This window comes from Diabrotica virgifera, chromosome 4 (assembly GCF_917563875.1).
Source record: "Diabrotica virgifera virgifera chromosome 4, PGI_DIABVI_V3a".
NCBI lineage: Eukaryota > Metazoa > Arthropoda > Insecta > Coleoptera > Chrysomelidae > Diabrotica > Diabrotica virgifera.
In genome coordinates, this window is record NC_065446.1 from 96,321,986 (window position 1) to 96,610,343 (window position 288,358).

The 288,358-nt window shown below is 32.8% G+C and overlaps 5 protein-coding genes across 8 annotated transcripts; 1 reads left to right on the forward strand and 4 right to left on the reverse strand.

Moving 5' to 3' along the window:
- Window positions 1–26,785: 26,785 nt before the first annotated feature.
- Window positions 26,786–73,602, reverse strand: LOC114332260 (sugar transporter SWEET1). Its single transcript, XM_028282021.2, has 4 exons — window positions 73,213–73,602; window positions 60,737–60,938; window positions 39,170–39,451; window positions 26,786–26,953 (listed from the first exon to the last, which is right to left on the reverse strand). The coding sequence occupies exons 1-4, from the start codon at window positions 73,287–73,289 to the stop codon at window positions 26,861–26,863; spliced, it is 654 nt and encodes a 217-aa protein (XP_028137822.1). The 5' UTR covers window positions 73,290–73,602; the 3' UTR covers window positions 26,786–26,860.
- A 45,064-nt stretch (window positions 73,603–118,666) lies between these two features.
- On the reverse strand, window positions 118,667–145,765 carry LOC114332261 (pleckstrin homology domain-containing family A member 3-like). Of its 2 annotated transcripts, XM_028282024.2 has the most exons (6): window positions 145,260–145,468; window positions 145,088–145,204; window positions 137,439–137,588; window positions 131,645–131,769; window positions 128,308–128,469; window positions 118,667–124,893 (listed from the first exon to the last, which is right to left on the reverse strand). In XM_028282024.2, the coding sequence occupies exons 1-6, from the start codon at window positions 145,297–145,299 to the stop codon at window positions 124,885–124,887; spliced, it is 603 nt and encodes a 200-aa protein (XP_028137825.1). In that variant the 5' UTR covers window positions 145,300–145,468; the 3' UTR covers window positions 118,667–124,884. The 2 variants fall into 2 exon arrangements, with proteins under 2 accessions (XP_028137825.1, XP_050505496.1); XM_050649539.1 differs by lacking the exons at window positions 118,667–124,893; window positions 128,308–128,469 and adding an exon at window positions 129,842–129,990 and having other exon boundaries at window positions 145,260–145,765.
- An 11,237-nt stretch (window positions 145,766–157,002) lies between these two features.
- Window positions 157,003–233,353, forward strand: LOC114332263 (histone-lysine N-methyltransferase, H3 lysine-79 specific). Of its 2 annotated transcripts, none has more exons than XM_028282027.2 (11): window positions 157,003–157,368; window positions 172,329–172,422; window positions 178,476–178,673; window positions 181,108–181,256; window positions 189,542–189,820; window positions 195,442–195,601; window positions 213,829–213,970; window positions 214,050–214,377; window positions 214,442–214,632; window positions 228,093–228,274; window positions 232,781–233,353. In XM_028282027.2, the coding sequence occupies exons 1-11, from the start codon at window positions 157,318–157,320 to the stop codon at window positions 233,017–233,019; spliced, it is 2,013 nt and encodes a 670-aa protein (XP_028137828.1). In that variant the 5' UTR covers window positions 157,003–157,317; the 3' UTR covers window positions 233,020–233,353. The 2 variants fall into 2 exon arrangements, with proteins under 2 accessions (XP_028137828.1, XP_028137827.1); XM_028282026.2 differs by having other exon boundaries at window positions 157,314–157,552.
- A 29,485-nt stretch (window positions 233,354–262,838) lies between these two features.
- On the reverse strand, window positions 262,839–269,846 carry LOC114332264 (macrophage migration inhibitory factor homolog). Its single transcript, XM_028282028.2, has 3 exons — window positions 269,582–269,846; window positions 263,971–264,143; window positions 262,839–263,231 (listed from the first exon to the last, which is right to left on the reverse strand). The coding sequence occupies exons 1-3, from the start codon at window positions 269,687–269,689 to the stop codon at window positions 263,150–263,152; spliced, it is 363 nt and encodes a 120-aa protein (XP_028137829.1). The 5' UTR covers window positions 269,690–269,846; the 3' UTR covers window positions 262,839–263,149.
- Window positions 269,847–276,375: 6,529 nt separating this feature from the next.
- Window positions 276,376–282,381, reverse strand: LOC114332265 (macrophage migration inhibitory factor homolog). Of its 2 annotated transcripts, XM_028282030.2 has the most exons (4): window positions 282,286–282,381; window positions 282,066–282,210; window positions 277,221–277,384; window positions 276,376–276,631 (listed from the first exon to the last, which is right to left on the reverse strand). In XM_028282030.2, the coding sequence occupies exons 2-4, from the start codon at window positions 282,171–282,173 to the stop codon at window positions 276,553–276,555; spliced, it is 351 nt and encodes a 116-aa protein (XP_028137831.1). In that variant the 5' UTR covers window positions 282,174–282,210; window positions 282,286–282,381; the 3' UTR covers window positions 276,376–276,552. The 2 variants fall into 2 exon arrangements, with proteins under 2 accessions (XP_028137831.1, XP_028137830.1); XM_028282029.2 differs by lacking the exon at window positions 282,286–282,381 and having other exon boundaries at window positions 282,066–282,272.
- Window positions 282,382–288,358: the final 5,977 nt, after the last annotated feature.

The following is a 288,358-nucleotide window of genomic DNA, read 5'->3' on the forward strand; positions in this document are numbered from 1 at the left end:
GGTTTTGTAAAGAAGGGAAAAAACGTGATTTTGACTTAAAGAAAACATTTGAAAGAGTAAATAAAGTAAATTCTTCTAAATACCATTAAAAGTGTTAAAAACATCTACAACAACAACCATTGTCTTAACTTTTAAACTATGTTACATAACTGTTCCTCCAACGACTAGATCGAATAAGATAATAAGTTATTTAATACATCAGCTTTACCAGTATCTCCGACTATTCTCCATCCAAGGTGTTAAAGGTTTTATCAATTTAGCTATTTTGCTTTCTGAAAATCGACCAGGAAGAAAAATTTTATCTCATAAGGAAAAATGCTTCCCAACTATCTTTAAATAAGTGTGCGTCGTTCTTTAATATGGCGTTATTATAAAAAACGATGTATCCTACAGACCAATCATCAGAGTTAATGAATAAGATATGATATTAATCCCCTTGTCTCCAAAACTGAAACAGTGGAGACAAGCTCTGGAGGAAAAAGGTTTAAAACTTAGTAGGACAAAAACAGAGTATTTGGAATGTTCATTTAAAGATGGAGTTACTACAAATAAAATGGTATCTTTGGATGGTGAAATGATTGTGAAAAGCAATAGTTTTAAGTACCTAGGATCGGTATTACAGAGTAGTAATGGAGAAATAAAGGGAGATGCATGCAGTAGAATTAGGGCTGGATGGATGAAGTGGAAAGAAGCGAGTGATGTGTTGTGTGACAGAAAAATTCCAATGAAGCTGAAGGGAAAATTCTATAAAACAGCCATAAGACCGGCTATGATGTACGGAACTGAATGTTGGGCAGTGAAAAAGAAAGAGGAACAACGAATGTATGTGGCGGAAATGAGAATGCTTAGATGGATGAGTGGAGTGACAAAGAAGGATAAAATTAGAAATGAGTATAATAGGGGAAGTCTAGGTGTGGCACCAATTGATGCCAAAATGAGAGAACATAGGTTAAAATGGTTTGGTCATATTCAACGTCGAGACGTTAATCACCCAATACGAAGAATAGCTGAAGTGCAGATTCCTGGATGGAGTAGGAGAGGAAGATGAGTAAAGAGTTGGTAAAGGGGATTAACATTGATATGACCCAAAATAGAATTGTGTGGAGCAGGGCCGTAACTACCATTGGGGCGACCGGGGCCCCTGGCCAAGGGGGGCCCCACAGTGGCCTACTTTTGGTTGGCCGTGCATAGATTTTAACGATGAAAATAAAAATATGTAATTTAAAAGCCGATATCAACGAAATATTTTCAAATGACCCAATTTAAAAAGACAGCAACATAAAGTCTTAATTTTTCACTGGGGAAATTAGTCTTTTCGACTAAAATGCAATAGGAACAGAACAGGGGCCCTGAGGCCTGAGCTAAGCGGGGACCCCTGAGACCTTAACATAAAAATTTAAATTATTAGTTAGGAAATTAGTTATTTTGGCGTAACAAAACCTAAAATTCCATTGGAAGAGGAGACCCGGGCTAAGCTGGGCCCCGAGACCTTTCGTAAATATATAAATTGTTGCTGAGGAAATCAGATATTTCGGCGAAATAAAAATTAAAATGCAACCGGAATAGGGGCCCCAGGTCACAGCCCAGCTACTTTGTCTTAACCAATTTTCCCAGACAACATCTTGGTATGTGAAAGGAACCACATGGTACCACATTTTCAAAAGAAAGGTAAGGGTAAGATAGAATGAGCACATTAGGTTTAGTCCCACCACTACACTGACCAGCTTCACTGACTGTGTTTGGCTCACATTGCAGTTGCTTAAGGTACCTTTTTTTTTTTTTTTTTTTTTTTTTTTCTCTGATTCTGGCTTTGGTTTAGAACTAGAACCTTTAGCCACGTAATTGTATAACATCACTAAGTCAGGGGAGTAATGTGTAGTGTGTGTGTTGAGTAAGTGTCTTGTTACTTTGCAAAGTCGACGTCATTGTCTTTGCAAAGAGACGCTAATTGTTTCCGAACGTCTGCGGTCCCTCCGGTGAGTACCGATCCCTTAAGAGGAAACAGTAGCGATCAACAGGTAGCGAAAACGCGTTCCAAGATTGCGGCTGTAATTTTGAATATTTTTTCGAGATATTTGGCACACGTATTCGTAATATAATAAAAAATGGCAGTACAGAGCCCAATTTGAAAAGTATATTAAAATGTGGAAATTACTCTGTAATTAAATACAATTTAAAAAAAACGAGCCTGTACCGGCATTAAGAAGAACAAAAAAAATACACTTTCTTCAAATAAACTTTTTTAGCCGATGCCTAGATTTTGTGTCATTTTGGAACTACTAATGAAATAAAAAATTTTAGTAGTTCCAAAATGACACAAAATCTAGGCATCGGATAAAAAAGTGATTTTGAAGAAAGTGTATTTTTTTGTTCTTCTTAATGGCGGTACAGGCTCGTTTTTTTAATATTGTATTTAATTACAGAGTAATTTCCACATATTAATATATTTTTCAAATTGGGCTCTGCACCGCCATTCTTTATTATATTACGAATAAGTGTGCCAAATATCTCGAAAAAATATTCAAAATTACAGCCGCAATCTTGGAACGCGTTTTTGCTACCTGTTGATCGCTACTGTATCACCTTAAGGTGCATTTACGTTTGCTTGGTGGTTCGCTTGTTTATTCGTTCGCTACAAAGTAAGACCATTTACATTGTAGCATATGAACGCATTCGTTGATAATCCGTCCACAATGTCAGATACAGATGAAGATGTATTGAAGAGTGTGGTGTTCACATAGGAGGGGAAAATGCGTTTTCAAGCGGTTAAATATCAAACATTTTTCCGGATCCCCATGCGCTTTTGGGTAGGGGCCCCGAGATTACATTTGTCCCGGGCCCCCAACATCGTAGCTACGGCCCTGGAAACAGCTAGAATAAAGCTAAATGGAGTTCTCATTAACAAAATTATATATGCGGATGAAGCAGTCTTCTTAGCCGAAAATATTGGGAATCTTCAGAGGCTGGTGACCAGAATAGCGGAGTTTGGGCAAGAATACGTTTTGACAATGAACGTCAAGAAGACAAAAGTTATGAGAATATCGAAAACACAAGGAACTAACCAGAATTTCTTCATAAACGGATCCAATGTCGAACGAGTCGACCAATATGCATACCTTGGAACAATGATCAACTTCAAAGGTGATTACTTCCAGGAAATCAAAATCGGAAAAGAAAAGGCTAGAGCAAATTTTAACAAAATGACAAAAGTGCTCTGCACAAGAGCTTTGAAGTTGGAGCTAAGAGTTAAGTTTGCTAGGTGCTACGTTTTCTCGACTTTGTTTTATGGAATGGAAGCTTTAACCTTGAATGCGGTATCAAGGAAAAAAACTAGAATCATTCAAGCTGTGGGTGTACAGAAGAATTCTGAAAATATCGTGGACAGAACACGTCACAAACAAAGAGGTTCTGAGAAAGATGAATAAAGAAATGGAAATCTTAAATACCATCAAAACAAGAAAATTAGAATATCTCGGACATATTACACCTGGAGATAGATACAACTTGCTCCAATTGATTATGCAGGAAAAAATTCAAGAAAAAAGAAGCATAGGGAGACGCAGAATATTGTGGTTGCACCACGTGAGATAATGTTACGGATGTACATCAAATGAATTTTTCAGAGCAGCCGTCTCTAAAGTCCGAAGAGCTATGATGATTGCCGACCTCCGTTGCGGAGATGGCATTTAAAGAAGAAGAATTTAATCGAGAAGAGAGAAAAAGCCTTAGCCAGAAGAACAGTAAGGAGAAAAAGAGACAACATTTGCAACAAGAAATTGAAAAAATAGAACGTGAGTACAAGCACAATAGTAATCAAAATAAAAAAAATCTACAAAGAAGTAAGGCAGTATAAGAGAGGTGCATATATTCAGAACACCGATCTTTGTGAGAGATAAAATGAGCAACTGATTACTTCTGAAAATAAAATAATCGAAAGATAGGCTGAATACTTTAAAAATCTTCTAATGTTCAGCGTGACCTAATCTCTAGACTGATTGAGTTATAATATTAATAATATCAATAATATCAATTCTTATAATCATATTTAGCTACCTTAGTTTTAAAAAGCCATAAAGTCAAATGTGCCTAACATAGAATAAACGGTACACTTTAAATATGTTTAATTTGTTCATATGCGCCTATTGACCAGGGCGCATCTGTATAAATATTAGTACATTTGGACGTTCAGCGGTGACTCATATTTTTTTGCAAACATTGCTTGAACATAACTCATATAATAATAATTGAGTTATCCTCCCACTCAAAAAGGTCCGGAACATTGTTTAAATAATCAAAATGTCAAAAATGAAGGAAAAATTCGGTATTTTTCTTCGTTTTTTGATTATAACTTTCAAAGTATTCACTTCCGAGAAAAGGTGCACTGACATAAAAGTTACGTAATTAAATTTTCTACAACATACAATTAGCTAATAAATTTAAAAATGGTCACCCTTGTTCCAAATGGCAATAATTGCGAAAAATCCATAAGAAACAAGTATTCACATTTTACGTTTTTCAATTATTTATGCTACATATAGGACCTTCATATTTTACCCAGAAAAACTTCTGAAATAATAAAACAATGTTGGCAATTTCATTAAGATCGGTTTAATAGATTTTGCAATCCAGCTTTCGCAAAAAAATTCATTTTTTCAAAATGTTGCAGGACTGAAAATAAACCAGCCAGCAAGTTGAATTTTTTTCTGCATATATAAGAATACTGTACCTTTTATTGTCAATTTGCAAAATTAAAATAGGTTAACTACCACGGCGTCAGTAATTTTTTTTAAATAAACATTCATTTTTGGCGCTACGCGTTGGACAGCGGATACGTTTGCTCTGACTGAGCAAACATTAACTTCCAATGACCTTTGATAATGATTGATAAATTTTAATTTTTAGTAAATCTCGATATAAATAAATAAATTTGTTTATTGCAAAATAAAAACACATACTCTGTCCTTTAAAATAACACTTTTTTTAGCAAAAACTTTCTTTGTTCATATATTTTAACTTAGAGAATAAAAGTTTATTATTTTTAAACATATGCAATTGTTTAAACAATATTTCACAAACAATAATCAAATTAGTTTGATTTTTGTGGAATTAAAATATTAAAATACAACAAAATATAGAGCAAGAAAATAATATATTAGATAAAGATTGGAAGAAATATTGTTGGAAATCAACTTGTGTGAATCGAACCCCGCTGTCCTGCGCGTAACACCAAAAATTAATGTTTATTTAAAAAAATTCCTGACGCCGTGGTAGTTAATCGATTTTAATTTTGCAAATTGCAAGTAAAACGTACAGTATTCTTCTATACGCAAAAAATATCAACTTGCTATCTGCTTTATTTTCAGTCCTGCAACATTTTGAAAAATGATTTTTTTTGCGAAAGCTGAATGGCAAAATTTATTATGCAAAATCTATTGAACCCATCTTAATGAAATTTACAACATTGTTTAAATATATCATAGAGTTAGTCTGGTTAAAATATGAAGGTCCTAAGTGTAGCATAAACGGTTGAAATACGTAAAATTCGAATACTTGTTTTGTTATGGTTTTTCCGTAATTATGTATTGCTATTTGGCAACAAGGGTGACAATTTTTAAAATTTTTAACCAAAGCTTTATTGTAGGAAATTTAATTACGCAACTTTTATGTCAGTACAACTTTTCTCGGAAGTGAATTGTACTTTGAAAGTTATAATCAAAAAACGAAGAAAAAAATCGAATTTTTCCTAAATTTTTTGACATTTTAATTATTTAAACAATGTTCCGGACCTTTTTGAGAGGGAGGATAACTTAATTATTATTATACGAGTTCATTCCAAGCAATTGCTGCAAAAAATATGAGTCACCTGTCAACGTCCATCTCAAAACAGATGCGCACTGGACTATATTATTTCTCTTGATAACAGCCTAAATGCTCTCAGTAGGTACCTAAGTCTTAATCAAGTTGCTGAAAGTGTTGATTGATAAATACATATAGCATGTATACCTGGCATGCTTATTATTGATCAATCAACGCTGAAAGTACTTAGACTGGTACCTACCAAAAGAAAGAATGCGTACCTACGTATGTATAAGTCAAAACATCTGGGTTTTAAAACTACGGAAAGCTTTCCGAACATATATGTAGAGCGTTTCGTTTAAACAGGGTGCCAGTCATGAACTGAGCTCTACATGTTCACACACCCCGTTCGATTTTTATCGGTAAAAACGAAATTTCAAAGCAAAAAACCCAAAAAAATCGCGAAGGCTACAGCAACTGAATATTTTGAGAGTAAGCGTCAAATGATGCATACTGTAATTAAACAGTTGAAATACCTTTATGTCGGCTACTATTCGGTGTACCAGTAAGTACCAATTGGTGCATACCAATATAAATAAATAAATAAATAAATAGTTTATTTACGGCCAAAAATACCATTTACAAAAATATAGTGTTTAAATAGAATATAGTGTTTAAATGGAATATTTTTCAAGTAAACGGTAAGTAAATAAAAAATATGTTAGTGATATAAAACCCGTGACTCATTCCCTACTCACCGGCTACATCGTACCATTTGTACTGCAAAAGAAACAAAATAACATTAATTTTACTGTACGGGTATTTAATGTCTTAATACAAAAAATTAAAGTGAAGAAACGTCCAAGCAAATTAAATGCAAAAAAAGCAACTATGCTTTTAGTAACACATCCACAAGCATAGGCGTAACCAGGGGGGGGTTTTGGGGGTTTTAACCCCCCCCCCCATTGGGATGTACTTTGAGCTCTATACGCTTAACACCATAGCCCTCAGAGACCTTCCAGTAGTTGTAACCCCCCCTTAGGATCATCCTGGTTACGCCTATGTCCACAAGTATGTAGGCATGTATTTTTAGACATCCACAAATTATTAACTAATTAACTGTTGCCTACATTTTTCGTAAAGTTACTTACATAAATGCTTAAGAAAATTTCAGCTCCAATTATTTTTAAATGCATTCATTTTTTTGTAATGCTGAGAAAACTAATAGGTATTTTTGAAAACTTTAAACGCTGAATGAAAGATTACGTTATTGCCGAGGGCCAAAAGTCCTTGAAAACTTTTATAATGTTTATATTAATAAGTTACAGGGGTAAAAAAAAGGAAAATTTAGTGTGATTTTTAATTTGAAATATCTCATTCAAAAGAAACTTTTTGTTTATTCTAAGGGTCTTTCGGCCCTCGGTAATAATGTAATCTTTCATTCTGAGTTTAAATTTTTCAAAAATATTTATTAGTTTTTTCGGGATTCGAAAAAAAAATTAATGCATTTAAATAGCATTAGACCAAGATTTTGTCCCTACCCCCATAACATATAACTGGGTAATATGGAAAAGTAGGTAAATGTATAAAATGTAGATATAGATGAAGGTAACACAACTTGATTGCTAATATTTACCAATGCGCCTGTGTGCCTGCAGGATTACTGTCGAAAATGAAACACAGCAACAACTGTCCATGGAATCAGGAACAAAGGAGTGGCACTTGTTTAGCTTTACGATTATTATCTTCGTCTTCGACAAATACCGCATGTATTGTATTGGCCATGTAATTATAAACCCCACTCGCGACGCTCATGTATTGCTAATTATCGCATTTATTTTAGAGTTTACAGGTAAAAGAATTAACCAGTTGTATTTGGTATGTAGTAAAATAAAGATTTGTTTTGGGTTTATCCAAGTGTTTTTGTACCTAATATTTCACCGCATATACGCAATATGCATATTATTACATGTTTAAGCAATAAAATAAATAATTTATAATTATTCTACAATAAAAAAAATGTACTAAATGACTGCAAAACATGTTACAATGTTACATTGTTATTAGATATTTTTTAATTTAGAAATTTTTTTATATGAGTAAACTATAATTATATTTTTATATTAAAGAACTGTCCCTAAATATATAATTCAAAATGTGTATATAAAAACCAAAAAAAAAATTGCCGACACAACCGTTATACCGACACTTCCGAAATAACTAATCACCGACAATGGTTAAAAGTACACTGAATCAAAGTCAGGTAATAAATACCTACTTACTTGTGATTCAGTTTCACAAAAAATATTTTACTCATCATAACTTATATAAGAAGTAATGAATAATTTGTTTTGATGGATTTGGATTATAGTCCATTCACTCACGGTAAAATATTGCAATACCTCACAATTTTAAAGAACCGTTTAGATTGTCATGAAATTTGGTATAGGTACACCAAATTTGGTATACACTAACATGTCAAAGAAAAAAGTGATATTGTGCCGATGTGTGCTTTTGTCCTACGAGTGAGTTTGAGGAGTGAGAAAAAATGTACATTCAAAATAAGTACGGAAATGGATAAACCGAGAAATTCTAAACAACTTTTGTTCAATAGCGTTTTTTTTTAATTATATACTTTTTGACTTATTTGCGAGTGAATATGTTCATTTTTCAACAAAGAAAACACGTTTTTAGACGGTTTTTCGCAAATAACTCAAAAAGTATATATAGTGAAAAAAATGATGTTGGTATGAGGTCTTTAGACCAGGACCGTAACTACCATTGTCTAAGGGCGGCCCCGCAGGTGCCCCTTTTTTGACCGTGCATAGAGGTTAACGAGGAAAATAAAAATATGTATTTTAAAAGCCGATCTCAACGAAATATCTTCAAATGACACAATTTTAAAAAGACCTTACAGGGGCACCCTAGAACTGAACATAAAGTTTTAATTTTTCACTGGAGAAATTAGTATTTTCGACTAAAATGCAATTGGAACAGAACCCTTAGAAGGGGCCCCTGAGGCCTGAGCTGAGCTGGGGCTCCCGAGCTTAACATAAAAATTTAAATTAATACTTAGGAAATTAGTTATTTCGGCGTAATAAAACCTAAAATGCCATTGGAAGAGGGGGCCAGGCTAAACTGGGGCCCCCGAGACTTTTCGTAAAGATATAAATTGTTACTGAGGAAATTAGTTATTTTGGTGAAATAAAAACTAAAATGGAACCGAAATAGCGGCCCCCGGTCCCAGCTACTTTGTCTTAACCAATTTACCCCAGACCACATCTTGGTACCACATATTGAAAAGAAAGGTAAGGGTAAGATGAAATGAGTACATTGGAATCAGGCCTACCAGTAGGTACCACAGCATAATAAATCTAACAGCAGTGACGGTATTCGCCTTCGAGAGTGTCACTGCTGAAGGTACCGGATATCGTTTTCTAATATCCTCGTCAAATAGGATTCTGTTCTCATTAGAGCTGTATACAATTACTTCCCGTCGGTCTCCTCTTTTTTGACATTTTCCTATCTCCGTCAATTTTCCTTCCACTTTTTCCATATCGAATTTTACCGCATTCTTGAATTTTTCTTCCACCTTTTCAATTCTCTGTATCTCTTCAGCAATCTGATTTACCTCTTCCTGCATTTTCTCAATAATAAACCTTCATATCTTCATATTTTTCCATTCGGTTTTGAAGTTTCAAGAAATTTTATTTTTATTGTTTCATTGTATTATTTCATTTTGTTTTACTATCTGTTCATTTTGTTGTTTTTCTTTTAAATTTTTTAAAGCGAATAAAAAATAAGGTGATTTCAAAACTTTTTGTGTTGATCAACTAAAATAGCAATATGTAGGTTCTATTCAAGGAACTTCAGTCATAGAATCCATTAAAATGCGTTTTCAAGGGGTTAAATATCAAACATTTTTCCGGACCCCGCCTCCGCTGGGGGGTAAACCCCAAACCCCCAGCAGGGGGCCCCCAGATCACCTTTGCCCCGGGGCCCCTAACATCGTAGTTACGGCCCTGGTGTGGAGAAATGCAACTAGGGAAGCCGACCCCGAATAAGGCAAAGAGAATGATGATATGATATTAGTTATAGCGTTGATTGATAAATACGGAAAGATACGAAACCCTATGCATTATTTTGTTGTCTTTAAAACCTGCCCGTATAGTGGCGCGCCTAGCTTAAATTTGTTGGAACTAGCCTTAGAGGGAAGTGTAAAATTCTCCCTACTCAAGGAACTAGCCAAGAACACGCGGTTATTTTACGTGGCCCGTATTCAAAATTTTAACGCAGCAGTCACTATCATATTAATCTGTATTAATTTTTTTTAGTTTTTGTTTCTGCAAAAATGTTGAAAATATAAATTGACTATAGAGTTTTTTTCACTAGTCTTGACCTCACAAGTAAATACTTTTCGAGTTATTTGCGAGTGAATATATTCATTTCTCAAAAAATAGTACGTTTTTAGACGGATTTTCGCAAATAACTAAAAAAGGAAGTACAGTGGAACCTCGATAAGTCGGATTTATCGGGACCGCGGCCGATCCGAGTTATCGAAATTTCGGGCTAGCCGGAGAATATGGTAAAAATTAATAAAATACGGTATACATACTTACAGATAAACTCGCATTATAATTGCAACAACATGAAATACATATGCACAGTACATCAAAATTACGTATACAGTTGTATAATGGTTGTATATAGTATTGTTTATTTCTTGGTAAAAGCTCAGTCAAAGTGAAAAAATGTTTGTTTTGTCTGATGAAAATAGGTCCGGGTTAGCCGGACTTCCGGGTTATCGGAGGCCGACTTATCGGGGTTCCACTGTATTTCACAAAAAAACATTCATAGCAAAAATACAGCTTATCAAAAAGTGAAAAAAATCTTTTATATAAATATGACATATTATGAAGTCGTAGACCCAGTAAAGGTTAGTTGTAGCTAATGAAAAGTAGGTTCTTATTATTTGTCAAATTCAAAATTGAATATTTCTACATGAAATAACCAAAAAATTAAGAACTTTTCGTGGAAAACTCATCATAACTTTTTTAAAAAGTTTAAAATAAGCTTTATTTTTTTGAGTTTCTAGTATCGGAAGTAAACAAGTTGCGCACAAAATAAAGTTGATCCTTTTTTTTTTGTAAAAAAAATCTAAAAATCAACTCCTAATTAGCATCTCACATGAAATTAATCAGCAGCGCTTCATAAGTTACTTTACGTATGTATGCTTATTATAGAGGATCTGTAAGTTTCATCGGTTCATAGTGCTTATTTTTGAAAGGCTGTAGTTAAAAGGGCTTCAATGAGTCACTAATCACGAGTATATGCAAATTCGGAACAGCCATATCTTAACCAATTTTTGTATCACAGAAAAACAAAATATTCAGAAAACCAAAACCTTTACACTTTGGGGTATTTCGTATCACAAGTTATTTAAAAAAAGGCCTTTTTTTCAAAATAAAAAAAAAATACTGTAGAACTAAATTTACGATGAAACTTACAGATCATATGTATTATAAACAATACATAAGTCAAGTCACTTGTGAAGCGGTAACAATAATTTGATTTTATTCGTCTTGAGGGGCCAAACGATAAACACAAACTACTTTTTTTCTTTTTAAATCGTGTTCTGTTGTGATTTATAGCAAATTTATAGCACCTCTTTCGAAATAAAAAATTTATGCAAGTTCCCTTTTAGAGGGTGATTTTCACGCTTTTTTAAAACTATTTTTACAAAAAAGGACCAACTTTATTTTCAGCGTAACGTGCTTACTTTATGCTAGAAACATTTTTAAAAACAAAAACAAAGCTTTTTAAACACTTTAAAAAAGTTGCGATGAGTTAGCAAATTTATAGCATCTCTTTCGAAATAAAAATGTTATGCAAGTTCCCTTTTAGAGGGTGATTTTCACGCTTTTTTAAAACTATCTTTTACAAAAAAGGACCAACTTTATTTTCAGCGTAACGTGCTTACTTTAATGCTAGAAACTTTTTTAAAAACAAAAACAAAGCTTTTTTAAAGAAATGTGCTTTATTTTTTGGTTATTTCACGTCGATTTGGAATTTGACGAATAAGAACTTACTTTTTTAGCTACAACTCTGCTTCTACTGAGTATAAAGACTTTATACAGACATTTTTTTTTAATTTTTTATAAAGTATATTTTTATTGAATACTTTTTTCGATAAAATACTTACTTATTGTGCTATTTGCGTAAAACCGTCTAAAAACGTGTTTTTTTTTTGTTAAAAAATGAACATATTCACTCTCAAATAACTCGAAAAGTATTAGCTTAGTCAAAAAACTCAATGGAACAAAACTTGCTACAATTAATCAGTTTATCCACTTGATAGATACTAGATAGTATTAGACTTTTTGATATTATAGCTACCTAGCCTTATACAAAGTGGATTTAGAAAGTCCACATCTACATTAGACAACCTAGTGGATATTGAATCTGTAATTCATGGGTCATTTGGATGTGATAAAGTATGTTTGGCTTATGGCTATCTTTTATTATATTTTATAACGCGTGCCATTTGGGGATTAGATATAAGAATTCTATTAAGTTGGCCAATTCCAGGAAATATAAAATTTATTAGTAATTTCCTATATAGACGAAACTTATTCGAATAGATAAAGACTTTTAGACTCAAAAATCCAATTAAACGACATTCCTCAATGGTCTACTCGTTGCACTTTTCCTTATTGCAATCAATGACATGTACTGGCCTAGAATTTTCTCCCACTAAAACGAAAACAATAATCTTCAGTAAAACTCCAAAGAAGCACATTATACTACCAAAAATCTACCTAAAGAATTTCTTCTTCTACTTTTTCTTTTATGTAGGCAGTACTGCCTGTTTTTCTTCAACGGTGCCTTTCATTCTGTCCCTAAATTGTCATTCCATCTTTTCCTTGGGCGTCCTATACTTCTTCGGCCTAACGGTGACTTGTCCCTGGCTATTCTTATTATCCTTGATTCAGACATCCTGCTTATGTGTTGATTCCACTCTTCTTTTCTATTCTTTACCCAGGTATTTATATTGTTTACCCCACATATGCATCTGATTTCCTCACTTCTTACCCTGTCCCGTAGTCCTTTTCCAGCAATCCTTCTTAAAATCTTCATTTTGTTCGTATCCAGACGTCTTTGTATTTTGCTTGCATCTGGTCTTGTTTCGGCAGTGTAAGTCATAACTGGTCTAATAACTTCAGTCAAATGACTTATATATTCGGTCCTTTGTTTCCACTCTAAGGCATTTGTTTTTCCAAATTGTGTCGTTTAGGCATCCGGCCGTTCTACTGGCTTTAATTATTATTAGTCTTTAACCTCTTCTTCGATATTATTGTCGGCTGATAGATTAATTCCCAGGTATTTACTTTTATTGTCTAAGTCAAATTGGCATCTTATTGGTTCTTTGGATATTACTAAGCTTTTTGTTTTTTGGGCTGATATTTTCATATTCATTTCTTTTGCGTTAATGTTGAATTCGTGCAGTAATCTTTGTAGGTCGTCTTCGCACTCTGCTACTAACACGGTGTCATCAGCGTAACAGAGTATTTTTATCTCTTTATCGCCCATTTTTTACCCTCTTTTTTTTCTTCACTTGTTTTATCATTGCATGCAGCGTTATGTTAAACAGTAGAGGGCTTAATGAATCTCCTTGCTTGATTCCTGTGTTTGCTTCTATATGGGTTCTGTTATTATTCCATTGACTTTCATTTCTATTTTATTTCGTACATAAATGTTTTCTATCAGTTTTATAATATCCAGTGGTAAATTTTTGTCATATAGTAGGTGTATCACGTCTTTTAATTGTATTCTATCAAACGCTTTCTCTAGGTATACAAAACAGAAAAATTTGTCTTATCACAAAAACTGCATCGTTATGATCTTCCCCTTCTAAATCCTTGTTGTTCAACCGATATATTTATGCACGCCATTATTTTCTTCATCAGTATTTTTGTTGGGAGTTTCAGTATAGTGCTCCGTAAATTTATCCCTCTATAATTACTGGGGTCTGCCTTATCACTTTTCTTAAATAACGCTATCATCTGAGTGGTACTCCATCCTTCTGGAATGATTCCTGTATTTATTATTTTACTTATCAGGATATTCAGTTCTTTGTGAAGTCTCTCTCCTCCGTATTTTAAAAGTTCATTAGCTATTCCATCTTTCCCTGGTGCTTTTCGATTTTTCATCTGTTTTAAGGCGTTCGTTATATCTTTCTCTTTAATTTCTGTTTGCTCATCCGATTCTAATCCTGGTTTTCCAGTTCTTCATAATTAGCTGTTTGATACAGGTTTTCTAGATAAGTTGTCCATGTATTTGTATCAATATGTTTTACTTCTATCAATTCCTTCATCTCTGCTGTTTGACCTCTTATCATTTTCCACATTTCCTTTTGCATCCCGTATAAGTCGTGCTCCATCTCTTTTGAAAATGCTTACCAATGTTCTGTTTTCTTCCTTCTTACTATTGAGTTTAACTCATTTCAAACTCTTTTATATTCTTCACATATGTTTGTCTCGTTCTTTTGAATTTGTATTCTAGCTAGATTTTCTTTTTTCTTGGCATTTTATTTTTATTTCTTCACAGATCCATGGGGTGTTCTCCTTTTCTTTCGTATATGTTTACTTATCTTACGTTCTCCAAGTGCGTCCGTTGCTGCCATTTTGATATTATCTCTAATCTTCCTCCAACTTTCTTCTATGTCTTCATCTGGTGTTATGTAGTTTTCGTTCAGTACTTTTTGCAGTCTTCTCTGTATAGATCTCGTGTTGACAAGTCTTGTAGCTGTTCTACCTTTATTCTTGTCTCACATTCAATAGGGTCTTTTTTCCTGTTTTTTTGTAGATGTATTCGGATTTTTCCAAGTAATAGGTTGTGATCACTTCCGATATTAGCTGCACTTAAACATCTTATGTCTAGTACTTGAGAATGATGGATGTTTCTGTTTGTCAATATATAATCAATATCGGATCTGTGTGCTCTTGTATTTTTGAATGTATATTTTTCTTGATCTTTGTGTCTGAAGAACGTATTGTTTATTCGAAATTCGTTCTGAGAGCAAAAGTTAATAAGTAGTTCCTAAAGAGTTTATAATAAATTATTCAGAATTGATTAACTTCTTGGGAATAAAACTGGATAATCGTCTATCTTGGTAAGACAATATACACTCACTCCGACTGTCAGCTCAAACGGGCTCAACTTAATGAAAAATATCTCTCATAAACAATGGGATGTCGACGTCCAAACTATTATTACTGTTCACTGAAATTTGGGTTTCAACCTGAGATACATACAATACGCTAAAGTGTTACGTTTGGCTTGTTCTCTTGTATGTAATGAAAGCATGGATAATAAAGGCCAGCTCCACTAACAAACTTGAAGTCTTTGAAATGAGGTGCCTGCACCGAATGCTTAAAATATCATGTACATACTTAGGAACGATATGCTTGTCGGCAACTGGAACTCGAAGGAAATATAGAGGGTAAGAGAGGTCTAGAAAAAGATGTCATGGCTGGGTAATATTCGCCAAATAATATTAAGGAAATTACTCTTAATAGAATAATGTAATCGTGACTATCTAATATCTCACCTGACAATACAATGCACGGTGGACGCCTACGCAGAAATACACGGCACCTTTAAGAAGTAAAGTTAATAATAAATAATTCAATAATTATACTTAGTCACTATTTTCCCCCTAACTCGGAAAATATCGACGGCACCAAAAAACTTGGAAGAAATTGTTGGAAATCGCGATTGCAACCATTCATGAGTCCTTACCATTTTTCTCTCGAAGAGTTTAAAGTGGCCGAGCGGGTTACTAAGTCAATTTCATTTAAGTAAATACGTTTGCAATATCTCCAAACAAAATATACAATTATCAGAAGAGACTGTAATTAACGAAAATAACTACCTATTTTTTTATCGAGATTATGAGGCAAATAAGAAATGTACAATATCTAAAATCACCGAGTGAGTATTTTTCTCGTTAAATAAATTTTTTATTAAATAAATTATATTATTATATATATTATATAAAATTATTAAATAAACTTTAGAATATTTAATGATTTGTTTCAAGAATTCAAATTAGAAGACAAATTACAACTACAAAATTATTCTTGCTAATTTAAAAACGAGTTTAGAAAGTAATACATAGGTACACTCCAATAATTATTTTAAAGATTGCCATTGTTATCGTTGAATGAGAACTCAAATTTAAATGCATCAAAAGAATTAAATAATTTTTATTTTAATCCGACCGACCCCAAATTCCGATAACCAAAGCTACCTGAATACGTCTCATCGTTGTCTCAGGTAAATTCAATCTCGCACCTAGAAAGCTGCTAACGCCATCTATTTCTAAAACCACTGGTGTCGTACATAAACGCTCATTTAGTTTCGTATCTTCCAGTATATTTATCAGTCAACGGTTATAGCTATAATATAAAAAAGAATGTGTGTGTGTACTTTGTACGCACGTAAGAAGTTATACTTCTATTATATGATTTCGTAAAAATTAAACACCAAACTAATTTTGTACTTACTGCTTTCAAAAAAAAATAAAAAAAGTATAGGATTGCACTGGATTCGAACTCAAGACCTCTCGATTTCTGGCGGAATGCTATACCAAATACGCTACGAGGACTGTGTCTGTATCGGTGTGGACATACCTAATGACAATTCACGGTAACAAACAGACAAGGTGAATAGATATACAATAAAATGTTTTAATAATACTCATCTTACTCCTGAGGAAGACAAATCCAAAGACACAAAAATTATAATACATATATTTACTAAAAACACTAATATATTTTTTTGACACCTTTTCTTGCACTGATATATTTATACACAACTAGAAATATTTAGCAACTAAACGCCATACTGTCTGTGTGCGCATGCGCGCAGTATTATGAAATTTTACTCTCAATCGCGCCTAAAGAAGTATAACTTCAAAAAACTTCAAATGTTTCTGCCAACTTTCTAAAACTGATAAAGAGGTAGTATTTTGTTACACCATCCATGGTTTTGTACAGAAGTGAAGGAAACATAAATACCTACCATTAAAAGTGTTAAAAACATCTACAACGACAACAAAATGGAAGTCAAAATAGATGGACAATTTACATAACTTATTGACATATTTACTAAGTTCAACCGGCCTTGTAGGCCTAGGGCTAAAACGTTTACATTTCTGATTACATTTTATAAATAATTCTTATAAAGATTTGTCATAAATTATACCACAGATTCTGGGGTCAAAAATAGGTTGATTGAACCTAACTTACCTTATAAATATAAGAAGAATACCTTATAATAAGTTTTATAAATTTTATTTAATTTCACTTCATTTTTTTTGATACACTCCTTCACCACCTCCCTGCATCTCCTGTCTAATGCTAGTTCTTTCCATCTCTCAATGTTGCTTTTCTTCAGGTCTTCATACCATTGACATATTAAGCCTAGACTCGGCATACTCACCAAAAAAGCATAACGCGGAAACAGCATGTAAACAGTCGATCGGTGGTCTATCTATCTCTTTTAACCAAGCGACCCCGTGCATGTGACCGACAAAGATGGCTAGACCACTCAATCCTATGTCGGCGTTACACCTCGATGCATTGAGTGGCATATCCCTAGCCAAGTCTATCCTCTTTACATATCTCTGCTTCATACACACTGTCCTTCCATCTTTTTTGTGGTCTGCTTTTTCTTCTCTTTTGTATTGGTCTTCGTGAGAGATTTTTAACATTCTTTCACTTCCCATTCTTTCGATGTGCCCCAAATATCGTATTCTCTGTGTTTTGATTGTCGTCGTTATCGTTGGCTCTTTTTGTAGGCTGCTTCCTATTCGTTATTGGTCCTTCTCATAGAAAAATAAAAACTGTTTTTATTTCTCTATGGTCCTTCTTCTCCACTGACCTATTTTTAGACCTCCATATAGGTACCTATTGCTCTTTGAATTTTTCTCTCCCATCTGTCTAAAAGATCTATTTCTGACTTTTACAGCACCCATGTTTCGCATGCGTATGTTACTGTAGGTCTGATAACAGTCTTATAAATACTGATTTTTGTTTTTCGTAAGATGTATTTGGATTCCATTAGGGTTCGTAATGCTCCATACATTTTATTTCCTTTAGCTATTCTTGCCTTTATCTCCCCTTCCTCATGACGATTTTCATTTATTTTGGCTCCCAGGTAAAGAATTTCTATGGATTTTATGAACGAGTATTTTTTTTTCTCCATCGATTTGTAATATGATGTTATTTTCTTTATCTTTTTGGATTTATCCCATTATCACATACTTCTCACTGTCTTTTCTTAATTTATTTTAAGTCCAAATTTTTTGGCTTCTGGTATTATATTTTTCATTACCTTTTGTAGCTTTCTTGCTTGTTGCTAATAGTGTCATATCATCTGCAAATGCTATGCATTGGTGGCCGTTTTTAAATATTGTTTCTTGTATGTTATTTTGCTTTTCCTGATTATTCCTTCCAATTGTTTTCACCCAATTTAAAAAAATGTGAAAACTTTGAATTATCCACGTCGTCTGTCTGTAATCACAACTCCTCCGTCAATATACCAGCTAGAATGACAAATGAGGTGTCAAATAAAAGCTTATAATCATGTTTATAATCCAAAGATGGTACTAAAGTTAAGATATTTGACCTATGCTGTCTGTCCATCGGTCCGTCCGACCGCGAATATAACTCCTCCGTCATTATACCAGGCAGAATGACAAATGAGGTGTATAATGAAAGCTTATAATCCAAGGATGGTACTAAAGGTGAGATATTTGACCTAGGCTGTCTGTACGTAGGTCCGTCCGACCGCGAATATAACTCCTCCGTCATTATACCGAGTAGAATGACAAATGAAGTGTCAAATGAAAGCATATATAATCCAAGGATGGTACTAAAGGTGAGATATTTGACCTAGGCTGTCTGTCCGACCGCGAATATAACTCCTCCGTCATTATACCAGGTAGAATGACAAATGAGGTGTATAATGAAAGCTTATAATGCAAGGATGGTAATAAATGTGAGAAATTTGACCTAGGCTGTCTGTCAGTCCGACTGCGAATATAACTCCTCCGTCATTATACCAGGTAGAATGACAAATGAGGTGTCAAATGAAAGCTTATAATGCAAGGATGGTACTAAATGCGAGAAATTTGACCTAGGCTGTCTGTCCGTCCGACTGCGAATATAACTCCTCCGTCACTATACCAGGTAGAATAACAATTGAGGTGTTGAATGAAAGCTTATAATCCAACGATGGTACTAAATGTGCGAAATTTGAGCTAGGACTTCCGGTTTTAGAAATGCTACCAGAAGTACTGTTTTAAAGTCACTGCAATAGTACACGTGATATATTATTCGACGCTACTTCGCAAGAAGTGAACAAATATATACTTCCGGTTTCATGACTGTCTGTTCATCTGTCTTTCCGTCAATACAATTTCTTCATTATTAATACAGCTAGAATGACAAATGAGGTGTCGAATGAAAGCTTATAACCCAAGGATGGTATTAAAGATGAGAAATTTGACATCGGATTTCCGGTTCTAGAGTTGCAACCGTATGAGCTGTTCTAAAGTCACCGAAATAGTATAAGCGATATATCATTCGACGTGCCTTAGCAAGATGAGAAAAAAAATTGGTTTTGGTTTTTATATCATTTCCGCTTAAAAAGTTCTAACCAGAAGGGCCATTATAGTCGCAAAAATAGTAACACAACAATCGAAGCGTATTGAAAAGTTGAGTTTTAATCTTTAGTTCCTGTTTTAAAGTCATTTCTGTTTAAACAATGATGACCCAAAGTTTAGTCAAAATGACTCAAAATTAGTAAAATCGTATATCGATCGACACAAAGTTACACGAAGAGTTCAAATATCGACTTCCAGTTCTACTTTCGATTACTTTGGGTGAAAACCTAGGACTTACGAGGTCCAATTACTTGTTTTAGATTGAATGCAGTTGTTGATAGTGGGTCTCCCTGTCGTAATCCTTCCTTGGTTTCAAACTTTTTGAATGCATGCCCTTTCCATGCTATTTCGTTTGTTGTGTTTTCCATCGTCATCTTAACCATCCTGACAATTTTACCTGGTATTCCCAATTCTTTCATCAGTTCGTACATCTGCTGTCTGTTTACTGTATCGTAGGCCTGATTAAAGTCGTGAACAAAGTATCCTGTATTTCTTTTAAGGCAAATAGCTGGTCCGTCGTTGATCCGATGTATGGGTTGTTTTTCTGATAACCTCTTTCCATTTTTTTTGCTTTCTGGTGGTATATGATTTTATTTCTTTTTTTTTTGGAATTTCGTTCAGTTTGTTCTCGTTGTATTTTTTTTCCTTCTACATTTTCTTTTCATGATTTTTACATATAGTATTTTTACTACAAAAACGTTATTACGTAGGTCAAAATTTTTGACGTAAGAGAACTGTCAAAACATTAGAATGTGACTTTTCATTATTGCCATGTTTATTATAAACATGGCAATAATGAAAAGTCACAATCTAATGTTTTGACAGTTCTCTTACGTCAAAAATTTTGACCTACGTAATAACGTTTTTGTAGTAAAAATACTATATTCTAAAAGCTGCATTTTTACACGAATTAAAAAAAAAGTTATAGTCGAGGAAATGAAGCTGAAAAAATGGCAAAACCTCGCAATTTTTTCGTCCAGCATCGATTTGTACAAAAATTTGGGATTAGGCTCATTACACCCTCTAGTTCATTTTCTATATTGAGCCGTTGTACGCTTTTGGTTTTGTAGGGGTGAAAACTACCCCTAGTTGTAAAAAATTATAAAATAACATTTTAAACTTTAATATCGTCAACATTTGGTTCTTATTAGTTACATAATGAATGTTGTATGCTTTAAGATATACTATCATAATATTTCAACCCTTAAAACCACCCTGGTTGGAGCTATATATAAAAAATTTTCTTATCTTAAAAGAATAATTTCGGCTTGCATCGATTTACATAAAAATTTGGGATTAGGATCATCTCACCCTGTACTTCATATTCTATATCATGCTTAAGGGCGTTGATTATTTTTAGGGGTGTAAACAACCCCTTATTGTCAAAAATTATATAAAACATTGTAGACTTTAATATGGGTACAATTTGGTTTTGATTGGTTAAATAATGATTATTTTATACTTTAGGATATAATATCATAATATTTCAACCCTAAAAACCACCCTTAATAACTACAGTTTTTATAAGTAGATATTTTAATAGGTCTATACAGAAAAAAAAGTAGAATTAAAGAATTACAAAAACATTTATTTACACAAAAATACGAATTTACAAATATGTACAAATACAAATAGTTTTTTAGTCATCTTCCAGTATACGAACCGGTTCTGTGGTATTATACATACATTGAAATTATCCATAAGCGGACTATCCGAATTTTTCGAAAAAAAAATTCGTTTTATAAACATAGCTCCTTCATTTTTGGCGGTGAAAAGATTTTTAAAAAATAACTTTGTAGGATTTTTGAAGAGTAATAAGACTGTGTAAACTAAATTCCGTAAGATTCCTCAGTTTTTAATTAGAGTGGGTTTAAAGGGCTCGAATAAGGGGGTGTTTGCTCGTAAATAGAGGTTTTAAACAGCTATATCTCGCTAACTGTTCACTGTAATGAAAATCTATGCACAAGAGAATTTTATTTATTAAAGATGCTACAATTTAGTAATCTATCATTTTTATCGTATCTCTAGTATTTTCTATAATAAATATCTAGAGATATTTTGAATTAAATGGTGAAAAATGGGAAATTCCAAAAAATTAATTTTTCTTTAAACTCCAATTTTTCTAAAATTAGGCCTTTTAAATAGATCAAACTTGTTGGGTGTATTGATAATACAAATATAAAAGGAATTACAGAAAGGTGAAGACCGATGTTTATTCAGGAGGGTAGTTAGGGGGTTGTTTTCACTGATTTTTTCATAGAGAAAAGCAGGTACCGACATTTTTTTTGATCATAAGTCGCTTACTTTACAGACTATAAACTTTTTATTATTTTTTTTAAAAGGCCTAACTGTATACTTGAAAAAAGATTAAGTAAGTTTTCCTCGAAAAATGTAAAGTTTTTCCGTTATTTTACTTTGAATATTTCAAATTATGCATTTGACGAAAAAAGCTAACTTTTAACATGCCGTATTTCGGTTTGTATTGGTCTTAGTTACTTTTAGGCGCGAATAACTCAAAAAATATTAGTTTTACGAAGAAAATGTAAAAAACATTTTTTTCTTATAATCACTTTTTACATCGATCTACATAGTTAAAATGTAATAAAAAATTCCCGCCCCCGTGATGGGGTGGCAACCACCCCAAGGCTTTAGCGTACAGCGGCATGATATAGAAAATGATCCTTGGACTATTCCCTACCTTCTGTGAAAATTTCAAGTAAATCCATGCTGGACGAAAAAATTGCGAGCCAAAATGCTTCATTTCCTCGACTATTAGCCTGTTACTTAAAAAAAAATAGTTACATGTCGAAAAAGTACCTTCAGTACCATGGCTGTTGAAGTGTCACGAACAGGGTATATTTTTGCCTTATTACCATGGCCTATATGCAATTTATTTAAATTTTGCAATTGATTGTTTCTGTTTTACTTCATTATTTTTTTAAATATATTGATGAGTGGCTCATTTTACGCTACGTAACAAAATAGTAAAATTCTAATCTCTGAGATTGGATAAAAGCAAAATCTTACTAACAGTCGAAGTGAGAAAGATTCTAACGCTAGCCTAGAGATTTAGAAAAATAATCCATAGTCGAAAAAAAGATGGAGGAAATGATGAAAAAGATGAGTGAAAAATTAGATTGTATGGATAATAGAGGCATAAGAATAGAACAAAAACTAAATGAAGTGCAAAATGATTTACAGCTCATGAAACTGGAAATCGCAGAATTAAAAGCTGAAAATATAGCATTAAAATCAGAAAATAAAGTACACGAAAAAGAATAGAAGATCTAGAAAGAGAGGTAAGAAAGAAAAATATTATAGTATACGGTATAACAGAGAAAGAAGGTGAACAAGAAAATTATATGATAAAAGTATACAAAATATGGCAATTAAAATCCAAGTTCCACTAAATGAACACACAGACATAATAGACATAAAACGCGTTGGTATACAAAGAGATCCCCTAAGACAGTTACCGAGACCCATACTACTGGAACTTAAAAGCGGTTCCAAAAGAACTGAAATATTGAACCAATCGAAAAGACTAAAAGGAACAGACATTTACCTAAGTGAAGATTATTCCAAGGAGATACAAGACCAGAGAAAAATACTGAAACAACACTTAAAGGAAGCAAGAGAAAGGGGTCAGAAGGCATCGCTAAATTATAATAAGCTAAAAATAAACGACAAAACATATACTGTGGAAAGCTTAGGATACAAGAGGACACAAAGCGAAATGATGAATACTAAAACACCTCAAGGAAAACCCAGAGGAAGAACATATACGGAAAGATCACCAGGAGATGACGAAAATGAATCAGAAAATATGGCGAAAATAACCAAGACTGCACATAATTCCGGCACAAAGCCAAAAAACTGAGATTGTATGTAAAAGTAGCACACAGTAAAGAACAAACGACTAGTATCACTAAAACATACCGGCAAACGAATATGGAAAACGCATTTATGGAATGTAAAGAGACTGTAAAGAAAATGAATGAAAACCTGAAAACGAAACTAGCACGGAAAAAGAACAACGAATCAAACATAAGAAAAAGAGATAGAAAAAGAAAAACCAAGAAGAAAAATAGAGTAAAAGTAGGAACCTGGAACGTTCAAACATTATTGAGACCAGGAAAAATGGAAGAGGTAGCAAGAGAAATGCAAAGATACAGAATAGACATACTAGCACTACAAGAAGTACGATGGAAGGGAGAAGGAAATATCAAAAAGAAAAACTATACAATATACTACTCGGGAGAAAACAAGCAAGGAAAAACGGTACAGCATTCATGGTTATCAGTAAGATTAGGGACAAAGTTATAGAATTTAAAGCGATAAATGGACGAATGTCGTATATAAAAGTAGAAAACAAACAAGCCAATATGACAATCATAAACATATATGCACCCACAGAAAATGCACCAGAAAATGATAAAATTGAATTGTATGAACAACTGGAAGAATTATATGAAAGATTACCCAGAAATGATATAGTACTAATGGTTGGTGACTTCAATGCAAAAGTAGGCAAAGAAAACCAGTATAAGGAAGTAGCAGGGAAAGAAACTATTCATGACGAGACAAACGATAACGGAAGAAAATTATGCCAACTAGCAGCAATAACAAACAGTTACATTATAAGTACAAACTTCATGCACAGAAGAGAGCATAAAGTAACATGGTTGATACCTGGCACAACAGATGGCAATCAGATAGATCACATACTAATATCCAAAAAATGGAAAGCAATAATGCACGATGTCAGATCATATAGAGGAGCAAACGCGGACACAGACCATTTTCTAGTAATAGGAGAAATCAAAATGAAGATAATTAAAGCAGAGAGAACAAGACAAAACAAAAGAAGATGGAATCTGGAGAAGTTAAAAGTACAGGAACTAAGAGAACAATATGAGACAACCTTAAAGGAAAACCTAACACAAGCAAATAACACAGAGGACATATGGAAAAATATAAAAGAATCCATTTTGAATTCAGCTGAAGAGGTGCTAGGACAGAGGGAAATAAAAAGAAGGAAAGAGTGGTTTGATGCAGAATGCGAAAACAAAATCAAACAGAAAAACCAAGCAAGAGATAAATGGATATCAACTAAAGAAGTGCATCATCGAAACGAATATAAAGAAAAAAAGAAAGCAGCCGATAATTGTTGCAAGAACAAAAAAAAACTATGGATCGAAGAGCTGTTAAAGGAACTAGAAATGAATAGTAAAGACAGCGCCAAACTATTTGGATACCTAAAAGCTTAACAAAGAAAAGGCAGACCAGTAGTTAAAATTGACAATAGATCATGGGAAACACACTTCACAGAACTATATAGATGCAAAGAAAGCCCGGAAGAGGAGGTAGGCGCAATGGAAGACATTAGCGATAATGAAATATGGATGCCAACACATGATGAATATTTAACCATCATTCAAAAAATGAAACAGAAAAGAACACCAGGCCCAGATGAAATTCCCAATGAACTAATTAAAAACGGAGGGGAAAAGTTATTAACAAGCATCTATAACCTAATAGTTAGAATATGGGAAGCAGAAGAAATGCCCGAGGATTGGAAAGAAGGCAGAATTATACCAATATTTAAGAAAGGAGAAGTAACAAACTGTAACAATTATAGAGCAATATCTCTACTGAGTACAACATATAAAATTCTAACAGCCCTCATCAAACAAAAACTTAATCAATTCACAGAGAAAAAAAATTGGGGACTACCAGCAAGGATTCAGAGAAGGCAGATCCACTACAGATGCGATCCACATAGTTACACAAACAATCGAAAAATGCCACGAACACAACATAGAACTCCACATCCTCTTCGTAGACTTCAGACAAGCTTTTGACTGTATTGGAAGAAACAAATTATTTATTGAAATGAAAAATCAAGATATACCAGCAAAATTAATCAGATTAAAAAAAATGACCATGGATGGAGCTCGAGCCAAAGTAACAACAGAAGAAGGTAGCACAAAATCAATTGCAATAGAAACAGGAGTGCGACAAGGCGACTCCCTGTCAACCACATTATTCAACATAGCACTAGAAGGAACAGTCAAGGCCAGCAAAATTAAAGGAACTATAGCCCACTCCTCAACACAAATAGTTGCATATGCAGATGATTTAGTTCTTATGGGAAGAGACAAGGAAAGATTAAAAGAAGCAGTAACAATCCTGGCAAAAGAAGCACGGAAAAGAGGTCTAGAAATTAACGAAGGAAAAACAAAATATCTACTCTGCTCTAGAAGAGAAGATAACAGGATGAGAGAAATCAAAATAGAAAACTACACTTTTGAAAGAGTCCAACAATTTAAATATTTGGGAGTAATAGTGAATGGCCAAAACAAAAGAAGTGAAGAAGTAACGGAACGAATACTAACAGGTAACAAAACATACTGGAGATATCATAGGCTTATGAAGGACAAGAACTTATCCAGAAATACAAAACTGAAAATATACAGAGTTGCAATCAGACCAGTAGTTACGTACGCAGCTGAGACAATGTGCCTCACGGAAAAAGATGAAGAAAAATTGAGAATATTCGAAAGGAAGATCCTCAGACGCATTATGGGCCCGATAAGAATGGACAACGGAGAAATGAGAAGAAGAATGAACCATGAACTAAGAGACATAATGAAGGGAGAAGATATAGTTAGATTTATTAAATCACAGAGGCTGAGATGGCTGGGACACATAGAAAGAAGGAAAAACGACCGACTGATTAAGAAGATCACCAAATGGAAACCGGCAACTGAAAGACCAAGAGGAAGACCCAGAGAGAGATGGGAGGACCAGGTCATGAGAGATATCAAAATTCTGGAAGTGAGAAACTGGAGGGAACTATGCACATATCGAAATGAGTGGAAGAAAATAGTAACGAAAGCAAAGTCATATAACAAACTTTGACAACATACAAGTGGAATGCGGAGTGATTCACCGCAATAAGCGAATCTGAGAGCTCTAAGTAAGAGCGGCAAACATTCCACCTGGAATGAAAAGCCCTGATGATGATGATGATATTGATGATTTATGTAATTTTAGTAAATTGTGTTTGTTATTTATTGTTTTGTTTTCACGACTCTTTGTAAGATTTGTCGATAAAATTGTACAATTTTCAATGACAATAAAGCATATTTCTATTTCTGTTATGAGTTCGTTCCTTAATTCACTTCTATCAATTTGTGCATGTGTTATTCTTCGTCCTATGTAACATAGACAAATAACTACATTAAAACAAACTTTTGGTTATTAATAACTTTAATCTTAATCTCTGTTAACATTTTAATATATTACATCTTATCAGTACTATAACATTTAAACCAGTGCGCTTACTTTACTTTTCTTTGGATATATCAGAAACAAGCTCAGCTGGATTCCCGATAGAATGCATCCAATTAAATTTGGAACCTGTAAAAGTATAATAAAAATATTAAAGTTTAATAAGTAAAACAGTAAAAAGTATGATAACAGATAGTTTAGTTTGCAAAAACAATTTTGGAAGCATATCTTTCTTATCGCGGGCTATGGACGAAGTGGTTGATTTCGCAGAGGTATGATAAAATAAAAACCAATGAAATGACTGTAGCGACTGCGAATAGTGATGTGAGTCACAAACCATAAATAGGACTTTTCATTCACAGTCATTTGTTTCGAGCTTCTGTCATGTGTCACATTATATTAATACACATAGTTTCAAAAGTTATGCATGACTCCTCGTATTCACGATGTTTACGCTTTTATAAATCCGTATCTTTATCACATATTTAATGGGCCTTTTTTATAAAAAAATTATCATTTTTGGTTTTTTATTACCCATTTAATTGACCTGGTTTTGCCAAGGGGTAAACATTTGAAAAATTTATTCTGGTGAAATTTTTGAAAACGTGATTAAAAATGAATCGTACTTTAATTTCTGAGTTGGACCGTATAAGAATTATCGATTTAGTTGACGAAGGCCATTCACAGCGGTTCGTGGAGGAAAGAGTGGGTGTTTCTCAGAGTGATGTCTCACGGATATGAAATAGGTTCCTGGAAACAAACTCGATACGGAATAGAGCTCGGTCTGGTAGACCCCGAGTTACTAATGATCGACAGAATAGATATATCAGAATTTCCATCCGTAGAAATTCTTCTATGTCTGTACCAGCCCTCCAAAGAGAATTTAGGCATGCTACAGGAGTCAGAGTATCGTTGTCTACAATAAGAAGAAGAATTTTAGACTCAGGTTTGAGGAGTTCTCGACCAATAAGAGTTCCTCAGCTACAACCTAGACATGTTTTGGACCGCCTCCGGTGGGCTCAAGAACACATAGAGCTCCCCCAACTGTTTTGGAATTTTGTGATTTTTTCAGACGAGACCAGAATCTGTTTAAATAGTGATAACCGGCGAATTTGTGTGTGGCGAGAGCCAACAAGAGCTGCATAACTAGCGACATACGAATTCGCCGGTTATCACTATTTAAACAGATTCTGGTCTCGTCTGAAAAAAGCGCAAAATTCCAAAATTGTTGGGGGAGTTGTATGTGTTCTGGAGCCCACTGGAGGCGGTCCAAAACATGTCTAGGTTGTAGCTGAGGAACTCTTATTGGTCGACGACTCCTCAAACCTGAGTCTAAAATTCTTCTTCTTATTGTAGCCAACGATACTCTTGACTCCTGTAGCATGCCTAAATTCTCTTTGGAGGGCTGGAACAGACATAGAATAATTTCTACACGTGGAAATTCTGATATATCTATTCTGTCGATCATTGGTAACTCGGGGTCTACCAGGCCGAGTTCTATTCCGTATCGAGTTTGTCTCCAGGAACCTATTCCATATCCGTGATACCCCAGGCTGTGGGTGAAAAAACGTGATATAATTCAGGAATTTTTGAAACCTATCAGGTGTTGTAAAGGACGATGCCAGGAATAACTTCTACTAAAATGTGATCAAAAATATTGTGAGCTTTTTTTTTAATTGCGATTTTCATTTGTTAAATTTGCAATTTTTAAAGATTTTTAATTTTGCAGCTTAGGATATTGATTTTAGAGAAAAACTTTTTGATAGAAAGTTGTAGTAAATTAAAAAACCTACAATTTGAGCTATGGTAAGTTTAATTTCGTTTATTGGTTATTGAAAAACCGCATGCGAAAGTTCCAAAATGGCCGTTTTTTACAATTGCGTTATTTATTGTACAAATAATTTTTTTTATTTTTTAAAGCTTTAAAACGAAGATATTTCAATTCCAAACATAAAAAAAATTGCAGGGCCGGCTTAACCAATTTGTTGCTTAGATATTATAAATTGTTTATCCCAAGAGGTCAAATGTCGAAGGCTATAACTTTTTGAAGAAAAATCGTAGAGAGTTGTTGTAACATCCAATCTCCTTCTAAAGAGTTATATTTTCATATCCTGATGTAAATAAATGCGTAAAACATTTTTAAAACTCTAATTTTTGGGTTTGAAAATAAGGGGGCAAATTTGTTTATACATTTAGAGCTGAAGCGGCCCAGTACATCCTATGAGTTTTTAACTTACAGATTATTGTTGCTGAAGAGGAAACGAAGATTTATAAAAAAATTAAAAATTTCTACGACCAGCTGAAGCCGAGCTAAATGTTGGGTTTGAAAATAAGGGGGCAAATTTCGTTATAAACATTTAGAGCTGAAGCGGCCCTGTACATCCTATGAGTTTCTAACTTACAGATTATTGTTGCTAAAGACGAAACGAAGATTTATAAAAAAATAAAAAAATTTACAACCTACTGAAGCCGAGATAATTGTTTACTTTTTCTTAAATCGTAGTGCCTTTATTTATAACAATTGAGAAATTATTTTACAGTCATTGACTAAAGAAAGACTTATATTATCTTAAAATAAAAATTATTATAAACTATAATTACATTTAATTATTAAAAATTATTTTTAAAATCGGTACTTTTGCGAGCGGCCGAATTTTGCAAATCGGAAATTTTTTGCTCGGAAAATTTTTACGTAACTTGTATTAAATTTTGACCGAAAACAATTTAATAATATTACCATTATAATATACAGTGTATTTACCACTTTATTTGTTTTTCTTGATAAACTTTTATATGTGAAATCTCATTTCTGAAGAAATAATATTACAAAAATGATACATATAACTATATTTTTAATTTTTGCATTGTTATATACATATAATAATAATAATGTTACTTCTTATTACACAATATAAAACTTTTTCTTCTTGTAGTGACTATCCGTTTTGGATGTAGGCGACCATCATGGCAATTTGGCACACCCCATTTGGAAACTGAGAACCAGGAAGGCGAAGGATTACCTTGCTAGAAAATGTACGTACGTCGTTCAACAGAACTACAAATCTTTTTAGAGCAGCAGTACCGATTTAGTGTGCAAGTACAGATTGCCGTGATGGTCGCCAACATCCAAAACGGATAGTCACTACAAGAAGAAAAAGTTTTATATTGTATAATAAGAAGTAACATTAATATTATTATATTTATATAACAATGAAAAAATTAAAAATATAGTTATATATTTCATATATATGTATAATTTTTGTAATATGATTTCTTCAGAAATGAGATTTCACATATTTTATAAAAGTTTATCAAGAAAAACAAATACAGTGGTAAATAGACTGTATATTATAATGGTAATATTATTAAATTGTTTTCGGTCAAAATTTAATACAAGTTACGTAAAAATTTTCCGAGCGCGTGGATATGAAGCGAGCCGAGCGATTTGCAAAATTCGGCCGCTCGCAAAAGCACCGATTTTAAAAATAATTTTTAATAATAAATGTAATTATAGTTTATAATAATTTTTATTTTAAGATCATATAAGTCTTTCTTTAGTCAATGACTGTAAAATAATTCCTTAATTGTTGTAAATAAAGGCACTACGATTTAAGAAAAAAGAAACAATTATCTCGGCTTCAGTTGGTTGTAGAAAATTTTTATTTTTTTATAATTCTTTGTTTCGTCTTCAGCAACAATAATCTGTAAGTTAGAAACTCATAGGATGTACAGGGCCGCTTCAGCTCTAAATGTTTTTAACGAAAATTGCCCCCTTATTTTCAAGCCCAACATTTAGCTCGGCTTCAGTTGGTCGTAGAAATTTTTTATTTCTTTATAAATCTTCGTTTCGTTTTAGCAACAATAATCTTTAAGTTAATAACTCATAGGATGTACAGGGCCGCTTCAGCTCTAAATGTTTATAACGAAATTTGCCCCCTTATTTTCAAACCTAAAAATTAGAAGTTTAAAAATGTTTTACGCATTTATTTACATCAGAATATGAAAATATAACTCTCTAGAAGGAGACTGAATGTTTCACCAACTCTCTACGATTTTTTTTTTCAAAAAGTTATGGCCTTCGACATTCGACCTCTTGGGATAAACAATTTATAATATCTAATCAACAAATTCGTTATCCGGCCTTACATTTTTCTTATGTTTGGAATTAAAAGATCTTCATTTTAAAGCTTTAAAAAATAAAAAAAAATTATTCGTACAATAAATAACGCAATTGTAAAAAACGGCCATTTTGGACCTTTCGCAGGCTGTGTTGCAATAACCAATAAACGAAATTAAACTTACCATAGCTCAAATTGTAGGTTTTTTAATTTACTACAACTTTCTATTAAAAAGTTTTTCCCTAGAATCAATATCCTAAGCTGCAAAATTAAAAATCTTTAAAAATTGCAAATTTAACAAATGAAAATCGCAATAACAAAAAAAGCTCACAATATTTTTGGTCACATTTTAGTAGAAGTTATTCCTGGCATCGTCGTTTACAACACTTGATAGGTTTCAAAAATTCCTTAATTATATCCTGAAATCGACCTATTTTTCACCCACAGCCTGGAGTATGAGACATCACTCTGAGAAACACCCACTCTTTTCACCACGAACCGCTGTGAATGGCCTTCTTCAACTAAATCAATAATTCTTATACGGTCCAATTCAGAAATTAAAGTACGATTCATTTTTAATCACGTTTTCAAAAATTTCACCAGAATAAATTTTTCAAATATTTACACCTTGGCAAAACCAGGTTAATTAAATGGGTAATCAAATAAAATAAAAAACCAAAAATGGTATATTTTTTATAAAAAAAGGCCCATTAAATATGTGATAAAGATACGTATTTATAAAAGCGTAAACATCCTGAATACGAGGGGTGATGCATAACTTTTGAAACTATGTGTATATCTACGTCGTACGTTATTGGTATATACTAATGATACAAACCAAAGACGTATGACGTAGATATAGTAATATTATGTGACACATGACAGAAGCTCGAAACAAATGACAAGGGTCGCGAACGTTTCCCAACTGTCATCAATACGACTAACTTCACGCGTAACTTTGATTAGAGTATTATAAAAAAAAAATATGCATTGAAATCCAGATCCCGTAATTTGTTAAGCGTGATAAAGTGAGTACAAAGACATACATATTTCGTTCTTTGTAATTACAGCTTCAATTTACCGTACACTTCTCGTAGACTCTGCCGATAAGGTAGAGTCGTGTTGGGGAAAAGTCGCGCGCCCAAATGACAATCGATGAAAAGCCCTATACGCTGTGAGCTCGTAGGTAGAGGGGATAATTAAAAATTCGCGAGCGCCAGTAGTGAAATGTCTGTAAACCTTTACCGGAAATTTGACGTTCTGCATTAAGAGTTGCATATAGCTTTTAAATGTCTCACCACAGTTGTTGTATTAAAGAGTGTCGAAATACTGGTTACAATAGTAACTGTGTATTCTACAACTTTCCTGTCGCTAAGCATAAGGTGACTCAACGACAAAAATGGATTGATGCAATTAGAAAAAAGTAAGTAAACACAAATTTACGTTTACGCTGTTAATTAATTAATTATTTTGCTGCAATAAATGCATAAGTTAATATTTAAGAAGTATTATACTATAATTATATTAAATTATTAGACTTTTTTGCAGAATAATTTTTTTCTAATATTAGTTGTCAACATAAACGTCAAAACGATAAGCAAAATCTTAAAAATAATCATAATGAATAATAAATTCTGTACTTACTGACATTAATTATCGATTACAATCCAATTACTTTTTTTACGTTGTAAATATTACACGATAAGAATTAAATAATAAGTTTGAAACAACTATTATTTGCTTTTCTACTGTCCTCTTTAAAATTCCGACCGAAATAGGAACACTAGTCAACCGTTAGATGGCGATACCAGCCATACCAGCGAAACTCACAGAGGATAGGCAACACTTTTTTCTTTCCAGATAAATTTCCGGTAAAAGTTATACTAGTAATACTGTAGGTAGATGGCGATACCAGCGAAGCTCGGAGCGTATACTTTAGATCTTTCACGCAAATGGTCAAGGTCAAGAAAGCAAATTAATTACTTTTCCAATACAGAGATGTCGCCTGCAGTCAATTTTCTTGTCACATTTAACAATTGACATTGACAATTAAATTAATCGGTTATTGTTGTATTTACGTTACAATTTGTGGCTTAATTATTATAGTGGTGTTAAGTTTTTAATCAGATTTAATCACAATTTTAATCAATTTTATTAACCTTCTCTCCGGTTCTGAGTTTTCCTCAACTTTTCCAAATTTTCTTTGGTAAATGTCCATATCTGAGGTCCATATGTTACAGGGTACAAAATATCCATGATATTTATATAAATATCAAAATATCGGATATGATGTATATCCGATATATATCCAAAATGTGATATTAACATGATATTTATGATATTTTGGAAAACATTTCAATAGAGAAACTAAATTGACTAAAATAAGACTCTAAATGTAGAATGTAACAGTATAAAACATATATTTTTACTTAAATAAAAAATACAAAAATATAAACACTATGTATGGTAGTACGTTACATAAACAGTAAACAAAATGATACGAGTATCCGGGTAACAACCAAATTATCTAAAAATAATATTGAAAACATTAACTTAAACATATAGGTATTTCTATGTTTCTAAAGAAACTCAAAATTCTGAACATTTAAAAAACAAAATCAAAATTTAGAAAATTAATTAAGATAATGGTTCAACATTGGAAGTGTCGGAATCAAAACCAGTAAAGCACCTAAGACTTAATTCTGCCGCTTCATTTTCCCTTCTTTCACTTTCTTGTTCAGGCCAAATCCATTCCAAATTGTCATGTTTTTGGTATGAAGAACTGTTTAAATATTTAAACATGAATACAAGTTTAGCAGCCTTTTCGGTTCCTAAATTATTTCGTAATTTGGAATGCACAAGTCCAAAGCTTGAAAAGCACCTTTCAATGCCTGCCGTTGAGGCTACTGCTGCAAGTAGATAATTATTGGTTAATTCGTTCGAGAAATATATTTTTATCAGGACAAGCAGATTCAGCGATTGCAACAGACTTCCACCATAATGATGGAGATGTTTTTTTGAAATTTGGACCATACATGAAAGACGAAGAAGGTTTAGACTTCGAAGTTAGGGCCATTATAAACGGAACAAAATCTGTGTTGATTGAATTTAAATATTCATAAACCTGTTCTCTTTGTTGGGCAGTAAGTGTTTCTCACAAAAAGTGATGGTTCAGTAGGTTTGCCAAAAAATGAGGCGATACTTGTTCCTGTATGAGGCAAAAAATAAGGCCCTGGACAGGCTAGATACAACTCAGAGAATTCCTGTCAGAAGGCAAGTCAACACAGTTGCTACGTTGCCGCCTTTTAATCTTCCTATGTAAAAATTAGTACGAAATAAAATACTGATATACGAGTATATCACGATATATACAGGGTGTCCCGAAAAGATTGGTCATAAATTATACCACATATTCTGGGGTCAAAAATAGTTCGATTGAATCTAACTTACCTTAGTACAAATGTGCTCATAAAAAAAGTTACAGCCCTTTGAAGTTACAAAATGAAAATCTAACTTACCTTAGTACAAATGTGCTCATAAAAAAAGTTACAGCCCTTTGAAGTTACAAAATGAAAATCGATTTTTTTCAATATATCGAAAACTATTAGAGATTTTTTATTGAAAATAGACATGGGGCATTATTATGGCAGGAACATCTTAAAGCAAAATTATACTGAAATTTGTCAACCCCATAAAAACTTTATGGGGGTTTTGTTCCCTTAAATCCCCCCAAACTTTTGTGTACGTTCCAATTAATTCATTATTGTGGTACCATTAGTTAAACACGTTTCTAAAACTCTTTTGTTTCTCAGTATTTTTTAGATAAGCCAGTTTTTATCGGGATGCGGCTTCTTTTTTAATATGTTTACATAAAAATTTTATGGGGGTTTTGTTCCTTTAAACCCCCCAAATGTTTGTGCACGTTCCAATTAAACTATTATGGTGGTACCATTAGGTAAACACAGTGTTTTTAAAACTTTTTTGTCTCTTAGTCTTTTTTTGATAAGTCATCTTTTATCGAGATGTGGCTTGTTTTTCAAAATATACCTAATAATGTAAATTATAAATAAATTTTCAGATTATTAACAGCTCTCTATAATCGTACTTAACCATATTATATACTAGATAAATATGTGGTGGATTTGACAAATATTCAAAATATCTCGATAAACACTGGCTTATCGAAAAAGTGCTAAGAGACAAAAAAGTTTTAAAAATATTGTGTTTACCTAATAGCGCAACAATAATAATTAAATTGGAACGTACACAAAAGTTTGGGGGGTTTAAGGAAACAAAACCCCCCATACAATTTTTATGGGGTGCACAAATTTCACTTTGATTTTTTTTTGAGGTGTTGCTACTATGAGAATGCCACATGTCCATCTTCAATAAAAAATCTCTAAGAGTTTTCGATATATGAAAAAAAATCGATTTTCAGTTTGTAACTTCAAAGGGCAGTAACTTTTTTTGTGTGCACTATTGTATATAGGTAAGTGAGGTTCAATCAACCTATTTTTGACCCCAGAATCTGTGGTATAATTTATGACCAATCATTTCGGGACACCCTGTATAATATCATGATATACAGGGTGTAACGAAAATACAGGTCATAAATTTAATCACATATTCTGGGACCAAAAATAGTTTGATTGAACCTAACTTACCTTAGTAAAAATGTGTATATAAAAAAAGTTACAACCCTTTGAAGTTACAAAATGAAAATCGATTTTTTCCAATATATCGAAAACTATTAAAGATTTTTTTTTGAAAATGGACATATGGCATTCTTATGATAGTAGCATCTTAAGAAAAAATTATAGTGAAATTTGGAGACCCTATAAAAATTTTATGGGGGTTTAGTTCCTTTAAGCCCCCCAAACTTTTGTGTACGTTCCAATTAAATTATTATTGTAGTACCATTACTTAAACAAAATATTTTTAAAACTTTTTTGGCTCTTAGTACTTTTTCTAAAAGTCAGTTTTTATCGAGATATTTTGAATATTTGTCAAATCCACCACATATTTGTATATGGTTAAGTACGATTTTGGAGACTTTGTAATAATATAAAAATTTATGTATGATTTACATTTTTAGGTATATTTTGAACCGTATTAAAAAAGAAGTCATATCTCGATAAAAGTTGCCTTCTCGAAAAAATACAAAGAGGCAAAAAAGTTTTAAAAACATTTTGTTTTACTAATGGTATCGCAGTAATAGTTTAATTGGAGCGTACACAAACATTTGGGGGGTTTAAAGGAACTAAACCCCCATAAAATTTTTATGTAAACATATTAAAAAAGAATCAAGTATATTCAAATGGGAAATAAGCCACAATTTTACCTAAAAATGATTTTATTAACGTAAAATTGTGGCTTATTTCCCATTTGAATATACTTGATTATAAAAATGCCACAAGAAAATAGCTTCAGAACAACATTAAAAAAGAAGCCGCAACTCGATAAAAACTGCCTTATCGAAAAAATACTAAGAGCCAAAAAAGTTTTAAAAATAGTGAATTTAACTAATGGTACCACAATAATAATTTAATTGGAACGTACAGAAAAGTTTGGGGGGGTTTAAGGGAACAAAACCCCCATAAAATTTTTATGGGGAGCACAAATTTCACTATAATTTTTCTTTAAGATGCTCCTGCCATAAGAATGCCACATATCCATTTTCAATAAAAAATCTCTAATAGTTTTCGATATATTCGAAAAAATCGATTTTCATTTTTTAACTTCAAAGGGCTATAACTTTTTTGTGTGCATATTTGTACTAAGGTAAGTTAGGTTCATTCGAACTATTTTTGGTCCCAGAATATGTGATTTAATTTATGACCTGTATTTTTGTTACACCCTGTATATCATGATATACAGGGTGTCCCGAAAAGATTGGTCATAAATTATACCACACATTCTGCGATCAAAAATAGTTCGATTGAACCTAACTTACCTTAGTACAAATGTGCTCATAAAAAAAGTTACAGCCCTTTGAAGTTACAAAATGAAAATCGATTTTTTTCAATATATCGAAAACGGTTAGAGATTTTTTATTGAAAATTGACATGTATCATTCTTATGGCAGTAATATCTTAAAACAAAATTATAGTGAAGTTTGTCCACCCCATAAAAATTTTATGTGGGTTTTGTGCCCTTAAACCCCCCCCATACTTTTGTATACGTTCCAATTAATTCATTATTGTGGTATCATTAGTTAAACACAACGATTTTAAAACTTTTTTGACTCTTAGTATTTTTTCAATAAGCCAGTTTTTATCGAGATGCGGCTTCTTTTTTAATATATTTACATAAAAATTTTATGGGGGTTTTGTTCCTTTAAACCCCCCAAATTTTTGTGTACGTTTCAATTACACTATTATTGTGGTACCATTAGTTAAACACAGTGTTTTTAAAACTTTTTTTGCCTCTTAGTCTTTTTTTGACAAATCACCTTTTATCGAGATATGGCTTCTTTTTAAAAATATACCTAAAAATGTAAATTATAAATACATTTTCAGATTATTAACAGGTCTCTATAATCGTACTTGACCATATACAAATATGTGGTGGATTCGACAAATATTCAAAATAGGTCGATAAACACTGGCTTATCAAAAAAGTACTAAGAGGCAAAAAAGTTTTAAAAACATTTTGTTTAACTAATGGTGCCACAATAATAATTTAATTGGAACGTACACAAAAGTTTGGGGGTGTTTAAAAGAACAAACCCCCCTTAAAATTTTTATGGGGTGCAGAAATTTTACTTTAATTTTTGTTTAAGATGTTGCTGCCATAGTAATGCCACATGTCCATTTTCAATGAAAAATCTCGAAGGGTTTTCGATATATGAAAAAAAATCGATTTTCATTTTGTAACTTCAAAGGGCTGTAACTTTTTTTGTGTGCACTATTGTATATAGGTAAGTGAGGTTCAATCAACATATTTTTGACCCCAGAATCTGTGGTATAATTTATGACCATTCTTTTCGGGACACCCTGTATATCGTGATATACAGGGCGTCCCGAAAAGAATGGTCATAAATTATACCACACATTCTGGGGTCAAAAATAGTTCGATTGAACCTAACTTACCTTAGTACAAATGTGCTCACAAAAAAAGTTACAGCCCTTTGAAGTTACAAAATGAAAATCGATTTTTTTCAATATATCGAAAACTATTAGAGATTTTTTATTGAAAATGGACATGTATAATTCTTATGTCAGGAACATCTTAAAACAAAATTATTGTGAAATTTGTCCACCCCATAAAAAATTTATGGGGATTTTGTTCCCTTAAACCCCCCCAAACTTTTGTGTACGTTCCAATTAATTCATTATTGTGGCACCATTAGTTAAACACAACGTTTTTAAAACTTTTTTGCCTCTTAGTATTTTTTCGATAAGCCAGTTTTTATTGAGATGCGGCTTCTTCTTCAATATATTTACGTAAAAATTTTATGGGGGTTTTGTTCCTTTAAACCCCCCTAATGTTTGTGTACGTTCCAATTCAACTATTATTGTGGTACCATTAGTTAAACACAGTGTTTTTAAAACTTTTGTCTCTTAGTCTTTTGTTCACAAGTCACCTTTTATCGAGATGTAGCTTTTTTTCAAAATATACCTAAAAATGTAAATTATAAATAAATTTTCAGATTATTAACAGGTCTCAATAACCGTACTTAACCATATACAAATATGTGGTGGATTCGACAAATATTCAAAATATCTCGATAAACACTGGCTTATCGAAAAAGTACTAAGAGGCAAAAAAGTTTTAAAAATAATGTGTTTAACTAATAGTGCCACAATAATAATTTAATTGGAACGTACACAAAAGTTTGGGGGGGTTTAAGGGAACAAAACCCCCATAAAATTTGTATGGGGTGCACAAATTTTACTTAATTTTTTTTTAAGATATTGCTGTCGTAAAAATGCCACATGTCAATTTTCAATAAAAAATCTCTGAGAGTTTTCGATATATGAAAAAAAATCGATTTTCATTTTGTAACTTCAAAGGGCTGTAACTTTTTTTGTGTGCCCTATTGTATATAGGTAAGTGAGGTTCAATCAACCTATTTTTGACCCCAGAATCTGTGGTATAATTATTTATGACCAATCTTTTCGGGACACCCTGTATATCAGTGGAAATATATCCTCGCACCCTGATATGTTAGGACAGGAATGGTACAGCGCAACTATATTAAGTAAATATCTTACCTACGACTTACCTGGATAAACTCGTCCTTTAAAACATATCCGTAAATGAGCCATTGCAACGACACGATGAACGTAGCGAAAATAAGATGATACGGAAGACTCTCTGTACTCTTCATTTTAATTACATGCAGAAGTGACACAAACGGAGCGGCGAAAAATAAAATAGTCACTCCACAACATACTAGTCCCAAATGTGATCGGACCAGCTCTTCATCAGTCACATTGTTATGGATGTGGAGTAGAATTATCACTAGGAAAAATAAGCATCCCAGAAATTGACGAACTATGGCGGTCTAAAACACATATTATAATAAAATACTATAGCCTGGCAAATAAAAAATGAAATTAGTCATCCAAAGTCACGCGTCTTAACTATAGTATTTTTACTACAAAAGCGATATTACGTAGGTCAAAATTTTTGACGTAAGAGAACTGTCAAAACATTAGTATGTGATTTTTCATTATTGGCATCCAATTTTTGACGTAAGAGAACTGTCAAAACATTAGTATGTGTTTTTTCATTATTGGCATCCAATTTTTGACGTAAGAGAACTGTCAAAACATTAGTATGTGATTTTTCATTATTGCCATGTTTATTATAAATGGTTGTGATCAACATAGGTGTTGTGATTGCAACTTATAGAAAATTATGGTGCAACTGACGCTCGCCTTTTCTCTCCGACCAGCAGAATAATTTGGCTAGGTGTAGTGAAGGTTTTTTCTGCATGCTCGAAAATGCGTTGGGTCTGTGAGCCGGTTTTGTGTAGACGCAGGGTGTGTGGTTCTTTCCCGCCGGTTTTTGTATAGCATTCGTGTGCCGACACTCAAACAATCAACATGCATCGACCCAGTGTAGAATTGGATCGCTAAATGCGAAATATTCTTTGTAAAATCAATGTAAAAGTTTATTGAGTAGTGATGTGTAGTTTTTGTGAAAATGCTCGCCAGAATAAATTCGTTTATTAAGCTTATTCCTCGGAGGTGGGGTAGGGGGTTACTTTAAAATAAATATGAGCCCCATTTTTTATTGCAGATTTGGATTCCTTACGTAAAAATAAGTAAATAATCGGAAAAAACGATTGTTGTAAAGGGAAAATTAAATTAAAAAAATGGAAAGTCCTCACTAAAATGGAAAACTTAACTTTTTTGGTTTTAGGACCTACTCTTCACAGCCCAATAGGTCCCCATAACGCTCGAGTGACTGCACATTTAGCATACTTTCCTCCCTTACTATTAGAAATGAATATATTGAAGAAATCGAACACAGGAAAATTATTTGGTATGTCCGATTTGCTGTGTCAAAAGAATGGATAATAGACGACTTAGACCAAACCGGACATGGTTAGGAGGCGTTCAAAGAACAATGTCGGAGAAGAATCTTCAGGTTGAAAATTGAAACGACAGCAGAGAACGGAAACTAGGAACCGGAAGCATCTAAACCAGAGGTTCTCAATCTGTGGTACATGTACCACTGGTGGTACATATCATTATTGGCGGTGGTACACAAAACACAGAAAAAATTAAAATAGTAGTACTTAGTAAGTATTGATAATACAATTTAAAAATATAGGTGGTACCAAAAATAATAAAAATAACTGTAGGTGGTACATCACTCAAAAAGGTTGAGAACCGCTGATCTAAACATTCCGTATATGTATTTGGAACATAGGAGTTTTCTATTGGTTCGTTGCAGCACGCGGTAATATTTTAACCAATAGGCGGCGAGGTTCCAAATGCATATGCGGAATGTTAGTCGGTCCCAAATTCATATACGGAATGTTAAATATCGTACACCGAATAAGATAAGTTTTTTTAGAGTATTTTAAAAGGAGATTGATATTAAAATACTTGTTACTGTATTATTAAATAAAAATAAAACAGGGTTCGCGTAAAGTTCGAAACATTGATTTTATAATATACTATGATTGTTTTAAAAATCGACCTGTCTGAGCGTTTTGGTTATGTGCTAAAAATAAATAGGTGAATAAGGGGGCAGTAACACTTATTTCAGTGCACTGTATGTATATAAAATATTATTATTTATATTTCGTCAAATATTATATTATAAGAATTCGACTATATTATAAGAATACGATATTCAATTCAGTCTACTTGCATATCCTCTTTGATTGCAATGCTCTGATATTGTGATGCCACATATATAGGGAGAACTTGTAGGTCACTTGCCTCCCGTTCACTTGAACATACTAAAAGAGAGAATACATCAACCTTCTCTCAACATCTTAAACAAAACAACCATACTCTCAATATCCCTGATAACGTATCCCTAATACACAACATTCCCGATAAAAACTTTCTGAGATTGGACCTATACGAGGATCTTGAAATAGTCAAAGAGAAACAGAGAAGTCCAAATTGTGTTAATCGCCATGTGTCTTTCAATCGTGACTTTCAACCGTTACATCGTCAAATTTTCTCATAAATTACATTATAGATCTGTTTCTTATATTACTTTATTTCTCCTAATTATTCGCATCTACCAATATTGTTCTATTTCTTTCTTTTCTCTTCTTATTCACACACATCCACATGTTCACTCAATTTTCGATAATCTTCTAATCCTTTCTTCAAAAAATTTTTCTTCTCCCAAACAAAGCAATTTCAACTATATCCGCAACATCCATTTGTCACAACTTGTACACAACTATATCTATTCAATATATATCCCATTCTCTCCACATCATCTTTTCAAACCGTTTTTCGTTTAGTGTCCAATCATAACTATTTCATTCTAAACTAAATCAACCAATAATACTGTACAATATATCTTTCAAGTTTCACACATCTAGTAGTTATTCCATTCAGCCAACCTTCCATTCATCATTTAGTTTGTTTGGTTGCCTGGTCTCTGGAGTCCCCAGTCTCTCAATAATGTTCATTAGTCTCAATAGTGATGTCAAATTTACTTTATATACCACAAACTCATCTATCTCAAATAAACACAATTTTTAATTTTCTCATATACTCAATAATCTTACTAAACACTTATCTTCATCTGACCCCACTTTAGTTGTAGCTTAGACACTTTTATCCAAGTTATTAATTTTTCTTTGCCCTAGATGTTATTTAACATAAAAGGACATAATAAAGAAATTTGGACTAAGCTTGTAATACAACCTTTTCAGTCTTGTAAATTTGTGTTGATGAACCCATCTATATTTTATTAATTTATAAATAAGATTTTGCATTTACAACTTTTTCAGCATTTGATATCACGACCCCTATTTTGTCTCTAGTTTTTCAGCCAGTCTCTCAGCCATCATTTGTGTTGGTTCACAAATATAAATTATCTAATTTCAAAACATAAACCATACATTACATTATCTGTATGTTGTTTTGCCTACCTTTCTTCATCAATTTACGTACATACACTTCATTGATGATTGTGGGTACTCAAATTCCCCCCTTCTATTTTACATCTAGATAATCTATTCTCACTAACTCTTTATTTTTATAATTCCAACACACTGATGTTAGCTGTTATCATTGCTTGTACTATAAACAACTATAAATTTAGTAGCTGTGTAACCAATTTTTCATGATACTTCAAGTTCCATTGACAATTGTTGTCTTGACATCAGACAGATTCGCTTTTGATATCTCACATCTTAGTTGCCTGTCAGCTCTTGTAACATAATGACCTAATTTGTTACCTTTGACCCACTTACAACGTGTGGGAGTCATATGTTATCCTAGGGCCATATCCTTAGGGATTATATCCATCCTTTGGAATTTGCTATGTTAGCATTTTGATGTGACTTTTAGTCCATTTTTGAAAGGCTTTGACCTTCGTATTTTTTGGTTGGCTCACCATGTTCTTGTAAGTATAACCAAACTTTGATTCTACCTTGGTCATCACTTTAAGTTCAACATTTTGATAATTAATATGGTTATACTTATTTTAGGCAACACTGATGATGCTCTTTTTAGAGCGAAAACGTTCTGTTCGATGTTTGTAGCCCTATAGGGCTTTTTAAAATAATATACCTTTTACCAGGACCAAAATTTTTTATTAAATTTTACTTGTAATTAATGGTATACAGCCAGCTACAGGAAATTCTTCCTAGTGGATTTTTATCTTTTTCGGTGTACGATATTTAACATTCCGTATATGCATCTGGAACCTCGCCGCCTATTGGTTAAAATATGACCGCGTGCTGCAACGAACTAATAGAAAACTCCTAGGTTCCAAATACATATACGGAATGTTTAGATGCGAACCGGAAGGATTAGACGTTATGAAAACCGGATAAAGAATATTGAATTAATTTTTAGAATTTTAATTCCCTGTACTTATGTCGATATATGTATTATTGCATGATCCTCAGTTATTAACCAATTATATCTAATATTTTGTATACAGAGGTAAATGTATTTGCCTGTACAATCTCTACAAATAAAATATCCATTCCTTATGAATCACCCTCTACAATAACAGTAATAGTCCAGGAACCATTTTCATCTCGCAATTTTTACAGAATCGATCAATTTGCTTGAAAATTTGAGAATAAGTAGTGGCATTGATTAATAACTACAGGAATATTTATAATCAACGGTAGTGGATAGTCCATGGATCAAAATCTATATGATGCCGACAGGCGGTTTTACCAGGGGGTGGTTGCCACTCCATCTCGGGGGTGGAAATTTTTTATTATATTTTGACCGCAAAAGTTAATAAAAACATTCATTCTAAGCAAAAAATGTTCTATACATTTTTTTGATAAAATTAATAGTTTTTGAATTATTCGCTATCGAAAGTGTTACGTTTTAAATCTAAAAAATCAATGTTTTTCTATCGTATACTCATTTACGATTCACTCAATTTTTGCCGTAGAACAAATTTTATCGAACCAAGTTCTTGGGAATTAAATTACCTACAATTTCATATTTAAACATTTTTTCGTATCTCTGATGCCAATCTTTCTATTTACCAAATTGCAAACATTCGTTATTCGCTTTAAACTTCAGTTTTTTAAAAACTAATCATTCTAAGCAAGTCAATCTTCTAGAATCTTTTAATAATACATAAATAAAGAAGAATAAATAAGGCCTATGACTAAAAACACCGCTAACTTACATTATTACGCTTCCAGTTGGATTTCTCCTTTTTTTTTTCAAAAAAATATATTGATTTTTTAACCGTAACTTTTTATTTTCTATCTTAGAAAGTTCGTTAAAAAAGAATTTTGTCGGTTTTTATAAGATCTATAAGTTCGTTAAAAAAGAATTTTGTCGGTTTTTATAAGATCTATAAGGCTATTAATATTAAATCCTTTTAAAATTCTCAGTCACAAAAAGAGGTGGCACTGAAAGGGTTGGTAAAGGTGGTTTTTGCATGATATTACAAGTTTTAATTGTCAATAGCTCACTCAATTTTTGCCGTAGAAAAAATTTTGCAAACCAAATTCTTGGGAATGAAATAAGCTACAACTTCATATTTAAATCTTTTTTCGTATCTTTGATGCTAATCTTTCTATTCTAAAGAAAAAGGCATTTTTTTTATCAAACTAAAAAACTCGTTATTCGCTTTTACCTCCATTTTTTTAAAAACTACTCATTCTAAGCCGATCAAACTTCTAGAACCTATTAACAATACATAAACCAAGAAAACTAAATCAGGTCAATGACAAATTTTAATTAGGGTGGTGATTAGGGGGTTGTTTACGATCACTTCTTTTCTGAAAAAAATTGGGACTGACATTCTTTTCATTTTAAGTCACTTAATTATTTTAGCTAGAGATTTTTTTTATTTCTGGATACATATTTTTAAATACTTTAAATTAATTTCAACAGGTTATCCTCGAAAAATGCATAGTTTTCCCGTTCTTTGACTTTGAAACTACAATATTTAGCATTTGACGAAGAAGAGCCAACATATAATAAAGTATAGCTCGATTACTATTGGTCTTAAAGAAAATAGAAGAAAACGGTTTTGTTTATTTTTTCAAAAGGTAAATTTTTGTTATAATGAATGTTTTTACCAACTCTTGCGGTCAAAATATAATAAAAATTTCCACCCCCGAGATGGAGTGGCAACCACCCCCATGGTAAAAGCGCCTTTCGGCATCATATAGATTTTGATCCTTGAACTATCCACTACATATTCTCAAATTTTCAAGCAAATCGATCCATTCTGCAACAATTGCGAGGTTTTGTCCTATTTTAAGCTTTATTACTTGGACTATAATAATATAAATAACAATTTTTACACGAAAAAAATTATTGAAACAGAGATTAAACGTAGTGAAGTACCCAAACACAGCTAACTTTGATAAGATAACAAGACTCCCACGCACATTAAAAATAAAAATTTATCGGCAGCAATACTAAAAAGTTATTTTTACATAATAAATTTAAATATTTATATATAGAAAACGTGAAAATTTGCATATTGTCATTATGAAAATATTTTTTACACGATATGCTATTCATTTATCTACTGATCGAGGCTTATTCTCTTCATTTTTGGACACCCTTTTCTTACGTCTCCCCTTTTCTATTCTATTGTCTCAGATCATCAGTCGCGAATATAATATTATCGGGTTATTTTACTCTTCTTCTCTGTCGATACCAACATTAAATAAATCCTCAACTACTCGACCTTTTCAATGTCCAATGCTATGCAACCAGGACAGTTTTTTTTTCGCCCGACCCAGCGTTTTACTTCTATTTTACCTTGAACGAATAACTTCAGTAAGCGACATTTAGACCCCCTTGATGTACATGGACCGTTATCATTTTTTTATGCTGATCAGTTTCGCTCTGTGAAACTTTGTGATGATGAGAATTAGTATAGTATAGTTGATCCAAAAGATGGCATAACCCAGACATCCAAAGTGAAAGTTATCCTTCAACACCAAATTGTTCTATATGGTCCACACAATGGCCAGAAAAAAGTCACACCATTTTGAGCGTCGGGTTTGGGGGGAGAGGGGGGAGAAATCGGTAAATTCGTAGAGTTTTTTAAGTTTTTCGTCAATATTTCTAAAACTATGCTTTAGAGTAAACAATGTTATATAGAAAAATGTTCTACATGAAATTTAAAACAAAAAATGTTCTATACATAATTGTTATAAAATCAACGGTTCCAGAGTTACGGAGGGTGAAAAGCCGAGGTTTTCGATACTTTTTATATTTTCTGGGCAATATTTATAATATAACTATACCAAAAACCCAGACATCCAAAGTGAAAGTTATCCTCTAACACCAAATTGTTCTATATTCTATATGGTCCACATAATGTTCAGAAAAAAGTCACACCATTTTGAGCGTCGGGTTTGGGGGGGGGGGGGGGGGGGAGAGGGAGGAGAAATCGGCAAATATAAAAAGTATCGAAAACCTCCACTTTTCACCCTCCGTAACTCTGGAACCGTTGATTTTATAACAGTTATGTATAGAACCTTTTTTGTTTTCAATTTTATGTAGAACATTTTTCTATAGAACATTCCTTACGCTAAAGCATAGTTTTAGAAATATTGACGAAAAACTACTAATTTACCGACTTCTCCCCCATCTCCCCCCCCCCCCAAACCGGACGCTCAAAATGGTATAACTTTTTACTGAACAATATAGTCCTGTCGCCAGGGGGGGTACAACGGCCTCCTTAATTCAGATGGACTTACCCAAGTTTTTTTTATATATTTTGACCCGTAGAATACGAATTTTTTGGGTAACAGTTGATCCGGATGTCGATAAGATTGTTATAGACAAAGAACTTGAGGAATTACATAACAGCGATTTCTCGCAAAACAAAACATCTTTTTGTATTTTTTGGGTCATTTTAAGCAAAAAATATTCCTACAAGTTTTTTCGTAGAATGCATAGTTTTCGAGATAAACGCGGTTGAACTTTCAAAAAATCGAAAAATTGCAATTTTTGAACCTGAATTACGTTTGATTAAAAAATAAAGTAGCAATTCTGCTTACCGCATTTGAAAGTTTAAGTCAAATTATACCGGTTTTGATTATTTGCAATGCTAAAAATTAATTTTTTTATTGTTAAACTAATCTATAAACACATAGTGTTTCCCGTGCCTAATACATGCGTTTTAACTCATGCTACGTAGAAATTGCCTCGCTTGCACTTGTAGCTACTCTACCTACTCGTTCGATTTTACATGAGAAATCATTGAAAACATCACTCACATACTAGGTGTTTATAGCTTTGTTTAACAATAAAATAATAAATTTTTAGCAATGCAAATAATCAAAACCGATATAATTTGACTTAAACTTTCAAATGCGGTAAGCAGAATTGCTACTTTATTTTTTAATCAAAAGTTATTCGGGTTCAAAAATTACAATTTTTCGATTTTTTGAAATTTCAACCGCGGTTATCTCGAAAACTATGCATTCTACGAAAAAACTTGTAGGCATATTTTTTGCTTGAAATGACCCAAAAAATACAAAAAGATGTTTTGTTTTGCGAGAAATCGCTGTTATGTAATTCCTCAAGTTCTTTGTCTATAACAATCTTATCGACATCCGGATCAACTGTTACCCAAAAAATTCGTATTCTGCGGGTCAAAATATATAAAAAAAAACTTGGGTAAGTCCATCTGAGGCCGTTGTATCCCCCCTGGCGACAGGACTAATATGTGGACCATATAGAACAATTTGGTGTTGAACGAAAACTTTTACTTTGGATGTCTGGGCTAGGCCTTTTTTTGGACCAATTATACTATACTACCTCCGTAAATTTGGAACCGTTCATTTTAGAAGGGTTATGCATAGCATAGAGCCTTTTTTATTTCAAATTTAATGTAGAACAATTTTGTATAGAGGGTTGTTCATGCTAAACCGCTTAGTTTTAGAAATATTGACGAAAAACGTAAAAAACTACGAATTTGCAGATTTCTCCCCCCTCTCCCCCCAAACCCGACGCTCAAAATGGTGTGATTTTTATCTGAACATTATGTATACCATATAGAACAATTTGGTGTTGGAGGATAACTTTCACTTTGGATGTCTGGGTTTGGGTCTAACTATACCATACTAAATATTTGAACACGATTTCCCTACAAAGACATACATAAGGAAACTTAAAAAGATGAATCTTTTGATTGCTATGTTTGGTCTGTACTTTTGTATGGTGCAGAAGTGTGGACGCTAACAGTATCGATACAAAAATACAAAAAGATGTTTTGTTTTGCGAGAAATCGCTGTTATGTAATTCCTCAAGTTCTTTGTCTATAACAATCTTATCGACATCCGGATCAACTGTTACCCAAAAAATTCGTATTCTGCGGGTCAAAATATATAAAAAAAAACTTGGGTAAGTCCATCTGAGGCCGTTGTATCCCCCCTGGCGACAGGACTAATATGTGGACCATATAGAACAATTTGGTGTTGAACGAAAACTTTTACTTTGGATGTCTGGGCTAGGCCTTTTTTTGGACCAATTATACTATACTACCTCCGTAAATTTGGAACCGTTCATTTTAGAAGGGTTATGCATAGCATAGAGCCATAGAGCCTGAACAAAATTGAAGCATTGGAAATGTGGATTCATAGACGGATGCTGAAGATATCTTGGACAGCAAGAAAAACTAATGAAGAAATACTAAGAAGGGTCAACAAAGATAGAGAACTGCTAAAGACTGTTAAACACCGGAAAAGGTCTTATCTGGGACACAGTGCCGGTGCTAGGGTATAAGGCGCCTGCCTGCAAAACTAGCATAGGCGCCCTTCGGTTTTTTAAATTGATATTTTTTTAAAAATGAATAACCATTTTCAATTTCGATGATATTTTTGCATCCCTTGCAGGCCCGTTATCGCCGGCCCTGCTGGGACATATAGTGAGGGGAGATCGATATAAAAGACTAAAACTGATCCTTAAAGGCAAAATAGAAGGTCGTAGAGGTGTAGGAAGAAAACAAGTTTCTTGGTTAAAAAACATTTGTAGTACATTATTTGACGGTTTTTGCTGTAAATTTTAAAGAACCGTTTGGATTGACATGAAATTTGGCATAAGTATTCGCGGTGTGCAAGTACTTGGAAGGGAAACGAGAAACGACCGTGCGCGAGTCGCGGAGAAATATTGCAACTATCTTAAATAATTCATATTGTCAATTGAAATTGTCAAATTGACGTATATTTCATACCTTCTGTCATTGAAGCAGAAAAATTATATATTGCTCCACAATATCGATATGATATGCAATTATTATATAAAGGTAAATTTAATTAATTGTATTTTGCTTGCAGTACTGCATTTTAATAACTAATTTTATTTACTACATACAATTGTTTACGTTTGCATACCATAACCTGCATCTTATTTTTTCTTCTTATTATTTTTTGGACTATAGCCTTGACAATTATCCAGTAACCAGGACTAATATAATTGGCCAATATAATTAAAAGTGCGAATAAAAGTACAGAGCGTAGAAATAGGGGTCGCTTTGCCGAACTTGCACGGTCCCAATAGCTAACATGCCAAAGAAAAAAAGTGATATTGTGCCGATGTGTGCTTTGGCCCTGGGGGTGAGTTTCAACCCTTCTCGGGGTGAAAAACATACGTTCAAAATAAGTCAGGAATTGGATAAACTGACTAATTTTTTAGTAACTTTTATTCTATACAGTTTTTTCACTAAGTCAATATTTTTCGAGTTATTTGCGAGTGAATATGTTCATTTTTCAACAAAACAAACACGTTTTTAGACAATCTTTATCAAATAATTCAAAAAGTAACTACATATTTCATTAAAAAAAAAATATTTTGAACAGAAATCTAGCCTGTAAAAACGTGAAAAAAATGGTGTATGCTTGAAGTGTCTAGACCTAGTAGAAGCAGAGTTATAGCTAAAGAAAAATAGGTTCATATTCGCCAAATTCCACATAGAATATTTCAACGTGAAATAACCAAAAAATGAAGCACTTTTTGGAGAAAAATCATTACAACTTTTTTAAAGAGTTAAAAGCTTTATGTCTGTTTTTATACAAAAAGATTCTAGCATCAAACGAAACAAGTTACGCTCAAAATACAGTTGGTCCCTTTTGTTTTGGCAAAAAAATTCGAGAAAATCACCCTCTAATTAGCAACTTAAATGAAATTAATGGTTACCGCTTCACGACTTACTTTATTTATGTTGTGCTTATATGGTCTGTAAGTTTCATCGATTCAACGTGCTTATTTTTGAAAAAAATTGGTTTTAAAATAAAATTTTTAAATTTGTAAAAAAACTGCTGTTTTTCAAAATAACTTAAAAATTATTAGAGGTACCAAAAATCTCAAGCAACAAAAAAAGTCGGCTTTGCTTTTCTGAATATCTTATCTTTTTTTGTTTTTCTATAAGACAAAGATTGGTTAAGATTTGGTGTTTCGAAATTTGCATACATTCGTGATTAGTGACTAGTTCAACCCCTTTTAACTACAGGCCTTTCAAAAACAAGAACTTTGAATCGATGAAACTTACAGATCATATAAACAATACATACACCAGTAAAGCAACTTGTGAAATGGTAACGAATAAGTTCAATTGGGATGCTAATTAGGGGATGATTTTCCCGATTTTTTTACAAAAAAAAAGGACCAGCTTTATTTTGAGCGTAACTTGTTTATTTTGATGCTAGAAATTTTTTTATAAAACAAAAATAAAGCTTTTTTTAAACACTTTAAAAAAGTTGTAATAAGTTTTCCCCAAAAAGTGTTTCATTTTTTGGTTATTTCACGTTAAAATATTCGATTTGGAATTTGACGAATATGAACCTATTTTTCATTAGCTATAACTCTGCCTCTACTAGGTCTAAATATCTAATACATAGGTACACTATTTTTTCACCTTTTTACAGGCTATATTTTTGCTAACAATATTTTTTTCGACAAAATACTTACTTTTTGAGTTACATATTTGCGAAAAACCGTCTAAGAACGTGGTTATTAACGTATTCACTCGCAAATAACTCGAAAAATATTGACTTGGTGAGAAAACTCTATAGAACAAAAGTTACTTAGATTTAGTCAGTTTATCGATTTCCGGACTTATTTTGGACGTATACTTTTTCACCCCCGAGAAGGGGTGACACTCACCCCCAGGGCAACAATATCACTTTTTTCTTTGACTTGTTAGCTATGTGTATGCCAAATTTCATGTCAATCCAAGTGGTTGTTTAAAATTTAAGAGGTTTTGCAATATTTTACCGTAAAAGAATGTACTAACGTATGGTCCTAAAGTTTTGGGAAAAATTTCACCTGGTCTGATTGAGAAGCAAAATGCATTTAACAAAGAAGACCATGGAATTGAAATGTCATCAGTTATTGACATTTAATAAACAAAGCAGAATATTTTGGTTTGTGCTCTGCAAAATGTCTTAAAAAATTGATATTCATCGAGGTGTTTATAATATGGTTGGGCGAATGTCGAAACGAGATATTGTTAATATTTATCGAGATCAAAACATAAGCAAATCGACAATTTATCGCACAATCAGAGAATGTGAAGAAGGGATACCATGTGTTAACTTGCGTAAAAGTGGCCGACCGCGGATTTTGAACCATATAAGAGAGGCAAGACTGATTGAAGCAGCTAAGAACAAAATTGGGGTCTCACAGCAAAAACTGGCCAGAAGATTTCATGTTGGAAAGACTACAATATACAGGACCCTATCGAGTAACAATATTATCTACCGGAAAAGAAGGAAAGCTCCAAAATACACAGTGGATCAATTAGAGAGAATTCCGAGATGTTGCCGCGCGTTAAGGCGAGTGCATTTCGTCAACAAGTTGATCGTGATGGACGATGAAAAATATTTTACTTTGTCCAACTCTGAGATGAAGGATAACGATGGGTTTTACACGAACGATTACGAAAATGTACCTGATGAAATAAAATTCAAAAGTAAGAAAAAATTTGAGGACAAAATTTTGGTATGGTGTGCAATTTCTGAGGCTGGCTTTATCTCACAGCCCTACATTGGTGTTGTTCGAGGCGAAGCCTTAAACGCAAATATTTATATTCAAAGATGTATCTTTAAATTGCTTCAGTTTGTGAACACACATCATGCAAATGATCAAATAGTCTTTTGGCCAGATCTTGCTTCATGTCATTACGCGAGGATCACAAGGAACTGGTACGAAACTAACAACATTACCTTTGTACCGAAAGCAGACAATCCCCCCAACCTACCTCAGGCTCGTCCAACTGAAGAGTTCTGGGCAATATTAAGTCGGAAAGTCTATAATAACGGATGGGAAGCACAAAATCAGGAACAGTTAAGACGCCGCATATATACAAAAATTAGAGAAATTGACGCCGAGGTCGTCCAAAGGATGATGCAACGTGTCAGGGGAATTATTAGGCAAATCGAAAATAATGGTCCCTTGTCTGTCATTTGAATTTTGATTTAAAATAAGGATAGTTAAGTTAAATTGTTGAATAATTTAATAAAAATATAAGATTATTGTGGTCAGAGTTATATGCTTTTCAAATTTTTCTCAAAACTTTAGGACCATACGTTATTGTGAATGGACTCAGATCTCAAATGCAGGCCAATTATTCCATATTGCAGAAGATCGAGAAGCCTTCGCAATGGTGATCGCCAACGTCGGATAATTCTGATATGGCACGTGAAGAAGAAGAAAAGACAAAAAGAGTTCTTGAAGAAGAAAAGAAAAGAGTTTAAACTTCCAGAATAATACAAAAGCATAGTCTCAAGAAGTAGAATAATCAAACCATTTCAGTTGCACAGAGTGTTTTATTTGTATTTATTACAAAAACTGGTGACCACAGTAATACAAAAAATCCTAAAAATTGGGTGAAAAGCAAAACGTCTGTCTTTTTAATGTTGCAAAATATCGCATATTTGTTTTTGGCGTTTAAGGCCATGTCATGGGTAATGAGTGACATAGTATGTTCCTCCACATTTAGGCTAAGTACACCCAATGTTGAACCAGGCTCCCAAATTGTAAAACATATTCCGAAATATTACCGATTCACGATAAAAAATCAACAACATAAGAAGTATTTTGCAATGTGTACATGGTGACGAATTGTACTTAGTTCTATTACCATATTTTTTCTTAGACAGTTACATTTTTGTAGTTGTACTATCACTTGTATTTTACAGAATTAGATCAAAACAAAACGGAAGAATAAATATCGAAAAAAAAAACAAATTGGTGGAAGAAAGGGTCCGAGTCCATAAGACAGTTTTGGCAAAAATCCTGTTTGATATTACTTTTCTATTAATAAACCGGGAGATATTAACAGAAGTTCAACCACGATTTTCTAAGTCCTGCCCTTTTCAATACTGGAAGGTTAGAGAAGGTACTTACAATTTGTGGAAAAATCCACAGGTTTCCTGTGACATTTTCCTGTGAAAATTAGATTTTAAATGAAAAAAAAATTGGGAGTTGCGATGAATTTTTAAGTCCTGCCATATCCATAGAATAACAGGATACTATCTATTTTATGAAGAAAATTTTTTGGGCAGGACGGTTGCAAAAGGACTAAGGGAGTATACAGATATACAAACATGTAATGAAAATAATGAAATTTTCATAATTTTCTAAGTCCTGCCAACTTAATAAATTAATCATATTTATTTCAAAATGACCAAAAAAATGTTGGCATTACGTTACCTAATGTTTCACTGCACTTGTTTCTTGGAAAATTCTGTATAAAATTTTCACTCTGGTTCCGTGATTTTCTAAGTCATAAAATAAATTTTGTTATAAAATAAATAATTTTAGTAGACATTATTCAAACTGGCAGGATGTTTAGTTACACCTTTTTTACTATATATAGTTAAAAAATTTGTAAGAAAATTCGTGGAAAATTACACGATTTTCTAAGTCATGCCATTTCGCACATATCTCAAGAAGGTTAATATAAATCTATTTTCAAAGAGGCAGGATGGTTGTATAGTTATTTCGTATAAAAAAATTAAATTGTGTGTCTGTAAAATTATTTCAGGGTGTTACACAAACATATTCATATCACCACAATTTTCTGAGTCATACCATGTCGAGTATGCTTAAAAAACACTAATCTAAATCCGTTTACAACTTGGCAGGATAACCGCAAAGATGAATAATACAAAAAATTAATTTGTATGTATATCATTAAAACAATCGTATCCTATTAAATATTATTTTCCTGAATGTCTCGGAATTTTAACACACTTTTCAAATCTAATATCAAACTGTAACATCTTTATTTTAAGTGATTAGATCATATTTTTATCTAAGTAAACGCAATAAAAGTAAATAAACAATTTTTACAGTTTATTGGTTATAGTAGTGAACTTACATACCCATTATATTATACAGGGTGTCTAAAAGCTCTCATAAACGAAAACCGGAGATTCCTCAGATAATTTTAAGAAAATTTAACTTAATTCACCTAGTTCAAAAATGCTTCCGTGGAAAGCTAGAGCTCTTTAAAGATGGCGTCTTGTAATTCATCATCGTCATAATTCAACCCGAATCTATCCAATGCTGGATATAGGTCTCCCTCAGTCTTCTCCATGCATTTCTGTCTTGTGCTGTCTGCATCAAGTTTCTGTCGATCCGTTTGATGTCATCAGACCATCTGGTTGGCGGACGACCTCTACTTCGATATGCTTCGTCTAGAAGAAGCATATCGAAGTCTTGTAATTAGTTTCTTTAAAATAGCGGCAGAACGCTTTTATTTGGAAAAACGAAAACTGGTACACTTATTTATCTTCCAGAGGTCAATTGTCAAATGTCAATTATCAATTGTCAATTTTTAGAACCGGTCATAGGGGTCCGTTTTGGGTACGGAAACGAATATTTTATCGAATAACTTTTCTGTCTAACTTTTAAGCATCTCTGACACTGGATTATTGAATTCTGGGATAGTTTTGTACTAAAAGGTACTTTTGCTTTAACTCAGAAGAATACGCAGTGTTCTAGAAAAATCGATTTGAAAAATTTTTCGTTTTTTGGTTTTTTGAGTTTAAAAGAATTTAGAAAAATTCTATTTAGGAAAACGAAAACTGCTACGTTTATTTCTCTTCCAGAGATGAATCGATTTTATCAACTGTGAATTTCTAGTACTGGTCATAGGCATCCGTCTTGGGTAGATCAACGGATATTTTATCTCATAACTTATTGGTCTTTAAATTTTTAGACATTTTTGAGAGTAGGGTATTAAATTATGAGGTATTCTAGTACTAAAAGTTACTCTTGCTTTAAGTCGGCAAATACACCGTATTTTTTTTTTTAAATTTTTTCAAATTCAACAAACGAAAAATTTTAAAATGGATTTTTCCAGAAAACCGTGCATTCTACTGACTTAAAGCAGGAGTAACTGTTGGTACTAGAATACCTCACAATTTAATAATCTAGTGTCAAAAATACCTAAAAGGGAAAGACCAAAAAGATTCCTATGACCGGTACTAGAGATTCGCAATTGATGGAATCGATTTATCTCTGAAAGAAAAAAAGGCGGACCAGTTTTTGTCTTTCGAATTGGAAGCGTTCTGGAGATATAAAAAACAAATTACTACGCGCCATCTGTAAAGAGCTTTAGCTCCATTAGGCAGGCCGCACATCAAAGAAACATGAAACGTAAATCACGTTTCATGGAAATAAAACACTGCTAAACAAATAGACGTTGGGCCATTTATGCGACTCTCCGAAAATAAAAATGTTTTATGAGCATGAATCACACTCGTTTCATTGGTAGGCGAATTTTAAGGTTTGTTTAGCTGTGTTTTATTTTCATGAATCGTGTTTTACGTTTCATGTTTCGTTGGTGTGCGGCTCGCCTTAGGGAAGCCGCACACCAAAGAAAGATGAAACGTAAAACACGTTTCATGAAAATAAAATCCTGCTAAATAAATAGTAGAAGTCAGCCCACCAATGAAACGAGTGTGATTCATGTGCGTGAAACTTTTTTATCTTCGAGAGGCCCCACACCAAAGAATCATGAAACATAAAACATGAAACGTAAAACACGTTTCATGAAAATAAAATACAGCTAAACAAATAGAAGTCCGCACACACAAGAAGCGAGTGTGATTCATGCACATAAAACATTTTTATCTGTATCAATTTACTGCCGAAATTAATATATAAATATGGTATAGAAAATTCTTAACAAATAAAAAGGTACCATAAAATATCATTTTATTATAATACTAAAATACAGGGTGTCCCATGTAAGAGAACTCAGAAAATACTCATTCTGAGTTTCAACCAACCCCGTATACTAAAATTTTGGTATACTATTAATAACTGGCAATAGTAGACTATATTAAAAATCGTTTAAACATAAATTAATAGAAGTTTGGATATCAAATCACTAACAATATGTATAGGGTGTGAATGTTCCTACAAAATTAACAAAAAAACGTAATTATATTTTAAACTACCTCGTATAATATTTCAAAACACTATATTTTATCAAAGAGAACATCGAGTAAAATCCAAAAATGGAAAAATATACAGGGTATCCCATTTAAAAAAACATAAGTTTCTGTCACCCTGTGAAAAGGGTAGCCCTGTATATTAGAAAATAGTGTTAAATTATAGTCATATCTGTGGCACATGTTTTACCTAAATAACTTTTTTCGTATATCTTACGACAAACGCGTAATTGGACTTTGTCACACTAATGTCCCACCCTGTATACAAAATAACCATAAAACCATCCTGCCTCTTTGTAAATAGACTTATATTAAGATTCTTGAAACATATGCAAAATGGCATGACTCAGAAAATCGTTGATGCAAAATGGCATGACTCAGAAAATCGTTGACTTTTTCACGAATTTTCTTACAAATCTAGGACTCCTGCCGTCTTACAAGAACCGTTTAACCTTCCTGCCGAGTACCGAAAAGGTGTTGATTGTATTTGAATATTATAACTTTTTAAAGGCAGGACTTAGAAAATCACGGAATCAGGGTGAAAATTTTCCGCAGAATTTTCCAAGGGACAAGTATACTTAAACATTAGGAGACGTCATGCCAATATTTTTTTTGATCATTTTGAAATAAATATGTTTAGTTTATTTAGTTGGCAGGACCTAGAAAATCATGAAAATTTCATTATTTTCCTTACATGTTTGTATACATATACAGTGCTAGTCAAAAGTCCGTACCCCCCCTGGTATCTTTTGAACGGTTACACCTATAATAGTGAAATTTGGAGGGAGGAAATAAACGGACGTAAGTTTCTTAACTAGTCATGACAGGTGACGTAATAGTGACAGATGACTTTACAGCGCCACTGTGGCTGATAATTTTAAATGGGACCTTATGGCAAGTGATACCTCGTTTGAAAGGTTTTGAAAATACCTATTCAGTCATACTAATTTTGTTTGAGTTTAAGCTAATTTTGATGAATAAATGAAATAAATATAAAATTGTAGTTTCGCATTTAATTAATAAAAATTCAAAATTCCGCCTATGATTACTTGTCAAAAAGGTTGACGTTGACGTAAAAACTACTAGAGAATTGAAAAACATCAACTTTTTGGACAAAAAAACCATAGGCGGACATTTGAATTTTTATTAATTAAATGCGAAACTACAATATTATAATAATAATATGTAACGAGCACTACGAGCCTAGTAGGCCCATGGCTTGATGTACTATTCTTTTCCACTCCCTTTTGTCAGTCGCTTTTCTTTCCCAGTTCCTTACGTTAATTCTTCTCATATCTTCTCTAACTCCATTACTCCATCGTGACCTCGGTCTTCCTCTTCGTCTTTTCCCTGCCAATGCACTAGATAGTACCATTCTGGGAATTCTAGATGGAATCATCCTCTGCACATGGCCCAACCATATAAGTCTTTGCGCCTTAATTACTGCTAGTATGTTATTATACATAACTACAATATTATATTTATTTAATTTATTCACCAAAATCAAAATCAACTTAAACCCAAAAAAATTTGTATGACTGAATAGGTATTTTAAATACCTTTCAAACGAGTTATCACTTGCCATAAGGTCTCATTTAAAATTATCGGTCACAGTGGCTCTGTAACGTCATCTGTCACTATTACGTCACCTGTCATGACTAGTTAAGAACTTTACGTCCGTTTATTTCCTCCCTCCAAATTTCACTATTATAGGTATAACCGTTCAAAAGATACGAGGGGGGTACGGACTTTTGACTAGCACTGTATACTCCGTTACCCCGTTTGCAACCCTCCTGCCCAAAAAATTTTCTTCATAAAATCGATAGTATCCTGTCTATCTACGGATATGGCAGGACTTAGAAATTCATCGCAAAACCCTATTTTTATTTTTTGGGAAAATCTAATTTTTACAGAAAAATGTCACAGGAAATTTGTTGATGTTTCCACAGATTGTAAGTACATCGTCTACCCTTCCAGTATTGCAAAAGGCAGGACTTAGAAAATCGTGGCTGAACTTCTGTATAATATCTCCCAGTCTATAACCCATTAACGCTGAGAAAACATTTTTTTTTGTTATCGACAAAATTTATTAAAAATCTTTAAATATAACAGTATTCTGTACAAAACGTAAGAAGAAAATGGTTTGTAAATGAAATAATAATGGACAAAAAAAAACTGTTCCGATATGGGACCATTAGGCGCGAACCCGACAGATGTTCGTTAAGAGTTACTTGGTATGAAAATTGGGAAAACAGTAAAAATCAGATTTGCAGCACATTATTTTCCCCCGGCTTAAAAATCCAATTCATTTGCATCTTCTTCTTTTGTTTTCTGGTACAGAAACCATAAAATAGTTTAATCCGTCATACCTAGTGTGACCAACTAGCCCGAAAAACCCGGGACATGGCCCGAATTCCGATATTCGGATAAGGCTTCCGGGCCATCCGAATTTTCAACGTTTTGGTAAAATTGTCTTTTGACATTTTGAATACGTTATTCTTCTAAGAATTCACATCAAATTGAATTGGTGGGACGAAAAAAAGTGGACAATTTCTAGAGTGTAATACTAATACCACATTACCACATCCAAAATGCATGAATTTTATATCGTGGTATTATAGTTCTACGAAAACTAAAACGGTGGACTTTTTTTCGTTTCTCTATTTTAATTATTGTCTTCTGAAAAAAAAAATGGCCCATTTTCATTGAAAAGTCCCGGATTTCAGGTATTTTTTTTAGCCTTGTCCCGGATTCGACTGAATTGGAGTTGGTCACACTAGTCATACCAAATACCTCCAATTCGACAGTCTTGCAGCTGCGGACACTCTTCTTGGTGCTTTCAGTGGGATTTTATATCTTATTAGATACGTTTGGATAATAGCCTGTGCAAATTCCAATTGTCTAATGTTACGACCAGACTTTCTATACAATTTCAATGCATTTTGAATGTTCGCATCTACTACGTATGTAAAAATAGGCCAATACCATTTTTTTGGAACGGATTCCAATTCTATAGCAAGATACATTGCTTTCAATCAAATTAGTGCCACCCATATTATTATTGTATTGTGAAACAATATTTTTGACCTCAGAACAACAATGTTTTTTTTTCTATCTTGAAAACCTTTTAACATGTCTAGTTGGTGTAATCCAAAATGTTATGTAGGGCTTGAACCAGCATACTTTAAGTTATCAGACTCTGGAAAATCATACACTGTAGGAGCCAAATCCCCTTTCTTCGCAAAAATCTGCATTTTGCTGCCGCGTGAACATAATTAGACCTCCACCAATAATTGAAGTTGGCGCAGATAGAATTGCTCTGCTAGTACAGGATGGATCTAAGTGGTTTCTTCTATGATCGTGTCTTCAGCAGTGCCTTGATTCTAGTATATTTTCGCGCCTGAAGATAGCCGGTTACGATTTAGATTATCAATAAAACCCGCGTCATATTCATCGGCCGGTCTTCGTTTGTCAAAATGTTACTATCTGGAGATTCTATTTAAACGGCAGAAACATCGTTATTATTTTCGTTTTCCTCGAAAGCTATATCGAGATCTTCTTTCAAAGAAATTTCTCTAAACATAAGAAACGTAAAAAAATAATATTGAAAACGACACATCCAGCAAACCGCCTAGCGGTTCCATTTGGGAACACACATATTTTTGGCGTAATTACAAAAAAAAAAACAAAAAGATGAAATATGAAAACCTGTAAAATGTATTTATTGACGTTTGTAGAAAATCTTCTAAAAACAAAAACGAGGATCCTAGAGCAAAAAGTAATAAATAAAACACTTGCACGAAACAGATGTTCATATTTTGGCACAAACAAAACCACCCATACATTCAAAAAGTTACTACACTGTAAAATAGATATATAAAACTAAATTCGAGTTGTTCATTCAAGAAGGGGTAACCTTGAACTACAAATAGGCTGAATCTCTCTGCGAAATTTTACCTAACAATATGGTAAATAGGCCTCGATGGGTACCAAGTTTGGTGGCTCCATATGGTACCACTAGGCGTTAAAAACAACTTTAAGTAGCAAACCAAAAATTAGCTTAAGTACACACTAACACTAAACCCTCCTTCCTTTTTTAAATAAAAAGCTTCTTCCATTTCTAGTAATATTTATATTTATGAACTTGGGCCCTTTTCCACTCACTGATTCAATAATTATATTACTTTTGTCGCTAATATTTTGTAGGAAAACAGTAAAACTTACCTTATTGATACTGTACAAATAAAAGGTCAAAACGTAGGCAAAAAATAATGTAGCGCCCACTGTATTCACTAATATTATGGAACTGTCATTAATTAAAAATCCATATCGAAGCCATAAACTTGTTGACAAACAACCACTTACAAATGGAAAGGAAGATATATCTCCGGTACTCTTATTTTGAACAATTTTTTGGCAGGTTAGCCTAAAAATTACATTTAATGGTATATTGTTACATAAATTAACGCATATATGTCATATTAATAGTAATAAATAAATAAGTAATTCAAATTTTATGATTTGATGGTTGTTTGATTGATTTCCTACTCATCTTCAGGATGAATTGTGTTTATGTTCTTCGACAAAACTGTTACCTAGTTTTTGATTGATTCCTTTCATTTTTCTTCTTTCTTTCTACTATCTCCCAAGGAGATAAATCTGAAGAAACAAAGCGATTGTCATTCACAGCTTGAATTTCTAATTCAGTAAATGGTAAAGAATCAACCAGTTTCTGATATCTCCTGTATACTCTGGGAAACACTTTTAAAACATAACGTAAAATTCATGAAGGTAGCACGCCTTAGATGAATAGGGCATGTAATCAGGCGAGAGGAAGATACCATAATCAGAAAAGTTTTTGACTGAAGAGGTCCGATAGAACAACGAGCAAGAGGTAGACCGAGACTTAGGTACCAAGACAACTTGACCATGATTTAAAATCTATTGAAATTAGAGCATGGAGAAGAGTTGCCAGAGATAGGAGTGAATGGAGGATTGCTCTCAAGAAGGCTTTGGCTCATAAAGAGCTGTAACGCCACTGATGATCATGCTGACTTTTAAAACATGACACAATAAACTAATCATTACAGAGCGTTCACAGGGCGTGAACAGCCAGAGCGTTCACAGGGGAATATAATCTCCCTCTCTCTCTCCTATGCTACAGCCCAAGTCGGGCCCTGGTCTCCTCCATCCTGTATCTGGCTACTCTACTCCACTTATCCAGCCCCCATATCTCTTTAACATTGGTTCTCACTTCATCTATTTACCTCTTCCTTGGTCTTCCTACTGGCGGACGTCCCACCATAGTTGGAATAGAATACCAAATTCAAAACACACTAAGGAATGGCAACCCTGATAGAAGAGTTCCTTATCCTCCTGGTTGGAAGTTATGCTGATATCACACATCCCACAAAAATGTGTATTTTAAAATGATATCCTGTGATGCCCTATGTACAACATTAATCAAAATCTTTAGCTTAGCATCTAATAGTAGCATCCAGTGGTGGCTCGTGATTTTTACTATAGGGGAGGCTATACCTAACTGTAAAATATCTAGACAAATTTGCACTAGCAAAAAAATGGGCCAAAAATGTAATTAATTGCATAGGCGTAACCAGGGGATGAACCCTCCCTTTTGGATGTACTTTGAGCTCTATACGCTTAACACCATTATTATTCCATACCCCCCCAAAGACCTTCAAATAGACGTAACCCCCCTTAGGATCGATCATCCTGGTTACACCTCTGATTTAAGGCCCCTTTTTTTGACAATTTTTTATGTACATTTCAGAATATCATCATAATTCATAATATCATCATAATTCATAATTTCATATCATGTAATTTTAAAAATAGTTAGTCTATTGTAAAAGTGTAATACCAAAGTTTGTGTCATTTATTTGTTAACAATTCGATCTTTGAAAGTAGATATGCATGTAATTTTATTTTTATTTTGCGCATACCTTTGTTTAATAAAATTGTAGTGCACATCTGAAGAAGTGGGCAAGCAGTTGGGGAAATATTAAGAGACAAAAAAAAGGAATTGTTTTAATTCCTTACCGAAAAAACCGATGTATAAAAAGATTATTAAATATATAAAGTAAGAGCCACCGTACTAGACACATAGGAACATTGAGCTATTACAGTCCTGGACCCTTCACTCGTTGCAATGTTTATTGAAGTTATACTTCTTTACCGGCGATATGAGGGTGAATTTTTATATGTTAAAACCTATTATCCCGGCGCATGCGCATTATAACTTTGTTCTGATTGGATGTTCAAATGACATGCCAGAAATTATTCAATATGGCGGCTGTGGCACAGCTGTAGTTAGATTATTAATGGTTGTTGCGTTTTAAAATTTGTGTGAAAAGAAACAACAAACAAAAGTTAGTTAATAGTTATACTGCCTTTTTAAATAGTTTTTATATACCTATATTTTTGGACTTTTGGACAAGGAAAACTCATTCTAATTTGGTAAGTAGTTTTTATTATAATCATATTTTAATTATACATTTGGATTAGGTTGAAATACAGTAGAGACTAATTAGGGGACATAGGTGTTCGGAAAACCGATTTGTTCGGATAATCGAACTACAATATATTGATACATATTTATAGTCATACATATTTATCCACAAGTGAATAAAAGCCATATTTATATACCTACATATTTATTTATATCTTGATAATGACAACTAGCAACTAAACAAAAAAGTGCAGTCTTTGCAACAACATAATTATTTTTGGATACAATATTGACGAAAATTGAAGATATTTTAAGCGTCAATTACTAACGCTTGCTCGGTATTCGAGTGCGGGACGCGGGAGTCGATAGTTCGAATAAGCGGTCGTTCGGTTGATCGACGTTCGGATAATCGACGCTCTACTGCAAATTTATTTTCTCAAGAATGGGGATTTTAGAGAGAAATCCCAAATTAGGTCCGATTTTTATTTTTAAATTATGATTTTTTGGCGTAGATTTATTTATCTAGTAGGTATGTAATGCTTTGATTTACATACTTAATTTGATTACCAACAAAAGTTCTACCAATCTTCATCTAATATATTGTTTTCTTACTGTTTTGTTATATTTTAATATTTTCTTCCACAAAATTTAAACTACATAATTTAATTATATTCAAAACAACTGTCAAACAGTAAAACGTTCAGTTACCCTATTTTTCCACATGACAAATAATGTGGAATTGGACGAGTGAGTCTAGGCTTCGATTACGAATCAAAGCGCCACGAAATTCACGGGTTCGATTCCCGATGCAAGTTTTTATTTTTTTATGCATTTTATGATTGTAAGTATATTTGTTATATAATTTTTTTTTCACAAAATGCGTATTTAAAATTTTTGCCAACAATTATTATCGTTCAGAAATCATTTTTTCTTCGAGGCATTTTTCAATGTGTTTGTGTGCGTTTTATTCTTTTATTTTTTTAAATTTTTGGTATTGTCTTAAAAATCACATAATATGTAGTAGAAGTATAACTTCTTACGTGCGTACAAAGTACACACACATTCTTTTTTTTATGTCTAGTGACGTTTAGAACGTTAGAAAATGTATAGAAACTAAATAATATTAAGAGCACACAGTAGCGATTGCGGAAGTTCTGCGAACTTTCAAAAGTGAGGCAACAGTGCGTCGGTAATTCGACACTAACAGTGACGTTTATACTATCAAAAACAATAATTTTTATACACATAGGCGCGAAATGTTGCCAAGTCAGTGGCGTTCGATTTATTGTTATAAAAAAATCGATTTTTAGTAGTTCCAATGAATGTGACACAAAATCTAGGCACGGGATAAAAAAGTTTATTTGAAGAAAGTGTATTTTTTTGTCTTTCTTAATGGCGGTACAGGCTCCTTTTTTCAATATTTTATTTAGTTATAGAGTAATTTCCACGTACTAACATATTTCTGAAATTGGGCTCTGTACCGCCATTCTTTATTATATTACGAATATGTGTGCCAAATATCTCGACAAAATATTCAAAATTAGAGCCGCAATCTTGGAACGCGTTTGTTGCTACCTGTTGATCGCTACTGTTTGCTCTTTTAAGATACAAAGTTGACAAATAATAGATCATCTGTATTAAATACAGCTGATTTAATTTTGAAGTTTATAGTTGTCATTTTGTTAAAGTTGTAAACACTTTAAAGTACTGTACTATTCTTGGTGTTTGAATAAAATTATTTTAAAACAGAGTAATAATACTATTAACTAATGTATTTTTTGTATCAAAAAACAATTATTTTGAACAGTTTCTTGACAGTAACATGACAGGGATGAAAGTCACATCTGAGAACGGACCGGATTAGCCCATAAGCATAGCAATTAGGTACCCATGTGTCTAGTACGGTGACTCTTACTGTATATATGCTTTCTGTGGTTTTCCGAGTTTGACTCCGCGTTGAATAATTTTAGAAATTATTTTTAGAAATTTTTAGAAAAACCATTATTTTGACGACGCTTCGGCAAGATCACACAGGCTATTGTCAAATCAGGTAGTAGGTAGTTCCTCTGCGTATGTAGACTTCAAGCAGCAGTGAGAAGCGGAACTACCTGACTTGACCCCAGATAACACAAAGACATCTTAAAGAAATCTAAAAGATAACTCACTAAAGATGTTTTAGACGTCTTAAAGATGTCTGTAATCCTTACATCTTAAAGATGTCTTTTTTTGTATATTATTAAGGTGTTTAGGATAGCTTTCTTTTTAATTTTTTATGAAATATTGTAAATGAACTTTTAATAAAAATAATTAGGTTCTAAAAATACGTTTATTGCTATTAAAATTTTACATGTACATGTAGAATAAGCTTTACCAATTATCAGATTTGCAATTCTGGTATCACAAAACTTTTGTTTGCCTTTTTGTCCCAGCCAACTGTACTTAATTAAAGCTTGCTCATTGCTAATAATTAATTTTCCAACTCTTTATACAAAATCATAGGCTTTTGATCCTCCTCCGATACCTACCTAAAAAATATATATTTTTAAGAGCATATTGTTAAGGTAGGCTGTTGAATTAGGAGACATGCATTTACTCTTGATAACAAAGTTAACTTTTTACTTTAATAATATAACAATCTAAATCTAAACTTACTGCATTATTAAAATCTGTAGTCTTCTAAATATCCCTCAAATAAAACCATATGGGAAATACCACTGAAGTCACTGATGTGAAAAAGCTTTTGTTTGGAGTTTGTCTTTTTGCTACCAGCTCTTGTCTTAAATGTTTTACTAACCTAACCTAACTTTTAAATTCGTAATTATAACATAATCTATTTTTAAGAAAAAATGTCTTAAATATGATGTTTAAAAGATATCTTAAATTTGGCGTTTTAAAGATATCTTAAATTTGGCGTTTTAAAGATATCTTTTAAAAGTCTTAATTGAGACCTAAGACATTAAGACCATATTTGGTTGTAAATAAGATATCTTAAAGATGACCTGTGCTGTATGGGACAATGGTACAAAATTTTTTAATTCTAAACGCGGCCTACTGCGAATCCAAAAATACGGTTAATTACCTATATTTTGCTTCGCATTAGAGATATCGGAAAAAGTTATTTGAACAAGTTGGCACAAATATTATACTAACCCCACATACCAAATTTCATAACAAAATTCGCACTTTTAGTCTTTTCATTATTTGTAGCCAGGACCCTAAAATTGGTTTTCCCGAGATGCACCCAATGGACGCAAGAAGCTGACCAGCCTCCCTTGCTAAATCTCCGGGCAGTGTGTGATGGCACCGTGAATGACACTGTTAGGAGACCAGGTCTCAACGCTGCTGCGCTGCGCGGAGCATTAGCAATGGAGGCTGGTCGGCTTCTTGTCTCCGTTCATGCATCTCGGGATAACCCAGGGTCCTGCCTACAATAATAATGAAAAAACTGAGACTGGAAATCATGCGTTCTAATGCTAATGCTCCGTGCGTATGGATATATAGTGATAGTGTGGAATTTACACTTTGTAATTTTGTAAGACTGCTTGTTGTTTTTCACTATTCAAGATAAACAAAACAGTGTAGCGTGTGCAAAAAATTTATGGGGAGGCTAAGCTTCCCTTGCCTCCTCTGGCGAGCCGCCACTGGTAGCATCCTATAACATCAATGTACTTAAGTTATTAAATAATTTAAACATGTTAATCAATGTAGATTGGTCCTTGTATGGAAAACAATTTTATAAATTGTGTGTAAAAAGCAATCAAATTCCTACAATGCTGGAAATAATAATGATAATTTGTATAATTTTTATGTAATTAAGAAAGTCATCTATTTAACAATATATACAATAATTATATATTTATATTTTTAACCATGCAATGAGATATACTACAGTCTGTGTGGTTAATAATCTATGTAATAAATAAATAAATTTCTTCAATTTGTATATTACTGATGAATCACATTAGTCTCTATATTAATGCTTTTGTTTTAAATATAACTTACTTAAAATGTTAAAACTCTTATCAGTTTTATTTTAATCCTTATCTTAATATTATCAACAAAGTAATTATAACAATATATGATGTGTAGGTACAAAACAAATTCTATGTGGCAATAAACAAATTGAAAATCGGAACAATCATATTTTTGCCATAAAATTTATAAAATATGAAAGGTACGAGGAAAGGTATATACATATATTTTACCATTTCTGACTAGTTCATCATCAGTAAGTATGGTGTAGCCAAGTCAGAAAGGATCACTACAGGAGCAATGTTACCATTTTTGGCAACAATATCAGAAGACAAGGCCTTTCAGGACCATGACTAACACAGCCATGGAGGTAAAAGCTCTTGATGAAAGGAAAGCCAAAATGTTATGAAATAAAGAATGTTGAGTAAGCAAGTACAACTATAAACATAGAAAAGGAAAATCATTGACAAAAAACTCACAATGTGAATGTGAATACAAAATAAAATATATAAAGATTGAAGGCAACCATTATATATGTATTTCCAACTAAGCTTTATTTTTAAACCAAGAGGAGTAAACTAAAAAGACAGATTCACACCCAAGAAAGTCACTAGATATATCACCAAATACATCTTCTTTTTTGGTTGATTATATCGGCCTTTGACAGTAATCCATAAATATTACCAGAGAACGGCAGTTCTCGCCAGTGGCGCAGACCAACACCCCCCTACACGTGACACTATTATATACACGAAATTTTCGATTTTCTAAATCTGACTAATTTGAAAGATGGGCCAAGTCCCATCTTAAAGTTCAGGAAAAGACTCACCCATTCATATGTCAACCATCCATTTTGGTCCAAGGGTGTGGATTTTACGGCCCTTTCTATTTAGGGTCTGTTTTTCGTTCTCGTCCCCAAAACTCCCAAAAACTTCAAAAATTTAAGTCCGACCTTTACGGTTTCTAATAGTACTGATCATTACCTTTCCAACGCATGTCTAATTTTGAAAATCGGTTATACCATTCAAAAGTTACCGAGCTCAGAAGTATGACTCAATTTTTATTTAAAAAAGGGAAAATGTTTGTGGATATGTATGTATGTGTGTTTAAAAGTTAAACCGATTTGAATTTTTTTTCTGTGTTTGAAGAGGGGGTCAGAGCCGATTCAGAACCGGTGTAGTTTGTGACTTTTGACCACCCATAAGCCAGCTAGAGGACTTGGTAGGTACAAAGCGGCATATTTTTTGGAGGTATATATCTTCGGATCAAGAAGAGACATTAGAACCGCAAATACACCATATCAATAGTGTTGAGTTAAGCTTTCAAATGGTGTCTAAGCCGTCAGGATCAGACATACACACGGCTCAGTATAGCCGAAAAACTGAAAAACTATACTTTGAAAATTTTGGTTTTTCGATAATTACTCAAAATTTCAACCTACGAATTGCGCCAATAACTGAGCGTTTGTAGAAGGACTCTAGACGAATCTAACGGTGTATACGTCATATCCGGGAAAATTCGAATTTTTAAGTTATAGGCTTCATAAGTATGATCAAATCTATTTCCTACGGGAAAAACGGTTTCTCAAGCTCAATAATTCCTGTAATAGCTTCAGTTATCATACTTGACCTTAGATCCATCAGATACTACTGGTAAATACGTTTCAAACTCATGTTTACTGATCAAAATCGGTTAAGCCTTTTAGAAGTTATTAAGCTACAAAAGTATAATCCAATTAACGATTATTCCCGAAATGGTTTATGTAGTTGTAGTGATTACGACGCTAAATTTGATCTGGCAACGGGCAATCCGACTTCATTTACCGGTCATCTTAATATTTTTTTTCAATCTATTTCGAATAGAAAAAAATCTAGTGTACATTCGATGGACACTAGATCATTTGGGAGATAATGCAACAAAGGTGACCATTTATAAAGCTTAACGAGTAATAGAGGAACATTGCATTCAACTTCATACATTTAATTTATAAATAACTTTGAAAAACTCCTGATACAAGAATAAAAAACCGCTAAACGCCTTAAAAATGAGTGGCGCATACAATATTCCAGCTACAAAAGATCTGATATGAATATTACGTGGCGCGAAAATGTATTTTCATTTTGATGTAAAACAAAATTCTAGTTTTATTTTAAAAGATTTTTTCCATAATATTTGCTAAATTTGAAGTAAAACGCGCCACAAAGGAGTTTCAAAATTCAAACTGTATCAAAGTTACTCTTTTGTGGCGCGTTTACTTCAAATTTAGCAAATATTATGGAAAAATCTTTTAAAATAAAACTAGAATTTTGTTTTACATCAAAATGAAAATACATTTTCGCGCCACGTAATATTCATATCAGATCTTTTGTAGCTGGAATATTGTATGCGCCACTCATTTTTAAGGCGTTTAGCGGTTTTTTATTCTTGTTATATTATACTAATACATCGCTAAAGAGTTCTAAAAACAACTGTTTTTATACTTTTTTTATATAATAAAAACAGACTAAAAATCTACAAATTCAAGGAATAACGTAGAAAATACAAAAAATCGCTGATATAACTTAATTAACCTAAGTATAAAATGACAGAAGTGTCAAAATTTGATAACAGTGGAGTAAACTTGCCTGAGGTTGGACCAATTACAAACAAGATTTACGGCGCTGGAAATTTGAATTACTCCTCTTGGTTTAAAAACAGACTATAGTTGGTCACAATCAGTATGGTGTAGCCAAGTCAGAAAAGGAGCATGTTAACTTGAGAAATGATCACTACAGGAGCAATGTTACCATTTGTGGCAACAATATCAGAAGACAAGGCCTTTCAGCGAGACGACTAACACAGCCATGGAGGTAAAAGCTCTTGAGGAAAGGAAAGGCGAAATGTTATGAAATAAAGGATGTTGAGTAAGCAAGTACAACTATAAACATAGAAAAGAAAAATCATTGGCAAAAAACTCACAATGTGAATGCGAAACAAAATAAAATATATAATGATTGAAGGCAACCATTATACAGAGTGTCCCAAAAGTAGCGGAATGGTCGAATATTTCGCGAACTAAACATCGCATCGAAAAACTGAAAAACACGTTTTCAATCATTTTTAAAAATCTATCCAATGACACCAAACGCGATCCCCCACCCCACCCCCTGGAGGTGCGGTGGGGGGTAACTTTAAAATTTTAAATAGAAACGCCAAGTTTTTATTGCAGATAAAAGACGATTTATTAGCGCCATCTATCAACAATTCCAAAAATGGTTTCGAATAAATGTTGCTTAATTTTTCATGACAAATCCATATCTGCATAAAAAATTGGGGTTGCTATTAGAATTACCCCCACCCCACCTCCAGGTTGTGGAGTGGGGGGTCGTGTTTGATGCCATTCGATAGGTTTTTGAAAAATATTAAACACATATTTTTCAGTTTTTCTATATTTGACTGTTCCGCTACTTTTGGGACACCCTATAAATGTATTTCCAACTAGTTGGTCATCATCAGTGTGGTGTACCCAAGTCAGAAAAGGAGCATGTTAACTTAGAAAAGGATCACTACTACAGGACAATGTTACCATTTGTGGCAACAATATCAGAAGACCCTGCCTTTCAGGACAACAACTAACATGGTCACAGAGGTAAACGCTACCTGAGAAAAGGAAAGCCAAAATGTTATGAAATAAAGGGTGTTGAGTAAGAGAGTACAACTATAAATATAAAAAAGGAAAATCATTGGCAAAAAAAACTCACAATATGCATACTCGCAATACAAGAGAATATATTACATTAATTACTTTTCGGTAATGACCAAGTCATTTTTGCACAAGACAGAAAGGACATGAAATACATAATAGGGAAATTAAAGGAAGAGTATGAGCTATGGAGACTGAAGATAAATATGTGTAAGACTGAATATTTATGTATTGGATCCGAGGTTGCAGATTTGAAATTAAGTTTAGAAGAGACTATTAAGAGTTATACTTAAGACTTTCTAAGTATTTAGGGTCAATGATAAGCTGAGATGGTACTTGTATGATATGAATGATATAGAAATGAAAATAGGCACGAACTATACTATAATTCCACAATTTGTGAGAGTGATTTCATCGTTTGAAGCAGGTGAAGCAGGGAAAGACATGTGAAGATCCAGTGGCCTACACTCACTTTTATTTCAACGTTAATTATATTATATTTTTTAAATACTATTTGTTCGAAATAGGCCACAATATTCAAGCTTCACCACTTTCAAACGATGAAATCACTCTCCCAAATTGTGGAATTATAGATTAGGGGAAAACAAGCCACAAAAGCATTCCAAGGAACAACACTATAACCAAAGAAAACAAAAAATGGATCTTTCAGAGCATAGTGCTGAAGCATGGCCAATGACACCAACAACAGAAGATAAAATATAAACAGTTGAATTAGACTTTACGAGAAGATGTCTATAAATCACCAGAGAGGAAATATGGAACAGAATGGAAGTAGAATGCTCAATTACAAAACAGTTGGAAAACAGCCCTGCAGTGGTAAAGGCATGTACAAAGAATACCAGAGCACAGGTCGGCTGCCCCAAGTAGAAACACTGTATATCCATTTTTTTCAAAATCACTTTTATTGCATTTTTGGATTTAGGGTGTTGTTATCTACCAATTACCAAGGAAGAAAAAAATAAAAAATTAGTAGAACCACAATTTAACATTGGTATGAAACACATTATATCACATTCCATCTTCACTTCACCAATTTAAAACACATTATATCCATATCCCCAAGTATAAACACTGTAAATAAGGGATATACAGTGTTTTTATTTGGCTTTTGGGATTTGCAGTGATTTACCATGGGAATCGCATGATTTACATTTTACATTCACCAAGACCATTGATATTTCCAAGGCAATTTTTAGTTGTTTGTTAGTTATTGATGGTTATTGTGATAAGTGCAGTAGAAATTTGTCGTGTATAAAATATTTAAGTTTATTGTATTAATTATTTAAAATATATTTTTAAAATTAAATTGGGTGTTACCTATTAATTATCAAATATGAATAAAAATCGAATAATATTTTGACTTGCTGAATTCGAATTTATAACTTTCTTTTGCGCCGGAAGTGACGAGAATTTATTATAAACAATTTAATTGTTTAAGTTATTATAAATCGTAAACTAACAAATATAAATAGTCTTTACAAAATGAATTTTGTTCTTAAAAAAAATCTACAAAATAATGTTTGGTAAACCTTGACCAATAATTAGAAACACAGATGCTGCAAAAACATTGCAAAATTACAGAATTTAGTTGATTTTTCACTTGTAAGTCGGCTGAATTTTGAGTAAGATAACTTTATAATAGCCCAAGTTAATAAAAAAACTACAAGCTGTAAAACTAAACCTTAATATAAATATTATATATACAAAGTTATAACAATAAACAAAAAATTTTTATTAAAAACTGCATAATATAATTTGTTTATATAGAGAATTTAATATAATTTGTATAAATATGTATCTCTATACAGAAATAATAGAGAAACTTATTTCTTTGATGCCTGAAAACGGATGATCATTTTGGCATAATTGGTCAGTCTCAGAGACACTAGTGGACAAGCTTTTCCATAACCCTGGATGACAGCAATTACATGACCCAGACACTGACCATTAATTGTTGCAATTTGTTAAAAGAACTTGAATAAAGTATCATTTGTGGTACTTATTGTCTTTAAAAAGTAGGAAATTTTATACTATATTTTCAGGTTTCCCAAATAAAAACACTGTATGTGTTCAACACCTAGTCAGGAAATAAAATTAAGACATAAAAATATTTACTGAAAAACAGGAGTATTTTTTACTAAATTAATGTGTGTTCACTTTTATTTCAAACAAAATAGAAATTTGAAAAGTCGAGTCCTTTACGTTTTCTACTCTGGTGAACATTTTTCGAATTGGCGCTTACAGTGTTTCTACTTGGGACAGCCGAGGTGGCAGAAAAGAATATTGGACTGGTACCTACCGGGAAGAAGATGGAGAGGAAGACCTGCTATGAGATGGAAAATTTACTTACGAAATGCTATAATAGATACCTATATAGACCTCAGAGAAGGTGACTAGTGCTGTAGAGGACGAAAACAGCGAACTCTTAATGGGAAAAAGCCGAACAAAAATAAAGGCACACCTTTTATATTAGGTATCATTATTTATTTCCCAAAACCTTCAGTTGCTAGCTTTAAAATTAAGAATAAAAATAAGTATTGTTAGTACTGTACTTACGTTCCTGTTAAAAACTGTAGAATTGTACAAATTGACGCAGTTGTAGCCAAAATACTTTTGAAATCACTTTCATTCATTATTGATCATTTAATGTATAGGTAATTTCCATTAAAATACGTCCTTACACCTGGCACCAAATTTCCATGTACGATCAATATTTCTTTAATAGTGGCTATTCACAAGAACTCATCTTCATGTTCGGAAAACTTTAAAAATGGCAGTAATTTGTTAATGCACTTCTTATTTAGATAAAATTAAAGAATTAATATTGAAACATTCCTAACAACTACCGTAGACATCAACAAGACAACAAGAGAACCGGAATTTTTTGACAATCAGAAAATCAAAATATATTTTGGCCTTCACCTATAATCGAATTTAGGCAGCAAAATATATCAGTGAGTGTATTTTGTGTAGCCTAATAACAGGTAGTATTAATCAAAACAGAACTTTCAAACCATTACAATTTAATCTTAATAAATATGTAGTATGGAAATCTTTTAAATGGGTAGGTACTGAATATGTTAGACCTGGATCCTGGATTCCGCGTACCGAAAAAAGTTGATTATAGCAATCTGAAAATTTGTTAATAACTTAACGGTGCCTAGTCGGACAAACTTTGATGTACGGGAACACTGAAACAGGGGAAGTTTTAATTGCGGAACAGTTTAAAAATTTGGAACGTCAGATTACGAAAACGTTCCATGTATTTTGTCGGACAGAACTTCCAATTCATTTGTTACCATTTCATTAAACTCTCATGCAAAAATCAGACAGCTATTTATCACCAACTGGGCATTTTAATGAGTGGAACACGAAGAACATGTCAAATGACAAGAATGGTGTTGGTTAGTAATAGCAGTCTGATTTTTGCACGAGAGTTTAATGAAATAGGGTAACAAATCAATTGGATGTTGTGTCCGACAAAATACATGAGACGTTTTCGTAATCTGACGTTCTAAATTTTTAAACTTTTCCACAATTAAAACTTCGCCCCTGTTCCATTGTTCCCATACATCAAAATTTGTCCGACTAGACACCGTTAAGCTATTAACAAATTTTCAGCTTGCTGTTAATCAACTTTTTTTGGTACGCGGGATCCAGGCCTATGTTGTATACAACTTGGAGAAGCACCTCCTTTGTGTTCCTCATCCTTTAAGAACATTGGCGATTATCACGGCCACGGCCCACTTTACCCTGTTTGCAGCAGTTCTGAAAAGTTCTACTGTTGTTTTTCCGATACAGTGTTTTAAATTTTTCAATCAGGACGTGGTCTCCGCTGTCCTCTTTTGCTTACTTACAAGTAATAATTGCATCTGGTCACTTTCTCTAATGCGTTTCCTTTATAGGTCTGGATCCCGCGTATGAAAAAAAGTTGATTAATAGCAAGCTGAAAATTTGTTAATAGCTTAAGGGTGTCTAGTCGGATAAACTTTGATATATGGGAACACTGGAACAGAGGCAGTTTTAATTGTGGAACAGGTTAAAAATTTGGAACGGTCAGACCACGAAAACGGCACATTTATTTTGTCCGATAGAACAGACTTAAACTTTCCGAACAGAGATTAAACTCTCATGCAAAAATCAGACTGCTATTTATCACCTGTCATAATTCCTGTCATTTGACATATTCTACATGTTCCACTCATTAAAACGCCCATTTGGTGATAAATAGCAGTCTAATTTTTGCATGAGAGTTTAATCTCTGTTCGGAGAGTTTAAGTATGTTCTGTCGGATAAAATACATTTGCCGTTTTCGTGGTCTGACCGTTCCAAATTTTTAACCTGTTCCACAATTAAAACTTAAGCTATTAACAAATTTTCAACTTGCTATTAATCAAGTTTTTTTTCATATGCGGGATCCAGACCTATTAATAAAGTAGATTGTTTCGTCTTCAATAGTGTTCTTACTAACAATCATGATTTTTGTGTTCAGAATCATTTCATACCTCTCGCACTATCTACTACTGAGTGTGATCAACCAAAATTTGCAGCCCTCTCCACTGTATGCATGGAATATGCGATATTGTATCATCTCCCTATCTGAGATTATTCATGAGTGTTCTGTTAATTTATATGCCTTCACTGATGTCTTCTAGTGCCTCTTTAAACATCTCTTCTGAGCACATATTAAAAAGTAGAGGAGATAGTGCACATCCTTGTCGTATTCCTGTTCTTGTAGGTAAGTACTTATCTCTACAATTTTGTTCGTCTACTCGTATTATGGCTTTCTGATATAGAAAGAAGACTTTTAAAGTATGGTTCATCAAGCTGATCGTTCTATATTCTTCACATTTCATTGCTTTGGGTTTTTTGTGTATTGGGATGAACTCAAATATTAGCAGTTCTTTAGGAATTTCCCCGATATAGTAAATTTCATTGTATAATTCTACTAGTATGTTAATGTGGTTCTCTGTTAGTAGTCTAGAAGATTTCTGTAGGTATTTCACATCCGGTCTCACAGTTTTATCATTTTTTATATGTGTAAGTACTTTTCAATTTCCCCTTTGGTATTTGTAGGTCCAATTCTACCTTTTGATTCTATTGTCTCCGTTCTTTGGTTGTCTTCAAATAACTCTTTTATATTATGGTAGGGGAGCCCAAGCGAGAATTTTTGCAGTTACTCCAGCTAGTCAAAAAATCACATAGAGAGAAACCTTATACCCTGTAAATCAGTGATACTCAACCTGCGGCCCGCGTTTTTTATGCGGCCCGAAGGCTAAGTAAATGGCCCTGTGATCAAATTTTTTGTCAAATTTCACGTGTTTTTCAAATTATTTGATGGTGTGCCGATGTGTTTGAGGCGTGTATGGGCGTGAGGCAGACAATTTAATGACTTTAATTTTAAATTATATTGAAGTTTTTAAGAACTCTGATTAAAAAGCAGGATACTAGTAACTTTTAATAATAAATTATTAAAGTTAATAAACAAATACTCATTTTAAAAATAATTAATACTTATTTACTACATTGCAACGACCCATTTAGTAATCACAAGAAAAATTCAGGTCCGGATTAACAAAAAAAAAAGATAAAATAATTGTGACCTTGAAACAACACCCTGTATATTAAAATTTTCAAATCTCGTCTGCACATTTGAAAAGAGCACTTTAGTTGAGCACTTTAATTGAAATTATATCGAAATTTTTGTTTTGAAAGTTCGAGTTCTTAACAATTTCGACATAATTTCAAAATCAAAGTCATTAAATTGTCTGCGCAAAAAATGGAAGCTCCATTAAAGCTCTTTTCAAATGTGCAAGCGGGTTTTGAAAATTTCAATATACAGGATGTTGTTTCAAGGTCCCAATGGATTTATAATTTTGTTTAATCCGGACCTGGATTTTTCTTGTGATTAGTAGTTGGGTGGTTTGGTTTCTAAATGTGACATATGTGTACCAAATATCAAAAAAATATACAAGGTGGTTCTAAAGTTATGGGTCCAGAAAGAAATGGGCAAAATCGATAAAACACCCTGGAACTCGGTTATAAAGTCGGTGGAGTAATAAATTCAGTATGTCTAGAACTGCCTCATTTACCTCCATTCACCATTCAAGTATTTCCGTTTCCCAATGAAACACCCTATATACTACTTCATCTTGATTGCGGCCCGCAAGCTGTGGCAATAATGTGGTCCACGAAAGAAAAAGGTCGAGTATCACTGCTGTAAATGTAAATGTAGCCGTACCGCATATATTGACTCTTAATACAGGAGAGGCCTTTAAGGAGGACCCGAAAAAACACTATATCCTTAGAAAAACTCGAAATCGTCAGATTAAGATAAGGCGAGTTAAGCATGTACAAGTACAAATACTATATTGACTGTAACACATACAACTCTTGACGTTTCCCATTACATTTGAGGAAGCAAAAAAATAGCGCCATTCTAGTGGTCCGCGGTGATAACCGGAGCAATCTAACCTTACATTTATACAATTGCTTTATTATTGTTTTTGTATAAGTGTTTGAACTATTTTTATTTTAATTTAATTTTGCAAAATTAGCTCGTCATTCAAAAATTTATATTGTCCTTTTCATGATCATTTTTCAGTGCGTCACAAATGATAGGAAAAAGGGTAAGTCCGTGATAATACACATTTATGACTTATGACATTTATTCTAACATGACATTTTAGTTAAATCTGACAGTTGTCACATTTTATTTTCAATTTAGAATAAAAACAAATCAAATGTGTTTCTTGCATTTATAAAATGGTATTTTCTTTGATTTGTATAGTTTTATAAATTATACAGATTATATTTGTAATAGTATCAGTATTCTCAGTAGTCTCCCTCCCACATCACTGAATAGTATTATTTAATTAAAAAAAATTATTATTTTTAATTATGGCGCCATCTATCGACAACTAGAATAATCACAGAACTAGAAGTAATCACCGACGTGCCTTTTTTTCTGTCACATACAATTTAATGCGTTAGAAAGAAATCGAAAAACTGTGACGCACTGAAAGATGATCATGAGAAAAAGAATAAAATTAAATTTGAATGTTTACGTCAAATTTTACGTTGTCACAACGTAGTTTCACTGCAAGCCGACAGTGGCAACGTGCTTCCAGATTTCTGTGGGAGTTGGATGTATTACAGCAAATACTATTGACTGTAATACATCCAACTCCCACAGAAATCGCGAAGCACGTTGCCACTAGCGCCACTGTCGGCTTGCGGTGAAACTACGTTGTGACAACGTAAAATTTGACGTAAACATTCAAATTAATTTTATTAATTTTTGAATAACGAGCTAATTTTGCTAAATTAAATTAAAATAAAAATAGTTCAAACACTTATACAAAAACAATAATAAAGCAATTTTATAAATGTAAGGTTAGATTGCTCTGGTTATCACCGCAAGACCGCTAGATGGCGCTATTTTTTTGCTTCCTCAAATGTAATGGGAAATGTCAAGAGTTGTATGTATTACATTACAGTCAATTATTTGGTATGTACAGCTGGTTCCAAAAAAAAAACTGATAAGACTCTTAAAGCGTATTTTGTAGAAAATTGAGCAGTGTACTGTCTTCTTCTTCTTTTTGTTTTTGGTCTCGCTGCAAGGCAATTATAGTATTTTTACTACAAAAACGTTATTACGTAGGTCAAAATTTTTGACATAAGAGAACTGTCAAAACATTAGAATGTGACTTTGCATTATTGCTATGTTGGATATTGAACTTAAATAATTGGTTTAGAAAATTTATATTATTGATAACAATAAATGTTTTTGGTTATTTAATTAATATAATTATAAAATTCTCAATGCAATCGCGATTACGTTTTTCTTATTAAAATACCATGTGGACGCTTATACAAGATCGGGCAGTTCTTTGTTGGTGTCGTATTTTAGCTGTGCTAGAGAAATTCAATTCTAGAGTTGATGTTATGGAATATCATTATGCATTTTCGTTAACATTAACAAATATTTTGGGATATGAATGATATATTTCCGCAATTGATGAAATCCGATTGACATCATTAATTAGAATAAAGAACTAGAGATATTATTTGTACAGTAAACAAAAACAAATAAAAATATCTCTGACAAGTAATGACATTAACGTGGCCATGATGAAAAGTCACATTCTAATGTTTTGACAGTTCTCTTACGTCAAAAATTTTGACCGACGTAATAACGTTTTTGTAGTAAAAATACTATACCAGCACGATTTATAGGCGATCTTGATGTAGTCTGGCTCTAAGCCATATCAAAATCGCTGACTATGTTCTTGTAAAAAGCTTTTGATGAGGTGTGATATAATAAATATGAGTTTAATTATATTTAATTTATTATATTTTGAAGGATAAATACTTGATATTTACATACTGTCACTGTCACTGCCAAATCTTAAAATTTGCCAGATAACTTCAACCTCAAAAAATGGCTGTTTGTTTGTTTATTTTATTATTTGTCTGTCATAATAAATATAATATAATGTCAGACCAATCATACACTGCTCAAAATGATCAAATCTTACTAAGAGTCGTATCAGTTTTTTTAGGAACCAGCTGTACATGCGAAAAATCTGTCGAATGACACCAAACATGACCCTCACGGAGAAGGAGTGGGGGGTTACTTTAAAATCTTCAATCGGTGCCCCCATTTTTTATTGCAGATTTGGATTCCTTACGTAAAAATAAGCAACTTTTCTTAGAGACATTTTTTCGAATTAGGGATAGATGGCGCTATAATCGAAAAAAACGATTGTTGGAAATGGAAAATTAAATTAAAAATGGTAATTCCCCACTAAAATGAAATACTTAACTTTTTTTGGTTTTAAGACCTAATCTTCACAACCCAATAAGTCCCCATAACGCTCGGGTAACTGCAAATTTAGCATACTTGCCTCCCATACTATTATATTGTTATTAGTCCAGAAAGCCACTGGGCATCCACTAGGAAAAATATTCCGATTCGGATTTTTTGCACAATCTTACTCAAAAAGGACCCCTTTTAACAAATTTGCATGTTGCCAGGACCAAAAGTGGGTCAAAAATTTTTTAAAAGTTTTTTTTGTTTTTTTCCCAAAATTATTTTTTTGCATGGAACAAAGTTTTTTTTAGGTTTTTTGGATCATTCCAAACAGAAAAGGTCTTTAGTGACTTTTCTCTAAAGTTGATATTTTTTGACACATAAGCGATTAAAAATTGAAAAATTGCGAAATCGGCCATTTTTCACCCTCAAAAACTATGTGAAAAACTGAAATTTTGAATGTTACCAAGGTAGGTAGATATTCTTTAAACATCAGTTTTTTGCAATACAATATTCAAAACTCCTTTGTTTTTAATTGCTAATCAAGCGTGCGCGACACTATTTTCCACCGTTGCATGTGTATACAGTATACAGTACTATACAGTATGGTGCAAATGAAAGGAATAAATTCGTTATTTCGTAAGCCGGCGACTTTAAGAAAAAATCCCGAAACAGGCCGATTTTTATTTTTAAGTTATGTTATTGTGGCATATATGTTTACTACTGACGTCATCCATCTGGGCGTGATGACGTAATCGATGATTTTTTTTAAATAAAAATAGGGGTCGTGCGCTAGCTCATTTGAAAGGTTCTTCAATGATCTATTCAGTAATATAAACATTTACATAATTATTTATACAGGGTGCCTAAAAAAAGTTTTTAATTAAATTATTTGAAAAAAAAGAAGAATGTATGTAATTTATTTAGTTCAAAATACATTTTACTGTTACCCGAAAACTAAAAAATGTTTATTTCACAAATAAACATTGCTTTTCGATTAAATTCAATGTTTAAGCTAGCTCCCGCCAGCCACCTACCTCTTGGAAGTTTGAACATTTAATTTAAGCGAAAATCAATGTTTTTGTGAAATAAACTTTGTTTTTTGAAAGCAGTAAAATGTATTTTGAATTAAATAAATTACATACATTCTTCTTGTTTTGTCAAATAATTTAATTTAATAAAACAATTTTGGACACCCTGTATAAATAATTACCTATGTAAATGTTTATATTACTGAATAGAGAATTGGAGAACCTTTCAAATGAGCTAGCACACGACCCCTATTCTCATTTAAAAAAAAGTCATCACGCCCAGATGGATGACGTCACTAGTATACCATATATGCCACAATATCATAACTTAAAAATAAAAATCGACCTATTTCGGGATTTTTCCTTAAAGTAGCCGGTTTACGAAATAACGAATTTATTCCTTTCATTTGCACCATAGTGTCACGCACGCTTGATTAGCGATTACAAATAAAGGAGTTTTGAATATTCTATTGCAAAAAACTCATCGGGATTTCATCAATCGATGTTCAAAGAATATCTACCTACCTTGGCAATATTCAAATTTTCAGTTTTTCACATAGTTTTTGAGTGTTAAAAATGGCCGATTTCGCAATATTTAAATTTTTAATCGCTTATATGTCCAAAACTATCAACTTTAGAGAAAAGTCACTAAAAACCTTTTCTGTTTGGAATGATCCAAAAAACCTAAAAAAACTTTGTTCCATGCAAAAAAAAATAATTTTGGGAAAAAAACAAAAAAAAACGTTTAAAAATTTTTGACCGACTTTTGGCCCTGGCAACATGCAAATTTGTTAAAAGGGGTCCTTTTTGAGTAGGATTGTGCAAAAAATACGAATCGGAATATTTTTCCTAGTGGATGCGCAGTGGCCTTCTGGACTATAATATGATCTATTTATTTTTTTAGAATGAGAAGCAAAATGAATATAAACAGAACTATTACATACCTATATATTTATTGGGAAAAGTATTAATTCAAGAAGTTCACCGATGATAGGTATACAAGTAAAAGCGAACTATGGAAAACTTATAAAAAAAGGTAATATGGAAATTTTGCTCTTCAATTCATGCCTCAGTATCTCCAGTGCTATAATTCTCCAATTGTATTAAGTAATATTCCTTTTTATGTTATAATGTTAATTCAAATCAGTAGGTACCTAATGCGTCACTATCTGCACAACTCTTTAATATTTACGGAGAGTAGATTATGAGGATAGAGCGTTCTCTATTACGAAAAACACTTTTTCAGAATGAAGGTTGAACGGAAGAGGTGACAGAAAACATCCCTGGCGCACTCCTGGTGTTACGGGGACATTACTGGACAGGATTTCGCCTATTTTGACTGAGGCTGTCTGATCCCAATGGTTTTTTAATAAATCTGATGTCTCGTTGGTCTAACTCTCGTCTAGTGTGTAGGTCAATGTATTTGGTGTGTTTTCGCCTTTTCATAATCTACGAATCAGATTTTGTCTGATCGCTGCATTTTTGTAATAGCACTGTAAGACTATAGAAGGCCTCTCTGGACCCTCTAGCTCTTGAGGGAATACAAACTGTTCATCGCTTAAGATTTTTTCGCGTTTTATGTACATTCGTTGATGAATCACATTCAAAGATAACTTTAAGAGCATGGCTCATCAGGCTTCTTCTTTCTTCTTTAGCCCATTTCTATCCAACTTTGGACATAGGCCTTCCCCAAATCTTTCCATATCTGTCTGTCCTTGCGGCTGCGTTTTTTCAGTGAGTTCCTGCATTTTTTACAATATCGTCTGTCCAGAGGATCTGAGCAGGTCTTCTTCTTCCTGTTCACGGTCTCCAGTTTTGTATTTTAGCATTCCATCTTTTATCTTCCTCTCTCGCATTTTGGCCCGCAAATCTCCACTTTAACCCTGTTATATGTTAAGTTACATTTTTACTTTTGTTTTCTCTCTTATCCATTTGTTTGATTTTCTGTCTTGCAGTTTTATTCCCATCATGGATCTTTCCGTTTTTCTCTGAGTTATTTCTATTTTGTTTATGTTGGCCTTTGTTAATGTCCATGTTTCTGAGCCATACGTCAGAACAGGAAGGATGCACTGGTCAAATACACGGGTTTTTAGGTATTGTTGTATTTTTGTACTTTTTATTATCCATCTTAACTTTCCAAACGCTGACCACGCCAATCTGATTCTTCTTTGTACAGTGGAACCTCGATAACTCGTATTAATCGGGACCGCGGCCGATCCGGGTTATCGAAAATCCGGGTTAGCCGGAGAGCATTGTAAAAATTAATAAAATACGGTATACTTATAGATAAAGTCCGTTATAATTAAAACAACATGAAATATATATGAACAGTACACATCTAACTTACCTATTATAGTTGTAGTATATAGACAGTATAAATAGATAGAGTATTGTTCTTTTCTAGGTAAAAAAAACTCAGTCAGTTTCGGTTATGTCAATTTCGTCTGCCATCGGAGCGATGTTATGTTATTTAAGAACAGTGGCTCTTTCATTGTTTAAAGTTTAAAAGACCATTGTTCTAAAAATAATTTTTTAAAAGACAGTTGAAAATAAATAAAGGAATAAAAGGTGCCTGTTGTTTGCGATAGCCATGGTGTGCCATGAGTCATTTTTACCGTATAGTTCAAATTACACAAATACCCATTATCTCTCAAATATTATAAATATTATGGTCGAAGCCAAGTTTTATCAATGAAACTCGATATTTTTAAGACATTCCAGAAGCGGCTACAGATAAAATGTTTTAACATAATACATACATTTTTATTGTTGAAATGTTTGTCTGATGAAAATCGGTCCGGGTTAGCCGGACTTCCGGGTTATCGGGGGCCGACTTATCGAGGTTCCACTGTACTTCAATTAATTCGTTCTCTTTACTAGCTTTGATTATTTGACCCACGTATATGTATTCGTTGACAACCTCAATATTTATTCTGTCATTTGTATTTGTCATGATTTTTGTTTTACTCGTGTTCATTTTTAATCTTCTCTGATGCTTGTGCTAGTTGAGTCAGCATTAGTGGCTAGTTCTTCTTGGTTGGTTGTAATAAGAACAACATCATCGAAATATCTGAGGTGATTGAGTTTCTTTCCGTTTATGTTAATACCCATGTCTTCCCATTCTAGTTCTTTAAAGACTTCTTCCAGAGCTAAGGTGAAGAGTTTTGGGGATATTACATCTCCTTTTCTTAGGCCTCTACGGATTGCTATGGGATTAGTTTTGTTTGTTTTATTTTCCCATTCGACTGTCATAGTTGCTGTTTTATAGATGTTATGTAGGAGTTGCCTGTACCTGGAGTCTATTCTGCTGTTATTTAAAGCTTTTTCTATCGCCCATATCTCGACACTATCGAACGCTTTTTCATAGTCTACAAAGGCTAAACATTAATCTAGGTTGTATTCGTTTGCCTTCTCTATCAATATTTTCATAGTGAGGAGATGATCTATGGTACTAAACCATTTTCTGAAACCTGCTTGTTCAACTGGCTGATAACTGTCCATTTTATTTGTTAGTCTATTGGTTATAATTCTAATAAAGAGTTTGTACATTTGTGAGAGTAGTGAGATGGGTCTATAGTTTTTTAAGTCTCTTTTGTCTCCTTTTTGGAACAACAATATTGTAATACTCTCACTCCAATCGTGGGGTATTTCTGCCTTTTGCAGGCATCGATTAAACAGGAGTTTCAGCTCCTCTATTATAGCTTGGTTACCTTCCTTAATGGAATTACCTTTTTTTTTTTTGATTGAGGTGGAACGCTCTTAGCAGACTAGGGAAGGTGTCCCTAGTACTGTTGGACTCAGACAGGAGAGGAGAACACGCTGGGCCCCACAGACCAGAGTATGGTTCATGCGCCCCGCGTGCCCCCCATAACCAGCCGCCTACCAACTAAAACCACCCCCTCTTCCGACCCGGAACATCCCTGGACGTGTTCATTAAAGAACGATACATAGGGATATTCCGCGCGGTCTGTAAGTAGGTCCCAAGAAGATTTGCATAAGCCCTGCTATGCTATCCTCACCTTCCTAAGAGCGGATAGGAGGATAGGGGGGGATCTTTAAGTGACGTGTTGAATTGAAAATAAAGATAAAGTAGGGGTTGAGGTCATGTGTATCTATGTACGATATTACTAAATCTTATTCTTAACGTAAGATAAGGGAATAGGGGTATATCTCCGTATACGATGTTTGTAAATCTTACTGAGAAGAGTGTTGTTCTTTTTGTATTTTTTTTAATTTCTTTTATTTTTCTATTTATTTTTTTTTTATTTTTTACTGATATTTTTATTTTTTTCTAGTTTTTTATTTTTTTTCTGCTGACTTTAAGGGCCCACTTCACCCATTTTGTTGTTCTACCCGTTCTAGAGCCGCTTTACGTTTTACGATGGCCGTAACGATGTCAATTATAAATTCAAAATTTATTTTGTTCTCGATCGCGACGTTAATTATATTATCTGGGCCTACCTCACCAAATCTGTTCCTGAGCTCGGCCTGTTCGAGAGCGAAGACGCTACACCGGAATACACAGTGCTCTGCGTCTTCCCTCACGTGACATGTCCGGCACACGTCGTCATCAGTCTTGCCGATTCTGTGAGTGAACGCCCGGAAGGACCCGTGTCCAGTTAAAAATTGAGTAAAATAAAAATTAACCCTCTTAAACTTGCAAGCGTACCACGTCCCTACATTCGGGATGAGTTTTTTGGTCCATTGGGCTTTGTTATGTTCCGCCTCCCATTCTGCCTGCCAGTCTGTGAGAAGCTGCTCTCTGGCAGCCGCTCTTACCTCCGGAAGGTGACCGTTTTGTTGTTCGTATAATGTTTTTCTTTCCCTGGCTAGCAGGTAGATAGGAGGGGCGCCTGCTATCACCTGTAAGGCCGTGGTAGACGTAGTCTTGTATGCGCTGACTACGTTCAACAGAGGTTTCCTCTGCGCCTTGTTTAGCACGTCTCTATATTTCTTATAGCGTAGAACCTCGACCCAGACTGGAGCTCCGTAGAGAAGGGTGGACTGTATAGTGTGGAGGTACAGTCTCATTTTAGCACTACCTGGCCCTCCGATATTTGGTGTTATTCTTCGGAGGGCCCGGTTTGTGCCTCCGCCTTCCCTACCACCCTGGTAAGGTGCTTGGTGAACCTCAGTCCACGCTCGAGGTCTACGCCCAGATATTTGGCGCAAGAGGAAGGTTTGACTATGTTATTTCCAAAACGGAATACCAGGTCTGGTCCGCCTCTGGGTGCCTTAAGAACCACCACCTCTGTTTTTGCGCTTGCAAGTTCAAGATCAGTCTCATTCATCCAGGCGTTCACCCGCCCGAAACAGCTTTCCGCTATATTCACTAGCTCCAAGTAGTGATCGTGGGTAACTAGGATAGCTAGATCGTCGGCGTAGGATACAGCTTCGCAATTCTCTCCGTAGCGGAGATTTAATACACCGTCATAAAGAATGTTCCACAGCGTGGGCCCAAGGACCGACCCCTGTGGAACGCCGACCGTGAGTTTACTTGTTCCGTTTTTGTTCACGATAATAACCCTGTTGGATAGATAACTCTTGACAATATTTATCAAATAAACGGATATGTTGAGAGCTTCCATCTTACTAATGATGTGCCCCCAATTTGCCGAATTGAACGCATCTTTTACGTCAAACATGATCAGTACAGCCCAACCTTTCCTAGTGCTACCGACGTTTTCCGTGATGCGCCTGACAGCGTCCACCGCCGATCTCGCCTTCCTGAAACCATATTGCCTGTCAGAAATGGCATTTGAGGCATCTAGTTCCGCTTGTAGGCGGTTTTTAACTATATTCTCGAACAATTTGCCTAGGCAGTCAAGAAGGCAGATCGGTCGATAGGCGCTGGCCTCTTCCGGGTTTTTTCCGGGTTTTGGTATTAATGTGAGGCGTGCCCGTTTCAGATCATCCGGGAAAACCTGGGACACGAGGAGCCGGGACAGTACTGATCTCACCAACTCAGGTTGAACATTTACTAAAATTTTGATGGCCTCTGGCGGCACGCGGTCGGGTCCCGGCGACTTCCCTGCCTTTATCATTTCCACGGCCCTGGAGAGCTCCATGGTGGTGACAGCTTCTGGGTGCTCACATAAAGCCGGCAAGAACAGCAGTTCAGGCCTCCTGGGGAAAAGGATGTTCGCAATGTCTCGTTTCTTTACATCAGTAAGTCTGTAAGCGGTTTCGACCTTAAGGGTTTTTGTGACTAACCTGTAGGCCTCACCCCAAATGTCATTCTCAAGCGCATCACACAGGTTCGTCCAGCAGGCGCGCTTAGACCTCCGATGATCTTCTTCAGGTCATTTTTTGCGTTCTTATACGCGTCTTTGGCCTGCTGGGTTCTGTTCCTCTGTGCAATGCGCCTCAGTCTGAAACACTGCGTACGATGATTTTGCACATCCTCATTCCACCAATACGGTACCGTATACGATACCTGAGTGCTGCTCGTGCTGGCCTTATGCGCGCGTATTATGGCACTTCTAAGACTGGAGAAGTCCGTGACCTCCCCGCGTAAGTCACTAACTCTCTCGGTGAAGATTGTCCTATTGAATGCCACAACCTTTCAGCCGCCACCGATGTTCCTCTTGGTGCCGACCTCGTAGGAGATATACTTGTGGAATGTGAATAGATTGTCATCTAGCACATCCCACTTCGTGACCCTACTGGCATACTTGTCTGTCACCAGCGTAACGTCGATATGGATGCGTGAGTCCCCTCTCTCGAAAGTATGCTTGCCGTTGTTCACGGCTAACAGATCGACAGAGGAGATCCACTCATTCCATACCTCTCCTCTACTATCGTTCCTTGGGGATCCCCACAGGACAGATTTCGCATTAATGTCTCCAGCGATAATATAGTCTTTCTCTACCAAAGCCGTTTCCATGATGCCATCCACCTTATCCCGATAGGTCGCCATGTTGATATTGGGAGAGATGTAGCAGGCTATAATAGCCACATCAACCAGGTTGAGTTTTACTACTCCCTCCCTTCTTGTGACTTTATCTTCACATATGTTCTTGTTGATAAGGTGGATAGCGACATCGCAGAGCGTATCCGATATCCATCCGAAATTCCTGACAATATTCTTATTCGGCTCTGGAATAATTATCAGATCCGCCCCGATGTCCAGGGCTTTCGCATGGACCAGGTCGTGCGCCACCTTGGCTCTCCCGACATTTACCTGTAGGATCCTGAGTGGTTTGTTGACTGTTCCCGCCATTTCAGTAATCGAGAGTCATCTTCTTCTTCTTCTTAGCCTTCTATCGTCCACGTTTGGACATAGGCCTCTCCCAACTCCTTCCATCGGTCTCTATCCTGGGCAACATATTTCCAATTCGTTCCGGCTACTCTTTTAATATCATCAACCCATCTCATCTGTGGTCTTCCTCTCGGTCGTTTACTTTGGTAAGGTCTCCAATGTTGTATCGTGGCATTCCAACGTTGGTCTTTTTGTCTAACAGTGTGGCCTGCAAAGCTCCATTTAAGTTTGGCAACTTTTGTTGTTATGTCCTCGACTTTTGTTTTTGATCTTACCCAGTCGCTCCTCTTTTTATCTGACAGTCGTATACCTAACATTGCTCTTTCCATAGCTCTTTCTGTTGTAGCTAGTTTATTCATATTTGCCTTGGTTAGGGTCCAGGTTTGACACCCATATGTCATGATAGGAAGGATGCACTTGTTGAACACTTTCGTCCTCAAATATTGAGGTATTTTGCGGTTCTTAAGTATCCAACCAAGTTTTCCAAATCCTGCCCATGCTAGTCTTGCTCTCCTATTAATTTCCGCACTTTCGTTTTCTTTATCAAGTTTCAGGATTTGGCCTAGGTAGATATATTCCTGGACTTTTTCTATCTCACTGCCATTTATAGTTATGCGTCTGGGGTCATCTGTGTTTGTCATTATTTTTGTTTTCTTCATGTTCATTTTTAGACCGACGTATTGGGAGCTGCCTGCGAGTTCCTCTATCATAATTTGCAGTTCCTCGAATGAGCTCGCTATAATCACAATGTCGTCAGCGAATCTGAGGTGATTTAGCTTCTTGCCATTAACGTTAATGCCATAGGTTGACCAATTAGTCGTTTTGAAGACGTCTTCTAGTGCTAGGTTGAAAAGCTTTGGCGATATTACGTCTCCTTGTCTCACGCCTCTCTTAATAGGGATGCCTCGAGAGTCATCTATCCCGGGTTAATCCAGGGGTGGGGTAATAGTGGGACTTTAGTCATCATCACCAGACATGGTGACATTGATGATATCGCCGTCTGGGTAGGACGCTGTGTGCTGTGCTGATTTGTCGCTCGTCTCTTTTTCCGCTCTGTGTTGGGGCGGAGACGTGTGATGCATGGGCATCAGCGACCCTTTGTCCATCGTATCATCGAGCTTATCCTGCGAGGCTAGTGTGTCATTGCTTCTAAATACTCCTCCATGGAAAACTTCGTCGTCCATCTTCTCTCCCACATCAGTAATTAAAATAGGGGGTAGATTAGGTGTCACACTAGTAGAAGCCTGTAGCTCATCCGTTATTGTCTCTGTATTTGTATGTGTCGTATCAGAAGAGTCCACTTGTTCACTTGTTGTGGCCAATTTATCGGGCTGGGGGGTATATAATTGAGTGGGTTCGGGTGTTCTTTGTGTCTCCGCTGTTCTTGCTCTCTGGAGGGCTTCCCGGAAAGCTGGGCATTTAGCGCTTCCATGCCTATGAGCCTGGCTGCATACCACGCAGTACTCATCGCCTCCGCATGCGTCCATCGCGTGTCCCGGCTTACCGCACTTAAGGCACGACCCTGTGCGATCGGGTCCGTTACATTTGGTAACGTCATGGGAATAACTCCAGCACTTCTGGCACCTTCTCACATTGTATCGCTTTTCGACTTCACACCGAGCCAGGCCCACCTTAAGGAAACCGATGTCTAGGAGTTTCTTCGCAGCCTGCGCGCTTAGAACTAAGGTGGCCGCCTTGGTATTGTTCCTCATGGGCCGAATTTGCTTTATTACAAATGTCGGATCCCATGCACCCAGATATTGTTGTATGGCGGCCTTTATATGCGTCTCTTCGGTGTTGGCTGTCATCCCCCTAAGGTGGACGACAGCTTGCCTTTCAGAGCCCACAAGTTTGGCTGTGAGCCCGTTTTCCTTATTTGAGATGGCGTTTTTTATGGCCGTAACTGCCTCTTGGTCTTTGTCCAGAGTTATTAATAACCCCCCGTCCCTAGTGCTACGCAGGCTCTGGATAGCCCCCTTTGCCTGCGTGTCGCCAACGGCCTTCTCCATCCCCTCCAGGAGCTGAGAGTATGTAGCATCTTTTTTCGTTACTATAAATCCATATGTGTGTCTATCCTTCCGTGTGACCGTGGTGTGTACCGCCACCTGAGCCACCTCAGTCTTGTGGAAAATGGCCTCAGCCATCTTCCTTAATTCCACAACCGGCATGTAGCTGACGTGGTGGAGAGCTACCGAATCCCCCGCTTTAATCTCCTTTCTGGCACGTCCCAGGGCCTTCCAGAGTTGTTCCGGTGTTTGACACTTCAGTTTTATAATTTTTTCTTCCGTGGTGTGTCTTTCCCCCTCTCTCAGCACCGTATAGGTGTGTTCCATAACTTCGTATTCTCCTTTCAGGGCCGTTAGGGTTGGGTATCGGTCCCTGTACAATCTCTGAACCGAAAACATCATGTTTGGGTCTTTGGGTTCAAGGGCCACCACTTTAGTGTTACATTTAGATTCTAGGGGGTTTCCAATTTCTATTTTCGTTTTCCGAAAGATCTTCTCGGGCCAGTCGAAACGGGTGTGCCTCATGAAGTCCTCGTATGTCTCCACCCCTTCTAGGCTTGCCATCTTGACCGCCCCAGGGGGGCCATGCCAAGCATCTGTCTGCGTGCTCGTTTCAGCCGTTTTCGGTTTCTGTGTTGACATAGATGGGGTCCTAGACTCAGCGGTACATTGGCATTCCTCGCCAAGGTCCGCTTGAGTTTCGCTGTCTATAGTTAGGGGTTCTACAGGTAGAACGGAGTGTCTATTTAGCCAGTCCCTCCACTGTTCAGACTTTTGCAAGGAATGCTTCCGTTTAAAGTTGCTCACAGTGTCCTTAATAGTCTTAGCCGTGTTTGGTGTATCTTGTATTTGTTTTGTTAGCTTGCCTAACTGTGTAGTGAGATAGTCTAGATATTCTAGTAATTCCATTGCTTCGTTGCAGGTCATTTTTTTGTATATCCCCCCTTTTTCGCAAGTCTGTTTGCGTTTTAGATTGTTTGTCTGTAATAATTCGATTCTTGTGTCAGGAAGAGAATTTAGTCTCTTCCTGACAGGGCCTGATATTTCTTCCCGGCTTTCCGCCCGGGTCGCCCGCGGTTTATAGTTTGATGCTGTAGCCATTTAGGTCCCACGAGTTGGAACGTACTGTACGTCCGGCGCGGCAGTGCGCCCTTACCACGCTAAGGCTTAATACCCCAGTTAATAGGGAAAAAAACATGAAAAAATGTTAAGCAGGGTTTTGAAGGTGCTAAACGGTAGATGAGAGATAACTGATGATAATTCCGTGAAGACGTACAGCTAATTTTTCTTCTTCTTTTTTTTAAACAGGTACAAAGAATGAAAAACTCAGTTTTTTTACTATAAAACGTTTCTTGTTAATTTTAGAGAAAAATGTTTTAAATAAGTGTTGTAGATCTTAAAAAGTTCTTTAATTTGATAGTACTCATAATAATATACATAAATAATTGACCTAGATAATTGCAAGCAACTCTCATTTTTGCACTAATTTTTAAATAGTAATAACTTTACTTTTTACATAATGATATATAATTTAACTACTTTAAATTATGCCATTTAATGGTTTATTTAAGTGCACTAAATTTCAACCAGATTGACCAAATAGTTTGTAAGTTATTCAATTTGTTTATCCCAGAGAGCAATTGTTTATACAACTGTTCTTGCCCTAACAGTGAATCTAGAGATATTTAGCAAATCGCAATCAATTATTCGAGAGTCTACTTTTAAGATGCATTAAGAAAAAATTAACATTTTATTAAAATTGTTATTAAAAAACTCGTTTGAAAAAGACCCTACTTTCTAGGTTATAAACAATTTGAATAACTTTGACAGTTTTTATGTCACACGCTTGCATGTAGGCTCACTGAAAAGCTGGTGAAAAAATACATATTAAAAAAGAAAAAATAATTTTATATGACAAATAGGAATTAAGTTAGTATTTTTTTTATAAATCAAATTTTGCATTGTTTATAAACATTAAGAGCTGAAAATTTATATATGGAAATCTATATTTTACGATCCAGTTTATAGATTGCATATGCAGTGAAATAATAAAAACTTATGACCTGTTAAACTGATGGTACTCGTGAAACACCACCAACGAAAGTGAAGGTGGGAACTGTTCAAGCTTCGCTTCCTTTTTTGGAAAAAAACTGCAATATATTATCACCTTCCATAGCACGCACAACCTTCTTTTTTAACTGGAGTAGCTCAAAAAAATACTAAAAATTGTGCAAATTTCACCTTGCACAATTGGAAAATTGGAAAATCCCGTGAAAATCAATTGATTCAATTTTACTATAAAAGTTATTGAATTTTACAAGTATTTCTTAAAAATTCTTTAAATCATTAAGTTAAGTATATTTTTTATATAAATATATAATAATTATAAATTAGTACAATACATTTTTTTTATTTGAAATAATTAAAAAGTATTTAAAAGTCCTTAATAATTTTTAAAAAATTGTTTGTTTTATTTTGTTTCTGAATTGTTATGTTATTTAATTTAATGAAACTATTAATATTTGTTTACGTAGGCATCTAATAAGTATAAATATGTAATATGTTTGCACTATTTAATGATGTATGTTTAAGTTCAATAATTAGAATAAAAGTCATATATTTGTTTTGATAGTAATATATATATTTTAATAAATTCATATAATTAATTATAAAAATAAAAAAAAGTAAAACATTGTTTATGAATTTTAATTTGATTGTTCTAGTGAACGTCTATAACTTCTAAATCGCTTCTCGGCAAGTTACAGTTCATCCTCTACAAAGTCTGACTCGACATCGTCAAGAACCACTGCAGCGCGATTACAACATTTTTTCTCCTCTTCTTCCACTGCACAGTTTGTACAAAGATCCGTACAGTTTATACCATATCTTTTACAACCATATCTTGTACTTTTGCAACCCGTTGAACATTTAGATGTAATTTGTTTTAATATCTCTTCAGGGATCAAACAATCTAAGGTGTAAATAGGTTCAAAACCCGTATCAGTTTTTTGCCATCCATATTGGATAGCATCCAGTTTTTTACCTAACCAGTGTTGTAATTGATGATAAACGCGAAGTACATGCTGATAACCTGCACCTTCTGTTGGGGGCAAATTTTTCCAATTTAAAAGATTTTTTCCCTGTATTTCTTATAAATTGTAAAAAACGTAACTCATTTAATGACAATATGTTATTATGTTTTTTTATATGTAACATCAATTGCAGCAGAATACAAAGCAACAATGATATCACATCCGTTTTTCATGATGTCCTCCTTGTTAGCATTCTCGTCGTAAAAAATATTTATCAGATCTACAATTTCTGACGATGCAGTTAATAATTTGAATTTTCTTTGATTAAAAAAAGAGGAAGTTGTATCACACCCAGTAAAAATATATAAGAACCCAACGTATTTTCTTAGATGAGAATGTTTAAAACTATTACAACTATAATAGATAGATTTTCCTTTTTCGCCTTTTTTTTTCAAAATACATATATGTTATTGTCCGGAGCAGAGAGTTGCGTCAATATTATGAGTATATCAGTATCATTACCAATTATTACAATGGTCTTGCTAGTTTCATATGTATGTTCGTGAAGAGGTGTCTGCACTATTAATACGTCCGCATCTTCATCTGCTACTTTAGTTCGGTACCCAGATTTGTTGAGCTCTGCACATAAAAGTTGAATCAATTGCTTTTTATTTTTACTAACTGCTAAAAATATTTTTTGTTTTATGGATAAGATCGTGTTTTCAACCAATTTAATTTCTGGGCCTGAGCTAATTATTATTGTATATTTATATAAATAATATACTTTAATTAGTAAAATATAAGTAATTCTTACGAGAAATTATTGTAAAATTAAAGCAAGTAATAGCAATTAAACTGCAAATTTTTTCAACATGTTTCAAATTGGGATTCCATTCTAAAGAATAAAACGAAGCTATTTTCACCTTTACATTTGTTGGCGGTGTTTCACGAGTACCATCATTTTAACGAGTCATGACTTTTTATTTTTTTTTTACTGCATATGCAATCTATGAAGTGGGTCAGAAAATATAGACTTTCTTAAACAACTTATTCAATTTTCAGCTCTTAATGTTTATAAACAATGAGAATATGATTTATTGAAAAAAAAATTCTAACTTGATTTCTATTAGTCATATAAAATCCATTTTATTATTTTAATGTGTATTTTTTCACCAGCTTTTCATGAGCCTACATACGAGCGTGTAACATAAAAACTGTCAAAGTTATTCTAATTGTTTATCACCTAAAATGTAGGGTCTTTTTCAGACGGTTTTTTTAACAACAATTTTGATAAAATCTTAAAACATTTTCAATACATCTTAAAATTAAAGTCTTAAATAATCGATTGCGATTTGTAAAATATCTCTAGAGTCACTGTTAGGGCAAGAACAGTTGTTTAAACAATTGCTGTCTGGGATAAACAAATTGAATAACTTATAAACTATTTGGTCTATCTAGTTGAAATTTGGCACACTGAAATAACCCATTAATTGGCATAATTTGAAGTAGTTAAGTTAAATATCGTTGTGCAAAAAATACAGTTATTAATATTTAAAAATTAGTGCAAAAATGAGAGTTTTTTACAATTATCTCGGTCAATTGTTTATATATTTCAATATGTGTCCCACCAAATTGAAGAACTTTTTAAGGTCTACAATATTTATTTGAAACATTTTTCTCTAAAATGGATAAGAAACGTTTTATAGTCAAAAAACTTAGTTTTTCATTCTTTGTAACTGTTTTAAAAAAAGAAGAAGAAAAATTAGCTGTACGTCTTCACGGAATTATCATCATTTATACCTCATCTATCGTTTAAAACCTTCAAAACCCTGCTTAACATTTTTACGTGAAATCGACGATTTTTTTCCCTATTAACTGGTGTATAATTCTTCGGGAGTTCGCCAGGTGTCCCGAAGGGATCGTTTGTGATGCTCTAACCCTCGCATCTCTCATATCTTTGGCACGATGCCTTCCACCGTGATACTGGGGATTATTTTATCGAGGTTTACTCCTCTAGGCTTTTTTGGAATTTTAATGGAATTACCTGCGTTATGTAGCAGACGGAAGAGGGTGAAAGGCGAATTTCCAGAGCCTAAAAAAATGAAATATCTCGGCTAAGGGAAAAAACCCTAACAAAAAATTCTATTTTAGTTGGGGGTTGGGCGATGGGCTACCAACTCATTACCGTAAAATACTAAAATTGTTACAAATCCACATAATATTTTACAAATCCACAAAACATAATATTTTTGAAGAACTAAAAATGAATCGCATAGATGTCTGCGCTCCAACAGAAACAAAAAAGAAAGGAACTGGAATGGAACAAAAGGGAAACTACATGCATATCTACAGCGGAGTGAAGAAGGAGAACAGAGCAAAGTCAGGAGTATCATTTGCAATACGCAAGAAATATAAGAAAAGTATAAAAGATGGGGAATACGTAAATGAACTAATTTTAAGAGTAGGTCTAAAGCTCTATAGCAGAGAATTAGAAATATTTATTGTATATGCTCCTACCGATGACTCAAATCAGGATGTAAAAGATAAATTTGAGGAAAGCCTAGCGGACACCATCTCAAAATCAGCAACAGAAAAGAGATTATCATGATGGGCGACTTCAATGCCAGAACTGGGTCAAGGATAAATGACGACATTGTGTGAAGATTTGGCGAAGAAACTGTTAATAACAATGGAACAAGACTTGTGGGACTATGTGAAGCGTATTCCTTACGGATAACGAATGGATTTTTTCAACACAAATCCATCCATAAATACACATGGACGCAGCCAACCCGACAATTGAAATCAATTATAGATTACGTCATCATGAAGCAGAAATCATCAATTGTGACGAAAGATGTACGAGTCTATAGAGGTACAGAATGTGGAACTGACCACTTTTTACTCAGAGCAGATCTATACTCTCCATATCTCTTGAAGAACAAAATTGAAGAAACCCAGGAAGAGATTACAGAAGAACACCCGCCGCCTCAGTACAACTACAACATCGACGCACTGAAAGATAATTCAATCTCCTTTCTTTTTAAATTAAGGCTGAGCCAAAAGATAACCAATACACAGTTTACTACAAGAACAGCAGATGAAAAATATGATCAGCTAAAAAAGTGCTTACATGAAGCTGCATTCGAAGCGTTAGGGGAAAAATCCTCAAATAACACTCATCACCCTTGGTTTACAGATTCTTTCAAACAACAGACGACGGAAAAAAAGAAGCATATCAAAAATGGCTCAGTACCAATTGCTCAGAAGACCGAAAAACCTATGCAAGAATAAGAATGGAAACAAAAAAAGAAGTGATTAAAACCAAAGAAAATATGTTGCTGAAGAAATGTGAAGAAATAGACACTCTTATGGGAGGAACAACAAACAGAGAAGCTTGGAGAACAATATCAAATACAAGACAAAACGTACAAGATGGCAGGTATCCCATAAATATAAACGAGTGAGAAACATACTTTAGAAACCTATTGCAAGAGAATAGACAGGAATATGTAAGGCAAACCATCATCGCCCCAAACAACAAACAACCTGGAACAACTAAAAGATATAAGAATTCAAGAACTAGAACTAACGTTAAGAGAAATGAAAAACAATAAAGCTCCTGGTCCCGGAGGTATTCCAATTGAACTCATCAAGCACAGCACGACACAGGCAAAAGAAATTTTAGTTGAAATATTCAACGGATGCCTTTCAGGCAATAGTGGCGTGCTCTCTGAGTGGAAAAACTCTATAACTACCCCTATATATATATATATATATATATATATATATATATATATATATATATATATATATATATATATATATATATATATATATATATATATATATATATATTGTTTAAGGAGGAGAAAATAATTGGGTAACCAGCTGAATATGGACAAAGTGTACTCTTTTTACTTATTCCAATATATTTCGCCTATTTTCATGGGCATCATCAGGGAAAGCTACAATGTTGGTTATTAGGTAGGTACATAAGATGAATTAGCAGTATACTTACTAAGTGAGAATTGTTGTCACGATGTTTTAAAAGAAGCAAATATAAATAAAATGATAAAAAACTAAAATACAGAAATAACATATCACAAAAGTCCATAATTTAAAATATACATGATGATAGATAAAATTTATATATTGACACAATGAATTGAAAACAAGGTCTGACATTATTTATTTACTTTTATGTTAAGAGAAATGAAAATATATATATATATATATATATATATATATATATGTAAATAATATACGAAATTAATATTCACACCTCCGTCTCTCCCACCATTCGTAGACCGGTTTCTGCATTATTGCGTCATCAGTACGACTTTATAGGAAAGACGAAGATGAGAACATTCCTTTCGTATATCTGAGGCCGCGATGCAGCCAAAAAGTCATTCAAAGACTGGTGCAATCTGAATTATTTGCAAACAATCTACCTACTTGTTTTGGTAATGAAACCTGTATGGCCTTCCACTTTGAAGGCACTAGATGGCGCCCGGTATTTAAAATAAAATACCTAGAACGCCGAAAACAAGAGGCAATAATTGCTGCTTTCTACTTTAACAAAAGTATGAAAATAATGTGTAAATAATATACGAAATTAATATTCACACCTCCGTCTCTCCCACCATTCGTAGACCGGTTTCTGCATTATTGCGTCATCAGTACGACTTTATAGGAAAGACGAAGATGAGAACATTCCTTTCGTATATCTGAGGCCGCGATGCAGCCAAAAAGTCATTCAAAGACTGGTGCAATCTGAATTATTTGCAAACAATCTACCTACTTGTTTTGGTAATGAAACCTGTATGGCCTTCCACTTTGAAGGCACTAGATGGCGCCCGGTATTTAAAATAAAATACCTAGAACGCCGAAAACAAGAGGCAATAATTGCTGCTTTCTACTTTAACAAAAGTATGAAAATAATGTGTAAATAATATACGAAATTAATATTCACACCTCCGTCTCTCCCACCATTCGTAGACCGGTTTCTGCATTATTGCGTCATCAGTACGACTTTATAGGAAAGACGAAGATGAGAACATTCCTTTCGTATATCTGAGGCCGCGATGCAGCCAAAAAGTCATTCAAAGACTGGTGCAATCTGAATTATTTGCAAACAATCTACCTACTTGTTTTGGTAATGAAACCTGTATGGCCTTCCACTTTGAAGGCACTAGATGGCGCCCGGTATTTAAAATAAAATACCTAGAACGCCGAAAACAAGAGGCAATAATTGCTGCTTTCTACTTTAACAAAAGTATGAAAATAATGTGTAAATAATATACGAAATTAATATTCACACCTCCGTCTCTCCCACCATTCGTAGACCGGTTTCTGCATTATTGCGTCATCAGTACGACTTTATAGGAAAGACGAAGATGAGAACATTCCTTTCGTATATCTGAGGCCGCGATGCAGCCAAAAAGTCATTCAAAGACTGGTGCAATCTGAATTATTTGCAAACAATCTACCTACTTGTTTTGGTAATGAAACCTGTATGGCCTTCCACTTTGAAGGCACTAGATGGCGCCCGGTATTTAAAATAAAATACCTAGAACGCCGAAAACAAGAGGCAATAATTGCTGCTTTCTACTTTAACAAAAGTATGAAAATAATGTGTAAATAATATACGAAATTAATATTCACACCTCCGTCTCTCCCACCATTCGTAGACCGGTTTCTGCATTATTGCGTCATCAGTACGACTTTATAGGAAAGACGAAGATGAGAACATTCCTTTCGTATATCTGAGGCCGCGATGCAGCCAAAAAGTCATTCAAAGACTGGTGCAATCTGAATTATTTGCAAACAATCTACCTACTTGTTTTGGTAATGAAACCTGTATGGCCTTCCACTTTGAAGGCACTAGATGGCGCCCGGTATTTAAAATAAAATACCTAGAACGCCGAAAACAAGAGGCAATAATTGCTGCTTTCTACTTTAACAAAAGTATGAAAATAATGTGTAAATAATATACGAAATTAATATTCACACCTCCGTCTCTCCCACCATTCGTAGACCGGTTTCTGCATTATTGCGTCATCAGTACGACTTTATAGGAAAGACGAAGATGAGAACATTCCTTTCGTATATCTGAGGCCGCGATGCAGCCAAAAAGTCATTCAAAGACTGGTGCAATCTGAATTATTTGCAAACAATCTACCTACTTGTTTTGGTTGGCTGCATCGCGGCCTCAGATATACGAAAGAAATGTTCTCATCTTCGTCTTTCCTATAAAGTCGTACTGATGACGCAATAATGCAGAAACCGGTCTACGAATGGTGGGAGAGACGGAGGTGTGAATATTAATTTCGTATATTATTTACACATTATTTTCATACTTTTGTTAAAGTAGAAAGCAGCAATTATTGCCTCTTGTTTTCGGCGTTCTAGGTATTTTATTTTAAATACCGGGCGCCATCTAGTGCCTTCAAAGTGGAAGGCCATACAGGTTTCATTACCAAAACAAGTAGGTAGATTGTTTTGCAAATAATTCAGATTGCACCAGTCTTTGAATGACTTTTTGGCTGCATCGCGGCCTCAGATATACGAAAGGAATGTTCTCATCTTCGTCTTTCCTATAAAGTCGTACTGATGACGCAATAATGCAGAAACCGGTCTACGAATGGTGGGAGAGACGGAGGTGTGAATATTAATTTCGTATATTATTTACACATTATTTTCATACTTTTGTTAAAGTAGAAAGCAGCAATTATTGCCTCTTGTTTTCGGCGTTCTAGGTATTTTATTTTAAATACCGGGCGCCATCTAGTGCCTTCAAAGTGGAAGGCCATACAGGTTTCATTACCAAAACAAGTAGGTAGATTGTTTGCAAATAATTCAGATATATATATATATATATATATATATATATATATATATATATATATATATATATATATATATATATATATAAAAAGGGTGGTAGAAAAAATTGTAATAATTACAGAGGCATTAGTGTGACCAGCTCAGTTGGAAGACTGTATGGACGAATAATAAAGAAACGGACAGAAAAGGAGTGGCAAGATTCCGAAGAACAAAGTGGATTTAAGGCAGGTAGATCATGAACAGATAGCATTTTCTGCATAAGGCAACTACTAGAAAAACGTTCTGCCAGAAATCTAGAAACTCACATGGTATTTGTAGCCTTATTAAAAGCATACGATACCGTTCCCATAGAAAAAATGTTTGAGGTATTACAACAAACCACTTTAAATAGAAAATACATCCAAACAATAAAAGATCTCTATGCTAATGCAACAACAGCAATTAAAATTGGAACGAAACTTTCAAATACCTTTGAAACTTCGAAAGGCCTTTTGCAGGGATGTTGTCTGTTGCCCACTTTATTTAAAATTTACCTTACACATGTGTTAAAATATTGGACTAGGAAATGCCAAATAATGGGGATACCAGTAGGAGATTCTTATTTGTATACGTTGGTATTTGCTGACGACCAAGTTGTGATTGCTGCTGATAAAGATGACGCCAGTTACATGATTAGAAAATTTAAAGAGTAGTACCAAAAATGGGGTTTGGAAATGAGCATGGAGAAAACTGAATACCTTGTAGTCGGAGGTGATACTGAAGACTTAGAATTAGAAGGGGAATACCTAAAAGAATGTGATGAATTTAAATATCTAGGTTCTATTTTTGACAAAAACTCGAAAAAAATATCGAATAAGTCAAGGAAGAAAAGCTATAAAACAGCTGAATGGCATTTGGTGGAGTACAGGACTGCAAAATCAGACAAAAAAATCTACCAAACTATCGTGGAAGGAATTGTCCTGTACAACTCGGAAGTGTGGGAAGTAAAAGACCGACAAAATAAAAGACTTCAAGCTTTAGAAATGGACGCGCTTGGAAGAAGCTGCAGAATATCTAAACTACAACATATCCCAAACGAAGAAATAAAAGAAAGAATTGAAGTAGAAAAGGATATTATAGACAGAATAGAACAAAAAAGATTAATATGGTACGGACATGTCCAGAGAATGGGACCAACAAGATGGCCCAAGAAAATGATCCAGTATGCACCACCCGAGAGAAGAAAAAGAGGCAGACCGAAGAGAACATGGAAACAAGATGTAGAGAAAGCAATGAACAGTAGACAACTCAACGAGGAAGATATTCGTGATCGAAAAGCACGGAGAATAGGATGCGGGAAACAGCGGATGCTGTAGAACACCCGATATATTATATACCTTCCTTAAGCATTTCAGCAAGGATACCATCTGGACCGGCAGCTTTATTTTTCATTTGAGATAGGGCGGTTTCGATTTCATGGACGTCTATATCGGGTAAAATTTCAGAATTGACATTTTTAATTTTCCTTTTGAGTTATTATCAGGCTCCTGTTTTGTGTCACATAATTCGCTATAGAAAGATTCTACTATATTTGTTATTTTCCCTGAATCGTTTTGCTCCTCTCCATTTTTGTTTTTATGTGATATTATGACGTTTTTTTCCTAGTGATGGTTTTAGACATTTTACTCCGCGATACCGTTCTATTACTTTCTCTACTTCTGTTTCATTATATTTTCTGATGTCTTCCCTTACCTTTCTTTTAACGGCTTTGTTTAATTTTTTATATTCTGTGCTGTATCTACTGTTTGTTGCAGAACCTTTATTTCTGCTTGTATAAGGTTATTCTTTTTTTGTGGTATTAATCGCATTATTGTCTGTTGTATCATTTAATATTAGGTTTTCCTTAATGATTTCTCTGAACGCTTGCCATTTCCTTTTAATTGTTGTTGGTCTATTATTGGTTGTTTCTTAAATCTTCTATTTCTTTCTCTTTTCTGGTCAATGCATATTCGTGCTCTTAAGAGTCGATGGTCCCTTCCCGTGGTGAAAGAGTTCAACGCTGTGATGTCATCGAAAATATATTTTTTATTTGATAGAAAGTAGTCTATCTCATTTTTTGTTCTACCATCCGGTGATGCCCACGTCCATTTCTGGTTTGGCTTCTTCTTAAAAAAAGAGTTTATGGCATACAAATTTTGTTCTTCTAGATATTTACGACCTCGTCCATTTCTTAAACCAAATCCATAGTCTTTGATTTTTGTTTCCATTTCATCCATTTTTTGACCTAGTTTTGCATTAAAGTCACCTAATATGATAGTGTAATTCACTTTTTGATCTTCTATGGCTTTTGTTATTTCGTCGTAGAATATTTCTCTACTTCTTCGTCTTCGTGCTGTGTGGTAGGCGCATATGTTTGCACAAGTTTTATTTTGAATATTTCATTTATTTCCAGAAATAGGTAGGCTACTTTATCTAAGATACTTTTAATTGCTGTTACGGATTCCTTCATGTTCTTATTTATTATAAAACCTACTCCTCCGTATGTTTGGTTCTATGTAATATAATCGATGACCAGAGTTTAAATTTATGCACTTTTCTCCTCTTCTTTTTACTTCAGATAGCCCGACTATATCCCATTTAATTTTACCTAGTTCTTCCTCTAATTCTGCTACTTTGTCGTCATTTGCCATGGATCTGCTATTGTAGGTACCAATGTAATATGTAAGTTTCTGTTTCTTTAAGTTTTGTACGTGTCAACTTTTTGCCTCCCCCAGAATCCTTGAGGCAGACCAACGTGTTGGTGTGGGACTCTGGACACTTAGTCCTACCCACCTGGGGTACTATCCTTTTTGTAGCTGACATTTTGGGGAGTATTGGCAATTAAAACACCACGCCTACCTGGCGGGTCGGTGAGTAATTTTCTGTTGGGGTTTATTCCCTTAGCCAGTGTGTTCCAGTTTTTTAAGTTCGCCTTAACCCTCATCAGGCTGATTAATGTAAAATGGCATTTATTGACCCCATTCTTTTTGGGTATTGGAATAAATATTGATTGAAACCAGTCTTGAGGGAGGGTTTCTGTTTCATATAAGTTGTTAACTAGTTGACAAAGGTTTTGGCTATAATTAAGAAAATTAAGAATACCATTTTTATTTAATAATAATATATAAGTACATTTCTATAATCGAGTATATTTATTACAGTTACTTTGGCATGTATTTATCAATCACTCAATAAAAACGCGAGGTCCAAATTAGACTATAATATGTATATTCGCATACCATATTTCTTTTAATAAACAAAGTCATATGGATATCAAAGTAAACATATCTTCTTTTAGGATCAGAGTTTGTCTTTGTATTAGCTACATAATACATAGTAAATATTTTTAAAGTAATAAAAATCGTTTTTGACTAGTAAATAACTGCTTTTAATCGGTTGTTATATATCGATGACTGTGAATAAGCCGTAATATACAGTACCGATCTGTTGGACATGAGAATTTTTCTATATAAAAATTGAAAAATTCACTTGCCTGGTCCGATTCAACTCCGCGACACATATAAGACGTCCTTGGGTCCACCATTAAAAAAAATGTTACCTCCTTCATGAGCCTTTTTTTATTCAGTTATTCATGTCTAATCGGACAACTTTTTTATTTCGGAAAATTTTCGGGAGGGGGGCGTTTCGTAAACTGGAGTACTCTTAATAATTTGTTGGACAAAATTACCAGTAAATTGTAAGTACTTTTATCAAAGAATCCTACAAAAAAAATCATTATTTATGACTCCATAGTGCGCCCCATATAGGGGGAGTATGCACTATGGAGCAGGGGGTATATGCACGCATCATAAAGAGTAATAAAATTTATACCCTCACAGCTGATTTTTGCAGAATTGTTTAATAAAAATATTTACAAATAACAGGTAAAATTTTGACAAATTTTTAAGGGGAATCCAGTTGTCGGACGGACCAAAATTAAGAAACCTCTATATAACTCTAATAAATGATTAAAAAAGTCTCATGAGAGAGGTAATATTTTTTTAGATGGTGGTACCCACACCCACGAACTAAATGTATACTCGATAAGTTACGGCTCTGCCCACTACCGCTATAGAGGTGATTAGGAACCGGGTGAAGAGTAAAACTATTCTAAAACTATATGTGTAGAAGTGTAGAATATTAAATTATAGATAAATTGCCGTTCTGAAGTTATTTCCTTGTGGCATTTTTATGATTAATAATTATATGGGAAATAAGCCACAATTAAAATGAAAAAAATAATTTTATTAACGTTTCGACGCCCAAATCGGGTGCCGTTGTCAAAATACAAAATATTACTAAAATAAACTAAAGTGTTGTTGCTAAGCAAAAAAAATTCTTCTAATAATTTATTTAATCTCACTCATTTATATTGGCAATTCAGACATATATTATACATTTTAAAGTAGAAGACTTTAAAATGATATTGCCAATATTTTATGAGTTGCGTTCCTGGGACGACTTACTGAAAGATAGTTCATTCGATTACATGAAATTAACCCCAACTCAAGAATATCCGTCATAAAAAATTATAGCATGTGATATGTCTTTAAAAAGACAACCAAATGCAACGACAGTAAAATTCTCGCGTTAGAGACTTCATAGTAAATCACAAGGGAAAACCAGGAAAAACCCTGTGATACTATCCCGACATCGTAAGTATTTGGTCTTACATTAATTTACTCTCAAAAAATAATACCAAATTCTGACTTGTAACATGTTTAAATTATAAATATTATTAATAATACTAGATAATATATAAGTAATACTAAATATAAAATATGTACTAGCTCGATATTATTGACTTACTAATCTTGGTATTTTCTTTCTATTGACTTCCTCTTTCAGTATGGGTAACCACATCCTACTGCATTCTACCGAGGAATTTGCGACACAATTGGTTTCATTTAGCATAATTAGAGCCGCTTCTTTGATTTTTCTCTTTTTACTATCTGATTCTTTCAGGACTATACTTGAATCTCTCCACTGAACTCTATGTTCATTATCCCATGCGTGTTGACATATTTGAGATCTCTCAAATTCTCTATTTTTAATATAAGATTGATGTTCACTTATTCTAACGTCTAATGGTCTTGATGTCTCACCTAAATAAAATTGTTCGCATTCACAAGGTATTTTATAAATGCAATTTTTTGTTCTTTCTTGATCATTGTTAGGTTTAGTTTTAGATAGAATAGATCTCAATGTGTTTGTTGTTTTGAATGTTGTTGAAATGTTGAATTTATTTCCTATTGTTTTAAGTTTCTCGGATAGTCCTTTTATATATGGTATTGATATTTTTCTCGTATTATTTCTGGTGAATGTTGTAGGATCCCGTTCTAAGTTGTTCTGTTCCATTCGATCCAATCTTGACAATTCCTTATTTATAAACGATAAAGGATAATCATTTTTTAATAAAACAGATGTTAACAATTGTTTTTCTGCTAAAAAGGAATTTTCGTTAGAATTTTCGTTAATAAAATTATTTTTTTCATTTTAATTGTGGCTTATTTCCCATATAATTATTAAAGATAAATTGCCGTATATAAAATGATATATAGAAAGTGAATATAGAGCAAGAGTCCAAAGGCAAATAAAATAATGAAAGTGTATTCAATAGTAACCAAATGAGACTAAAAGATCCAATGTAAATATGTTTACTTTGATATTAGTCCAGAGAATAGCTTGTAAGTAACTATGATCTCAGACTTGTTGTTTTTTTTTAAATTCGTACATTTTTGTATATAGAAAATCCTGGACAAAATCAACATACTAACATTTTTAACAACTTCTATTATACATGATGTTTTATGTGTAATGTTTTTTTGATGTACAAATTAACACTTTAAGCACCAACTATTGATGAATGTCACAAAATAACAAGTTGATTTCAGACAAAATGCTGAGGATTCAGCCATAAATGAAAAGCAATTCTTGACCTAACGAACCAAAGAAGAACCTTTAATAGAATAATCGGGATAAGTACCATAAATCACAATGAACCATTCATAAAAGATGAAAGATGGCAAACTAAAACATTATACGCAAAGGACGATTCACTAATCCTACACAAAAAAGTATATGAGGAATATAAGAAAAAAGAAAAGATAAAGATCGCGAAAGAAAAGTGGATGGACGATAAATACATTGAAATGACAGAGTTAGAATACTAACACAACACATTCATTATTCAAAAAAAAGCAGAGAAATAGTTGGCCTCTATCATAAGAAAACTCGTCATAAATTGTAGATACGACAGGGAAAATGAAGATAAATGAAGAAGAAATTTGGACAACTCGGAAATTTGTTGCTTCCTGTGAGACTACAAGCCTATTAATGCATTAGATGCCTGGGAGAATAGGATTCTGTGCCCGTACTGATCTTAGCGGACAAGAGAAACTTGGAGTGACTGAATTCACATTTAGTACAATTTACTTAATAGGCCAGTTCGGATTATAGGGGACGATAAAATGAACCCCCCAAGAGGTCTAAAGGTAGAATTCCGCACCAAGCGACCGAGACAGGAGACCGCGACAGACGACAGATAGGTCGTGATAGGCGATAGTTAGTCGCTGGTCTAGGTCGCGGGCTGCAGAACTACCCTGATATAATTGCATTAAGAGCAGTCTTGGAGAGACCTCGCCTATCTGTCGTCTATCGCGGTCTCCTGTCTCGGTCGCTTGGTGCGGAATTCTACCTTAAGTGTCTGAAGCGCTCAGAAATTTGCCCTGCCCGGAGATCATAGTCGCATTATCGTTAATTTATTCAATGGATAGGATTGAATATTAATAAGACCACAGAAAATTTGTCTTATAAATGCTTTTGGTAAACGGGAGGTTGTATGCAGGATGAAATTTGTTTTTGCATGTTTTTTTTACTGTTAATGCTTCTTTCGTTGTATACGAAAAGGGTTTTCACAAGATAAGATCATCTTCAAGGTTGTGTTTCGCCAGTTTCTTTCTCGAATGCTTGTTTGAAATCCAAATGATAGTTTGAAGTCTCAAATGATAAACCAAAATGCTATTACACATTACTATACATTAATATACACTTGAGAGCAAAATAATCGACTAACTCGATAAATTATACATGTTAGATGTCTCGAATTTCCTAAACCTGTTGTCCGATTTACGTGATATTTTTAGTATTTGATAGCCTTATTATTTAAGAAAGTCAATATAATAATATTGTTGCTAGACAGGTAAATGTCATTTTATACCGAGTGTAACAATCATACTGTTTTTTTTTTCTTAAAGTTCGGAACACCCTGTGGAATATTCTAGCATATATAAAATATTTAAATTAAAACTCAATTGTAGCCTTAGGCTTTTTTAACATTTTGTTTTTTGATTCATTCGCTTATGTTCGATAATAAAAGAGATAATATGTACTTTCCAAATCTCGAGAGCTACTGTTTCTATCTCTTGTAGGATTCTAGGAGGTGGCAAACGCTGTCGTAGCCTTCTGCCAATTATGTCCCACAAATTTTCGATCCGGTTAAGATCTGGACTATGCGATGGTCCATTCAAAGTCCGAAGATTTACCTGTAGTAAATATTCGGTTACACTTCGTGAACGTGAGTTCTTGCACTATCGTGCATTAGCAAAAAATTGTTACCAGTATAAGGAGCCGATAGCATGGTAGCTAAGTTCTTCGCTATGTAAGATAACTGCTTGAACACACTCGTCGAGGGTGATATTCCTTCTAGCGCTTTCCATTTCTACCAAACACCAAAAAAAATACGGACTTAATTGAAACTTTATACAGGACCTAGTAATAAATTTTCCCAACAAACCAGACACTCTCTGACACTTACCAATTCGACATTCATTAAATTGTTAATTTCTCATAGCCTACTTTAGACTTGTTTATTAAACTAAGCAGAAAATGAGGATTTATTGATGAAAATCATCGCTAGTTGCTAACGTACCTAACTTTTTTATTCTTCAACATAAGCAAATGAATCAAAAAAGGAAATGTTAATAAAGCCTAAGGCTACAATTAAGTTTTAATTTTAATATTTTATATATGCTAGAATATTCCACATGGTGTTCCGAACTTTAAGGAAAAAACACAGTATGATTGTTACACCCGGTATAAAGTGACATTTACCTGCCTGGCAACATTATTATTACAGCGATCTTGTTAAAGAATAAGGCTATAACATACTAAAAAAATCACTCAAAACGGACAACAGGTTTAGGAAATTCGAGACATCTAACCTGTATAATTCATCGAGTGAGTCGATTATTTTGCTCTCAAGTGTAGTTACATACTTAAATTAATTTTTTCCAGGATTTTACCAAAAACTTAATAAATAGTTTGGACCTCAGATGTTCAATTCATAATATAAGAAATAAAATCTTAGTATTAAATATATGTGTATATATAAGGGTAGTACATAGACCTTTATTTTTATTATCTAGTGTCAAGCAATTTGTTTGTTGTTCCGTGGAATATTCGATCAATGTCATTGTAACATTATGTAACAATAACAATACACTTCTCTATAAAAATTGAATAATTCTTAGTAAAAATAAAATATGTCCACTTTCTGGAGCTCATCGTGATAGGAAACATAAACTGCGTAATTTTTGACTAGAATAAAATTTAGCTGGGTAGACGGCGTATCTAAACTGTGTAGGTCATTGAAAAGGGCTCAAATTTTTCTAATAAATTAAGGAAATATATGAGAATTGCTGCTTTTGTTTCGGGATGTGACAACATTGCAGTTATAGATAATTGACATATTATTTTTTTTTAAGTTTGACATTATTTGTGCTGTCAATGAAAATTGACAGAATGTAATAATACTGAACAACCACCGTAATGTCCAGATTTTTAATCAACAGAAAATCTTTGAAATTATCTAGACCAACAGTAAAGCACGATTTATTGATACATATATCGCACCTCCGCTCAAACAGTGTCATAAGTCAAAAAAGCACAGTATCGAGAAAACGACGTTTAAATTTTTTTCTAGAACTTTTTCGGGTTTATTTCAAAAACTATTAAAATTGGTATAATAACTATTTTAGTCAGTTACAAAGCTTTTTGAAGCTCTACAAAATAGTGTATTAATTATGCTAAAAATATTTAAAAAAGATTTTTTTTGAGTTGTGACACTATACAGATAATAATAACGAAAAATTTACGAAATATTATTTATCAAAAATTGGCTCTTGCAGTACAAAATATAATAAATATTATTACTATTATCTGGTTAACAAACTTATATTTTTTAATGATGTAACTCTAAATTCAAGTAACAACATTAAACAAAAAATACTGCAAAAAGAAAGATAAATAAGTGATAAATGTTTCTTGAGCACATACGCAGATTGTTTTGAATAAAGTAATCACATAAATATAAAGTCTTAACACGACAAACGACGCTTTATACAGATCTTAGATGGACAAATGCCTTGCACAAGTCGATATGTGACACTGTTTTGGTGCACCGTTGATTTTAGTTAATTATATAAGTCTCTAATGACTCTAGTGTCATTTAACGACAAATATTTGACCTATTAACGTAACACTTTTTGAGATAAGATTTTGTAGTTTTATCAAACTGTTGGTGCAATAAAACTGTTTTTATTTTTTTTTGAGTTGTGACACTACTATTTGAACGGAGGTGCGATTGTGCATAAACTTAGCTAAGGTTAGGTTAGGTTGGACGAATTTCGTAATTTTGATAGTAGGATGACAAAAAATGAAAGATTTGAGAAAGCAAAATGACTTTACCTTACTATAACCTGTTGAAATCATAATTTTCTTGTATGGTGGCATAACACAAGTAGCAATGGAGAACTCTGACAGACGTCACGACAGATTCCCATAAATAATTAAATACTGGCCCTCAAAGAGCTTTAGGTTAAAACTATTAGGGTAAGAACATAACAAGTAAGTCGCGGTCGATGTCGACAGCACATAGCAAGGAGGTCGCCTGCGCTGTCAGTCGAGCATGAACCACTATCAAGTGAAGTAGTTTAATGAAATTTGAATGACAAAAAGACTGCTTTTGCGTTGTTGTGTCAGTCAAGTGATGATAGTGATGAAATGTCAGCTGTAAATAATCAGATCCTCCTTCATATTTCAAAAATTTACTGAATTTAATTACTTTAGAAATTCAAAAATAAACTGAATACAAAAAAGGGATTATATTATAAAAAGTATCAACTCAGATAGCGCAGTTAATGACAACTTGGCTTCGAACGGACCAATCACAGAAAAGCATCCTTGTAGGCCGCGCAGTAGACATCCATGTAGAACAAACTCATTTTATTTTCAAAAGCATCGATGTAAACCTCCTAGATGGCATCGTGCTAAACCTCCACTGCGACTTACTGGCTCTGTTCTCTTTCATTCAGTACAATGTGTTTGTTTTACATGGATGTCGACATCGACCGCGACCTCCACATCCACCTCCACCTCGACTTACTTGTTATGTTCTTACCCTTAGAGAACCAAATTTACCTGTAGCAGTACTCTGCACGACAAGATAAGGGGCACTACTTCTTAATATGTATATATATGATAAAATTTAGGATTGAATCGACGAATCTAAACGAATGTTTATAGTATATTTTGAGTGTTGTGATATAATTATGAACAACCAATATTTTATACATATAGGTAGACATTTTTTAAATTTGTAACAGTATGTACCTACATGGATCCATGTAAACGGTTTCATTAATACAAATAAATGACAAACTAAAACTAGCTTCAATAGAAGAAGTATAAAAAAAATATCTTGTTCAGACTAGTTTCATGCAACAAGAAAATAAATACTCAATATAAAAGATGTGTCTGTGTCTTACAAGACATGAGACATAATAATAATAATAATAAATAATATTACATATAGATATTAATATTCTTAAATCGTTTTAAAAGATCGTGTATAATATTGTATTAAAAAGTATGAATCTGAAAAGTGGATACTGTGACTAGCAGCAGACAGTGACTATGGTTTGTTTTTAAACCAAAAGAAGTGATTCAAATTTTCCGCGCTCTAATGCTCGTTTGTAATTGGCCCTACCGCAGGCAAGTTTACTCCACTGTTATAAAATTTTGACACTAATGACATTTATCAAATCTTGACACTCTTGACACTATTACGTTATATTGGCGATTATTTGTGTTTTCTGTGTTATTCCTTTAATTTTTAGATTTATAGTCTGCTTTTATATAAAAAACAGTTATTTTAGAACTCTTTAGCGACGTATTAATATAATATAATATAATATTTATGGATTACCGTTGAAGGTCGATACGATCAACCAAAAAAGAAGATGTATTTGGTGACTTTTCTAGTAACTTTCTTGGATGTGAATCTGTATTTTTAGTTTACTCCTCTTGGTTAAAAAATACACCATAGTAACTTTGTGCCAAACCTATTAAAAATAAAAAATAGTTAAAATCATTAATAAAAGGTATATTTAATTTATAAATCCCTTTCGGGCTACATCCCAGACCGTTTTCAAACTAAAGAGTTCGTCATCAGTGCTGTTAACAGGTTTTATATGCTTTCTTCTTCTTCAGATGCAAATCTACTACTAATGGATGTTAGCGATCACATTTTCCATTAACTCTCTATTTCTTGCAATGTGTATCAGAGATTGAATGTCCTTAATCCCTGTCCATTGCCTTATGTTTCGGAGCCAGGACATTTTCTTGCGTCCTTGCCTTCAATTTTACCCTCGATTATAAGTTGCAGGAACTGGTATTTTTCGTTTCGCATGATGTGACCCAGATACGCCGTCTTCCTTTTCTTGTTGGTTTCGAAAAGTTGGCGTTCTTGGTTGATTCTTTCAAGGACATCTACATTTGTGACTTTCGCCGTCCGTGGTATCTATAGGATACGGCGATAAAGCCACATTTCGAAGGCTTCCAATTTGTTTATATCCCTCGTTTTGAGTGTCCAGCCCTCTACTCCATATAGCAGCACCGACCATACGTAGCACTTAGTAAACCTTAGTCTCAGTTGAAGATCGAACTCTGAACAGGTCAGTACCTTCCTGAGTTTTACAAAAGCTTGTCGAGCTTGCTCAATGCGACATTTTACTTCCCTGTCCAATGCCCAGTCTTCAAAAAGCCTCGTTCCCAGGTATTTAAATTTGCTGACTCTTTCAATAGACTTGGTATTCAGTGTTGTGGTGGAGTTTTCAAGTGTATCCAGGTTTCTGGAGATGATCATGAATTTGGTCTTTTTGGTATTAATCTCTACTCCTATTCGCTTACTGTATTCTCCGATTATAGTGACAAGTTGTTGAAGATCTTCTATGTTGTCACAAATTAAGACACCGTCATTAGCATATCTTATGTTGTTGATCAATATTCCATTCACTTTGATTCCCATCTCTGCATCTTCCAAAGAGTCTTAAAACATGGATTCTGAATAAATGTTAAATAAAAGAGGGGAAGCACACATTCCTGTCGAACACCCCTTCTTATATGTATGAGTTTGGATATAGAATTGTCTATTTTTAATTGTACCGTTTGATACCAGTACAAGTTTTCAATGCATCTTACGTCTTTTTGGTCTATATCAAGTGTTTTGAGGATCTGCATTAACTGGTGGTGTTGGACACGACCAAACCCTTTTTCGTAATCTAAAAAGCATAGGAACACGTCCTTCCTCTGGTCGTAACAATTTTGGACCAGCACATGTGTTGCTACTATTGCTTCTCTTGTTTACATGCTTGAGCCAGTAAAATATAGGGGTGACAACTCTTTAAATGTTGTACAGTTGTAGAAAATTTACATGTTTATTTGAAATTAAATGTGATGTTTAAAATAGTCCTAGATTTTACATCAGACAACACAGGACTCCCCACAAAACGTGGGTTGGTAGTTCAGAAGGCAAAACCTCACATTACAGACTCATATGTAAGTAGCAACTGAGTTGTTAATGAAGTAACTAATTTTTCTTAATTTTTAGGAAGAGTGGAAGAGTACACAAATAGTTTTCCGTGTATATTATTTCAGAGACTTGTCTAACGTATTTTTTCTATTTTTCTCGGACTAAGATGAAAAAAAAGGTAGAATTTATTTTTTATTATTATTTCGATCAAACAAAATAACTACCTAATACTGATAATAAACTACGACCATGGAATAATAATATTACTATTGTTAAAAAAATAACAAGAATAAAAATTCGTACGCTTTCAGTACTTTCACACTTTTTAATACAATAATTGCTATAATATTTCATATAAAAATTATTTGGAGTAAAAACAAAATTTTTTAATAAATATAATAAAAATATAAAAACGATATTTCGACTTGGTAAAAAATATATAGTTGCCTTTACTACTACAAATGTTGTGTAAAATCCGAATACCGACTAGCTATTTGAAAGAAGTGTTAAAACAGATCTAAGTTCCTTCCTATTGACCATTTTACGGCCTTTTTAGAGATGTTATATAGTACAACTTTTTCGAGGGTTACTTGATTACAGAGTGAAGGATCTGCTACGGTGGGAGAGGTAGGGGAAATCCCCCCCCTCACCAAGGTCCAAAATTAAAGAAAAAAATTGCTTAAACATAAAAATATATTAGCCGACATGAAACTTAAGCTTGTCGCTCATTTATGCGCTGTCACCGCGAAGCGAAGTGCGGAGAAAAAGGTTGCTACGAATTTTCTTCATGTAGTTAAATATAATCGCGTGTATATGTGCGAAGCAACGGCCGGCGCGCAACACGGATCGCAACCATGATACTACGACAAGAAGATAAATCAACGCGCATGATGGTCTTGCATCCCTATCGCTCACTGTGACGTAAACCAGGGACAACTTTCCCAGCGCCAAGTTGAATTCTTTATTTGTGTTATTGTGTTCATGTTCATTCGTGTTAATACAATAGTTATCTCTCACGTGTTGCTTCAAAACGTATTAAATGAGATTTTTGTTTATTCGTTTATGTAGTAAAAACTTTTATATTATATAGTTATATAAATTTTGTGGTGAACACGTTCAGTTTACTGTGTTAATATCAGCTAATTTGTTTATCGAATGCAAGTTGCTCTCGGCTATCTGTACCTACTTTATAAAGAAGACCATGTTCTTGGACCATGAATTTTTGTTTACCATGTATTGTGCAGTGGTGGGTTGTTTAATTAAACAATAACAATAAAAAAAGTAAAACTTTTTCGAAGTGTCGTTTTTTCGTGGTTCCTAGAGACAAACACATACGTAAAGTGTGGGTCTCCAAGTGTTTTCAGCGAGACAAATTTAATGTAGATACCGCGAGAATAATAAATGCTCAAAACATTTTACAGAAGCTGACTATTGTTTAAAAGAAAAACTATTGGCATTACCTGCTGACAACAAGTGGAAGTTAAGAAATAATGCAATACCTTCTCTTCATTTATTGAAGACCCGCAAGTGCTAAAACATCGATTGAAAATACACGCAAAAGAAGAATTTGGATAAGAAATGTATTAAAAAACATGTAAGTATTTTGATTTTATACACAATTTAACGACAGACAAAATGTTTCTATAGATACTAATGGCCATTTTAATAGAACTCTGAATTCTAAGTAACACTTTATTTTTGATAGCTCAATAAATAACTCATTTTGGATGTATTTTTTACTACGAATATGGTAATAAAATGTGTTCTTTATATATTTAACTTTTATTACAGAGAAAACACAAATGAACTACAACATGAAATGTCAAATGTGTTAGATCAGATTTCAAAACAAGCAGTACTTAGAAGAAACTTGCGACACAAAATTTAAGGATATCGCTACTCAAATTGTAATGTAAGAGAAGAAACCTATTTTTAAAATCTACAAATTTACATAATACTTTTTCTTGAAATTCTTGAAAGAATTTTTACTAAAGGGATGTTAAAAAATTAAAAACTAAAATCAAATTAAGTGGTCAATTGAAGATATTGCTTCAGCAACTTCTTTGCACGCTGCAGGGGCAAGGTCCTATCGTTTATTAAGAAAAAGAGGCTACCCCCTTCCAGCTGTAGAACCGTTAAGACGATGGGATTCCGGATGCTAACGACAAATCGTTTACTTGGGTAAACCACGTTTCTGGGGGTGGTTTACTAAAACCAACCCTGGAATTTGTAACTAAATGTAGTGAACTGGAACATATTTTTCGTACCTATAATCGCAGTACATTAAAAATTAGTAAACATTATCTGAAAAACCTATTAGAAGCCGCAAAACAAGAAAATCTCAGTGACGACGTAAAATTACTTTTTTTTAGATGTAAAATGTATTTTAAAATAAGGATGCTAAATAAAAATATTAAAGATAATTATAATATCCGCAAGAGAAAAATCATAAAAATTGTCAAATAATATCATAAATAAATAAATAATAATAAATAATATTCACAAAGTCTGAAGTATGACACGCTTTTCGTTTATTTTTCAAATTATTTACGTTTTACCGGCTTTGTATAATATTTAATTTATGTCTTATAGCTTTATTAATTTTGTTTGTAATGTACACAATCAAATCGTAGATTCATATATTTCTATAATTAATTTTACAAATTAATTATGCATTTTCAAACCACGTATTCACATAAAGTAATTAGTTATGAATTCTTAGTGCAACATATGGCATCAAGGGCCACTCACCGTTAACAGTTCAAGTTTCAAGTTATTCATTTATAGTAATGAAACAGCGTTGCCATATGATTCATGGTCAAAATAAGTTAAACACAAGTTCCCTTGTTTAGTCTCGCAGTGACGTCATGCGCCAGTCGATTGAATTTAGAATTGCAAGTGTGCATATCTTCCTGTCATAGTATTATGGATCGCAACCGTAGAATCCTAAGCGAAGAAATTCTGTTCGGCGCGCTTCGCGACACTTCGCGTTGTACTAGTCTAGTGAGCGGGGATTTAGATCCGGCGCAAATTAAACCTAAGCGAGACACAACCTGCGTCGGCAACCTGCGTAGACAGTTTTGCGCATCCTACTATCAGTGCCTTCGTTCGCAGGTCTCGCTTGGGAACGTTTGTCATCGGCGTAAAGTTTTCTTGGGCTGTGGGACGCGTAACTCACCGCCAGATGTTTATTTTTACTTGTTTTTGTTTGCGAGATGGAAATATCTGAAACGAATACGGATGGTACCTAAGTACAATTTATTATGATAAATAAAAATATTAGCATAGTCAACACCCCGAGTGAAAACTGCGTTGTCTGTCATTAAATTCTGATAACTTTTGGTGGACTAAATAAGCGGCGATACGAAATTAATAATCAAAGTTATGCCTTTACAAAAACACATTATTAGAAAATATTCATGTTACTTAAAACCGCGATCGATAAAAATATCGTATTACCCTCAAATTCAACTTGTCCGCATATTACATTTTTGTTTATTACATATTACTTGTTTATTCCTAAAAATTAAAAACGAAATATGGAGATAGTGTTATTTTTTATGACCGATCAGTAGCGGAGGGATTATGAATTATTATGACCTGCAGTAATTGTAAATGATTGCGATCCTGCAGTAATTGTAAATGATTGTGATCCGAGCAGTAAATTGAGGAATATGAGTAATGACCGAGCAGTAGGGGAGAGATTATTTTAAATATGTAGGTATTATGTGCAGAAATAAAATACTCAGTGTAAGATATCTTTTTATGCACCCGCTAATGATCAAATTCGATGTTTTCGAAAGTCATACCGCTACGACTACTAGGAACGTGTAAGATATTTTTAAAACGTTACTAGTTACAAGTACGGTAATACCGATTTTAAGTTGCCTACTCAATTCAGTACAAGGATCAGATACATCAGTATTTTGTAATCAGTATTTGTACTCAGTACCACTGAGAACCGGTATCAAAAGTAACCGTTACATGTCCGCACTGATTTTGACCGTCTCTATTCGCCACGTCGTCGATAGCCAACGGTTGGGTTAGGTTGTGTTCAATATGCGGCACGCTAGAAAAATAAATGCACGGGTCACCAGTCCCGCCGGCGTAGGTTGTGTCTGGCTTAGGTTCAATTAGCGCCGGGCCTTAGGCCGCAAACTGAACCTAAGCCAGACACAACCTACGCCGGCGGGACTGGTGACCCGTGCATTTATTTTTCTAGCGTGCCGCATATTGAACACAACCTAACCCAACCGTTGGCTATCGACGTGGCGAATAGAGACGGGCAAAATCAGTGCGGACATGTAACGGTTACTTTTGATACCGGTTCTCAGTGGTACTGAGTAAAAATACTGATGTATCTGTTCCTTGTACTGAATTGAGTAGGCAACGTAAAATAGGTATTTCCGTACTTGTAACTAGTAACGTTTTAAAAATATCTTACACGTCCCTAGTAGTCGTAGCGGTATGACTTTCGAACACATCGAATTTGATCATAAGCGGGTGCATAAAAAGATATCTTACACTGAGTATTTTATTTCTGCACATAATACCTACATATTTAAAATAATCTCTCCCCTACTGCTCGGTCATTACTCATATTCCTCAATTTACTGCTCGGATCACAATCATTTATAATTATTGCAGGATCGCAATCATTTACAATTACTGCAGGTCATAATAATTCATAATACCTCCGCTGCTGATCGGCCATGAAAAATAACACTATCTGCATATTTCGTTTTTAATTTTTAAGCATAAAAATGTAATATGTAATAAACAAAAATGTAATATGCCGACAAGTTGAATTTGAGGGTAATACGATATTTTTATCGATCACAGTTTTAAGTAACATGTATAATTTTTTACCTTACTTTTCTAATAATGTGATTTTATAAAGGCATAACCTTGATTATTAATTTCGTATCGCTGCCTATTTAGTCTACCAAAAGTTATCAGAATTTAATGACAAAGACAACGCAGTTTTCACTCGGGGTGTTGACTACCCTAATATTTTTATTTATCATAATAAATTGTACTTAGGTACCATCCGTATTCTTTTCAGATAAGTCCATCTCGCAAACAAAAACAAGTAAAAATAAACATCTGTAGATGAGTCACGCGTCCCACGGACCAAGAAAACTATACGCCGATGACAAACGTTCCCAAGCGAGACCTGCGAACGAATACACTGATAGTAGAATGCGCAGAACTGTCTACGCAGTTAGCCGGTGAAGGTTGTGTCTCGCTTAGGTTCAATTTGCGCCGGGCCTTACGGAAGTCATGCGGAAAATTTTCTCTGAATTTCGTTTGTCGACTACTTTTGACGTATCTCGTACTGAAACTTCACTAATATCGAAATGTTCATGTTCAGTAGTTCTATTGGTATTTTTGTGTTTAGACCTGTAAGTACGATCTGTAGTGAAGTGAGTATGGAAGACGAAACATTTATTTTGATTGTCCAAAATTATAAAGAAGTTACACGTTTACAAATTTACATAGTAAATTTTTCTGGGCTCATTCTATAATACTGAAAAAACTTTTTTTTTCATCTTTGAGCAAATCGTCATGAAGGTAGTGAAATTCTCCGTAAATTTCTCTTTTTAAATTTATGTTAAAAATCCAAGGTTTTTTACGATTCATATTATGTTCTTCTTCTTTACCTACTACACATGCAATAACAAAGTCTTCTTCTGAACTGCTACTCGAAGTCATTACTTCAAAAACTATCGTACAACACGTGTCTACACACCTACTTCAACGCAAAAGTACAACTGCCTTCGCCTTCGATTCCAAACCGAACAACGTGTGCTGTACCTCCCCGTAAGTAAGCGAAAAACCGTGCATCTATTAGCGCGCATTTCAAAACTTTGCCGCTCCGTGCTTCGCTTCGCAGCGCATAAATGAGCGACAAGCTTTAAACCATAGACAGAAATTCAACAGAATAAACCCACTGGTTAGAAAAATTAAGGGAACTTAATGCATATAAATTATTATTTATGTCTTTTATGTAGTTTGGGATTATCTTTTTTATGTCTTTTTGGGTTGATGTTTTATTGGAAGACAAATCGGCCATTGATTGATTATTTATTAAGTTTGGATGGGTTACAGTCAATAAAAAGAGCTGTTAGAAGGCTATTTTTTAATGCTCGAGCTTTCAAATGTGTTTACATTCCTTTTCAAGAGCAAGCAAATCTAGATTGCTTAACTAAAACTGTTGCGTTAACTAAATTCAAGTAGAAAACCTGCTGTAGGCAAAATACATGTGCCCCTGCCTACATTTTGTAAAATAATAGTCTGAAAGATTCACATTTTGACAAAATCATTTTGTTGTATATACATAAATACATATTTTTTTTAGTTCTAACATGTATACGACCATGCCGGTTCTATAATATAGATACACTAAGTTTGAGGTGACACTAGTTCAGACAATCATTTTTGAGTTGTACTATACTCTAAAACAACTTTTGTAGTAGTAGTAGTATAGCTAAAGTACAATAAATACTTATAAGAATAATGCATAAATAAATTATATTTACTTATATACGGAGGTTCAAAATTATGGAACAAATTCGTTTATTCGAGAATAGGCCACTTTGACGAAAAATCCCGAGACAGGTCGATTTTTATTTTTAAATTGTGATTTTTTTAAATGACAATAGGGGCGTGTGCTAGCTCATTTGAAAGGTTATTTAATTCTCTATTTTATAATATAAACATTAACCTAATTATTTATATTAGGGTGTCCAAAATACATTTTACTAATGTCCGAGAACAAAAAAAAATATTTATTTTTCGAATAAACGTTGCTTTTCGCTTAAACTCAATGTTCAAGCTGACACCCAAAATCTTAAGCCTGAAATTCGGGAAGTGATTCTAATTTTAACTAGATGACGATGCAAGACTTTCGATGGACACTTGTTTACTAGTTTTTAGCGTTTGGTTTAAGTATTTGATCTAACATGTTTATTTAGTTGAGTGTTTGATGTGACGGTGTTTATTATTTATGGTAAAAATGGATCTCGAGTTTGAGTAGGTATGTATATTTTTACTATTCTTTTGTTATTATAATTTGTTTAAAGTGTTTTCAATAATTGAGCCTAAATTAATGGCTTTTCTTATTGATAATATAGATTTTTCGAAATTTTATCATGGTTTTGTAAATTATGCCTTTTATTTTTGGTGTTACGTATATGTAACGCTAGGAACATATGGGAGCAAAAATCGGAACTTTTAGAATTGTAATGTATTTTTGTTCCAGAAAAGGGTTTTCTCTTCAAGCAGCGCTGGAGATGATTAATGCCGCGGAAACTTTAGACTTCATGCTATATTATATACTGAACCCCCAGAATTTAATTTGCGTACGAGGAGTCAGGTGATGAGGATCCGTACCTATGTGTATCCCACAACTAGAATTTCGATGGTATCTAGTAACATTGTATATTACGAAATATGATACCGAACCAAAAGGTGCAGACAGGCCATGTTCGTCCAAAGTAGTCAGAGATATGAGACATGATAAGATTGACCATCTTCTGACCTATATTCCTGATAAAAAAGGAGACGCTGTGCACTTGAGGGCTGCATCAAGTGCAACATAGATTTTCATCTACAATAATTTGATTATATTTTTCAATTATCTTGTTTTGTATTTGTTTGATATTTTTATATTTATAACAGGGAATAATTTAAATATTTTTGCTCCTTATATCTTCCTAGCGTTACATATATATGTCACTGCAATTTTCTAGAAAATCCAAAAATAATTAAGAAAAAAAGTGTAGGTATTTTCTTTTAAAACCTACTCCCGTATACGTCGAAATAAAAAAAAAATAAAATTTTTCAAAGAAATTGAAATTTAGGATATTAAGGGTTAAGCGAAAAGTAATGTTAATTTTTTATGTCTTCTGACAATAATAAAATGTATTTTGAATTAAATAAATTAAATACATTATTTTTTTTCGTGTCAATTATTTTAATATAAAAATATTTTTTGGACACCCTGTATAGATAATTATGTTAATGTTTATACTACCGAATAGAGAATTGAATAATCTTTGAAATGAGCTATCACACGACCCCTATTCTCATTTAAAAAAATCATCGATAACGTCATCACGCCCAGATGGATGACGTCACCAGTATGATATATGCCACAAAATCATATTTAAAAAATAAAAATCGGCTTGTTTCAGGATTTTTCTCCAAAGTGGTCTATTCTCGAAAAAATGAATTTATTCCATAATTTTGAACCTCTCTGTATATCATTCAAGAATGATTCGTACTATTTAAGTACTTTTGCTCATAATGAGGACATTGTTTCGTTAAAATAAATGTCACCATAAAATCATTTCGGTTTTTGTGTAACAAAATAATTTTTGTGCAATGTATAACTTTATTTATTTCAAAATGTCAACTAGATTTTTATAAGTAACGGTGGTTAATAGACCAGGATACTTAATAGACCAGGGCGCATCTGTAAAAATATTAGTACATTTGGACGTTGAGAGGTGACTCAAATTTTTTTGCAGAAATTGCTTGAAAATAACTCAAAAAATAATATTTGAGTTATCCTCCCTCTCAAAAAGGACCGGAACATTGTTTAAATAATCAAAATGTCAAAAAATGAAGGAAAAATTCGATTCTTTTCTTCGTTTTTTGATTATAAATTTAAAAGTATTCATTTTCGAGAAAAGTTGCACTAACATAAAAGTTGCGTAATTAAATTCCCTGCAATATAGAATTGGTTAAAAATTTAAATATTAGTCGCCCTTGTTGCAAAATATCAATTATTGCGAAAAAACTGTAGAAAAACAAGTATTCGCATTTTACTTTTTTCAACCATTTATGCTACACTTAGGACCTTCATATTTCACCCAGAAAAACTTTATGATACAGGAAAACAATACTGTAAATTTAATTAAGATCGGTTCAATAGATTTTGCAAAATAAATTTTGCAATCCAGCTTTCGCAAAAAAAATTCATTTTTCAAAATGTTACAGGACTGAAAATAAAGCAGATAAAGTTGAAATTTTTTGGCTTATAGAAGTCTACTGTACCTTTCATTTGCAATTTGCAAAACTAAAATCGATTAACTACCACGGCGTCAGGAATTTTTTTTAAATAAACATTAATTATTGGTGCTACGCGCAGGACAGCGGATAGTTTGCTCTGATTGGGCATTCCAATGACCTTTGATAATGATTGATACATTTTAATTTATATTACATTTCGATATAAATAAATAAATTTGTTTATTGCAAAATAAAAACACATACTCTATCCTTTGAAATAACACTTTTTTAGCAAAAACTTTCTTTGTTCATATATTTTAACTTAGAGAATAAAAGTTTATTATTTTTAAACATATGCAATTGTTTAAACAATATTTCACAAACAATAATAAAATTATTTTGATTTTTGTGGAATTAAAATATTAAAATACAACAAAATATAGAGTAAGAAAATAATATATTAGATAAATACTGGAAGACATTTTGGTGGAAATCAACTTGTGTGAATCGAACACCGCTGTCCTGCGCGTAGCACCAAAAATTAATGTTTATTTAAAACATTTCCTGACGCCGTGGTAATTAATCGATTTTAATTTTGCAAATTGCACAAAAAAGGTACAGTACACTTCTATAAGCAAAAAAGTCAACTTGCTATCTACTTTATTTTCAGTCCTGCAACATTTTAAAAAAATTAATTTTTTTTGCGAAAGCTGGGTTGCAAAATTTATTTTGCAAAATCTATTAAACCGATCTTAACGAAATTTACAACGTTATTTTACTATATCATAAAGTTTTTCTGGGTAAAATATGAAGGCCCTAAGTGTAGCATAAATGGTTGAAAACTATTATTGCTAATTTGCATCAAGGGTGACTATTTTTTAAATTTTTAACCAATTGTGTATTGTAGGAAATTTAATTACGCAACTTTTATGTTAGTACAACTTTTCTCACAAATTAATAGTTTTAAGGTTATAATCAAAAAACCAATAAAAAAATCGAATTTTTCCTTCATATTTTGACATTTTGATTATTTAAACAATGTTCCGGACCATTTTGAGTGAGAGGATAACTCAAATATTATTATTTGAGTTATTTTCAAGCAATTTCTGCAAAAAAATTTGAGTCACCTCTCAACGTCCATCTCATAACAGATGCGCCCTGGACTATAAGTCATGTGTTGAGATGTGAAAGATATGAATTATTTCGAATGATATTAAATGGTATATCGTAAAGTACGAAGAAAAATATCAGTAGGAAGACGCCAGAAATCATAGTTGAACGACCTGAGGAGATGTCCTAAATTCTCACCTGCAGCTGCAGTAATTAAACCACTCATCAGCGGTAAAAAAACTGTAAAACCGTGGAATTTTGAGAATCAACACCAATTTTCATCAAAAATTTCTTTTTAAGCTCTGTTGACACTCTCCTATAAAATCTATCCTATGCCGACCTGCGCTTTTGCCCTGTGGGTGAAAACAACCCCATCTAGGGGATGAAAATTTTTTTAATCAAAATAACTATGAAAATCGATATAGTGACCAATTCTGAGTAAATTTTGTTCTATAATTTTTTTGCAAAATTGACATTTCCATGTTATTTGCGATTGAAACTATGCATTTTTCATTGAAAGAACTAACGTTTTATAACCGTTTTTCATGAATAACTTAAAAAAATTAATTTTATAGAAATAATTATTAATAACAAAATTGTTACTAATAAAAAAACAAAGAGATTAGCCTCGGAAAGACATACCCAATAACGACTGAGTTACTGCTCTTTAAAGGATGGGTATTTTCGAAGAACTTCGAAATGGAGAATGTAGTGCAATTTTTTGGGAAAACTTAAGACATCTTTTAAAGCTCATTAAAAAATCTTTCAAATAAGCTCTGATAAAAGTTTTTTGTATAAGAACTGACTGACTTATGACGAAAATAAAATGGCTCTCTGGTTTTTTCTTTTTGAAATGTAATAATTAAACCCTCGTCGTTACAATCCTAATAGAAATGAATAGCTTCCCGCTTGAAATTAACTTTATTTAGGTATACGATCCATGTGATTCAACCGGTTTGGAATGCTTATTTTAGAAAAAATAGTTGATTAAATCGAAAATGACATTATTATAATTAAAAAAAAAACAGTGCATTTTTATTAAATATACCTAAAAGTATTCATGATACAAAAACAAAATATAATCAAAATTTTTCAGTAAAAGAAACTCCACAACTAATATTTGAAACACTTTTTTCATATTATGAATACTTTTGGATTTATTTAAGAAAAATGCATTTTTTTGTTTTAAAAATGTCATTTTCGATTTAATCAACTATTTTTTCTAAACTAAGCATTCCAAACCGGTCGAATCACATGGATCGTATCAATTATATATCAAGCAGAGAGCGACTTTATTTTCGTCATAAGTCAGTCAGTTATTACGTAAAAAATTTTTGTCAGAAATTATCTGAAAGATTTTTTAATGAGCTTTGAAAGATGTCTTTTAAGTTTTCCCAAACAATTGCACCAGATTCGAGTTATTTGAGATTAAAGGTTTTCCATTTCGATGTTCTTAGAAAATAACCATCTTTTAAAGAGCAATCACTCAGTCGTTATTGGGTTTACATAGGTCTTTCAGACGCGAATCTCTTTGTTTTTTTATTAGCTTCAATTTTGGTTTTAATGATTTTTTCTATAAAATTTAATTTTTTTTAAGTTATTCATGAAAAATGGTTATAAAACGAGAGTTTTTTCAATGAAAAATGCATAGTTTCAATCGCAAATAACTAGGAAAGTGTCAATTTTGCAAAAAAAATTTATAGAACAAAATTTACTCAGACTTGGTCACTCTATCGATTTCCATAGTTATTTTGATTAAAAAATATTCATCCTCTATATGGGGTTGTTTTCACCCCAGGGGGTTGTTTTCAGCTCCAGGGGGTTGTTTTCACCCCCAAAGGTTATAATTACTACCTAAATCCAAATTTTCAAGGAAATCGACCTTGGTTCTCAAAATGCCACGAGAAAATGGCTGTTGATTAACAGACATTACTTAAAACAAGACTAATCTATAGGCAATTCATTTTACAAAACAAAATCCTCTTCAATGTTAAAATATCCTGAACGGACAGGCTAATAATAATCTAAAGAAATAACATACAAAAATTCAATCACTTTCTAATACGTACATAAAATTTGTCTTTAACTATTTAATACTTGTTATTTTCCGATCACAACTAATAGGAAATACTTGTATTAAATATAAATATCATCTACTTTAAATAAATAACGACGTAATACCGCTGCAACAAACAAATCTTTGATTTGTGGTCTCATTCAACTTTTCTAAAAACAAAAGTTTTGTTAATAAAGTTACTAACATACTGTTGTTCCAACGGATCTTTGCAAAAACGTAATGATTGATTTGCAAATAAGTTAAATCAAAAAACCCTCCACACTGGCGGTACTGGTGGCCACACTCCGGTACTCCGTGCCGCATTTTAAAGTTTTAATAAGTTTTATCAATATTCTTTCGTACAGACCACACTATCTATTTAAATATGTGCGAGTGACTATCTTTAACCATTCAAGGACGGACTTTTGTTTTTATTAAAAAACTGAAAAATGGTTCGTGATTTATGTTTTATTTTGAACAAATATTAAAATTATAATAAAAAAATTAAACAATTTAAGTATTTTTTATAAAAAAAGAAGATTGCCATAATATGGCAACCGTAGTCCTTCCTACTGCCTATATTATAATAAACATAAAAAATTACTACAACTATGAATAACAATAAAAACTATGAATAACAATAAAAAACTATAAATTATTTAGTGTGAAATTGCACATTGCACGCTAGGCATAAGCCAACGTTACATTTAGAGCACATCGTTCTCATTATAGACTTGCACGTTTTATTTGCACATTTCTTTTTCTTATTTTCCGGAGTAGATACCAGAAAATGGCTAAGATTATCATACCTAATATCATCACTAACTCTACTATTAGTGCTGGATGATAAGCTTAACGATGGTCGACCTAAAGTTTTTGGTGGATCTCGAAACTTAGCAGAAGCTACTTTTACAATATCACGTCTAAATTGTAGCTGTGTACAGTTGTGGCCAGACTTCTTGTAAATAATCTACGCATTTTGTATCGATACATCAATAAGCCAAGAAAAAATGCACCACCACCATTTTTTACCCCTTATACTTATTCTATACCTGGCTATATTTTCGTCCATGAGATCTGTCCCTCCCATTGCAAAATTGTATTTACCGAAAACATATGGTCTAGGAACTAAAATATTTTTCTTTTCTTTTTGCGAAAACCTTTTTACTTTCTGTAGCGGCAAAATTCCGTGACTTGCTGATGCAACTGTGACTACATTATTGTCAGCCCAATGAACAACAATTATTCCATTTTCTTTATCATGAGCAGAGTCATGTTCACCTCGATTCACTTTTTTCATCTGGGTTTTATTTTTCCGATGGCAGTTTTTTGGGATAGGTACGATTTTCCCTTATCGTTGCAGTTCCGTCGTAGCCTTCATCTTTTAAAAATTTTAGTAAAGACAAACTAGTGAATAAATTATCAAAATACAGTGAGTAACACAGTGTACAGTAACACAGTTTCTTATGTATGGGGTAAGTCATTTAGCATCGATATAGTATTTTTCATGCCCCGCTCACTCTAATAAAAAACATGTAATCGTATTTATTTTCCTTCCATTTAGTCAGAGGCGCTGATGTCGGTCTTGTGATTGGTGGAACATGACTTTTGACAAATCCTGCGCTATCTGTGAATCTGTAATCTGTGTTCGTGTTCGTTCGTTCGTTGTCGTTCATCACTTATTTTATATGGTCGGTTATGTGATGTGTTTGTGTCACCATAAAAAGCTGATATTCAGTCGTGTTTTTTGATATTTTTGTTATTTCATAATCGAGTACCTTTTTAAAGGTAAGTTTTTCTGATTGTAGGTACTGTTTATCCAACAGTTTTAAAATACACATTTTATTTCACGTTTATATATTATATTTCACTAAAATAATTACACACTAAAAGAAAAAGACAAACTAATGCAACATTTTTAAAATCTAGTCTAATCTTATAAATAAAATCGTATACTAAACAAAAAATAATTTAAATTAGGTATTAAAAAGTTACTTACACAAATCTGATGTCCATTTTCTTGCACCAACAAAAATCGGATATATACACAGCGATGTTAATCAAACAAACACTAACTTGAGACTAAACTTTCAGTACTACCTTAAAATATACTTATTTTACTATTCAGAACAGCATGCGTCATCTGCTTTTTAATAGAGAAACCTACTGAAAAAATTATTTAGATCACTGCTTACAATGGTTGCCATATGGCAACCATAGTCTTTTAAGGATTAAAATACTAGCTATTGCATTTTCTGAAGTGTTTTATCAGTTTGATATTGAGCGTTGAAGTGAGAGTTGTTCAATAATTTTTTTTGCAAAAATCAAAGTGAGAAAAAAATTCAGTGCAATATGTGTTTTTAAGACTAATTCAATTATTTTGTATTTTGGTATGTTAGTTTTGGAATGTTTGTGAATTTTTTTGTAGTAAACGTTTTCTTTGTTCTGATTACATTGTAAGACTAACTACTCGTTTTTTATTTTGCGTCTGAGTCGTTAGATTATGTTAAAGTCATACAATAAAATGTTAAAAATAACGCTTTTCTTTTGTTATTTCAACAAATTTTTGATATTAGTTGGTGGAGTGGGTATGCTAACCAATCAAAAATCATGGGAAAGTGAGAAATATTCAGAAAGAGATTTGTTAACACTTCGCTATGCTCGTAACCACTAAGCAGCCCTAATTCTTAAATGAATTATGAGAGGATTAAGAACGACTGCTTTACCCAAAAGCTATTAAATTCCCACATTTTGCGTGAGAAAACATGGTTCGATAGCACACATATTTTGCAGAGACGTCAACGGCGATATTAAGTTTCTAAAATCTACAGGCAATTGAGTAAAAGCCATGGAGAGATGGGAACTGTATTGGAACCTACACTCAGAAAAATAAAAACGCTACAAAGTTAACAGTAATCTCGAAAATAAACAAATAAGTTTCCATTCGGCAAAACTATAGCCAGACTCATGTAGTATAATGACTCGAAAATAAACAAATAAGTTTCCGTTCGATACAACTATAGCCAGACTCATGTAGTATAATGACAATTTGTAGGTTAAAAAATATTACTTGTCTCATTAGCTTAAAAATAAATAATTACCAGAAGTAATCAAATAAGAGAGGAACAGTTAGTCGTTCTAACAATTATGCTTGAAAATAAAAATTAAAATGAAATGTACAAACAAATATTAAAAGTTTAAATAATATGAAAAACTATTTTTAAACAAAACAAATGCGCCAATGTCACTGAAAGTGATAAACATCAAAATTCTTAGTAAATAATGTATCAAAGACATGCTGTATCGCTTATCTTTGTTTAACTTATTGTGGGGGTCTATGGACAAGCGGCTTAATTTTGCGATACTAGTTTCTGTAAGTAAAAAGAGACCTGATATAAAAAGTAATTCGTGAATCATGTCATGCATGTGCAAACATCCGTTGGAACAACTGTACATTTTATATTATTAATACTTTGCAAAATAATGCTCCTTGTGAGAATCACACATATTTTGTTATATTATCTTCCTAGATTAGGAAAAGTATACAGTCTTAATTAAAAATGTGAAAATAACATTAAGCTTACCTTTCGACTGGAGGGAATAGAATTTGTCAACGGAAACGGTACATCATTAATGGGTGTCACGGGGTTTTTCACATCAACATTGGACAGAGTCATACATTCTTCAAGCGTTTTAATAAATGTGTTACAAGTGGCTCCTAAAAATCTAGTGGCTTCATCCATTTTCTATAAATAAATATTATAGTTAGTGCCATAAAGCACTATAAGTCCAACTATATATTTAGTCTGGGCTGATTATCGGAGAATAGGCCATTTTTGGGAAAAGTTATTTACCAGCAATTTTATTGCTGGAATCGAATTATAAGATCCTATATTATTAATAATATAGGTATGCAAAGTCCTCAGATAGTGTGATACTTTTGTTATAAACAAAATGGCGCCCGAAAATCGTGTTTTTTTCAATTATTGCTCTATAACTCAGAATATTTTAACTTTACAGCAAAAACACCCAAATAAAAATTCACCGTGATTAAATTCTGCATAGAGACGTGTTTTTCCCGATCTGCTCCGACGAAAATTTTCCTCGGAAAATGCGGGTTTTCCCAACAAAATCTTTAATTTTCAAAGAAAGTTTTAGATAAGTAATTATCTACCAATAACTAAATAATTTGGTGACTTAAAAGCCTTCTTGGTTTAGATTATAGTTCCAGAAGCTGGTGAAAATTAAACTAATGTTTTAGCAACAATTCAATTGTTAATTAATAATTTACGGTCGCAATAATAACCAAAATAATTATGATACACTGATCAAACTTTGAAATCTTATAAAGATGAGATGCCTATTTAACATTTTGTCGACAAAATATAATTTTTTTATTTTTTTGCAAAATCTTTAAATGTTTAAAAAAATAGTTATAAACAAATTAACGTTTCTCAAAAAGTTTTTATTATATTATAATTTTAAAAAATAGCGAAAATGCGCATTTCAAATATCTTGAAAATGAATGCTTTAAAACTTTTTTGCAACCATATGCAAAAAAGTTATGAAACAGCAAAGTAAACATACGATTACAACGGTGTTTATAATTTTTTTAATTCTTTCAAAGCGTAGAAGTGAGTTTAAAGTACAAGCTAATTATTTACAAAAAATATCGATTATCAGTTTAATGGTTATATTTTAATTAAAGATTATAAATATATATTTTTGTAATTTACACGCGTGAAAGTAGACTAATACAGTACTGTAGCTAAAATTTTCACTCGGAGCGACGACCGGCCGCGCAACGTACACTTTTAATAAATAATGTATTTATTTTATTTAGCGTATGGCAATTTGATACACAACATTATCACACATATGTTATAGTCTAACATCTAATGTATTAATATATTCAATCGACGCTGGTGTTGCAGAGGTGAAGTCCAGAGGATCTCCATCATACTTCCTCCGAGGGCATTCGGCAATCATATGCTGGATGGTCTGTTTCTCGGCGCCGCAGTCGCACTCAGCAGAGGTTCTCATTTTCCATTTATAAAGGGAATCTGCGCAGACTCCATGACCCGTTCTTATCCTGTTAAGAGTTGACCATGATTTTCGGGGGAGGTCAAAACCTGGTGGAGTTTCTGTGATGCATGGTGTGTTTCTCATTATTAGGTTCGGTCTGTGTCAATAAATAATGTATGCTGCGTGTCAGTCGCTTCGAGTGAATATTTTAGCTCCGACTCTGTATCAGGCCTACTTTTGCGCTAAAAATTACAAAAAAAAAGTATTTTTAATCTTTGATTAAAATATAACCATTGCACTAATTTTTGACATTCTTTGTGAGTAATTAGTTTGTACCATAGACTCACATTTAAGCTTTGAAACAATTAAAACAAATTATAAACAACGGAGAATTCGTATATTTACTTTGCTGTTTCATAACTTTTTTGCAAATGGTTGAAAATTTTTTAAAGCATTCATTTTCAAGACCTATGAAATACGCATTTTAAGTATTTTTTAAAATTAGAATATAATAAACAATTTCTGAGAAATGTTAATTTGTTTATAACAATTTTTTTTAAACATTTAAAGATTATGCAAAAAATGAAAAAATTTATATTTTGTCGACAAAATATTAAATAGGCATCACACCTTTATAATCTTTCTAAGTTTGATCAATGTCTCATGATTATTTTGACTGTTATTGCGACTGTAAATTGTTAATTAACAATTGAATTGTTGCTAAAATATTCGTTTCATTTTCACCGGCTTCTGAATTTATAATCTATACCAAGAAAGCTTTTATTTCACCAAGCTATATAATTATTGATAAATAATTACTGGCCCAAAAAATTTATTTGAAAATTCGAGATTTTGTTGGGAAAACCCACATTTTCCGAGAAAAATTTTCGTCGGAGAAAATCGGGAAAAACTTGCCTCTATGTAGAATTAAATTGGGGTGAATTTTTATTTGAGCGTTTTTGGTGTAGAGCTAAAATCTTCGGAGTTATAGAGCAATAATTGAAAAAAATACGATTTGTCGGCGCCATTTTGTTTATAAAAAAAGTAGCACACTATCTGCGGACTTTGCATACCTATATTAATAATATATAGGATCTTATTTCGATTTCAGCGATAAAATTGCTGGTAAATAACCTTTCTTTGTACTTTACTAATTATTTTAGACCAGCGTATTATACTATTTTTTTTTTCAAAATTTAAAGATTATGCAAAAAAAGAAAAATTTATATTTTGTCGATAAAATATTAAATAAGCATCTCATCTTTATAATCTTTATAAGTTTGATCAATGTATCATTATTATTTTGGTTATTATTGCGATCGTAAATTGTTAATTAACAATTGAATTGTTGCTAAAATATTCGTTTCATTTTCACCGGCTTCTGGAATTACAATCTATACCAAGAAAGCTTTGATTTCACTAAGTTATTTAATTATTGATTAATAATTACTTACCTAAACCTTTATTTGAAAATTAGAGTTTTTGTTAGGAAAACCCGCATTTTCCGAGGTAAATTTTCGTCCGAGCAAATCGTGAAAAACAGATCTCTACGCAAAATTTAATTGCGGTGAATTTTTATTTGGGTGTTTTTGTTGTAAAGTTAAAATCTTCGGAGTTATAGAGCAATAATTGAAAAAAATACGATTTGTCGGCGCCATTTTGTTTATAAAAAAGTAGCACACTATCTGCGGACTTCGCATACCTATATTATTAATATAGAGGATCTTATAATTCGATTCCAGCAATAAAATTGTTGGTAAATAACTTTTCCATGAATTTTGCTAATTAGCCCAGAGTAATTGAAGAGTGTGGCTCACTCTCATAAACGAAATCTGACAGCGCAAACTAGTCACAAAAAGTAATTATTCCTGTTTAAGACGCAAAAATTCTACTTACTTCTATTTCAGGCCCATTATCATGTAGTGCTGCTGATTTAATGACATGAACTTGTTGCATCAGTAAATCACAATATAACCTTAATTCAGACTTTTTCGATTTCAGGGCATCTGGATTGGGTTCGTCTAGAATACCACAGAATACTTAAATATGACAAGAGATTAATTTATAATAAATAAATACAACAAAATAAATTAATAAATAGTTTTTTAAGAACATAAATGGCTTTTAGTTTATTAAATCTTGCCCAAGGATACTTTCACTCCTAGAGCATCAGCAGGGGCGTATTGTCAAATCAGGAAAATACCCTAGCCCTAGAATGTCGTAACATTTGTTTCATTTAACGACGTTCTACACCTTCGTTGCGGGTTATGCCTCTCAGAGGAAGGGGGGGGGGGAATTTATATGCAAGCGAAAGTTGGTAACAATGCATTTATAGTAGAATACTCAAATCATGCCTGCTCGCCCGCTCGCCGGCGTAGGCAGTATAGAGATAGAAACGTGCATGCATAAACTAAAAAAATGGAAAAGGAAAAAATCAGCTTTGTTCGGTGTTATGTTTCAGTATTGAATACTTTATGAAAATAAATTATAATAAATTTAATAAAAATATTAATGAGTATATATTTTTTTATTTAAATAACTTTCATAACCGTTTTATTCTAATAATCTACATATTTTTTGACTTCCAATTAGCTTTAATTAATATTTAAAATAATTATTTCAGTTTATTTATGATTCATCACATCATATTTGAATTATACACAGTTTAAATTGCTGACGCGTATTTAGTGCGCCTGCGCATTGACGACCACGAGTGCAGCTGATCTCACTACCAACTTTGTTAAATTTCGAAACAGTATTTTCACTTTTATTTAATAATGGTACGGTAAACAATCCTCATTTTTTAATATGTTATTCCTTACAAAAAAAAAACCTTTAATTTAAGCACAAATAATTAAAAATCGTAAATTTGGGTCAAAAGTTATTAACTTTTTAAGAATTCCCATAAGAGCCCATGTTAAAACTTAACTTTGACCCTTAACCTTTAACTACACGCGCTGGCGTACTTTGTACGCCAGATATAAGAATTCTACTGGAAATATATTTAAAAATTTAATTTTTGATCTTGCTTATTTTTCTAACCTATCACTGGCATGTGCTTTACAATTTGGTTTTAGTTTCGTTATAATCGGCGTTCTGGAAAGATCGTAATTTACATTTTATTATTTGTTGTTTCCGGTGGTGGACAATATACCCCAGGATTATATTACTATAAGTCGTAATATAAGTACATATTTTAATTGTTTTTTAGTCATTATGGCAAAAAATATATTTTTCTTTGTAAACAATACTTTTTCTCCTGTAAAAAATCACATTTAAAAAAATTTTTTATTAGTAATTTTATTTATCATGTAATCCAGTTATTCCATGATTCCAGTTATAAATCCCAATTGGCTTACTGAAAAGGGTCTCCAAGTATTCACTGATGCCGAATAAGGTTTATAACAAACAACTAAGTGTATTTTTTCAAAAAAAATTAAACAAATCCGCTGTTTTTAAGTGTATTTTCTTGTGGCGTACAAAGTACGCCACGCGTGTAGTTATGTTATAACTTGATGCGCGGGTAGTTAAAGGTTAATAGTAATTAAACTGCACGGTAAAACAATTTTTAAAAAATCAAGTCTTAGTTTTTTGAAGTAAACTATAACCAATGCTATAACATACTAAAATTTCATGCAAATCCTTAATTCTTTGCCGAAGGTGTAGAACGTCGTTAAGTAAAAGATGGTGAAAGTAAACACATAACATATAACACACACTGGACAATGGACAAACAGATTAAAATTAAATTAAATGCTGATACTAAGTCAGGTTCATATCGGAGGAACAATCATTGTACCTCCATTAATTTTAATCGGTTTGTCCAGTGTGTGTTATATGTTATGATGTTATGTTACAATGATTCTCCATCTTGGATATGAACCTGACTTAGTACCGGCATTTAATTTAATTTTATTCTGTTTTTCCATTGTCCAGTGTGTGTTATGTTATGTGTTACTTTCCACCATAATTTTACTTAAAAGAAACAAATGTTAACGACATTCTAGGATACCTTCCTGATTTGACAAAACTCCCCTGATGATGCTCTAGGAGCAAAAGTATACTTGGGCAAGATTTATTAAACTCAGTGCTCCAGTGGCGGCCCGTGAGGTAGTGCCATAGAGCCATGGCAGCATTGCACTACCTTGTTAACTATGCAGAAACATAATTTTTATCTTGAAAACGTTTTAATGCCTGTTCCATGCAGACAATTTTAATTTTGAAACAAACTCGATTTAAAACTGAATTATCAGTAGGTACTGTATTAGCGAGACGAATTAAGTACTACATCTGTGGCTACTCCGCTATCAGTTTTATTAAATGAGGAAGGTCTAACATGCACATATGAAGAAATTATTAAACTTTTTAGTATTTTAGTTACCATTTCTATATCAACATCTGAAGCAGAACGCTGTTTTTCGATGTTAAAACGAATTAAAACATTCCTTAGAAATACAATGAAAGAAGAACGACTTAGTACTTTAGGTATGCTATCTGCAGAAAAGAATTTTGTAAATGGCATTGATAATTTTAATAATAAAGTCATTGAAAACTTTGCAACCAAAAAAAAGACGGATGGACTTCATAATACAGGGTGTCCCGAAAAGATTGGTCATAAATTATACCACACATTCTGGAGTCAAAAATAATTCGATTGAACCTAAGTTACCTTAGTACAAATGTGCTCATAAAAAAAGTTACAGCCCTTTGAAGTTACAAAATGAAAATCGATTTTTTTCAATATATTGAAAACTATTAAAGATTTTTTATTGAAAATGGACATGTGTCATTCTTATGGCAGGATCATCTTAAAACAAAATTATAGTGAGATTTGTCCACCCCATAAAAATTTTATGGGGGTTTTGATCCCTTAAAGCCCCCCAAACTTTTGTGTACGTTCCAATTAATTCATTATTGTGGTACCATTAGTTAAACACAACGTTTTTAAAACTTTTTTTCCTCTTAGTATTTTTTCGATAAGCGAGTCTTTATCGAGATGCGGCTTCTTTTTTAATATTTTACATAAACATTTTATGGGAGTTTTGTTCCTTTAAACACCCCCAAATGTTTGTGTACGTTCCAATTAAACTATTATTGTGGTACAATCAGTTAAACACAGTGTTTTTAAAACTTTTTGCCTCTTAGTCTCTTTTTGATAAGTCCCATTTTATCGAGATGTGGCTTCTTTTTCAAAATATACCTAAAAATGTAAATTATAAATACATTTTCAGATTATTAACAGGTCTCTATAATCGTACTTAACCATATACAAATATGTGGTGGATTCGATAAATATTCAAAATATCTCGATAAACACTGGCTTATCGAAAAAGTTCTAAGAGGCAAAAATGTTTTAAAAACAGTATGTTTACCTAATGGTGCCACACTAATAATTAAATTGGAACGTACACAAAAGTTTGGGGGGGTTTAAAGGAACAAAACCCCCATAAAATTTTTATGGGGCACACAAATTTAACTTTAATTTTTATTTAAGATGCTGCTGCCATAAGAATGCCACATATCCATTTTCAATGAAAAATCTGTAAGAGTTTTCGATATATGAAAAAAAATTGATTTTTATTTTGTAACTTCAAAGGGCTGTAACTTTTTTTGTGTGCACTATTGTATATAGGTAAGTGAGGTTCACTCAACCTATTTTTGACCCCAGAATCTGTGGTATAATTTATGACCAATCTTTTCGGGACACCCTGTATATTGTAAACTTTAAAAGTGATATTACACAACTTTGTGCGTGTGTGTAAATAATGAAATAGTATTATTTTTATAATTTTGTAAATAGAGACTAAATCGTAATAACAAACTTCAAGTACTATCAGCAGTAAATACTGGTGGTAAGTTGAGTTTTTTATTGTTAATTAATTTACGGAACTGTTTTAATAAATTCTGATGTAGTAGTAGATATCTACATAAAGTAAAAGTATCTGCGCCTATTTTTTTTTAATTTTTGTTTTATACCTTTTTTGACAATATGGTGAATCCGTCACTAAAAATTTTGGTGACTGCCTGAATTCTGGCACTACCTTCTTAAAGTGGTACACTTTAAGCCGCCACTGCAGTGCTCTATATCGGCCTTTTATTTCCATAAATTTCATATACTTGTTCGATTATTCAACCATTTCCTATTTTAATAAATAGTTCCTGGGAGCTAATGGACTATTTGCTAGTTAATAGGAATACCTGCACATTGTTCTGTACTAATTATTGAGCTTCCCCTTTGGGGCTGTTCAAGTATTACGTAACGCAGGTGGGGGGAGGGGAGGGGGCATGCACCCCGATCTCACAGCAGCTTTTCAGCTTATTGTACTTTCTTCCATTTGTTCTTATGACATCCACTCCAATATAGTAGTGCCCTTCACTAGCCTGTAAAGATCCATTGGGTTAGTGCCATATACTGTCTGTCAGACTTGGTCTGCCGTCTCCATATATTTCTTGTCTCTTGCGGTCCAGAGCCTCGCAATCGCACAATAAATGTCTGACTGTCTCGGTCTCTCTATTGCATAGTCTGCAACCGAGATCTCCGTTATATAGTCCTATCGTGTGTAGGTGTCCTTTTACTGGAACGTGTCCAGTTAGGAAACCTGTAGTGGTTTTGAGCTGATTCCTGTTAATTTTGAACAGTTCTTCAGCTCTTTTTGCGCATGCCTTATCCACTGCCTCTTCCAATTTTGTTCGAACCAGGTCTGCTTGTTCCTGGTTCAGTTTTACCTCAGGATGGCGTCTGTCTACCACCGCCATCCTCAGTTTGTCTGTCACTTCGCCGTAAGTGCCAGTCTGCGTTTTATCGCCCCTTGCCTCTTCAGCGCTAGCAACTGTGCCAGTCTGCGTATTACCGCTCCTGGTCGCGTTGTTAGCTACTTGTTTCGTAATTCCCTTTACGTCTTTCGGCCTCGGGGATTTTTATTGGGGTCGAGCCGTCAGAGCGGGTCCTCTTCACTCCCGTGGTATGGCCACTTTTCCCCTTTTGGCCTTTGGTCTTATGTGGGTTTTCTTTCACTAACGTCCCAGCAGCTATTTTTTCGGCTTTCTTAAGCCTTCGTTTTTGAGCACCAGATAGCTTTTTTGTCCCGAGGCTTGTCTCTAGCTAGTCACCTTCCATATCTCCCTCCTCGGCATGGTCTGCTGTTTTCACAGCTCCCTTATGGTCTGCTGCTCCCGCAGTTTCCATTCTTGTTTCTTCGGAGAGGTCGCCCATTTCTGAGTCCCTCTCCGCTTGTTTAATGTTTCTCTTTGGTTCCACGATTGTTCCCACGAGTAGGGTCAAAATAAATGTCAAGTGCGGCAGTGCGACCTTACCGCACCAAGGCTATATTCCCCTAGAGTTCGCCATCTCTCTAGGGCATAGCTTCAGATACACTTTACTCCCTGTACCATGCATCCCGTCGGCACGTTGGTGTTACACCTTAGGATTGGGAGTGATGGATCATTTGGCGTTACCCAGGGTGCACCACGTGGAGGCGATCCATAGCTACACCCCTACGTAATACTTGAACGCCCCTTTAGGGTGCGTTACATAGGGGAGAGGGGGGGGGTCAAAAATCGTCAAAAATTGCGTTACGTAATACTTGAGCGCTCCCTTATCTAAACAGTTAACCCTTAAATTACCTTTAGTAGCTTAAAACTTATTGGTAACTACTAATCATACACTAATCTTCAACCTATTGTAACTTACCAATACTTTTTTCATTCCTATTTATACCGGCCTTGGCAGTTCCTAATGCTACCAACCATTTTTGTCTTTCTTGAGATGTGGCGGCTCTGAGGTAAAGGTGCTGTTCTCCTGGAATCACTAGATCCATTCTAGTATTATCAAGGAAACAAACTACAAAAAACATTATTCTGTTTCAACTTTCTAGTTTTAGAGCTGTCTTATATATTTAGTGGGAACTACAATATATCATTCAGTGTATTCTGCATGTTCATACGGCTCTTGGATATGGATATTTACAAGAACTAAGAAAAAAGAGCAAAGGTCCTTAAAGGGAAAATGGAATACACTGCACGCCAGAGAAAACGGACCACCCACAAAACTTGGAAAATTTTATATATTTTTATATATTTCTCATCTGTTTAATTTGTTTTATATTAAATTAAATGAATTATGTGGTGTACTGAGAAGCTAGACTACCGCTTCAACGAGAATAAAGAAATTAGCAAAACCTATTAAACCATAAACTTCTCAGAACTCATTGTTTACAAATTAACGAAGCCTTAAGGAATTCATGGCTTTGAGAACTGAGTGAACTATTGTAGTGTTCTAAGAGAGTTTCTGAGATCTCTTGTTTATTGCATTTCTTAACAACCTTAATAACAGTGGAAAAGTATCGAAAGTCTGTTCAGATTGTAACATTGCTGGAAAATTTATTTATTTATTTATTTAATATAACAAAACAAAGTGGTTTGAGAAAAAATAATTCTATGAGTAGTGCAGTTACAAGAAAGAATAAGATAACATATAGGTCAGTACAATTACAAACAAAAGAGAACACATAAATCAATTCAGAAATGTTCCAAGGTATAACGGTTTTTAGTTATCTAATACATACAGGTCATGTAACACTAATCACAATACAAAAGCTCTGGCCGAAGGTATTAAAAAGTTAAAAAGTTAGGGAAGAAGTATGATTTTTAAAGGGGGAAACTGATATATTAAAAATTTAGAGGTTATTTAATGAGTTAGCTAATCAAAGAGTTCTAGGAATAAATGTGTTGTAAGAATAATTGAATCTATGAAAATAAACAAAAAAGGTTTCCACCTGCCTAGTCGAACGACTGGGGACAAATAGAGATATTTTGTAGAGAAGCTCGGGGCAGTTACACAGCCCGTTGATAATTTTAAATAAAATTATTAACTCTCTTTGTTTTCTGCGTACCTCAAGAGGGAGGTAAGTTCAGTATGACTCTAATGCAGAATAGTCGTAGTATACATGCATCCTAGTGGCAGTATATCTCCGAAAATTGTGTTGGACAGCCTCAAGTTTCAGTTTATGAGTAAAGTAATAGGGGGACCAAATTGTGGAACAGTAATCAAAATGAGATTTAACCAGGGAGAAATAAAGGGATTTAATAGCTGAAATGTTAGTAAAGTCTCTGGTGGTTCTCTTTATAAAGCCAAGCATCTTCATAGACTTCTGTATTGTATTGGAAATGTGTGATTTATAGCTAAGGGCGGAGTCGGGGATCACACCTAATTCCTTAGTTTCAGAAGCAGAATGTAATGTCAGATTACTATATTCGAAGATGATTGGATGATGAGTTCGATGAAAACGAAGAATATGGAATTTGGATGCATTCAAACACGTACCATTTTGCATACACCAGTTAGATAGGCGATCAATATCACCTTGTAGACTAAGGGCCGGTACTTTATGTCCCGGTTAAACCTCGGTTAGCTAACCGGGGTTTAATCGGGACAGAAAAGTACCTCATAGAGCCTCTTGCGTTGTAATAAAAGCAATTATAATTATCATTATAATTATTTATGAATATAATAATAAGTATAATTGCGTTTATGTCTATGTTATGCATATATTTCTGTCCCGATTAAACCCCGGTTAACTAACCGGCTGTTAACGGAGACATAAAGTACCGGCCCTAAGTGAATCAGCCTCATGTGATTATTTTAAAACATTTTAAATCATCAGCGAATAACAAAGTTTCACTTACTTACTTGGAAACAGGGTATTAGATCATTGATAAATATATTAAACAACAGAGGTCCCAAGTGTGATCCTTGTGGTACACCTGAGGTAACAGAGATTTATTTATTTATTTTATTTAGCGTATGGCAATTTGATACACAACATTATCACACATATGTTATAGTCTAACATCTAATGTATTAATATATTCAATCGACGCTGGTGTTGCAGAGGCGAAGTCCAGAGGATCTCCATCATACTTCCTCCGAGGGCATTCGGCAATCATATGCTGGATGGTCTGTTTCTCGGCGCCGCAGTCGCACTCAGCAGAGGTTCTCATTTTCCATTTATAAAGGGAATCTGCGCAGACTCCATGACCCGTTCTTATCCTGTTAAGAGTTGACCATGATTTTCGGGGGAGGTCAAAACCTGGTGGAGTTTCTGTGATGCATGGTGTGTTTCTCATTATTAGGTTCGGTCTGTCGCTCTGCATGTTCTTCCACTGGGAGTTCATTTGGAAATTGTTGGAACTCAAGTTTATTGCATCTCTAGTCGGAGGTTTTCTGGAGCGCAATTGATGTGAGTTAGCGTCGGCGACATATGTGTGTATAGGTAACTGCGGGTTGTTAAGCAGCTTTTGGAATTCTCTAAGCAGAGCATGCTGACGACGAAGGTTAGGTGGAGGTATGTGGCTCAGTAGTGGAAGCCACTCCACAGGTGTAGACTTGATCGTTCCAGATATGAGACGCATGGCGACATTGAGCTGAGTATCTATAATTTTTGTGTGAACGCTGTTCAGCCAAACAGGGGAGCAGTATTCAGCTGCGGAGTATACGAGTCCAAGGGCTGAACACCGAAGTGTACTTGCTGTTTCTACTGCTCAGCATAGTATTTATGAGTCGGGCGGTTGCTTTGCAGGGGATTATTTTCAGGAGCTTATAGATGAGGCAATCTTTCCAAACCGTGTCATATGCAGCCGATAAATCGATGAATGCCACAGACGTCTTCAGTTTTCTTTGGTAACCTGCCTCTATGTAGGTAGTTATAGAGAGCACTTGGTCAGTGGTGCTTCGTTGAGGCCTGAATCCTGCTTGTTCAATTGGTATTTTTTGAAGTAGTTTTGGGCCGATTCTGTTCAGGACCAGTCTTTCGAGGAGCTTGTAAGCTGAACTGAGTAAAGCGATGGGGCGGTAACTCGCTGGGTTGTCTGTTGATTTTCCAGGTTTTAGAATGGCTACGATTTTTGTTTGTTTAAAGATGTTTGGTAGGTTACCTGTTTTGAGTATATCTGTATAGAATTTAGACAACCAGGTTTTTGCAAATTTCCCACAATGGATCAGGAATTCGGGAGGTATACCATCTGTACCAGGAGCTTTGTTAGGTTTAATGTCTTTGATGGCGTTTGAGACTTCTTCTGGAGTGAACGGTGCGGAGTACTCTGTATCTGATGGACAGGCAGCTTTTAGGTGTTTAAGCTCCCTTTTTATAGTAGTGGTAAACTTTTTATCACATGCTCCTCTGGAGGTGGCAACTATATGTGATGCAATTTTATTAGGGTTGAAGTCGTGGATTTGTCGTGTTGCCAGTTTGTCACTTCCCAGTTTTCTTAGGAGCGACCACGCTTTACGGCTAGACTTTTTGAAATCTAACAATTCGACTTCATTTGTCCATTTCTTCCTTCTTGCTACATCAAGGCTCAGGAGAAGTTCGTCCGCAATGTCACTTTCACCTAATCAAGATATTCTTCGTAGACATTTTGGCTTTTCTCACTCCATCCTGGCATGTATTGCTTACGATGGCCCCTGGGAATGTGTTTCTTTGCTGTAGCAATTATTGCCCCTCTAAACCTTTCATAATTTTTGTATGTTGGTGGAATCCATCGTAGGATTTTATCGAGTTCGTTGGTAAAGGCGGGCCAGTTACCTTTGTTAAAGTTCCAGCGTGGTCGTGGAATGGTTGTGACTAGTGGGATTTGGATACCAATCTCAATAATGATCGGCCTGTGCTGGCTATGCGGGAAGTCATGAAGTACTCTTCTCTTGGTTGGTAAGGGGTAGCTTTTCTGGTTTTTGCTCACAAAACATAAATCTGGATTGTACTCTTGTTTCCATGCCGCCGATTTAAAAGTGCCCCGGTCTTTGGCATCGAAGACGTGATGCAGGTGGTTACTCTCTGCCCAGTCTAGCAGTGTCTCTCCGTTTTCATCGTTATTTCTGTATTTCCATTCTTGATGATGGCTGTTAAAATCACCTAAATAGATGGCGGGATGGGGCCTTATGTCTATGACGTGGCTTGGCCATGTAATACTTGGGGGTTTATAAACACTTGTCACTTCCATTTCACCTATTTTGGTAACAGTCAAATGTATATTATCTTGCATGGTGGAAGATATGAGGTGAGCGTTTTCTACGGAGTTTTTTACGTAGTTGGCGGTACCATAAGCATGGTGATAGGTTGCTCCCAGAAGATCATAGCCTGGAATTTTGCCTCTACTTGCGAGTTGTTGTTCGTTCGCAGCATGGGTTTCCTGTATGACTACCAGGTCGATGTCATTAGAAAGTAGTATGTTTGACAGCATTTCACTTTTGGATTGACTAATGCCTTCAATATTTATCTGACAAATCCGGACAATGGGTCCCAGAGTTCTAGTCGCTTGGTTCTCATAAGAACCATTTCTTGGTTGGGCGTTCATGTTTGCAGTTGTGTATTGGCCAGGAGATCGTTAGATAGTTTGGCCGCCTGTTCGTTCTAGAGTTGGTATGAGAATAGTAATGATTAACCCTGACAATTTGCGATCTTTGCGTAAGATAGCCCTTGAGCCACTTCAATATAAGGCCATCAACTCCGTATAAATAAAGTTTATGAATCAAGAGCTCATGATTAACTTTGTCAAAAGCTTTGGAAAAGTCAGTGTACACAGAGTCTACTTGTAAACCCCTCTCAAGACCATCTGTCAAAAAATCAACATATGTTATGAGACCTAATTCTGCTGATTTTTTGGATGTAAATCCAAATTGTTGGGCCCCTATAATTGGCGAGCAGTCATAACTTAAATAATCAGAAACAATGCTCTCAAAAACTTTAGGAATAGCACCAAGAATAGAAATAGGATGATAGTTACCTATATACGATTTTCGACCTGATTTATACTTATATTGGAATGACATAAAAGTTTTTCCAGTAGTCTGGAAATTCCCCTGTTAATAGAGACTTATTAAGTATATAAAAAAGTTGGCACGATAGAATGAAGCTGAATGTTTTAAGGAAAGTAGGGGGAATTCCATCAGGACCAGGACCTTTGTTGGTATTAAATTCAAACAGTTTTTCATAGATTTTTGAAATTTCAAGGTGATAATTACTTAATTAGACACATTAACCAAAGGTGAAATCTGGGTTACATGAGGATGTAAAGATTGGTTTGTACATACGGAAGAGAATTGGTTAGCAAAAAGATTAGCAATACCAGTTCCATTGAAGGCAGTACGATCTCCAAGAGTCATTGTATTAGGTATAGCGTCATTTTCCCTTTTACTACTTACAAATTTCCAAAAGGATTTAACGTTATTAATAATAGAATGTTCGGTGCGTTGAATGTAATCAGCATAACACTCTCTTGATAAAAATTTACATCTAGTTCTTAAGTTACTCAATGCTGCATAACTTTCTGGACATCTTGTGCTCTTGTATATCTTGTGTGCTGATTTCTTCTCGTGAAGCAACTTCTTCAGCTCAGAGGAGTGCCAGCATGGATATTTCTTATCACAGATTTTTTTTAGCAGAACAAAACGATCAATGCTGTAATAAAAAATGTCGTAAAATACAGAAACCATGTCAGAGAGCTCTTTTCTTTGAAGTGCACCATCCCAATTAATTGCTTCGAGGGAAGAACTAATTGCTGCATAGTCAGCATGAATAAAGTCATAATAATACTCTTCACCAGATGAATGATCATTTGTGATTTTGATTGGTAAACTGCATTCAAGCAGAAGATGATGTGTGTCCACTGGAATTAAAGTGTCAATAGCCTTCAATACATCAATACCCAATGGAGATAAAATGAGATCAAGCGTAACTCCTCTATTGTTGGTTATTTCGTTGGTCTGGAAGAGATTGAAAAAAGCACAGATATTGGATATAATTTCAATAGAATCAGCTTCGGATTGTGTAGTTGTAGGCTGAGAAGAAGCAATGGAACAATAATCATTGACATCCCAAACTGCAGATGGAAGATTAAAATCACCCAATAGAAAAAGGTTTGCTATTGGGTGATTGGAAAATGGTGCAATCCAAAGGGATGGCCAAGACAATTGAATGTTCATAGTTTAAGTGTGCAGAGAACTTACCAACGATTTCTTGAGACTGGTTCTCATCAACAGCAACCTGATATGGGTGCCAAAAGAAAGACAATAATCAGCGAAGATCATTTTCTCACTATTGCCACACTGCAAGACCAGACACAAACTGCTAGAATGCTTCAAAGGCATATTCAGCAAGTCCAAGGACTAGTAATCAGCATTACTACTGTTTGAAGAAGGTTAACAGAACAGGTTTTGACAGCTTGCAATCCAGCAACAGGACCATTACATACTGCTGCTCACAAAAGACACAAACTTACATTTGCCTGTGAACACGTCAATCAGACCATAGGCAATTGGAAAAAAAGTATTGTTTTTATGGATGAGTGACATGGATGAGTATCAATTTATTATAAAGATGGTTGAAATAAGGTCTACATAAGGGCTGGAGAACATTTGCTTTCTGCACTTGGTGACACCAAGTTGCTTTTGGTGGTGGCTTAGTAATGTTTTGGGCAGGGATTTCTTTCGAGGTATAGAAGGATCTCGTCTTGATTGAGAGGGGTGCATTAACAGCACACAGATACATAATAGAGATCCCATAACATCATGTGATGCCATATACTGGGTTTATTGGCAACAGATTTCTGCTAATACTCGATAATGTGAGACCACATAATGCAAGGATTGTAAACACAGAATCTTATGTTGATATTCCAAAAATGGACGAGGCATATAAAAGGCCAGATCTTATTGAGCATATTATATGAACCCTTCTCGAAAGCTGTGTAAGATGTTGTATACCTACTCCAACAAAATGTGAAGAGCTTCAAATGGCTCTCATTGAGGAATGGACCACTTTTTCCCAACATTGGGTGCGTTCGGACGACCACAGCGGCTGGACAGCTGAGCCAGCAATAGCTGTCAGACGTCACTGCTGGAAGTCAGCCGCTGAGAGATTTACTAAGCTTTCCCTATCACGGCTGGATACAACCACTCAGCCGATTTCTGCTGACAGCCAGCCACTATGGTCGTCCCAACGCACCCATTACATCCAAATCTTGATCCGTTTTATGCCAAATCAAATGATTAGTGTCATATAGCAATAACACTTTTTGTTATATGGTCAATAAACCAATAAAATAGATAATGCTAGCCTCTAAAATACAATTACAAACCATTCTAATTAATAAAGCACAACAACATACCCCAACATTCAATACTAGAGTATCTACAAAACCTACTAAATAACTAGATAAGATTTGGGAACTAATATACCAGGAAATTTAGTAATTATAATGAATTACACTTAATGATGTAAGTTCTTAGTTGATTAAAAAAATGTGCACATACAGTATGAATATGCCATCTAAATTAGAACCTACCGTTTATTTCACAAGCTTGAACTTTAACCGATCCTTTAAACCCTTGCTTTACTTCATCCTGGGACTTGCAATATGATAAAACACCGTTTTCTAGTACAAACCATCTGGTTTGCCAGCCTACAAATTGGAGTAATGTAAATTATTGTTACTTTATGTTATGAAATTAATTTACCGTTCCAATAATTGGTCCATTTCCACAAAATACCTTCCATGTGAATTAATTTTGTGCACTTTTATAACATCGTCAACTATACGTGTACAACTATATTTCTTTTTATTTTATTCAAAAAATGTTAGGCTGACATTAAAGTGACAGTGACGTGACAATAACAAGTTTGTTCCATTAGTGTTCTATGTTCGTTCAATACACACACTCTGCTTTCAAAATGAGCTGCGGCTAAACTCGCTCTGATGGAATACAGTGTTGCCAAATTTTGGCTGACAGAAATGTCACTTTTGGCGGGCAATTCAAATTTCAGTAAGTCACTCAAGGACAGTAGACTAAAAAATAATATTTTCAGTCATTTCAGTATTTATGGAGGACGGAGGCTACTGATTGATAATTCCGTTCATCTTAGATGTGTTCAATTGTATGTAATTATTATAATATGTATAATATGCAAATATTTGTTTGTATGATTGTTTTTAGACTACAAATAACAGAGATATAATATAATACCATACATTAATTAAAGAATAGGCTTGAAATTGATGTCTATAATTTTTTTTGAAGTGTTCAAATGCCAAGAGCCAGGAAGAGGAAGGATGTAGTAAAACTGAAGAACAAAAAAAGGAATACATGATATGGATTAATAGTAATAAGGTGTAAGGCGTACAGAAAAATGAAACGAAAGCTTAAGAGATAACCAAAACAATGATAATAAATAACAAGGAAGGCCTAAAACAACAGAGAAATAAAGTGCAATCAGATAACATTAAAAAAAGTATCAACCTATGAATACCTAGGTAGGGAGTATAATAACTCACGACGGGAAAATAGACGCTGAAATTGCAAACGAAGGAAACAAATCGACACGAATATTTTATACCTTAAATAAACCCATACTAGGACATAAATACATACAAATGGAAGTGAAAAGGAAGATGCATAATACAATAACAAGACCAGTAATAACCTATGCAAGGCGAAAATTGGACAATACAGAAGAAACATGAGTCAAAAATAGAAGCAATGGAGATGAAACACTTAAGAATGATTGCAGGAAAATGGGGTAGAATAAGAAATGAAGAAGAGAAATAGAGCCAATATTATATCACATCCAAAATAAACAACTGGAATGGTATGAACATATCATAAGAATGAAACCAGAAAGGATGGCCAGGAAAATTCTGGAAATGGGAAACACAACAAAAAGGAGAAGAGGACATCCCCGAAAGAATTGGAGGGATCAAATAGAGGATATAGTACATGTACGAGGCAAAACGAAAGAAGAAATGAAAAGCCTAGCCAAAAACAGAAAAGCATAGAAAAATGGGTGAAAGAAACAACGGACCATAATCCGACACCATAATAGGCATAAGGAAAAAAGACAAGAAGAATAGATAAACTGAACGAACATTCATTAAAAATTCTTGTTTTATGTAAATTCTATCTATAAAATTTACATTTATATTGAATTTAAATATATGGATTTATTGATACTTTTTAAAAAAAAAAGAAGTTTGATAAAGAAACAACAGTTCAGAATAATTATAATTATTTTATTTGTTCTTAAAAATATTACAAAACTAAAATAAAAATAATACAAATCAAAATAAAATATACAAAACTACAACCACCCATTTAATATGAATATGCCTTTGGCCGCCCTTTAATGGTAAATTAATTTACAAATGCTTGCATGTAAGATCAATGTAAAATTAGTATGGCAGAGGATCACCAGGAAATAATACGAAATTAAATAGCATTTCAACTTATTTTTGTAACTCTACACAGAAAGCAAACATTTTGTTTTTATTTTAACTAAAAATTTGGTTTAATAGTAAAGTTTTTATTATTATTTTGTGTATCTGATGAAACGCACTTTTTAATACTTAAAAACTTAAGTAACATCAATTTTTTGGTGGTTTCGGTCTACCTGGGGTAAAAACTGAACATACTTTTTTATGAGAAAATGGTGGAGAGTCTAAATTTGGGATTTAATATTGAAACAATGAAAAAGTGAAGCTGAAAGTTTCAAAATTTTATGTCTATTTTGTATAACAAAGTATAATAATATGTCCTTAGACTACTCGTTAAACATGTCTTACACAAACATATGGCAAATATCATCAAAAGCTAAACGAGTTAAAAATATTTACTATAACTTTTTTCTACTCCCGCAAGAAGTAAATTTAATGTTGTTCATTATAAAAATAAGATATTTATATTTTTAATTAAAAATATATGTTTTAATACTAGGTAATACATACAATACTGGAAGTATAACATTTAAAATGAAAATAAACCAATAATTTTATTGCATCTATAAGTAAGCGTCCTATGATGGCCACATCTACACTAAATTTAAAATTAAGATGCAGTAGAAATAAACAAACCAAGACAAGTTAAATGCTACTATTAGGAGCACTCCCGAATCATAATTCACAATGTACAAACTTTGGAAATCATGATTTGGGATTTACAATGTATATACATTGTAAATTATGATTCGGGAGTGTTTATAGTAGCATTTAATGTGTCTTGGTTTGTTTATTTCTACTGCATCTTGATTTTAGTATAGTATATTTCTATAAATATTTAGGTAAATTTAAATACCAAAACAAAATATAATATGTATAGTTATAATAATATATGTTATTCAGTGGTAATATATATTACTACTGAATGTAAAAAATATTTAAGTACAGTAAAAACTATTAAAACTCTATTTTGTCTATTTTGTGAAAAGTTACTATTCACAAAGTTTATTTAGCAATAATGTATCAAACCCGGTATTACCACATCTGCGAAAGACAGTACCTCCGTAGACTAGAGTAGGTTTGTGACTATGGCCAGTAATGTAGACACAATGAAATTCCAGGTTAATGTATGTAAGTGTAAATAATATGAAATGGAGATTTATTGAAGTTATACTTCTTTACGGGCGTAATGACGGTGAAATTTTATATGGTAATACCTAGCGACCGGGCGCATGCGCATTATAACTTTGTGCTCATTGGATGTTCAAATGACATGACAAAAATTATATATGTATGCTTGTTGCGTTTTAAAATTTGTAGGAAGAGAAACAACAAACAAAAAGTTAGTCAATGGTTATACTGCCTTTTTAAATAGTTTTCATATTATATTTTTGGACTTATTTACATAGAAGAGATGATTGTTGCATGCCAATGTGAAAGCTCATCAAACTGTGACTAGTATGAGTGCCGCAGATCTCGCTTATTCAAAGCTAAAGAATCTTTCACTGGTAAGTGTTTTATAAATAGTTAATCAAATTTTGTTATGATATTTGAACATAGCCACTTTGCACGACGCAAGTGATTGCGAAATTTATTAGTCGTTATACGGGCTCCGATACCTACCTTGAACCTACCAAAATACATAAGTAGTATGTAATACTTTTATTTACATAATTTGATTACCATCAAAATTTCTATCAATATTCACCTAATATATTGTTTTCTTACTCTATGTTTTGTTGTATTTTTTCAATTCTAAATCATTTCAATTCAAAATCAAAATAATTTGATTTATATAGTTTAGCTCTCCAGGCCTAGAAGGCCCATGGCTATAATTTGATTTACATAAGTTAAAAATGTCAAAAGGTTAATCTGTTAAGTTAGACGATCTTCGCACATAATGACAAGCTGTCTCTGTGGCGAAGTTTTAATGCGAGTGAATCCCAATACAACGCAAATACCAGCCGCGTGGTAAGTTGGTTCGAATCCCAATAGAAACTTTCATTTTTTTATTTTTTTTTATACATTTTATGATTGTAAGTATATTTATTATATAATATTATTTTCAGAAAATACGTATTTAGTTAAAAATTTTCCGACAATTAATGTTCAGAAATCATTTGTGGCATTTTTAATGTGTTTGTGTGTGTTTTATAATTTTATTATTTTAATTTTTGGCACTGTTTTAATAAAAATGTTTGAGAAGTAGTAAGCATAAATTAATTTAATATTTAAATAAAATATAAATAAAAAGTATATTAATTTCGTTTATAATCATATAATCATATAATAGAAGTATAACTTCTTACGTGCGTACAAAGTACACACACATTCTTTTTTTATTTTTATAACAATACAATAATTTCGATGGTTAAACAGATTAGGTTAATCTTCATTGTACAGATCTATTTATTCTTACGAGATCTTTCCTTAGAACACTTAGAAATCAAATGCACATTGTTTCTCACTGGCCCTGGGAATAAAAATTATGGTTACTATTGATTTGTACACCAAGTTACTTCAGGCAGGTAATATTTATATTAACCATATACTTTGTTTCTATAAATGTTTAGATCAATTAAAAATGGTCTTCATTTGCCAATCTGTTAACATTTTTTCAACTCATGTACTGAATGTTCCATTAATTTCACATTTTCCCTAAAACAATATCAATGTAAAATCAAAAATATTAAAAAAAAATATTTTTTTTTTAATAAGAGCCGAAAATTGCAATTCAAGGGACTGGACTGCGCTCCGTATTCTAATTGAAAAGTAAGATTGTTTTGCCTTCGCATTGCAACTGAATTAAAAATAAAAATTTTATTTTATTTTTATATTGGTCTTTACTCCTTCGAGTAACTAGGTCCATTTTCTGTTGGAATTTACCAGCTGAACAGACGGGGTCGTGAATTGTAAGTTTTTTGAATTCCCTCTTGTCTTCTACGCTTCAGCATCCATTTGGCTTGCAAATTTTAGAAGACTTGGAGGTGTTACCAAGGAAATGGACCAATAAGTTTTCGATTTAAAAATCTTTTAGTAATATTTTAATATTTTCTAAATATTATTAATAGTGCTATTAGGATCGAAAACTTCATCTTTCAAAAATATTCCTTTCATGATTGCATTTATTTTTGGAACTTTACATACTGTAGCGGTTATCAGTGTAATTACTTCTAATTACAATAAAACTAGCGGTTCGTAATTTATATACGACTTTATTTTTTATTTATACAAGTTTACTTTACAAACTTTAGCTTAAGACTAACTCTATTTACAAATATGTCCTATTTATATATGCGATACAGATATTCCAGAAATATCTATATATCTCCAGCTATGTCCATGTGACCGCTTGCACGTCATCGGCGCTGCATCGGCGTATCTCGAAACATCGATAGTGTTCTGTCTGTCCCGAGACGGGAGCTGGTATACGAGGGTAGGTCAATAATTATTTTGTTACACTGCTCCCCTCTTAAGATCTGAGCGTCCCGATCAGCAACTCTAGATGGCCCAGGATGGCGGAATCTACAGGATTCTCCAGCTCTGCATACACCCCTAGAAAAGAAGTAACAGTCTACTGTCTTTGAAGGGTATGACATCTTCGGGTTCATGCAACACACAGTAATCCGTACGCCAGTTTCTCTGAAGATCACTTCCAGCATGCTTCTCACAATCTTCCAATCCAGATTTTCTACTGCATGGCCAATTTTTGGTAAAGCCAAATCTTTGATGTCATAATTACAGACCATTTTCTTCAAATTAGTTAGAGCACGCCATATGTTCTCGTAGCTTGGCGTGTCCGTATAAGACTTCCTGGTCACTATATACAGCAAAGATCGAGGACCATCTTCCAATCGCAATACTCTTCCAATTTTAGGTTGTTGATTCCTTAACTCGTCCAGGCGGCCGAACTTTCTATTGAATACGGACGAGATTCCTTTAGTCATCTCGAGGTCTTGTGCAACACAGTGGGCTAGAGAGACGTTTTCTGGAACACCAAACAGATTTTGCTGAACTTCTGTGGTCACGCCGAATCTAGCACTCTTTCTTTCTGCGTAATTTGACATAAATTGATTAAAACTTGGCTGTGCGACATCTTTCATCTCCTGTTGGAGGACTCGTGCTTCTTCTGTTTCATTTGAGCCAGCATATGGTGCAAGACGATTTATGTGAATAACTTTTGGTTTACCGTTTGGCAACTTCTTAATTCTATATATTACGTCATTTATTTTCTTCTTAACTTCATACGGACCTTCCCATTGTCTTTGCAGTTTAGGACACAAGCCTCGACGACGTTGCGGATTATAAAGCCAGACAAGATCACCTACTTCGAAGCTTTCATTCTTGCATCGAGAATCATATTGATCTTTCATTCTGTCACTGGCTATCTGGATGTGTTGTCGGGCAAGTTCATGAATGTTGTTCATTCGTAATTTCAGGCGGTCAACGTAGTCTTCGCCTGCAACATGTTCCTCGGAAGGTCCGCAGCCAAACTCTAGGTCGCAGGGCAACCGAACTTCACGACCCAACATCAGGCAGGTTGGTGTTTGACCTGTAGTTTCATTTACGGCCGAGCGGTAGGCCATCAGGAATAAATGAATGTGTTGGTCCCAATCTCGCTGATGTTCAGATACAACTTTGGACAAGTGTTTACCCATCGTTCGGTTCATCCTCTCGACCATCCCATCTGATTGAGGATGCAGGGGTGTTGTTCTGGTCTTATTGGCACCAATCAATTTACAAACGTTTTGGAAAAGAGCTGACTCAAAGTTTCGCCCTTGGTCGGAGTGGATCTCCAAGGGAACACCAAATCGGCTAAAGAATTCTTTAACAAGTACCTCTGCAACGGTAGCAGCTTCTTGATTTGGTAATGCATAGGCCTCAGTCCATTTTGTAAAATAATCCATGGCTACCAGGATGTATTTATTTCCAGCATCGGTTTCTGGAAATGGACCTGCAATGTCGATAGCTACTCTTTCCATAGGACTTCCAACATTGTACTGTCTCATGGGTGCTCTCTTTTTACCAACCGGACCATTACCGGATGCACACGGTTCACATTTTCGGCACCATCTTCTTACATCATCTTTACAGTTCACCCAATAGAACCGTTCTCGAACCTTTTGCAGAGTCTTCGTAATACCAAAGTGTCCACCTGATGTACCGTCATGCAACTGACGCAATACTTCTGACACTTTACTTTTAGGTACAATTAACTGAAGCTTAGATTCTGTACCATCATCGTTCTCAAAGGTTCTGTACAGAAGATCATCTTTTAGTACCAGGCAATTCCATTGGCTCCAGTAGGCCTTGACTTCTGGACTACATGCACTAATGTTCTGCCAACTAGGTCTCTCACCTTGCCGCATCCAATCCAATACTCTTTTTATACATGGATCATCTTCTTGGGCGTCTTGTAACTGTTGGGGCTGCCATTGCTCATTAATTACGGTGGTTCGTCTCACGGGGCAAAATCGTTCCTCTAATTTGGCACAGTGATTACAATTCGCACTGCATGGTCGTCTCGAAAGGGCATCAGCATTTGAGTGAACTCTTCCGGCCCTGTGTTCTATCTCGTAATCATATTCTTGTAATCGTTCTAACCATCTTGCCATCTGGCCCTCTGGATTACGGAATTGGATGAGCCATTTTAGAGCAGCGTGATCGGTGCGAAGAAGGAACTTTCTGCCATACAAGTATTTATGGAAATGTTCGCAAGCCTTCACTACACCCAGCAGTTCTCTTCTGGTAACGCAATAGTTTCTTTCCGGTTTCGACAGGACTTTGCTGAAATAAGCGATGACTTTTTCCTGTCCGTCCTGGATTTGGGAGAGAACAGCTCCTATAGCACTGTTGCTAGCATCGGTATCCAAAACGAATTTTCCTGCCTGTCCCGGGTAGCTTAATATCGGTGCACTGATCAGAGCCATTTGTAGTTGTTCGAAAGCTTTTTGGCACTCTTCACTCCATGTATATTCTTTGCCCTCCTCCGTCAACTTTGTTAGGGGCTTGGAGATATTGGCAAATCCTTTGACAAATCGTCGGTAATATGTACATAGGCCAAGGAAACTTCTAATTTCATGTTTATCTTTTGGTACTGGCCAATCTTTAATTGCTTCAATCTTTTCGGGATCAGCTGTTACACCATTACTCGATACAATATGTCCCAAATACTTAACTTCTCGTCGAAACATGTGACATTTCTTCGGACTTAACTTCAAGTTCGCTGCCCTCAATCGTTGAAAGACTTCTATTAGATTCTTGGCATGTTCATCAAAGGACCTTCCAACCACAATTACATCATCCAAGTAAACCAGGCATGTTTTCCATGTTAGACCTCTTAAAACTGCCTCCATTAATCTTTCAAATGTGGCAGGGGCATTACATAAACCAAACGGCATAGCCGTAAACTGCCAAAGCCCTGATCCTATCGAAAATGCGGTTTTCTCCCGATCGGCTGGCTCCATGTCTACTTGCCAATATCCACTTTTTAAATCGAGTGTGGAAAACCAACGAGAACCGGAGAGAGTATCCAATGTATCGTCTATTCTGGGCAAAGGATAACTATCTTTTTTTGTTACCGCATTGAGCTGGCGGTAGTCGATACAAAAACGCGTTGAACCATCTTTCTTCTTTACCAGAACTACTGGTGATGTCCATGGACTGTTCGATGGTTCAATTACCCCTTGTTTGTCCATATCCTTGATAATCTCTTCGGCTTCATCTCTTTTCGCAAATGGAAGTCGTCTAGGCCGTTGTCTGATTGGCTGAGCGTCTCCGGTATTTATTTTATGCGTTACTATGCTTGTTTTGCCCTTATCCTTCTTATCAATAGCAAAAACATCTTGATACTCTATCAGCATAGACCTTACTTTTTCCGTTCGTTCATAGTCAAGGTCTTGGCATCTTTCAATGATCATCTCGACAAGGTCTTTTGGATACTTTGACTTTGATGATTTCTCATTGGTATTCATAGAGCAAATTGAAGCCACGGGAACACACTGTCCGATCAAAGCTCCTCTACTTAACTTAATAGCAGTTTCCCTTAAATTCATAACTCTTACAGGGATGACATCTCGAACTTTTACCAAAGTTTTCGCCGTTAGGAACTCGACATTTTCTACATCTTCGACCATCCTTAAACTTCCCTCTCGGCAGTGTCCATCAAGCATGGTCATCAGAATTTTCTCACTATTACCGGGTATGGTTACGTCGCATGTAGTTAGTAAGCGGATGACATCTTCTTTGTCGTCGTGAAAGGGCAACTCTTCACCGTTGATCCTGAGAACTCCATTTTGAACATCCAATATTGCCCCCACTTTTCGTAGTACGTCCATCCCCAATATGAACTCGTCGGAGATCTCGGCAATTAATACTTGATGTTCAACTGTGGTCTGGCCAATGGATACTGACATATTAGCCTCGCCATATGTATTAATTAGCTCACCAGTCGCTGTTCTAAGCTTTACTGTTGCAGGTGATAATTTATTATGGTCTCGTACTACATCTGGACGTGCGATAGTTCTCGTTGCACCTGTATCCACCAAAAATGATCTACATCTATTACTGATACGACCTTCGATGTATAAGTTGTGGATTCCACCGGAGGACGTAAGGTTGACAGTTACTATGGGGGCTCTAGTTCTCGAGGTCGGCAGTTGCCCCTTGGTGTCGACCCGCTCTAGTTTTCCGACGGCTGTACGATCTTCTTACAATTACGACGAATGTGGCCTACGTCTCCACAATTCCAACATCTAGGCTCGCGTCTCTTTGGCATCTGATTACTTAATACTCTCCGTATCATTTCCTCCAGACGTTCATCGTTGTGTTCGTCACTTTCTTCAATGGTTCTTACTCTATGGCCTCGTGAAGTTTGACTAGCCGTTTCGTGTTCCAATGCAATAGCAAGTGCTTCATCTAAAACTTTCGGTCTTGCTAGTCGTAAAGCTTTCTGTAGTTCATTATCTTTCAGCCCATTGACGAAGGTATCTACTGCAATTTCTTCTAAAACGCTGTCTGGCACCTCTGGATAAGCCAACCGCACCACACGAGCCACATCTGCTTCAAATTCTTGCAGATTCTCACTTGCTCGTTGACTTCTACTTCGCAGTTGTGCTTTGTATACTTGTTGTAGATGGGCATCTCCATAGCGTTTTTCTAGACGAGTGAACAAGGTCTGGTAACAATTTTCTTGACCCTTGGGAATTGACCTTAATATATCTGCAGCATCACCTCGTAAAGCAGCAGTCAAGGAAACAGCCTTTTCTTGTTCGGTCCAATGATTGGCGGTCGCAATAGCTTCAAACTGTCTAAGATATATGGACCAAGAGGACTTTCCATCAAATGGTGGTAATTTGAATCTCATATTATGCGACGTTTCGTCTCTCGGTAGTTCATCTTTCACTAAAGGATCTAACGCTGCTGCATTAACTGATGGTTGTACTTTTGTATCGGTTATCATGCTCTCTAGTTGTTTGATCTTTTCTTCTACGGTCTCTACACTTTTCTGCATCTTATCGAATGTTCTAGAAACTTCTTCAAATTTCTCGTCATTCTGTCTACAAACGTCTTTAATTACTTGAGAAACACTTTCAAATTTCTCGTCGCTTTTTCTAGAAGTTTCATCGATCTTTTGAGAAACACTTTCAAATTTCTCGTTGTTCTGTCTACTAACTTCTTCAAGTTTCTCGTTATTCTGTCTACTAACTTCTTTAATTACTTGAGAAGTCTCGTCAAATTTTTTAGCAACATTTTCGAATTTCTCGTCGCTTTTTCTACTAGTTTCATCAATCTTTTGAGAAGTCTCGTCGATCGTTTCAGAAACAGTTTTTAATTTCGATAAGATTACTTGTTCTGCTGACTGGAAGTGGAACGTCTCTGGGTCATCTCCGTTCTTCGTGAGGACATCCTTGAGTCGTGCTTGTAGGACTATCTTGCACCCACTGCTGTCTAATTCGTACTCTTCTAATTGTTCACGGAGCTGTTTTATGGTCAGTTCTTGTAGCAACATCTTTGGTCGGCACACACGTACTTTTCAAAATGTCTAAGTCTTTCCGAATACCGAACAATCAACGCACTTCAATTATTAACGACGAATAAAGTTCAAAAGTCTTTTAAAAGTCTTTCCGAATACCGAACAATTAACGCACTCCGATTATTCTCGACGAATAAAGTTCAAAAGTCTTTTTTTTCACTTTTCATTTATTTACACTCCACACCGTTAACACCACTGTAGCGGTTATCAGTGTAATTACTTCTAATTACAATAAAACTAGCGGTTCGTAATTTATATACGACTTTATTTTTTATTTATACAAGTTTACTTTACAAACTTTAGCTTAAGACTAACTCTATTTACAAATATGTCCTATTTATATATGCGATACAGATATTCCAGAAATATCTATATATCTCCAGCTATGTCCATGTGACCGCTTGCACGTCATCGGCGCTGCATCGGCGTATCTCGAAACATCGATAGTGTTCTGTCTGTCCCGAGACGGGAGCTGGTATACGAGGGTAGGTCAATAATTATTTTGTTACAATACCTTATACTTACATTTAACAAGAGTAGAGACATGTTTACATTTTCCACTATTTTCTGCTTTACAAGAACATAACATTTGGCTAATGCTCATGCCATTTGTGAAAGATAGGGTTCCTTTAATTTCGTGGGGATTGGACCTTACTGAAGGAATAAACCATATTATATTTTGATGGTATGCTCAGAACTTTCCTCTATTTTTGCAGCCAAAATAAGATGACTAGAGTTTAAAACTTCTTGAATTTTCAGTACCCAAGAACTTCAAATATCCCACGATACTACTTAACTTCATGACTAAAAAATAGAACCAAATAGAAAATAGAACTTCAACAAAACAGATCAAAACAAAATAGAACTTTGAAAACAAAACCAAATTTGTTTTTGACAGAATGACTTGAATGACAGACGATTTGTGACGGAACGGAACAGTAAATTAGGCAACATTGTATTCCATCAGGGCGAGTTTTAACCGCAGCTTCAAAATGCTATGAAAAAAAAACAGAAAAGAACGGATAAGAAATAGAATAGTTGTAAAATTGTCTGCATGTAACTTGTAACGTGCTTATAAATAACCTAATTTAAGTTTAGTGCTTTTAATTGCATGGTTTAAACTTTAAAGAAAAGAGAAAATTTGGTTATAAAAAAAGAGATAATAATTGAACTATGAAACAGACAAGGATAGCACATAGCATGACTAAAATTACTGTGTTCTGGAAGGGTTCTGCCTCTCGAAGCATTTGTCATTCAACTTGTCAGTGCATATATGTCATATGTTTTAAATTTTGAAAAACCGTTGGCAAAGACAAAGATTATGGTATGCTAAACTTGTTTTGCTGTTGGTTTTAGTTGATGTTTTAGTTTATTAAAGTTACAATTTATTGTGATAATACAGACGTTCTGCCCCTTAATTTAAAATGTCTCAATTACAAGAGAGATTTAAAGATGAAAATAGAAAGTTAACTAATAAAATTGATTCGACATGGGTTGAAATTAATGAAGTAAGTTGTTTTTTACAATGTTTAAAAAAGTTTAGGATTAAAGTAAAAACTTAGGATGTAAGATGGTATGTAATTTTTTGGTAATTAACTAATGTTGGGCGTTTCGATTTCCACTCCGGAAATCGTTCTCAAAAAAGATTATTCATAAAAATTCTGGGAAGATGCCATACATCTTCCCAGAATTTTTAGTGGGAAAAACAAAACGTTTTTGCCTTCGAATATGCAGGCATCTAAAGCCTATAGAGTAGAGCAATGTATTCAACTAATTTTGCATTTCTAAAAGAAGCAACTCAATGTTTACATATGTGTCAAACACACAAATCAGTGATCCTGATCCTGTAATCATCAATGCATAGGACAAACGTCAATGGAATCAAGCTCAGTAACCTGCGGTATGCAGATGATACAATAGTGTTTTCCAATACCATAGAAGGGCTGCAAAACTTAATGAACAAAATAACGGAAACAAGTAGAACATATGGACTAGATATAAACACCAGCAAAACCAAGCTAATGATCATCAGCTAGCAAAACATAACTAGAGCAAATCTGTATGTGAACCAAATGAGAATTGAATGCACATATTGTAAAAATAATGGACTCAAGCTCAACGTAACAAAAACACATTTTATGCGTTTCTTATCAAAAAACCTAACTCCAAATTCCGACTTTTATTTACATGTGGATGGCAAATCAGTAGAAAGTTATACTACAACGAAATTTTTGGGGGTAACCCTAGATCAGCGGTTCTCAACCTTTTTTACTCAGCGACGCACTAACATACTCCTTACAGATTCGCGACACCCTTATATGTACAAATTTTTGCTAGTGATAGGTAAGTACAGTAAACAAGATCTCCCGCTTTGCGCAACTATTCATAAGGCAAGTTATTTCGGTTACGTTTTAAAAACAGTTAGAGAGGAAACAATTACAGATTGGCACTTTATTGATTGGTATAACATGGTATATATCTAATAGTTAAAAAAATGGTTGAATGCATGATTGGTATATTATAACAAGTAAAAAAATATAAATAAAAATATTGGAATCGTAAATCTTGCGACACACCTGATAGGTTCGTCCGGCACACCAGTGTGTCTCGCCATGGTGGTTGAGAACCGCTGCCCTAGATCATAAACTTACATGGGAAACTCACGTGAATCATGTATCAGCAAAGTTAAGTACATGTAGCTATATAATGCGTAATTTAAGAGAAACTGTCTCATTTGATATATTGCGAATGATTTACTTTAGTTTAGTCCAGTCTGTACTTCAGTATGGCTTAATATTTTGGGGTTGCTCATCTCATTTTGAACGGGCATTTATAGCTCAAAAGAAAGTTTTAAGAAGTGTGTATGGCGTTCCATTTTCGGATAGTTGCAAGCCACTATTTAAGAAGTCTAATATTTTAACACTACCTAGCCTTTTAATTTTCCAATTAATATTGCACATTGAGGAAAACAAGCTTAAGTTTGACAGAAATGAGGACATTCACTCACATGATACTAGAGGTAAATCAAATTTTCGACAACCTTTTTCTAGATTAGGTGTATCCCAACATGCACCTGAATATATTGGAATAAAATGTTACAATAAAATAGTCAATATATTAACTCTCAGTAATTCTTTACATAAAGGTTTTCGCCAAACTTTGTATTCATTTTTAATGGACAACACATTCTACAGTATTGATGGATTTTTAAATTTTTAACATATTTGCAACAACAGTTCTAAATTTTTATTTGTAACTTTTATTTCTTATTTATTTTATGGTAATCATTGTTTTATTTTAATCATATGTATTTTTACTATATATTGTACTCTGTTGGACTAAAACTTTGACTAGTCCGATATGATTTATACATTTTTTGTAAGAATTGTGTAAACTTTGTGGATGAATAAATTCTATCTATCTAATGTGTCTCACAATATAACTACTTGGGAACTATAATCAATGAGTCGTGGGACAATACTCAAAGAGATTAGATGCCGCATCGGAAAGGCAAAAAGTGTATTCTTGACTATGAGCTCTGTGTTCAAGAGCCATGACCTCACACTAAAAACAAAAATACGGCTCCTTAAATGTTACGTGTACTCAGTGCTTCTACACGGAGTAGAAATGTGGACATTGAAGGCAGAAACTCTATCGAAACTTCAGGCTTTTGAGCTATGGTTGTACAGAAGGATCCTGAAGATACCATGGACAGACAAAGTCACCAAAGTAGAAGTACTACGGAGGATGAACACTACAGCAGATTTAGTCAACATCGTGAAAGGCCGTAAAGCTGCAGTACTTGGGACATATCGACACCCACATCGAACAAAGTTGTAACTCATTTTTAGCGATTTTACAGGAAAGACAAAAAACGAAAACATGAATTTTTAAAAATCTGTAGCAAAATGATTAGACTTTTACACTAATGCGATATGATATTTATAACATAATAAGGGATTACTGTGAGACTTATATTTTGTAATTTTATTAAGTAACTATTGAAAATCTTGAGTTTGATTGAGATTAAACATGATTCTTTGTAGAAAAAGGTTGTAACTCGCCTAACAACCATTTTACACTTTCTGTGTTAATTATTTTACCTGTTTTACTATTAAAAGGTTGTATGTTTTAAGTTATTGGCAATATAGATAGAAGAAAATTAGTTTTTATGGTATACAGAGTGATTGATTAGTAGGGTAAAGCTCAATAGCTCCGCTATAGTAATAGATAGCAATAAAAGTTAATAACAAAAATGTTAGCCACCTTTGAGCTTCACATTACAAAATTAGTTCGAATGTTACAAGGTGTTCGATAACACAGTGGCAGACCTAACTTATGTTTTTTTAAATGGAACACCCTATATTTTATTTTATATTCGAAATCTTGTTAAATTCTCCATCACAAAAATATAAAGGTTTGTAATGTTATACAGGATATTTACAAAGTTATAACCAATTTTGTATGAAAATTGTAACAAGTTCAACTCCCTGTATAAATAAAAATAAGCACAACAGCAATGGTTTATTAATGCCATATTTTTTATTTATTGTCAAAATTTTTAAAAATTATTGATATTGCTAATTTTCTTTATATCAAATACAGGGCGAGTCAAAACGCAAGTACATTATTTTCTCAGTAATGTTAAATGGAACACCCTGTATTTTATATCATTATTGAAAAGTAACATTAACATACTTAATTTTTATATAACATTCACTATGCCCAAATTTATTAGTTTTCGAGATATTTTCATTTTTCAGAGCAAATTATTTTAGGTGTTTAAATTTATCTAAATTTTAAGTAAGCCATGACTGAATTGACAATTGAAGATTACTGATTATCAATCCGGTAATCAATGTAACACTGTAGCAAATAAAGAAATAAAAATAATTTATTAGTAATACAGTCATACCCGCTTATTAGAGTACCGGTTATAGGAATATCCCGGTTTAAGGAATAGAAATTTGAGGTCCCGCAACGTTTCTATTTACTCCTTAATAAATTTATCCGCTTATAGGAATACGTTTTAATGAATTAATATTGCTTAATCGAATATTATTCAAGTGGAGGAACAACTTTTTATTCATGTTTTTCAAAAAAATTAAAATTATGTCTGGTTTATTATATGTTTCAGAAATAAATACTTTATTAGGCACCAGTTAGACCCTTTTACCAAATACAACAGGCCATAAAATACCTACTTTTACTTGTCTCACAAAACTTGTAAAAATTTCTATTGGGACCCACCTCATTACAGTTATAAATTTTATTGGTTAATGGTTTATTGACTTCCACAGTACAATGGCAGACAAGAATAGAAATGTTCACTTTTATTGATAACCGCCCTGTCCATAAACCCATAAACCCAACATGAGTTTGAATATTTTAACAATCCTTTGCCTGCCAATTCATCAAAACACAGAATTCCACAAAATAAAGGACCAATATTTTTAAGAGTTGTTTCTTTTGACCATAATTTATCCCTTTTCGAAGATACTGAAGATTTATAACAAAACAATGAAACCACCCAACTCAATATTAAAGCAAAAAATGAGGCAAAAGATGAAGATTTTTTCCGTTTTGTGGATATTTCATCCAATTTGGCAAGTCCTAACCTTTGTAATATTATAAGAAGATTTCTGGAGGGCCAATTCAATGTAATTTTTTCTAATTTGTATAACTTAAAGATTTTTCAAAAAAAAATGAGAAGTAATTTTGGCGTATGCATTTTAAATAAGATAATATATACATGTTTACATATTGCACACATTTCATGCATATTAATGGATTTATGCACAGAAAATGTAATTTGGTTTTTTAATAAAATAAGTTACACTGCTGTATCATTGACATAAAAGGACCTAAAACCATATAAACATAATGTAGATGTAGGTACATACATAGTATGTACAATTATTATGTAGGTCTATTCAGTAGGTACACTTATTTCTACCAGCCATCAATGATCGGGTATTAGAATATCCCGGTTATAGGAATATTTTTGCTTGGCACGAAGGCTATTCCAATAAGCGGGTTGGACTGTACATTTTACAAACAAAAACACAACCACTACATGCAACATTTTTGAAACAATTAAAAACTATCTTTTTATGTAAATGCAACAAATAAACAAAGAAAATTAGTAATAAATTTTACAAAAAAACACAAAATACAATATTTTGTGAAGACAATTAAACACTACTTTTGTATGTAAATGTAACAATGTAACAAATAAAGAACGAAACATAATTTATCAGTAATACATTTTGCAAAAAAACATGTTTGAAAAAATTAGAAGCTACTTTTAATAAAATATTTTTAATATTTAATTACATACGGTGTTCAAAATTATCTCCTAACACATTTATGTACGCCTAAAAACGATCATTGAATGAGCTACTTACTCTACGGAGCATTTGTAAATTACCACATCGAAATACACTTTGTATTCTATTTTTCATCCCATCCCTTGTTGTTGGAGGTATTTTATAAACTTCATTATTAACATAACCACAAAAAAATCAGTCCAGTTTATTAAATTCTGGTGATTTGGGTGGCCACGCTACTGGTCCATTGAAAAATGAAAATTTATTTATTTATTTATTTATTTATTTATTTATCTCGAAAATATACTGAAAACTAATAAATTTAGACATAGGGAATGTTATCTAAAAATTAAAGTACGGTAATGGTACTTTTCAATAGTGATATAAAATACAGGGTGTTCCATTTAAAATTACTGAGAAAATAATGTACTTGCGTTTTGACTCACCCTGTATTTGATATAAAGAAAATTAGCAATATCGACCATTCCTGAAAAATTTGACAATACGTTAAAAAATATGGCATTAATAAACCATTGTTGTTTTGCTTATTTTTTTTTATACAGGGAGTTGAACTTGTTACGATTTTCATATAAAATTGGTTATAACTTTGTAAATACCCTGTATAACATAATAAACCTTTATATTTTTGTGATGAAGAAGTTAACAGGATTTCGAATTTAAAATAAAATATAGGGTGTTCCATTTAAAAAAACATAAGTTTGGTCTGCCACTGTGTTATGGAACACCCTGTAACATTCTAATTTTGTAATGTGAAGCTGAAAGGTGGCTAAAATTTTTGTTACTAACTTTTATTGCTATCTATTACTATACGCTCTGAGCTTCGCTGGTGGCGCTCCTAGCGGATTACTGGAACTATCTTTCACCGGTAATTTTTAAATTTATTATTTAATTGTTATCGCTTAACATTTACAACGCAAAAAATTAATCAAATTGTAATCGATTTTTTTAAGATTTTGCTAACCATTTTGACGTTCTATTGATAAAATATGAATTTCTTACTTCGGATACTTTCACAATTATCGTGTAGATGGCGCTAAGATTTTTAGATTAAATTATAATTACATATTATGGAACATTAAAAAAACTTAAATTCAGTATTTAAAACGTAAGTATATTTAAGGTAAAAATATATACCACAGCTTTGACCAACTAATATTTTTTATAATTAATGTTTTTAATTTTAATTTTACATTAATCACTTTGACATTTATGTCAAATTTCCGGTAAATGTTTACAGACTTGCCACTACTGGCGCTCGAGAATTTGTAAATATCCCCTCTACGTACGAGCTCACAGCGGATAGCGGAGATATTGAGCTTTACCCTACTAATCAATCACCCTGTATTTAAACAAAATATCAACTCAGTTTTCACAATAATTTTAATTGGAAATTATAAATTTTACAATAATAACAATATTCTATCACTATGCTTAGTATAAAATATCTCAAATTTTTCTCATTTTTATGGCGTATCTGGAAATACATATTTAATTTTAGACCGTTTTACTTTACCTATTACTTTACTCCTTTACTATTAATATCTACTTCAAAATTAACATGTGTGTCCTTAAAATAGGTTAAGATGCAGACTTTGCTTCTGATTTATTTCAGCTACGGATTAAGGCTTGCCTGATGCTTTGGCACATCGTATCATGGTTATCCATTGGTTTGGAGCATATATGACTTAATGTTTTTTCCGTTTTTCTATAAGGGCATGCATTGAATCACACTTGTCTTGCAATAATTGTGCTATTTCAAAAAATATATGTGTAATGTTAATATTAAGCTTTTTCGCTACATAGAAGTATGTAGCAAAAACTATTCTATAGGTATATATTTTGTCTACCTCAACTATCAAAAAGAAAAAAAGTCTGTAAATCCTTTTTTATTTTCATTTCGATAAATTGACTGATGAGATGCACCATATGTATGTTTGATTACTTTATAAATTTTTATAAATTAAAAGAAGCATACATAATTCAGTAACTGAAGTAAAGTACTAGTTCCTATAATTTATTAATTATTTATTATTGTTACTAATTTAATTTTGTTGGTTTTTATTGTTGTCATTGTTGTCATTTTTATTATCTTTTGTTATTTGTTATATTAGGTTAAAATTGGTTATCTTTACTGTTTACCATAATATTTCATTTTTTTTATACATTTTTTTGTAAATTGGCTCTGCCGTTTATTGAATAAAATAAATAAATAAATTAATTAAACATACGTGTAACAAAGTTGTACCTCATTTAAAAAAACCTTGTTAATCTTCAAGTATAAAGAAAGTAAATATTTAACATAGGTAGTATCCAGTGTTACTGCCTTTTTCACGCTAAAATAGCACACGTAAGTTAAAATACACCTTTTTCAATGGAGTATTAGCCAAACTATTGATAATTAAACTATGTCATTTATATTGATGTGTGCGCAATTTTTTGATGAATTCACCTGTGTTGAAATCTGAAAATAGATCTAACTTGTTTGACGGGGGTGTTGATATAATGAGAAATGAAGGCAGATACGAGCTACTCCAATGCATTTTACAAGGCAAAATTGAAGGAAAAAGGGTCACAGGACGATGAAGAATATCCTGGCTTGCCAACCTGAGAGCATGGTATAGAAAGACCTCAACACAACTATCCCGTATAGCAACCAACAAAGTCATCATAGCCAATGATCGCCAACATTCTGAACGGACAGGCCCCCTAAGAAGAAGATAGGACAAACGAATCGTAATATGTGATGAACAAACTGTTAACAGAGTATATAGCCAAATGCAGAACAAATCATTGGTCATTAGTATTAATTACAATATGGTTGATGTTGCAGCGACACTACAGCCCGAAAGAGTTCAGTTGAGCTGCATTCAAACCATTCTCTGATATTTCTCAGCCAGGCCATTTTTCTTCTACCTACGCACCTTCCTTGAATCTTTCCCTGTATTATTAATTTTAGGAGCTTATATCTGTCACCACGTGTTATAATATGACCCAAGTATTGCAGGTTTCTTATTTTGATTGAATCCAGTATCTCCCTGCTGTTCTCTATTCTTCTTAGTACTTCTTCATTGGTTACTCTAACTGTCCAAGAGATTCTCAGCATTCTTCGATATGACCACATTTCAAATGCTTCCAACCAATTGAGACATTGTTTATTAAGAGTCCCTGTCTCCACACCATACAAAAGAACAGAAAATACATAACATTTTAGTACATGTTTTCTAAGATTTAAGCTGAGGTCTCCACTACATAATATTTGCTTCGTATTATTGAATGCACTTCTAGCCTTTTCTGTTCTAACTCTGATTTCTTTGGTATAATCGTATATTTCAGTCATGTTTGTCCCTAAATAGTTATAATGCTGAACTCGCTCTATTGTCTTATTATTTACATGTAGATTGATGTTTCTAATATTTTTCTTTGATATAACCATGAATTTTGTTTTCTTTATGTTTAGTGACAGACCAAATTCTTCGCTCGTTGCAACAACCTTATCTAAAATTCTTTGTAGATCTTACAAAACAGTTATGTATTCCTGCTATAGAAAGTTGTATTACCATTTTAACGGTGGTTGCAAAACCTATAAATAATTCTATGGAAAAGCTTCTTGGCCGGCACATTATCCAATCAGTTGACAGAGATGTGCCATCTCATGATGATTCTGGGTGTATTACCGTGGTTGTTTGTTGTACTGTGCTTAGAAAGTTTCACCAAAGACAACATAAAACAAGAAATCTGTGTTATGTATGTAGAAAACCGGTTTATAATGAACAATCTATCCCAACTAAGAACATTAACTTAACACGTTAATCGCCACGCAGCATTCACAGTACGCTGCACTAAAAAATTAGTTTCTGTGGCACAGCAGTTATGCCTATGCCGCATGTTGTTCCAATGTATTTTGTTGCGTGACATTTCTATCATACTGCAGTTGCTATACAGTTATGGGACATATATGGGAGTAATAATTATGTGGACTGACAGACCCAAGTCGCTTACTTCCCCGGAATTTCAAGTTTCAATTACCAAAAAACTCAATATATCGCCGGTCCGGAAGAAGAATGACGTAACTGCAAAAAGCAAGTTTCTTCAGGAGAGCAGAAAAACAATTTTTAAATATTTAAAATAGGGATTAAATAAAGAGTAATCATTCAAGAGCATCGCTATGGCATTTAATCTTACAAAGATGGCTTTTATTTTCATCCCTATTGGTTCGAATTTCATTATCTTAATTTAAGATAATCTTCATCTTAAAATTTTTAAATATTTAAAATAGTGATTAAATGAAGAGTCATCGTCCAGGAGCATCGGTATGACAGTGATGGCTTTTATTTTCGTCCCAGTTGGTTCGAATTGCATTATCATAGTTTAATCCCCCCATTTTCAACCCTTTCTACTACGGTTACGTCATTCTCCATCTTAAAATTTTTCTGTACAAAAAAACTATTTTTAAATATTTAGTATGGCAGTTATTCTTACAATGATGTGCTTTATTTTCATCCCTATTGGTTGGAATTTCAATATCTTGATTTAATTCCCTCATTTTCAACCCTATCTACAGTTGCGTCATTGTGCATTTAAAAAAAGGTCTAAAATAGAGCATATTTCAATAACGACGCAACTACCCTGTGGTGGCTCAGCACATAGTAACAGGTCTGTCGTTTTTGAATCATGTTTATACAGGGTATTTTAGAAGTTTATTACCCAATAAACGGGTATTGAAAAAATTTGCCGTTACGTCATTCTTCTTCCGGGCCGGCGATATGTGGAAAGGTTACTTTTATTCGTATATCGTAAGAACATTGTATATGCTTTTGAAGTTTGTTTATTATAAACATGCCACAAGGAAATAGCTTCAGAACAACATTTGTTTATTAGAAAAAACTAAACACATTAAAATTTGTAGAACTATATTTTGTTGGCAGAATGGGTCACAAAGAAGCAGGAAACACAGTAATGTTTATTGCACGCTATTACTTCACTAGGTAGAAAATCATCTTTAGAGTTTTCGTCCCATAAATTGCTTTCGTTGCATTCATCATCGAATAACATCATGTCTATAGTAAAAGCCAGAGTTAGAATGCAGTGTTAGTCTTACGGCGCACATGGATGCCGTTCATGTCGGCACAGTGGTAGGTGCGTGTATACAACCGTAGGCAATAGGGAACTTGCATAAATTTTTAAATATTAAAATGATATTAAAACACATAAGGTAACATGATCTTAAAACGCTTGCATGCGAAAAAACGAATATTTTTAACCCGTACGATAATTACGACGCTTTGAAAATGCTATAAAATTCAAATATCTTAGGAGGCTCTTGAACGTCCTTCTATTGGTCCGACGTCACGGGCCACGCTCAACCGGGCTAGCAGTCGGAAACAACGCGATTAGGGTAGGTATCACGGGTATATTACATTTTAATCGTCTTCAATGGAAAATTCCTAGGTATTATTTATGTTCATCTTATATATTGTAATAAGTAGTTCCCCAATCAGCTTAGTCTTAAACTGAAATTGATATATAACAACCGTTTATAACAATAGATTGGTACCATTATATTATAGTATACGGTTTACCCCGTGGGTTTGATCTACCTACCTCTAATCGAAGGATTTCGTATATCCTGGAAAAGATTACGGTGTAATTTGCATTATAATAAAGATTATATTTTATTGTAATGTTTATTAGTACCTACTGGAGCCTTTCATTATTGTGTTCAAAGCCTTCTGAGAAAAGATTATGGTGATTAGCAGACGTACCGATAGAACGTGTACATAGCCAACAAAATCCTTCTTTACAAAGTTAATAATACGCATAAATAAGAAGAATCATTATTGTAATTTTACAAGTTAATATCTTTATCATCTCAGCTTATACTTACACTGCATCCCTCGGTAGACCGCAAGCTATAGTAGAAACCCCACTGTAGACCGCATACTATAGTAGCACCAATACTTTTTAGTTACTCTTACTTTTATTACTAAAAGTTTTGTTAAGTAATTTCATAAAAAAGAACTTTTTGATGCATGTCAACAGAGATAAAATGTTAATATTTTGCCTGTCACAGAAAAAATCATTTTTGCCACAGAGTAAAACAAGATATTTCAACTATAATATTTATCTATGGGCAAACTGCATTAAATGTAATAGCCCACCGAACGGGCAAACGATACGAGTGGCCTGTGACGTCAGACCCCAGCTCTCGCTTTTGAAGTTGTTTGAAACTGAAATTTTAGGCGCGGAACTTTGATTACATGTTGTACGTACGCTATTTATTGTTAAGACGTAATATTTTGAATATAACATTTTAAGACATAAATTAACAATTTTATGCAAACAAATTTTTTAGTGCAAGTTCCCTATTGTTGTGTGCGCGTATATTCCAGTGCTATGCTTCTTAAATCCGGTCCTAATGCACCGCTCGGGCAAACCGGCAACGTGGTCGGCCGTTTTCAGGTAAGAAATACATTGCCCTATGCACTGTATTCTAACTTTCAACTCTCTATACCTACAACTATAATAAACTGCACTCGCCGAAGGTACGATTACAAATGATCAAACAGTGTAAAATGAAACACGCAAATCCACGAATATACAGGTTGTAACAGCAAAGTGCAGCACTAGTTGCATGCGGCATGGCCAGAGTCAACAAAAATATTTCTTTAGGTTCTGCGGCACTTAGTTGTGCCGCAAAAAAAAACAATAAAAAAATGTTTTCTTTGGTAAAATAACACTGCAACTTTTCTGAAATATACAGGGTGTCCAGAAACTCTACCGACAAACGAATACAGGAGATTCCTCAGATAATTTTAAGACAATTTAACCCAATTCACTTAGTCCAAAAATGCTTCCTAATGGAGCTAAAGCTATTTGAAGATGGCGTATGGTAATTAGTTTTTCTTAAATACCTCCGGAACGCTTCTATCTAGAAAAACAAAAATTGGTATGCGTATTTATCTTCCAGAGATAAATCGATTCCATCCATTGCAAATTTCTAGTACTGGTCATAGGCGTCCGTTTTGGGTAGGCAACGGTTACTTTATCGCATAAATTTTTTGTCTTTAGCTTTTCAGCATTTTTGACTCTGGATTATTAAATTGTGAGGTATTATTGTACTAATAGGTGCTCTTGTTTTAAGTCGATAAGATACACCGTTTTCTAGAAAAATTGATTTGAAAATTTTTAGTTTTTTAAATTAAAAAAAAAGCTATTTAGAAAAACGAAAACTTGTACGTTCAATTATATTCCAGAGATGAATTGATTTCATTTATTGCGAATTTCTAGCATCGGTCATATGCGTCGGTTTTGGGTAGGTCAACGGTTATTTTATCGCATAACTTTTTTGTCTTTAATTTTTAAGCATTTTTGACACTATATTATTAAATTATGAGGTATTCTAGTAGTAAAAGATTCCTCTTACTTTAAGTTGGTAAAATACACCGTTTTGTTTCAAAATTTTTTTCATATTCAAGAGACGAAAAATTTTCAAATCGATTTTTCTTGAAAACGGTGTGTCCTATCGACTTAAATGAAGAGTAACTTTTAGTACTAGCATACCTCACAATTTAATAATCCAAAGTGAAAGATGCTTAAAATGTAAAGATAAAAAATTATGCGATAAAATAACCGTTACCCTACCCAAAACGGACGCCTATGACCGGTACTATAAATTCGCAATGGATGGAATCGATTTATATCTGGAAGATAAATATGCGTACAAATTTTTGTTTTTCTAACTAGAAGCGTTCTGGAGGTATTTAAGAAAAACTAGTTACAAGACGCCATTTTCAAAGAGCTCTAGCTCCCTTAGGAAGTATTTTCGTACTGGGTGAATTTGGTTAAATTGTCTTAAAATTACCTGAGGAATATCCTGTCTTCGTTTGTCGGTAGAGTTTCTGGACACCCTGTATATTCAAACAACTAAATATATATTGATGTAAAATTAAAAAATCGCGAGATGGCTTGGGGTTAATTTTTTTATTTAATTGGCGATTAACATGTTAAGTTCGATTTGCATTATACAATGCGTCCATAAAGTTACGCATAAATTCGTTATTTCCTAAACCGGCGACTTTATGGAAAAGTCCCGAAACAGCTCGATTTTTATTTTTAGATTACGGTTTTTTGGCATATATATCATACTAGTGACGTCATCCATCTGGGCGTGATGACGTAATTGATGATTTTTTAAATGAGAATAGGGGTCATGTGATAACACATTTAAAAGGGCATATAATTCTCTATTCAGTAATATAAACATTGTCATAATTATTTATACAGGCTGACCAAAAATTTTTTTTAAATTAAATTAATTAGCACAAAAAGATGAATATATGTAATTTATTAATTTCTAAATACATTTTACTGCTCTCAGAAAATAGAAAAAAATTATTTGACAAATAAACTTATAATAATATATTGATTTCGCTTTAACGAAGTGTTCAAACTGCCAAGAGACAGGTGGGTTGCAGCTTTAACATTGAATTTAAGCGAAAAACAATATTTATTTGTCAAATAAACATTTTTTTCTTGTTTTCTGACAACAGTAAAACGTATTTTAAATTAAATAAATTACATACATTCTTCTTTTGTCTCAATTATTTCAATTAAAATTTTTGTTTTTTTGAACACGCTGTATAAATAATTATGTTAAGGTTTATATTACACAATAGATAATTGAATACCCTTTCAAATGAGCTATCACTTGACCCCTATTCTTATTTAAAAAAATCATCGATTACGTCATCACGCCCAGATGGATGACGTCACTAGTATGATATATATGCCAAAAAATCGTAATTTAAAAATAAAAATTGATCTGTTTCGGTATTTTTCCATAAAGTTGCCGGTTTACGAAATAATGAATTTATGCGTTACTTTATGGACGCACTGTATATATTTTATGTACCTTTTAGGTTTGATTTACATTATGTTTTTTTATGTATGTATTTTTTAATAAATGGACTTGTAATTCATCTTATTGTGTGCAAAATGTATAACGGTTTAACCGTCATTAAAGGTTGTAAGAACTTCAGATGTAATTATTTACCTACAACGATGACAAAAAAGTAACAGAAAAGGGCGAAGTGAACTACAAGACTATCTTAGAGATTTCACGGAATAAGAACTCAAGGCGACTTTAAATAATTCTAAAAAAGAACATTAATAAAATCTACAAAAGGTACACAGTTACCTTGTCAGTTACATTAGGGTTAATTTTTTTTTAAATTATCCAAATGGATTTATAAAATTCATCAACGTTTTCGGTCCTATTGAAAGATTACATATTTATTATTGATATATACATAAATCACTTCCTGGCTAATTGGCTCTGCCAATGCCATTTTTCAGAAAAATAATCACTTCAGGGATTTCCCTTTAAAGGACATCGCACACATCTTATGGAAAATATAATGTCACTCAAATTCAATAAAACTTATACGAATAGATTCGTTTTAAAGTAACGGTCAAATCTTATCATTGCGCCAACTCTTAATTACGTATAATTACGGCGCAAATTGCAATTAAAGTTTATCGAAATCACATTTTTTGAGTCAGTAAAAGTGTCAGTTACCATCGCTATTGCTCTGGGTGCTATTCAAAAGAGCTTAAAACCCCCGCTGGGCCTAAGCGGATTAGTGAAACTAATCCGCTGATTTATGAAGTACCGACAATTTGGGTGTTTTAAAATATTTTTTCTCTCTCTAACTTATGCACGTACCTATTTGATTTCAGACTTATTTATATCAATTTCTGCTCTTATTATTGAAAATATAGAGTTGGCGCAATGATAAGATTTGACCGTTAATTTAAAACGAATCTATTCGTAGAAATTTTATTGAATTTGAGTGACATTATATTTTCCATAAGATGTGTGCGATGTCCTTTTACAAGTTTAAAAAAGTTATGCCTTTATTTTTGTGCATTTCAGAACATAACCAAGCGACTACAAAACTTTGTAAAATATGCTGAAACAGGAGATATTTCCTATTTAAAGAAAGAAATGGAAAGATTAAAATTAGAAGGTAAGTCATCAAAAATTTATTTTTATACTGTGTTGAACTATTTCTATTCTTTGCTCTCCTTAAAGATCCCTCCCCTATCGGAGGTTGGATATCATAATGGCTATGGTCACTTTGTTGGCTGCTGCTCTGAATAGTTGTAATGAACTACAGTTAAACCATTCTCTAAGGTTCCTCAGCCAGGAGAGCGTCTTCTTCCTATGCTTCTTCTTCCCTGGATCCTTCCTTGCATAATAATTCTCAGCAACTCATATTTTGCTCCTCTGGTAATGTGACCTAAATATTCCAGTTTTCTAGTTTTTATACTTTTCATAATTTCTAACTCCTTATTTAAACGTCGTAGCACTTCAACATTGGTAATCCTTTGAACTCACTGAATTTTCAATATTCTTCTGTAACACCACATTTCGAACGCTTCTATTCTTCTTACGTGTTGTCTCTTCAATGTCCAAGCTTCCATTCCGTATAGCAATATAGAAAATATGTAGCATCTTAGAGCCCTCAATCTGAGAGGCAGCTGAAGGTCTTTGTTTGTAAGCAGTGTCTTCATTTTTATAAATGCTTGCCTTGCAGTTTCAATTCGGACTTTAATTTCTTTGCTTTGGTCATTTTTGTCATCAACCCAGGTTCCCAGATATTTGTATGTCTTAACTTTTTTTATTTGGGTTTGCTCTATCATTAACCTTTCATTTCCGTGTTCTGTTTTTGAGACAATCATAAATTTCTATTCTTTGTGTTGTATATTAATAAAGTCGATTCGCTAATCTGAGACACAATTGTCTAGTGACGTTGGTAATTTTTTTGGGGAAGTTAGGTTGCTAGACGTGGCTGGAAATTACTACGCAACCAAACATACCTTCTCATAGCCAACATTATTAATAGTAAACAGACATAAATAACATAAACCTTACGTCAATCAATAATTATTTATTTACACCATTATGTACCTATTGATAAAAAACGAGAAAATTGTTTATTGTACAAAATAAAAATATTTTGTAGAAATAAATTCAACACAATTTTATGAGTTTAGTATGCACTCCCAATATTTCCAATAATTCTTCTTTTTTTAATGAAAGATAAGTTGATTTGAGCAGTTAATAGTGTGAGGTAGGAAGTTTTGTGTTGTATGTTTCCTATTCCGAATGTGTAAAAATGAATCTCGGCTGAGCGAGTTCCATGATACAATAACTGAAGATATGACATGGAGTCGGTGGGCGGGGCCTACGTAGCTACGTCACTCTGTGAGTAGAACAGCATTAAATTCAGTGTGGTCGTATAGTAAACGGTGTTTATTTTTTTGTTTAAGGTGAATTTTACTTATAATTTGTTAAACTTTTATTAAAAATGAGGTGTGCCGTGTTTGGTTGTAATGTGGACAATCAATCACAAGGTTTTGATACGAATATCAAGTTTTTTAGTTTCTCAAAAGACAAAAAAGTGCGATGTGTGTGAAAACAATTATGTAAACGTAAACATGCAGACAATTTTAACGTTAACAACGCTCGTATCTGTTCAACACATTGTAACAGCGACGATTATGAACGCAATCTGAAACACGAGCTGCTTGGATATTCTCCTAAAAATTTTCAATGCCTTAAAAAAATTCCATCCCTATTCCATCCCAAAATTTAGCCAAAGCGGGAAAAGGCAAAGTGGATTCTGGTAGAGAGCAACTAACTATGTTTAATGGGAAATAAGCCACAATTTTACTAACAAATGATTTTATTAACGTTTCGACGTCAAAATCTGATGCTGTTGTCAAAATACAAAACATATTAATGAATTAAACAAAAATGTTGTTGCTTAGTAAAAAATTCTTCCAATAATTTATTTAATCTGACTCATTTATATCGGCAATTCAGACATATATTATACATTTTAAAGTAGAAGACTTTAAAATGATATTGCCAATTGTTCATTCGATTACATGAAATCAACCCCAACTCAAGAATATCCGTCACAAAAAAAATCATAGCATGTGATCTGTCTTTAAAAATACAACCACATGCAACGGTGACAGTAAAATTCTCTCGTTAGAGATTCCATAGTAAATCACGAGGGAAAACCAGGAAAAAACCTCGCGATACCATCCCGACATCGTCAGTATTAGGTCTTACTTTAGTTTACTCTCAAAACTAATACCAGATGCTAATATAATACTTACAATAATAATAGTAAGACCTAATACTTACGATGTCATGATAGTATTACGAGGTTTTTTTACCTGGTTTTCACTCGTGATTTATTATGGAATCTCTAATGCAAGAATTTTACTGTCACCGTTGCATGTGGTCATGTGGTTGTATTTTTAAAGACAGATCACATTCTTGAGTTGGGGTTGATTTCATGTAATCGAATGAACAATTGGCAATATCATTTTAAAGTCTTCTACTTTAAAATGTATAATATATTATGTCTGAATTGCCGATATAAATGAGTCAGATTAAATAAATTATTAGAAGAATTTTTACTAAGCAACAACATTTTTGTTTAATTCATTAATATTTTTTTGTATTTTAAGAACGGCATCCGATTTGGACGTCGAGACGTTAATAAAATCATTTTTTTGGTAACATTGTGGCTTATTTCCCATTAAAAATAGTTAATTACAAAAATGCCAGAAGAAAATAGCTTCAGAACAACAGTAGAGAGCAACGCTGTGTATTATACAGTATAATATACAGGGTGTTTCATTAATAATTGTCCATATAGTAACTGGAAAAACTTTAGCACAAAATACGAAGATTTAACCTAAAACGCTTTAATAAAATGTGGTTCCTTACTGAGTTACAGGGTGTTTTATCTAAAAATTTAAAAGACAATTTTGCTCAGCATTTTAGAACTATTCGACATATCCTTTTCATATTTGGCAGAAAGTGTGACTACTAGACACCCTAGTAATTTATGATAAACAAACGTTTCTAGCTACTACCAGTGGCGTACGACAGGGGATGGTGAATGGTTGACCCTTCTCAAATTCTACGCTACTGGAGGAATTACTATTTAATGCCATTTTTAGATTCTCCAAGACTTTCTACGTAAATAATATACTCTTCATTGGTAATGATAAAGTTATTAGTTTTCGAGATATTTGAAGTTAAATATGAAACGGCACAGTTATTTTCATTTATTTATGATGTGATTCATATGATTAAAATTTAAAAATTATTTGTACCCAGCATTTTAAAACTATTTGGCGTATCCTTATCATACTTGGCAGAAAGTGTAAGTACTGTAAACCCTACTAAACTCAGATAAATAAACGTTTCTAGCTACTACCAGAGGCGTACGACAGGGGATAATGGCTGATTGACCCTTCCCAAATTCTACGCCACTGAAGAAATTGCTATTTTAGTGTAATTTTTTGATTTTGCAATAGTTTTTATGTAAATAATATACTTTTCATTCATAACGATAAAATGATTACTTTTCGAGATATTTGAAATTAAAACTGAAGCGATGCAATACATTAATCAAAATAACCGTGTCGTTTCATTTTTAACTTCAAAGATCTCGAAAACTAATGACTTTATCGTTACGAATGAAGAGTATATTATTTTCATAGAAGGTATTGAAGAATCGAAAAATTGAACTAAATAGCAATTTCGCCAGTGGCGTAGAATTTTGAAAGGGTGAACCATTCACTTTCCCCCGTCGTACGCCTCTGGTAATAGCCAGAAACGTTTGTTTAACATAATTTAGTAGTTTGTACAGTACCTACACCTCCTGCCAAGTATGAAAAGGATAAGTCGAATATTTTTAAAATGCTGAGCAAAAATAGTTTTTAAATTTTTAGATAAAACACCCTGTAACTCAGTATAGAACCACATTTTATTTAAGTGTTTTAGGTTAAATCTTCGTATTTTGTGCTAAGGTTTCTCCAGTTACTATATGGACAATTATTAATGAAACACCCTGTATACCTAATGAGACGTATCTTGCCTAATAATAAAAAATCATGTTTGTAATTGATTTCTATTATTAGATTATGTTCTCAATAATTATATTTAATCATACTAAACAAAACATGATACATTTAACATGCATAAAAAGGTGAAACAAGCAGCTGGTCTTCAGAAATCCAACACAGCTAGCAAATTGCGAGACCAACAGGGGAATATCATCACAGACAGAAATCAAGAAATCTGCATATGGACAAAATACATACAGGAACTTTTTGATGATACTAGATCCGAACAACCTCCATCCTACATATGTGATGACCACTTACCAATCACATCAGGTGAAGTGGAAAGAGCAATATCACAACTAAAAGATGGCAAAGCTCCTGGACCTGACAATGCATATGCTGAACTCATAAAACTATTTGACACCGACGGTACTCAACGCCTAACCAAAATATTTAACGACATATATTTAAGCGGAGTAATACCAAAAGCATGGTTGAAGTCGACGTTTGTTGCTTTACCAAAGAAAACAAAGTCCGTATCCTGCAGTGATTTCCGAACCATCAGCTTAATAAGCCATATTTTAAAGCTATTTCTAAAAATTATACATCAGAGGATATATAGACTGTGCGAAGAAAAAATCAGCCGAACACAGTTTGGTTTTCGAAATGCAGTGGGTACAAGAGAGGCTCTATTTAGTATACAAGTGCTATTTCAACGATGTAGAGACGTGAATTGCGATATTTATGCATGTTTCATTGATTACCATAAAGCGTTCGATACAGTAAAGCACGACAAGCTGATGGAGATATTAACCAATATTGGAATAAACACCTGTGATTTAAGGATTATCAGCAATCTACTGGAATCAAACATCATCTATCCGGACAGAGGCAGGAGAATCCGACGATATCAAAATCAAACGTGGGGTCCGTCAGGGATGTATACTATCCCCACTGCTGTTTAACATCTACTCTGAGGAAATCTTTCAAGACGCATTGGATGATGTTGAAGCCGGAATTAGAATTAACGGAGAATGTATCAATAACATAAGATACGCAGACGACACTGTGGTATTCGCTGACAGTTCTGAAGCCCTACAGGAGTTAATGAGCAGAATCGCAGAAGTCAGTCAGAGATACGGACTTTCACTAAACACTAAGAAAACCAAATGTATGATGATCTCTAAGAATGAACAGCAATTTGGACGAATCAGTGTGAATGGTCAACAAATAGAAAGAGTAAAAACATACACCTACCTTGGTACGAACGTCAATGAAAATTGGGACCATTCTATAGAAATCAAATGTAGGATAGAGAAAGCAAGATCTGCATTTCAAAAAATGGCAAAGTTGTTCAAATGTCATGATTTGTCGATACCCATAAAAGTCAGATTACTACGATGTTATATATTTCCTATACTGTTGTACGGAGTTGAGTCGTGGACTCTCACAGACGCCACCTGCAAGAAAATTGAGGCTTTTGAGATGTGACTTTATCGTCGAATCCTGAAGATATCTTATACCGACCACATTACTAATGAGGGTGTTTTGCTGAGAATGAAAAAAGAAAAAGAGCATTTAATCAAAATAAAAACAGCCAAAATCGAATACCTCGGTCACATCATGAGGAACAGTGAGAGATATGGACTGCTGCAACTGGTCTTGCAGGGAAAAGTAGAGGGAAAGCGAGGACCAGGAAGGCGAAGGATTTCCTGGCTGAAAAATCTACGAACGTGGTTCAACACAACCACTACAAATCTTTTCAGAGCAGCAGTGTGCAAAGTGCAGATTGCCATGATGGTCGCCAACATCCGAAACGGATAGGCACTACAAGAAGAAGAAGAAAACAAAACAGCACTTCTAGAAAATTTCACAACTGATATTAAAAGTTAAAATCCCCAAATCATATGGCAATGCATTCGAAATGTAAAGGATCTACTCACAACGTGACGTCATGCGCGACCTGAACGAAATTAGGAACGCTGCGTGTCGTATCTTGGGTTATTGTATCATGAGCGAGTTCAGTATAAATAAGTCTCACTACTACAACATGGATTTGAAATTAGAATTTTGCAAAAAATTTAACTAGTGCCCCCGTCCACATACCAATTTGTACTGTAAGTAATTATACAATTTTCTATAGGTAAAGAGCCAATCAAAGAGTCTAAAGAAAATGTGGAGCCAAATACTCTATCCACATCTGTGTTGCCCAAAAGAACTACAAGACAAAAAACCGCTACACCAGCTGATGCAACGTTTACAAGCATACCACAAATTAGGATAAAACAAGAAAAGTTTTCGATGATTTCTGTAGATCCCAAACTTCCTAGCTCAGAAACAAGTAAGTTTTAGTGTATAGGGCATGTGGGCCAATGTGGCATTTGATGTTTTTGCTATTATTTTGTTTTCTGCTAAAAGCCCAGTAAATGAACGGGAAATACGGCGACACCGTGTAATTTTAAGGGTCAAGTCCGAACTGCATGAAAATTTGGATTTAGGTTCTACTTACCCTCCACTTCAAAGTTGAAATTGTGCCGTTGGTTGCTTTTACTTAGCGGATGACAGTCACCGGGGGTGAAAAAACGCGCATTTGAAATAAGTTCGGAAATGGATAAATTGACTAATTCTAAACAACTTTCGTTATGTAGAGTTTTTTAAGTAAGTCAATACTTTTTGAGTTATTTGCGATTGAAAATGTTTATTTTTCGACAAAAAACTACTTTTCAGGCGGTTTTTCGCAAATAACTCAAAAGCTAAGTATTTTATTGAGAAAAGTATTCCTAGCAAAAATGTAGCATAGAAACATACGAAAAAAGTTGTGTATTCGAGAAGTCCATAGACCCAGCACATCCAAAGTTGTAGCTCATGAAAAATACGTCTTTATTCATCAAATTTTAAATCGTATATTTCAACGTGACATAACCAAAAAATGAAGCGCATTTTAAAACTTTTTTAAAGTGTTTAAAAAAGCAATATTTTTTTTTATATAAAAGTTAATAGCATTAAAACTAAGCGAGTTATGCTCAAAATAAAGTTCAGAGTAAAAAATCGGGAAAATCTCCCTCTGCTTAGCAAGTGCTTATTTTTGAAAGGGTTATAGTTTAAAGTGTTTGAATGAGTCACTAATCACGAGTGTATCCAAACTTTGAACAACCCTATCTTAACCAATTTTTGTCTTACAGAAAAACGAAATGAAACTATAATATTTATAAAAGCAAATCCTACATTTTTTACTATTTGGATTTTTTGTATCACTAATACTTTTTAATTTATTTTGAAAAAGGGGCACTTTTTCAACATTTTTAGAAAAAAAAATTTTTATTATAAAACCAAATTTCTTTAGATCATATAAACAGTACACATACAAATAAAGTAAAAGGTAAAGCGGTAACGATTCATTTTATTTAGGTTGCTAAATAGGGGAGATTTTCACGATTTTTTTAACCAAAGAATAGGCCAGTTTTATTTTGAGCGTTACTCGTTTAGTTTTATTGCTAGAAATTTTTATAAAAATCAAAATAAAACTTTAAAAAATTTTAATAAGTTTTTCCCGAAAATTGCTTAATTTTTTGGTTATTTCACGTTGAAATATTCGCTTTGGAATTTGACGAATAAGAACGTATATTTCAAGAGCTGCAACTTTGCTTTTGCTGGGTTTATAGACTTCATTAATACACAATTTTTTTTTTTCATTTTTTTATATGCTACATTTTTGCTAGGAATATTTTTTTGATACAATATTTACTGTTTGAGTTATTTGCGATCAACCGCCAGAAAACGTTTTTTTGTCGAAAAATCACAACATTTTTAATCGAAAATAACTTGAATAGTATTGACTTACGAAAAAAACTCTATAGAACGAAAGTTGCTTAAAATTATTCAATTTATCCATTTCTGGAGTTTCTTTAAACGCGCGTTTTTCACCCTCAAAAGGGGGTGAATGTCACCCCCAAGTAAAAACAACCAACGTCACAGATTCAACTTTGAAGTGGATGGTAAGTAGAACCTAAATCCATATTTTCTTGCAATTCGGAGCTGACCCTGAAAATTACACTTCAAAACGGTCATTTACTGGATAGTGTTTAAATCCTAGATTTGGACTTTGACAGTTCCTGAATCTAGTGAGTAGTAGAGCAGTGGCAGATGACAAATGCTATGTGATCTATTTGGTTGACTGTGTTTGTGTCAGGTGACTCCCATGTACCTTTTAGCACACTCTTGTGTTCAAAAATGTATTCGCTACCATCATTAAGGAATGTGGCTAAGTTGATCAACCTGATTCCATTGATTTTTTTATTTAGATTGTCTAAAATGATTTGTATGTTGTTTTTGGGGCAATTATTGTAGATTCGTTTAACTTGATCATAGACACATTCTTTATCATCATCTGATTTTATTTCTATTGGTACATGTAAATTTGTAATGCTGTGATTGCCAAATCTTTCTCTGATTCTTATCCTGTATAATACACACTTTGGAGTCAATTATAAGGCTCCAATTATGTAAAAATTGTAACACCAAGCTGAATAGGTGAAGTCTTTATATGCACTTTAACACGTTAAGCGCCATGCCCGTCTCTAGGGACCGAAACCGACTCTACGGAAGTACCCCATACGCCATGGAGGTCCCTAGGATTGCTGCGTATTGACGAAACTGTTACTTGGTTTGGGGGCATTTTTTCAATATTTTGTCTAGCACTTAACGTGTTAAAAAGATTATTTTACAGGCTTATACTAATCACCAACTGAATCTCAGATAGGCGTTTATGTTTGTAGATGATACTAATCAACAACCTGAACAGGCTGGAGAAATGTTAGCACCTACAGCGCTGCCACCTAAGAAAAAGAAAATTAAGGAAGAACCCGTGGAACCTGTCAAAAGATCTACTCGTACCAAGACCAAGAAAATTCTTGAGTATTCAGAGGTAAACATTTTTGATACTATCTTTTTGCTATGGCTTGTTCTGATACTGGTTAAGTACATATTAGTATAGGATGTGAGCGGCCGTCGAGTAACGGCATATTCGCTGGCCTCATACGCCAGTGCACGTGGGTTCGAGCCCTGCCAAAGACAAACCATTTTCATTTCCAATAATGACACGAGCCGTCTCACCGTGCCTCGGAGAGCACGTTAAGCTGTCGGTCCCCTGGGCTAGTGTACATCGGCACTAGTTACTTGAAACAGGGTTAAAGATGTAAATGGCGCCGGAACTGTCCGAAAGGATCTCCCCGGCAAAAATGCCATACGATATTATTATTATTAGTATAGGATCATCGAGGTAGAGCAAACAAAGTGTGTAAAATATCGTAAGATTTTATGGATATTTTAAATTTATTTAAAAATATTTAAGAGGTTGAGGAGATATTTAAGAGAAACACATGGCAATTGATGAATTATATACTTTTTAACTAAGACCTTTTAACACTTTACGTGCGGCTGCGGATGGCATACATGTGAACCACATAGTGCCTCCACCAATGTGCAGACGGCTTGCATGTATGCCATTGGATATATGTATGCAGTGGCGGCTGGTCAGAGGAGGCAAGGGAGGCTTAGCCTCCCCATAAATTTTTTACACATGCTACACTGTTTTGTTTACTTTGCTATTTTGCTTCGCGTTAGAGATATCGGAAAAAGTTATTTGAACAAGTTGTTCCAAATAATGTTCTAACCCCAGATACCAAATTTCATCACAAAATTCGCACTTTTAGTTTTTCATTATTTGTAGTCAGGATCCTAAAACTGGAGCGGAGGCTGCTGGCCGGAAATTTTCACTTGCTAATGCTCCGCGCAGCCCAGCAACGTTTACGAAGACCCGGTCTCCTTAGAGCTGCATTATAGTTTAACGCACACGCTGCCCGGAGATTGGGCAAGGGCGGCTGATCGGCCAGCAGCCTCCTCTGCAATTTTAGGATCCTGACTACAAATAATGAAAAAACTAAAAGTGCGAATTTTGTGATGAAATTTGGTATGTGGAGTTGGACTAATATTTGGAACAACTTGTTCAAATAACTTTTTCCGATATCTGTAATGCAAAGCAAAATATCGGTAATTTAGCGTGTTTTTGGATTCGCAGTAGGCCGCTTTTAGAATTAAAACAATTCAGTTGAGTATCTTAAAAAATGCGAACCTTCAACCTGTATGGACTGCAAAAGTTCAAATCTGTATTTATTTTGATATACGACACAAACTTTGGTAATACACTTTTACAATTTGACTAACTATTTTTAAAATGATATGATATTATGAAATTATGAATTATGATATTATAAAATGTAAATAAGAAATGGTCAAAAAATGGGGCCTTAGATTAGATTTTTTTGGCGGATTTTTTTTGCTAATGCAAATTTGTGTAGATATTTTACAGTTAGGTATAGCCTCCCGTATTGTAAAAATCACGAGCCGCTGGATATATGAACTTCTAAGATGAAAATTAATTTCAGTTCAGAGTATGTCTTAACTCATTACATCCGCATGCAACGTGTTAAGGCACCAAAAGTAGTTCTATTTAACACGTTAAGCCCCGCGTGACACAGATGCTGTCTCACGGTGCTGTGATCTTGACGGACCGCGTGAGCTTACGGGTGTGTCTCACAGCTAAATTTTACATCAGACCGCGTGAGCAGGTGAAGAGACACGGTACAATCTTATGTATTAAACCATTGAACAACGCCGGTTTAGGGGAACACTTCAGTGTTTGCGGTTTCAAAATAGAATAATTTGATGTCAGGTTATGAATCATAAAAAAAGAGCCATATGTATGTAGGTACTTTACAAATATTTATTCTAAACAAAAATAAAGCTTAGGTTTGTTTTATAATCGTTGTAAAACCATCTGATAAATCATCTGCATATCACCTGAGCATCTGAGCAATCACTGCTCCCAAACGGGTTACTGATATCTTCATCTGACCTGACATTACTACATCATATAGTTTTTTTATCCGAGCTTGTTCAGCTTCAAAAGAAGACATACTTCGCTATTTATAATACTTCTCAAATTATGCGTTCAACAATTACCTGTAAAGTAATGCAATATTTGCAAGTAACCTTCAATGCTTTGATTTATTCAAATAAGAGCGGACAAGCCTTAAACAATCATCGACAACATCTGCACTCCAGACTGCGTGAGTCATCCGTGTCTCTCACTTTTATTGCTACATTTACTTCTCACTTTTATTGCTCACTTTTATTATCTAGTCCATAAAAATAAACTTGATAGAGTTCAACATACCTTTCTCAGATGTATTCTTTAAAAAAACATAGATATCATAGCTACAGGGATATTGAATTATTATTGAATATTACTTCATTAGAAACCCGTAGAAAAAGAAAAGATCTGACAATCTTATTCAACATTATTAATGGTAATTGGCGAGGAACCGCAAAGTGGGCGACGCCTGTTGGCAAATTTGAAAAGCATCAACTCGAGGAAAACATTGGGTGCGTTCGGACGACCACAGCGGCTGGACAGCTGAGCCAGCAGTAGCTGTCAGATGTTACCGCTGGAAGTCAGCCGCTGACAGATTTACTAAGCTTTCCCTATCACGGCTGGATACAACCACTCAGCCGATTTCTGCTGACAGTCATCCGCTATGGTCGTCCGAACGCACCCATTGACTTTGTCATTAATTCGTGTACATATTTGCGGTCAGTTTATGTTGTAATTAACAATGAATTCGACTTAAAAAAAACTATTGCAGTGTTCCTTAGTATTCATTCCTACTATACTCGTACGTTAGAGGTCGGCAACATTTTTAATGTAAAGAGTGAAATACTAAATTAAAATTCATGGCGGGCGCCAACTATTTTTTGACCTAACAAATATATTAATATATACGTATAAAAAAATATACGTTTTGAATTTCTTGTCTAAATTAACAATAGTTTAAGGGCGCATTAAAATTTATTGAAGGGCGCAGTGGCGCCCGCGGGCGCCGCCTTTCCGACCTCTGCTCTACGTAATGACGTAAACTAACTAATTCCAAATCACACATTTTATTAATTTAACGTTTGTATTAAACGTAGTTTTTTTTAATGTTTAAGCGACTGCAAAATTAAATAAATAAATAAAGTGCAGTATATCGCTGGTATCTATGATTAATTTGATTCCTAATATATGTTCAGTGAAAATAATAACTCTTTGATAAGTATTGGCGATTACAATTTTTTTTATATGCGTGTCCGCGAAGATTATAACTCCCAAAATATTTATAATGAAAATATTTAGTTCATAATAGATGCCGACGAAAACAATTATTTCCTTTTCTTTTTCTGTGTTTGCCGACGAAAACAATTATTTCTGAGAACTTTTTACTAATTATAATTTTCGTGGACCCACAAACAGAAATGATGTTTTTTGCCGATACTCATCAAAAAATAAATTTGTTCGCTAACATTTTATTAGGGATTATAATTTTCACAATCATATAGAAAATAATGTTTTTCGCGGCGTTCATTGAAAGTTCTATTCTTAACGGCATTTTTCGGAGTTTACTTTTCGTAGGCGGCGGCGATATATTCTGTACATGGAATGTACATTGTTATACAAAATATTCCGACCACCTCATAATTTCCAAAACACAATTTTTATAAAATAAATTCACCTCAATAAATTGTAGTGTACCTATTAACTAAATTAAAAACAAAATGAGAAATTGTAAGATAGATTAATAATTTTTAAAACGTTGTGTGATTATCGGGGGTCAGATTTTTTATGAAAAAAGGTAAAAACAAATCAGTAGTTAGCATCAAATTTTAATGAATGCATACAGATGAAACATAATTTTGAGTCGTCTTTAACCTATAAGATGACTTAGTGGTTACTTTGGCAAAACACTCGTGTAAATGATTTTAATTTAACGTTTTAGAACTGTGAGATCAAATGACAAAATGAATTGATTTCCTCGAGATATCGTCCATCTTTGAAATTTTGAGCCCCCTCTCTCGGAATTTAATTTTGCGAATAGTAGCTGTCCCGATCTTCTGTCAAAAATTAGTATTTTTGTTCCTACTCGGTCAACAAGAGAAACTCAAAACTTTTCATATAAGCTTCCATAGATATAACTATAAGTAGAGCGTCGATAATCCGAACTAATTGGTACAGGGGTAGTTCGGATTATTAAATTGTTCGGATTATCGAAAATATGTTCAAAATACATACAAAGCTCATAAACATAGTACATATATGTACATACCTTTTTGTTACAAGGAATCCAACACCTGCATAATAAACAAATATATTTGTTCTGAAGCTATTTTCTTGTGGCATTTTTTACAATTTTAACTATTTAGAATGGGAAATAAGCCACAATATTATTAAAAAATGATTTTTATTAACGTTTCGACGCCCAAATCGGGTGCCGTTGTCAAAATACAAAATACTATTAATATAAACAAAAATGTTGTTGCTTAGTAAAAAAATTCTTCTAATAATTTATTTAATTTGACTCATTTATATCGGCAATTCAGATACATATGATACATTTTAAAGTAGAAGACTTTAAAATGATATTGCCAATATTTATGAGTTGCGTTCCTGGGACGACTTTACTTAAAGATAGTTCATTCGATTACATGAAATCAACCCCAACTCAAGAATATCCGTCACAAAAAAAATCATAGCATGTGATCTGCCTTTAAAAAGACAACCACATGCAACGGTGACATTAAAATTCTCGCGTTAGAGATCTCATAGTAAATCACGAGGGAAAACCAGGAAAAACCTCGTGATACTATCCCGACATCGTAAGTATTTGGTCTTACATTTAATTTATTCTCAAAATTAATACCAAATTCTGACTTTACTATAATTTTGTTTAAATTATAAATAATATCAATAATACATGGGTATATAAGTAATACTAAAATATAAAATATGTACTAACTCGACTATTGACTTACTAATTGTAGTATTTTCTTTCTATTGACTTCCTCTTTCAGTATGGGTATCCACATCCTACTGCATTCCACCGAGGAATTTGCGACACAATTGGTTTCGTTTAGCATAATTAGAGCCGCTTCTTTGATTTTTCTCTTTTTACTATCTGTTTCTTTCAGGACTATACTTGATATGAGATAAAGGATACTGGATATGAGACTCAAGTGTATAGAAAACCAACACATACCAACAGATATCTCAATTACAAATCAAATCACAACATCAACGTTAAAAAGGGAATCATAAAATCCTTATATGATAGAGCCAAAATTACTTGTTCTAACGAAAATTCCTTTTTAGAAGAAAAACAATTCTTAACATCTGTTTTATTAAAAAATGATTATCCTTTATCGTTTATAAATAAGGAATTGTCAAGATTGGATCGAATGGAACAGAACAACATAGAACGGGATCCTACAACATTCACAAGAAATAATACGAGGAAAATATCAATACCATACATAAAAGGACTATCCGAGAAACTTAAAACAATAGGAAATAAATTCAACATTTCAACAACATTCAAAACAACCAATACATTGAGATCTATTCTATCTAAAACTAAACCTAACAATGAACAAGAAAGGACAAAGAATTGTATTTATAAAATACCTTGTGAATGCGAACAGTTTTATATAGGTGAAACATCAAGACCATTAAACGTTAGAATAAGTGAACATCAATCTTATATTAAAAATAGAGAATTTGATAGATCTCAAATATGTCAACATGCATGGGATAATGAACATAGAGTTCAGTGGAGAGATTCAAGTATAGTCCTGAAAGAAACAGATAGTAAAAAGAGAAAAATCAAAGAAGCGGCTCTAATTATGCTAAACGAAACCAATTGTGTCGCAAATTCCTCGGTGGAATGCAGTAGGATGTGGATACCCATACTGAAAGAGGAAGTCAATAGAAAGAAAATACTACAATTAGTAAGTCAATAGTCGAGTTAGTACATATTTTATATTTTAGTATTACTTATATACCCATGTATTATTGATATTATTTATAATTTAAACAAAATTATAGTAAAGTCAGAATTTGGTATTAATTTTGAGAATAAATTAAATGTAAGACCAAATACTTACGATGTCGGGATAGTATCACGAGGTTTTTCCTGGTTTTCCCTCGTGATTTACTATGAGATCTCTAACGCGAGAATTTTAATGTCACCGTTGCATGTGGTTGTCTTTTTAAAGGCAGATCACATGCTATGATTTTTTTTGTGACGGATATTCTTGAGTTGGGGTTGATTTCATGTAATCGAATGAACTATCTTTAAGTAAAGTCGTCCCAGGAACGCAACTCATAAATATTGGCAATATCATTTTAAAGTCTTCTACTTTAAAATGTATCATATGTATCTGAATTGCCGATATAAATGAGTCAAATTAAATAAATTATTAGAAGAATTTTTTTACTAAGCAACAACATTTTTGTTTATATTAATAGTATTTTGTATTTTGACAACGGCACCCGATTTGGGCGTCGAAACGTTAATAAAAATCATTTTTTAATAATATTGTGGCTTATTTCCCATTCTAAATAGTTAAAATTGTAAACAAATATATTGTATGTATTTCTGCATAAACAAAACAAAAAAGTCCGCAGTCATGTTCTGCCCATATTGTCATATTAAATCCAAAAATTCGGTCCGCGATCATATTTTTTAATTCTATAATTTTTTCGTTCGGATTAGCGAACGTTCGGATTACCAGGGTTTGGATTATCGACGCTCTACTGTACTTACATCTTACAACAATTTTTTACCACGAACACTTATACTTTCGAATTCTCTAAATGACTTGAATATATTGCAATTCCTTGTATAGATTTAAAAACCATTTGTTGAACATACAAATATAACTGCATGTTGATAATATAATTTCTATCACCAATTTTTTAGCTTAAACTTTGTTTTTTATATCGTAATGTTCTTTTCTTTTTTTTTCCTTTAACTTAGTAGCTTTGTTATCTAATACATATTATAATATTTGTTCTTTGTGTTGACACTGTTTTTGTCTTTGTCTTTGTAATATTTTTCTTTTGTAATACTTAAGGCTATGGGTACATAATTCGCAAATATTTTACGTGTATCCCTACTTTTTCTGTCTTTACACGGCAAATTACGTGTAGTAAAATTCACACTGGTATGGATATGTAAACATTACTAGAATGTCATTCTACTTGAAAATGTCATAATTAATTTAAAGAGATGGCTTTTGAATGTTCTTGGATAACTGTTATTTTTATAATTGCAAATTATTAATTCAGTTAATAAATGTGATAATTTTTTCACTAACTATGTTTTCAGTGATTGTAATAATTTATTTGTACAACAAAAACTAATAATCAATCGAGAAAAGAGGAAAAGTGTTAAAGTGATTTTTTAATAATATGTTGTTATTTTGGAACGCTTACAATTTTGAACATCTCCAACAACAAAATACTTGGATCACAGGATATATCTGATGTATTCTCTGCTTGGATCTTCCACAAATAATACACAATAAATAACTTTTTATTAAGTTCACGTCTTAAATCAATTATTTATCAAATACACTATATATCAATAATATTTAATCAATTTCTCAAAATATTCCCGATGCAATGTCAAATATTTAAAATTGTCACTGATTGTCAGTGTCTGACTGACAATATATGCTGACAATATTATATTCGGTTGAGTGCGTTGTAAGACAAAGACAGATTTGGAAAATATTACCACGGCATTGTGTTCATTTTTTTCAAATCCTGAAAAAACCAATAAATATTTTTGAAAAATTTAAACGCAGAATGAAAGACTAAATTATTACCGAGGGCCGAAAGTCCCTTAGAATAAATGAAAAGTTTATTTTGAATGAGATATTTGAAATTAAAAATCACACTAAATTTTCTCTTAGTTTTTTCACCCCTGTAACTTATTAAAATAAACATTATAGAAGTTCTCAGGGACTTTCGGCCCTCGCTAATAACGTAATCTTTCATTCTGCGTTTAAATTTTTCAAAAATACTTATTAGTTTTCTCAGGATTCGAAAAAAATGAATCCCCATTTGAACAGCATTGCAGCCGAAAATACGTACCGATCCTCTTAATCTTTTTTTGAATTGGGCTTGCCAGTAAATAAATAAATAAATGAAATACAATTGACTAAATTTGAATGGAAATTATATTGTGGGTTATTTAAAGGCTCATATTTGATAATTTAAGTAAAATTAATTTCTTTATACTTCTTTTTCTCAGTATTCTGTCTTTATATTTTAAGATCTGCAATGGTAAACCTTCAGATGTAATGATTCAAAATACAACAGTTACAATGATTGACATAACAGAAGACAAGGAATCTGACAACGAAAAGAGACAAACTAAAAAAGAGACTGCTTCTTTAACTGTGGAAGCTACCACTGAAACAAGAAGTACGAGGACGAAAACAAGACAGAAGAAACAAGCACAAGAAGAAAAGAAACCCGAGGAACTTGCAGTTGAAGCTCCTCAACCTAAGACAAGAAAGAATAAGAGGAACAACGGCGAAGCAGAGAAGAAGGTTAGTGATTTTTATATGTTTAGTTTTATTTTTCAGAATTAAAATAAGTAAATTCAAATTATATTTTGAACAAAATTTGTGTTATTTACATATTTTGTTTTTAATTTATTTACAGTACACGCATCACCCTTTATTCAATAAACCTTTTTTGTTCCCCTTGTTTCGGACATACACTCGTTAATCTAGCACTTTTAATTTCAGCTATGATATTGTATGTCATACTTTCTTGACATCTTCGGATATCTTATTTTGATGTCTAGGTTATCACTACTTCAGACATTTTGTGATTAATTCCTTCCTTTTTGTGTGGCCATTCTATTAATGTGGTTATATTCAGTTGTTATGTTTATATTATATACAGAGTTAGTTTTATGTATGGAAACACTCAATTATCTCGAAAACGGCCGATTTTTATAGATTTTGGTAGGTAGGGGTTTTCTAATGCGTTCGATATTATAGTGGTAATTACATTGTTGTCAGATCTTCTGTTTTTCTGCAAATCTAATGAAATTTCTTATTTCAAATGGAACACCCTATATATTTTTTGCGTTTTGAAGTCCTTAAGAAATTCTGATTATTTTTCATGTTATATTCCCTATACCCAAATGCCATAATTTCGGAGTTATTGCTACATTTATTTTAAATTTTTTTTTTTAATTTAAACCAATTATAAAAATCAAAAGTTAATCGTTTTCGAGTAATCAACAATTTAAAACTGAAAAAAATCTAATAATGACGATTTTTAAGGTTCTAAAACAAAAGTAAAAAATATAATTTTTAAAATTATAAAGTACCTAAATTCAAGCCCAACTCTTCTTCTGATAGCTTGCCATAAGATTTTTTGTCTCTTTTTATTCTAAAACATTGATTTTTAATTTTTAATGAAGTGCATATGAGAGGACGGGCGATCAGGCTGCATTAACATTTAAAATTACAATGTTTTAAAATGAAACAATCTTAAATTACTTATCGGTATCTGATAAAATAAGGCTTGATGTTGAATTTGGTACTTCGCAGTTTCAAAAATAAGATTGTTTATTTGTGCTCTTGAACCTTGAATATCGTCGTTATTCGATTTTTTTCAGTTTTAAATTGTTTATAACTCGGAAACGATTAATTTTAGAGAAAAATTATAAAAGATCTTTTTTGTTCCCCGTGATCCAAACAACCTAAAATAGTGTTTACCCGGATCAAAAAATTGATATTTATAATTCGTTTAATTTTTTTTTTAAATAAATGTAGCAATAACTCAGAAATTATGGTATTTAGGTATAGGGAATATAACATGAAAAATTATCAGGATTTCTTGGTGACTTCAAAACACAAAAAATTTACAGGGTGTTCCATTTGAAATAAGAAAGTTCATTAGATTCACAGAAAAACGGAAAATATGACAACAATGTAATTAGCACTATATTATCGGCCGCATTTAAAAACCCATACCTACCAAAATCTATAAAAATCGTGTAAGCCGTTTTTGAGATAATTGAGTGTTTCCATACATAAAACTCACTCTGTATGTTACCGTAAAAACCCGATTTCAGTTAAAACCCGAATTTACTAGGAAAAACTAGATTTAACTATGGGTTTTAGACAATTCTAGTTTTAACTAGTGAAAACTGGAACTATCAAATATTTTCAGTTAATTCTAGTTGAGACTAAACATATTTCAGTCAAAACTAGTTTTTACTAAACTTTTCAGTAATTTCCAAATTCAACTAAAACTAGGTAAATAATTTGCTACCCCGGTTACAAATAATTTCTCTAAGACGTAAAATACTGGACAAGATCTTAAACGTAAAAAATATAAGTCCTTTTCGCTGGTACCTATGATTAATGTGATTCCTAATACATTTCCAGTGAAAATAATAACTTTTTGATAAGTGTTTTTATATGCGTGTCCGCGAAGATTATAACTTCCAAAATATTTATAACGAAAAGATTTAGTTCATAATAGATGCCGATGAAAACAATTATTCCCCTTTCTGTTTCTGTTTCTGCCGACGAAAATAACTATTTCTGAGAACTTTTTAGTGTAGTCGGTTCTCTAAACTCAGACACAACTGGCTAGTGATTTTAGCAAGTAATTTGGCCAATTTGGCAAAATTGCCAAAAAAATAATTACTAAATAGTTAATAACTAAATAGTTAGTAATTTTGCCAATTTTGACAAAATTGGCAAAGAACAAAAAAATTACCTATTAAAATCATTAGCCAGTTGTGCCTGAGTTTAGCGAACCGACTATAATTATAATTTTCGTGGACCCACAAACAGAAATTATGTTTTTTGCTGATACTCCTCAAAAAATAAATTTTTTCCTAACAAAAAACACTTTATTAGCGATTTTAATTTTCAAAATCATATAATCGAAAATAATATTTTTCGCGGCGTTCATTGAAAGTTCTATTCTTAACGGCATTTTTCGGAGTTATACTTTTCGTAGGCGGCGGCGTTTTGACCACGTTGTTGCGTTGTATTATCTTGCATCCAAGCTGCTAACATTTTCTCGATGTCTCGGCTAGCTCGCTCGACTTAATCTTGACTCTGGTTGTGCCTTGGTAATTGATGAGCAACTTGTTTCGCTCTCTTACTTTGTAATGGTCTCAACAAAACAAATTTTGTTAAATGGTCTTGATTAACCATAATAAACTTGTAGCCGTGATTCTCTTGTGATTTCATATCAATCAAATCTACCTAACAGCGACTATTCAATCCTGAATGCAATATAGATTTCGATACAAGACACCTCTTCGCTTTTTACTTCTTCCGTTGGCAGGTTTCACACATTGATATAAAATTATTGAACATATAAATTGGTATATTTGCGTATTTCTTGGTGTTTTCAGTCTTCAACCTATTCCAACCTCCATGACCAATAGCAACGTGGGCTGCTTTAACCCGGGAGCAGTCGCGCCATTAGAAAAAATCTGACAATTTATCCTTTTCCGTGACAACTTGATGAAAAATTTTGCAACATAACTTTCCACTCGTAAGTGCCTCGAGGACGATTGTGGTAACGCGTGGGATTTTTTTTTATTTTTTTATTTTTTTGTGGAATTTATGGCTTTGGTGAGAACCAATTAGCTTTGAAATGTTAGAAATAGATATTTTTAACATAACAATTAAATAAAAACATTATAAAATCAAAATTTGTTTTAAATTCGTATTGTGAGATTTTTTCCCTACGCGCGACTACTTACTTAACAGAAGTGATGGCGGCTGCTCCCAGGTTAATTATGTCAAAAATGTTTTCAGTAGGTACCTACATATTATTTGATGGGCTCAATTCTAGAAGCCAACTTTTTTAATTCGCCAATTTCAACAATTCTAAATCGTTGTAGTATTTTCTTGGCAGACAGTTTCACAGACATGCTTTTGGTCACAACATTGTAGTGACTTTCTTTCTTCTCGCTCTGTTCCTTTTGTAAAATCTTTTCCAAAAAACGTTGCTTCCATGGTTCCATGTTCTTATACCTCTGCTCTCAACCTGATCTTCGACATTATCACTCATGGTGAATAATATATATAGTAGTGTAATACAACCAACAAAAGCGATGCAGAAAAATCAACATGGTGAATAATATATATAGTAGTGTAATACAACCAACAAAAGCGATGCAGAAAAATCAACAGTTGCACATTATACACTCACCGGCAGAAAAAACCGCCACCCCAAAAAATGGGTCATTTTTAATGTCTTGTATTTCCTAAACCTGATGTCCGATTTAAGTAATTTTTTGAATATGTTATAGCTTTATTCTTTAACAATATCGGTGTAATAATATCGTTGCTAGACAGGTACATTGTCATTGTATACAGGGTGTACGAATCAAACTGTGTTTTTTCTCAAACTTTGGAACACCCTGTGGAATATTCTAGCTTTTATAAAATACTGAAATTAAATCCCAACTATAGCTTCAGGTTTTCTTAACATTCTGTTTTTTTATTCATTCGCTTATGTTGGATAATAAAAAAGTTAGGCACTTTAACAACTACCCCTGTTTTTCGTCAATATAGGGTGTTTTTAAATACGTACGGCAAACTTTAAGGGGTAATTCTGCATGATAAAATAATGACAGTTTGCTTTATAAATGTATGCCCGCAAATGCTTTGTTTCCGACATAGGGGGTGTTGAAATTGTTCTTACAAACTGACGATTTATTTATTGCTCTAAAACGGTTTGTGATATGCAAATGAAATTTGGTAGATTTTAAGAGGTAGTTCTTGCGCATTTTTTGGCATACAATTAAGAATTTTATATTCACCATTGACGTACATACGGGATATATCTGAAATATTTATACCCGTATGCACGCCAATGGTGAACTACCTCTTCTACAGATTCTGAAATCTACCAAATTTCATTTGCATATCACAAACCGTTTTAGAGCAATAAATAAATCGTCAGTTTGTAAGAACAATTTCAACACCCCCTATCTCGGAAACGAAGCATTTACGGGCATATGTTTATAAAGCAAACTGTCATTATTTTATTATGCAGAATTACCCCTTAAAGTTTACCGTACTTATTTAAAAACACCCTATATTGACGAAAAACAGGGGTAGTTGTTAAAGTGCCTAACTTTTTTATTATCCAACATAAGCGAATAAAACAAATAACATAATGTTAAGAAAACCTGAGGCTATAGTTGGGTTTTACTTTCAGTATTTTATAAAAGCTAGATCATTCCACAGGGTGTTCCAAAGTTTGAGAAAAAAACACAGTTTGATTCGTACACCCTGTATACAATGATAATGTACCTGTCTAGCAACAATATTATTACAGCGATATTGTTAAAGAATAAGGCTATAACACATTAAAAAAATTACTTAAATCGGACATCAGGTTTAGGAAATACAAGACATTAAAAATGACCCATTTTTTGGGGTGGCGGTTTTTTGTGCCGGTGAGTGTAGTTTGTTACCGCCTTCGTCACTAACCCTACCAAGAACAAGATAAATCGATTTGTCTCTTCTCGCTGTATTCACTGGTATTCACTAGTAATTACCCTAAAAACTAGTTTGAACCAGTATAAACTACTCTAAATGAAATTTGTTCGGGATTTCTAGTTTTAACTGAATTTAGCAGTCAAATCTAGTTTTGACTAGTTAAAACTACAATTGTCTAAAGTGCATAGTTAAAACTAGTTTTTCCTAGTAAATTCGGGTTTTAACGGTAACATATATATTTATCTCCCTGTTCTGTTAGCTTTAATTATTCGTTGGATAATTTCCACTGCCGAATCTCCTGAAATAGTTTTTTATTCCATTCTAATTTGCATTGGCTTAACTCTTGTAATTTGTCATGAAAAACAATTATCTTTCACCAAAACGACGCTAACCACCATAAGCGGCAGACTTAGCTCCGTGTGACAATTTTCTATTTTTAAACTTAAAAATGTTCTCAAAGATGGTTTTTTACAAAATAATTAAAAAATCTGCTTATTGAGCAAACATAATACTACATATTATCAAAAATTAAAACTAATAATAAAATCTTGCTTTTTACTTACACTAGATTTTATGACCTTACAAAATAAAATAAGCTTTTCTTAGTGACAATAAAATTATCACAAAAACTAATTTTTTAACACTTTTGTAATAAAGACTTGTGCTTTTAGGTCGGAGGAAAAAGATCAAAATCTTCATCTTCATCAGACAAAGATGAAAATAAGAGCGATTATGAAGATGCCGTTTCTAATTTCGATCCCTCTGAACAAGCTCCTGTCATGAATGCAACTATGGTAGTTGAAAAGCCTAAAGTTCTTAAGCAGATTGAAGGTTAGTTTTTTCTTACTACTGATATGTTAAAAGAAGCTCCCTTTAAAATATATTTATTTATCATATGACAATTCAAATTCGCGAAGAATCAAGGTCAAATCAACACTAGATTTTCTGAAATCGTTAAGGCCACCATGCACCCTCTCCGCAGTCCGCAGTACAACTTATAGAGATCTTTTGTGCATACCTTAATCTATTTAAATTCTAGGATGGCAATACTTCTAATGAAGTTGGTTAGCCTCCTAGGTGACTTGTTTCTAGGTGCGGCTCGTCAGGGTAGGCAAGGTAGGCGTCGCCTAACCTCTTCAAATGTAAAATAATAAATTATTTATTAATACTTGTTATAATTAGTATTAATAAATTATTTATTTTAAAATTGTGGTTCATAAATTTCGACATTATACCTATTTAAAATAAAAAAAGAAGCTAGTTTTTATATTCTCTCCATAGTTGTAATTATTTTGCGCCCCTCGTATGTCAGGCGCTTGAAATCTATGCCTTATAATAGAATATAATGTCTATGCTCGCCTTCGTGAAGTTTCGTTAGGCGCTCCGAATGAGTGCCTTCAATTATTCAAATTTGGATAATTTGTAAGAAATTTTTAATTATTTTGCAGTCCACGATCAGAAAGTCCAGGATCGTATTAAAATATTACAAGGGGATTTGTCAAAAACAATACAAACGATTTAATAGATTGTCTAGCTGATTAGGCACATAAAAAAAAAATGAAATTTCAAGAGTTATTAATGAAGCTCAATTTCTATACTAGCGGACGATACTGCTGATATAACCGAAAAAACACAGTGTATTTTAACAATCCGTTTTGTTAACAAAAATAGGCAGGTAACAGAAAGATTTTTGGGGTTTTTTGATATTAGATACGAGATTAGCGAGAATAGATCTGCAGATACTGGGTGGAATGCATAAAACGTAGTACCTGCTAATACTTCAAGTATGTACTACATTTTTGAAGATTTTACTACACTTACACAGCATTAAATGCTTTGTAAGTGTAGTAATGCTTTGTAAGTAGTAAAATTTTCAAAAATGTAGTACATACTTAAAGCATTAGCACTACGTTTTATGCATTACACCCAATATGTATAGTTTAATTAGAAACGTTCTTAAACCATATGGTTAAAAAAATAAATTAACTGCTCAATGTTACGATGGTGCCAAGTGTAATGGCCGACTCTTTAAATTGATTGCAATCAAAAATTAAAGTAGATGCTCCAAAAGCTTTTTTACACATCGTGCGCCCATAGATTAATTTAGTTGTGTAACACAGCTCAAAATGTATTAGAAATTGTAGGATATTTTTTGCAACGGATAGATCAATTTCTGGTTCTTTTAATCATTCGGCGAAAACATTATTTATTCTGAATTCAATTCTAAATCAAACTATCCCAAAAAAACTGTGAAACTCGATGGATTCAAAGTCGAAAATTTAAAGAGGAATGAGTTAATTTCAGTTTTAAATGAGTATACAATTTATAAAATTTTAAAGAGTTTGCTTTTGTTATTTGCCTTTATAACGAAATATTTAATATAACTGACATAATAGGCGAGCAGCTAATTTGAGGCTTAGAAATCGAAAAAGCGACCATGATAGGCGAATGAAAAATTTTGGTCATTCTTTATATTTTCGAGGTCGCTGAATCCGAATATGAAGTTTATTTTTATCTAAAATTAGTGGAACATGTTCAAAAATCAAATTTTATGCAAGAATGCGAAAAATCAATTTTGATGATTTTTCATATTTACCTCGCTGTATCTTTGGTTGCTATAAAAATTTCGTTTTGAAAATTTTACTGTTATAATCTCTCGAGTATTTAGATGACAACGAGATTTGTCCAAAATCTTGAAAAAATTAAAAGAGGAGTGGTTAATTCTTAAACATTTTGTCGTCAGATTTCGTTAGTTTCATGTTTACTTAAAAAAGTTGAGTGACAAAATTCTTAGTTTATATTTTTAACGAACACAGCAATAAAAAATAAATCATGAATAAGTTTTCTGGAAAACTTCAAGTAAAAATATGCAATAAGAAAAAAGTTATGTGACTTTATAAACGAGTGGCACTCCCCCAAAAAAACGCTTATTTTTCGAGATACTGACCACGGTATGGTGAATGGCTAATTTTGGTCTTACTTTATGTTTTTGATGGTGCTGAAAACGAAAATAAGGTTTATTTTGAATTTTAGATGGGGGAACATTGTCAAAATCCCTATTTTACCCTAAAAATAAAAAAAATTAAATCACGTTTTTCTTAAAATTAAAAGTTGCAATATTTTTTTTCTATAAAAAATTTTATTCTTTGAACCATATTTTATATTTTAACATAAACTTGATTAAAAAGCTAAATTTCAAATTTTGTCACTCAACTTTTGCGATTAAACTTTGCAATTCAGGAATCTGCACTTTTCACTTTAAACAATTCATAACTTTTATCATAATGAAACAGAAATATTTAAACCGATACCATTGTCTTCAGAAAGGTAAGAAATATAGATACTATAAAAAATTCAGAAAAAATGTTAAAATGGAACAGTTATTAAATGCAAAAAAATGTGATTTTTTTTTTATTTTTAGGGTAAAGTTGCGATTTTGCCAATGTTCTTTATATTTTCGAGGTCACTGAATCCGAATATGTAGTTTATTTTTATCTAAAATTAGTGAAACATGTTCAAAAATCAAATTTTATGCAAAAATGCGAAAAATCAATTTTGATGATTTTTCATATTTACCTCGCTGTATCTTTGGTTGCTATAAAAATTTCGTTTTGAAAATTTTACTGTTATAATCTCTCGAATATTTAGATGACAACGAGATTTGTCCAAAATCTTGAAAAAATTAAAAGGGGAGTGGTTAAATCTTAAACATTTTGTCGTCAGATTTCGTTAGTTTCATGTTTACTTAAAAAAGTTGAGTGACAAAATTCTTAGTTTATATTTTTAACGAACACAGCAATAAAAAATAAATCATGAATAAGTTTTCTGGAAAACTTCAAGTCAAAATATGCAATAAGAAAAAAGTTATGTGACTTTATAAACGAGTGGCACTCCCCAAAAAAACGCTTATTTCTCGAGATACTGACCACGGTATGGTGAATGGCTAATTTTGGTCTTACTTTATGTTGTTGATGGTGCTGAAAACGAAAATAAGGTTTATTTTGAATTTTAAATGGCGAACATTGTCAAAATCCCTATTTTACCCTAAAAATAAAAAAAATTCAATCACGTTTTTCTTAAAATTAAAAGTTGCAATATTTTTTTTTCTATAAAAAATTATATTCTTTGAACCATATATTTTAACATAAACTTGATTAAAAAGCTAAATTTCAAATTTTGTCACTCAACTTTTGCGATTAAACTTTGCAATTCAGGAATCTGCACTTTTCACTTTAAACAATTCATAACTTTTATCATAATGAAACAGAAATATTGAAACCGATACCATTGTCTTCAGAAAGGTAAGAAATATAGATACTATAAAAAATTCAGAAAAAATGTAAAAATGGAACAGTTATTAAACGCAAAAAAATGTGATTTTTTTTTATTTTTAGGGTAAAATTGCGATTTTGCCAATGTTCCCCCACGATGTTCTTTATATTTTCGAGGTCGCTGAATCCGAATATGAAGTTTATTTTTATCTAAAATTAGTGAAACATGTTCAAAAATAAAATTTTATGCAAAAAGGCGAAAAATAAATTTTGATTATTTTTCATATTTACCTCGCTGTATCTTTGGTTGCTATAAAAATTTCGTTTTGAAAATTTTACTGTTATAATCTCTCGAGTATTTAGATGACAACGAGATTTGTCCAAAATCTTGAAAAAATTAAAAGGGGAGTGGTTAAATCTTAAACATTTTGTCGTCAGATTTCGTTAGTTTCATGTTTACTTAAAAAAGTTGAGTGACAAAATTCTTAGTTTATATTTTTAACGAACACAGCAATAAAAAATAAATCATGAATAAGTTTTCTGGAAAACTTCAAGTCAAAATATGCAATAAGAAAAAAGTTGTGTGACTTTATAAACGAGTGGCACTCCCCCAAAAAAACGCTTATTTCTCGAGATACTGACCACGGTATGGTGAATGGCTAATTTTGGTCTTACTTTATGTTTTTGATGGTGCTGAAAACGAAAATAAGGTTTATTTTGAATTTTAAATGGCGAACATTGTCAAAATCCCTATTTTACCAGAAAAATAAAAAAAATTCAATCACGTTTTTCTTAAAATTAAAAGTTGCAATATTTTTTTTCTATAAAAAATTTTATTGTTTGAACCATATATTTTAACATAAACTTGATTAAAAAGTTAAATTTCAAATTTTGTCACTCAACTTTTGCGATTAAACTGTGCAATTCAGGAATCTGCACTTTTCACTTTAAACAATTCATAACTTTTATCATAATGAAACAGAAATATTGAAACCGATACCATTGTCTTCAGAAAGGTAAGAAATATAGATAAAAAATTCAGAAAAAATGTTATAATGGAACAGTTATTAAACGCAAAAAATGTGATTTTTTTTATTTTTAGGGTAAAATTGCGATTTTGCCAATGTTCCCCCACAATGTTCTTTATATTTTCGAGGTCGCTGAATCCGAATATGAAGTTTATTTTTATCTAAAATTAGTGAAACATGTTCAAAAATCAAATTTTATGCAAAAATGCGAAAAATCAATTTTGGTGATTTTTCATATTTACCTCGCTGTATCTTTGGTTGCTATAAAAATTTCGTTTTGAAAATTTTACTGTTATAATCTCTCGAATATTTAGATGACAACGAGATTTGTCCAAAATCTTGAAAAAATTAAAAGGGGAGTGGTTAAATCTTAAACATTTTGTCGTCAGATTTCGTTAGTTTCATGTTTACTTAAAAAAGTTGAGTGACAAAATTCTTAGTTTATATTTTTAACGAACACAGCAATAAAAAATAAATCATGAATAAGTTTTCTGGAAAACTTCAAGTCAAAATATGCAATAAGAAAAAAGTTGTGTGACTTTATAAACGAGTGGCACTCCCCCAAAAAAACGCTTATTTCTCGAGATACTGACCACGGTATGGTGAATGGCTAATTTTGGTCTTACTTTATGTTTTTGATGGTGCTGAAAACGAAAATAAGGTTTATTTTGAATTTTAAATGGCGAACATTGTCAAAATCCCTATTTTACCCTAAAAATAAAAAAAATTCAATCACGTTTTTCTTAAAATTAAAAGTTGCAATATTTTTTTTCTATAAAAAATTTTATTGTTTGAACCATATATTTTAACATAAACTTGATTAAAAAGTTAAATTTCAAATTTTGTCACTCAACTTTTGCGATTAAACTTTGCAATTCAGGAATCTGCACTTTTCACTTTAAACAATTCATAACTTTTATCATAATGAAACATAAATATTGAAACCGATACCATTGTCTTCAGAAAGGTAAGAAATATAGATAAAAAATTCAGAAAAAATGTTATAATGGAACAGTTATTAAACGCAAAAAATGTGATTTTTTTTATTTTTAGGGTAAAATTGCGATTTTGCCAATGTTCCCCCACAATGTTCTTTATATTTTCGAGGTCGCTGAATCCGAATATGAAGTTTATTTTTATCTAAAATTAGTGAAACATGTTCAAAAATCAAATTTTATGCAAAAATGCGAAAAATCAATTTTGGTGATTTTTCATATTTACCTCGCTGTATCTTTGGTTGCTATAAAAATTTCGTTTTGAAAATTTTACTGTTATAATCTCTCGAGTATTTAGATGACAACGATATTTGACCAAAATCTTGAAAAAATTAAAAGAGGAGTGGTTAATTCTTAAAACATTTTGTCGTCAGATTTCGTTAGTTTCATGTTTACTTAAAAAAGTTGAGTGACAAAATATTTAGTTTATATTTTTAACGAACACAGCAATAAAAAATAAATCATGAATAAGTTTTCTGGAAAACTTCAAGTCAAAATATGCAATAAGAAAAAAGTTATGTGACTTTATAAACGAGTGGCACTCCCCAAAAAAAACGCTTATTTCTCGAGATACTGACCACGGTATGGTGAATGGCTAATTTTGGTCTTACTTTATGTTTTTGATGGTGCTGAAAACGAAAATAAGGTTTATTTTGAATTTTAGATGGGGGAACATTGTCAAAATCCCTATTTTACCCTAAAAATAAAAAAAATTAAATCACGTTTTTCTTAAAATTAAAAGTTGCAATATTTTTTTTTTTCTATAAAAAATTTTATTCTTTGAACCATATATTTTAACATAAACTTGATTAAAAAGCTAAATTTCAAATTTTGTCACCCAACTTTTGCGATTAAACTTTGCAATTCAGGAATCTGCACTTTTCACTTTAAACAATTCATAACTTTTATCATAATGAAACAGAAATATTGAAACCGATACCATTGTCTTCAGAAAGGTAAGAAATATAGATACTATAAAAAATTCTGAAAAAATGTTAAAATGGAACAGTTATTAAACGCAAAAAAATGTGATTTTTTTTATTTTTAGGGTAAAATTGCGATTTTGCCAATGTTCCCCCACAATGTTCTTTATATTTTCGAGGTCGCTGAATCCGAATATGAAGTTTATTTTTATCTAAAATTAGTGAAACATGTTCAAAAATCAAATTTTATGCAAAAATGCGAAAAATCAATTTTGATGATTTTTCATATTTACCTCGCTGTATCTTTGGTTGCTATAAAAATTTCGTTTTGAAAATTTTACTGTTATAATCTCTCGAGTATTTAGATGACAACGAGATTTGTCCAAAATCTTGAAAAAATTAAAAGAGGAGTGGTTAATTCTTAAACATTTTGTCGTCAGATTTCGTTAGTTTCATGTTTACTTAAAAAAGTTGAGTGACAAAATTCTTAGTTTATATTTTTAACGAACACAGCAATAAAAAATAAATCATGAATAAGTTTTCTGGAAAACTTCAAGTCAAAATATGCAATAAGAAAAAAGTTATGTGACTTTATAAACGAGTGGCACTCCCCCAAAAAAAAAAAAACGCTTATTTCTCGAGATACTGACCACGGTATGGTGAATGGCTAATTTTGGTCTTACTTTATGTTTTTGATGGTGCTGAAAACGAAAATAAGGTTTATTTTGAATTTTAGATGGGGGAACATTGTCAAAATCCCTATTTTACCCTAAAAATAAAAAAAAATTAAATCACTTTTTTCTTAAAATTAAAAGTTGCAATATTTTTTTTTCTATAAAAAATTTTATTCTTTGAACCATATTTTATATTTTAACATAAACTTGATTAAAAAGCTAAATTTCAAATTTTGTCACTCAACTTTTGCGATTAAACTTTGCAATTCAGGAATCTGCACTTTTCACTTTAAACAATTCATAACTTTTATCATAATGAAACAGAAATATTGAAACCGATACCATTGTCTTCAGAAAGGTAAGAAATATAGATACTATAAAAAATTCTGAAAAAATGTTAAAATAAAACAGTTATTAAACGCAAAAAAATGTGATTTTTTTTTATTTTTAGGGTAATATTGCGATTTTGCCAATGTTCCCCCACGTAAAATTCAAAATAAACCTAATTTTCTTTCTCAGCACCATTAAAAACATAAAGTATGACCAAAATTAGCCATTCACCACACCGTGGTCATCATACCATACAGTGTCTTGAGAAATAAGCGTTTTTTGTGGTGTGCCGCTCGTGTATAAAGTCACGTAACTTTTTTTCTATTGCCTATTTTGACTTAAAATTTTTCAGAAAACTTCTTCATGAATGATGTTTTATTGCTGTGTTGATTAAAACTAAAAAGTTTGTCACTTAACTTTTTTAAGTAAACATGAAACTATCGAAATCTAACGACAAAATGTTTAAAAATTAACAACTCCTCTATTAATTTCTATAAACATTTTGTACAAAGCTCGTTGTTATCTAAATACTTCAAAGATGACACGGTAAAATTTTCAAGACGAAATATTTACAGCGTCCAAAGGTACAGTGAGGTAAAGTTGAAAAATCATCAAAATTGATTTTTCGCATTTTTGCATAAAATTCGACTTTTTAGACAAGGCAAAAACGGCGGGTTCGCTAGAAAATATATTCCCATGAGATTATTTTTGGTGGTCCAAATTATTTTTAACATTTTTTTTAATCAAATTGCAAAAATTATTATTTTTGGTCCGGACAAATTTTTTTAGGATTTTTAGACCATTCTGGACAAAAAAGGTTTCTTGTAATTTTTGTCTAAAGTTGATGGTTTTCGAGTTATAAGCAAGTTAAAATTTGAAAAACGCGAAAATGACCATTTTTAAGACTTTATAACTCAGTTAAAAATTATTATGAAAGTCAGAAAGTGACTAAATCAAAGTTTAAAGCCCCCCCCCCCCCATCCCTATAAGATCCTGAAGAAATTAGTGTCATTAATTTATTACTAAGCTGTTATTTTTAATTATTAACAATAAGCCGTAAGATCGTATTGACGCGGCTGTAAATGTGAGTGCGAGTAAGATGCCCCATTGGACTGCCGGAATGGCATCTCTCTCACACTCACCATAGACGGCCGCGGCTTTAAACTTTGATTTAGTCACTCTCTGACTTTCATAATAATAACTTTTAACCAATTTATTAAGCCTTGAAAATCGCCATTTTTCGTTTTCTTTTCAATTTTAAATTGTTTATAACTCGAAAACGATCATAGAAAAAATTACAAGAGACCTTTTTTGTCCAGAATGGTCCAAAAAACCTAACAAAAATTTGTATTCAAAAATATTGATATTTGCAATTTGATTAAAAAAAAAATTGTTAAAAATTTGGACCACTTTTCACGTGGGCGACTTCTTGAACCTTATTCTGGGATGTCTCACGAATGTGATTATTTAAAAAAATCTCATGGGAATATTTGTTCTAATGAACCCGCCATTTTCGCCTTGTCTATTTGAACATGTTCCGCCAACTCTAGATAAAAAGAAACTTCATATTAGGCTATTGATTATATTCAAAACAAGATAGCTAAAAGGAACTACAACGTTAACGAGGTTTTATTATTTCATGCGGTCAACGGACATCTATATATCAAAAAACCGCGGAGTGCTACCATTTAGAGGGGTGCGTTTTTGAGAAATGGGTGAATTAGTCCCTGGGCACAGGTTACATTAGGGTGAGTTCTCTGCACTTTTGGTACAAACATATCTACATAAGAATTGTTCCTGGTTAAATTTCCTATCTAAATATCACTTTTTAAAGTCAATGATACTTTTTTTACAAAAATGTATTCAAAAGAAAAAGCACAAAGAAACCCAAAGGAAAGAAATTTTATTTTTTGTCCCATAACTTTTGTCCACGAGGATATAGGTATAGACATTGCTTTACAGAAAAAAAACCTACATATTTCTTCTTTAAAATGCTGTTTAGTAGAGGTAATTAGGATTAATAGTTTTCGAAATATGATTTTTTAAAGTTCTCCACTCACAGCAATTTTGGGCAATTTTCCTTGTTATTTCGCAAATATTGTTCTGTAACTTTTTTCTACGTAACCTTAGGTATATTCAATGGTACACGTAATATGAATAGAAATCAATTACCTTTAAAATGGTCTACTGTATAACGTTGTACGACTTTTTTTAAAGAGATTATGGTTTTTCAAGGTTTAATACTTAACGATTTTTTATAATATAATATTATGTGATATATAGTATATATAATATAATATTATATTATATATTAAATAATACCTAATATAAAAAATATTATTTTTTTACATTTTTTACGATTATTTTTGAATAAGATATTATTTTTCAAAATGTAATAAGTACTTGCAACGCTTTTTGATTTTAGGATTATTTTTTAAATTTGTCATTATAACTTTTTTTTTCTTGTACATTTCTTTTTATACTATATATTGCTCAATAAATAGGGCTTACTTTCTCTTCTTTAAAATGGTGTATCATCTCTATTTAAATAATGGAAACCGAGTGATTCTTTGATATTTTTTTGACCTGTATTATTTAAAATTATTTCTTTTACAAAAATTACATAAACATTAGTCTTAGAAAATATCACTTTATTTAAAATTATTTAAACGTTGACATTTAAAAATTTTTCAAAATCAAAGTCCATCTCTTCGTTAGCATTAGCTTCAATATCTTCCTCTGACACCCCAGTTATCTTAGAGTTCCCACAATTAGTACCCATGCACATGCACCCTTTGCAGAATATTGAACAACTAATTCTTATCTTCCTACAACCGCAGTTTTTTGTACATCCTTTGGTACATTTACATGCTATTTTTTCAAGCAAAGCTTGTGGTGCAGGAGCTTTGACAGTAAATATTGGAATTAATACATATTTTGAAATTTGCCCGGCCGAGTCAAGTGGACCCAAAGTATTACCTATAAAAAATAAGATTCAACCATACCACACAATCACATAAAAAAGTTACAATGAGAAATTTAAAAAATAATCCTAAAATCAAAAATCGTTGCAAGTACTTATTACATTTTGAAAAAGCATATCTTATTGAAAAATAATCCTAGAATTTTTTATAATACACCATTTTAAAGTTAACAGAATAAGCTTTCTTTTTTATTATATAATATATACTCGTTACTCATATATATATATATATATATATATATATATATATATATATATATATATATATATTACTTATATATATATACTCTATTTTTATTATATAAAAACTCGTTAAAAGTTTAAAATCTTGAAAAAGATAACCTCTTTAAGAGAAGTCGTACAACATTATACAGTAGACCATTTTAAAGGTAATTGATTTCTATTCCTCTTACATGTACCATTGCATATGCCTAAAGTTACGTAGAAAAAAGTTACAGAACAATATTTGCGAAATAACAAGGAAAATTGCCCAAAATTGCTGTGAGTGGCGAACTTTGAAAAATCATATTTCGAAAACTGTAAATCCTAATGACCTTTACTAAACATCATTTTAAAGAGAAAATACGTAAGTTTTTTTTCTGTGAAGCAATGTCTATACCTATTGTCCCGTGGACAAAAGTTATGGGACAAAAAACAAAATTTCTTTTTTTTGGGTTTCTTTGTGCTTTTTCTTTTGAATATATTTTTGTAAAAAAAAGTATCTTTGACTTTAAAAAGTTATATTTAGATAGGAAATTTAACCAGGAACAATTTTTATGTAGACGTGTTTGTACCAAAAGTGCATAGAACTAACCCTAATGTAACCTGTGCCCAGGGACTAATTCACCCATTTCTCAAAAACGCACCCCTTTAAATGGTAGCACTCCGTGGTTTTTTCATATATAGAGATTCATTGACCATATGAAATAATAAAACCCCGTTAACGTTGTAGTTCCTTTCTGTAGTACATAATCAATAGCCTATATTCAGATTGAGCGATCTCGAAAACATAAGGAACCACAAATTAGTCATTCACCTTAAAGTTGATTTTCGTGGTCGGTATAACGCAATTTTAGGGGTTGCTGCCGCTCGCCTATAATATTATCTTCACCACGAGGTCGAAATACGCTTTTCAAAGAATGAAAAAATTCCTAATAAACTTATCTTAGTTGGATATCCGATACCAATTTGTAAAAACATTCATTTATTCCATATTGGTATACGGAGTGGAAACATGGACTCTCGGAATTACAAGTATGAGGAGTATAAAAGCCTTTGAGATGTGGGTTTTTCGAAGGATGCTGAAGATCTATTGGACAGAGCATGTGACCAACAACGAGCAACGAGGTGCTGAGAAGAATGGGGACTGAGGGAGGAACTCCTAGCTTACAGAGAAAATTTACAGACTAATTTACAGAGGAGAAAAATACAACTTTTTACGACTGATAATGGGAAAGTGGAAGGAAGAAGAGGTCCAGGAAGAAGAAAATGCTCCTGGCTGAAGAACGTAAGAGACTGGACAGGGATGAAAACAGATTCGATACTAAGAACCGTTCAAGATAGAGAGCAATTTGCTGTAGTTATAGCCAACCTTCAGTAATGGAGAAGACACCTTAAGAAGAAGACATATTATTGTACCGGGTGTCCCAATAAGAATGGCTCTCGGCCATATCTCAGGAACAGTTTATAGTACAGCTTTGAGAAAAAAAATTTTATAATAAAAGTTGTCCCGGGAAAAGCCTGGAAATTATTTTCATAATTATGGGCCCACCGCTAGAGGGCGTAAATGAATATCAAAAATTAAAAAATCTAAATTTTACAAAATTTTCCTAATGAAGGGGCACTGGAAATCCGAACAACGTATTCTTCATAAAATTCTGCGCATACTTGATTTCACAAGTTTAAGTCTACCTTTGCAAATAAGAGGTGGGGGTGAGTGGGAACCTTGTTATGAAAAAATAGCTAAGTCCGGTTCTGCTAAATCGAATTTTCCAAACTTGGTCTTGTTGAATACATATCTTTTTCATCAATGTAAGAGTTATAATTTCGAACCAGCCTAATAAGTAATATGCCAGCTAGGAGGCGTTATTTAAATAAAATTAGATTAAATTAGCAATAGAATAGCGAAAACCGCATTCTATCTCGAGATATCTTCAGAAACGTGTAAATTTAAAAACATATCTGTTACTGTTACCGGTAAACGAAGTTAAGGAAAAGTAGTGTGCTATGGAAGAAACAAATAAACATTTTCCAGATGTCAACGTTTATAAAAGGGGTTTTCAACGCTTCTCATTTGTTTCGAGCCTTCGTCATATGTCGTATATTAATATTATACACGGATTATACGACACATGACAGAGGCTCGAAACAAATGAGAAGCGTTGAAAAACCCTATTAATTAAAACAACAATAAGACACACACCACTATAAAATATAGCAAAGAAATAAAAACAACTATTTAGTGACGACATAAATGTTCAAATTGTTGCCTATCATTTTAGATGCAAGCATTTACTCTTTCAAGAGTAGATTGAACAGCAATCTCAATTTCTGATCTCGAAATCCTTTGAATGACGTTTCGTACAATATAAACATTTAGGTCGTCACTAAATAGTTGTTTTTATTTCTTTGTTATATTTTATAGTGTTGTTTGTCTTATTATTGTTTTAAATAATTATATTTATATACTTTGACATCTGGAAAATGTTTATTTGTTTTTTTCCATAGCACACTACTTTTCCTTAACTCAGTTTACCGGTGACAGTAACAGTTATATTTAAAATTTACACGTTTCTGAAGATATCTCGAGAAAGAAAAAAGGTATAGACATGCGGTTTTCGCTATTCTATTGCTAATTTAATATAATTTTATAATACAAGATTAAAAATGCATACTTGTATTTAATATTTTCCAAAGAAAACTAGATTTCTGAAAAAAATTAAATAACGCCTCCTAGCTGGCATATTACTTATTAGGCTGGTTCGAAATTATAACCCTAACATTGATGAAAAAGATCTGTTTTCAACAAGACCAAGATTGCAAAATTTGATTTAGCCGGACTTACAGCCATTTTTTCATAACAAGGTTCCCACTCACCCCCACCTTTTATTTGCAAAGGTAGACTTAAACTTGTGAAATCAAATATGCGCAGAATTTTATGAAGAATACGATGATTTCCAGTGCCCCGTCATTGGGAAAATTTTGTAAAATTTAAATTTTTAAATTTTTGATATTCAATTACGCCCTCTAACAGTGGACCCACAATTATGAAAATAATTTCCAGGCTTTTCCCGAGGCAACTTTGTTATAAACATTTTTTTCTCGAAGCTGTACAATAAACGGTTCCTGAGATAGGGCCGAGAGCCATTCTTATTGGGACACCCGGTACAACTGAAATTTTTATATATACCTATATATTATATCTTAAGGTGTGTCGTCTACCCGCTTAATGATGTCACGAGCCGCCACTGCTTGTTTCCTATGTCAGAGAGCGTTAGACTTAAAGATTTGCACTGTTGGGGTAGATGATCAATTCAAAGATTATTGTTATTTATTCAGTACTGTGTTATGTTTATATTACGTTTATATTTAAGACATTATTATCTCTATTTTCAGTCATTGCTACTTTGCTCCTCGCGTTGGCAATATGTTTAATATCATCTATTAAACAATGGATTTATTGCCTCATGTAAAATAACGCTAATTTTCTCAGAACTTAATTTGCCTACATGTTATTCAAAAGCGTAGAAAAACTATTATTTCAAATGAAAATGTCGTTTGTAGTTGTTATTCTCTTTTAACAAATATTTTACCTGTTACTCTAGCCCAGTTGTAACAGGTAAAATATTGATACAAAAATTAAATGTATACTACTTAAAATAAAAACACATTAGGAAATAATCAAAGGAAATATTTTGATTTCGATCTCCAGTAATATTTTAATATTTTGAGTTGTTACAAATTTTGCCTAGACCGTGTTCTTTAATTTATTAAGGGTAGGGTATAGTTTGAAATCAAGCACATTTTTGTGATTTTTTTTAACTTCGGTACAATTACTTTATTTTTAAATTAAATAAGTTTATTAAGTACAATTTAAAGAATATTCAAAAAAATTTTCAACAAAATATATTGAAAAATAAGCCAACAGTGGCAAATTTTTACAGACACCTCAAAAAAAATGGATTTTGCGGTGGACATCAGAACTCGTCACCGGATCATGTGAAACAAAAAATTCAAAAAGATTTTATTAGCTTATGAATTTCTCGAGGTAACGCTGTTGAGTTTTTGTAATTTTAACGATTTTTGAGTTTTTGGTATGAAGTTATTATCCTCGGAAGTAAAAAAAAACGAGATTCTTTGTAACAAAAGGGTAAAAATAAACAATTGTATTACTGTTAAACAAAAAATAAGCATAAAAACAAATATTTCTCGACAACGTTACCTCAATAAATGTCTAAAGAAGATCTATGCAAAATTTCAGGTGGATTGGTCAAGTAGTTTTTGAGTTACAATGTCCACCGCCTTTGAAAAGCAGTTTTGAAAAAAAGCGTTTAAAGTTTTGACAACATCGTCTTCTTGTTTGTCTGTCAAACCGTAAAGTAATGCATACCGAAATATATTTTTGAATCGCGGAGTAATCTATAAAAGAAAAGGGGAACAGTTGTTGAATGTTTCTCACTACGCTCAAGCGTGCTGGTGCGAAACCGCGGCAAAGCGAGTCGAAGGTAGGAATATTCAACACGCTTTATCTCTGGTAATTTTACTCCGATCAATCTGAAATAATCAGAAAGTATTCTTGCGTCATCATTTAAAGCATACGAAATAAGTCGAAAGTCTATTCCACACAACTGCAAGTGACAGAAAGTGGATACTGCTCCGATCACGGATTATATTAAAAAATTTGACGTTATCATATAAATAGAAAGTAACATGTTACTATCGAACAAGCGAGACGTGGCGCGTGACCTTGTCGTATTGTGCATTTATCGCTGTGTATTTTCGGGCAAGGTCAGCCGCCAGGACTCGTTTGTCAGATAGTACTTTTGTTTAAAATTTTGTTGCAGAATTACAGCTACATTTAAAGTGTCTTAATAAATTCTTTTAATATCATTAGTGCAGTTAAATATTTGTTATAATATAAATGTTAATTTGACAATAAAATATTTTCTTTTTGTTATCTATTTCTCTTTTACGGAAACTTAAACAAAACCATTCCTTAACTGTGAATGAGGTTAACTTTGTATGTAAATTAACGGAAAAATAGAATACACTTACCATAAAATTTCAAACTCCAATATAAAATTAGTTGTGAAAACAACAGTTTGTGTAATATAAATAACTTCTAAATGCAAAAACAGGACAAAAAACAGCAAAGAAGCCAACAAATTGACAGTGACAAGTAAACAAACCAGAAACGTCAAACAAATTGTACTTAAAATCTGAAAACGTCCCAAGAGTATTTTTTGTATACCTATATATATTTTCAAAAAACCTTTTTATCACATAGTGGTGTAAGGCGACAATACATTACATACAATACAATATTACATTATGGTACATTATAATACAATTCAAAAACAACTTAATCTTAAATTTAACTAGTAACTGCTATACATTTATATTATATACAAATTTGACCCATTCCTTCTTATTTCTAGCCAGCGTCCTTGCTTCTATCCACGTTGTTCCCCTTTTCTGGATTATTTTGCCTAGTGTTCTATCCCATGTTTTTCGTGGTCTACTTTTCTTCTTTCTTCTTTGCGTTTTTGCCTGCCAAATTTCTTTCACCGGTTTTGTCTGATCCATTCTCTGCAGATGACCCCACCAACTGAGTTGCCTTCTCTCTATAAATTCTAACGTTGACTCGATTTCCAAATCTTCTCTTATTTGAGTGTTCCGTAGTCTATCTCTTTTGGTAACTCTTCGAACTCGTCTAAGATATTTCATTTCTACTGCCTGTATTTTACTCTTTTGTCGTTTTGTTAGTACCCATGACTCGCAACCAAAGGTTAATACAGGTCTATATATTGACTTGAACACATTAATTTTTGTTTTTCGTGTTATTTCTTTTTTATTTATGAATTTATTGCTCATTGCATGGTATAGGTTCATTGTTTTTTGAATTCTATTGTTAATTTCTGTTTCCTGTCTTCCGTTGTCTTCTAATTCTACTCCTAAGTACATATTGGAATGTTCGTGCTTGTTCTATATTTACTTCTTCTCTTTTTATGTTTATCTTTTCTTCTTCTTCCTTTTCCCCCATGACCATAACTTTTGTTTTATTTTTATTAATTGTCATTCCATATTTTTTTAGTGTTTCATTCCATATTTCTATATTTCTTTGTAGTTGTTTCTCATTTTCAGCCAATATGACAACGTCATCGGCGAATGCTCCTTCTGGAATGTCTACTCTTCTTAAATTTCTATAACCTACATGCATTTTTTTCACTTTTACTTTACATTCTTTAATTATCTCATCCATGTAAATTATAAACAGTGTTGGACTTAATCCTCCTCCTTCTCTTAGTCCCTCGGTGGTAGTAAATGGTTTTGATGTTCTCGTTTGGCTGATGATATAATTCACATTGTTGTAACTGTTCTTAATTACCCTTATCATTTTGTTACTTATACCTCTCTTGTCTAATATTTCCCATAATTTTTGCCTTGGTACCGTGTCAAAAGCCTTTTCAAGATCGATGTAAGCCATATACATTTTTTTCTCCTGTTGTTGATATTTTTCTATTATTTGCTTGATTGTAAATATATGATCCTGGGTGCTTCTGCCTTTTCTGAAACCGCTTTGTGATTCCTCGAGTGTGCTGTCAATTTTTCCGATTATTCTTTTGTTCAGTATTTTTTCGTATATTTTCATGGTAGTGCTTAACAGTGTTATTCCTCTGTAATTGTTGCAATCTCTTCTATCGCCCTTTTTATAAATCGGCACTATCTGTGCCTTCTGCCAGGCCATCGGTATCTGTTCTTTTCTCCAAACTGCATTAAATATTTTTAATAATAGCTCTGTTGCACTTTGTCCCATTTTTTTTTAACATTTCACTGGTTATTCTCTCATAGCCTGGTGCTTTTCCGTTTTTCATTTCTGCAATAGCTTCTTGCAGTTCATTTATGGTTATAGGGTCTATGTCTACTTCTATTCTTTGGTTCGCTACATTGTTTTCTTCTTGATAGCAGTGAGTTCGTAGCATCTTTTGGAAATATTCTCTCCATCTGTTCATTATTTCATTTTCTTCTGTAATTTCGCCAGTTTTATTCTTTATGTTTTCTATTTCTTGAATTCTTTCTTTTCTCATTGATTTTAATACTCCATAGAACAGTTTTTGATTCTCTTTAGTGTTTGTTTCTATATTTTCTCCAAATTCTGTCCATTTGTCCTTCTTTGCCTTTGTAACCAGTTCTTTTACTAGTCTCTTGTGTTTTTTATATTCTTCATAGTTTTCTGGTGTTTTGTTTTGTAAGTATATTTTCCAAGCATGTTTCTTTCTTTTAACTTATTATTTTATTTCTTCATTCCACCATGCAGTTTGCTTTCTTTTATTGCTCTTTTTACTTGTTCCACATACTTCTGTCGCTGTATTTAGTATTATCTCTTTGAGTCCATTTTTGTACCTATCTCTTTTCGATGTACTGAGTATAGAGCGTTCATAAAAATAACATGTGTCTTTACTTAACAGGCGGTAGCTGGTTTGTCTTTAGTTTCATCCATGGAAGACAATGATGCCAGATAAAAAGTATGTGATTTATCTCGCCAGGTATTAATGACACACGTGTAAAGAATCCTGGACTCAAGTGTAATATTATTTTAAAAGTATTTTATTTAAAAATCTTTTAACGTTTTAGATAAACATGAATCAGAAAATTATAGAACTCCGCCACCTACTAAGAAAGGACAAATAAAGGAAATTTTCAGCCCGTACGATAAAACTTCTCTTAAAAAGAAAGTTGAAGCGTTTGAAAAGCTTGGAAGCTCATCAAATATTTTGTAAGTATATCTTAAAAAGAGCGATGTTGTATGTATACATCTATACATGTATATATCTTATATCATTATACATTTTTAGGGAAAGTGCTTCAAAAATTCCAATAAGGGAAGATGCAAACACTGATCCAGTAAAAAGTAAACAGTATACACCATTCACAAACAAATTTATGCCAAAAACTACTAGTACTTCTCTGAAGATGAATAGACTCGTTTCATGTAATTCTACGAGTAAGGATACCAGTGTATCGATGAAATCTTTGAGCGCTCTAAAAGCTTCACAGGCGGAGTATCGTGAATTAGAGAAAAGAAGACAGGAAAAAGAGAAAGAAGCACAGTTGAAGAAGGAAGCGCTGCTTCTGGCTCAAGCCGAAGAGAAAAGACGAAAACGAGAGGAAAAACAGTTAAAGGTAAACATTTTTAATGAAATCTTGCTACTTTTAAGTACATTTCACTCTTTAAATATATTTTTAGGCTCAGCAACAACGCGATATGATTCAAAAGGAAAGAGAAAAGCAATTGGAGATTCAAAAGTTAAAAGAAGAAAAATATAAACAGGCAGTTGCGGAAAAAGAAGAAAAGTTGCAGAAGATGAAAGAAGAAGCTGAGAAAAAACGTCTGCTGGCTAAACATAAAGCTAAAGTAGCCAAGGAGTCACAGTCAGCGTAAGTAGAATAAAAGTAAACTTTTATTTCATACAATAAAATTGTTTCATACTTCTTCTTCTCACAAGTACATTAAGGGGGGATATGGTTTGAAATCAACATTTCAAGAACCTCTTTGTGAATTTTATTTTGATACTAAGGTAGAATGATTTTATTTTTAAATTAAATAAACATATTCAATACAATTCAAAAAAAAATCAAAACAAAATATTGAAAAATAAGCCAACGGTGACAAATTTTTACAGACACCAATAAAAAAATGGATTTTTAAACAAAAAATTCACATAGATTTTATTAGCCTATGAGGTAACGCTGTCGAGTTTTGTTAGTTTTAACAATTTTTGAGTTTAACGAAATTTTTTGTAAAAAAATGGTGAAAATTAACATAGTATTATTATTGTTAAACAAAAAATAAGCATAAAACAAAAAATATGTCGACATCGTTACCTCACGAAATGTCATAAAGAAAATATATGCAAAATAATATGTGCAAAATCGAGGTTGATCGGTCATGTAGTTTTTGAGTTGCAATATCCAACGCCTTTGACAAAAGCAGGAGAAACACGCGTTTAAAGTTTTGACAACTTTTAGTTTCAATTTCTTGTTTGTCTGTCAAATCGTAAAGTGATACATGCCGAAATAAATTTTTGTATCGCGGAGCAATAGACGGAGAGGCAGCGCTGAAAAATATCTTTGAATTTACTAAAGCTAGATTTTCACAGTTGATTACTGTGAGTGTGTAGAGATACATACTACGGTCGGTCAAGCGAAACGTAGAACAGGGGTTACTGAGAGGGTATCAAAGTTGCTTTCCTACGAAGGTAATTAAATACATTTACTAAGGCTGAAAACCGGGGCTGTTTCATGGAGACTTGAGCTGCAGACTCTGTAACAGAGAACCTGAAACAGTCAACCATATTTTGCATGACTGTGAGGCATTGGATCGGAGGCGGCAAACACTTTTCGGAGACAGCGAAATGACTCCAAAATTATATGGCACCCACCCACTAGACCTGTACAAGCTGGTACAGGGTTCCAGAATTCTGGAATGGGTTTCATAAACAATGGAAGATGTACAATAAGCCAAGTGGCTGCAGTACAACCGGTTCACAACAGACGGCTTCCAGGGAAAAAAAGGCTGAAAACCAGTACACACATTCTAAATTAAATATAAATAAAAGTTATTATAGTCGGTCAGCTGTATGTCGGGACAGAGCCGGTCGGTCGGCCCCAATAGCCGATTGAGGAAATCAAGCATTTTGGCTCGCAATTTTTTCGTCCAGCATGGATTTACTTGAAATTTTCACAGAAGGTAGGGAATAGTCCAAGGATCATTTTCTATATTATGCCGTTATCATACGCAAAAACCTTGGGGGTGGTTGCCACCCCATCTCGGGGGTGGGAATTTTTTATTACATTGTAACAATGTAATTCGATGGAAACAGTGATTCTAATAAAAAATGTTTTTTACATTTTCTTCGTAGAACTAATATTTTTCGAGTTATTCGCGCTTGAAAATTACAGTTTTTCGACGAAAAAATCGACTTTTTTAGAGGGTTTTTTGAGAATACCTCGAAAAATATACATTTAATCAAAAAATTGTAGATATCAAAATTGTATCTTTTAGTGACACAAACCAAATTATTTTCCAATAATATCTTTAAGACTAATACAAACCGAGATACGGCGTGTTAAAGGTTAGCTTTTTTCGTCAAATGCATAATTTGAAATATTCAAAGCCAAATAATGGGAAAAATTTGCATTCTTCGAGGAAAACTTAAATAATCTTTTTTCAAGTATATAATTAGATCTTTCAAAAAATAATAATAAATAGTTTCTAGCATGAAAATTAAGCGACTTATAATCAAAAAAATGTCGGTAGCTGCTTTTCTCTACGAAAAAATCAGTGAATACAACCCCTAACTACCTTCCTAATTCAAAACTGGTCTTCACCTTTCTGTAGTTCCTTTTATATTTATATTATCAATACCGTCAAGGAGTTTGACCTATTTAAAATGCCTAGTTTTGGAAAAATATTATATCTCACTGTGTACTGATTTTCAGCCTTAGTAAATGGATTTAATTACCTTCGTAGGAAAGCAACTTTGATACCCTCTCAGAAATGAGACCACTCAAAAATGATTTTGTAGGATTTTTAGAGCTATAAGACTGTGTAAATCAAATTCCGTAAGATGCCTTAGTTTTTAATTGAGGCGGATTTAAAGGACTCAAATAAGGGGGTGTTTGCTGGTAAATGGAGGTTTTAAACAGCTATAGTTCTTAGGCCCCCATATAAAATTATTATTTATGACCACACCGTTGAAACTTTTTGTACTTGTTATTTGGGTGGAGTCGGACAAATTTCGAGCTTAGCGCATCATGGCAGTGGGGCGTTTGTCTGTCAAGCGGTCACGAAGTTGTCAATTTTATGCAAGAAAAAAATTTATAACCACATTGGTCACTTTATTTTAATCAATGGTTTTTATCGTATAAACAGCGAAAATAATTTTGTCGGACAAAAATATTGGGGCATACGACGCGTCGGACACGCTAAATATGTCAAATTTATGAAAATAAAAAATTTATTACCACATTGCTAATTTTATCAGAATATACCATAAAACATTTTTACAATAATGTGGTAACCTTGTCGGACAATTTTCACGGGGCATATGCACAGTCGGACGCGCCGAAGATGTCAATTTCCTGAAAATTTTTTATATATTACCACAGATGTCATTTTTATTTTGTGCTGTTCTTTTACATGTGTAATGCATATTGGATCACTTGTCGGACAAAAATAATGGGGCGTTTTGGAGATACAGGGTGTCAAAGTTAAACTTTTTTTTTATTTATTATCGAATATTTCCTGACAGGTATGAGATAACAACATGAAATTTGGTATGTGGGGGTTTCTTGGGTCGAGGAAACTAAATTCCCTACCAAAAATTATGCATTGCCCAGAGGGCGCCACATACGCCTTTCAGCACTCATTTATTACGTTCAATTTTTTTATCCCTCACTCTGTATAATTTTGACATTAAAATTTTTATTGTCCTATTAGTTTTACTTAAAAAAGGTATACTTCTTTCATCTCCCTAAACTCAACCGTTTTCGAGATAAACGCATTTTAAATCTGCGATACACCATCATTTTTAGCATAATATCATTGTAGTTACACCCGAAAAATAACTTAAAACCATAAAATTATCCAAAAATGTATCGCAAATTTCTTCAAATGGAATTTGCGATGCAATGACATAAATTTGAGAACTGCTATATATTATGCTAATATTATGCTAAAAATGATGGTGTATCGCAGATTTAAAATGCGTTTATCTCGAAAACGGTTGAGTTTAGGGAGATCAAAGAAGTATACCTTTTTTAAGTAAAAATAATAGGAAAATAAAAATTTTAATGTCAAAATTATACAGAGTGAGGTATAAAAAAATTGAACGTAATAAATGAGTGCTGAAAGGCGTATGTGGCGCCCTCTGGGCAATACATAATTTTTGGTAGGGAATTTAGTTTTCTCGATCCAAAAACCCCCACATACCAAATTTCATGTTGTTATCTCATACCTGTCAGGAAATATTCAATAATATATAAAAAAATTTTAACTTTGATATCCTGTATCTCGGTTATTATAAAATTTGTACTAAGATAAGTTTAAATCTAAGCTAACTAACTAAGCTTAAATCGGTCTATTTTTACCTCAGGAACCTGACGTTAAGCTATGGCCCATTATTTACGAAATTTTACCTGTATATAAATTAAATGAAATTGAATGTATTGTTTCTCGATTCCACGTTAAGATATATATGGTCGCCTTCTATGATTATCTCTCAAATGATCTAGTGTCCATCGAATGTACACTAGAGTTTTTTTTCTATTCGAAATAGAATAAAAAATTATTTTAATGGCCGGTAAATGAACTCGTATTGCTCTATTTTTATATAAATCTATCTAAATTTAGCGTCGCAACCACTACAACTACATAAACCATTTCGGCGATAATGATCAAATGGATTATACTTTTGGAACTAGATACCTTCTAATCGGTATTACCGAATTTGATCACTAAATATGAGTTTGAAACGTATTGAGAAGTAGTGTCTGATGCATCCAAGGTCAAGTAGGATAACCGAAGGTATTATAGGACTATTGAGCTTGAAAAACCGGTTTTCCTATAGGAAATAGATTTGATCACACTTATGAAGGCTATAACTTAAAAATTCGAATTTTTCCAGATAGAGGTATACACCGATAGACGCATCTGGAGTCCTCCTTATTTGTTGGCGCAATTTGTAGGTTGAAATTTTGAGTAATTGTCTAAAAACCAAAATTTTCAAAGTTTAGTTTTTCGGGTTTTCAGCTGTACTGAGCCGTGTGTATCTCTGATCTTAACCACTTAAGCACTATTTGAAAGCTTAACTCAACGCTATTAATTTGGTGTACTTTTGGTTTTCCTGTCTCTTCTTGAACCTAAGATTTATACCCCCAAAAAATATGCCGTTTTGTACCTACCAAGTCCTATAGCTGGCTTATGGGTGGTCGAAAGTCACAAGCTATACCGGTTCTGAATCGGCCCTGACCCCCTCTTAAAACATAGAAAAGAAATTCAGATCGGTATAACTTTTCCACAAACATACAAAACATTTTCCCCTTTTTAAATAGAAATTGAGTAAAATTTCTGAGATCGGTAACTTTTGAATGATATATACAATTTTCAAAATGGCATTGGGATAAGACAGAGAGATTCCCTGAGTCCTCTGTTGTTCAACCTGATCATGGACGAAATAATAAAAAAAGTATTAAAAAAGTATATTATTAAAAGTATTATAAAATAACAAAAAAAGGATACCAAATGGGAGAAAAACCACTTAAAATAATCTGCTATGCAGACGACGCAATACTAATCTCTCAAAGTGAAGATGATTTACAACGTATGCTGCACGAATTTAATATAACCGCTAGAAAATTTAACATTTTAATTTCCCCAAAAAAGACTAAATGCATGGTTACAACAGTAGATCTAATAAGGTGTAAATTAGAGCTGGAGGGTCAAATAATAGAACAAGTCATGGAGTTTAAATATCTAGGCATCAAACTATGCAACTACGGAAAGCTCGAAACAAAAGTGGAAGATCAGATGAATAAAGCAAACAGAGCCGCAGGTTGCCTGAATGAAACAATATGGAGAAATAAAAACATCAGAAAAGAAGTGAAAGGCAGAATTTACAAAAGAGTCATCAAACCAATAATGACATACGCGGCAGAAACACAACCTGATACAGAAAGGACAAAAAAAGCTATAGAAACAGCAGAGATGAAAACATTGCGAAAAATCAATGGTAAGACGCTGTGGGATATAGCTAGAAGTGTAGATATATGAAGGGGATGCAAGGTGGACAACATTAATAACTGGATGAAAAGCAGAAGGGTAGAATGGAACGACCACATAAGCCGAATGACAACAAATAGAGTAGTAAGAACGGACAGAGACGGTTCCCCAATAGGAAGACGATCAGGGGGAAGACCACGAAAAAGATGGAATGACAACTTACTGGAGGCACATTGAAAAACAGACAGAGTAATGTCTATATAAAAAGAAGAAGAAGAAGAGAAGAATTTTCAAAATTAAACATGCGTTGAAAATCGGAATTAAATTTTCGAAATTTTTGGGAGATTTGGGGACGAGAACGAAAAACAGACCCTAAATGGGAATGGCCGTAACATCCACACCCTTGTACCAAAATGGATGGTTGACATATGTCTCTCTTCCTATATTTTAAGATTGGATTTGGCCCAATTTTTTCAATTCAGTCACATTTAGAAAATCGAAAATTTCTTGTATAATATAGTGTCGCATGTACGGGAACAGCCGTTCTCTGGGATATAAAAAAATAATAAGCATCAAGGAGACCAAAGCGAACTATAAACTATTTTTCTCGGTTAGATCTACATAGATCAAACTGAAAATTTGTAGAAATACTCCTTATAATGTTTATAAGGACGTAACGTAGAGAACATTCCAAAATTTTAGAAAAATTTTCCGAAATTTTCCCTCTTGTCGGAAAATCTTTTTGGAAAATTTTGGGTAAAACTCACCGTCATGCCCTTTTAAGTGTTGTACATAGCGTATGTACCAATTTATAGCTAAATCGATTCAAAAGAAACCGAGAAACACTGTTTTAAATTTTTTTTGATAATACCTCCTCCTCGATAGCCTAAAAGACTTATGCTTTTTGTTCGTTTGCCCCAACATTTTTGTCAGACAATTAGATTTTTTGTTCAAGAATATAATTACTTGTAACTTCCTGCCTTTGTCGGAAAATTGGTTTTAAAGATCAGGGATGCACGAACCCAACAGAGTTTAAAAGTATAATTTATTAATAAAAATTAAATTTTTTTGTCCGACTTTGGATTTGACCCAATATTTTTGTCAGACACTTAGATTTTTTTATTTAGAATATGTGGGTACAGCTCTACGTCATACCCTTTTAAATGTTTTACTTAGTGTGTGTACCAATTTTCAGCTATATCGATTTAAAAATAACCGAGAAAAACTGTTTTAAATTTTTTTTTTGATAATACCTCCTCGTCGATATCATAAAAGAATTCAGTTTTCTGTTCGTTTGCCCCAACATTTTTGTCAGACAATTACATTTTTTGTTTAAGAATATAATTAATTGTAACTTACTACCTTTGTCGGAAAAATGGTTGTAAAGATAAGGGATACACGAACCCAGCATAGTTTAAAAGTATAGTTTATCAATAAAAATTAAATTTTTTGTCCGACTGTCGAGTTGCCCCAATATTTTTGTCCGACACTTTGACTTTTTGATTAAAAATATAATTACTTATAACCTACTAATGTTGTCGGAAAAATGGTTTTAAAGGTAAGTGTTGCACGAACCCAGTATTGTTTAAAAGACAGTTTATTAATAAAAATTAAATTTTTTGTCCGACTTTGGATTTGACCCAATATTTTTGTCGGACACTTAGATTTTTTGATTTAGAATATAACTACTTATAACCTGATACTTGTGTTGGAAATTTTTTTTAATTGGAAAAAAAACTACAGAACGATGTTTGTCGTTGTTCAAGGAGTATGTAAGCAAATATCAGATCACAATTTTTCTAAAATTTTCCCTCTTGTCGGAAATTTTTTTTAAAAAATTTTGAGTACAGCTCTACGTCATACCCTTTTAAATATTTTACTTAGTGTGTGTACCAATTTTGAGCTAAATCGATTCAAAAATAACCGAGAAAACTCTTTTAAAATTTTTTGATATTACTTTCTCGTCGATAGCCTAAAAGAATTAAGTTTTCTGTTCGTTTGCCCCAAGATTTTTGTCAAACAATTACATTTTTTGTTTAAGAATATAATTACTTGTAACTTACTACCTTTGTCGGAAAAATGGTTGTAAAGATAAGGGATACACGAACCCAGCATACTTTAAAAGTATAGTTTATCAATAAAAATTAAATTTTTTGTCTGACTTTGGATTTGCCCCAATATTTTTGTCGGACACTTAGATTTTTTGATTTGGAATATAACTACTTATAACCTGATACATGTGCTGAAACTTTTTTTATTTCGAGAAAAAAATACAGAACGATGTTTGTCGTTGTTCAAGGAGTATGTACACAAATTATCAGATCACAATTTTTCTAAAATTTTCTCTCTTGTCGGAAAATTTTTCAAGAAAATTTTGGGTTCCGATCTACGTCATACCCTTTTAAATGCTTTACTTAGCGTGTGTACCAATTTTCAGCTAAATCGATTCAAAAGTAACCGAGAAACACTGTTTTAAATTTTTTTTTGATAATACCTCCTCGTCGATAGCCTAAAAGAATTAAGTTTTCTGTTCGTTTGCCCCAACATTTTTGTCAGACAATTACATTTTTTCTTTAAGAATATAATTACTTGTAACCTACTACTTTTGTCGGAAAAATGGTTGTAAAGATAAGGGATGCACGAACCCAGCATAATTTGAAAGTATACTTTACTAATAAAAATTAAATTTTTTGTCCGACTGTCGAGTTGCCCCAATATTTTTGTCCGACACTTTGATTTTTTGATTAAGAATATAATTACTTATAACCTACTAATGTTGTCGGAAAAATGGTTTTAAAGGTAAGGGTTGCACGAACCCCGTATTGTTTAAAAGACAGTTTATTAATAAAAATTAAATTTTTTGTCCGACTTTGGATTTGACCCAATATTTTTGTCGGACACTTAGATTTTTTGATTTAGAATATAACTACTTATAACCTGATACTTGTGTCGGAAATTTTTTTTAATTGGAAAAAAAAACTACAGAACGATGTTTGTCGTTGTTCAAGGAGTATGTACGCAAATATCAGATCACAATTTTTCTAAAATTTTCCCTCCTGTCCGAAATTTTTTTGGGAAAATTTTGGGTACAGCTCTACGTCATACCCTTTTAAATGTTTTACTTAGTGTGTGTACCAATATTCAGCTAAATCGATTCAAAAATAACCGAGAAAATCTGTTTTAAAATATTTTTGGATAGTACCTCCTCGTCCATAGCCTAAAAGAATTAAGTTTCCTGTTCGTTTGGCCCAACATTTTTGTCAGACAATTACATTTTTTGTTTAAGAGTATAATTACTTGTATCCTACTACTTTTGTCGGAAAAATGGTGGTAAAGATAAGGGATGCACGAACCCAGAATTGTTTAAAAGTATAGTTAATTAATAAAAATTAAATTTTTTGTCCGACTTTGGATGTGCCCCACTAATTATGTCGGGCACTTAGATTTTTTGATTTGGAATATAACTACTTATAACCTGATACATGTGCTGAAAAATTTTTTTTAATTCAAGAAAAAATACAGAACGACGTTTGTCGTTGTTCAAGGAGTATATATACAAATTATCAGATCAAAATTTTTCTAAAATTTTCCCTCTTGTCGGAAAATTTTTTAAGAATATTTTGGGTTCCGATCTACGTCATACCCTTTTAAATGCTTTACTTAGTGTGTGTACCAATTTTCAGCTAAATCGATTCAAAAGTAACCGAGAAACACTGTTTTAAAATTTTTTTTTGATAATACCTCCTCGTCGATAGCCTAAAAGAATTAAGTTTTCTGTTCGTTTGCCCCAACATTTTTGTCAGACAATTACATTTTTTGTTTAAGAATATAATGACTTGTAACCTACTACTTTTGTCGGAAAAATGGTTGTAAAGATAAGGGATGCACGAACCCAGCATAATTTGAAAGTATACTTTACTAATAAAAATTAAATTTTTTGTCCGACTGTCGAGTTGCCCCAATATTTTTGTCCGACACTTTGATTTTTTGATTAAGAATATAATTACTTATAACCTACTAATGTTGTCGGAAAAATGGTTGTAAATAAAAAAATTTCAGGAAATTGACATCTTCGGCGCGTCCGACTGCGCATATGCCCCGTGAAAATTGTCCGACAAGGTTACCACATTATTGTAAAAATGTTTTATGGTAGATACCGTTAAAATTATCCATGTGGTAATAAATTTATTATTTTCATAAATTTGACATATTTAGCGTGTCCGACGCGTCATATGCCCCAATATTTTTGTCCGACAAAATTGTTTTCGTTGTTTATATGATAAAATCCATTGATTAAAATAGAATGACCAATGTGGTAATAAATTTTTTTCTTGCATAAAATTGACACCTTCGTCACCGCTTGACAGACAAACGCCCCACTACCATAATGCGCCAAGCTCAAAATTTGTCCGACTCCACAAAAATAACAAGTACAAAAAGTTTCAACGGTGTGGTCATAAATAATAATTGTATATGCGGGCCCAAGGCCTACTATATCTGGCTAACTATTCACTGTAATGAAAATCTATGCACAGGGTAATTTTAGTCATTAAAAAAGCTACAGTTTAGTAGTTTATCATTTTTTTCGTATCTTCAGTATTTTCGGAGATATTTTGAAGTAAAATGTGAAAAATACCAAATTGCAAAAAATCAATTTTTCTTTAAACTCCAATTTTTCCAAAATTAGTCATTTTAAATAGGTCAAACTCCTTGGGTGTATTGATAATATAAATATAAAAGAAACTACAAAAAGGTGAAGACCAATTTTGAATCAGGAAGGTAGTTAGGGGGTTGTTTTCACTGATTTTTTCGTAGAGAAAAGCAGGTACCGACATTTTTTTTATTATAAGTCGCTTAATTTTCATGCTAGATACTTTTTGTTATATTTTTTGAAAGGTCTAATTGTATACTTAAAAAAATATTATTTAAGTTTTCCTCGAAAAATGCAAATTTTTCCCATTATTTGGCTTTGAATATTTCAAATTATGCATTTGACGAAAAAAGCTAACCTTTAACATGCCGTATCTCGGTTTGTATTGGTCTTAAAGATATGGGAGAAGAATTTGGTTTGTGTTTCTAAAAGATACAATTTCGATATCTACAGTTTTTTTGATTAAATGCATATTTTTCGAGGTATTCTCAAAAAACCCTATAAAGATGTCGATTTTTTCGTCGAAAAACTGTTATTTTCCAGCGCGAATAACTCGAAAAATATTAGTTTTACGAAGAAAATGTAAAAAACATTTTTTTCTTAGAATCACTTTTTCCATCGAATTACATGGTTAAAATGTAATAAAAAATTCCCACCCCCGAGATGAGGTGGGAACCACCCCAAGGTTTTAGCGTATGATAGCGACATGATATAGAAAATGATCCTTGGGCTATTCCCTACCTTCTGTGAAAATTTCAAGTAAATCCATGCTGAACGAAATAATTGCGAGCCAAAATGCTTGATTTCCTCAATCGGCTATTGGGGCCGACCGACCGGCTCTGTCCCGTCATACAGCTGAGCGACTATAATAACTTTTATTTATATTTAATTTAGAATGTGTGTACTGATTTTCAGCCTTAGCAAATGGAAATAATTACGTTCGTAGCAAAGCAACTTTGATACCCTCTCAGTAACCCCTGTTCTACGTTTCGCTTGACCGACCGCAGTATGTTTCTCTACACACTCACAGTAACCAACTGTGAAAAATCTAGCTTTAGTAAATTCAAATAGATTTTTCAGCGCTGCCTCTTGGTCTATGATTACTGTGAGTGTGTAGAGAAACATACTGCGGTCGGTCAAGCGAAACGTAGAACAGGGGTTACTGATCGGATATCAAAGTTGCTTTCCTACGAAGTTAATTAAATCCATTTACTAAGGCTGAAAATCAGTACACACATTCTAAATTAAATATAAATAAAAGTTATTATAGTCGGTCAGCTGCATGACGGGACAGAGCCGGTCGGTCGGCCCCAATAGTCGATTGAGGGAATAAAGTATTTTGTCTCGCAATTTTTTCACACCCCATCTCGGGGGTGGGAATTTTTTATTACATTTTAACCATGTAATTCGATGGAAAAAGTGATTATAAGAAAAATATGTTTTTTACATTTTCTTCGTAAAACTAATATTTTTTGAGTTATTCGCGCTTGAAAATAACAGTTTTTCGACGAAAAAATCGACTTTTTAGAGGGTTTTTTGAGAATACCTCGAAAAATATGCATTTAATCAAAAAAACTGTAGATATCAAGTAACACAAACCAAATTATTTTTCAATAATATCTTTAAGACCAATACAAACCGAGTTAAGGTTATCTTTTTTCGTCAAATGCATAATTTGAAAATAATGGAAAAAATTTGCATTTTTCGATGAAAACAAATAATCTTTTTTCAAGTATACAATTAGACCTTTAAAAAAAATAAAAAGTTTCTAGCATGAAAATTAAGTGACTTTAATAAAAAAAAATTCGGTACTTGCTTTTCTCTATGAAAAAATCAGTGAAAACAACCCTCTAACTACCTTCCTAATTCACCTTTCTGTGGTTCCTTTTATATGTATATTATCAATACACTCAAGGAGTTTGACCTATTTAAAATGCCTAATTTTGGAAAAATTGGAAGAATTTGGTATTTTTCACCTTTTACTTCAAAATATCTCCGAAAATACTGAAGATACGAAAAAAATGATAAACTACTAAACTGTAGCTTTTTTAATGACTAAAATGACCCTGTGCATAGATTTTCATTACAGTGAATAGTTAGCCAGATATAGCTGTTTAAAACCTCTATTTACCAGCAAACACTGCCCTTATTCGAGCCCCTTAAACCCGCCCCAATTAAAAACTAAGGGATCTTACGGAATTTAATTTACACAGTCCTATAGCTCTTTAAAAATCCTACAAAATCACTTTTGAAGAAACTTTTTATCGCCAAAAATATATAGAATATTTTTCGACTCAAAAAAATTCTCAAAAAAGTCGATTTTTTCGTTGAAAAACTTATTTTCAAGCGCGAATAACTCGAAAAATATTAGTTTTTACGAAGAAAATGTAAAAACATTTTTTTCTTAGAATCACCATTTCCATCGAATTACATGGTTAAAATGTAATAAAAAATTCCCACCCCCGAGATGGGGTGGCAACCACCCCCAAGGTTTTAGCGTATGATAGCGGCATGATATAGAAAATTATCCTTGGACTATTCCCTACCTTCTGTAAAAATTTCAAGTAAATCCATGCTGGACGAAATAATTGCGAGCCAAAATGCTTCATTTCCTCAATCGACTATTGGGGTCGACCGACCGGCTTTGTCCCGTCATACAGCTGACCGATGATAATAACTTTTATTTATATTTAATTTAGAATGTGTGTACTGATTTTCAGCCTTAGTAAATGGATTTAATTACCTTCGTAGGAAAGCAACTTTGATACCCTCTCAGTAACCCATGTTCTACGTTTCGCTTGACCGACCGTAGTATGTATCTCTACACACTCACAATAATCAACTGTGAAAAATGTAGCTTTAGTAAATTCTAAGAGATTTTTCAGCGCTGCCTCTTGGTCTATAATTTACAAAAGAGAATGGGAACAGCAGTTGAATGTTTCTCGCTGCGCCCATACGCTCAAGCACGCTGGCGCCTAGCTGCTGCAAAGCGAGTCGAAAGAAGGGATATTCAACATGTTGTATTTTCGGTAATTTTGCTCCGAGCAATCTGAAATTTTCAGAAAGTATTCTTGAGGTTATATACTTTCATTTAAAATAATAAAAAAAATCGAAAATTTCAAAACTTTTAAAACCATACCCCTCTTAACTTCACAAGGAGCATTTTGGAACACAGTAAATTCACGTTCGATATTAAATATCTGTTTCTACTTGTCTTAGCAGTAACTTTGTACAGCTCGCTAATTGTTGCTTGACAGGTGACAGAAATCGTGTCCGCGCATGCGTTATGGTTATAAGAGCAACTTTAGGGCAGAGGTTATGACCTATTACGTTACGGTCAGTGGGATGTAGTAGCTTATTGCACTACAAACTTTGTTGCTATATGTAAATTGTCCGTTTCTTATCTGTTGTCGTTTAAGAAAGACTACTATATTTGGTAACCTATGTATTAAATATTTTTCGTAGGGAGGAAAAAACAATAGAAAACGAAAGAAATCTCGATAAAGGAAAAACAAAAAGGGACCAAAACGATAACAAACCTATTTACATGACGACGAGACCCCCTCTTCTTCCCACAGATGACTGTTTTGATTCAGATGATGAAGAATATCGAAATAAAAAGTATATTAAACCAAGATGGAGCAGAGGTAAGTGATATTCTAAAATGGTTTCTAGTTTACAAAATTTTTTAATGATTTTCTAAATCTTACGGAGATGAATAATCCAAAATTTACAAAATCTATATACCTAGTCGCGATCTGGATTGGTTGTAGAGAGTCGGATATCTCCGGAAGGTTAGTACTAATATGCTAAAGTTGTGAAAAATTCAGAAATAATTTTAAAACGAAAATTTGACATTCTTATTCTTAAAGTGCCGTCTCCCATTTCAAGGTTGGATATCATTATCACTATCTTTACTCTCTCTACCGCTGCTTTGAAGAGTTCTATAGAACTGCATTTAAACCAGTCCCTTAAATTCTTCAACCATGACACTCTCCATATTCCTATACTCCTTCCTCTTCTTATGTTTCCCTGTATTATCAGTCTTAGTATTTCATATCGCTCTCCCCTCATTACATGTCCTAGATATTGTAACTTTTCTACTATTATTTGCTTATTTCTCGCAATCCTTCCGTGTTCTTTTTCTTCTGTAACACCACATTTCAAATAATTGTAGCTTACAGTACCTGGCCAAATTATTAGGTCAAGCAAGGAAAAATTTACTATATGAAGTTATTTCTCTCATGATTATGAATATACAGTACAACCTGCAATATCCGGACCTGTCACATCCGGACATCCCCATATCCGGACGGTTCTGCCGTCTACTGTAATCTACCGAGAAAGACAGTCCTGGTGTTGGACAACGCACCCTCTCATCCCGACCCAAAAGAACTAAAAGATGGCGAAGTAAAGTGTCTTTTTTGCACCTAAATGTGACATCCTTCTGCCAGCCTATGGATCAAGGTATTATAGAATCTATAAAACGTGTCTATCGACAAAAGCTATTGACGTCATTGATTACTGGCACATATGAATGAGAAAACGTTTCAGAGACTATAAAAGAAGTGGCCTTGCTTGATATCCGGATCAGTCTGTCGCCACATTGATTCGAATATGGCAGGTTTTACTGTATTTGAAAAAATATTGTTTTGTTCTTTTTTTGTGAATATTATCTCATAAGGTGCGTATCCATTAGGTTCGCTACTCCGCGCTCGCTGCAACTGTTCCAATCGATAAGGCATGCGCTCCTTTACATATAAAGGTGCGTATCCATGAGGTTCGCCGCTCCGCGCTCCTGCAACTGCTATACATAGTGGATACGTTGGCGCTCCTGGACTATGCAACAGTGCGCGCTCCGCCTCAGCGCTCCAATCGGTGGTGGTTTATATGTAGAGGAGCGCATGCCGTATCGATTAGAGCAGTTGCAGGGAGTGCGGAGCAGCAAACCTAATGGATACGCACCTTAAAGTTAAAACATATTCACAAAAAAGGAACAAAACGGTATTTTTTCAAATATTCATAATCATGAGAGAAATTACAGTATAAATAGTATATTACAGTATCGGGGGTAGGGTGGTTCAAGATCTTATGTGAAAAACTCAAGTTGAATGTAAAAGCCAAGGGGCCCCCCCAATTCTTTTCTAATTGATAAAAGAAGGAAGGAGCCAAAATATGAAAGCCATAAGTCACTTGGAAGGCAGTGCTCAATACTGTTTAAATAATGGAAACGAAAATATTTTTATCGATTTTTGAAAAAATTACAAGACATGTTAGGATACAAAAACTTAATTTATTTGTTTATTTTACATTGGAACCCATATTTAAAATAAGTACATTTTATAGTGAAGACAATAATAAAAATGAACTCTTTAAATTTTGTCTTTGGAAATGGATGGTTTCTGTAGGCTTTCTAGAACGGCTTTCTTTGTTGGCTCAGTCGGGACTTGTTTTCGATTAGCCTCTACAATCTGCAGTAACAGCTGTTTTTCGTCCTTATCATTTGTTACGAGTTTGTTAAAATCCTGAAATAGTTCTACACCTCTTTCTGCGATATCATTGACCACTTTATTTTATTTACTGTATTTTTTGCCTCTTTAAACTCTGGGTCCTGTTCCCATTCACTTGGGTGCTTGTTTAAAAAGCTTTGCATAATGTTTAGCTTAGTAAACAACAACATTGTTTTACTATTAGCAAAATTTGCCAATTCACATTCATCACTTAGGAAATCGGCATTTCCTCTAATCATCCTTGGCGGTGCCGGAACAGACATCTTATTCACTATGCTCACTTTGTTGTCAAGGCTCACTTTATTGGAGAAAAGTGATAACCCGACCATTTCGTCAGATAAGTACCAAAAATGTGGCTGCAAGGCTTTCTTGATAGTTTTAGCTATATCTTCATCAATGACGCAGTATTTCCCAGCCTCTTTCCAAAAAATTAGGTCGTTGGAAGCTGCATTGGCGCTGAATGGATCCTCAACCCAGTTTTTCACATACAAAAGTGCACCGAAATGGATAAATCTGTCTAAGTTTTCTTTCTCCTTGTTTGTGAGATACTAAACTCCTTGACCTAGGAAAAGGTACAACTTATATGCATAAATAAGCTTAGCCATCCACCAAGCGTGGTGTATAGGCCCAGGTGCTCTCCAGTGAATTTTTTCTATTGGTTGTCCCAACACCAACAGCGTCAGTTCAATAAGTTTGAGGTAGTTATCTCGAGGCTGGTCTTTCTTACTAAGATGATGTAGCAAGGACTTGATGGCACTGTTTTTTAACTCAGCTTCTCCAGGGGAAAAATTAATGGTGTGTAATTTGATCGATCAACTGCATTCCATGATTCCTTCAACCTTTAAAATATGGGAATTTCAGCAGAGCTTGAAGGTCCCAAACATAATGCAAATACTTTGCTTTTTCAAATCTTTCTAGTGCTCTTTCTTGCTTTTGAACATACTCTTTGTCTTGAGATGAAATGATCATGTTTCTCTCAGTTCTTTGGTCAACTAAAAAATCTTTGTCTTGTTGTATTGTCATAAGAATTAGAGCATCCGCATGGGCAATGTCGAAAAGCTTTTCGATATTGTCTACATATGATTGCTCGTTTTTTCTTTGTTTTTCCGTGTTTTTTCCTTTATTTTTCTTTAAAAGTAACCACTGTGAATTCACACGTTCCAGTTTTTCAATTGAGTGCTTGGTATATTTAGTCGGGATTAGGACTTTGCTCAAAACTTCATTCAATTCTTCAATTGTGCTGTGACTAGCGTTCCTGACAGATTTTTTTCACTTAAAAAAAGTGAAATCTAACAAAACGTCTTTTGTTGTAGGAAGTTGGTTCTTCTTTGTTAAAGGTTTTAAGTCCTTAACACCGATTAAGTAAACACTGTCTACCTGACGCGTCTTAAGTGCAGTCATTTTGATTTAAATATATTTCAAACCCGAAACAAAAAAAGGCGTTAAATACCCGAAAGTAACAAATATTTGATGTTTTATAACCCCTTTCCACTCCAGTACCCTCATGTTGAAACTGCTGAAAATGTTTAATATCAACTGTAATAAAGAGATCAACAGCTTTGTTAACTCCTGAATCCTGAAAAACAAACAAACAAACATTTTCTAAACTTGAGTGTTTTACGGAAATTTATGAAAACTAAATGTTGTTGAGCACTGCCTTCCATATGTTCTAGAGTGTTCATATTTGGCATAGATTATTCTTTTAGATTTATATTTGTTTTCTTAGTTATTATCGTGTATTTAGTCTTTTTTATATTCATTTTTAGTCCATATTTTTCACAGAAACTGTTTTTGTTTAGTAGTAATTGGAGTTGTTCAGCAGAGCTTGCCAAAATCACTGTGTCATCTGCATATCTTATGTTACATGATATAGTACACATAAGACATATAATAGTGTCATTAAAAAATATATAAAAAAATATACATTAAATAGTAATGGAGACATCCCTGCCTAACTCCTCTACTGATTTCAATTTCTGGACTGGGTTCGTTATCTATTACAATTTGTGCTCTGTGATTCCAGTAAAGGTTTGTTATTATTCGTAAGTCCCTTTTGTCTATGTGTTTTGCCTAGAATTTGGACTAATTTTTCATTTGTCAAATGTTTAAAATGTTAATTTTTCACCAAAGAAAATACCACTTTTTTAGATGGTTTTTTGCAAATAACTCAAAAAGTACTTACTTAAAACTCTATAGAACAAAAGTTGCTTAAAGTTAGTCAATTTATCCATTTCAGGACTTATTTTGAACATGTTTTTTCTCCCTCGAGAAGGGGTAGTATTTACCCCTCAAGTTAAAGCAACCAATGACCAATGCCACAAGTCCAAAAGTGCAGTGGAGGGTAAGAGTCTAAATCCAAATTTTCATGCTATTCGGTGGTGTCACAGAAAATTAAAGGGTACCGCCGTTCATTTACTGACCTATCTAGAAATCTAGATTGCCCGCAGTTTGAGGATAAACTTATATAATTTGTGTTTGTTATGGTTTATTCGAAGAGTATAATTCTTTTAGAGTATGGGGTGAAATTTACTTGACATTACGGACCTCTACTTTTCAACCATTTTTAAGTGAATTCAATATAAAAATTTTACTTAGAACGTATTGTAGTTTTGTTCTTTTAATGCAACAAATTATTCTTTTCAGACGACGTATTGAAGAGACAGTTATACGTTCAGTTAAAAGCAGGAGAGAAAATAAAAAATACACTGTTCTGCTGTCAAACACACAGTCCTGATCTGATAGACATTTTTGAAACAATAGACCCCAAGAAATTGAAGAGAACTTCCAGCGCAATATGGAAGAAACCCCCCCGATACACCTTATTCTCAACGACTAGCGATATCCACTTCAGTGAAGACTCAGACTGCAGTCTAAATGTTTAAATTAACAAAACTTCGTTCATATATTTAATAAAATGGTTTCAAAGAAGAGGTTATGAATGTTTCAAAAAACACGTCTGTTAACGTGTTAAGTCATTATTTATTTTTACTCTCCGTTTTCGCGTACAGCAGCGCTTAAATTGATTTTTGTGTATCAGTGATCGTATTGAAACATTTGTGCGTACTGTATATTTCTACTATAATATTTTCTGGCTAATTTAAGCGGATAATATTTTTAGGTTATATGTACATATTTTTGTTTTATTATGAAATTTTAGAACAGTTTTTACATTTTTTACAACTTAGAGAGTAATAAAAGTTGCAAAGAGTTTTTAAATCTTTGGAGTATCATTTAACCCTTGTAGACCGGGAGATATTATACAGAAGTTCAGCCACGATTTTCTAAGTCCTGCCTTTTGCAATAGTGGAAGGGTAGACGAGGTACTTACAATTTGTGGAAATATCCACAAATTTCCTGTGACATTTTCCTGTAAAAATTAGATTTTCCCAAAAAATAAAAATAGGGTTTTGCGATGAATTTCTGAGTCCTGCCATATCCGTAGAATGACAGGATACTATGGATTTTATGAAGAAAATTTTTTGGGCAGGAGGGTTGCAAACGGGCTAACGGAGTATATATGTATACAAACATGTAAGGAAAATAATTAAATTTTCATGATTTTCTGGGACCTGCCAACTAAATAAATTAAACATATTTATTGCAAAATGACCAAAAAAAAATGTTGGCATGACGTCTCCTAGTGTTTAAGTATACTTGTACTTTGGAAAATTGTGCGCAAAATTTTTACCCTGATTCCGTGACTTTCTGATTCCTGCCTTTAAAACGTTATAATACTCAAATGCAATCAATACTTTTTCGGTACTCGACAGGAAGGTTAAACTGTTCTTGTAAGACGGCAGCAGTCCTACATTTGTAAGAAAATTCGTGAAAAATTCTACGATGTTCTGAGTCATGCCATTTTGCATATGTTTCAAGGATCTTAATATAAGTCTATTTACAAAGAGGCAGGATGGTTTTATAGTTATTTCGTATACAGGGTGGGGCATTAGTGTGACAAACTCCATTACTCGTTTGTCGTAAGAGATACGAAAAAAAGTTATTTAGGTAAAACGTGGGCCAAGGAGAGGATCATAATTTAAAAATATTTTCTAATATACAGGGCTACCCGTATTGACAGGGTGACACAAACCTATTTTTTTTAAGTGGAACACCCTGTATATAATTTAAAGATTCCTAAGATAATTTTAAGACAATTAACACAATTCACATAATCCAAAAATGTTTCCTAAGGGAGCTAGAGCTCTTTGAAGATGGCGCCTTGTAATTAGATTTTTTTTTATCTCCAGAACGCTTCCATTTCGATAGACAAAAACTGGTCCGCCTTTTTATCTTCCAGAGATAAATCGATTCCATCAATTGCGAATCTCTAGTACCGGTCATAGGAGTCCGTTTTGGGTAGGGCAACGGTTATATTATCGCATAACTTTTTTGTCTTTAACGTTTAAGAATTTTTGACACTATATTATTAAATTGTGAGGTATTCTAGTACTAAACGATACTCTTGCTTTAAGTCGGTAGGATGCACCGTTTTCTAGAAAAATCAATTTCAAAATTTTTCGTATTTTGAATTTAAGAAATATTTGAAAAAAAACGGTGTATTTACCGACTTAAAGCAAGAGTAACTTTTGGTACTAGAATACCTTATAATTTAATACTCTACTGTCAAAAATGCTTAATAATTAAAGCAAGTTATGAGATTTCGTTGATCTACCCAAGACGGACACCTAGAACCGATACTAGATACCGATACTAGAAATTGACAATTGATAAAATATTCATCTCTGGAAGAGAAATAAATGTACCAGTTTTCGTTTTTCTAAATAGTTTTTTTTTTATTTTTTTTTTCAAATTCAAAAACCGAAACATTTTTCAAATCGATTTTTCTAGAACACGGCGTATCCTACCGACTTAAAGCAAGAGTACCTTTTAGTACAAGAATACCCCATAGTTTAATAATCCAGTGTCAAAAATGCTTAAAAGTTAAACACAGAAAAGTTATGCGATAAAATATCCGTTTCCCTACCCTAAACGGGTGCCTATGACCGGTACTAAAAATTGATAAATGATGGAATCGATTTATATCTGGAAGATAAATAGGTGTACCAGTTTTCATTTTTCTAAATAGAAGTGTTCTGGAGCTATTTAAAAAAAACTAATTAGAATACGCCATCTTTAAAGAGCTCTAGCTTCCTGGGAAGCATTTTCAGACGATGTGAATTGAGTTAAATTTTCTTAAAATTATCTGAGGAATCTCCAAGCTTCGATTGTTAGAAGAGTTTCTGGACACCCTGTATAATAGGTACATTCCCTACTATAACCAATTAATTGTAAAATTATTGATTTTCTTCCTATTACTTTTATTACGTTTACTTAGATACAAAAAAGGTGTAACTAAACATCCTGCCATTTTGAATAATGTCTACTTAAATTATTTATTTTATAATACAATTTATTTTATGACTCAGAAAATCACGGAAACGGTGAAAATTTTCTACAGAATTTTCCAAGGGACAAGTGAAGTTAAACATTAGGAGACGTCATGCCAACATTTTTTTCGATCATTTTTAAATAATTATGTTTAATTTATTAAGTTGGCAGGACTCAGAAAATTATGAAAATTTCATTATTTTCATTACATGTTCGTATATCCATATACATACACTCTTAGTCCTTTTGCAATCCTCCTGCCCAAAAAAATTTCTTCATAAAATTGATAGTATCCTGTCATTCTATGGATATGGCAGGACTCAGAAATTCATCGCAACTCCCCATTTTTTTCCTCATGAAAAATCTAATTTTCACAGGAAAATGTCACAGGAAACCCGTGGATTTTTTCATAAATTGTAAGTACCTTTCCTAACCTTCCAGTATTGCAAAGGGCAGGACTTAGAAAATCGTGGTTGAAGTTCTGCTAATATCTCCCGATTTTTTGCAGGACCAACTATTTATTAGAAACAGCGAGGACCAAGGGGAGTCAACAGATGTCCACGCATAACTTAATCAAAAACGTGCTTCTTTATTTAAACTAATTTAAAAATGATACTTTTCTTCTTCTTAAAGTTCCATCTCCTAGCGGAGGTTGGATATCATAATGGCTATGGTCACTTTGTTGGCTGCTGCTCTGAACAGTTGTAATGAACTACAGTTAAACCATTCTCTAAGGTTCCTCAGCCAGGAGATGCGTCTTTTTCCTTGGATCCTTCCTTGCAATAATAACTCTCAGCAGCTCATATTTCTCTCCTCTGGTAATGTGACCCAAATATTCTAGTTTTCTTGTTTTTATACTGTTCATAATTTCTAACTCCTTATTTAAACCTCGTAGCACTTCAACATTGGTAATCCTTTGAACCCACTGAATTTTCAACATTCTTCTGTAACACCACATTTCGAACGCTACTATTTTTCTTATACATGTCCAGCGATATTTAAACGGATCATATCCAATACATGTATTTCGGCTCTAGGCGGTTGGCCAACAAAATATTTTCCAATAATTATTATATTATACAAGTACAATACCTCAGTCGACTACTGGATTCTGAACTAAGCTACGTAAATGCAAAAGCCCGCCTACATTTACCATTTCATTCTGTTTTAAATCAACCGAACGAGTCTAGAGGTGGGCTAATTTACGATAGTGATATTTTATTCATTGTGATTTTTGTCTGTAACTGAATCAGTCATTGTGAAAACAATTCATGTTACAATGTGTAAACTTTTAAGGAAACGTAAAAATATTTTCATTAATAGTTGGATATTCCGAGATAATACAATATTTTATACAGTGAGCACGTAAAGGTTGGAATAAATTCATTTTCTCGAGAATGGACGATTTTGGTAAAAAATCCCAAAACATTTTTATTTTCAAATTGCGACTTTTTGGTATACGTATCATACTAGTGACGTCACCCATCTGTACGTGATGACGTCATCTATAATTTTTTTAAATGAGAATAGGGGTCGTGTTATAGCTTATTTGCAAGGTAATTCAATTCTCTATTCAGTAATATAAACATTAACTAATTATTTATACAGGGTGTCCAAAAAAAATTTTTTTTTGAATTAAATTTATTGACAAAAAGAAGAATTTGTGTAATATATTTAACTTAAAATACATTTTACTGCTGTCAGAAAAAACAGGAAATAATGTTTATTTGACAAATAAATATTGTTTTTTGCATAAACTCAATATTAAAGCCGCCACCCACCTTCCACTTAACAGTTTGAACATTTGATTTAAGCGAAAAGGAATGATTATTTTCCAAATAAACATTTTTTCTGTTTTCTGAGAACAGTAAAATGTATTTTGAACTAAATAAATTACATTCATCCTTCTTTTTATGTCAATAAATTTAATTCAAAACAATTTCTTTTGGACACCTTATATAAATAATTATGTAAATGTTTATATTACTGCATAGAGAATTAAATTACCTTTCAAATGAGTTATCACACGACCCCTATTCCCATTTAAAAAAATAATCGATGACGTCATCACGCCCAGATGGGTGACGTCACTGGTATGATATATATATGACAAAAAGTCATAATTTAAAAATAAAAATTGACCTCTTTCGGGATTTTTTTCCAAAATTGCCCATTCTCGAGAAAATTAATTTATTCCAACCTTTACATGCTCTCTGTATAAGTATTATGGGTTATAAATGAATCTTTCTGAAAGGCAAAACAAGTTTAAATGTTTATGTATAATGTAATTGTAAATTTAATGGCGTTGAAAAGCGTCGTCATTTTACCCAAAATATGGTCTTAGCGTTGATTGATAAATACGGAAAGATACGAAACCCTATGCATTATTTTGTTGTCTTTAAAACCTGCCCGTATAGTGGCGCGCCTAGCTTAAATTTGTTGGAACTAGCCTTAAGGCTGATTCACATAATAGCTCAGGTCACGCTCCGCTCACGGTCAGCTCAAGCCACGATCAAAATATTCTCTCGGAGAAACCACGCAATCAAAAAAAAAAGGGACGGAACTTGACCGTCGTGTTTAGTGCGGATAGCATCATTAAGATGCGTGTAAGAATAGTTGACCGAACCTTGAGCTGAGCGTGAGCGGACCGTGACCTGAGCTATAATGTGAATCAGCCTTTAGAGGCAAGTGTAAAATTCTCCCTACTCAAGGAACTAGCCAAGAACACGCGGTTATTTCACGTGGCCCGTATTCAAAATTTTAACGCAGCAGTCACTATCATATTAATCTGTATTAATTTTTTTTTGTTTTTGTTTCTGCAAAAATGTTGAAAATATAAATTGACTATAGAGTTTTTTTCACTACTCTTGACCTCACAAGTAAATACTTTTCGAGTTATTTGCGAGTGAATATATTCATTTCTCAAAAAATAGTACGTTTTTAGACGGATTTTCGCAAATAACTAAAAAAGGAAGTATTTCACCAAAAAAACATTCATAGCAAAAATACAGCTTATCAAAAAGTGAAAAAAATGTTTTATATAAATATGACATATTATGAAGTCGTAGACCCAGTAAAAGCAGAGTTATAGCTAATGAAAAGTAGGTTCTTATTATTTGTCAAATTCAAAATTGAATATTTCTATATGAAATAACCAAAAAATTAAGAACTTTTCGGGGAAAACTCATCATAACTTTTTTAAAAAGTTTAAAATAAGCTTTATTTTTTTGAGTTTCTAGTATCAGAAGTAAACAAGTTGCGCACAAAATAAAGTTGATCCTTTTTTTTTTGTAAAAAATATCTAAAAATCACCTCCTAATTAGCATCTCAAATGAAATTAATCAGTAGCGCTTCATAAGTTACTTTACGTATGTATGCTTATTATAGAGGATCTGTAAGTTTCATCGGTTGATAGTGCTTATTTTTGAAAGGCTGTAGTTAAAAGGGCTTCAATGAGTCACTAATCACGAGTATATGCAAATTCGGAACAGCCATATCTTAACCAATTTTTGTATTACAGAAAAACAAAATATTCAGAAAACCAAAACCTTTAAACTTTGGGATATTTCGTATCACAAGTTATTTAAAAAAAGGCATTTTTTCAAAATAAAAAAAATATAGTAAAACTAAATTTACCTTTTAAAAGTTCCCTTTTAGAGGGTGATTTTCACGCTTTTTTAAAACTATCTTTTACAAAAAAGGACCAACTTTATTTTCAGGGTAACGTGCTTACTTTAATGCTAGAAACTTTTTTAAAAACAAAAACAAAGCTTTTTTAAAGAAATGTGCTTTATTTTTTGGTTATTTCACGTTGAAATATTCGATTTGGAATTTGACGAATAAGAACTTACTTTTTTAGCTACAACTCTGCTTCTACTGAGTATAAAGATTTTATACAGACATTTTTTTTTTAAATTTTTTATAAAGTATATTTTTATTGAATACCTTTTTCGATAAAATACTTACTTATTGTGTTATTTGCGTAAAACCGTCTAAAAACGTGTATTTTTTTGTTAAAAAACGAACATATTCACTCTCAAATAACTCGAAAACTATTAGCTTAGTCAAAAAACTGAATGGAATAAAACTTGCTACAATTAATCAGTTTATCCACTTGATAGATACTAGATAGTATTAGACTTATTGATATTATAGCTACCTAGCCTTATACAAAGTGGATTTAGAAAGTCCACATCTACATTAGACAACCTAGTGGATATTGAATCTGTAATTCATGGGTAATTTGGATGTGATAAAGTATGTTTGGCTTATGGCTATCTTTTATTATATTGTATAACGCGTGCCATTTGGGGATTAGATATAAGAATTCTATTAAGTTGGTCAATTCCAGGAAACATAAAATTTATTAGTAATTTCCTATATAGACGAAACTTATTCGAATAGATAACGTCCTTTTAGACTCAAAAATCCAATTAAACGACATTCCTCAATGGTCTACTCGTTGCACTTTTCCTTATTGCAATCAATGACATCGCTAAATCACTTAACCCACTAGTCATTTAGAAATTAGAGAATTGGTCAAACACTACTGGCCTAGAATTTTCTCCCACTAAAACGAAAACAATAATCTTCAGTAAAACTCCAAAGAAGCACATTATACTACCAAATATCTACCTAAAGAATTTCTTCTTCTACTGTTTCTTTTATATAGGCAGTACTGCCTGTTTTTCTTCAACGCTGCCTTTCATTCTGTCCCTAAATTGTCATTCCATCTTTTCCTTGGGCATCCTATACTTCTTCGGCCTAACGGTGACTTGTCCCTGGCTATTCTTATTATCCTTGATTCAGACATCCTGCTTATGTGTTGATTCCACTCTTCTTTTCTATTCTTTACCCAGATATTTATATTGTCTACCCCACATATGCATCTGATTTCCTCACTTCTTACCCTGTCCCGTAGTCCTTTTCCAGCAATCCTTCTTAAAATCTTCATTTTGTTGGTATCCAGACATCTTTGTATTTTGCTTGCATCTGGTCTTGTTTCGGCAGTGTAAGTCATAACTGGTCTAATAACTTCAGTCAAATGACTTATATATTCGGTCCTTTGATTCCACTCTAAGGTATTTGTTTTTCCAAATTGTGTCGTTTATGCATCCGGCCGTTCTACTGGCTTTAATTATTAGTCTTTAACCTCTTCTTCGATATTATTGTCGGCTGATAGATTAATTCCCAGGTATTTACTTTTATTGTCTAAGTCCAATTGGCATCTTATTGGTTCTTTGGATATTACTAAGCTTTTTGTTTTTGGGCTGATATTTTCATATTCATTTCTTTTGCGCTAATGTTGAATTCGTGCAGTACCTAATCTTTGTAGGTCGTCTTCGCACTCTGCTACTAACACGGTGTCATCAGCGTAACAGAGTATTTTTATCTCTTTATCGCCCATTTTTTACCCTCTTTTTTCTTCACTTGTTTTATCATTGCATCCAGCGTTATGTTTAACAGTAGAGGGCTTAGTGAATCTCTTTGCTTGATTCCTGTGTTTGCTTCTATATGGATTCTGTTATTCCATTGACTTCATTTCTATTTTATTTCGTACATAAAGGTTTTCTATCAGTTTTATAATATCCAGTGGTAAATTTTTGTCATATAGTAGGTGTATCACGTCTTTTAATTGTATTCTATCAAACGCTTTCTCTAGGTATATAAAACAGAAAAACCCTCGCTTGTTATACTCTAATGATTTCTCCGCTATTTGTTTTATCACAAAAACTGCATCGTTATGATCTTCCCCTTCTAAATCCTTGTTGTTCAACCGATATATTTATGCACGCCATTATTTTCTTCATCAGTATTTTTGTTGGGAGTTTCAGTATAGTGCTCCGTAAATTAATCCCTCTATAATTACTGGGGTCTGCCCTATCACTTTTCTTAAATAACGCTATCATCTAAGTGGTACTCCATTCTTCTGGAATTCTTCCTGTATTTATTATTTTACTTATCAGGATATTCAGTTCTTTGTGAAGTCTCTCTCCTCCGTATTTTAAAAGTTCATTAGCTATTCCATCTTTCCCTGGTGCTTTTCGATTTTTCATCTGTTTTAAGGCGTTCGTTATCTTCCTCTTTAATTTCTGTTTGCTCATCCGATTCTAATCCTGGTTTTCCAGTTCTTCATGATTAGCTGTTTGATACAGGTTTTCTAGGTAAGTTGTCCATGTATTTGTATCAATATGTTTTACTTCTACTATCAATTCCTTCATCTCTGCTGTTTGACCTCTTATCATTTTCCACATTTCCTTTTGCATCCCGTATAAGTCGTGCTCCATCTCTTTTGAAAATGCTTACCAATGTTCTGTTTTCTTCCTTCTTACTATTGAGTTTAACTCATTTCAAACTCTTTTATATTCTTCACATATCTCGTTCTTACACATATCTCGTTATATGTCTCGTTCTTTTGAATTTGTATTCTAGCTAGATTTTCTTTTTTTTTTTGGCATTTTATTTTTATTTCTTCACAGATCCATGGGGTGTTCTCCTTTTCTTTCGTATATGTTTACTTATCTTACGATCTCCAAATGCGTCCGTTGCTGCCATTTTGATATTATCTCTAATCTTCCTCCAAATTTCTTCTATGTCTTCATCTGGTGTTATGTAGTTTTCGTTCAGTACTTTTTGTAGTCTTCTCTGGTATAAATCTCGTGTTGACAAGTCTTGTAGCTGTTTTACCTTTATTCTTGTCTCACATTCAATAGGGTCTTTTTTCCTGTTTTTTTTGTAGATGTATTCTGATTTTTCCAAGTACTAGGTTGTGATCACTTCCGATATTAGCTGCACTTAAACATCTTATGTCTAGTACTTGAGAATGATGGATGTTTCTGTTTGTCAATATATAATCAATATCGGATCTGTGTGCTCTTGTATTTTTGAATGTATATTTTTCTTGATCTTTGTGTCTGAAGAACGTATTGTTTATTCGAAATTCGTTCTGAGAGCAAAAGTTAATAAGTAGTTCCTAAAGAGTTTACAATAAATTATTCATAATTGATTAACTTCTTGGGAATAAAACTGGATAATCGTCTATCTTGGTAAGACAATATACACTCACTCCGCTCAACTTAATGAAAAATATCTCTCATAAACAATGGGATGTCGACGTCCAAACTCTTATGACTGTTCACTGAAATTTGGGTTTCAACCTGAGATACAGTCGGAAAAATGAAAGAATACCCATGAACGAACATATAAAACACGCTGTACTTTCCTGTCATCATGTCGCAAAGAAAATTGCCCAGCGCAAGTACATGTAGTAATAATTATTACATGTACCTGTGCTGGCCAATTTTTTGTGTGACACGGTGACAGGAAAATACAGCGTGTTTTTTATGTTCGTTCATGGGTATTCTTTCATTTTTTCTACTGTACAATACGCTAAAGTATTACGTTTGGCTTGTTCTCTTGTATGTAATGAAAGCATGGATAATAAAGGCCAGCTCCACTAACAAACTTGAAGTCTTTGAAATGAGGTGCCTGCACCGAATGCTTAAAATATCATGGACATATTTAGGGACATATTGCGAGGAGAACGATATACTTGTCGGCAACTGGAACTCGAAGGAAATATAGAGGGTAAGAGAGGTCTAGAAAAAGATGTCATGGCTGGTTAATATTCGCCAAATGATATTAATGAAATTACTCTTAATAGAATAATGTAATCGTGACTATCTAATATCTCACCTGACAATACAATGCACGGTGGACGTCTACGCAGAAATACACGGCACCTTTAAGAAGTAAAGTTAATAATAAATAATTCAATAATTATACTTAGTCACTATCAACGGCACGAAAAAACTTGGAAGAAATTGTTGGAAATCGCGATTGCAACCATTCATGAGTCCTTACCATTTTTCTCTCGAAGAGTTTAAAGTGGCCGAGCGGGTTACTAAGTTAATTTCATTTAAGTAAATACGTTTGCAATATCTCCAAACAAAATATACAATTATCAGAAGAGACTGTAATTAACGAAAATAACTACCTATTTTTTTTATCGAGATTATGAGGCAAATAAGAAATGTACAATATCTAAAATCACCGAGTGAGTATTTTTCTCGTTAAATAAATTTTTTATTAAATAAATTATATTATATACATATATATTATATAAAATTATTAAATAAACTTTAGAATATTTAATGATTTGTTTCAAGAATTCAAATTAGAAGACAAATTACAACTACAAAATTATTCTTGCTAATTTAAAAACGAGTTTAGAAAGTAATACATAGGTACACTCCAATAATTATTTTAAAGATTGCCATTGTTATCGTTGAATGAGAACTCAAATTTAAATGCATCAAAAGAATTAAATAATTTTCATTTTAATCCGATCGACCCGACCGACCCCAAATTCCGATAACCAAAGCTACCTGAATACGTCTCATCGTTGTCTCGGGTAAATTCAATCTCGCACCTAGAAAGCTGCTAACGCCATCTATTTCTAAAACCACTGGTGTCGTACATAAACGCTCATTTAGTTTCGTATCTTCCAGTATATTTATCAGTCAACGGTCTTAGATTGTTTTCGCAATGACCGATTCAATTGTGATTTAACAGAGCAACGAAATATTCGTATATTAAACTCCTAATAAAAAGTGTTACCACTGTGGACCATCGTAAAATTCTACACGTGTTATTATTTTGTTTAGGTCACTATTACAAAATTGGGTTTGCTATTAGAACGCATACCATGCCATTAGTGCCACACAAAAATAGAAAAATTTAGTAGTTTATGGAACGTTTTTATATAAGTGGATGATAATTATGCATCATGCAATATTTGTAAGATAAAGCTGTCTTATCAAACTTAGAGAACTTAGAAAACAAAATTTTAATACATTATTGCTTCCTATAATGCACAAAATATTAAAGGTAGTACAAAATGATGTGAAAATGAAACATTTTGGATGCTTTGCACACACAATAAATAAACTTCATTGTGAACGATGGCTTAAAGGATGAGGAAATCAGCCACAATTTAACTTAAAAAAATGATTTTATTGACGTTTCAACTTCTACCTCAGATGTTGTTATCAAAAGTGATATAAGAAAATCATTAAAAATTTAACCAAAATAAAAAATACCATTAGCCACTTTAAAAAGAGTTCTACAAGCAACTGCTAAACTTATAGATTTTGAAAAATCCAGGAAACGGGAATCCTCTCAAATTACTGCAAGATGTTTCCACATGTTGTAATTCGACATTTTATATGTTGGAAAGATTTATTCAGCTAGAAGAAATTGTTAAGGCTATTATAAGCATAACAAATATGTACGTAAACACTAGTTCAACAATTTATGAGTATTTTATTAAACTGTCGATAAACTGTTTCAACTTTTCTTGGCAGAATAAGGTTTCGACTAATTCTTTTTAAGGATCCAACAAATGCGGAAATAGCAGAGAAAATAGAATCGCTCTTATTGCAGAAAAACTTGGAATGGAACAAAAAGATAAAGGATTTACGACTCAAATTTTATTAGAACATGAGAAAACATCTGCAGATCCGGATGATATTATGGGATCGCAGGATCAGCCACGAGGCACTACGACAAGCAGGGCAATAATAGAAATGCAAAGATTTAGGGAATGCGATCGGTTGCCGCGAAATGAAGATTCGTTAAAATGGCGGAGAGAAAATAAATATATTTTTCCTTATCATGCACAAGTAGCTCAAGAACGAATTAGTGTCATTGGAACATCAGTGCCTTGCGAACGGTTATTTCCAAAGCTGGTCTAATTATTTCTGATTGAAGAACTCGAGTTAATTATAAAAAGGTTAAAAGGCTGCTATTCTGAAATTTTAATTTAAAAGTACCAAATAGTAACTAATAAGTATTTGTAGCAAATACTGGTATTTAAAGTTTACTTTGTATTTCGTTTTTAAGAGGGTAGGCGCAAAATTTCGGGACAATGCTATTTAAATGCATTTATTTCTTTCGAATCCTAAGAAAACTAGTAAGTATTTTTGAAAAATTTAAAAGCAGAATAAAAAATTACATAATTACCGAGTGCTAAAAGTCCCTGAAAACTTCTATAATGTGTTCTATAACTTCTAATATAAGTTACAGCGGTAAAAAGAAGAGAAAATTGAGTGTGATTTTTAATTTCAAATATCTCATTCAAATGACAGTTTTTTTATTCTAATGGACTTTCGGCCCTAGATAATAATGTAATCTTTCATTCCGCGTTTATATTTTTCAAAAATACTTATTATTTTCTTAAAATTCGAAAAAAATGAATGCATTGAGAAAGCATTGGCCCGAAATTTGGCGCCTATGCTCTTGTTAGATTTTCTAATAACAATTAAGACAATGAAAAAAACATGAAATTATTTATTAATGCAATATTATTTTCATTACAAAAACTACTTTTTGAATAAAATTGTTTCTCATTCTAACAGACCTAATTTTATAATCATGACCTAGACTCTAGACAAAATAATAACTATTTTGTTGCTCTGTTAAATCACAATCACAGATAAAAATTACGATGGGTTACGGTTACATGATTGCAAATACTTCTAGCCCACCTCTAGGTCAGAATCAGGTATAAGAATTATTATTATACGACCGGTTCCTATGGGTCCGCCTCGCGATCGCCGATCGCGCCAAGGAATAGAACCGAACCGACCGGCGACCTGACTACATGCAGAAGGCGATTGCAGAATTTGCAGATCCTTCTAGCTTTTTGTGCATACGCGGTACGAATAGATTATTTTATTTTTATAAGTTTAAGTTTATGGATACGTACCTATTTAAAACATATTTTTTCACCTAAAATATTGTCTGAAGCTATTTCTTTGTGGCATTTATGTAATTTATTATTCTAAATACGAAATAAGCCACAATTTAACTTAAAAAAATTATTTCGTTAACTTTTATTTCCAACGTCGTTGTCAAGATACAAAATATTAATAATTTAAACAAAAATGTTGTAGCTTAGTAAAAAAAAATCTTCTAATAATTGCCGATATGAATGAGTTAGAATAAATTATATTATTAGAAGAAATTTTTTTTACTAAGCAACAACATTTTTGTTTAATTTATTAATACTGTGTATTTTGACAACGACGTCCGAAGTGGAGGTCGAAACGTTAACAAAATCATTTTTTAAGTTAAATTGTGGCTTATTTCCCATTTATAAAAATAAATTACACAAACGCCACAAAAAATAGCTTTAGAACAATATACATAATATTATGTATAATGCCAATCATCACTATCCGTAAATAGATACACATGAAACATTTAGCACTATAAATATTAAAATAAATATTTTAGGTTAAATTATATGTTTTAAATACATATCCAAAAACTTATAAAAATAATAACCCATTCGTACCGCGTATCTGCAATCGCCTTGTCTGTGCATGTAGGTAGTGGGTTCGGTTCGGTTCTATTCCTTGGCGCGGTGCGGACCCTTAAGTCCGATTATGTACTTTCGGCTCATTCGGCTGGGCTCGCTATTTTAGTAAACTCCCAAAAAGAGAGATAGAAGTAGGAGGTTCTAGTTCAAAGATATTTTCTACATGCCAATGTTAATGTTGCTATGATTTCTGGTTTTAATGTCTGGAACTTTTATATTGGTCCACTATCTCAAATGCAGTTCAAACACTGTGTCTTAAAAAGCTATGTTCCATATTTCTTTAATTTATACTGTATGTTGCCTTTTCAATGTCCAAGCTTCCATTCCGTATAGTAATATAGAAAGTATGTAGCATCTTAGAGCCCTCAATCTGAGAGGCAACTGAAGGTCTTTGTTTGTAAGCAGTGTCTTCATTTTTATAAATTTTTGCCTTGCAGTTTCAATTCGGACTTTAATTTCTTTGCTTTGGTCATTTTTGTCATCAACCCAGGTTCCCAGATATGTGGTATATTTGTTTGTTTTTGGATCTTTTTTAATTTTATCTTCATTACGCCTACTAGTGGATTATGGTCTGAATTTATGTCAGCTCCGGGGTATGTTCTCACAGACTTTATAGTGTTTTTATATCTGGATTTTATTAAAATGTAATCTATCTGGTTTCTTACAATGTGATCTTCCGAATCCGCCGGTGATTTCCAGGTATAAAGTCTTCTTTTAGGTAGTTTAAATAATGTATTCATTACTACCAGCTCCTCGCTTTGGCAGAATTCGACAAGTCTGTCCCCCCTTTCATTTCTTTCTCTCAAGCCAAATTCTCCCACACATCCATCCACTTTTCCTTTTCCAATCTTGGCGTTGAAATCTCCCATCACCAACAATATGTCATCTTTTTTTGTGGATCTTATGATTTCGTTCAATTGCATGTAGAACCTTATCTCGGCCTCATCTTTGTCTGCAGTAGGTGCATATATTTGGACAACGTTTATCTTCTTAGAGAATGTTTGCAACTGAATCATCATCAATCTCTCTGAGTAGGGGGTAAAACCAATGACAGATTTGTTTGTCTCTTTGTCTACAAGTATGGCAACTCCATATCGGTGTCTTGGATCATTGTTACCAACATAATACATCATGCCGTTGTTTGTGGTTAGTTTTCCTGAATCCGGCCATTGAACATCGCTGATACCGAATATATTTATGTTAAGGCGATCCATTTCAGCTGTTAGGTTATCGAGCTTACCTGGTTGATATAAACTCTTCACGTTCCATGTGGCCAGTCTTAGGGTTCTTCCTTTTTCTATTTTTTCTAAACCAATGGTTTTCTTGGTTTCGTTCTGATTATGAGGGTTTCGTTTGCTAACGACCTGAGAGGCCTCATATTCTTCAAGTGTACCTCTCCAGCCGGATCTTGGTTTCCGACTTCCATGATCAGTAAGGTGTTTTTGGGCTTTTTCTAATGCCATTATGGTTGTCTAGGAATGCCTTTTAGACCTTTAATACAGTGGTTTTCCGTTCCCTTCCGTATCCTTATGCCGTTGACCACTTCATTGGTTCATCCGCCTTTAGGGCCAATTTCTTGACCCTAGGACAAAAGAGTGCCCTAACACTTACCAACTCATCCGCCCGAAGCCGTTGGTCAGTAAGTGGGGGATTGCTTATACCGGCAATCATTCGGTGAAGAGTATGTAGTAGAAAGAAATATAGTGACCCGTCTGCCCTCGGAAACCTAATAGCCATTCGGGGTCGGAAGAAACAAGAGTTAGCCAAGAGAGGCTGATAGTAAAGATTAAAGACATTTCACTCAAGACTAATTGAAAATAAGTAAAATGTGAAGGCCCTTACGATCCGCCAGGTGCGTTTCATAAGCGTATGAGTATTGCTACACCTTGTATTCCCGCTCATACTTCGGGGTGTTGACTGCAGGCTGTATGGCTCGTCCAGCATGCCATAGCATGGATGATAGGATGCACTCCATTTTACAATGTAGACATCCCAACTCCACGGCCTGACAGACTAATTTAAAAATGATACTTTTACAAACAAACAAATATTCCTAGACGTTAATGGAACAGTTAAAAAATAAGAATTTAAAATTTAGCTGGAGTCTTCAGCTTCAGTGGAATTGTCATCATCGTAGGATACCGAAACATTTGACTTCTTGCTGTGCTTACCGCATACATACTTCTGGCATTTTGAACAAACTATGGTTGTTTTTGCCCACTTATTGGTCTTTTTTATTTTATATTATGCTACTTTGGAACATGAATTGTATAGCCCCTTTCCATTTTGGGATGGTGTTGAAGATATTCAAGGAGGATTATTTATAGTCCACTGTCAAGTTTTTATAAAAGTATGAGGAAATAAATTATAGAAATGCAAATTATGGCATCTAATAGGGCAGTAGTACGCCGACAACTCTATTGTGTGTTTTTCTCAATGTTTGCTCTATAACTCGAAATATTTTAACTTTACTCCAAAAACACCCAAATAAAAATTCACCGTAATTAAATTCTACATAGAGACGTGTTTTCCCCGATTTACTTGGACGAAAATTTTCCCAGGAAAATGCGGGTTTTTCCAACAAAATCTTTAATTTTTAACTAAAATTCTAGATAAGTAATTGTTTATCAATAATAATTATATAACTTGGTAATATAAAAGCTATTTTTGTATAGATTATAATTCCAGAAGCCTATTGAAATTGAATGAACAGTTTAGCAACAATTGAATTGTTAATTAAAAATTTACGGTCGCTATAATATCCACAATAATTATGATACATAAGAATAACTATGATTTTTGTATTAAAAGTCACTGCACCTATTTAATGAACTTTACAGAATTGAAATTGAACTATTTAAGCGGCCTCAGGAATATTTAAAAATTATAAACAATTTTTTCGCTTATAAACAAATAGAATATCTCGGGAAATATTAAATTAAATTAAATCATGAAAACGGTATTGGGAAAAAGCGGCAGAACGATTCTTTTAAAATAAAAAATGTTTAATTGTGATGAGGGTTTCCTGAGATACAATTGGTCAAAGTTGACCGGCATTTACGGCAAAAATATAAAAAATAGGATCAGAATTTTCGAACCATCATATTTTTATTTCGGTGCTCTTTCTCCACACCAATTTTCATATCTTTAAAATACTCATAACATATATTATCATAATAAAAACTATCTATATTACGAGTGAAAATTGCCAAAAATAGGAAAATTCCAATCAAAAATTAGGTTGGAGAAAATGTAATCTCAAAGTTCAAAATCGGAATACGTTAAAAAAATGCATTTTCTCGACTTCCCATGGAGCAATTTTCTTCATTCTTTTTTGTTCCCAAGTAACTCGAGTAGAGCCATCTAACTAACGCATTATTAAATGTCAAACTTGCTTTTGTTTTGTTATAATAGATTGATTTATTTGTAAGAAAAGAAAACTACATATTTTTTCCAGTTGTAGACTTTTTTAGATAAACTTACTACAAGTGTACCTTTTAACGTTAAAAACACAAATACTCTCATTTGAAAGCTGTATAATTATTTAAACAAATTAAAAATTTTTGTTATAATAAATAAATTAACTTATAACAAAACAAAAGCAACTTTGACATTTAATAATGCGTTAGTTAGATGGCTCTACTTGGGAACAAAAAAAGAATGAAGAAAATTGCTCCATGGGAAGCCCAGAAAATGCATTTTTTTAACGTATACCGATTTTGAACTTTGAGATTACATTTTTTCCAACCTAATTTTTTATTGGAATTTTGCTATTTTTGACAATTTTCACTCGTAATATCGATAGTTTTTATTATAATAATATATGTTATGAGTATTTTAAAGATATGACAATTGGTGTGGAGAAAGAGCACCAAAATAAAAAGGTGATGGTTCGAAAATTATGATCCTATTTTTTATATCTTTGCCGTAAATGCCGGTCAACTTTGACCAATTGTATCTCAGGAACCACTCATCACAATTAAACATTTTTTATTTAAAAAAAAGCGTCCTGGCGCTTTTTTCCAATACCGTTTTCATGATTTAATTTAATATTTCTAAAGATATTCTATTTGTTTTTAAGCCAAAAAATTGTTTATAATTTTAAAATATTTCTGAGGCCGCTAAATCCAATTTCAAGGTCCAATTTCAATTCTGTAAAGTACATTAGATAGGTACAGTGTCTTTTTATACAAAAATCATAGTTATTCTTATGTATCATAATTATTGTGGTTATTATAGCGACCGTAAATTTTTAATTAACAATGCAATTTTTGCTAAAATGTTCATTTAATTTCAATAGGCTTCTGGAATTATAATTTATACGAAAAGAGCATTTATACTACCAAGTTATTTAATTATTGATAAACAATTACTTATCTAGAATTTTAGTTGAAAATTAAAGATTTTGTTGGAAGGACCCGCATTTTCCGGGGAAACTTTTCGTCCAAGTAAATCGGGAAAAACACGTCTCTATGCAGAATTTAAATACGGTGAATTTTTATTTGGGTGTTTTTGATGTAAAGTTAAAATCTTTGGAGTTATAGAGCAAAAATTGAGAAAAACACGATTTTCGGGCTCCATTTTGTTTATAAAAAAGTTGAACAGTATCTGCGGATTTTGCATACCTATATTATTAATACATACGATCATGAGATTCGATTCCAGCAATAAAATTGCTGGTAAATAACTTTTCCCAAAAATGGCCTATTCTCCGATAATCTGCCCAGACTATAATTATTTGAGATTTTTAGGAATACACAATGTTTTGGATACTTTTTAACCCCCCTTGGTCCTTCTAGGGTTAATTACCTAATAATAATAATATTTTTCATTTTGTCTTAGTGATGCACAAACAAAGAACGAGAGGGCAGAAACGCCTGTACACTCCCACATTTTGACTTGCTCAAAGCGTGGCCAAAAGTCTAAATGTATATCAATTTGGATATGGATGTCTGTGGATATGAATGTATGTGGAATGAATAAAAAAATATGGAATGTGTGTGCACTATAAGGTTTCACAACCTTGCTGATTACGAATTTGATGTTAAAATTGAAAAATTCAGAACGACTGATCCAATATGACGGACCAAATTTCTGTATTCTAGATTATTTGGACACAAATAGGTACTGCAAAGTTTTTGACCTCCGTGATTACGAATTTTTAGATTTTTCTCATGTTGGTATTTATTAAAACTCATAACATAATCTGATGTCAAAAGTCAAATAAGTCAGGAAATAAAATTCGAAATCATTTTTCCTCAGCTTTTTAATTTGGAAAAATAAAGCATAACAGAGTGGCGAAATACTCGACAAGGGAAATCTCTAAAATTGCATTTCACGTCCTGTCATTCACCGTGATAATAATTTTGGCGACACAAAAGTGAATAAAGTATAAACTAAAAGAAAAGATTGTTCAGATTTGATTACAGTACAGAGCCTCTACTATGTGCTTATCCGCTTCGAGCTTCGCTGGTATCGCCACCTACCTACAGGATTACTCGTATAACTTTTACCGGAATTTTTCTGGAAAGAAAAAAGTGTTGCCTATACTCGCGAGTTTCGCTGGTATGGCTGCTATCGCCATCTAACGGTTGACTAGTGTTCCTATTTCGGCCGGAATTTTAAAGAGGACAGTAGAAAAGCAAATAATAGTTGTTTCAAACTTATTATTTAATTCTTATCGTGTAATATTTACAACGTAAAGAAATAATTGGATTGTAATCGATAATTAATAGCAGTAAGTACAGAATTTATTAGTCATAGATTTTGCTTATCGTTTTGACGTTTATGTTGACAACCAATATTAGAAAAAATTTATTCTACAAAAAGGTATAATAATTTAATATAATTATAGTATAATACTTCTTAAATATTAACTTATGAATGATAGTTAACGGCATCCTACGTTTGCTGTGATTGGTAGTTATCTTCACGCATTCAAATTTTGTTTCAGGATTGGATTGTAAAATTAAAACCGTCAAAATTCGAGAGTGTGCTAACTGATCCTTTAGCTCAAATTTTTCTACTTTTTTAAAATTAAAATTGTGTTTACTTACTTTTTTCTAATTGCATCAATCCATTTTTGTCGTTAAATCACCTTATGCTTAGCGACAGGAAAGTTGTAGAATACACAGTTACTATTATTGTAACCAGTATTTCGACACTCTTTAATACAACAACTTTCGTGAGACATTTCAAAGCTATAATATTATGCAACTCTTAATACAGAACGTCAAAAAGCAAATTTCCAGTAAAGGTTTACAAACTTGTCACTACTGGCGCTCGCGAATTTTTCATTATCCCCTCTACCTACGAGCTCACAGCGTATAGGTAGTTCGGAATAACCGTTTCCTCATCGGAGCACCGGGGAGCACTGAACTGAAATAATATCCTTTCATCCTTTCGGGGCAATTATCAGTAGTAATTGCACAAGTGCTCTAAAATTCTATATTAATTTTAGAGTTCGAGTGCAATTTGTTGCGATTATTTCATGAATAAAACTGTTCAAAACCAAAATTTTATTGTAATTTATTTATGTAAGTACAAATTAGTACAATTAAACACAAAGTTTTTATAAATATTTGACGATTGAAAGTCATCACTTTTATAATTTTTAAAACATTAATTGTCATCAATGTCACTGAATGTATTTTTTCGTAGCAACGAAGGGCATCTGACGTAATATACTTAACGACGGGCAATTATCAAAAATTATCAATTTAATTCAGATTTATGTAGCTTTCTATTGGTCAGAATCTCCTATGAATGAAATAATCAAAATAATTACCAAATATACTACTAGCACCATCTATGAATCAAAAGTCTAATAAATCAGGAAATAAAATAGTAAAGGCTCTTAGTAAAATAGTAAACGCTCTTAGTATCTATACTGTAATAAAATCTGAACAATATCTTCTTTTAGTTTACTTTATTTACTTTTGTGGATATTAAAGGAAATAATTCGCTAAAATTATTATCACGGTGAATGATAGGCGTGAAATTCAATTTTAGATTTCCCTTGTCGAGTATTTCGCCACTCTGTTATGCTTTATTTTTCCAACTTAAAAAGCTCAGAGGTTAAATAATAATTGAAGACCTTGGGACCAGAAGGGAACAAGCCACAATTTCGTCAAAAATGATTTATAGTTGAAATCGCACATTATAAGACCATATTAATCACCCAAACAGAAAAGTTCAGCTATTCTCTCATAGATGACGCCGCTATAAGAAGTCCCGTTGTGTCACCATTACTTTATATTGTAACAAAAGGAGATAAGCCACAGTATTAATCAACATGGCAGTGGAACATTTCCTTGCATGTGAACAGAAAACAGACTTTTCTCAGTTTGATTCTGAAAACAGTGACCAAGATCCGTTTTTAAACAAAATAGAAGATGAGAGAGACTATACAGTGTCCAGAAATATTAAAAATTCAGAAAATATAAACTTAAAAACAATAAGTTTATTAAATGTGTGACTTGTCCCCGTATGTTATATTTTTCGAACGCAAACTATTAAGTTTGTTCTGAAAGTAAAATACCTATTTTATTGTAGGAAAATGAAATCTGCCGGTATGCGGCAAAATAAACAGTATCTACTGAAATTAGTATGCCTCAAATTTGTATGTCATGTGCCTAATCGTATTGAGTGGTTTCTGAACGTTATTATAACGTTTGTCAATATTATGTTAATGTTAGATACTTCACGATAGTTCTCAGTTTTACAGAAAATTTTTTTATAGTAGAGTACTATTTTCGGCCATATGGAAAAGGTCACGAAAACGGTTCAAACTTAAAATCAACAATGGTTTCAGCAGGACGGGATAACCTGTCACACTGCCAGGGAGTCTCTTCGAATACTGTGCGATCATTTTTGGAGCTGCCACTCACCAGAACTAACGCCACCAGATGCGTACATATGGGAAATGCTGAAGGGGTCACCGTCTGCCATTTCGGAATAGAGGACTAGAATTAAAGATTTTTTCATGCCAGAGGAAGTGGCGGATCCAGAAATTTATCTTGGGTGGGGAAATTTTCCTTAGGGGGGAACTTCCAATGAAAAACCGACCAAAATACATAAAAAAGATAAACTCATATTACGTAAAAGACTTAAAAAAGAATATGTGTGTACTTTGTACGCACGTAAGAAGATATTCTTCTATTATATAGGTAATTTAAACGAAGTAAATATACTTAACAAGTTATTTGTATTTTATTTAAAAATTAAACTAACTTTCTCATCTACCACTTTCAAAAAATTTTTATTAAAATAACGAAAAATAAAAAAAAGTATGAAGCATCCAGGATTAGAACCCGCGACCTTCCGTGTGCTTCCGTTCTCTGTCCCACCGCTCTGCCAACTACGCCATCGAGCCACTTGAATTGACACGTAAGTTTCGGATATAATTACACAACACGGCGACAAACTGTAAAAATATGCCTACATATTTTATTATTTTACTACAGGGAAACACAAATCCAAAAACACAAGAATTATAATGAATAATACATTTCCTAAAACCACTAATATATTCTTTTAATGACTTATTTGCACGGTTACAGATACATACATACCTATCTTGAAAGATTAGCAATGAACTACATACTGTCAGAACTACATACTGTCAGTGTGCGCAGGCGCGTGGTTGATGTACAATTTTACCCTCAATCGATTCGCCGCTAAAGAAGAATATCTTCAAAAATAAAATCAATGGGAAAATCCCAGTAGCTGGCTGTATACCATAATTAAAAAATCAGACAGAAGTAAAAAACTTCGTTTGTACAATGGTATAAAAAAGTTTATTAAAAACCATTAATTACACAACACGGCGACAAACTGTAAAAATATTATGCCTACATATTTTATTATTTTACTACAGGGAAACACAAATCCAAAAACACAAGAATTATAATGAATAATACATTTCCTAAAACCACTAATATATTCTTTTAATGACTTATTTGCACGGTTACAGATACATACATACCTATCTTGAAAGATTAGCAATGAACTACATACTGTCAGAACTACATACTGTCAGTGTGCGCAGGCGCGTGGTTGATGTACAATTTTACCCTCAATCGATTCGCCGCTAAAGAAGAATATCTTCAAAAATAAAATCAATGGGAAAATCCCAGTAGCTGGCTGTATACCATAATTAAAAAATCAGACAGAAGTAAAAAACTTCGTTTGTACAATGGTATAAAAAAGTTTATTAAAAACCATTAATTACACAACACGGCGACAAACTGTAAAAATATTATGCCTACATATTTTATTATTTTACTACAGGGAAACACAAATCCAAAAACACAAGAATTATAATGAATAATACATTTCCTAAAACCACTAATATATTCTTTTAATGACTTATTTGCACGGTTACAGATACATACATACCTATCTTGAAAGATTAGCAATGAACTACATACTGTCAGAACTACATACTGTCAGTGTGCGCAGGCGCGTGGTTGATGTACAATTTTACCCTCAATCGATTCGCCGCTAAAGAAGAATATCTTCAAAAATAAAATCAATGGGAAAATCCCAGTAGCTGGCTGTATACCATAATTAAAAAATCAGACAGAAGTAAAAAACTTCGTTTGTACAATGATATAAAAAGTTTATTAAAAACCATTAATGGTTTTTAATAAACTTTTTTATACCATTGTACAAACGAAGTTTTTTACTTCTGTATGATTTTTTACATAAAAATAACTTATAGGCATTAAGTTCCCTTAATTTTTCTAACAAGCGTGTTTATTGGGTTTAATTTGTCTTTTTGTGCTTTCCGTTTCATGTGAACTAATATATTTTTATGTTTGAACAATTTTTTTTCTTTAATTTTGGACCTTGTTAGGGTGGAAATTTCCTGATTTTCCCTCCCCGTAGATCCACCACTGGCCAGAGGGCATCTTTAACATCTGTTTTATCGGGAACGTGCTTTGTCGTGAATGAAGTTTGCAAGGCTATATCATGCATTAAAGATATATAAATCATTAAAAACATTTCAATATTCATTTCAGTACTGTTTATTTTGCCGCATATACCCCAGGCTGTGGGTGAAAAAACGTGATATAATTCAGGAATTTTTGAAACCTATCAGGTGTTGTAAAGGACGATGCCAGGAATAACTTCTACTAAAATGTAACCAAAAATATTGTGCGCTTTATTTTTAATTGCGATTTTCATTTGTTAAATTTGCAATTTTGATTGATTTTTAATTTTGTAGCTTACGATATTGATTTTAGAAAAAAACTTTTAAATAGAAAGTTGTAGTAAATTAAAAAACCTGCAATTTGAGCTATGGTAAGTTTAATTTCGTTAATTGGTTATTGCAAAACAGCCTGCGAAAGGTCCAAAATGGCCGTTTTTTACAATTGCATTATTTATTGTACAAATAACTTTTTTTATTTTTTAAAGCTTTAAAATGAAGGTCTTTCAATTCCAAACATAAAAAAAATTGTAAAGCCAGATTAACGAATTTGTTGCTTAGATATTATAAATTGTTTATCACAAGAGGTCAAATATCGAAGGCTATAACTTTTTGAAAAAAAATCGTAGAAAGTTAGTGAAACATCCAATCTCCTTCGAAAGATTTATATTTTCATATTCTGATGTAAATAAATGCGTAAAATATTTTTAAACCTCTAATTTTTGGGTTTGAAAATAAGGGGGCAAATTTCGTTATAAACATTTAGAGCTGTAGCGGCCCTGTACATCCTAGGAGTTTCTAACTTACAGATTATTGTTGCTGAAGACAAAACGAAGATTTATAAAAATATTTTCTACAACCAACTGAAGCCGAGATAATTGTTTTTATTTCTTAAGTCGTAGTGCCTTTATTTATAACAATTAAGAAATTATTTTACAGTCATTGACTAAAGAAAGACTTATATTATCTTAAAATAAAAATTATTATAAAATATAATTACATTTAATTATTAAAAATTATTTTTAAAATCGGTGCTTTTGCGAGCGGCCGAATTTTGCAAATCGCCCGGCTCGCTTCAAATCCGCGCGGTCGGAAAATTTTCACGTAACTTGTATTAAATTTTGACAGAAAACAATTTAATAATATCACCGTTATAATATACAATCTATTTACCACTGTATTTGTTTTTCTTGATAAACTTTTATATGTGAAATTTCATTTCTGAAGAAATAATATTACAAAAATGATACATATATATGAAATATATAACTATATTTTTAATTTTTTCATTGTTATATAAATATAATAATAATAATCTTACTTCTTACTATAATATACATAAAACTTTTTCTTCTTGTAGTGACTATTCTTTTTGGATTTCACATATAAAAGTTTATAAAGAAAAACAAATACAGTGGTAAATAGACTGTATATTATAATGGTAATATTATTAAATTGTTTTCTGTCATTTAATACAAGTTACGTAAAAATTTTCCGAGCGCGCGGATTTGAAGCGAGCCGGGCGATTTGCAAAATTCGGCCGCTTGCAAAAGCACCGATTTAAAAAATAATTTCTAATAATTAAATATAATTATATTTTATAATAATTTTTATTTTAAGATAATATAAGTCTTTCTTTAGTCAATGACTGTGAAATAATTTCTTAATTGTTATAAATAAAGGCACTATGATTTAAGAAAAAAAAACAATTATCTCGGCTTCAGTTGCTTAGATATTATAAATTGTTTATCCCAAGAGGTAAAATCTCGAAGGCTATAACTTTTTAAAAAAAAATCGTAGAAAGTTGGTGAAATATCCAATCTCCTTCGAAAGAGTTATGTTTTCATATTCTGATGTAACTGAATGCGTAAAACATTTTTAAACCTCTAATTTTTGGATTTGAAAATAAGGGGGCAAATTTCGTTATAAACATTTAGAGCTGAAGCGGCCCTGTACATCCTATGAGTTTTTAACTTACATATTATTGTTGCTGAAGATGAAACTAAGGTTTATAAAAAAATAAAAAATTTCTACGACCAACTGAAGCCGAGATAATTTTTGGGTTTGCAAATAAGGGGGCAAATTTCGTTATAAACATTTAGAGCTGAAGCGGCCCTGTATATCCTATGAGTTTCTAACTTACAGATTATTGTTGCTAAAGACGAAACGAAGATTTTTAAAAAAATTAAAATTTTCTACAACCAACTGAAGCCGAGATAATTGTTTTTTTTTTTTCTTAAATCATAGTGCCTTTATTTATAACAATTAAGAAATTATTTCACAGTCATTGACTAAAGAAAGACTTATATTATCTTAAAATAAAAATTATTATAAAATATAATTATATTTAATTATTAGAAATAATTTTTTAAATCGGTGCTTTTGCAAGCGGCCGAATTTTGCAAATCGCCCGGCTTGCTTCAAATCCGCGCGCTCGGAAAATTTTTACGTAACTTGTATTAAATGACAGAAAACAATTTAATAATATTACCATTATAATATACAGTCTATTTACCACTGTATTTGTTTTTCTTTATAAACTTTTATATGTGAAATCCAAAAAGAATAGTCACTACAAGAAGAAAAAGTTTTATGTATATTATAGTAAGAAGTAAGATTATTATTATTATATTTATATAACAATGAAAAAATTAAAAATATAGTTATATATTTCATATATATGTATCATTTTTGTAATATTATTTCTTCAGAAATGAAATTTCACATATAAAAGTTTATCAAGAAAAACAAATACAGTGGTATTCTTTTTCTCATGATCATCTTTCAGTGCGTCACAGTTTTTCGATTTCTCTCTAACGCATTAAATTGTATGTGACAGAAAAAAAGGCACGTCTGGGAATACTTCGGTAATTATTCTAGTTCGGTGATTATTCTAGTTGTCGATAGATGGCGCCATAATCAAAAAAGAATTATTTATTAAATAAAATAATAATATTATCAATATAATCTGTACAATTTATAAGACTATACAAATGAAAGAAAATACCATTTTATAAATGCAATAGACACAATTGATTTGGTTTTATTCCAAATTGAAAATAAAATTTGACAACTGTCAGATTTAACTAAAATGTCACGTTAGAATAAATGTCATAAATGTGTATTATCACGGACTTACCTTTTTTTCTATAATTTGTGACGCACTGAAAAATGTTCATGAAAAGGAGAATAAATAGATTGTATATTATAACGGTGATATTATTAAATTGTTTTCTGTCAAAATTTAATACAAGTTACGTGAAAATTTTCCGACCGCGCGGATTTGAAGCGAGCCGGGCGATTTGCAAAATTCGGCCGCTCGCAAAAGCACCGATTTTAAAAATAGTTTTTAATAATTAAATGTAATTATATTTTATAATAATTTTTATTTTAAGATAATATAAGTCTTTCTTTAGTCAATGACTGTAAAATAATTTCTTAATTGTTATAAATAAAGGCACTACGACTTAAGAAATAAAAACAATTATCTCGGCTTCAGTTGGTTGTAGAAAATTTTTATCTTTTTATAAATCTTCGTTTTGTCTTCAGCAACAATAATCTGTAAGTTAGAAACTCCTAGGATGTACAGGGCCGCTACAGCTCTAAATGTTTATAACGAAATTTGCCCCCTTATTTGCAAACCCAAAAATTATCTCGGCTTCAGTTGGTCGTAGAAATTTTTTATTTTTTTTATAAATCTTTGTTTCATCTTTAGCAACAATAATCTGTAAGTTAAAAACTCATAGGATGTACAGGGCCGCTTCAGCTCTAAATGTTTATAACGAAATTTGCCCCCTTATTTTCAAACCCAAAAATTAGAGGTTTAAAAATATTTTACGCATTTATTTACATCAGAATATGAAAATATAAATCTTTCGAAGGAGATTGGATGTTTCACTAACTTTCTACGATTTTTTTTCAAAAAGTTATAGCCTTCGACATTTGACCTCTTGTGATAAACAATTTATAATATCTAAGCAACAAATTCGTTAATCTGGCTTTTCAATTTTTTTTATGTTTGGAATTGAAAGACCTTCATTTTAAAGCTAAAAAAAATAAAAAAAATTATTTGTACAATAAATAATGCAATTGTAAAAAACGGCCATTTTGGACCTTTCGCAGGCTGTTTTGCAATAACCAATTAACGAAATTAAACTTACCATAGCTCAAATTGTAGGTTTTTTAATTTACTACAACTTTCTATTAAAAAGTTTTTCTCTAAAATCAATATCCTAAGCTACAAAATTAAAAATCAATAAAAATTGCAAACTTAACAAATGAAAATCGCAATTAAAAAAAAGCGCACAATATTTTTGGTTACATTTTAGTAGAAGTTATTCCTGGCTTCGTCCTTTACAACACCTGATAGGTTTCAAAAATTCCTGAATTATATCCTGAAATCGACCTATTTTTCACCCACAGCCTGGGGTAATACTGTATTTTCAAGTATAAAAGTAATTCCAAAGAAGCGAAGTTACCCAAAGAAAACCAAACGAGTTCATTCATCCAAAAATGTATCGGTTAAATATAGAGTCAAAGTAAATAAAGATAAAGTTAAAATTTGTAAAAAACTATTTCTTGCTCTACAAAGCATTTCAAAAAACTTATTGAAATACTGGTTGAACAAAATAAAAGAGGTGCGTCTACTCCACAGTCAGATGAAAGAGGTAGGCATGACAACAAGTAGAACATACCACAAGATCACAGTGTTGAAGTCAAAAATAACAAGTACAAAAAAAAAACAAGAAAGAAAGAAAAACAAGATGTAAAAGAAAAAACTACTTTGAGATGGTTGTATTGAAACAATCTGATTTTTTTTTATTTTAAAGAGCTACAAAGCGAAATTACTTAAAGAAGCTGTACACATGACCAAGAAAAAGTGAACTTTTCCAAATATCAAGCCTCAAGTTGTCATCAACCTAACATAATGTATATCAAACATCTTATAAATGAAGACTATAAAACAGTTGGTATTTGGAAGAACGGTTTGAGGAAATCAATTTTTGTTTTTCAGAGATTTCAAATCAAAATATACTGAACCTATTCTATTAAACACAAAAAAATTAAAAATACTTCCCAGCTCATACAGTACATTCTGCCAGCTTTCCTAAAATTTTGTGAAGAAATTGGTGCTTGCCAACAGATTCTACCAGATACTGATAATGAATCACTGGAAGACATTCAATATTTGAATGATTTTTCAGATATTGACAACTGAATTATTTTATTATTGCATTTTATGTTCATTTTTTAGAATATATATTTTTTTAATAAAAAAGGATAAGCCTCAGATTTTTTCAAAAACTCAAAAAACGTTTAATAAACATTTGTGTTACTTTACTATAAATGTAATTACATATTTCCAAACGATTGTGGAGCTTACTCTCAAGACAAATGTAAAAATTGGATTTCACGATGTGAAAATGTGTTAAAATGATGTTTTCTCCAAAAGATTGTTTGGTGGCATGTCCCCTTCTGGTCCCAAGCTCTTCAATTTCGAATTTTATTTCCTGACTTATTTGATTTTTGATTCATAGATGGTGCTACTAGCATCTTTGATTCATAGATGATGCTAGTAGCATCGTTGGTAATTATTTTGATAATTACCCCGAAAGGATTTGATTTCAGTTCAGTGCCTCTACCTAGGTGCTCCGATGAGGAAACGGTTATTCCGAAATATGTATAAGCACATAGTAGAGGCTCTGTACTTTAATCAAATCTGAACAATCTTTTCTTTTAGTTTATAACCTTATGTATTTGTATCCCTTTGAAAAAGACATCATTGGCGACATACTTTTTGATAAATGATTCAATGGGTTCAAAAATCAATGCTGGTTATATTATTTATATCTAATTTAAGAACAAAAATTGAATAAACTATGTTTTATTGGCTTTACGTAACATCAGCTTGTTTGAAAAGTTTATAGACTCTGCATTCCTTGTGTGATGAAACCATTTTGTTGTGTTTTGGTCAAGATGAAAATCATTTAAGTCAATTTTTTGTTAATGACACCTTTATTTCACATTTTTTTAAAGAATTTGTCTATTAGGTATATTTAACAATTACAATTTATAACATCCTTAGGCATTTTCTTCATGTATTTTATTAATTTATAACCTAAACCTTTCTACCTAACGGTGTAAGGTGCTTATTAACTTATACATACCAGAATGAATTTTAAAATAATACTTAGGTATACATTTTAACTTAATTATTGTTTAAAATATTTTATACATTTTGTACATACTCCAAATTAAAGATAAAAGACAATACATCATATTATAACAGAATAATAATGCTGTTTATTTATCTTCCAAATAACTCATGGAATGTTGTTCCGTTAAATCCGACTTCGCTCGTTGGTGCATCCATGAAGTGGATGTACATCCTGCAAGAATAACATATAACTCATAACTACATCAAAATAAAAAAAACTTAGGATTCTTTTTGATAGGTTCCAATTCTTTTTGGATAACTTCTAAGCTAACCACTACATATTTCGTTCTCACTATTTACTTTTATGTTAAGTTTTTTAATTTTAGTAGTTTTTACAACCTCCTGTAACATTTTATACATTCTCTAGAGACAAAAAGAGATGACCCAGAATAGAACTCAGAATTGCGTATAAGTAAAAATATAAAAGGAACGAGCCCCCTTTTAAATGGGTATTAGGAAGAGCAAATTAAAGAAAAATGGTGTGAATGACGAACTAAATCCAACTGTTATACAGGTAGCCAAAAATAGATATATAAGACGGCTAGGGTACTTGTAAAGTTCGAGTGAAAAAAAGTATGTAAACAGACTATGAAAGTAGAATGGTAATACAAAAAAGGGAAGAACTGGAAAGAAATAATTCAATTAATCCAAAACTGGAGAATTGTAGCAAGGGATTAGTAAGTAAGTGGAAAACTACTGTTTGCATATAGGTATTCAAATCATATGGGGCTGTATCAGCCATTTTTCTATATAGCCTCATAACAGGTCGGATAGAGAAAGGGAAAAGAATTAACATAAATGGTAAGTACTAAGAAAATATATATACTTAAGGAATAAAATAATGAGATCTTTTGGAGATCCATAGTTCGGTTAAAATTAGTTATACTAAAATAATATACATAAACTCATACCTATCCACTGGAATTCCAAGTGATTTAGAAATGCAATCGTACAATACTTTCGAATGTTTTTTGTTTTCATCAACACCCAAAGCTCCAATGCTCATTAAAACTGCTTGGGCAGCAGGTTCATTGTCACCTCCCCATGACATCTTCACACCTCCTATGACTGTAGCACAGCAATACTAAAAATTATTAAAAAAGTTGTGTGAGATTTGATGAAATATAACTTTACATTCAATAAAATATTCTCTATAGTCATATTTTATTTAAACTTTGAACTGATTTTCTCTTTTTATAGCAGTAAAATGAAAGCTGGACATTGAGGCAAGAGCAAATAAATAAGCTACAGTCATTTGAAATGTGGTTTTACAGAAGGATGCCTAAAACACCATGGACACAGAAGAATCGAGAGAAATGAGCAAAGAATACAAAATAATAAACACAATAAAAATAAGAAAGTTACAATATCTGGGACACATAATGAGGGGCCAGCGATATGAAATGTTAAGATTGATAATACAGGGAAAGATAAGTGGATGAAGGAGTATAGGAAGGAGAGTGTCATGGTTGAAAATTTTAAGGAACTGGCTTAAATGCTTTTCAATAGAATTATTCAGAACAGCAGTAGATAGAGTAAAGATAGTGATGGTAATATCGTCATATCCCTGCGAAAAGTCACTAACTGACATTTTGTGTGAAATTTAGTTAACTACATCTAGTGGTCTACTGTGGGCAGTTTGTTCATCTGTAGAAGTCACTAACTGCAAAACTGAACGGAACATAGTAATTTAAAATTGGTATCATTATAAATAACATGTAACAAAAATATAAAACTGGTAAAATTCACTAACGGAGTTAACGACTTTTTCCAATAAGATCAATGTGTTATAATATAATATATTATAGGGAATATTGTATGTTAAAAAATCACTAATGGCAGTAAGTGACTTTTGCCACAATAGTGTTCTCTACAAAACGATAAAACCAAAGTCGCATTATTGACTTTGTCAAAGAACATATTAATATGTTTCCTTCAATGGAGTCGCACTACTGCAGGAAAAGTACAAAGAGACACTACTTGGACTCTAAGTTATCTATTCGCAAAATGTACTACCTCTATACTACATTATGTGAAGAAAAAAATAAAGTTCCAGTGGGTCATTCAGTATACTGAAAAGTTTTTTGTGAATTGTCCAATTTGTCATTTTTTGTACCAAAGAAAGACCAGTGTGCTTTGTGTAATAAAGTTTCTGAGGCAAAATTAGCAGGAGAACTAACAGAAGAGCTGGAACAGCGCTTTAATAAGCATACTCAACGAAAAGCTTTTGCCTATGAGGCAAAAGCCAATGACAAAATTAGGTCACAAGAATATGCTACATTTATGTCAGCAACATTTGATATGCAAGCTGTTCTTCATATACCCTCAGGAAATGTATCTTTATTGTATTACAGCCGTAAACTGTGTATTTACAATTTATGCAGTTGTAAAGTTTAGATATGGGTACATTGGACCTTACGTCAAACTCAATGTAAGTGGAAAAGGTCGTCAACCCTATGTTACCGAAATTAAGAAAGCATATCAGCACCCTATTCCGACCAGTTCATTAAAAAAAAAGGATTTGTTACAACTTTGCAAGAAAGAAGTAATACCTCAGGAACTTCATGCCTGGTATGCTTCCTTAGCAACAGCGAATGTACCGGATTTAACACAGGAACCAGCCGTTTATGAAGAAAACGATGATGAAGAAGCCTTCTCAGAATAACAACTCATTTTAACTTGTTATAACTATAATAAATATAATAATAATATTGTCTTTATTTTTAATAAATCATTACTAGCATATGAGCTCTGTTTAGTATTTGGAAAAAATCACTAACTGCTTTTTTTGCCAAAAATCAGACGTATTACTAACTACTCTCGGATTATACATAGTACTCATTATTCACTTATTGCAGCGTCACTAGAAACAATAAATATGGAAAATATTTTGTCAATGGTTAATTTATAAATTTAAATTATTACTTCAAATTAATGTATCTCGAAAACAGTAAAGTGTCAGTTAGTGACTTTTCGCAGGGAACCGACGATATGACCTGTATGCACTCAATTGGTGAATATAAAATTCTTAATTGTATGTAAATAATGCGTAATAACGACGTCTTAAAACCAACCAAATTTCATTTGAATATCTCAACAGATTTTAAAGCAATAAATAAATCATCAGTTTGTAAGACAACTTTTAACACCCCCTATCTCGGAAACGAAGCATTTGCAGACATATGTTTATAAAGCAAACTGTCATTATTTTTTCATGCATAATTACCCCTTAAAGTTTGCCACACTTATTTAAAAACACCCTGTATTGATGAAAAACGTGGCTAGTTGTTAAAGTGCCTAGCTTTTTTATGGTCAACATAAGTGAATAAATCAAAAAACAGAATATAGAGAAAACATGTGGCTATACGCCCTGAGCTTCGCTGGTATCGCCACCTACCTAGCGAATTACTAGTACAACTTTCGTTGCAAATTTCGCTGGACAGAGAAAAGAGTTGCCTATCCTCTGTGATTTTCTCTGGTATGGCTGGTATCGCCATCTAGCGGGTGAAAGCTGGTATCGCCATCTAGCGGATGAAAGGAGAAAAGCAAATAATAATTGTTTCAAACTTATTATTTAATTTTTATCGTGTAATATTTACAACATAAAGAAGTAATTAGATTGTAATCGATAATTAATATCAGTAAGTACAGAATTTATTATTCATTATGATTATTTTTTAAGATTTTGCTTATCATTTTGAAGTTTATGTTGACAGATAATATTAGATAAAATTTATTCTGCAAAAAAGTATAATAATTTAATATAATTATAGTATAATACTTCTTAAATATTAAATTATGCATTTATTGCACTTAAATAATTAATTAAGAGCGTAAACGTAAAATTTCGGGCCAACTCTTCTTAAATGCATTACTTTTTTTCGAATCCAGAGAGAACCAATAAGTATATTTGAAACATTTAAACACAGAATGAAAGACTACATTATTATCAAGGGTCAAAAGTCCCTGAAAATTTCTGTTTATTTTAATCAGTTACAGGGGTGAAAAAAAAGAGAAAATTTAGTGTGATTTTTAATTTTAAATATCTTGTTCAAAAGAAACTTTTTGTTTATTCTAAGGAACTTTCCGTCTTTTAAATAAGACATTTAGTAAAAATTATATGCAACTCTTAATGCAGAACGTCAAATTTCCAGTAAAAGTTCACTGACTTGTCACTACTGGCGCTCGTGAATTTTTAATTATCCCCTCTACCTACGACTCAGAGCGGATAGCTGGGTTTTAATTTGAGTATTTTATAAATGCTAGAATATTCCACAGGGTGATGCGAACTTTGAGAAAAAAACAGTTTGATTGGTACACCAGGTTCAAGAATAGTCATAGTCATACTTAATTGATCCTTTAAGATATTAAAAATGTATAGGATACGTCACTACAGAATTCAGTATAAAAACATTAATGTGTATAGTACAATACTCACAGTAAGGTTGTCACAATAAGGCTATAACATATTAAAAAATTACTTAAATCAGACACAGGTTTAGGAAATTCAAGACATCAAAAATTACCCATTTTTAAAGATCTTTTATTCTAAAATTTTCCTTCCTAATGTTTCTAGTGTTTCCTAACAATTTGTTAAATACATAATTGTTATTTTCTGACTAGATAATTATTTCAGGGTTGGCATAGAATTTCCCCATCTTATAAAACCCAGCGGGTTTTTTCGGGTTTTTTCAATTGATAAAACCCACTATTATTGGGTTTTTTGGGGTTTTTTCAAAAATAGCAAATTTTCAGTTGAATGAACGTCATATTTATTTCTGAATAAAAACAAAAACTAGCATAAATACCATGAAGTAAGTAGTAGGTGAATACAAAACGAGAGAAACTGAAACTAAACTAATAAAACACTTATTTTAAACATGGTATATAGACAAATAAAAAATAAACAAGTTTCTTGTTAAACAAAGCATCAGCAAAGCATATTAGTTATCAGGAAAATCAGAATCTGTATTTTTGTCACATTCCCAATTCCCATTCGTTATTCGTTAGACTCGGTCGAGGACGAGGACTCGGTTCTTAAATGATTATATATTTTTACCAAGTTTGCAGCTCTATCGGCACCTAATCTGTTGCGAAGCTTAGTCCATATGAAGAAAAAATCTGCTCAATAGATGCAGATGAAGCTGGACATGAGAACAAAGATAACATATAAATACAAACTTCATATGGTATTTTATTTGTTTTTTTATTTTTTATTGATATCAGCTTCCACCATTTCTTTGTTGAGAATTTTTTGACAAGTTCTTCTTTGAAAAGTGTTGCGGGGAACATATCTTTATCCTTAATCTTGAATGATAACATCACTGCCAAAAACTCATCAGAAAGATTCGATGCAACCCATTGTTCGACTGTTTCCTCTTCTTCCCATGTATTTGTGATCCATAGTATTTGCAAAAAGGTAAAATGGTTGAACGGCAAAGGCATATCTCTTTTTTATTTCTTGTCTGTATGACTGTAACAAATCATGGTCGAGGGCATCTTTCCATATTTCTACTGCATCAGAAATGTTTACAGAATCGCTTTGGAATCTGTCTAGAGCTTTCACAATAACGGCAAGTTGTTTTTGCAAATACAGAGCCTCTCTATATATGGCGACATTATCTAATATTTTGAAGATATTTTTATCAAATTCTTGCTCCTTCTCTGTCCTAATTTCAACATATATGTGATATTTGCTTATAAATTGCTGACATTATCAAGTTGCTTTATTTTGTAAGCATATTTTGTTATTTTATTATTTTTGCAATAAAATTCATAATTTTTGTAAAACTTTTGATAGGCCAGAAACTATATATCAAATCTAAATAAAAAACTGAAAATCCCAAAAAAAAAACCCGAAAAAACCCTAAAAAACCCAAAAAAAACGTCTGGTTGGGCTTTTTAAAAAAACCTGGTTTTTTTCCAACCCTGAATTATTTTACTTTGGAGGACAAATTCATGTGCAAATTACAATGTCTCTAGAGTCTAGAAGGTTGGTGAAATTTATCAAAGGTAAGATTTATGTCATAGGGGGGCCGGCGTAGCCGAGTGGTAGTGTGCTAGGCTAGAGTGCCAGTGGTCCGGAGTTCAAATCCTACCGCCAGCAAGAACAACTAGACATTTTTAAAAATGTTTATAGGCCCCAGGTCGACTCAGCCTGAATAAAATGAGTACCTTGGGTAAAACCAGGGGTAATAATAGGCGGTTGAAGCGTAGCACTGGCCCTGTTACCTTCCTTGTATACCGTATGCCCTAGATATAGCAGACTACCCTGCTATACTCCCAAAGCCACGTGAGCGGTATAAAACGGGAGACTATTATTATAAGTTTTATGTTATATAATTATCCCACTCTTCCAATTTTTGTAATAAAAGCTTGCATTTAAATTTTTTTAAACAAATTTCAAGGAAAAATTCTTTATTATTCTAGATAATTGGTTAGTCAAGAGTCAAGTATTAATTAATCGATTGGATATGGCTAAAATTGAGTGGAGTTATCAAAGATAAATTATAATTCACTTACATTTATAGGTTTTCCTAATGATTTTGAAAGTATACTGCATAATTTTGCAGGTAGATCATCAGGTATTTTGTCATTAGGTACATTAGTTTCAACTCTAAAATGTGGCATTTTTACTATTATTTATTATGGATCACCAAAAATAATTGGAAAGAAAATTTAAATTCAAAATCAAAACTACAATAAAATAACCTCAATGATGATGGCAAAGTGTCACATTTCAAACACTTCTTCTTTTTGAAGTATATATAAACCATAGGTTTGGCATTTTCCATGGGCGGAGTGTGAACGAAGTAAATTAACTTTCATCTACATGAATTCCAATATTATTTTGTACTATAAAATTCCGATAAAAAAAAATCCGCTATGAGCTTTGCTGGTATCGCCAACTAGCGGATTATTTGTGCAACTTCGCTGGAAATTTATTCAATTCTTAAAGTGTAATATTTACGATTAATTATTTATATGGGAAATAAGCCACAATTAAAATGAAAAAAATAATTTTATTAACGTTTCGACGCCCAAATCGGGTGCCGTTGTCAAAATACAAAATATTACTATAGTTGATTTTTTAACCAAGAGGAGTAAACTAAGAAGACAGATTCACACCCAAGAAAGTTAATAGAAAAGTCACCTAACTCATCTTCTTTTTTCGTTGATCATATCACCTTTTGATGATAATCCATACATATTATATTATACTAACACATCGCTAAAGAGTTCTAAAATCAACTGTTTTTATATAAAAGTAGACTAAAAATCTAAAAATTAAAGAAATAATGCAGAAAACACAAAAAATCGCCGATATACTTAATTAACCTATAAAATGACAGAAGTGCCAAAATTTTATAAATGTCATTAGTGTCAAAATTTAATAACAGTGGAGTAAACTTGCCTGCGGTTGGACCAATTAGAAACAAGCATTACGGAGCGGTAAATTTGAATCACTCCTCTTGGTTAAAAAACAAACAATAATAAACTAAAGTGTTGTTGCTAAGCAAAAAAAATTCTTCTAATAATTTATTTAATCTCACTCATTTATATTGGCAATTCAGACATATATTTTACATTTTAAAGTAGAAGACTTTAAAATGATATTGCCAATATTTATGAGTTGCGTTCCTGGGACGACTTACTGAAAGATAGTTCATTCGATTACATGAAATTAACCCCAACTCAAGAATATCCGTCATAAAAAATTATAGCATGTGATATGTCTTTAAAAAGACAACCAAATGCAACGACAGTAAAATTCTCGCGTTAGAGACTTCATAGTAAATCACAAGGGAAAACCAGGAAAAACCCTGTGATACTATGAAGTCTCTAACGCGAGAATTTTACTGTCGTTGCATCCCAGGCAACCAAACGACGTTTTTATAACGTAGATAACACGTCATAAAAATGACCAATTGACGTGTTTCTATGACGTAGTACTGACGTTGAAAATCACGTGTATTTGTCTCATCGATTTGACGTCATAATTGTGAGGATTTTAAAACGTAATCGTATCTACGTTTTTTTCACGTCGGTAAAATCACGTCTTTAACTAATACTTTCAAAAAGTGACCTCTTTCAAATGTTTCAAAATAGTATAATATATACATAACATGAAACCTATAGGCCTACGTCCCATGTGTCGAAGGTATAAGTGCTACCACTTGTTTAAGATCGCTTGTGCGCTAGGCTAGAAGCAACATTGATTGTACCACCCCTCACATTATAGAATTTTCACTAGTTATATATACCTACTTCCATCTATCCAATATATATACCTACTTACTGTGTCAAATCTGAAACAAATAAAAATATGAAACATAAATATAAAAAAAAAAACAAAAAATATGAAACTAATACATAATTTATTAACAAATTATCCAGCATACTTAATATCTTAATTTAACGCTGTCTTAATATCTTCATTTAACGCTTAATTAAAAACAAACTAACATAACCTCAGATAGTTGTCAAGAAGAATTACTGCATTAAACTAACTCACTGAGCAAAAACGCATAAAAATCTCTTAATTTATACCTTTCTTTAACTAAATATATAAATGAAAAGTATTATTTTATCACACAGGACACAAACCGCGTAAACAATAAATGAGAAATTTCTTATAAACATTTAGCGTTACCTATACCTAAACGAAATTGTTTGGAGTCAATACAAACAAGCAAGCTCCTCCCAATTTTGTGACGTCAGACTTAGGCTGTCTAAAGTTAAAACGTTTTTTAAACGTAATTTTAACGTCATTAATCTTACGTATTTAAAATCACCTACAAAAGACATCTATTTGACGTACTGTTCAAACACGTGTTATTTTCAACCAAAAACTGACGTTTCCTCAACGTTATATGACGTCACTTGGTTGCCTGGGATTTGGTTGTCTTTTTAAAGACATATCACATGCTATAATTTTTTATGACGGATATTCTTGAGTTGGGGTTAATTTCATGTAATCGAATGAACTATCTTTCAGTAAGTCGTCCCAGGAACGCAACTCATAAATATTGGCAATATCATTTTAAAGTCTTCTACTTTAAAATGTAAAATATATGTCTGAATTGCCAATATAAATGAGTGAGATTAAATAAATTATTAGAAGATTTTTTTTTGCTTAGCAACAACACTTTAGTTTATTAGTAATATTTTGTATTTTGACAACGGCACCCGATTTGGGCGTCGAAACGTTAATAAAATTATTTTTTTCATTTTAATTGTGGCTTATTTCCCATATAAATAATTAATCATAAAAATGTAATATTTACAACGCAACAAGTAATTAGATTGTAATCAATGGTTAATATCAGTAAGTACAGAATTTATGATTCATTATGATTATTTTTTTATCATTTTGACTAGTTTCCTTATTTCCTACTTATGATACTTTCATAATTATCGTGTAGATGACGCTAAATGAATAGATTAATTATATTATAGAATGTACAAAAAATCAAATTTCAGTATTCAAAACGTGTATATTTAAGGTAAAAATATATATGCCACAGCTTTGACTAACTAATATTTTTTCCTATTAATGTTTTTAATTTCAATGTTTTAAATTATCCACTTCGACATTTATGTCAAATTTCCATCAGAATTTCACTGAGTTGTCACGTTGTCACTACTGGCGCTCACGAACTTTTATGTATTTCCTCTTCCTACGAGCTCACAGCGGATAGTTGGAAACAAAAATTCTAAATTGAATTAAAAAAAAATGTGTACTTTGTACGCACGTTAGAAGTTATACTTCTATTATTATGAGTTCAACGAAATAAATATATTTTAAACTTTGGTGTTATTTGAATTGTTTGAATTTTTGAAAATGAAGGCAAACCTTATGTGAACATTGTGTTGTTGGTTGTATATATTGAAGGGAAATTTTATGTAAATGTGAATAAAAATTGTTAATAAAGTAAATTGGAGTGAAGATATAGTCAATCTTATAGTAGGAAATGTGTATGATTGAAAGGATTGCAATTATTATAAAAATTTTAACAATTTAAGGGGGTTAGAAGCAAAAGGGTACAAGTAACAAAAATGAGAAATGGAGTTTTTCAAGTTTTTGTTTTATTGTAAAATCCAGAGAGGTATTGCATTTTTCGTTTCTTCAGCAACTTTTATGTTGCAATCTCATAAATTTTATTAGCATAAGACACTTTTTCAAAAATGGCCCGTTTTTGTTTATTTGTGCACTTGTACCGTTTTGCCCCCAAATAAATTTATAAAACTTGGTTTTCGCAATGTTTTATTAGTGAAAATAGCAAACTTATTTTTACACCTTAGATAATAAACATAATAACATGAAAATTAATTAATTAATCATCATAATCGGAGTCCAACAGGTCCTCAACATCATTGTCAATATCAGCTTCTGTTTCTGATGCCTGAGTTGGCAGTATATTCACATCTACCTCGGGAGTTGTCGGTATATCTAACTGGGTTGGTTTAGCTGTTTTTCTTACTTTCTTGTCTTTTTTACCTTGATGAGGCAAATCAATATAAAATTGAATATGGCAAGGCGGTATATAATACAATAATGTCCTTAAATTTTCATACTTTTCATATGAAATTTTTAATGCTTCGTTGTAGAGTCTTTTATTGAGATTTTCCAATGTGAAGGTTGGTCTTCCCCTTGATAGTTTAGAGCAACTTTCGGTATAAATTGGAGTCCAGCATTCATTTCTGGACATCCTAAAAGAAAACTTTAAAAAGTCATTATTTGTATAAATAAACCATACATTTTCACGCCATCTGAATATCCGGTTTTTCTCATCTTTCTTTGGATCCTTTATGTTGTCATGAAGATATTGGAATGACAGAAAATCCGTATCACTCATGCATGTGACAATGAAATTTTTACTTGTCTTTTTAATAATGTCAACCCAATATCATCAGGTATAAATACTTGAGGGTATTTCTTCTTCCTTTTTTCAATTTGGCCAAACGATCTATCGCATTCCATGTATGAATGCCCACTTTCATAAAATTGATGGTCTATTCTTTCCAAACTAGTACATTGAACGGGATACATGAATAACTTAGCTATGTTTTTATTCTTATTTTGACCCCCACAGGAATCAGAATAGGCAACTAGATGCTTAACTTCTGGGGGCAGCTGCTTAATATACTAAAAATTGAATTAAAAAGTTAGTATTAAATTTTCAAACAAGTATAGGAGTAATAAAATTTATCTTTACCAGACAAGAGCCAACTTCTTGAGACCTTCGTGCAGCAGTTGTTTCATTCCAAGTATACATGTAAGATTTACCAGAAATTACTTCATGTATGCAAAAATTATATGTCCACAGCTGTCTGAGGTAATATACCTTATTAGTAGTGAGCAAGGGTGTGGCTAGCGTTTTTTCTAGGTCGAAGCATATTAAGCGAGTTGAGAGAGAATGTTTTGTGCAATATTCAATGTCTTTTTGCTTGGCAACTACGACACTTTCTACAACTCTATGGTGTAGCTCCAACTCTGTTTTACTTTGTGTGATTACTTCGTCACTGGAGCCATGTCTTATTAAATTGTTCAACCGATCGCATGTATCTGAATGGGGCTTATGAAATTTCAAATTAAACTCAGTACAAAAAATATGCCTATAGTATGTTTCCTTTACTGGTGATTTATTCAATTCTGAACACCATTCAAGATAGAGGGTGTACATCTTTTTGATATTTAGATCAGTTGCTAGATATCTGGAGGCAGAATTTTGTAATCGAGAATAATGGCTCTTATATCTTGGAAACATTTTGGTGTGTGATATGACGTCATCACGTCTCTCTTTACTTATTTTGTTAGATGGTGGATGTTTGCCACGTTGATCGGCTTGCAGAAATCCTTCCTAGACAGTTTATTACACACAGTATTAAATCTGCGATTAGTTATTCCCAGCAGTTTTAGAAAGAATGTTTTGCAGACTCTAAAGCCCATCAGGATAATATGGGTGACAAATTCTTTGTTATAGCGTGCCTCAGCTTTTACCCTCTTGGGAAGGACCTTCTTAATGCAGGAACCAATGTAATTGGTTTGTAAGTCATATGTCTGAAGTTAATAAAACTTTGTAAAAATACTTATTGCATCATTTTCTGATATTTTCATACAGTCGTACCTGCAATCATGCTTCCATAACTACATTTCCCTTTTTTTGATGGTTTTACCTTTTTTAGTTTATTCGGTTCCACTTATTCTTGCTTTCTTTGCCTTTATTCGTTTCCATTCGTCTTTCTTTACTTGTCTTTTTCGTGTTCTCTTGGGCGTAACTAAAAATTTGTGTGTTATTTTGTGCACCGTGAATTAAATAATATAAAAACTTTACCATGAACCGGAACTGACGACGTCGCCTCAAAGCCACTATTTGATACCAATATGTTAGGATTGAGATTATCGTCACCTTCGTCCTCGGATAAAGAGTCTGAAGTTGGTTCATAATATTCACTGTCCTCATCAGTGGCATATGGATCCGAATCACCAGCAGAATCATGTTTATCAGGTTTATAGACTTGTGATCCTACAAAATATAAAAACATTGTAGGGGTTATGTTTGAAAATCAACAAAATTTATTTTAATAAATGATTGTAATACGTAAATATATATCAAATTGGTACTGACTTACTTTTAGCACATTTGCGTTTATCACTGCTATGATTTTCACTCATTTTAAAGTTGATACAATTGAAATTAGACGAGAACCTGTATTAGCAATATAAAACTAAAACCAAAAAATATAACCTAAAACATAAAATTTAGCGCCAAAGAGTTTGCCGCAAACGTTTGGAGGCAAAACGGTACAAATGTGTTTGTATCCGTTTGCCACCAACGTTTTCTACATTTTTATTTTTATGTAATTTTCACTAGTCAATAGATGGCACCATATGTACTAAATTCATTTGGATCCTTATGCTAATACTATATAATTTGGTATTTTAACTACCCAAATCTGCACATAACTAATTTTATGGAAAAAATGCACTTGTACCCTTTTGCTTCTAACCCCTTCAATTGAGAAAAATTCTTGTGGCAATGTGGTGGGTATGTAAAATTAAAAATAAAGATTGTAAGATTAGAGGTGAGCCCAGTTGATACAAAAAATAACATTAAATTAACGTTGAAACAGGTGTAACCAATAAAATAAAATTAATAAAAACAAAATTAAGAGAAATGATATTGATATAATTTAATTGTATTCATGACTGAGTTTAAATGTGTTTTAAATTAATAAAATACTTAATAACAAATACAAAAAAAAAATAAGTGTGAAGGGACGGAGCAGTAGACATATTTTAACAAACACAATTTGTAAGATTTTGAGGTATTTTTTTAATACACTTTATACATAGCAGAATCAATAGATAATACAATAACATTTTTAAATAATTATTGTTTGAAATATTTTTTTACATTTTGTGCATACTTCATATTATAACTAAAGCGCAGTGCATCGTATAACAGAGTAATCTCGTTGGTTATTTATCATCCAATTAATTCTTGGAATGTTGTTCCCTTATATCCGACTTCGCTGGTTTTTGCATCCGTGAAATGGATATACATCCTGAAAGAATAAAATATAAACTCAGTGTCGATAGCGATTTAGTAAGCCAAAGATAGATAACCGTCATTGCATGACAGATAAGATAAAAACTGGCTGAAGGGTGCGGCCGTGCGGCAGTAGGGAGATACCAAAAGATGCCAAAACTATTTATAACGGATAGAGTACGTCATGGAGTACTCATTTAAACTATATTAGATTAGATCAAACGGTATTAGAATTCATGAAAAGATATTAAATCATCTTGATGACATTGTTCTCATAACAGACGACTCAGGAGAAGCTAGAGTTATGTTACAACTATAGCAAGTAACACAGATATTGATATCTCAGAATCGTAGCATTACATGGGATTCATAAAAGTGAAAACTATTATTCGCCTACAGGCTAGGAAAATCCCGTGTCTATAACAGTTTATGAATAAAAGGTTTTAATTTATCTGTAATAGTACAGAAAAAAAAAGGATAAACAAAAAACGGTAAGTACATCCTAAGAAATTCTATAAGCTAAAATTATAACACAATCGGATCTTTTGGAGATCCATATTTCGTTTAAAATTAGTAATTCTTAAAAAATATATACAAACTCATACCTATCCACAGGAACTCCAAGAGATTTATAAATACAGTCGAACAAGACTTTCGCGTGTTTTTTGTTGTCATCAACAGCCAAGCCCGTCAAAACCGCTTGGGCAGCAGGTTCATTGTCACCACCCCATGACATATTCACACCTCCCACAACTGTAGCACAGCAATACTGCAAATATTAAGAAAGTTACCTACAGTCGAACCCGCTTATTAGAATACCGGTTATAGGAATATCCCGGTTTAAGGAATAGAAATTTGAGGTCCCGAAACGTTTTTACTAGTCACCATTGATCGGTTATTGGAATATCCCGGTTATAGGAATACTTTTGGTTGGCACACGGCACAAAGGCCATTCCAATAAGCGGGTTCGACTATGAGATTCTATAAAGTGTATTACATTGAAGAAAAAGTTTGATGTCATCTCTTTGTGGAAGATAATTTATTGATTAATTTTTTTCTAATTAATTTTCTCTTTTTATAGAAGTAGATACGGACCTACATAAAATTTTCTTTTTTTCAAACAAACTCAACAAAAAATTGAAGAAGAAATTAAGGGAAAGCTGATTGAATATGAAGAAAATAAACAGAAAACAAGAAGACCAGTGGAACTCATTAACTAGAACTACATTAACTGCAGTAAAATCAATGCTAGGAACTAAGAAGACAGGAAAGATGACCAATGGTTTGATGATGATTGTAAGGGGGCAATTGAAGAACGAAATGAAACACATATATTATATTTGCCTAGACGAACTAGCGAAGGAAAAATTGTACTTGAAAACAAATTGACGAATAGCTGATAAACTGTGTATTGAAAAAAAAGAGAAGAGAAAACACAAACAATTATTGGAGATGGAAATAAACTTTAGACAAGATAAAACACGAATTTCATACTTTATCAAACAATAATGAAACCAGGACATAAACCAAAAACTAATCTGTACAGGAATAAAAACGGTGAAATAATAGTTATTTATGAAACAGTTCGTGAAGTATGCTTTTTGCGAACGCACGCGATATTTAGAGCACGAGCGACAACGGAGCGAGTGCTATACATCGCGTAAGTTCGCAAAAGTACTTCACGCACAGTTTCATACAATATTTTATCTACTCTACCATAAACAAATAAAAAAGCTGTAACTCTTCGTCACTGGAATTCATTTCTATTCTACAATTTTTAGAACTTTGACATTTAAAAATTCTAACTTTTTTCAAACCACAAAACTGTCAAAACTTTTGTCCTAATTTATTGCTCATTATGTCATCACCATGGCAACGCGAAAGTTAAGGATATTTGATTATAGGAAAGTGTGTCAAAAACAGTGCGAAAAAGTAAGCCACATTTAAAATACATTGTTACTTCACGCACACCTTAAACACTTCGCGCACTGCTATCTATACTGACAGTTTTCACAAACTAAAAACTAATACATAGATAATATGACATAGAGTAGATAAAACATATTTTGAAAAACTGCTGATCGAAAACTCCCACAACGATGATGTACATGTACAACACACACAACATGAACTAGTGGAACATAAATTGAAGAAAATAAGACAACAAAAGTGCCAATGATAGAAAAGATTGAAACAATCAAACTGCAAAAAAATGACAAGGCCACTGGATGTGATATGATTTGTTCCCGCAGAATTGTTCAAGTCAGTTTATCTCTGAATCATTTTACTCCTATCATTTATTTTCCTAATATGATACTTTTTGAGATATTCACGTTAAAAGCTTGAATATTTTGTTTATGTGACAATGATTCTTTATTCTAAAATTTTCCTGAATTTTTCTCAGGTTTTTCAGCTAGTGCATGGTTTATTGTTGCTTTGCCAACTGTCAATTAATCAAGGACTTTTAAAACACACGTTACACGTTTATCAATCCTTCGGAAATACTAACGATTGTGTTCTTACGATGTCAGTTGGACCAGAAGCATTTTTGAGGTCCGGTCAGTAATTCTACGAAGGGCATAGAAATAAAGATAAACCATATAAACATTTGCTTGCTTCAAAATTGATCACTCCTTGTATTAGTCCACATGGACGCGGGTGTGGCTTATTACTTTCTAACGTATCTTATTGGGCAATACTGAAGATTAATTGGTCAAATTGTTCGGAAGTGCTTAGACTCAAATCATATCGTTATCTGGTCAAAATACCTTCTCATGTTTCAAAGGCGGCAAGCAATATAAACACTATATAAACAGTGTCGTCGTCATAACTTACAATTATTTTATTTTTATAATACATTTTTTGTCTCATTTCTTTAGTACCTACTTAAAAAATGAATAAGCACATTAAATTGCATTTGTAAGTATTATATACTTTTAATGATGAATTTTAAATTTTAATAACTGTATTGTTTATACAGGATGTCCCATATATTATGCGAGATTTAATGACGTCAATTTGCTCAGTCCGCTGATTGGATAATGTAATTAATGGAATTTTTCATGTTTCATATTTTTATTTTTTCCATATTTTCCTTTGTATGTGTCCATGTCTAAGAACCATATATGAGGAGAGGGAGTGTACATTGATTGAAGACTCTTGATTTTAGGTATTGGGGGTATTTTATTTTCTTTAGAATAAAAGACAGTTTTCCGAGTGATGCCCAGGCCAATCTTATTATTTTTTTTTTATTTCTTCGGTCTGATTTTTTTTATTTAATTTAGTGATTTGTCCTAGAATATCTCTATTACTTGCTTTATTCTTGTTTGTGCCACTGTAATTATTGGTTCTCCTTGTTGATTGGTCATGGCTTTTGTTTTACTGTAAGCGATGTTCAGTCCCATCTTTGTCGATTCACTATCTAGTGCTTCCATCATTCTTTGTAATTCTTCACTATTTTCTGTTTTAATACAATATATATACTTACAAGTCAAAAATGACATTTGGAAAAATTGTGTAGCTCATGTTCAAGTAAAATAAAAATATTATCTTGCTTTGTCACCAATATTAATGTCTTCTTCTTCTTCTTCTTCTTCTTCTTGTGTAGACATGACTCTGTCTGTTTTTCAATGTGCCTCCAGTAAGTTGTCATTCCATCGTTTTCGTGGTCTTCCCACTTAGGTTTGGATCCCGCGTATGAAAAAAAAGTTGATTAATAGCAAGCTGAAAAATTTTTAATAGCTTAAGGGTGTCTAGTTGGAGAAACTTTGATATATGGGAACACTGGAACAGGGGAAGTTTTAATTGTGGAACAGGTTAAAAATTTGGAACGGCCAGACCACGAAAACGGCACATGTATTTTGTCCGACAGAACAGACTTAAACTCTCCGAACAGAGATTAAACTCTCATGCAAAAATCAGCCTACTATTTATCACCAAATGGGCGTTTTAATGAGTGGAACATGTAGAATATGTCAAATGACAGGAATTATGACAGGTGATAAATAGCAGTCTGATTTTTGCATGAGAGTTTAATCTCTGTTCGAAGAGTTTAAGTCTGACCGTTCCAAATTTTTAACCTGTTCCACAATTAAAACTGCCCTTGTTACAGTGTTCTCATATATCACAGTTTATCCGACTAGACACCGTTTAAGCTATTAACAAATTTTCAGCTTACTATTAATCAACTTTTTTTTCATACGCGGGATACAGACCTAACTGATCGTCTTCCTATTGGGGAACCGTCTCTCGCCGTCCTTAATACTTTGTTTTTTGTCATATGGCTCACGTAGTTGTTCCGTTATACTCTCCTGCTTTTTACCCAGTTATTAATGTTGTCCACCTTGCATATCTGTCGTATATCTGCACTTATAGCTCTTCCCATATCCCATCGATTTTTCAAAGTATTTTCATCTCTGCTGTTTCTAGCATTCTTTCTGTCCTTTCTGTATCAAGTCGTGCTTCTGCCGCGTATTTATGTCATTATTGGTCTGATAACTGTTGTGTAAATTGCGCCTTTCACTTCTTTTCCAATATTGGTGTGGTAGTTATAAACACAACAAGTGTCGAATCAAGTTCTGAACACACGGATAGTGATATATTTCAACTTGTCAAAAATATGTCCCATGTACAGTAGTAAAAGTGATCTCTCCATTAGTCATGAATTAAGACAATTCGACTGGAAGACGAATTGTTCGTTTTCATGTAAGTATTTTATGTGTATATTCAAAGTGTTGTCTTATTTCTTTAGTTCTCAAATTATTAAGCACGTTAAATTGCATTTGTATTATGTATTTTTAATTATCTTTGGTGTTAATTTCATAAAGAAATGTGAACAATTAACAACATTATTACTGTTTAACAAATATTGAACCATAATTTAAAAATAAAAGTTTACTCATTAATTTCTATTGCGCCGCCTATGTTTTACAAACGGCGCCGACAATCGGTGTCGAATTTTGTTTTTATACTGGTCCAACTGACATCGTAAGAACTTATACCTACAATATTTTATTTTTAATTTTTATCACATTTAATATCAGCATGAACTCTTATCTTCAAAAATATGATTGCTATTTCATTTTTAGAGATAATTCAAATGTTTTATTTTGGACGATAACATAAAGTACTTTTTTGGGTATATATTATAACAAGTCTCAAATGACTACTTAATCAATGACCAATTAACAAATTACAATATTTAAAAGGTTGATGAAATAGAACTAAAGCCAAATTTGGAACTGCTTATTAAAGGCTTATTTACCTATATGTTATAATTACCACTCTCATCCCCATTTTTGTAACTAAATCCGATAAGTACTGTTCATAAATATTTAAAAAAGAAATTAGAATTCCAAAGAATCCTAGATAATTAGTTAGTCACGTATTAATTAATCGATTGGATATAGATAATTGAGTTGTGTTACCAGAGATAAATTTAATTTACTTACATTTATAGGTTTTCCTAATGTTTTTGAAATTATAATGCATAATTTTGCAGGTAGATCATCAGGTATTTTGTCATTGGGTATATTAGTCTCAACTTTAAAATACGGCATCTTTACTATATTATTTTTATAGGTACTTATGGATCACCTAAAATGATTTGACAAAAAATTAAGGTACAACAATGAACATTTAATAAATAGTGCTAGAAAAGCTCATACATACCTCTCAGCAAGTTTTATAATCGATGTGTGCAAATACTTGGAGGGGATACGAGAAACGATCGTGCGCGAGTAACGGAAAAATCTGGTAACTTTCTTCGCATATTTCTTAAATTCATATTGTCAATTGAAATTGTCATATTATCATATTTCATACCTAGTGTCATTGAAGAAAATGGGATTTCGCAAATGGTGTATTACAAATTATTGTAAAAATACAACAAAAAATTGTAAATTTAAGTTCTATTCGTTTCCAACTTCTAAGCACAAATTAAGAGGAACGGAGCAAAATGCAAAATTTAGACGCATGTCAATATTTTCAATGTGTTTTAAATGTATTCATTTTTTCGAATCCTGAGAAAACTAATAAATATTTTTGAAAAATTTAAACGCAGAATGAAGGATTACATTATTACCGAGGGCCGAAAGTCCCTGAAAACTTCTATAATATTTATTTTAATAAGTTAGAGGAGTGAAAATAAAAGAGAAAATCTAGTGTGATTTTTAACTGCAAATATTTCATTCAAAAGAAGCTTTTTATTTATTCTAAGGCCCTCGGTAATAAAGTAGTCTTTCATTCTGCGCTTAAATTTTTCAAAAATACTTATTAGTTTTCTCAGGATTCGAAAAAAATGAATACATTTAAAACACATTGAAAATTTTGACATGCGTCAAAATTTTGCATTTTGCTCCGTTCCTCTTAATACAAACAGAAAAGTGGATTTCCATCACAATAAAGCAAAAGTAAGTAACATAAATAGTTATTTATATGGAGACCTACACAGAGGAGAGGAATCGAGATAGGACGATCTTGAAATTTGTGTACACGATTTTGCCTGTTTGCTTGGTCTCTCGCTAGGGCGGCGGTGGCGTAGAGATAGATGCTAGTTTTGCATTGGAGTGAATGTGAAAATTTCGAAAATAATTAATTATTCGTAGTTAATTTAAGATTACTAGTTTTGGTGGTTAATATTATTTAAATATGAGTGCCAAGAAAGCTTACACTAAAATAACTTGCTTCGTACCGGGATTTATATCGAGTTATCGTTCCGATAAAAAATTCAAAAGGGAACTTAACGAAGTTAATAAAGACTTTTTATAAAGATGTGTCTTTATGTTATTTATAACCTTCATGGATTATACCTATTCGTTTGTATGTTATTTCCTTCGGTGTAAATAAAATTTGTGTATTACCTATTATTGGTTTTTATTTTAACCTGAAAATTATAATGATAATAGGATAGAGGATCTTCAAAGTTTTTCTGTCAAAACAATGCATATTTTGAGACAAAATATTTCACAAAAATTAACATTAATTTTATAAAAGTCAGACTGTCGTCTGTAGTTAATTTACATATATTTTTATTAACTAAATTTAAACATCTGATAGGTAAGCTTTCAGAATATAGATAAATGAAGTGTTCAGGGGCGTGACAAAGGCCCCCGCAGCGTGAAGCTTGCGGGGGGCCCCAATCGAGCAAGGGCTCCATCTTGTCGACTGATATTATGTAAAAATCTGTTATAGGTATATGATTTTACTTTGTGCGTTTAAATTTAAGAACGTAAATTTCTAAATGGGCGTATTTGGCAAGTGAATCATCTCATATCTAGAAACTTAATCCTTTCCGGTCTCACAAACTTTTATGGGTGACGGCAATAAACTATAATGCTTTATACGTGACTATTGAAAGATTTGAGAATTACAATTTGCCGAATTTTAGAACAATATTTCTAAATCTAGAAATGGGTTTTCTCTTTAATCTTTACGTACGTTTAGTATTTTGATACAATTATCCAGAGGCGTACAGAGGACCCCGCAGCATGAAGCTCCCCATATGTCAAGGGCCCCATCTTGTTGCCTAATATATGTAAAAATGTGTTGTTATATTATTTGGATACATACGTTTTTTAAGCAGTGCAGTATGGAAAAAAAAGTTGTCCATCCGAATTAATAAACTTGTAGATATATTCGCAGATAGTAGCTAGTGCACAAAGAAAGTTGTTCATCTCTTAGAATAATACTAATGTAATCATTTAGTAATTTTTGCTCTATTTTATTCTATACCAATAAAGATGAAAAATGTAAGTCGTCATAAACAATGCATGAATACACCAATAGCTCAGTAAATGGCAGTTTTGGAGTGAAATTATTTGCTTGACAATTTTGATTTAGGTTCTAGTTACACTCCACTTCAAAGTTTGATTTATGCCGTTGGTTGCTTTTACTTCGGGGGGTGACACCCCTCCTTAGAGTGAAAAACATGCGTTTAAAATGTATAAATTGACTAATTATAAGCAAATTTTGTTCTATAGAGTTTCTTTATCTATGTTAATACTTTTCAAATCATTTGCGAGTGAAAATGTTTATTTTTTAACAAAAAAATAAACAACGTTTTCAGACGGGTTTTTCGCAAATAACTCAAAAATAAGTATTTATTGAATTTAATATTAAATATCGACAAAATATTTGTAGCAATAATGTAGCCTATAAGACACACAAAAATGATGTACTTATTCATGAAGTCTATCGACACAGTAAAAGCACAGTTGAAGCTCTTAAAAAATTATTCTTATTCGTCCAATTCCAAATCGAATATTTCAACCTGAAATAACTAAAAAATTAAGCAACTTTCGGGAAAAACTCATTAAAACTTTTTTAAATGTTTCAAAAAAAGCTTTATTTTTTTTTTATAAAAGTTTCTATCACCAAAACTATACGAGTTACGTTCAAAATAAAGTTGGCCCCCTTTTTGGTAAAAAAATCGTGAAAATCTTCCCCTATTTCGCACTCTAAATAAAATTTATCATTAGCGCTTTACCATTTATTTTAAATATTTATTATTTATAATATAGTTTATAATATATTACGATCTGTGAGTTTGACCGGTTCGAAGTTCTTGTTTTTGAAAAAAATTGGTTTTATAGTAAAAAAAGTTTTTTTATTTTGGAAAAATGACTTGTTTTCAAAATAACTTAAAAAGTATTAGTGATACGAAAAATCTCAAAGAGTAAAGAAATGTAGGTATTGCTTTTATAAATATTTCGGCATTACAGTCGAACCAGCTTATTAGAATACCTCTTAAAGGAATATCCCGGTTTAAGGAATAGAAATTTGAGGTCCCGAAACATGTATAGTAGCAACCAATGATCGGTTATTAGAATATCCCGGTTATAGGCATACTTTTACTTGGCACAAAGGCTATTCCAATAAGCGGGTTTGACTGTATTTTGTTTTTCTGTAAGACAAAAATTGGTTAAGATTAGGCTGTTTAAAATTTGCATATACTCGTGATTAGTGACTCGTTCAAGTCCTTTCAACTAGATCCCTTTTAAAAATAAGCAATTTGAATCCGTGAAACTTACAGGTCATATAAAAAAGTTAAGTAATTTGTAAAGCGATAATGATTAGTTTCATTTGGGGTGCTAAATAGGGGGAGATATTCACAATTTTTTTACTAAAAAATGAAAAATGGGATTAACTGTGTTTTGAGCTTAGATGGCTTGGTTTTGATGCTATAAACTTTTGTAAAAAATAAAGCTTCTTTTAAACACTTTAAAAAAGTTCTAATGAGTTTCCCCGAAAAGTATTTCTTTTGATTATTTCTACTTTTCGATTATTTCACGTTGAAATATTCGATTTTGAATTTGACGAATAAGAAAAACTTTTCATGAGCTACAACTTTTCTTTTACTAAGTCGATAGACTTCATTTTTGTTTCATTTTTTTAAGCTAGATTCATTTTTGCTAACAATATTCTTTTCGATCGAATACTTACTCTTTGAAGTATGTGCGAAAAATCGCCTAAAAACGTGTTTTTTTTTGTTGAACAATAAACATTTTTACTCATAAATAACTCGAAAAGTCTTTAGTTGACCAATTCGGTGGTGACACTGAAAATTACACGGTATCGCCATATTTTACGTTGATTTACTGGGCTGTAAAACATATAGGTATCTGTTACACATGTTGCATTTATTGTAATTTTTTAAATTTTTTAAAGGGGGCCCCATTTCCAATTCTGCGGGAAGGCCCCGACGGAGTTTGTTACGCCACTGAAAGTGTTCAAAAGAAAAAGCATTTTAAATTTTGATAAAAAGAATAATTCAAAAAAAAAATTTATCAATAAACTTCAAATTATTTAAATAACTTTTTAAACTTTTTAAAAACAATTACGTACAGTTAAGTTCAATTTTTTCAACTAACAAACTTTTTGATATCAGTTACAAAGATATTAACAAATTAATTTGCAGTTGAATACCATTGGTATATAAATGTGGCAGTTATATAATGTGACAAAATATTTCCGCTTCAAAATAAGCTGTCCTACATATTAAAGTAATGGCAAATTTAAATTTGATGTCACATCTCCATCTACAATGGTATAAAAAGAATGAACTTTTTACCACACGTCGATATGTTATAAGGTTAAAATAATTTATTTTTGGCATAAAACATATTCAGCTACAATCCACCAATAAATTAATGTCTAATTACGCTAAAAACAATAATAAAATGAGTTAAATAATAAAAAAGTCAATAAGAGCTAATGTATTTGTAGCACCTATTCGAACACTTGCGCCTCTAGCGGCGATTGCTGAAAGTTGAATTAGAGGTTGAAAAGTTAGCCCACAAACGATGCATTGCGTTTCCACTCCTTCTTACAGGTCTCCATATTTACTACATACAATGTTTACCTTTTAATAACATAACCTCAATCTTACTTTTTCTTCTTATTCTTTTTCGGCTCTGGCCTTGACAATAATCCAGTAACTAGGACTAATATAATTGCGGCCAATATAATTAGCGCTACAAATGTTGCTGAGCTATGACACTTGGTGTCGCTCTTCCGAACTTGCACGGTCCCAAGGTCCCTATACCATAGGTTGTATGGTAACTTTGACATTGACAAATGAAATATTGTCATCGTGACGTCACCCAGACGATCAATTTTACGAATTGTTTGTAAACATAGTAGGATACGTGGTTTGGAGGCTATATTTTGTTATTAAATATCGTTAGTGTTTTAATTTGTGTTTATATCTTGAGATATAATGTATCTATAAATATCATTAAGTGTTTTTAGTATAATAACTTACACCCAAAACTCTTTTACAAGTGTTAAGATACATTTTAATGTGGTTGTATTAAGTACCTACTTACTTACTGGATTTTCTTTCTGCTGTATTGTATAGTAAAAGACATTCTTGTATAGAGACATTACAGTTCTGTAATGTCTCTTGCGGTTCTTCACATTAAGTTTACATCATCTGTGTATGTTACAATCTGCTTAGACTTATTGAACAATATATCTAATTAAGTCTATAGATAATAGATCTATTATATGTAATTGTTTCATATAAAATTATAACCAATATTGCAGCCATCTGAAGATCGTTTGAATAAACAATTATAAACTAAATGAATATATAAAACGGGGAAAATTCCCTTTATTGCACTGAAATTGTATTTTTTACTGTTAATGTAAAACTTCACAGGTACCTATTGAATGGAATCATAATGTTTTAATAGTTTTAGGTATTATAATCCAGTACCTAACGTAATCAGATGCTCTTATGTTAAACTTAAGGGAAAAACTACTAATTTTGATAGATAAATCTTTAGTTGAATCTCTTTTTCACCATGGTTTACATGTTAGGAGGAATTTATAATAATATACTACATGCATTATCCCCAATTCAAAATTATTATATACCTACTCAAAATCATTTAAAAAAGTAAATTGTATTCAACTCATTATTAATATACCTAGGATATTTGAAAGATTTAGTCCCATATATACACAAGAAAGAATCTCCTTCTGCTTTAATTAAGTAGTAATGCTATTCTACTGCATATATTTAATTGCAATTATATTCTATGATTTTTGTAACTCTACAGGTATCTACCACATTTTTTAAAGAATATATGAAATAAATAGTCATTAAAAATCCAAACGTATTTTTTTTAAATATACACATTTTCAATACATTCCTACTTTCCGAGTTCATTTCAATGAGTGAAGTGAATGAATTTGAATGCAGCATTCTGGGTGACGTCACTCCCGCCATTAGATTCTC

Excerpts from the sequence above, each read along its gene's own strand:
- LOC114332260 (XM_028282021.2), bottom strand. The coding sequence starts at position 73,289 with ATGAATGAAAGTGATTTCAAAAGTATTTTGGCTACAACTGCGTCAATT. Across the intron at positions 39,452-60,736 it reads ATTTGTACAGTATCAATAAG|ACCGCCATAGTTCGTCAATT; the intron begins GTAAGTTTTACT and ends TATGTGTTTTAG. Across the intron at positions 26,954-39,169 it reads TAAAGGACGAGTTTATCCAG|GTTCCAAATTTAATTGGATG; the intron begins GTAAGTCGTAGG and ends ATACTTTTACAG.
- LOC114332261 (XM_028282024.2), bottom strand. The coding sequence starts at position 145,299 with ATGGAAGGTATTTTGTGGAAATGGACCAATTATTGGAACG. Across the intron at positions 145,205-145,259 it reads ATGGACCAATTATTGGAACG|GCTGGCAAACCAGATGGTTT; the intron begins GTAAATTAATTT and ends TCCAATTTGTAG. Across the intron at positions 131,770-137,438 it reads TAGGAATGAAAAAAGTATTG|ACGAACCCAATCCAGATGCC; the intron begins GTAAGTTACAAT and ends GTGGTATTCTAG.
- LOC114332263 (XM_028282026.2), top strand. The coding sequence starts at position 157,469 with ATGTCTCAATTACAAGAGAGATTTAAAGATGAAAATAGAAAGTTAACT. Across the intron at positions 172,423-178,475 it reads GGAAAGATTAAAATTAGAAG|GTAAAGAGCCAATCAAAGAG; the intron begins GTAAGTCATCAA and ends AATTTTCTATAG. Across the intron at positions 181,257-189,541 it reads AAATTCTTGAGTATTCAGAG|ATCTGCAATGGTAAACCTTC; the intron begins GTAAACATTTTT and ends TTATATTTTAAG.
- LOC114332264 (XM_028282028.2), bottom strand. The coding sequence starts at position 269,689 with ATGCCACATTTTAGAGTTGAAACTAATGTACCTAATGACAAAATACCT. Across the intron at positions 264,144-269,581 it reads CATTAGGAAAACCTATAAAT|TATTGCTGTGCTACAGTCAT; the intron begins GTAAGTGAATTA and ends AATAATTTTTAG. Across the intron at positions 263,232-263,970 it reads CTTGGAATTCCAGTGGATAG|GATGTACATCCACTTCATGG; the intron begins GTATGAGTTTAT and ends TTATTCTTGCAG.
- LOC114332265 (XM_028282030.2), bottom strand. The coding sequence starts at position 282,173 with ATGCCGTATTTTAAAGTTGAGACTAATATACCCAATGACAAAATACCT. Across the intron at positions 277,385-282,065 it reads CATTAGGAAAACCTATAAAT|TATTGCTGTGCTACAGTTGT; the intron begins GTAAGTAAATTA and ends TAATATTTGCAG. Across the intron at positions 276,632-277,220 it reads CTTGGAGTTCCTGTGGATAG|GATGTATATCCATTTCACGG; the intron begins GTATGAGTTTGT and ends TTATTCTTTCAG.